Raw genomic sequence first — 283,826 nt, 5'->3', positions numbered from 1 at the left:
CAGTGCAGGATGTTGTACTTTAAATCTTTCTTCTTAAAAAGAATCTCGCCAGCTCTTCGGTTATTGCTGCTTCTCTTAACTCTCTCCAATTTGTCCACGTGTTTCTGGGCACATGTTGCGCAGAAGTAAACACAGCAACTCAAATTTACTGAAGTATTCACCCTGTTTTAGGCCAAGGCAGCTTCAAGGTGCCAAACCTTTCCTGAAGGTGCCAAACAGTCCCCAGGAGACCAAGGAGCAGATGCAACATCTGGTTTCTCCGAACGAGAACCCAGCTCCCTTCACATAGCTTGGCTGGACCAAAGTAAGAAGGTAAGACGTGTGCCCCAAGGTCATTCAAGCCAGCAGTCAAAGCAGCTGATGGGGGACGACAGCAAGTCCAAAAGTGGGACCCATCCGCTCAACTTTCCACTGCCCCCTTGACTTAGTTGCAGCTTTCATGACCTTGTAGCAAGACCCCGTTCACACAGGGCAGCAGGCTGAAGGGATGGGGTCTTGGGTGAGACTAATGTAATATGTATTCAGTAATAAGAGAGCAAAGGAGATCATACTGTTTCCATCCTACAATGAGATTTGGACCGGCTGATGGGAATATACGTATACTCATAGGCATATGCAGGTATATCATGGGTACACAGCCAGGAGAGGGGAAAAGCCTGCGAGTATCAGCTACAACCTCAGAAGGGTTTCTGTGGAAACTGGTATGACCTCTGCCCAGCCAGAAATGCACGTTCATTTCGCTCTGCCAGACACTGCAGACAGCACAATCGCACTTTGCTGTCTAAACGTACAATCATCTCAGGTTGGCCCCAAAATACTGTGGTCTTCCCAGGTTATTTTGTGCTTTTTTTCTTTTTTTTTTTTTAATCTTAGAAAGCCACTTGCCCATGGAAAAGATAAAGGGCTTTAACTTCTTGATTTTCTTTTTTCCTCCTCTCTCTCATTTCCACCTGAAATAATTCTACTGAGTTCCAAAACAGCATTTTTCCGGATGGCTTTAACTCTCACCAGAATTATTACCCAGCTCTATTCTTCTGAAGCTGTGGTTTTAGACAACCTTGAAAACATTTAAATATGCAATTATAATAATTTACAATTCCCTCAACTACCCCCTAGACAGCAATTGCTAAACAATAGTCTTTTCCCTTTCTCCTACTATTCCCTAGCTCCTCTGTAAGAGCAGGGGAGAACAGCATACTGCATAGCATAAATCATAATATTTAACAGATTTCTGGACCACAAGTCTTGTCAAACCTGCAGAAATATATCATATTAATTACATATAATATCAACTATTGCCTATCAGATAACATCTTATGTGTATACACACTGTTTTTTATAGAACCACAAAGACGACTGAAAGCCAACAGCACTAACGTTAAACTTTTGCCTGAAGAGCGCTTTTGCATGCATGTCATTCTGATTGAAAACAAAAAACACTACCAGTTACGTGATCTCTCCCCCACCATAATTGCAATCAGGAAGCGATTATGCTGTGTGCACATGCTTCTGCTGTGATCTCAAAAGGGAATCTGCTCTTGATCTAACGTTACTCAACATTTTTATCGCTGGTGTAAAAAAAAACATGAAATAATTGCTGTTAGAGATGACACAAAAGGGAGTGAAAAAAGTTATTCCATTATTCTCCTGGCATTTTCCACCTTAACTATACAAAAGAATGTCTACCGCCACTTAATATCCAGTATCTGCAGCTGTGCTGGTTTTGGCTGGGACAGAGTTAATTTTCTCCACAGTAGCTGGTACAGGGCTGTGTTTGGGATTTGTGCTGGAAACAGTGTTGATAACACAGGGATGTTTTCGTTGCTGCTGAGCAGTGCTGACACTAGTCAAGGCCTTTTCTGCTCCTCACCCCACCCCACCAGCGAGCAGGCTGGGGGGGCACAAGAAGCTGGGAGGGGACACGGCCAGGACAGCTGACCCCAACTGACCCAAGGGATATCCCACACCATATGGCGTCATGCTCAGCATAGAAAGCTGGGGGAAGAAGAAGGAAGGGGGGGACGTTTGGAGTGATGGCGTTTGTCTTCCCAAGTCACCATTAGGCGTGATGGAGCCCTGCTGTCCTGGAGATGGCTGAGCACCTGCCTGCCCATGGGAAGCAGTGAATGAATTCCTTGTTTTGCTTTGCTTGCGTGCGCGGCTTTTGCTTTACCTATTAAACTGCCTTTATCTCAACCCACGAGTTTTCTCCCTTTTACCCTTCCGATTCTCTCCCCCATCCCACCGGGGGGGAGTGAGCAAGCGGCTGTGTGGGGCTGAGTTGCTGGCTGGGGTTAAACCACGACACCGGCTAAGGCAACGGGTCCTATTTCCTTCTCACCAGCAACTCTGTTGCATACATGCTATTTTGAGTCACCCTTTCACACAGCCAACAAACAAGGGACTATACGAGATTAATACTAATTGGGCTTGAAGGCATCTCGAGAGGTTCACGGCTGCCCCAAATCGGAAACACGCATGCCAAACTCATGTGAATACCTCAGTGTTCAGACCCCAGAGGGCTCGGCTGGGCTTTCTCCAGGAGCCTCTGGCAGGCAGGGAGCTGAACCTGGGTCACATCAAGCCCTAATTGTCTGCCCCAACCATGGGCTGGCTTTCTCTTCTTACAGGGCTGCAATTCCAGGAACAAGGAAAGTAGGTCACATTCAGCAAGTACATTCCCAGAGAGTCTGAAATCCCAAGACACGCTTGAGGTCACAGATGATGAGATGGGACCCAAAGTCAGCCCTTGGGTGTATACACAAGTGATGAGAAGGAAGATGGCATGTCCTTTACATATGGTATTCATGAGACCTGACCGGAGAGACCGTCGCGTTCTGGTGTCCACATTTCAGAAAGGACATCAGTGGGGGAAAAAAAAAAAAAGGAAAATTGGAAATGGTTCAGGAAAGAGCTATAAGTACGGTTTGAGGTCTGGGAAACCTGCCATAAGTATCTCAAGCTAATAGCTTATCCAGGAGAAGGTTAAGAGGTGACTTGATCGCAGCCCACAAGTACCTGCATAGGGAAGAGATTTTTGATAGCAGACAGCTCTTTAATCAGCCAGCTGATGACTACATAATGAAATCCAAGAGTCAGAAGCCAAAAGGCGGCAAATTCAGGCCCGAAATGAAATGGAAGTTTTCTGACAATGTGGGGAATTAACTGCTGAAACAGTCTACCTTGAGACACCCTAGGCTTTTGGTTGCTTGGAGCTTTAAATCAAACCAGTTATCTTTCAAACCTCTGGGTGGGATTCACATCACCCCTTTTTCTCTCTGTAACTAGTAAGGAAGAGTCCAGGTATTTGGTTTAATGACCACCAGAGAGGGGAAACTCCAGAGGACAGTTTGCCCCCTGCTTTTTTTTCTTTTTAAAAGAGGTGTCTATCAGTGTTTTCCCCTCCTACGAGTTGCATTAGCGTAGGGAGATGTCAACAGGTCTTTCCACCCATCAGGAGGCAATGGTCAGGTCATGGCGTACGTATGATTTTTCCTCCTGAGAGCTGCGCATCTGTTGGTCCTGTCTTAAATGTGAGGGCCTTAACCCATCTGGCTCATGGACCAACAGCGTGTTCACATTGATCAGTTACTTGGGTTGGAGGCTACAGCTCCACTAAGCTTCCTGACTTGCTGTCCCTATGCCTCAGTGAAGACAACCTAGAAGAGCTAAAGAACAAGAAGGGACCATTCCCCAGCCCTCCTGACATGTACGTAAGTACAGGAGCACACCTTCCCTGCTCCAGCGCAAAGGCAACCTGAAAAATCTAAATTGCTGCTGCTAGTTCTGGGAATTTCCACATGGTTTGCAGTCCAAGCTACATTTACGGGAAAACTCAAGCAATGGTAGCATCCAGCTCCTCGAGGACTTGCGAGCACACTCCAAGAAGACGTCAGGGGAAGGCAGGAGTCTCAGTAGTTCGGATCATTTCCAAGCAAGGACTGAAGCTTGGATACAATCGGCAGCTTAACAAACAGCGTAAGCATCCCTCGGGTCAAACCGGCATTCATCTACTGTAGCTGACGGCTCTGCACAGTGGCTGGAGGATTCATTCCTTTAATTAGTGTTTGAGAGACACTCAAACACGACAGCACCGAGGGCTGTAACAGCAGACAGATGAACACTTGGGAGCGCTGGTAAATGGTATCGAGAGAACAAAACACTGCCCTTTCCCGCTGTGCTTCTGGCTTTGCAAATTTATCCGGAGCAAGACAGTCTCCACAGGCAGTTTCGTTTGCCTGAGCCTGGGGTTGTTACAAACCAAAATGCAAAGAGAGACTATAAACTTGACTCCCTTTCATCTCCCTCACCCCAAATAAATCTTGGCCATTTACGTTTAGTAGCCAGTGAGCTATTAGGAGACAGTAGACTTTCCAGGGCATGTTTCTGAAATGCAACAGCAGACAGAGCAATTGTTGCTTGGGGACTCCTTGGAGTTTTTACAGTTTCCATAGAAAACTCAGGCTGTGAAGGTTTGTGGGCCTTTTTTTTTTTAAAAAAAAAAAAAAAAGTTTTCTTTTTAGCTGATTTCCAGTCCGGTGTCTGTTCAGACCTGCCTCCAACATCTCTCCTTCCTTCTTTTTACTGTGCAATAATTGTAAGACAGCTGAAGCTCACTGCTTGCTCAAATCTACCTCATTCTCAGAAATTGCGTCTGAACCACTTGATCTGGCAACAATTCACAGCTCCAGAGCAGGCGCGTGTGCGCTGGCCTCATCGCAGCTCCCTGGCAGGGCGGGACCTGAGCACTCACACCTCTCCCCACTTGCTTATTTACCCCCCAACATTTGTGGGGACAACAAGGGATAGGAGGGAGCTACCGCATCCTGCGGCCACCTCTGGTTGGGGTGGCCGGAGGATTACTGCAGTACAAACCCATCACGTACTTTCCATAGAGGCTTGGAGAAGCACCAGAGGGTGGAATGGAACTGGGGGGCCACGCAAGGTTAAAGCAGCCCACGTAAGCAACAGCTCCCATGGACTTTAGGAGAGCAAACCAGACCGGTTTGGAGGCCCTGGGGTGCTTAATGAAGCAACAGTCTTAAACACCATCTTGCGAGATGGCCACATGACTCAGTTTCCAGTGATTTCTCATGGCCATGTCCATCAGAAACAGAACCCAGTTTTCCTGCTGCATGCTCATCCTATAAAGCTGAAGAGGTGGGATTAAGCCATTCCTCAAACGTGTACAAAACCCAGACACTCCTGGACTGTGGAAATTTTTGAATTTGACTCCGAGTTAAGGGACTGGACCCCAATCCAGTTACAACATTAATAATCTACCGAAGAGGCTCATGTTTGGAGCTCCCCTCTCAGGGCAAAGCCCAGCTCAAGACAGTGACTCAACTGACCTTTTCGGGTGCTGGATCAGACCCTGTCTTCTGTCATGCAGGAAGAATTGCTGTCTCACTGCAGAGTGGTAGGTGCCAACACCAGGCAAGAACAGCCTTTGGTTTTGTCATGATGCTGCTGGCGTCGAGCAGAGCCAGCCGGTGCTGTTATTTTCTGCAGATCTCTGATTTCTCAGTTCACAAGCAGATCTGAGAAACTGGAAAAGAGATTTGCTTCAGGTCAGACCAAAACAGAAATATTTAAAAATTTTCAGCAAACCAAAGAGCCATAAAAGTGTCACTGTAGGGTCAAACACAGCCCATCACCAGACTCAAAATGAAATGTCTTGTTTCCTCCTTGAGCTTATTAAAAGCTTTTATTAAAAATAAAATTGAACATAAATTTTGAAAGAGAACTTTACTTCAAATCCAAAGTTGAAAGTTTTGGGTTAAAAAGACTGAAATAAGCCGTTTAAATTTCCCCCACCACCACTTTTATTTAAAGGGTTGGATGTTTCCATCAGAACAATTTGTCCAAAATCAACACAAATTCCAGAAATGCTTCCTTTGAACCCACTGTGCATTCTTCAGTGAAAAACAAAGTTGTGGCAGAGAAGACCTGCTCGGGTCCGGCTGGGAGGCAGCTCATGATGAGGTTGCTCAGAGTTTCTGCCACAGGCGTGACAGCAGAAGGTGCCACACAAGTGCTCCCTAACCCCTGTCGAGCAGGCAGCCAAAATTAACCTGTCAGCGAGCATAGGTCTGAGCTTGCACATCACTTGGCTGTCTAAAGCAAACCTGGAATTGTCCTCATGAGTCATTTTGCAAGCAAGGTTGTGGGTGCCGTAACCTCCACCCTAGAAAAAGGGCCCTGTGAGCATCTGGTGCTGCTACCACCTCTGGCAGGCACAGCTAGGTGTGGGATCAAATACACATGCATGTCCTATCCTATCTGAAGGTCACCAAAACATACGTGCCACCATCTCTGATTGGTCTGACCCATCCTTCCATACTTAAAGGAGCTGAGCACAAAGCCAGCTCCATCCTATTCATTTATGTATTTCACATGGGACCCTGTTCAAGAGTGGAGCTTTCAACATGAAAGCCAGGGAGTGACTAACACATCTGGATATCCAGGGGCTGGAGATGAAGGTGGGAACTCTGGAGCCTTTCTCCACCTGGTCAGGAGCAGGGCCTGACCACGCTTGTCCCAGGAGCTGGCTGAAAGTTCTCAAGCACCACAGGGCTATTGGCTATTCCACTATGTTCAGGTATTGTCCTGTCAATGTGATTCCCCATGAACCAGGAGAACACTTTCCGTTCAAGATCTAGGCAAAGCTAGGATTTTCACAAAAGCAAAAGAAAACGGAGGTTGTTTAAACCAGCTTAACACTTTCTGACAAGGGCAAAACAAATCTTCAGGAAAAAAAAATAATCTCAAGTGCCCACCACATCAGACACAGGTTGCAGCCCAGACCTGCAAGTTTCCTACATTTTAATTAAAAAGATTAGAAGTGTGTCAGAAAGTTAAAAATAAAACAAAAAGTACTGTTCTTTATGAAAATGCAAGGAAGGAAAAGGGAAATGATCTCCCACAGTTGGAGTAAAGTGTCACTGGAAATTTAGTTCCAACCATTACTTCATTAGTTAGGTGTCTTGTCATACAGCCATTTCCAGTGGGACACAGTGCTTAGGACCAAGAGACACGCTGGCACCTGAACAACCTCCTATTCTCACCTCCTTATTGCTCTGCCCCAGACTGGGGCACCTGGTGGTTATCCTGACCTAGAAGGAAAAAGGAAAAAGCCACAAGCTCCAGTCAAGGACCGACAAAGTCAGAAACAGAAGTTTTGGACGTACCAGCCCCAGAAGAGGGCAGCAGGCAGAGGTTGTGCAGGGACGAGGGCATGAAGCAAAAGCAAATCAGTCCGCACATTCCCAGCAAGACTTTTGCAGACCCTTGCTAGCTGTCCACCTCCCAGCTGCACAGCTGAGCTCAGCACAGATTCTGCTTTCTGAGATCCCAGGAGCCGAAAGCCACCTCCTGAGTAACGACTTACCCACGCCTTGGCCATCCGTTGGTCACACCAAGGCAAGGTAACATCTTGCTGCCATCAGCAGTGACCTCAAGGCAGCGCACACAGGACCTGATCGTAAGATAAGAGGGGACATACTGCATCAGGCCACCGGTCCGTCTAGACAAGCACCTGTTTCCAACAGGGTCCATAAGGAGACACCCAGGGAAGAGCAAGAACAGGCCAAACAGATATGATAGTTCCCCCGAGCATTCAGACTATTTTCAACTCAGGAGGTTTCCTAAGACTATAAAGGACTACGAGGGAGATGAGCTGCACCAGATCTCTCTTCCAGATACCTGTATACTCTTATTTGGACCCACAAAGAAGCATCAAAACCACAAGCTTCAATGCTTCAGGAGCTATAGGAATCTCTCATACCCTTGCTCAAAAAGCAGAGGTTGTGTCCATAAGCAGAGTGTGCAGAAAAGCTGTAGTACACAGTTACATTAATATAATTATGCCCTGATGTGCCACACAACTGTCAGCCCCATCTCAGGCTATGGAGTCACAGCAGGGGAGCGACACTGCGCCAGTAACACGCAGTTCAGCAACTCACTGCCACAGAGGGAAAACTTCTGCTAGACTCAGCTCCAGCCACGCTGATTTTCCTGAAGCCATGTCATTGCGTTGGCACAGGGAACAAGGGAAGTTTTCTCAATCCTCCCCAAAAATACCTGCGAGCAAAACACAGTTAATGGGACTTGTGCTCCAAAGTCAGGTAGGGACATTTTAACATCTCTCCTTCTGCCTAGGGGACAGACTAAGTCTCTCTTACAAAGCCAAGCCTGGAGCAAGATGCTAAATCTAAGAAACACTCTGGGTTTTTTCTTTAAGCAAATCCTTTGCAGCAGGATATTGTGAAATCCAGACAGGGGCCACTGTTAAAATGAAATGCCACAAGCACAAAGGATAGTGCTTACAGCAGAAAGCCCGAGCGACTCCATGCATTCTCATACACTATCTATACACACACATTTTATAATTTTTAAACTGCTCTGATTCTCTGCCAGCCGCTGTAAATTTCACCTGGAGAAGGGGATCAAGTCCAGGCCTCATTAGGTTTTTATATTCTTTCTGATTGCTTTTGCAGGCCTCCAAGCCTGTCTCCAAGGGACCCCAGGGTTCAAAGATCAAATAAATTGTCTGGCAGATTTATCAGGTCTCATGGTAGGTAGCCATGTAGTAAACTTCCTTTGCTTTTCTCCCCCTCCCCCTCAATTCAACAGCAGAAAATAAAAGAGACACTAAAAAGAAGATGGTATCGCATCGCCTACTTTGTCACCTCTCTGGTTTTAGGATGCTGAGAGTCTGATGCCTTCTGTGCAGTCTTCACTGGCAGAAAGCCGTAGCGGCACAGGAGGAGAGCAGCCAACAGCAGCATAGTCAAACAAGCCAGAAATAAAGCTGTTAGACTGAACATCGGCAAAAAAAAAAAAACCACCAAAAAAAGGCATTTGCAAAACCACCACACTGTCTTTCACGCGGCTTTCTTCTGGGTATGCACCCTGGAGTATTCCTGCAGAATTTCTGCAGAGGCTGTTGCAAGCAAGGTGCGAATCAGCCCTGCCAGATGCCTGCAGGCAGCTCTGATCCCAGCAGATCATTAGCTCAGAGAACTGCTTTTACCCTTGTTACGCAGCTTCCAGTCCTGTGCTGGCATGCAGCTGGCCAGGAGGAGTACAGGCAAAGCGTCCCCATATCTGCCTCCAAAAGACCATGTATACACAGGGCTTGGGCTCTCCCCCAAAACTGTCCCTCCCTGCTGCGCTCCTGTAGCTAAAGCAGAGGAGAAAGAAGTTTTCTTTGTTCCCAATTTTCAGTGATTAACTGAAAGCAAGAACAGACAAAAATTCTCTTGGGTTCTCTTTGAAGAAATTTCAAGTTATGCACCCTAAAATGTAAGCATGCAGCACAGTCATTTCCATTCCTGGGGGAGGTATGGCCCAAAGGTCCTTGTTAGGAGCAACAAGCCTGAGCTGGAAGGTCAGCCTGAGAATTTGGGACAATGCAGGAGCCACAGCGCTCCCGGGCAGCGATTAGCAAGAGCAAATGAGGAAAACCAGAGGGGTTTGTGGAGCTGCAGTGGGGGTTTCAGCTGCGATGGGTTGAGGATACAGGAGGGGCAAGGCTTGTAGGAGGCAGTCATAAGTTATGAAACCAGTGAAGATAGCTGAAAGGACAAGAAAAGGGTTAAGGTTAAAAAGCATGGGGGCCTGAAAGCTTACTTTTTTATTTTAGATTCTTTTTTTAACCTCTGGATAACCGAGATGGCCGCACAGGAATGGGTAGGAGCAGCAGTGTTCAGATGTGATCAGTTATGTGACGGGAGAGATGATGTTGGTCAGGAATACAAACCCTTTCTCATGAGACTTAAAAGACAGCCAAGGCAAAGGGGACATGGCTCTGAAGGCTGTCGTTATGGAGAAAGAGCCTCCCTGCCACAGCAATGCCACCTAGACTGCCTCTGCCTAGGCCACCTCCAACAGGTACTTGGCTGTCCCGCCATTCGACAACCTCCACGAGATTTTTGGGTGTCAGGAAAGCAACATCATATCTACACCTTCCCATCACCCTTTCTGCCTAATAGCATCTTATGCCAGCCAGCATGGGGTAATCTATAGAGACACCATCCTCAGCACTGCCTCCCCTCTGTTCTTCACCCTAAAGCAGCAATACAGGGTGAGCATCACCTGTTGACATCAGGCAGGGAAGCATATGTCAAGAGGCATGACTTCTGCTCAAGCAAAAGAGCAGCTCCAGTATTTAACGTGAGGGTAAGCGGGTTGCAAAAGCAGATGAAAGCCCCTCAGTAGAGGCGCAAACCTGAACAGCTCACAAGACCCAGGGACACGCTTCCCTCTTGCATCAAGCTTTGACCAGTGTCATGATTTCCAGATTTATTGCTGCAGCTCTGGAAAAGGGTGAATGCACAGGACCAGAGTTAGACACATTCTTGTGCTGCCAGCAGAAATCTGTGGGGAGAAAACGCATCCAAGCATTTTATTCAGATATTGAGAGAAGGGTTTGTACCACAGGACTCCCAAGCCAGACTGATAGCTCACGACTGGTTAACTCACCAGACGAGCCAGGAAAGAAAAGCTTTCACACAGTGCTTGAGCCAGGAGCAGAAACGACGTGGAGACAAGCAGAAACACAGGAGTGGGCAAGACCAGCTGCTCATAATGTGTCACAGGTGTACTCCACCCAGGAGGGTGCAGACAGAACAGGACATTTCAGCATTAACTGAACCTCCCAAATTTTGATAGCACTGGGAATCCATTGCTAGTGAGCTCACTAACAGGCTTTCCTTTGTGGTTTTTTTTTCCAAGGGAGAACAGACTCAAGGGGGCCACCAAGTCGTCCCCCCCCTCACCCCACCCTATTTACCTACTGGGAGGGCAGCCCATGCAAATGGGAACTCCCAAAGCTCCATCACTGTTTGCTCAAAGTCACTTCCTAGTATGGGCTCCGTCCCTACCCGCCACGCATACCAGATTTATTATATCTGCATGGTGGCTAGGAAAGACAACCTGGGAGGACTTTGAATCTGGTGAACGTAATGATTCCTAGCAAGCATATCCAGAAGGCAACACCAAAAGACCTCAAAGAAGGACCACTGCCCCCTCCTCAGGGCTGTCTCCTGCTTGATGCTGCTGCCTCAAAGCCCAGTGCCGCATCTAGCATCCATCTGCTCAGCACCATGCAACTAAAGAGTCTCCTGGAAGACCACCGGGGTCACCCCACAACCTCCGAGCCATAGAGACTGTGCCAATTTTGGCCTCAACACTGCATAAAGGAGTCGTCTATGGTCAGCCAGAGCCAGCTGGACTAAGTTTTGTCTTCTGCTAAGTGCTCAGATGGTAATGCTGAGCCCAGTTAATCAACTGTAGCGTTCCACCCCAGAGTTGGCTGCTCTTAGGGGAAGAGGGAAATGATTTCTATATATAGGTCAGTAAGTGCTCTGGGAATGAAAGATGCTTTATAAAAAGTCCTCCTCCTTAAGAGACAGCATCAGCTGTGCTTTTCAGGAGGGGGTTTGGTTTGTTTTTTTTTTTTTCTTTAAATGATTTTTCCATGCACCAGCTGATCTGGAGTTATCTAAATGAATTTCCACAGGCATAAAGCTTAATCTGCTCTCCTTGCAGACTTCCATATATTTTTAATATGTCAAGCAGTGGAAATTTCTCGGACCGAGTCAAGGGAGCTGTGAGGTTTACTGCTCTGGAAGATCAGAAATAGCTTATCCATCTAACAGACTTACATATAACAGCAATGCGTAAGAAGCATTTGAAATGGGATGTTGAAAAACAAACAGGAGGTATAGAGCAGACAGTCACCTAGATGCAGCTCCATAATGGTGTCCATGCAAAAGTGGGATTCGAGTAGGCAGAACATTTTCCATTAATTCTTTTTTCTAGTATTTCCCCCCCCTACTTTAGTAGGGACTTGGACTAAAATGCTAATCTGTTTTGACGAAAACAAAATTTAAGTCCTGAAGTGGAGGCTTCATTTTCCCAGAAAGCAGGCCATCTTTTAGCCTTCCCATTCAGATTTTACATTGATGGCTGCTCATTTCCTTGCAATACCACTCGTGTTAAACTTTGTGCACGGGTCTTGTAGAGCAACAGCTCCTGCCTGAACAGGCTCCAGAATGCAGAGCTCAGGGAAAGGTTAAGTGATGCATAGGGCGCACAAGAACTAGGTGTTTCTTCCAGGCTCTCCTGCCCCATCCGCCATGGGCCAGACATGTCAGACCCTACGTTAGGACCCAGGATTTCCCCAGATACCATCCTCGCACCGAGACCATCCAAATAACATCATTGAATAAGGGCATAGTGGTGTTATAAGGCCATAACTTACAAGGGGAAGGGACCATCTCACATGCCCATTACTGAGCAATATGAGGATGCACACCACTGCCTCGTGAGATGCAAGTGAGCAGGAAAGTCCCATAGACTTTCTGCACGCTGCAGACAACAGCATCGGGCACACAGCAGACTGTCTGTCCCCTCTTCCAGGATTGGGCCCAGGCCCTATCAGCAACTGGAAGCGTTGCTCTCCAAACAGGAGAGTCAAGCTTGCAATGACTAAAAGATCCCGTGGCAGAGCTCATAAGACAGCAGAGCTCATTCTCTCCCACTTTGAGCAGCTCAAGTTTGGGTGCTAGAGTCATCCAGCAGATACTTCTTGTGCAAATGAATCCAGTCTGGTGTCATGAAAAGGGGCCCCACTATGCACCTTTACCTCTCTTCTACCATGTCTGTTAACCCACTTCTGTGGGGACCTCTGCCATTGCATCGGTGTGCTACACAGCTTGCAGCAGCTCCTCTGAGGTAGGACAGGTCACTCCGCATTCAGGAGATCTGATGAGGACTAGTTAACCATGACATTAATGGTGGGAGTCCTTTAAAGCCTAATAAAGGACTACCTTTTTTAAAAAACTAAAAGAGAAAAATAAACCTTTTCTTCCCTCAGCTTGTAGGATGTGGGATTTGCCTTGTCTAGCCGTTGCCATCTGAAGTATAGCTGTCTCCACTTCAGGTTGGAGGTCTAATTTTATTTCTTTTAATATTATTTTTTAAATAGTCAATGGAAAGAAGTGCCTCCAGACTGAGACTCATCTCGTCAAGAAGAATCCCACCCTAAATCCTTTGGAACCTCTTTTACCTTATGAAATTCTAGTGAAAAGGTCTAATTGGCCCAAAATTATTAGGGAGGGTGACAGAAAGAGACACAGTAATTGTATTAGCCTCACCGCCTGAGGAAACGAGGCTAAGAAAATCCACTACAGAAAACAGAAGGGTGGAGTTTCTCTTCCACTGCCCAGGCCAATTTCAACACATAGAAATCCCACCCATGCTCTTTTGCTCACACAAAAAGCTTGCAGTATGCCTGCTACCTCTCCAGGAAGGAAAGTGGGTGGAAAAATTACATCACGATTCAGTTTCTCTCCCCTTAGCCTTTTATTTAAAGACATTTAATGCTAGAAAGTGGAAGAAGCAGCCAGCATCACGGTTACAGACAGCAAGGAGATGACAGCAGGGGAACTCCATCCAGACAATATTCAGTTGCTTCATTATGCCTGCCATACCAAAGGCTCAGGGGAGACCTCATCACAGTTTTCCAGTACCTAAAGGGTAACAACAAAGAGGACAGAGGCTCTCTTCACAAGGAGCCACATGGAGAGGACAGGGACCAACGAGTACAAGTTGCACCAGGAGAGGTTTCATCTTGATGTATGAAATTTTTTTACAGTGAAAATAATCGATCACTGGAACAACCTCCCCAGGGATGTGGTGGAGTCCCCATCACTGGAGGTTTTCAAGACACAACTGGACAGGGTCCTAGCTCATCTTATCTATGCTCTCTTTTCCACAAAAGGTTGTACCAGATGATCTTTTGAGGTCCCTTCCAACCTGGGCTGTTCTATGATAACAAGATACTGTCCTTAAAATCATCCATGCTATTTCAAGCCCATCTCATGCCTCCTGCTCTGGCAGCCTCCTGCAACAGGAAGGTCTGCTGCTCACAGGGGACATCGCTGCTCTTCCTTCCCTGCTTACAAAAGCTCTCTAAGCCAACCTGGTGGGAGTGAAAGGCATGTCCCACATCAATTTAAGTCACAAATACTTCCAGTAGCATTTGCTGGGTCTTGCCTACACCTCGTTGCTCCTGTGCCCTCACTTATTCCTTTTTGAGGCTGTGCAGAAGTAGTACTTAAATCTCTGAAGAACAACTTCAAGGGTCAACTTCACTCGCCTTTTGCTATGGGCCATGAAGGATCCTCCGGGCATCTGTTTCCACAGTGATCTCTCACCATTGCCCTGCTCCAACACAGGACACAAAACAATTAATTGTGTCCAAAAGCACTGGGAAGAGGAGCATTGACCAGATATTTTGCTAAGCCATAAACCTTGCTCCACCACAGTGAGGAGCCAGCTGTACTTACACACCATGACATACCCACTTCTTGGTGTCTGGGTATTGGTGACTGATAACAATATGTCGATGTTCCCAGTTAACAAGGGTTCACCAGGATGACAAAGGATTTTAACTGTTACTCGGGATCTGACCTATTACCCTCAACCTTGCAGTCTGTATGGGATCATCCTTGGGTGAAATACAGGGCAAGAGAAAACATGGTCAAAGTTCAGCCTGTTGTTTGATAGACCAAGAGCCTGCTCAGTTCCCCACTCTGCCATAGACTGCCTTGGTGGTGTGCAGGCGTCCACTGTCCTCACCTGTGAAACCAAGCTGTAAAATCATCCTCTTGTCCATTTAAGATGCATTTCCAAGGCAAAGCTTGGTTCCCAAAAAGTCGGGCACATCCCACATACTGGTGCTCTGTAAAGCCTCACTCCCACATTGCAAATACTTTGGTACAAGGGCTGCTGTGCACAGCCCAGAAAAATGAAGCCTCTGTTAAAGTGAGGGCTGAATTCAGCTCAAGCAAAGAAGTTTCTTCCACAGCTTCCCTGAAGACATAATACATCAGATTAGACCTCCTTGTTAGGACACTCCTCAAGGAACATTTCCTTTTGCAAGTCTTTTCTCTATTCCTCTCCTCATTTTTGGACTCCCAACCTAATGAATTCCTGTCTGCCAAAATTTCCCTGGTCTCTGCCTGCTGTTCCTCCAAGCGTAGAGGCTGGTGGGCATTTACCTCCAAAACTCAAACATGCAAGCAGGCCTGCTAACAAATTAGCCTTCCATCTTCCCCCCAGCCAGTGATCAGAAGGGAAAAAAAAAAAGTGTTTTCTGCATCAGCCACTTGAAAGACTACAGATCACCTACAAGTATTTTTATTGAGGGAGTTTTGTTCTTGTTCCGAATAGTAAATACTTTATGTCTTCCAGGTGTTGGCTACTCAGCTGTCGATAGAGCATGTTTTAGCAGCACGCACAGCTGCAACATGCAGGTGTGTGCAACTGGCAGCCAGCATGAAGCTAAACAGCTGCTGGACTGGGAGAAACTGGAAGTCATTTTCAGTCCTAATGAAGATGGTTTCTTATTAAACTTGAAGCCACAGCACAAAGTTCTATGGGCCTGGAGCAAATTTGCATCTAGAAGCAATTCCTTCGCAAACCGTTTTGGAGACTTAAATAATGGAAGACAGCAAGCAGTTGGGGGTAGAGAAGTGACAGAAAGCAGCACCGGCAAGCCTTTGCAGGGCCGATAGACAGCAGCTTTCAGACATGACAACACAAAGCTGCTCCATAGATGGTGAAGGATTGGGAGGTCTTGGCAAGGCCAATGCAAGACACCAGGCAGCACAAGATCAGCACAGTCAAGAAATCAGGATGAGGAAGGGAGAAGACCGTATCCACCTGTAGTTTTAAGAGGTATTTAGAGGAGCAGAAGTGTTCACGCAGGTTGGAAGAGAGGCCAGACACTAAGTCACATAAAAGCACAGGATGATCAAACAGCCCACCCAGATGGTTGATTCCACCTCTCATACACGTCGTGATCTCTCACTGGTAGTTCAAATGCAGACCTAAGACCCAGCGTATCTTTAGGATAAAAAGAGATCAGTTAACCTAGAAGACAGCATGCGTCAGTCCACTGGTACATCCTGGGTCCACAGCGCTCAAGGACACAAACTTCCACTGGGAAACAGACTCATTCTCAGGCTGACTTACTTTATCCATCTCTGAATAAAGCCTTTTTACAAGAGCAAGGAAGACAACCATAACTTTGGCTCAAATCCTAGGTTGCAGTTCCTGACCTTTTGAATTGATAAAATACTGTAGGGGCAAGGGGGCTCCAAATAGGCATTTGAATTTTAACGGCAGGAAGTTTGCACTGGCTCTGTCCATTCATTTCACACATATCCCCTTTGAAATTATCTGGTGAGCATGTTGACAGCAGCCATGAATTTTAAGCAAACATTTATAACTGTTAGTATTTGTCCCCTGGGATTTGAACTAGTACATCTTCTGGTTGTCTTGGTTTGGGTTCAGCTGAGACTGAAACAGTTTCACATCCCTTCCAGTTAAAAGTTCACAAAATGCTTTAAAATAACTGTTCAGCCCTGGCTTGGGGTAAGGAGAAAAGCAGTGCATTCGCGCACACACGCTCCATTTAGCACCAGCTCAGCTCTGGGTTTGTCATTTACAGCCATGACCAAAAGAGGCCCTGGAGTTGATGCCGCACTAAGAGATTGCTCCAAGATGCTTATCAGAATGATGAAGAAATAAGGCAAACAATGAAACATGAGGACCAAGTCACCAGCTGATCCAAGCCAGTGCTGTCTCAGGCTTCAGGACATCACTTTTTGAGTTTCCAGCCATGAACATGTACCCCACCAATCTTCTTTTGAGCGTGCAGTTGAACAGCACAGCTAAGCTCACAGCCGTTTGCTTCTCTGCTAGGCTATTTTTCTCCAGCTTGGCACTAAGGCAGCTCAAAGGCAAGTCAAGCACCAGGGCCAACACAAAGGAGGCAACCAGGAGCACGTGGTGGGAATGGGGCAGGGATCAGGTCAGATACATCAGACTTGGTCCAGAAAGGAAGAATTGTAACAGCTGACAGCAGACACTCAAAAGCACCTAATTTGTCTCTAGCATTCCTTATGACTAAGTGGAAGTTGGGCACATAGTTCTCCTCAGCAGGTAGCAAAAGTCTTACACAGCTTCATATATGGTTTAAGTCAACTGGGCAGCGCTGCCACAGAAAGGCTAGTTCTGTTTTCCCACCACCTCCAAGTGTATTCGCAGGACCAGTTTCATCTCAGGCCAGTTCCCCAGTCTCGTTTACCGTCCAGTGTCAGATATTTGTGCCATTAAAAAGGAACAAGCAGCCAGAGCAGGCAGTGGCTTCTTCTGGCAGTGGCCCTGGCTTAATCACTATGTTAACTTACAGCCCAAACCTTTTTTTGTAATAAAAAATGAACCAATTCAAATTGCATGAGAATTTTGATTATAGGAAAGCTAGCTGCAAACTTGCTTGCTGCCCAGAGTGGAAAGGCAGATTATTTTTTCAACTGGACTATTTGCTGAACATGTCTTTGAAGCATGGGTTCATTTCCTAAGGAAAAAAGAAAAATCACTCATTGCCCATGGGCAACTAGCAGGTTAGAAGCCTTTTGCTGTGCATCTTCCCTAATCCTCAAGTTCATAGGTAAAGAGTGCTTAACCTGTTCCTAACAAAACTGGAATGAAATCAGTGTATCAGGGAAAGATTTAATCACCTTCTAATAAATATCTTTTTGCTTTTGAAAGGGAAATTGCTTCTAAGAATAGTCCAATATGTTCATTTTAAGAACATGTGAAAACAAACCCTTGGCCTTAATCTTTAAATTTCCTGAACTTCAGCACTTTTTGCAGTGCTCTTAATTAAAATTGGTTTGGTTTATGTATATACATTGCAGCAATAAACCAAGCCTTAGGTGCCTCTTCTCTGTAGTGGAAAATGGACTGTGGTGGAGAGGGAACATCTGCAGCCCCTGGAGTCACCCAAGCCCTGGCTGCACATGGTTATTAAGTCACCCTTAAAAACTAGAACAGGTTAATTCCCAAAATTACCCCTTTAATGTTGAGCAGGTTTGGACCACCTGAAGACAGAGAAGCTGTTATCACGTTCTTCCCCCTCCCTCACTGTGATGGTTTCCACCAGCTCCACCATGGACGGAGCCTGTGCCCTCACCGCTCCATGCATCACCACCTGACAGGGGCACAGGGAAGGGTTCAGCTTTCCTGCTTTGCAGTATGTCATGTTCTGTCTTGAGGCTGTTTCACTGTGGCCTACTGGCTGGTTTTCCATCAGACCTTTGTATGAGAAAGCTGGGTTTTCACTATAAAAAAAATTAATCTTTGTTTAGGTTAAGGTTCTATTTTCCATAAGAAGTATTGACTTTTTAAAAACAAAACTTTAAAATGCTTTGAACCAGCTACCCACCACTGCCAACTTCTGAGTGTTTTTCTTAGCCAGTCAACTGAGTAGTGACTCCATCTCCCAAAATTCGTCATGTGAAGAGAGTCTCCAAAAGGGAGACAATCCTGTCATGAGAAGGGCATGATCCTTCCTGGGAAATTCAGTCTGACCTGGGAAAACAGTCTGTAGATAAACAGGACTGAAGAAAATGCCTGACAGGAGTAAGTTGCAGCAGATGGCTGAGAAGCACAGTAGCTACTACATCATCTTGTACCTCCAGCACAGGATCCAACTCCACGCATGCAGGTGTGCCCACTTCTACAGACCATTTCCACCCAGTCTTGGAGTGTCTGATCTGTAGTCAGGACTCTGCTGTAACTGGCTGCTGCTTGAACTGAAGGGCAAGACTAGCTTAAAATGAAATCCACATCACCCTGACACTTCCAAACAGACAGTATTGTTACAGCCCTCAGAAGAAGATATGGTCTCTATCTTGCACATCAATTCATTACCAAGCTTTAATTAACAGGCAAATCCCGCAGAGCAATGAAGTCCCACTTGAGTCACACTGCATAGTCTTAAACAGCAATGATTTAGTCACACTACATAACTTGTTATCAGGACCCATGTTAGACAGAAGTCTAATCAGGAGCCAGCATTTCTGGAGAATAACCCAGGGGGGCTCAGTGAGAGGCTTTGCCTCTTTCCAGTAACCCCACAGGAGTCTGGACTCCTGAAGGTACATTCAAGCCCTGAGAATGGGTGACTCAAACACCAACACAAGGGTTTATCTACAGACACCTGAGCCCAGCTTGCACTAGTGAGGTTCACCCAAAAGCTATACTGGGATAAAGTTCTCACAACACCAAGAGTTGGTGCTGTCTGGTGTCCAAAGGAGAGCAGGAGCCAGCACTCCTTTTGAAACCGTGGGAGACCCAGACACAAAGCATTTCTCAGCTCAGAGATTAAACCCAGTCATCCCAGTTCCCAAACACAGGGTGGAACATCAAAACCATAAGCTTCCTGGGGCAGGAGCTATTTCTTCATTACAGACCTGAATATCACCAGCACAGAGACTCCAATTCCCAGTTCTGGTTCTGGATGTGTGCTACAGCAGCACTAACACTCAAAAGGAAACTGTAATTTCCCCAACTGATTTGTGCCTGCCAAGAGGCACGCTCCTGACCGTACTTACCTCATACATGAAATGGGATCACAGCAGCACAGCCATGTTGTCTTAGTTGGGTCACAGCAGCTTGAAAAAAGAGTTTCAAGTGCATCCTTTGCCAAGTATGCAGAGCCAAGTTAGAAGGACCAGTCCTGAATTGTTTGAGCACATTAATATATATAGGAAGACAAAGTGTTTCATTTTGTCACATTCACATAAAATGTTTAGGCAGATCTTTTTCTTCTATTTAACCTAAATGGGTTAGAGTCTTTCAAAAAACCCTTAACATCTGATGATGGGAGGGGTGAGGGGGGAAAACAATTCTTCAACAGAGGGAAGACTTGCCCTGTAGGTCAGCCTTAAAAGGTACTTCATATTTCTTCTTGTTCCTCACCAGGCCAAAAAATAAGCTCTGTCATTCGCACTGTTCTCCTGGCAGGTCATTGTTTCTGATAATTGAATACGCTGGCAGTTACTTACATTTTGAACAGTATTTTAACAATGGACTGAGAGCAGTTATAGACCTCAAAAGTATGTTTCCAATATTCATCCTCTTCATTTAGGATAATAACCTTAATAAATTTGAGCTCAATTTAATAGAGAAATTATTTCATTTTATTAAGTTACTGATTGATGACTCCAACATACTTTTATTAGGATTCAGCTATTCAATAGATTAGCTAGCTTTGACCTAAGGCAGTAGAGCTAAATTCAACTTTTCTCCAGGCCTCTTAAGGTAGGTCAGAAAGTTTTTACCCAAAAGTCACACTGGGAACTTCCCCAGGCTTCCCCTAGTCCTGAGGACGAAAGGGAAACCCACTGGCACCAGGGGGTGCAGCACAAGTCATAAGTAATATCTGCCTCTGTGCAAGAGCTGTGAGACATCTGCCTATTCTTCCACAGGAGGTAATTTCATCCACAGCAGACCATTTCTTCACACACACCATCCCCACAATGTCTGCATGAAGGTGTGTTGACATGTTTAAGGAGCTGGATGCTGACCACCGTAACGGTGTCACTCAGACATGTGGAATAGCTGCCTCTCCCATCACCTTCCATGGTCAGAGCTTGGACAAGACCGTGTGGACTTGTATGACCTGAGAAGCCACTCTCACTGCCAAAGCATGACATGGTGAGAGGGCAATGAGCAAAGCACGAGCTACAGTGAGCCGATATAGCTCACACTCCCTGCAGGACCCAGAGCTGCAGTGAGGAGGAGGAAGGGGGGCAGACAACAAGAAAAGGAGAAGGCAACCAAGGAAGCTGTGTCACAGCATAGCAGCAGCAAAGAAATCAGATTCCAGGGACTAGGGACTGACAAAGGTGGGCAATAACAAATAGGGGAAGGAAAGCAGGAACAGCAAGGCCTGCACATACAAGACCTTGGGAGTCACTGGTATACGGTAGGGCAGCTGGGTCCCCTTGCTACTGCAACCCACCAGTTATCACCATCAGGCACGAGTAGCCTCTCCTGCAAAAGAGATTCAGCGTACGATTCAACTCTAGACAGCCAGAAAGTAGACACACACCCCTAAGAAAAACACCATAGACATTTACTCAATAGAGAGTGTTAGGGACACCTTCTCATTGCACCTTTGTAGAGTAGCTAAGGCTTAAAACCCCATCAACAACCTATTGCCCCAAGAACCAAGGTGAACCAGCCAGAAGAAAAAGCTCTTACCGCTCTACCACTCCTCAGAGCTCTTCCACTACCTCCCTCCCAGCACTCACCCTTCTTTAAAAGCTATAATGATCAGCCCTACCTTATATAACCTCCCCGCCTCCCCATTTCCAATCACCTCTGGGAGCATCAGGCATTCATAGAGTTCAGCTGCTGAAGAGAGTTCATCTCTCTTCCCTCTGTATGCTGTTTTTTTCTGCTCTACCCCTTTGTTTCTCAGAGATGCTAGTATTTTGATGATCTTTAAAATTATCACCATTTAGCTGATGTAAGATTGCTCTCAGAGACCCCCTTCCCCATCCTAACACACTTTTAATACCGCTTGGGTGCTCAGATAGCACTAGTGGAAGTTGAACACAAAGGTAGGTCAGCCCACGGCATCCATTACGTGCCCTCAGCTGGAGCCCGCGTTGCCAGAGATGTACACAAGCAGAGCAGGGCTCAGTCCTGCCTGGGGCTGCTGAGAGAGATTCTCCTTCCAACTGGAAATCCCAGGGGTTTCCCACTTGTTTTCACCCAGGGTTGAAGCAAAAGGTTGAAATATAAAGTATCCTTCTGCAATGGTGTCAAAGGAGAGCTATATTCTGTTCCAGGGATTGTGTTTGCTGAGGTGAAGGAGGGACCAGATGTTTCTAGAACAAGAACGAGACCTTGAAGCTCTTCTGGGAGGTGTGGAGCAGGGGCATGGGGTGAGGACACAGAAATTAACATGAAATACAAATAAAACGCCGTTGTCCATTGCAGTGCACTAAAAATGCTTGGCACTCCATTTTGGACCAACCTGCCTTTACCTCTGTAGGGAATAAAAGAGAAAAAAAAAATACTGTGATAGTGGTACTAAAAGACTATTTAATTCTGAAGCCATCTCTACCTGCCCTTCTTCCAAACCCCTGCTACTTGGCTGCTAGTGTCAGCAGAATGGGATGATGCTTAAATGGCAGTGAGTAGTGGGTTGGAAGGGACACGGGATCTGGTCCCTAAAAATGGACTCTTAGTGCAAGATTAGGAGGGAATCAGAGGCGGTGATTTGGCGTTGTGAAAGGCAGGAGGTAACAGCAGCGAAGGAGGGGGTCAGCATGTGCCTGGGCAGCCGTGGAGCTTCCTGCAGGAGGATGGGGACAGGAGTGAAGGAGTCATTCAATGTTGGGTGAGTCTGGCTGAGTCAAGGTGAAAGAGAGGGACTCTGCCCCAGGAGAGCCAGAAAAAAGCCTGAGGGTAGTGGAGAGAATCAATGACCAAATGAGCTGAAAGGGGCGAAGAGATCACAGCTGAAAGGATGCGGGGCTTGATGGAGGAGCAGGAGTTGGGCAGAGATGAGGCAGTGCTAGATGAGAGAGGCAGCAATTACAGCTAGAAGAGCAGAGTGAAGGGGCCTCTTACGGTGCTTGAAGTCCTCCCACTGACTTCCTCAGCTCTCCTCGAAAAGCAGCCCGTGGGTAGGTGATGCAATTGAAAAGATAAAGTCTGTAAGCAGCCTGTGTTAAAGGAGTTTTGTGAGTGGTTAATAGCTCAGCTTCATGTCTTTAGCCCAGAAGATCCCAGGTTAAAAATTTAGGGATCTTTCTGGAAAGCGTTACCTATTCAAATCAGTCCACCTTGGTGCCTAACTTTTGCTGGACTTTAAGGAGGGATCATGCATGTGGGAAGATCGTGGTGCCAGGGGAGTCACTCAGTGAGAGCAGTGAACCCACGGGCATTCGGGAAGCAAAGTGGCAGGGCTGAAATGGTAAAAAAAGAGTTGTATTGCAGCAGAAAGATTCCCGAGCTGTCTCAGGTAACTTCTCCACCCATAAGTTAGTATTTCAACTAGCAAAGACCGTGATGTGCAGGGAAGTGAGTTAGATTTCTGCTTACTTCCTTCAGGAGATTACTCCAGAGGGAACTTCACAGGTAGGACACGTTCCTCTGGTGATCCCTGGAGTCCATCCATGTCCCCAGATCTGTTCCCAAGTACCTTGTGCTCGATCAGGTGGAACACAGAGTGGGACGGCGATCGCAGAAAGCCAGCAGGTTTTCCTTGCCCGGTCACCACGCCAGAGGTCTCTCGGCTGCTGTTTGGAAAGGCTGTGTGCAGCGTGGAGACCTCCCCAGAGGTTCGACTCAGACGCTACCGTGTGGCGTTTGGACAGCTCCAGCATCTGCAATACCTCGGCATGGCCCTTTCCAAGGAGATAAATCTGCTGACTTTCCTCCTGCCTCGTCCAAGTTCCAGGAATTCCTCTGCCCTCAATCAAGCTCCCATTCACCCCCCTGTTTCTCTGTGAACCCAATAAATAACCTGAATTGTTCCCAAAAATACCAAGCATTTCATCTGGCATTTAAAAAAAAAAAAAAGTGATAAGCAAGAGAGACTAGAAATTACTTTAGATGCTGAAATTCTAGGTGTTAGTGAGTAACATACAGCCTGGCCAGCTGGGTGGCTTTCAAAGGCAGGTAAACCTATGAATATGTTTTTTATCAACTCATTTAATTTCTTTGACAGATGTGGGGAAAAAAAACAAAAAGAAAGAAAAAAAACAACTCCTTGATTTCTCACTCTGAGCCAGACCTGAAGGATGAGAAATCTCAAGCTTTCAATAAATGTTTTACATGGATAAAAACTCTATTTTTGGTTCTGCTGTGTAAAAACAAAAGAAAATGAATAACATTGTCCCTGTTGGAGTCAATCTTTGTTTCTCCTTTTTAATTCTTTTTCCTTTCCACACTGTGAAGGGAGCACGCCAGGGGTCAGGCACAGTTCAGAAATATATACAGTCCAGGCAGGATTTTACGATTCCCCTCAGCAGGAAGATTGGGTTCTTCTCTGACTCCCAGATCCACAAATGAAATGAATTTCTTCCGTAATAACGAACGCTGGCCTGTTCCAATACAGAAATGGCACCAGTACAAGGTAGAAATGAATCCAAAGAAGATGGTCTTGAAATATCTGCTACTGCTTGTTACTAGATTTCCTGCAAAAACTACAATCTTTCATTAAAAGCTTTATATCAAGGAACAGCAGTCCGCCAGCAGTTGTTTAACTAGAGCGCAGTGAAATGCTCTAACCTGGCTTGCTTTCCCCAAAAAGGGGATTAAAACAGATGAGTAAATTCCTGTAACGCCGAGTAATAAGTATGAGCAAAATAGCCTATGGCGGAATGAATAGCTTGTGTGATAGCCCAGGGCAGGAGCATATGAGGAGAGACAAAGAAGTCTCAGTTTCATCATTCATCCCTCTCCGACGTGAGACTCGCTATTTCTGTTCAGCCACTGGTAGGAGAAAGTGCAACAGCATCATCTAGACCTCAATAATATTTCCAGGACTAGAGAAGAGCCCCAGGCCACTTGGAGGAGAAGCATCTGGCCGCAGTGGCATACCAGGAGAGCTGCTGGCAATGTGGTAATGGAGGAAAAGGTATCTCCTTTTCCATCTGGGGATGGAAATGGATGGGAATGGAAAGAAATACCCCCTCCAGAACACCCATTTCTGATAAGAATGGCTCTGTGCCGGCCATAACTGGTTTGACCCTTTGGCAGCCTCAACACCTTCCTGTGGGCATGGTAGCAGCCAGGCTCTGCTTGCTGTGGAGGCTGGAGACCAATCCCTCTCTCATTCCCCGTTCGGTGGGGGTGATGTGGGCACCGCCTCCCCGTTACCCCCCCTGCCCTGCTACCCATCCTTACCCATTCCCCTGAACCTCGCAGAACAGGTACCGCTCGCATAGCCTGGAGGCTTCCCAGCCAAACAGATGTGGCAGCAAGGAGCTGGGGAAAGATGATAATCCAGCCAATTAGCAATCAAGGACTGAGCCATGGCCCACCTACGGACTCACCACTGTCCAGCATCCAGCCTTGGATCTCTTTCCAGCTGATACCATACGCAGGCAGTCTATTAAAGAGCTTGCCTTTTGGATAGAGCCTGCTGGAATCTGTACTGTTTTTACTACTTCTTCAGGCCAGTTTTTCTCAGTCTTGGCCAGCACCCCTGATTTCCAGCCTCGTATCACACCGTAGTATCGTTTTATTTTATTCTCGGCAGCTGCTTGAGCTTCCAGGCAGGATGGACTGAAACTGAGTATTTTCTTGGAGAAGCCTCTTGCTTCTGGGGTGGGTATTGGTTGTGCAGCCAGCCTGAGTTTCATCAGGAACAAAGAAATTAAAACCTCACACCAAGTTCTGCGTTGCTTCATCGTCGAGCTAGCCACCTGATGTGAAATAAGGGAAAAATGTGGTCTCCTGAAGAAAGTCCCTTCTCTCTCCTTGCTGCCCTACTTTCCTACCTTAACCAAGGTATCAACCCTCCCGGGGCTGCTGCAATCCACGGGGCTCTCTCTGGCTCGGAGGGCATGTCTATACCATGTTAACGAGCTGGCAGGGCCGTGTGTGCCTGGCACGCTGCCTGCCTCTCCTGTTAGAAACCTGCCTCTAATAAGCCCTGCTGCTGCTTCCCATCCTCAGCTGGCAGCAGCACGAGTCTCTGCTTGTGCTCCGTTTCGTAATGTCACCACACCCTGAGCATGCACCGTCGGTGTGACAGCACTCCTACGAACCACGAGGAAGCATTGCATCAGACCAAGACTCATCCTCTCCCGCTGAAGCTCGCTTTTATCCAGCCATTCACTTGCTCGCTGGCCAAGCAATGCACTTGTGTACGTGTGAAGAGGGCCAGGAGTAGGGATGGCAGACCACTAGTTAATGGACTCACCGTTTCGGTGGCCCGTTGCTGTCCCCCATCCCAATAAGCTCGCACCGTGAGCCATGATGTGCGGTGCAGATATCTCTGCCAGCTCCAGCGCGTGCACGGGGAAACGGTCCCAGGAAAATGATGAGCCCCTGGGAAGGAGACGTGGAAGGTGTACTCAAGCAGTGTTTGGCACTGTGCATCTACAGGAGAGGTTTAATCTTGGAAGGGAGAAAGGAAAAATGTTTCAAGGACTGTTAGACAGATAGACCGCCCTTCCTCCAAGACACAGTACCTTGGGAATCCCGTGATTAACCTGCACTGGGAGATGCCTTCTGCTTAGCAGCAGCTGAGACAGTGAAAAGAAATCCTAGATCCAGTTGCATCTGCAAGGGGAATTTGGTGCTTGGAGGATAAATACCTATTTTCATTTTGGAAAGGAGACCAGGCTCACCCACAGACTCTGGCAAAGAGCTCCACGGGAGCGGGGAAGGGGGTCAGGGCTTTGGTTTCACGTCTCATTGGAAATATGGCACGCACCCCTCATTCCTTCCCCTAGCAACATTTTGTTTCATGCTGACTTGGGGGAAGAGTATGGCCCCTTCCAGGCCAGCCTCTCTTTTCCTGCAGCATTGCAGGTTCTCCGCGGAGGTTGGCTGCCCAAGAAGTGGCAAAGAGGCCAAATCTCTGTAGGGGCTGCTGAGAAAACAGCTGGAGGTGGCAAGGCTCGCAGACAAAAAGCAACTTGCTGACAACGTTCAGCTGAGGGGGGGGTTTTTTGGCTTTTTTTTTTTTCTTCCAGCTCCAAGGAACTCCCTGTTCTTTGCACTCCAGAAGCTTCTGGCGTAATAAAAAAAAAAAAAAAAAAATAGAGCCAAAAGCCATGCATGGGAGCTGGCAAACAGGCGACCAGAAAAGCAGGTGGGGTCCTGCATGTCTATTCCTTTACCTTCTGGAGAGAACTTTCCATGCAGGGTCCCTGAGGGAGTTGCTAACAGTTGGGCCTGTAGACAAGGCTGAGATGCCGTTAGCAGCTTTTAGCTGCAGCCTGGGAGAATGAACCCTTTCCCTCTCTCTGCTGCCACGAACTTTTCCCAGAATGACTGAGCTGGACAGGCAGGCTGGGAGCAGAAGAAACCTGGAGCCATCTCTCCTGGAGTGCGTCCTTGCGTGAGATGTGCTACAGCAGGCTCGAACAAAGTTTGCTCTGCTTCAGCTGCCACCGTGAATAAATTTTTCATGATCAGGTCACACATTTTCTTCTCCACACGCCTCTTGCTTCTCTACAACCTATATAAGTGCAAGGGGACAGTGCCATAAAGAAGTGATGTTTAACCCTCGCAATCAACAGGCTCTGTAGCTTTGCAGGTGAGCTGAAAGCCACATGCCTTACAACTTCAGAGGACTTCTGGAGACCAACGCCTTCAGGAAGGCATGGAGAACAATTCATCATGCCCAAAGCTTGTCCTTCCCTGCAGCAAAGGATCTCTGAAAAGGAGCCAGTGTTGTTTCAGCCACCCATAGATGCCAAGCCAAAAGCTTTATAATTTTGTACGGTAAAAATTCAAGCTTGTGCCTTGTCTAAGTACAGAAGATGGGGAGCCTTATGATTAATATTTCATGATTGTTTTCTAAATTGTCAGCTTACTTATGGACATGGCATGAGGCTATACTGTTACTTACCTTTCCCAGTGTCCTGGTTTCATCTGGGACAGAGTTAATTTCCTTCCTAGTAGCTGGTACAGAGCTGTGTTTTGGATTTAGGACCAGAACAATGTTGATAACACAGCGATGTTTTAGTTGTTGCTGAGCAGTGCTTACACTAGTCAAAGACTTTTCAGCTTCCCATGCCCTGCCAGCGAGAAGCTGGGAGGGGGCACAGCCAGGACAGCCGACCCAAACTGCCCAAAGGGCTATTCCATACCATATGACGTCGTGCTCAGTATATAAACTGGGGGGAGTTGGTTGGGGGGCAGCGACCGCTGCTTGGGAACTGGCTGGGCATCGGTCGGCGGGTGGTGAGCAATTGCACTTTGCATCGCTTATTTTGTATATTCTTTTATCATCATTATTATTATTATTATTATTTTCCCTTCCTTTTCCCTTCCTTTTCTGTCCTATTAAACTGTCGTTATCTCAACCCACGAATTTTACCTTTTTTTAATTCCGATTCTCTCCCCCATCCCACTGCAGGGGGGGCAGTGAGCAAACAGCTGCGTGGTGTTCAGCTGCCTGCCGGGTTAAACCACAACACCCAGCTCCACGCTGGGTCCAATCTGAGATCTCTTTGTGTATCCCAATTTTTTCTGTTAAAATCTTGAACTAAATTCCATTTCACATGTATTATGAATGATTTCAGAGTGGATCTGGCAAAAAAATTAGCAACTTTTTATTATCAGACCAAACTTTTTATTATCGTTCACAGATAAAGAGAATTTTCTTTAAGTCCTGTTAAGGTTAGAATTCTCTAATTTGGGCAATAATGTTCACTGAAACAGCTTTCTTGTATATAGCTTCACTTCTTTACCTTTTTACTTGCTGAGAATTCCCAGGAAATCCAATAATTCAAATTTAAAAAAAAAAAATCCACAAAAGATGTTTGCTGACAAAGCCATTTATCTCCAAGCAAATGAAATCTGACCTACCCTAGCCTTACGTGAAAGCAGCCTTTGACTCCATAATGAAGACTAAAAGGGCTTTTGTTTAAAGAGCTACTTTTTCAAAGTGGTCTAGAAGGCTCATGTATCAGTAGATTGGCCTGAAAATTGCTGCAGTGCCTTTGCAGCTGAGGTGGGTCTCGTGGTGCAAATCTGGAGTCACTGTCTCTGGTGGATTGGGACAGATCCTTCCCTAGTCTACATGCTGGGCATTTCAGGCATCCAATTTTTACTGGTTCTTCTCTAAAGCTGTAGACAAAACAAAACAGGTGGGACCCGACCCAAAAAATGAGATCATTGTCCTCCTCCGAGCTGGGGAACGCATGGAGAGCTTTCCCTGCTCATGGCAGCGTGAGAGTTTCCTTCTGGTCTCTTTGGGCTGCTGCTGTGTCCAACATCTGGTGCACAGCTATGGAGATGTCTGAGCGGTCGAGGCTCAGGTCTCTTCTTCAAAGCTTTTTCAAAGCCACGCAGCCAGAGAAGCTGAAGCCTTGGGTAGAGCTGGCATGACCACCCCTCCAGGCCCTCTGGGTAGAACTGAATTCATGTCCCAAGCTGCCAGGGAAAGAAGAGCAGCAAGGCAGAAAATCTGCTTGTCCCTTGCAGTCAGAGCCTGGGGTGAAGTCCCACCTCCAAGACTGGATTTCAACATACCAGATCCACACAGGCTGGGAGGGAACCTCGGACTAGGGGTGTCCAGGCATTCAGCCAGACCAAGATGAGGCCACTTGTCTCCTCGAGAGGCCCTCCATCACAGCTGAGCTAATCTCTGGTCTTGTGACAGGAGGGGACTGCAGAGTTCAGGACACAAATCCATCCTGAGACCTTCTCCAGAGAGAAAAGCTTTAGGAGGGGGGAGATGGTAACAGGCAACAAGCCAGGCAACTGTTCAAGCCAGTGGAGAACACTGTATGGGCCACAAGTTTCCCACTCCGCCCCGAGATAAAAGCAAATAAATAAGGGCAAAAATATCGAACTTGTCCTCCAGCAGGGATTGAGTCACCAGGATGGTGGGCCACGATGGGGATGGGGACACCACTTGGCTCCAGGAAGGCCCATTTACCAGCTAGGTGTGTGTCTGCTTCACAAGCACCGAGTAGCTTTGGCAGGATCTCCACTCTTGACAGCTTTAAACAGAGCACAAAGAAAAGGCTGTTTAAAAAAAAAAGAAAAAAGTCCCTATTTTAAAAAAAGCAAGAAGAAAAAAATTCTTCACATTTAAAACTCTTTTTATTGCCCTCATTGCTTAAGATAGCGTTACCATAAATCGACTCAACCATAACATTATTTGGAAACCAAAAGGATTACCACATCTATTAGAATATTTAAACCATATGTCTGGGGTTCAGAGCTCCCAGTCCCACAGTGCATGCACACACTGGCCAGCAAGGCTTCTGCTCCTGTTGGCAGGGAGCTGCTAGCTCTTCACAGAGGGGAGGACTGTGTCCCTCTATTGATGTGGCAAATTGGGCATTTCTTTGTTCTTTTATGGCAGCATTTAGCCAGGGACCACGATGCAATTTATCAATAATATCAAAGCCACACAACTCCACCATCCCATTGCCAGCAGGAGCATGAAGCCTGCTGTATCCCACAAGGTGAGTGACTCCAAATTCATAGGGGCAGGACGGGGAGAGATCACATAAATTCACCTGGTTCCTCCAAGCTCCAAAGTAGACCTGAGGTGGACCAGTCCCCAGTGTCTGCCTTTAGGAGTCCCAAGTTATGAATGAAGTGACTTGTCTTAAGGGGAGACCAAATCGGGTATGAGTAGAAAGCAGACAGAAGATCTCTCAATGCATGTTTCCCCATGGATAATATTTTTTTGGTCTCAGAGCCAGCAACAATCCCCAAAACACCTCACTCTCCTCCCTCCTTGGATGCAGTTCGCAGTCAGATGGTGACGTGTAGAGATCTTCCCAACCAGCAAGAGAACGGGTTGATCTCCAGGAGACAGAGGCTGAATCTTCAGCATATCTTCCTGCCGACACAGGGGGTTGTGAAGCTCCTGATCCACCCAACCACCCCTGCCTCTACAGGAGGATGGTAAATAGGCATAAATCCTCTGCCTGTCTGCACTGGTTCTATGCGGTGCCAGATCCAACAACAGCAAGTGAAGAGCAGATTCTTTGGAAGAGGACAAATCACCCTTGGAGTCTTTCTTCCCAGAGCCGGTGCAGAGAGGTGGCCACTTTCAACTGGGATTTTTAGGCAGTGCCTTCAGCCTGCTGTGCATATTTTAACCCATCCTCATTCAAAACTGCCTAACCAAATAATTTCACTTAAAAAAATAAAAATCTGCTTTCTTTTAGCAGGGTTGTTTTTAAACTACATCATTTCTTAGACTGGCTTGAGACCATGGCCATCCAAACACCTTCATTGACACAGCCGGGGTGGGGAGAGAGCAAGGATGGAGACCCTGTGGCACGCTGAGGTCCTCCCTAGGCAGGTTTGGTGAGGAAAGATTTGTGTCGTGGCACCGAGGCACAAAGTCTGCCCCACTGTGAAAAACGCGTGAACTGCGGCAGCATGTAGGACTCAAGTTACGATGACATTCAGCGACAGTCGGAGGGAAGATGACACCGCCGGAGAGCAGGTAGGCAGTGGAAAGACAGTGAAACAGCAGATGAGGTGAGTTTTAACTGAGCTATAAACATTGAACTACCATCTAAATGAGGTGAGTTGGCGCATCTCTTTTTAAGTCCCTGTTTCAATAGTTTATGAACCTGCCATTTTTGAGCTCTCTGGTCTGACCTTTTTCCCATCGTGTCTACCCAAAGCAGCATTTTTCTAGTCAAGTTCCAGCAAAAGTGGTTCTGCTATTTCTGAAAATTACATTCACTAAAAACAGGCTATCTTACACACCAGGGAAAGGAAGATCTCTCAGCAGTTTCCCTGAGAAATTCCAGCTGGAGGGAAACACCTTGAAGACAGGTTCACCCCATTCATAGATACTTTCTGCTCTCCTAGTTCAGGATGGCCAGACTATAAATCTTCCATTCACTCCTGCTTAATGCCAATGTCCCTCCAAATCAGGGCCACCACAGCTTGCAGGGCTTCCCCAGGTGGGGTTGCTCTGACCCACTGCCAGCCAATGTGGTTCCCAAGGTCAGAAAAGACCATCTGCTCCCAGCATTCCTGCTGCAGCTTCCAAGGATGAACGGGTCAAGGGAGGGCAGCTGGGTCTGAGGAGGGATGAAGTAGGTGAGGAGTAGGGTTTGGAAAATAAAAACTGGGACACTTGGAGTGACTGGGAAAGGACACTGGGACAGGGAACAGGAGGAGAAGGGCGTTAAAACAAGGGTAGTTGGTGCTTTCAGGCACCAACAGGGATGAGTCAAGGGCTGGAGAGCAGATCTTGGGATGGTCTCAAGATGAAGGCAATTGAGTATCACAGAGGAAAAAGATTCCTCTGATGGGAGAGACGGGTCCACACGTGCTTTAACAAACCTTCTTGGGGGGCTTGGCACATCTTAAACTTACACTAAGACTGTCAGGAGGTGGCTGGCACGCTGCAGTGCAGACAAGAGGGACCGGTCAGGAACTCCCCTGTCTTCCCCTCCCAAGGCTGCTCTTTGAAAAACACTTAGAAAAGTCCATTAAATGGTCCCCAACGCTCGAGCATGTGGGAAAATTGACTCCAGCCCACTTTGTCCAGGTCCCAAAGTAGAGCATAGGCATCTTCTCTCCTTTCTTTTTTAGATCTGTCTTCACTTCAGCTCCTCGGAGGCAAAAGAGTATCCTCTGCAAAGTAAAAGTATCTGCTTGTCTGTGCAGTGGGGCCTAGAAAGGGAACCCCTGGAGAAGCCCTGAGGGGACAAAGGGCTCTGAATTCAACAAGGTCACGCTCAAACCTCCTGTCCAGAACACGTGGGCTGTCCTCTGCCCTGATGCAGGATCTTCGAGGCATGGCCACACATCCAGATCTCAGCAGGGGATGGGAAATTGGGCATCGGAGTCCTCTTGGCTCCATTTGTCACCCCGGGGGGATATTTTCCAGGGTTAACTGGAGGGGGTCTTCTCTCCCATCAGCCTCCGAACCTTTTTCCAGTGTTCCCTCCAGCATGGCAAGCAAACTGAGAGTGTCCTACTGGGGTGGAAACTGTCTCGAGGAGGGAAATGGAGAGGAGATGCTTGAACAGGCTGAGGTGGAGGGATTTTCCAGTCAGGGTATAAGCTGGGGGTGGGGATAACATTACATCAGGAGCTGCCGCGTCTTCAGGAGCTTGGTACCAGGCTGCTCTGCCCAGCTCTTGGTAAAGCGCTGGTTAATACTGACAGCCCTGGACGGGGCTGGGGGGGCTCTGCCTGTCCCAGTTAGCACAGGCTGGAAAGAGCTGGAAGGTGAGCCCGGGGCTGCGGCACCACATAGGGTTTAGCCTCCAGCTCTAGCCTGAGCCTGATTTCTGCCTCATCTGTAATGGAAGGGCTCCCTCTGGTGCAACCAGGAATCCTCTCTGCCTCTTTGCTTTTTTTCTTTCTTCTCCAGGAAAGGCATCTTTGTTGCCACGTACATGTCTGCTCCAGCGGGGAGGACAGGGCCCACCCTGACCTCTTCTTCAGAGTCAGGAAAACCCAATTTCTTGTCCCCCACCCACCACTGAAATATCCTGCCCATCCACAGCCACCCCAAGAGAGACCAAAATCCAGGGAAACCTTCCCCAGGAGAGCAGGGCAGCGATCACCCACCTCAGAGAGGGCGACCAAGCCTCGCAGCCCTGTGCTTTGAAACCATCCAGTTAATTGTGGTTGTGTCCACTGGGGTTGTGAGCCCAAGTTAAGAAATGTCCCGGTGTCTGGGTACCAAACTGGCACCCCACATTGCTGTCACCCCAGTCCTCTTTCTAACTGAAGCTGGACCCCTTCCCCCTGCGTAAAGTGGGGGAAAAGCTCCAGAGAGGAGCTTTGGGATGGGGCAGGTTGCAAAGGTGCTTTGGTAGCCACAATACCTCCGCCAAGGGCAGCCTGCAGCTCGAGGTGCTGCTTGCCCTCTGAACGAGCAGTTGTCCTAGTTTTTTACTGGCTGGCAGGACAAGAGAAAGGTCTGAACTCTGCTTCCCTGGACCTGGCAAAAGGTCACCAAATAGATGTGGCCAGAAGATGCCACGGGGCTAGAAAGAGCCAGGAGCAGGCTCCCTTCCCCACCAGCTCCGCACTGCTGCACATCACCGCCCTCCTTATCTGAACAGAAATGCGACGCTGCTCCCCCGACACCAAGCCAGGCAGGCATCAGCCCTCAAGCTCTTCACCCATCCGACTCCTCGGTGCAACCATGGCAGATCCTTGCCTGCAGTCAAACACTTGCCTGCAGGTTTCCATCCATCAGGAGGGTGCGGGTCGTTCCCCCCTGCTCGCAGGTCCTCCCTTCCCCAGGAATCATTGCACTGCTTTGTTAAACACCACCGCTGCTGTGGCCAGAGGTGGCTGCATAGCAGCGCTGGGCAAAACACACCCGCATGACATAGCAGGGAAAGGGGCCTGCGAGGCGACCGGGATCAAAGGTGTGCTGCAATATAGCAGCTGTTGTTATGGATGTCTTACAGATGTGGAGGGGCACGGCTCCATCCAAGGCTAATTCATCTTTCACTCACAAAACCAATCTGGCAAGGGAGGATTTGAAAGTTCCCACATGATTTTTTGTTTGTTTCATCTTTTCTTCCCCCCCGCCTTTTTTTTTTTTTTTTTTAATTAAGTTTCTCCTGATTGCAAAACCAAATGTAAAAACCTGTAAGTCTGGATAGCCCTAGGGAAAGGAGCACTCAGAAAGTTCTTGACAAAATTATAAATCCTGCTTCACTTGTGCAGTGAGAAAATGTGCTGGATGTGAACAAGTTGCATGTATTAATTATGGCCATAGATGGCACCATGATTTAAAAAGACAGGAATGGAATAATTGCCATTAATATCATTGGAACGGAGCAAACGGTTCTGAGGTGGAGCCCAGTGCAATCACAAGGGGAAGAAATCTTACAGAACCTTAAATAATATTTAATAAATTATTTAATAATTATATAGAAATATTTTTGACTGGTTTTCTAAGGAGATGACTCTTAGGCTGTGGCTTAGGCTGATTTTGCATTTGCTGACTAGTTGGCTGAGTAGATGGGGGGGTGAACATATTGATTTGACTATAGGGTAAGGTGGCAGCTGTCTCCACCTGGGGGAAGGGAAGGAAAATCCAGTTCAAGAGCCACGTTGTGATGAAGCTTGGCCTGGGAAGGACCTGGAGGGACCAACCGGCCCAGGCTGGTGCCAGGCTGAGGACATGGATGCATGCAAGACACACATCTTTGTCTAAGAAAGCAACAACTGGGTGGAACCAGCGGGCCAAGGATATTTTTAGTGTTACCTTCCACACTCTGTCCAGCCAGTCTCTGCACAGGGGTGAACCTCGTGGTCTCTTTTTTGCAGAAGGACAAGCAAATAACTCAGGCCTAGGCTGTCAGCTCGCACACCCCCTACCCCCAGTCCCCACACTGCATCCTAGCTCCATGCCTCCGTGTCTTCTCCTCGTCTGCGCTCGTTATTCCCCTCATTTTTAACCTTGGCAGAAAGAGCAGTGCTTGGCTGGGCCATGGTGCATGAGCCTCTTTACGGCTTGAAGTCATCTCTCCAAAGCTATGTGAGAAGGGGGCTGTGCTGGGAGACCTGAATGGGCACTTGCTGTTCACCGGCCAAGGGGAGAACTCCACTGTGGCAGAGCTGCCAAACCCACAACCAAATGCAGTGGAAAACAGCAGCAGTGAAAGACCCAAAGCTCCCTCCAGCTTCTGAAGCTCCTTTCTTGGCAGTATCCAGCCATCTCAGCATCCTTCCTGGGGAAACGGACTTTACATTCCAGCCACGCATCTCTAGACTTACAGGGATATATTTTTTTTCAGACACAGCTGTGCCTCTCCCATTTTATGCACCCCTTTCCTCCTACCCCTTCCCTCCCAGACCTTCCTCTTGCTGGAAAGCCCAATTTGCTGCAGGGAATGCAAACAGAAACTCACCACAGAGGTGGGTGATGTGTTACACAAGGGCTTTGATGTTCCTTTTATTTCCTTTAACCACGGAAAACCACCCCCAAAGATGTAATAAAATGTGCCAGAATTCAGTATGGGACAGGCAGTGGAATAAGATCTAAAATATGGAAAGTAGGGGTGTGTACAAAGAAAGAAAGAAAGAAGGAGAGGAGTAGAAAGAGAGGGAGAAAATTAGAAAAGTTAATGAAAGAACAAAAGAGAGAGAGAAAGAAAGAAAGAGACAGAGAAAGAAAAGAGAAAGAAAGAGAAAGAAGGAAAAGGAAAAGGGAAAGGAAAAAAAAAATAAAAATAAAAATAAAAATAAAAAAGAAAAAGAAAAAGAAAAAGAAAAAGAAAAAGAAAAAGAAAAAGAAAAAGAAAAAGAAAAAGAAAAAGAAAAAGAAAAAGAAAAAGAAAAAGAAAAAGAAAAAGAAAAAGAAAAAGAAAAAGAAAAAAGTAGAAGTTCTAGTGAGTTTACAAGTAAATTTTGAACAGGACATTGTACCTGCAATTATTATATGTTTGGGGGCAACAAAAATACCCTGTGGGACCTCACGTGGAATCAGGTTGGGGTTAAAAGGCTCGGATCTGTGCTGAGAAGCTCATAGTTGCAAGGCAGGAGGCACGTGGAGCTCTGGCTCAACGGTGGGCTGCTTTCCTTCCTACAGAAACGAGTGGAAAAGAATTTGCGTGGGCCCACCTCACCACCCCAGGGCAGGGGAACAGGGTCTGATGAAGCCAACTTCACATGCCCAGGTAAGTGCAATCACCAGCCCCTGCAATACAGAAAGCAGAGGAAGAGGAGGAGGCTCCTTGCGGGGGAGCCCAGTGGCAAGGCAAAAGAAAAAGACAATCTGGATTTGCTGAACCCCACTTCATTCCTCCTCCTCGAAGCCTGCTGTGATTCACTTTTTGTGAGGGCACGGAAAAAGTGAAGAGATTTAACCAAAACCACTCAGGAAGTCAGTAGCAGAGAGTGAAATAGCTGTCTGGATTCTTGTGTTTTGCATCTGTTTCTCCCGGCAGCTCACAAAGGTTGCTCCTTCTCTTCATTGCAGGGATCGAGCTTCGGTTTTGAGACACGAACATTGAGAGGTGCCATCTGACCCCAAAGTCCAAATCCCAGCACACAAAAGTGGGGACTTTGCACGCCTAAGGGAATTATCTTGGCAGTTCTCAGACCTGGTTTCAGGTCTCAAAACAGGGTCAAACCAGGGTAAAGTCACACCCAGGTCCTCAGACATGCTGGTCTCTGCGTCCAGACAGCGATGCATCACTTAACGATGCACACTGACTGGCAGTGATCTGGAGGCCACCAAACAAACAGGCTCTATCTGAGCCCCTCTGTCCTTGGGATTTATTTGATCCAAATGTCCAGAACCGACATCAGCTTCGTTAAAAAAAGAAAGAAGAAAAAAAATACAGATCCCAAGTCTTAAACTTTGGATCTTGAATTTTGTGGCAATTTAGGAGTTAAGTTCAGTCCACCGGCTAGGCAGGACCTTCTCCCCCCGCTGTGCACCTGGAGTCGTCTCCCATCACAAGTTTTACAGCTGACAGACCACTGGATTAACCTTTCTAAGGCAGCCGATAGCCCCTCGGAGACCTCGCGCTCTGGCAAGGCGTATCTGCCAGGAAGGCTTCCAGTTGGACCAAGCACAGGATACGACCACGGTCCTCAGAGCGTTACGTTCTAATAGTTAATTGCTCTTGCCGCTGGACAAATGAAAAGTGCTTTATTTCCACACCGAATTTGCGGTGGGTGCTTGTGACCAGACTGATCCAGCGTAGCATGTTTCTTTTTTATTTATCTGTTTCACACTCACTTCGGGAAACCTCATCTGGGTTGGGGCCCCGCTGTGGTAGGCAGGCTATAAATCCATCTGTCCAGTTGCTTAAAGCAATGGCTAACCACCCACCAGCCTGGATGGAAGCTCGATGACCTGCTCCCTCACACCTGTGAAATTCCTCTGGCTTCGGAGCAGCCCGTCCTGATTTCAAACAGCCGCGGGGACATCGGCTTCGAACAAGGGGGGGACGTCTAACTCTTCAGCGCTTGCATACAACACCGCAGGCTTCACCAGCCATGAAGAGGGATGTTAGCCTTTCCCTCGCCTGTGAAAGAAAAGGTAAAGGGGGAGGAGGAAAAATGAAAGTCGGGCCACTGAACAAAGCCGTCGTTCCTCCACACTTATCAGTTTTGCTCCATATATTTCATTTATGGCTTTTTTTATTGACCAAAGGAAGCCCTGGAAACCTTGTTTTCCTTTATGCCGTGGTAACACCAACTCGGTGAGATGTGGGACTGACCACAGGCACATCTGAGCATAATTCACTAAAAATTCCAGTAAATGTTTTTCTAGTATGAAACTAATAGTAAGTAAGCAAACCCACCTTCCCCCGGGGAGCAACTAACCTTGCTGTTACCCGAGAATATTCTGCTGAACTCCACCAGCTACTCTGGCTCTCAAGTGGCACCTCTGGGCTTTGCCGGGTTCACGTTATTGTTGATGTTTGGTTTTTCAGCTACCTCCCTGCGAGAAGCCAGAGACGGTCCCTCCAGCGCAGGGACTCGCTGGCTGCTGCTGCTGGCGATCGGGAGCATTTTGGGGAGCAGCCGCCCACCCTGGAGCCGGTGCCTCCGTGGGCTTGCGGTGACCACGTCTCTGCGTGCATTGGGTTTCCACCGGTGGAAAAAAACCACCCTGTGGCACTACCTTGTGTGTGGCTGAGGCCACAAGATCTTGGAGAAAGGGGAGGCTGCAGAGCTGGAGGGAAGGGGGAGGAGAGAGACCAGACCAGAGCAGACCAGAAATAAGGAAGGACGAGACGGGAGAAGACAGTAAGGTGGCATCGAGCAAGGAGACACTCCCTCCCAGAGTCTCAAGATCCATCCCCGTGTGATCTCCAGCCAATCCTTTTCCCTTCCCCTTGGGATTTCAATAGCTTTTCCTAATTACAGCAGTAAATTCCTTGCAGGAAACTGTGTCTGTGAGAGGATGCTAGAAATGGGGGGGGGGGGGGTTCCTGATGTCAAACAGGAAATTTTGGGGGCTTTCTGTTTAACAAAACTCCTGACGAGAATAATCACAGGAATAACAGAGACATCTACTGTCTGGCTTTGGAGCTTGTTGGTTTATGCTCCACATGTCACCGGCACGTGACTTCAGCTCCTGCTTCCCACCCAAGTCCTGCCTTGCCCGTTAGAGGTTGAACATCATTATCCTTTGCTTGGCTGGTACAAAAGGAAGTGGGGGGACCGGGGAGTGGGGCAGGGCAGGGCTCACCCCATTTACCTGAGCATCCTTCCTTGACTTTGCTGTGCATGTCTTCATCTCTCTACACTGTGTCCCTACAGTTTCCATCCATTCATCTTGCTGACCGTCTACCCGTTAACCCATGCACACGTACAGTGGCTTATCTTTTGACCTTAAACCTTTGGTTCTCATCTCCCCATTCTCCTTCCCTGGCTACCAGGATAACGTTCAGATGGTTGAGCTCCCTGGAACGGCGGTGTTTTCCACTGCTTGGAGTTAATAGCCATCCTGCTTCGGGTCACAGGATGGCACACTCCGTGAATCAGCCTCCCAGGCTTGTAAAGGCACATTACGCACTCCACATCTAATGACAGTCTCCCAGCTTCCAGGGGGGGAAGGAGGAAAAGGAAATCAGCACCTCTGTGGATTGACACCATGAGATTGTCAGTAAATACTGGCATCCCCACCCGACCTAAAAGGCTTTTTCTCTTTTTTCCTTTTTTTTTTTGGGGGGGGAGGAAAAGAAAGATTGAAACAAGGTAAAGTGCAGCCCTTTGCCATAACCCTGGTGAATACGTGCTGCATTCATATGGAACTGCTTCCTTCAAACATGCCTTTCTTCTGCAAGGGCATCCCTGGGACACCCCAGTGAGGAATCGTTCTTAGCATGAAGGAAGCAGCCTGCATGCACAGTGCCTCTCCCCTTGCTTTAGGACTTGAAAAGCTCCATAGTCTGGAAGGATTCATTAGAGGAAGGAAAAGCAAATGGCAAGAGATGCCAATGTGCAAAATAAGATCTAGGCTTTGCAATCAGTGGACTCCACCTCTCTCTGGTGAGCTGAATTGCTCTCCAGGCTTCACTGCCTGTACTCACCTCTTCTCCACTTCCAGTAGTTTGGACACCAGCACCCATGAACACAGCTAAATCTGAATGTCTTCATGTGGGATTCAGTTGCTGAAACATAAGTGTCTGTTGCTTTTTGGGATAGTCTGGAGCACCTGAGACAAAACCCAGATGGAGCTGTCAGATATGGCATCTTCTCCCTTCTGGGACAGCAGTTGGGTGCAATGCCCTGAGGCTCTGGAGATGACACCAGGAGCCCCGTTCAGCTGCTCGTGGACAGACATAGAGGACAGACCCATCGAGGGCTGTGGAAACCTCTCCTTCAGGCAGTCTGTGCCGCCAAAAGGAAAGTGGTACAGCCAGGGGATCCCCTGCCTGCTGTGTTCACTTGCCCCGTCGCCTGACAGTAACGGCTCGTGTAGGTCAGGGAGAGCAGGGAGGGATGCTCCAGCTCTGATTTTCACAGGGCTTTTGTAAGAGACATTAGCGTAATCCTGTGGAAGGGAAACAGAGGCAAAGAGGCCTCCAGGACCTTGCCCACAGTCAAAGAAACACGCACGGAGCTGGAGCTGGGTTCAGACCCTTCAGCAGGACCTGTCCATCCCACTCCAGCCCAGGCTGATATGAAGCAGGGACTCTCTGCCTGTTGGGCAGTTTATCAGCAGAAAAAAGGACTCGGTGAGGCACCCTCAGCATCACTTCTGTCTTGCAAGGCAGGACCCATCCCTGGGCAGCGGGCACCGTTCAGAGGGGTAAGCAGTTGGAGCGAGACACACGCAGAGAGAGTTTTCAATGAGCTGCCCTTATTCATTTGGTTAAAAATAAATACTGACAACATTGTCAAAAGGCTCTCAGGAACTCACAGGTGCTTGAGCCCTGTTGAAGCTTTCTGGAAATTGCTTCTTTTCTGTCTCACTAAAATAAGAATCCACCCAGGGCAAGAAACAGCTCTTGAACAAAAAACACTGGCTATGGGGCATCCTCCTGTAGAGCTTCCAAGCCTTCAACAAAATATCGCTGATTGGTAGATTCTTCCCCTGTTTTCCCTCTTGATCCATACAAAAAGCATCTCATTTTTCTTGTTTGCCAATGCATCAGGAAGAGGGAATTAGTGCAAAGCCTTCTGAAATTATTTAGTAATAAGGGTCATCTCATTATCGCAGAGAACTAATTCAGAAGTAGCTTCCTCCATGAGGCTCTTAAACTCGTTAGTTTGCTTAGTGAGGTGAGTCAGTTTGCAGGAAGGATGCGTGCCCTCCCCTGTGGGGTCTGGCAGCATGAAATGGATCCTGCAGCATCCTCTCTGGGCAGCTGCACAGGGCAACTGCAGAGTCAACACTACGGGCAGCTGTAGGGCTACAAAAATGCATCTGTCAACATTTTCCAAAGTTCAAAGTAGCTCCCACTTTAAACTGAACCTGTCTCAACATTTTTAGGTGAATTTTTATCCAAAGACTTTTCCTGAAATTAAAGATTTCAGATCCAGGGTTTTGGAGTAGAAAATGTGGGAGTGTTTTTGTTTGAAAAGTCCCGAAAAAATAAGATTTCAGTAATAAGCATTTCTTCTTCATGAGGTATAATTCTTCAGAGAAAAGGAAAAATGCTCTTTTCTTCCCCCTGAGAAAAGGTAAATCCTTGCTGAAAAAAATCTGAACATTGCTGTATGTGATGATTTGCCATTTTGCCATCAATAAGAAAGCAGTAGAAGAGAAGGGAAGTATATTTAGTTCTTCTACAAGGCTTTTCCTCCACAGATCAGAAGAAGGAAATCGTCACTCACTCTTGGGAAAAGGTAGACCAAGGCACAGAGAGGTGCAGGGATTTTTTTTACTCATGACCCTTCACCCGTGGAGAGCCCCAGAGAGGCTGTGTCACCTGCGGAGGCGGCATCCACGGGACCCCACGCACCCTTGGGTCTCTCATGCCGATGTCCCTTTCTCTGCCACCACCACTCATCCAAGCCCTCAGTGCAACCTGCCAGTCGGAGGATGGGCAGGGGATGGAAATGTTTGCAAACCCAGGTCTATTCTGGCAAATTGTGATCGTAAGAAGTAGAAGATTGCTAGGAAGCATTTGATTTTGATAGTTCTAGTAGTCTATTTGCTTAGGACCTTAAAGATTGCTTCCTCCCCTCAGAAAAAGAAAAGAGAAAAATCTCCATTTTTTTCCATTTCTCCTCTGACAAGGAGAAAAATCTTTGTTAAGAATCAGCAGAACAACATTATTAAATCAGGGAGATTTATCATTATTTATTACATAGACTGAAGTAATGTCAAAGTTTATGAGCAAGGACTGGGATTCCACTGAGGAAGGGACTGTGCAAACACAATGCAAAAAGATGGGTTCCTGCACCAGAAAGCTTAAAATAGGAGTGACTAAGGAGTGGGAAATGGAGGTGGAGAGTCGGAGTTGTGGTCATGGACAAGTTGGGGATGGGAAGATTGAATGGTAAAAGAAGGAGAGAGGAAGAGGATGAAGGGTGAGCAGGATTCAGGGACCCGGGGAGAAAAAAGGCTGAGACAGGACTCACACCCACAGCTATCAGACCAGGGAAAAAAGCCCCCACTGCAAATGCAGACAGGCAGCGCCTGCGCCTGATGGCTCCTGCCAGGGAGAAAGGGCATGGTAAGTTTTTAGCCTCTTTTGCTAAAGCAAGAAATGAAATTCAGCAGCACTTTCTGCCTCCTGGAGCCATCAAACTCGCCACCCAAATTCAACCCAATTTGCTGGAAGGGTGGAAGTCTCAAAAACAGTTTTGTTTTGGAAAACCTTACACAAATCAGTACCTGGGTATAGGAGAGAAAGAGCCAAAGGGCAGTCCCAGCGAGGAAAAGACAAGCGAGGTGCTTCAGCGAGCAGGTGCAGGGGAAGGGGAGCGGGGAGGGACGTTCACTCTGGGAGCCCCCTCAGGCAGCACTTTCCCCCTTTTGCAGCTTTGCCATGCACTTGCTTAATCGCCAGCATCTGGTTTGTGTTGCAACACACAAGCGGCAGACCGTCTTGGAGAGGGTTTGCCTGTGTGTGCGCACATCTCTGTGTGTGTGTGTTTGTGTGTTGTTTTTCTGTTCTAGAGGAGTGAAAGGTTAAAGCAGCTGTTTATGCAGAAAGGAAAGTCTTGGATTAAAAAATGGTCAGGAGGCAAAAATACTTGAGTTCCCATGATTTGTTCTTCTGGTGAGACACTCTGTAGTTCGGGACACTGCACATTAACTACTTGAACATTTGTGTCCCCCTGCATGTATCTGTGCAGAGGCATGTGTGCTTGTGTGCACGGACGCGTTTCCCATGCGCATATAAAGCATAAGAACCATGGTAAAAACACAAGACGGGGGCAAGAGGGCTGCAAAACCCTTTCACATTGTGGTCAACAGCATTTTGTGTGCTCTGTTTCCCAAAAAAAGGACGATAAAACAGGAGTGGCTCATGGTGGGAGGACCTGGCACCAGTAGGGCCGATACAGAGCCGTCATACTCACCTGCAAAAGCCAAACCAGACCTTGGCTGATGTGGATCCATACACCAGAGACACAAACCTTCTGCCCCCAGACATCAAGGAGAAATCAGGGAGCTGTGATAAGAACTGAGTGCAAGCCAAGAAAGAGCAGCAATCATTTGCAAAATTTTGGCATTTCCCTCAATCTGGGTTTCAAACCTCCTGCCTTTAAAGCAGAGATCCGAGACCCACACATTGGGGGAGTCACTGTTGTAGGACACCCAGCTTCTCTCCTGGGCCTTCTGAGTGTTCTTCTGGCCTCCATCACATTGGGCGAGAGTTGTTGTGGCCCGTTGGACTTCCCCGTGTCAGCAGAGAAAAATAATCAATGTCAACATGACATTGGCTGCAGCCACAGCCCAGATGCATCCAGCAGTCCTTGGATTTTGGAAAGAGTCCTGTGGGCAGGAGAAATCCCCCACAGCCGTGAGTCACCGGCCAACGGCAGGAGACGTCGCCAGACATATGAAGTCCACATGAACCTCTGACGATGGCATGCAAGCTCACTTAAACCAGATGCAGGCACCAAGGCAAAGAGGTATGAAGCCAAACACCCGCTACCCCACAGGGAGTGAACCCATTCAACCTGACCCAGCATAGGGGACGGCAGCTCAGCCTCTCCCTGCTCCTTCCCAGACGAAACTGGGATCATGACTGGAGCCTCCCTGAACCCCTGGGCAAGACAAGACTCAGCACGTGTCCATCGCTCCGTGGGACGGCAAGTTGTGGCACACGAAACACCAGCAGCTTGAAGGAGGATCAGAGAAGATGGGAAATGGGAGTGGTGAAATCAACCGGTTTTCCTTGCTTAAGGGCTTAATTAAAGCCTTAAGGATGTAAGGACTCAACTTTGGGGTAGACAACATACTCAGCTGGGGGGTAGGAGCATCCCTAGACCCATGTTTTCCCTAGGCACTGAGAGGTGAGGTTTCACCAACCTCAGGAGGAGGGGTTGTTCCTTGGGCACTCTCCACTTAGGGCTTGCTCAAGCCAGCGACCACAATCCCAGTACGCCCCTCAGCACCAGGGCGCACGCCATACTTGGGTCTCCGTGGATTCTTGGGACTCTAACCAAGTGCTGCAGCTAAGGCAGCTTGGATGATGCAGGTCCCCAGCCTATTGCTAAAAGGCAACATGAGATCAAGTCTTGCTGGGGCTGAGCAGGAACAAGGTGAGATGCTGCAAGCAGAGTTTTATATGGTTGCAAAGGCTGGAGAGCCTTTGATTTAAGGCTATGGTGGGTCACCTTGGCCACAACCAACCAGCCCAACCCCAAACCTACCGCTGTGCTGTGAGGGCAAGATCTTACTGAGGGACGTCCTGCTTTCTCTGAGTCTTTCAAATGGAGAACTGAGTTTAACCCAAAGACGTGGGGGGAAAATTAGTGGCAGAGCTGAGACTCTGGTTGCTCCCAGGACATAATATCTCCTGCATTAGATAACAACAGCTATCTGGGTGGGTTGGCACATTCCCAATGCAGATGATATTTATATAGATGATCTTTAAATGTCCCTTCCAACCCAAACCGTGCTATGATTCTATGATGATTCTATACGCAGTGGACATTCACATGCACCACCATGTAGGAAAACTCAGGTCTCCACTAGGCTGGAGCCACCTCTTCTTTTGCAGCTGATTTTTCTTTCCCTCTTTAGTTTTTTTCCTATGCAGGGGGATGAGAGCTGAGGTGGATTGGGGAAGGAGAGGAAAAGGGAAGCATGCTGACTTTTGTTATCCAAGAAAACGTATGTAAAAGGGGATATTAAGCAAGTTATAAATATAGAAATGAAAGCAAAAGTGTCACCTCACTGAACAATGGGGGCATTTATGGGATAAAGTTACCGCAAATTAAGGGCTGGCACAAGCTGACTTGGGATCATAATTTATAGCGTAGCCTAAATCCTGGCTCACAGACAAGTGGGATAAAGTTGAGTTCATTGTGAAAGTTTCTATTTTCGTACCACAGGCAGGGTGAGCCCAGCGAGCGGTGGAAGAAATGACTTGAGGGTCCTGGGGGAGGCTCAGCCTACTTTGCAATATTTCTTAGTCCCACCTAGAACTTTTCTTGTAAAGAGGGAAGCCCCAGGTTGGATTAAGGCTGGATGACCTTCCCGACCAGCGGGTAGAGCTGGGATTTGAGAAACGGTGAGTGCCTCCACGCATTCATCTGGGAGGAAGTGCATTTAGGATCAATGAACTTCTTACCTGTGCTGTCCCATGACTAACGTGACAAATCCTCCCAGGGATGTTCATGGTGACACCCTCCACAAGGGAAGGGACGGAAATGGGGCTGCAGGCTCAGCTCAACAGAGTGTTGCACGGATGTACAGCAAGAAACAAGAAGTCGCTATTTCAGGTAGAAATTCACTCAGCCCAAACTCCACCAGCGCAAGCGGTGATGGGGGTAGGATTGCTTAGCAAATGCTAGACCAGAGGAACTAGATGAACAAAACTCCTCCTCCAGGTGCTCCAACTGCCAATGCTGAGATGATGGACAGGCTAAAGGAGGTGGCACGCAGTCAGGAATGAGGCCCTGTTGTGCTTGGGGCCGCATAAAAGCTCTGCCCTGGGGACAGCTGAATCTAGATTTGAGACAAGAGGTTTCAGCAAGGAGAGCAAAGACCACGGTGAAACAGGGAGAGCGCACTAGCCAGCGTGAATAGCGGTGGGCCAGCGACCCACGTGCTTTCATAGGAAACATAAGGGTTGCAGAGGCATTTCAGGGAATAAACTGGGGGAATTTTTGGAGATACACCTCTGGGAAAGCTCCTCACACTCTCTCCTGTGTGTTCTCCATGGGGAGCGTTGCCAGATCCACCACTGGTTTGCTCAGCCCTTCAGTTTAGAGAGGGGTGACCACTTCCTAGGTCTGCATCCCCTGGCAGCAGAGGTGTGCCATCACCTCTTCCAGGTATAATGGGATTTCGGCCCATTTCAGATGTAATGGGATTTCAGGGCTGTCGCAATAAAATAACATCAGTAGTAGAAACATCAGTGCCCCTGCATGTTCCCTCCTCATCCTAGGTACTGCCCTCGCCTCAGTTTCTCCTGCCTGTGACAAGAGAAGAGGAAGCAAAGAACTGAGTCTTCTGTGACAGTTTAGGATACAGGTGCAAACAGCTCTCCGTCATGGTTCACAGTTATTGCCTTTACCATCCAGAATAAATATGAGCAAAGAGTTTTATATCATATAAACCATAAAGCACTAATAAGAGCAATTTTGTGGCTTTGCTTTTATTTTTTATAATGAAAAGGTAAAATCTTAACACAGATTTGTAGCAGCCAGATGTGTATGTGCAGTGATTTTATTTAGCTTAAAATCAAGACTGATTTAATCATGGCTACTTGCCAGGGGTATTAAAAAATATTAAAATCAAGCTCAGCTACTGGGCTCTAAAAATAGCATTTACTGATAAATTCCAAATTTAATACCAGCCTCCTAAGGGCTATTTCTAGGATGTTGTCTGCCTCAGGACAAAGTGTATGAGGTTATCCACGTGAGCGAGTTACAGGCTGGTGAGGTGATGTCTCACGGCTTTCTTGCACACTGAGCTCAAACAGCAATTTCAAAGGTCGGTCTGGACTGACGCGACTCCCAGTGCTCCTGAGGATGTCAGACACAACTCCATCTGTTCACAACAGCAGAAGCCAGGGTAGAGTTACAGTAAGTACTATGTGCCCTCAGGAATGGTGGAAAAGGAGGGGGAGAAAAAGCGAATTGTGTCTGGAACCTGACCTCACCGAGCAATTATGGTTTGTCAAACTTCATGGACATCCACTGCAGAGATAACGAGACTGGAGGTTTCCATGGGAGCTGGGGCTTCTTAGGGAAACACGTCATCAGTTTAATCTCTTAATGCTGCTTCAGGTTAGCATTTATACAGGCTTGAAGGGTCCCACGCTCCTGGACAGAACTGTCCAGGAATTGCTGGTCAGGGCACAGGAGAAGGAAAGAAGAGATGTTATCATCTTCTGAAGGCCTTCCCTTACTTGCTCTGCTAACAAGACAAGATTAGAGCTATAATGGTTTGGACCAAATATTAAGCCAGCCCAGCATCCTTTTTCTCGCAGAGGCCATAACAGATGGAAGCAGAGACAATCCAAGAAGGTGACACACATTGCATGGTTCTCCTTCTGGTTATGTGCTCCAAGCACCTGGCCCTCAGCAGGTAAGGGATTTATGAAGCAAGAGTTTCCATTTAGATCTTGGTCTAGTTGCCATTTCCATTAACATACAGAAAATGGGCAAGATGACTGTTGGAAGTAGAATGAAATTCAAAGCAAACCAAGGAAGTGGCCCTTCATACATGGCAGAATCAAGACGTACAGTGGAGCTGTGAAAACCACAAGGTTACATGGCTTCTGGGGATGACAGGACGAGCTCATAGAAGAAAAACCCATGGAGGTCTGTTAAATACAAAGATGTAATCTCTCTCGTAGGAATTCCCTGATTTGCAAATCACTGGAGTCAAGGAGACTATTCTGCAGATATATTCCTCTATGCTTACCCTGATATCACCCTGATATTACCATGATCTTGGTTGGTCTGACCTAATACAGTTGCACTTTTGTCCTGTTTTCACGACAACGGGAAATGCCATTGAGCTTGGCAAATCAGTCCTGCCAATGTGTCTCATTCCCCCCTACATCTCGGAGCTGTAACACTTCCTTGCCCAGGAATGGTGATTTATTGGAGAATCCAGAAAGGGCAATGACTCGAGGCTTGAGAAATGCACCTTGCATGGCCAGGAAATCAAAAACCCGACCTCTTTAATTTAGTCAAGATGACTGGCAACTTTTCACCTATTTTTAACTATCAGAAATAGTCCAAATTAGCTGTCTGGCCTCCATCTATGGTCAGAGGGAGAGATCAGCAGTTTCAGAGGGCCAAAGGCTTAAACTAGATCCGCAGCTTTTGTTCCTGCAGCTTCCAGGCGAGAGGAACCAAGTATTGCATCGGGGTGGCTCAGAGCCTGGCGGAGGTCAGCCCTCTGCTCCTGAGGTTTCCTACGCCATGCAATTCCTTTTGCAATGGATCACGCTCTTTTTTAACTTATTTCAGGGTGGGCAACTAGAAGTTACATTTTGCTTTTGCAAACTAAATAAAGGTTTTCAGGCAGAGTTAGTTCCACAATCTGAAAAGAAAAGGGAACTTTTTGTTTCAAGTCAAAACCAAGTGTTGTGCTACATTACACACACACGCGCGCGCGCGCACGCACGCACTTTCTTGTTTTGTTTTGTTTTTCAGGCTCAAAAAGCCTGAAAAAGATTCTTTGTTTTCCACACCGGAAAATCAAATTTCCTAATCTACTCCAGCCCCCAATTTTTCAGGTCATTTGCTGAAAAGAAAGATTCATTATTCCCCTATCTCTGTGTACTATAAATCAACTCCACCGCTGCTTAGAAGAATATGAACATTCTCGGACTGCTTCAAAATTGGGCATTTGCACAAGTTCTTTCACACAACCTGTGTGCCATGGCTGCTTCCTCCACGGTGCTCCTCCAGGCAGGCTGATTTTTCCTTCTTTTGCTTGATTTGCAGGCAGGATCCTCCAAGCCAGACCAGGCTCCCCTGTTACTAGGAGTGTACAGGCTCATTTTAAACCCGCAGCAGAAGGGAGAAGTCCTGACTGCAGAGGAACTGTGAACTCCTCTTTTTGCTCTTTACCCCACTGGGTGAGCAAATAAACCCACCCACGACTGTGGTGCCTGGGTGGAGCGGGAAGGAGTGGTAGGAAACTGCCGGGAGGGCGGGGGGGGGGGACAGGGGATGGGAGGAGATGCAGGGGAAGAAGCTGAGAGCTACAAGGACATGAAAGGTGGGGATAAAGGAGGGGGAGAACAGCTCAGAAAATGTTTTCAACAGCACATGACAATCAAATATTTGAAGAAAGAATAAAAATAAGAAGATAATAAGAAATTAGAGGTTTGGCTGTTCTGTAATGTCAAATTTTGCCCTTTATCTCTATTCAAAACTCCCCTTCAGGCCGGGGCTGCTGTTCTGGTTGTCTTGAACCTCCAAGGTGAAAAAGTTGGATAAACTCCTCAGCCAAACTCCCTGGCTGGTACGCCAGAACTAAAACACCAAACAAGGAGGCAGAGGAGAAGGGAAAAATATGATCGACATTTCCTCGGCTGAAAAAACGAGGTACAATGAGGGTGAGTGGCAAAATTTTGGAATAATTTTGGCAGTCTAAAAGGTGGGCATTTCTGTCCATCGGTTTTCAAGGGAACCCAGCCCAGCTCCCAGTGAGGGGAGGTGAAACCTGCTTGCACCAGTTACCTGGAGCCTGCTGGGGTCCAGCATCCAGAACCTTTGAACAGGAGATCACCGGCGGGTGGATCCCCACCCTGTGAGCCTGGCTGGAAATGCCCATGGCTTACAGGGAGGTGGAGTCGTCCCTTTGCTCCAAGTTGAGCTTGCTGTTCGCGTTCCTCGCTTCCCAAAAGCAGCCCTGAAATCTGGGATCCATTGGCCACGTGGAATCGGGGACGGGGTTATTTCAGGGACGGCTGGACCCATCCAGTTCGGATCCCCTGGAGAGTTACATCAGCTTTCCAGCTCCTTCCTCCTGCCAAAGCGGTGGGGAGCATCTGAACCTGGCTCAGCATCCCTGGGAGCCTCCTGTCTCATACCTCTGTGACAACGCAAGGGGCTCAGCATACAGACACCAAGCGCATCGAGCCGCGGTGCCTGGGATGCATCTCTGCTTGAGATGACACGTTTCCCACGGTGGCATTCGGCATTGTGCACAGCCTATTAATGTTGTCACTCAAGAGCGTTCGCATTACAGCAGTCAGAGTCCAAACGCAATGCTGTACTGTCAATGCCAAACCCTCCAGAAAGGGCAGAAATCATACGCAGATGAAATGTGAAAAGGGCTGTGGTTAGACGGGAGATTCTTGGATGTATCAGTCACTCCAAAGAAGGTATTCAAGATGCTATAACAGCAGCAGATGATGGATGATGGATTTTTTCCTTCTTTTTTTTCTCTCTTTTCTTAACCCAGGTCATAGTACTGAAAATTCCCTGACCGAAAGCTTTCTAATGGCGGCATGATGGGAGCTGGACATGCTCTTTATGTGACGATAATGGCTATATTTCCACTGGATTAAGTGGCATTAAACTATGGCTTATCTAGCCTTTGTTTTTAGGTACAGTGAACCTAAACAGTATCTTCCTTGCACCATAGGTCAGGAAAAGAGCAGGGATGGCAAGGCCAAGAGCTGAACCTAGCTCCCCTCAAGGACAACCCAGAGCCCCCCTGATTTTGCGTGATGGAAAACACCCTTCCAGGCTAAACTCCCGTGCAAAAGGAGAACAGCCTTAGTGCCTGGAAGAAAAGCATTCCACAGGAAAAACAGAGAAAGAGTAGGAGACAGAAGAAGGGAATTTTCGTCTTTAACCCAGCTTGGTTATCACCTACCATGGGTCGGACATGAGGTGGCCCTGATGAGGCGGCACATCCCAGGCTCATCGCTCTCACACCAGCGAGGGCACGGTGCACAGCAAGCAGGTGAACCCCCCAAACGTGGAGATGTGCCCCCAAAATAACTCTTTTTCCTTCCATTCCACAAGCACGCACCTTGTCTGCATGCAGCACCAGCAAAGCAAGGATTGGAAACGTTTTGGCGTCGACATCCCTCCCACACGGCCACAGGACATGAGACAAACAGAAGTCAGGCTCGGAGGTAAAGAGTAAAACGGGGGGCTGTGGGCTATATGGCAACAAATGTTATTTGTTTACCTTCCCTGCCCATAAAATCCCAACATGGAAATAATGAACGGAGCTTGCAAATTAGTCACTAGAAATCACTTAACTCGTAAAAAATTATTAGCCCAGAAACAGAGGTTTGGAGGAAAAAAAGGTGAAAAAAGCCAGAGGAGCTCTTGTCTTCAGACAAACGTTTTTTACGCTGAAATTAATGGGGGTCGTGTCAGGGCATGGAAACCATATAAAACAGAGCAGAGAGGGGAAAACTCTTACTGAGGAAGCCAAGATGAAGTGAAGTTGGATTTGGGTCAAGTAAGCTTTAAAACACTGTCAAGAAGCCTGCCTTTTTAGCCAAAAAATCAAATTCCAGATAGAAGCTCAGATAGAAAGAGGTTCTGGTTTTTTAAAGTCAAAATCCAGCACGAACAGATGATACTCAACCATGGCTGTGCTATTGCAGGGCTAAAAATAGCTTCCTTGTCAAACACGTCTCACAGATTTGTAGTTTTTCTTAAGCATTGCAAGACTGTTTGCACCGAAGATCTTCAAGGAGAGATCCATTACGTTCACAACCTATGGCTCTCTGCTACGTGCTCCTCTGTGTCTACCGCCGCAAGCGATTTTGGGACACAATCTCTATTTTCAAGCATAATTTACATGCATGAGCACCTTGGAGGAGCTGGAATGAGGATTGAGCATGGCGTTGACCACTGTTGGGACTGCACTTCTCAGCTGCCAAAGTCAGGTCCTAAAGTGGGATGTGGATTCATAACTCACGTAGGGAGATCTGAAACGCTGACTCTGCCTTCACAAAAGAAAGAGGGAGAAAATACTTTGATTTCCAGGACTTCCATTTAATTTGCCGGGGTTTTTTTTTAAGGCAGGGGCAGTGCAGGGTGAAGTATATCTACAGGAACGTGCAGACCTCCAATCCATCCTAAGCTCCGTCAGTGATGAATGCAGTCCTGAGCAAGCCTGTTCACCGCTCCAGGGCTCAGCTTACCCCGGTCTCTTCATTCAAATTTTAGGAGCCAAGACCATGATTTAGAGCGGCTGTACAGAGCCTCACACAACGGGGCTGCTCCCCCCTTTTGGGGCAGGGCACGGCCAATGCCTGTCTGATGAAATGGGAGTCCTCGTTGCGTGAGGAAATGAAAACCAGGCAAAGCAAAGACTGTACCAGTGCTACCAGTACTATTCCTGCTGCTCCCTCCTAGCTGCCACGAGGAAACCAGTGATGCTACAGCATCCCGGAGACTGCAGCAGCTCTCTTCCAGCTGCGAAATCCGGGTTCTCCAGTCTCCTCCAGGGAACTTTAATGAGGAGAAAATCAACCATTGTGATGGTTCAGTGATGATTTAATATTTCACTCATTTTATTAGGAGAGAAGCTGGTTTTTTCTCTCCGTTGTTTTTTTTTTTTTTTCCTTATTTCCCCTTTCTTCTTCCCGAAAGCCATGCTCAGGGCATGGGAAACAGCCTAAAGGTGGGAATTATCTCAAACTGCCTCTTGAACGAGTTTACCCCATAATTTACTTTGGAACAGGTATTTATGAAGCAGCAGGGAATGGCACCCAGGCTCAAAAATGGGCCAGATTCCCATGGTATCCAACTGTGATTTTTCACAAGCTATGACCCTTCAGGAAAAAGGAAAAGGAGAGAGGGGAGAAAAACTTAAAACTACATAACCATACACAATTAAAGATACCAGTTGCCACAGGTTGTCTGGGCTGAATCTGGCCTTTCATATGAAATCTCAGTTACATTGAGAGTACATTCTTTTCTTTTTCTTGGGGGATGGGGGGGGATAAAATTGCGAGCAGGCCTCCAAAACTTGCTGCACCACGAGGCTTTTTTGAAACTTAAGTCCTCTACACCAGCAACTGCCTACTGTACCCAGAGTCACAGATGCCTCGTGGCCTTGCTTTAAATTAAATCCAGGCATGGCTTTTCATTCTCGTCTTAAGCCCCTGCTGCAAATTGACAAACAATGCCCTTTGCCAACAGCTGCTAACAATGCTGCTAATGAACATTCATCAGGAAGGAATAAACAGAGGAAGATGAAAAAGCTTGGGGAGGAGGGGCTGTTTTCCCTGGGGTCACAGTTGTCTCTGCAGGCATTATTAGAGTTCATAACTTTAACTCAAAATCAGCAGCTATCCTTCGCAAGAGAAAACTGGACCAAGGGTGCAGCTGTGCTGAGAAGTCCTGTGGGTACTCAGTAGCCTTAAGCACTTCCTCCGTTACAGGCAACCACCAGGACCATTTATCCGGGCTCATTTCCACATGGCTGTTTGGCTGCCATGTGGATGCTCTTGCAGAGACTTCAGGTGGCTGCCAAGGGATTTTGCTGGGTCCCAGACAAATTGAGCGGTGGCTTAATTCTGAACCAGAAAGGCCAGCGTGGCTTTAGTGCGGTGTAGCTGATCCCCTGTAAAGCCATGCCTTCAGCTGGTTTGGGGTGTCCTATGTGAAAGAAGAAGGATGAGAGGGGCTGAGGACCAGGATGAATGGGGGGACAGTGCAAGCTAGGAGTGAAACTGCCCGGTGCAGGAGACCTAGGAGGTCTTTGGGTTAGTATAGCTCTAGGCATGATGGAAATACAGTTGATGTGCCAATGTGAATAGAAGGTCTCCTGATGCTTTTAGAAGATGAGAAAACCGAGGCACTCCATGAACTAGGGTCAAGCTTTCAAAAAAAATTTCCTAGTACCTGAGCCTGTTTTTTGGACACCAGGCACTGAAGCACCATAAAGGTAAGTGTGGAGGTGTTGGTCAAACTGAATGCCTCTAGTCCAGTGTTTCCTCTTTCTTTGTGACAAAAAGCAGATGTCCCAGACAGATTGTAAGACCAGGGCAGGCATAAATGATGCCCCCGAGCAGACTCGAGGCCAGGCTGACATGAATTCCCTCCAGGAGCACACTCAGGAGCCAGCTCTGGGCCTGCCCAGTTCGTAGGGAAGTCACAGGGCTGACGTGCGGCAAAGAGGATGGTCATGGGTCCTTTCCAGAAGAAATCCCTGTATTATCCATTGGGATTTGATCAAAGCATTCCTTGCACTGAATTTAAAAGCAGCCTGCAAAGCTTGAAAGCCTGTTGACACATCTGAAGACTGCTGTGGGATTTCTGCCATTGGGTCTATATTAGATCTGGTAAAAACAGCCTAGACAAACCCTGTGGATGTCCTAGAGGAACAGCAATGGAAGGGCACTGGTCTCAGAAGGACGGGTCCCTGGTATTTCAAGCACATCACAAAATCCCATTCCAGATGTATCAGCCTCTGGCTTTCTAGCACCCAGTCTGTGCTGCTTCATGAGTCCTTCAAAGGGTCTTAATTCATCTGGTGTGGGCAGGTGTTGCACGACCCAAAGATCACAGTGTGTGGGAAGACATGACCAGCTAACTCTTATCAGTCTTGTGATGCCTAAAAATACTTTCAGAGAGCTCGTGGCAGATGAACTCTCTCAGAAGATACTCTCAGTTGGGAGGTCATTTGTTCAGAAGTTCTGAGAGGGATTGTCCCAAAGCCTGAAGAGCTGAAATGAGCCCCTGGATGAAAGCCGACTATTTCCAGCTGGCATAGGGTCTCCTGCTACAACATCAGATAGAGCTATTTGTTGTTGTTATGGTCTCTGCAACACTGGAGGGGGACTGTGCTTTACTGGGACTCCCAGTAAGTTTACCAGTATACCCTGGGACATCTCCTCCCATGGTTCCTGGCCGTTCCATTCTGGTGAAATCTATCTGCTACTCTTCTCTCAGCAGAGGAGGATTTCTCTCTCTATGTGCCATTTTTCCCATTCCTCTGGCAATATCAACCAAGCCACAGACTTCAAACGCTGGCTGGATTTTTGTTCTCATTTCCAGGGCAAAAAGATTTACAAGGAGAACTGAAGAACTGGTAATATCTCATCTTGGATGATAATGATTCGAAGGGACATTTCTCTTGTGCTGTCTCCAGCAGCTATGTAACTATCAGCCCTTGGGGTAATGTAGGTCAGAGACTTTTTTGTACATTTTAATTTGCATTCCAATATTTATATAAAATCCACTTATTGAGGACAACTTTGCATTCCCTTTCCATGGATGAATTTGTTGGCAGGAACATTTGAAGAACAGCTACTAGGAAGTCTTGTCTGCAATGAAATTTCTGAGTTTTCAATGTATTCCACCTAATTACATTACGACCCCCTCACTAGAAAATGGACTTGTGTCCCCCTTGTGTCAGGGTGTCTAACTTTCCTTACTGTGTAACCCATAAACCAAAATACCGAATGACTAAGACCCATAGGACTCATGCCACAGAACTTAGGGAATATCTGAGCCTGGAAAGCATCAGTCCTATGTCACACCCTTGGTCTGGAAACTCTGCACCTGACCTGCATATAAGCCTGTCCTGACCAGCCAGATCCATCTTCAAGGCTATAAGTTGGGGTATGCGCAGCAACATCATCACACAAGCAACAACAGAGGCTCCAAAAGATGGTCAGGATCATGTGGAGCTATTGCACAGGGTCACCAGGTAGAAGGTGCACCTGGGTCGGGGCAACCCCCAGTATCAATAAGGCTGGTGGATGAAGGGATTGAGAGCAGCCCTGTGGTTCTCCACAGGACTAATGGATGAAAAGCTGGACATGAGCCGGCAATGTGCACTCGCAGCCCAGGAGGCCAATCGTATCCTGGGCTGCATCCAAAGCAGCGTGGCCAGCAGGTCGAGGGAGGGGATTCTGCCCCTCTGCTCTGCTCTGGTGAGACCCCACCTGGAGCACTGCGTCCAGCTCTGGAGCCCTCAGCATAAGAAAGACACGGACCTGTTGGAGCAGGTCCAGAGGAGGGCCACGAAAATTATCAGGGGGATGGAACAGCTCTGCTATGAAGAAAGGCTGAGAGAGGTGGGGTTGTTCAGCCTGGAGAGGAGAAGGTTCCAGGAAGACCTTATTGCAGCCTGTCAGTACTTAAAGGGGCTTATAAGAAAGATGGGGACAGACTTTTTTGTAGGGCCTGTAGCGATAGGACAAGGAGGAATGGTTTTAAGCTAAAAGAGGGTAGATTTAGACTAGATATAAGGAAGAAATTGTTTACGCTGAGGGTGGTGAAGCACTGGCCCAGGTTGCCCAGAGAGGTGGTGGATGCCCCATCCCTGGAAACATTCAATAGTCAGGCTGGACGGGGCTCTGAGCAACCTGATCTAGTTGAAGATGTCCCTGCCCATGGCAGAGGGGTTGGACTAGGTGACCTTTAAAGGTCCCTTCCAACCCAAAGTATTCTATAATTCTATAAGGTCTGCCCCACTGTTCCCTGTGCCAATGCTAAAACCACAAGCAGACTAGACTGGGAGCTGGCTCTTCAGAGTTATGCTCAGCCAGATGAGCAGAACCAGCTGGACCTGGGAGTGAATATATCATTTGCTGCATGAACAATGAGTCTGTGGGCAGAAATGGCTTGGAGAGCATGCATCAGGGGAAATGCTATTTGTAAGCCAAAGATTTTGATGGCTAAACTACTTTGCTGCAAGCTACAGCCTTCATTTTGATATCCGCCACCCTTATAACTGCTGTTCTTCTGCTCAGATGCTCACTGGTAGAGGACCAGTGGTGAGATCATCTCTTGAAGGCAGATTCCTCAGGTAGAGCATTGCAGCTGGTTGAGGGAGGGGATTCTGCCCCTCTACTCCACACTGGTGAGACCCCACTGGAGTACTGGTGGCCAGTACCCCACTGGCCACCTGGTGTGGCCACTCCTTGCTGTGCGAACTACCATGGCACAGTCCTCTGCGTGGCAGATGTCACCTGAGTAGCCACAGAAAGAAAATGGTTGGGCACTTTTTCCAGCCTTTGCAGAGGATAGCTGGCTGGTGGAAAGGTAATTGTGAAGCTAAGAGGCCTGCTGCCACTGCTCTGTCTTCTCTGCTGCTTTGTTTTGCCTTTTTCCTCTATGCTTTGCCCATCGGTTCTGTGATTTGGGGCAGAGTACAAGCTGGTACTCTACAAGCTCCAAACTTGTACAGGGTCTTGCTCTAGTGAGACTTGGTATTGGCTGGCCCTGAGGCCAATACATTTAATTCATACAATTCTCGATGAAACAAACCTTGAGAAAGAGGAGTCAGCTTAGTATGGCATGGGAGCAGAAATAGGCAGCATTTCTTAGATGGCAGAAATCTGTAGAAATTACTATTTCATGGGCTTTTACAGTGTGTTTATTTTATTTTTAACCACAGAAATATTTGTAATCTCCTAAACACAGGCTTATTTCCACTGCTGTGTGGTAGTTGCCCACCAGATGAGTTCATTCATGTTATTCTACAGTAGCTCCTAGATGCTCTAACCCAAGTCAAAGCTCTCCCAGGTGCTAGGTGCAAGAGTCCAGACCTCAAAGAGCTTGCAGGTCCACCCAGAGGAGAGAGATGGAGAGGCACCAAGGCAATAGGGAGCAAGGTGGCTTGACAGCAGTCATTCAGAACAATTAGCAGTGAAGATGGGAAAGTCTTCTGAAAGCCTGGCCCATTTCACCCTGGAGCAATCAGATAGCTGACGTTAACGCCATGACGCTGAGAACCGAGCTGTCAAGACATTCCCAACACCCAAAAATATCACCTCTCCAGAGACTGGGACAAAGAAACAAGCCATCCGTCATGTCAGCACGTCTAGTCCCACGCTTCTTCTGGCACCGAGGAGCACAGTAAGGGTGGAAAGTTTCGCAGCTCTGGCCACAGCGTGCGAGGGGGGGGTGGTACATCTGGATGCACTCGGGGCTGGTGCGGTGGCAGCTGTTCTAGGCACAGCTGTCAAACCGAGTAGGTCACCCCTTATCTGGAACCAATTTCTGAGAGATTTTTATGCATGAATTTGAGACCAAAGTCTGCTTGGCACCTTCTCTTCTGGTTTCTCCTTACAGCTGGGCTTCTATTCCTTATACAGGCTCGTCCTCAGGAGGCTTAAAAATAGATGCAGAAGCTGCGGCGCTGTAAAAAGAGCCACGGTGCTCTTCCAAGGGCCTTGCTGGAGGGAGGGAGGGAGGGGAAATCTGCTGTCCTTGGAGCAGGGAAGGGCGTGAATGGGAGAAGTCGCTGTGGGAAACCAGTGGGAATAGACGCTGAGCTGTGCTTACCCGTGTAAACCTTCTGCCAGCTCAAGCGGTGCTGGCGTTTCCGTAGTATAACAGCTGGGAGAGAGGCACCCAAAAGCAGATATATGGCCAGGCAGATTATGGCCCAGCTACAAAGAGGATCTCAGTTTGTGCATCCGGGCTCGGGTAGAGTGTGCGGGTTTATGTCAAAATATCTGATTTATACGATTGCAACTACTCAGGTTTCTCACGGCACAGACTCCTTAGCACTAAAAAATAGGTCGTTTCACATAGTTTTAGACATCTACAGGGCAGATGGCGCCATGTGAACTAGTTTCCTGGGCTCCTTCTCCAGCCAGTGGAGAGGAGATGCACCCTGATGTGGTTTTGAAGAGCCCAGTCACCATCCCATGAAGCTCATCAGATCCATAGCACCAGCAAGCCCCAAGCTTCATTTCAGAATCAGCTCTCTAGGTCGTACTGGTACCCAAGTAATGTTTTAGGAGCAGGATCAGCTCTCTGCGTGGTACTTGCACCTCTGGAGAAGTTCTTCTTCCATCCCAGGAGAAGAAAAGGTCATTGCATAGCAGGACAGCCGGGTAGAGAGCGGAAGGTCCTCCAGAAGGGCTGGCCTGGGTTTAACGTGTTCCTGATAGCTTGCTGCTGCAAAGCAGAGCCCAGCAGTAAGAGAGAACAATGCAGTGGGGCAACAGCAATAAAAGGTTATGAACTCTGCCTTCCCACCTGGCTAGAAGAGCTCATTTGACGCTAAACCATGTATTTCTCATAAACCATTATTTGAAAACCCGCTGCCCACTCATGTTGCGTGTTTTTGTTTAGGACACTGTGGCGCATGGAAAGCAGAGATGTCCCCAGCTCCTCTCTTCTCCATCATTGCTTGGTGGGATGCACGGACCAGGGAAACGCTGGATCTGGTCCACTGGAGGACCAAGTATTACATGCCAGCCCAAGGGATTGGTTTGGGACCATGTTGGGTGAGTCGTAGAAGAGGGATGGAGCCAGAGAGAGATGGCGAAAGGGGTGGAGATTTGTGCCGCATTTTTTTCCCGGATATTTTAGTAACTTCCCCAATGCCTGGAGGGATCTGCCCATTTGTTCTCTCACGTCTTTTATGCACCCACCCATATGCAGACACGGTGCTCACAGTGCTCCCTCCTTCCACTTAAATTAAAACTCATTCAGATTCAGTGCTTGCTGTCAAGCTACAGATGAATATATTATATAGAGAGATAAATAATATATATTTTATGTGTATGTGTATAATGAATATGCATATATTACGTACATGTATATGTGTGTGTATATATAGGTTACTCCTGTTTCCCTACCTGGTGACTGGACTAAGAACACTTAACTCTGTAGGGAACACGTTCGAGGACTTTCACACACTTTTTAAAACTTCATTGCCCGCAGACCGTGGCACTTTTCACATTTCTTGCCCTCGTGGTTGCGAAGGTACCTTGAAAACGTGAGCCGATGATCGTAAGCAGAGGGTGCAACAGCCCAGAAACAGGATTTTAAGAGGTGTGAACGGACCCGCTCCGCTCCTTAGCACGAGAACCCAGTGAAGGCTGCTCACAGGTTGCTCGTGCCCACTTCGTTACTGGTAGCTTGAGCAGAAAAGTCCAGCTCACGCGCTTCCCACAAGATCTCAGGTTCCCTCCCACACCTTTTCAAGGGCCAAAATACACACCTTTTCACATCTCCACAATATTCACACGGCATTTCCAATTAAAACCAAGAGTCTGCAGCACATTCCAAAATTATGTGTGAAATACGCTGACTTTAATATCACACCAGCTAATATAGGGGCTGCTGGGCTGATTGCTACCATTCATAATTTACCCGCGACGGGTGCAGAATTGAATTTCCCCTTGAGCATCCCCGAGGACCTCAGTGAGGACATTAGCTCCCACGTTTGAGAGAGAAAGCAGAGCCTTGCTAGCAATGAATATTGTATGTGTGTGAGCATGTTTGCATGTGTTACCCTGTCTGGAGGGAGTCAGAAAGGCAGTAGTGGCAAAGACTCCTGGCAAACGCGACTGTGGATGCCGAAACAAGTCATGAAGCCATTGTGATTCATTAACACAGCAATAAAGTGGCCCAATGGAGGACAGTGGAGGCTTCCTTCTCCCAAGAGCATCATTATTTTCATTTATTCTTCAGGTAAATATATCTGAGTAGTGCCAAGGTTAAGTCCAGGCTGCTCCCGTGCTTGTTTTCATCTCATAAGAGTAGCTTTATGCGTCCCGAGGTTGCAGAGACCTGGGCGGCTCAGAGGGGAGGTTTTTCCCATCAGCATCCCAGATTTCACCTCTGCAGGCAAAGCGCAAATCGGCGCTGCAGCAAATGTCGACGGCGGCGGGACCTTGCTCCCCCCCCCAACCCCACCGGACCCCAGGAGCCCACAGTAGCTCTCCCACTCTCATCAGCTTGACAAGGTTAACAAGGCAGCATTGACCTCGTCGTCTTCACCGCGTAATTAATTTGCCATTTCACTTTACCTGCAGCCAGGCTGTTCTATTTGGGGAAAATCTGTCTCTTCCTCCGCTTCATTTGCAAAGCATGGGGGGGGGGGGGGGGGGCGAGAGGAGTGCTGGGGGGGTCACCTCGTTACAGGGCTCCCATCAAAGCTGCTGGGGGAGCTCAAGGAAACGTTCCCCAACGTGCCCTATGGCTCCGCTGAATTTTGGAACATCCCTGCCGTCACACAGGCCAAGGCAAATGCCCCGGGGCCGTCGATATGATGATGATTATTATTATTCTGAGTTAGCAAACGGGATGGAATGATTAACAGGTTTTAAAAAGTCTCAGGATCCCTTTTTTATTATTATTATTATTAAAAAGGGGGGGGGGGGGGAAGAACAGAATTGAAACCCACCACATTTCAGATGGCACAGCTTGACCTCAGGGGTTTGATTTGCCCCGAACAGCTGGAGAGCAAGACGTGGCAAGGCAGCCTGGTGCGGACGGCAGGGCAATGCCTCATCTCCGAGCTTAATACGTGGATCAAAAATGTGTGTTCCCAGCTAGTATATTTAACCAGAATTTTGACAACATGAGCTCAGGTCCCAGCTCTGACAGTTGCTGGATAAATTGTTTCATGTCCCTGGACTGTGTTTTCCCACAGGGGCAAGAAGGCAAGTCGAACAAATAATGAATTTTCCAGTTCACCAGCAATTCTAAAAAACCCACTCTTTAAAATTAATTCTACCAGAAATGAGATGTTTTCTTTCAATCTCAAGACAGGTTTTCTTTTTAGTGTTCTTAAAATAACTTGGAGGAAATTTCAAAACAGGGACTTGCTTCACATCAGGACATCAAAACGTTTTGTTCCCAAAAAGTTCTAAACAAAGTAATTCCACACTTTCAAATGGGCTCCTTCTTCTTTGCTTGTTTTATTTTTAAACTTTTTTTCACGAGTGGTGACACCAAACTCTATTCAGAGAAAGTCTGTGTTTTACCAACTTTCAATTTGTAACCAAAAAAAAGAAAAGTCCAAGCAAATCCCAGTGTTTTGCCTGGCACTGGCTGAGACCTTCCCTCCAGGAGGGCTGGGGGGATTCATCACTTGTGAACACGAGCTGCTCCAAGGCCCGCGTCAAAGGAGCCGTAAATGAGCTCAAAGAGAAGGAGGCTCTTCTGCAAACTGTCATCTACTCTTTGACCCCTCCACTGAGGATATCCATGTGCTCCCAGTGTGTTTCCAGTGGGAAAACATTGGGAGTCCCTCTCCTCCTCTTCCTCACTGTGTCCTAGACCTTTTCCCACCCTTTCACCTCCCGTTTTCCCCTCCCGTTCTGGGGCTTTGCTGAAACCTCCTTGTGCCTCTCCCACTCCCTCATCTGCCTTCTTGTTCCTACACCCCTCCTTCAACCCAGGTGCTGCTGGGGAGACCAAATTAGTAACCCAAGAAGACAGCATTTGCTTGGCATCGTGGTTTAACCCCAGCCAGCAACTGAGCCCCACCCAGCCGCTCGCTCACTCCCCCCCGGTGGGATGGGGAAGAGAATCGGAAGGGTAAAAGGGAGAAAACTCGTGGGTTGAGATAAAGACAGTTTAATAGGGAAAGCAAAAGCCGTGTACGCAAGCAAAGCAAAACAAGGAATTCATTCACTGCTTCCCATGGGCAGGCAGGTGTTCAGCCATCTCCAGGACAGCAGGGCTCCATCATGTGTAATGGTGACTTGGGAAGACAAACGCCATCGCTCCAAACGTCCCCCCCTTCCTTCTTCTTCCCCCAGCTTTCTGTGCTGAGCATGACGCCATATGGTGTGGGATATCCCTTGGGTCAGCTGGGGTCAGCTGTCCCGGCCGTGTCCCCTCCCAGCTTCTTGTGCCCCCCCCAGCCTGCTCGCTGGTGGGGTGGGGCGAGGAGCAGAAAAGGCCTTGACTCTGTGTCAGCACTGCTCAGCAGCAACGAAAACATCCCTGTGTTACCAACACTGTTTCCAGCACAAATCCAAAACACAGCCCCGTACCAGCTACTGTGGAGAAAATTAACTCTGTCCCAGCCAAAACCAGCACACTTGGGCTCAGCGCTACAGCCCAGTCCACTGGGGAGTCATTACCCCCATCTCATGGGTGGTACCTCCGTGGGGTACCATGCACAGGAGCGTGGGGATGGCTGGATCATGCCGGTGAAGTACTTTTCCAGCATGGTCAAGCCAGCAAGGATGTTTTATCAACTGTAGTGATGGATTATGTACCTGCCGCAAGTGGTAACATGGTGTATATTTGGGGTCAAGTCAAATTTGCTTCGGGAAGTATTTAAGAGCTGGGGTACAGACAGGGTGAGCTGTCTTCCTGTCAGACCCTGTCAGCTGCTGGGGATGAGCAGCTTGGAGGCTGCCGAGCTGGATTTTGGCAGAACGCAAGGTAACAGAGATTCCCAGCGTCACACCACAACAGCCAAGTGGTCGTGATCACTCAGGTTATGAAATGTTTTAGTGCAGACTTGATGGACACACCACCAACCCAGATGGCAAAGCACTGTGGGCACGGGGGAGTCAGCAGTGGGAAGAACTGGCTCCAGGCCACCTCCCTGCCGAAGAGGGGACCATGATGGCCAGCTGTGGCCAGCAGGAGTAGGGAAGCGATCGTGCCCCTGTACTCGGCACTGGTGAGGCCGCACCTCGAACGCTGTGTTCAGTTTTGGGCCCCTCACTCCAAGAAGGACGTCGAGATGCTGGAGCGTGTCCAGAGAAGGGCAACGAGGCTGGTGAGGGGTCTGGAGAAGAAGTCTTCTGAGGAGCGGCTGAGGGAACTGGGGTTGTTTAGCCTGGAGAAAAGGAGGCTGAGGGGAGACCTCATCGCTCTCTACAACTCCCTGAAAGGAGGTTGTAGCGAGGTGGGGGTCGGTCTCTTCTCCCAAGTAACAAGCAATAGGATGAGAGGAAACGGCCTCAAGTTGTGCCAGGGGAGGTTTAGATTGGACATGAGGGAAAATGTCTTTACTGAAAGAGTGGTTAAACCTTGGAAGAGGCTGCCCAGGGAAGTGGTGGAGTCACCATCCCTGGAGGTGTTTAAAAGACGTGTAGATGAGGCGCTTAGGGACATGGTTTAGTGGACATGGTGGTGTTGGGTCGACGGTGGGACTCGATGATCTTAGAGGTCTTTTCCAACCTCAATGATTCTATGATTCTATGATTCTATGATAAATGTGCAAAACAAAGCAAGTGGCCTGTGAAGGCTGGTGAGAATCTTGGAGTCACCGTGCCTGGCATGGCGACATGCTTGCTCCATCCCCTGGATGCAGAGAAGCAACGAGGCAGAGGGAAGAAGCCACCAGTGACAACTGGTGGTGCTGCAGTCTCAGGAAAGTTGGAGAAACGGCATAAACCTCTTCAGCACATCACCAAAGCTGTGGTTCTTGTGCAATCACATGGCTCCAGGAGCTGGGGCTTGAAACATCACTGCCAAGAGGGCGGGTGGTTTCCACTTTGCTCTGCAGGGCCTGGCCCTCTGCCCATCACGTTCTCCTTGGGTCTGGTCACCCATCCTGGTTCCCTCAAGCTGACCCAGAACTGTTCACTTTGGGCTACAGATGTTGTGAGCAGGTCTGTCTGGAAATCAGTTGCTTTAAAAAGAGGAGAAGAGGAAAGGGAAAGGGAAAGGGAAAGGGAAGGGAAGGGAAGGGAAGGGAAGGGAAGGGAAGGGAAGGGAAGGGAAGGGAAGGGAAGGGAAGGGAAGGGAAGGGAAGGGAAGGGAAGGGAAGGGAAGGGAAGGGAAGGGAAGGGAAGGGAAGGGAAGGGAAGGGAAGGGAAGGGAAGGGAAGGGAAGGGAAGGGAAGGGAAGGGAAGGGAAGGGAAGGGAAGGGAAGGGAGAAAAGGAAAGGAAAGGAAAGGAAAGGAAAGGAAAGGAAAGGAAAGGAAAGGAAAGGAAAGGAAAGGAAAGGAAAGGAAAGGAAAGGAAAGGAAAGGAAAGGAAAGGAAAGGAAAGGAAAGGAAAGGAAAGGAAAGGAAAGGAAAGGAAAGGAAAGGAAAGGAAAGGAAAGGAGAAAGGAAAGGAGAAAAGAAAAGAGAAAAGAAAAGAAAAGAAAAGAAAAGAAAAGAAAAGAAAAGAAAAGAAAAGAAAAGGGAAAAGAAAAGAAAAGAAAAGAAAAGAAAAGAAAAGAAAAGAAAAGAAAAGAAAAGAAAAGAAAAGAAAAGAAAAGAAAAGAAAAGAAAAGAAAAGAAAAGAAAAGAAAAGAAAAGAAAAGAAAAGAAAAGAAAAGAAAAAAGAAAAGAAAGAAAAGAAAAGAAAAGAAAAGAAAAGAAAAGAAAAGAAAAGAAAAGAAAAGAAAAGAAAAGAAAAGAAAAGAAAAGAAAAGAAAAGAAAAGAAAAGAAAAGAAAAGAAAAGAAAAGAAAAGAAAAGAAAAGAAAAGAAAAATTATTTTTGTTGGAAATGAAAACACACAGAAATGGATCTGTTCTTATTAGACGGTGGAGCAGCTAACGAGAACCAGATGTCCCACCTCTCGAACCACTTCAGACCAGGGACAGTGGAGCACTGTGCCAGGCTCTGCTCCTGCCCCAGGTGAGCATCCCAGATGGGCTCTCCCCTCCCTCCTTCTTCTGCTGCCTCCTGTTGTTTCTGCATCTCAGATCGCAGATCTCCCCCTCCCAAGCAAAGCTCAGACATCGGGAGAGGCACGGGCCACCTCCCACTCCCTCTTGACCCAGTGGGAAGCACCACAAGGTCTTGCCAGGGCTGCAGCCGCAGTCTGCCGCAGCGGGGTCTGTCTTGGGTGGTAGCTGCCTCTTTTTATCTTCCTCCAGCAAATATTTTGCTCCTCTTAACAGTAGCTGTTTGCTACCAAGGAACAAAACCCTTTCCTCCGCCAGCCCCGCAGCAGTTTCCCTCCCCACTGGTCCCCTTGTAGGAGCCATCGAGATGTGTGTGCCTGTCTTTCACATTGATCAAAGCAATGAGTATACATTTTTTCCTTTCTTCATGAGGGAGTTTTATTGTTACTGTAAAACACACCAGGGTTCAGGGCCCCCCCAGCCCTTCTTTCGGAGGTCCGAGTGCCGGCAGTGTTGGCAGGCCATCGGCAGGATCACGGACCTTATAAAGGCGCACAGCCCAGATCTTCATTCATGCATTAATTTGGCATAACATTTATGTAAACCCAGACCCGACTTCCATTACCCCAAATCCTCAGCCGGAGCAACCAGACTCCTATCATGGCAATTAGTCTTTTGTCCAAGCTGGCAAGTCTCTTCCCATCAAGGTCTGGATGATTTACTGTGCTGGAATGGTCTGGTGAGGAAGTGGATGGAAGGTTCTTGACTGTTTAACTCTTTCGGCAATAAACTTCCCCTTTCCTTGTCCATCCTCATCCCCTCCTTCGCCTTGTTCTCACTCTCTTGCTGCCGATACAGACCAGGCTTTTCTCTCGGCACTGAGTCCACTGGGTGGTTTCGGTAGGAAGGTGGGAAGCAAGCAAGGTTTGCAAGAAGTCCACAGTGAGCCCATGCCCTCCTGCTCCACCAGGCTCATGGGGCAGGGACAGAAGGACACCCTGTCCTGCATCTGAAGAGCAGATGGTGGGTTGAAACCAGCCACTGAAACAACCTCTTGTGTCCCACCGCTGCCATTTCTCACCATGGCTCTGGCTTTCAGATACTTTCCTGTTCACTCAAGCAGCCCGGTGGTGACTTATTCCTCACCACGATCTCAGCCCTACAACCACAATATCCATTTTTTTCCGTCTTGCTGAGCCCCTCCACACTGTGTTTGCACGGGATGGGACAAACAGCCAGCGTGGGTGCTGCCAGAGAGACACAAACTGGTCAAATGGCAGTAAAAATCCAATCCATCCAGATTTGGGGAAGCTCCAAAGCCCACCTAAACCTCAGCGCTTTTAATGACCGTTTTGCAGAGGGAGACCTTCACAGGACCTCAGTCCCCACACCATCCTCTGTCTTACACCCAAGGCACTTTCCAGGCCAACTCTCCCTTGCCTTAGGGTTGTCATGACTCAGAATTAAACCTCACCCCAGGCTAAAACAGGCAATGGCAGTGTCTGGATAATTTTCAAGACTGTTTCACCCTCCCGCTCCAGCGTCCGGGACCCTCCCGCAGCCCACCCTCCCTGTGGAGCAAGGGTGCTGGGATGGCCACCATCTACCTTCTGCCTCTTTACAACCCATCCTCAGGGTCTTTCCAGGCTTTTCCCACTCCCCCTCCAGGCATCTCCTTCCCCCAGGTCCATCTGCTTGCAGTTTCCAGAGGCTGAGTTCTTCCTTCACACTTACACATCCACATGGGAAAAATCACTATATATCTTACCTGCGTGGGCTTCCCCTTGCCATCAAAGTGTTGTAGCATCATTCCATCATTGCTGGGTCCTCAGACATTATCCTAAAAAACACAGTCAGTCACAGCTTTGGTGAATGGGAGGGGAACAGAGAAAGTCAAAATATTTTACCAAAAATTGAAACCCTCAAACATTTCCTTTTGTTTCAGAATTTGCCTGCAAGCAATTTTTAAAGGTTTTTTAAAAGTTTTGCTTTTAACTTTAGCATTTTCTGTCTATCCCTTTTAAAGTTTCTAATTGTTTAAAGAAGTTAAGTTTAATCAAGTTTAAAAACGTAGCTATGTTTTTATTAAGGGGGGGGGGGGTATTTTTCCCATCAATCTGAAATACAGGGCAGAGGGATTTGAAAGGGGTTTTTCATTCCTTTTTTCACTTCACTGAGAAAAACGTTGAGTTTTCAATTTGGCCAATCTGAAGTGAGGTTTAAAGTTCATATTCTTTGTTTCATCAAGAAAAAAAAAAAATCTCAGCTGTAGCTGGAAAGGCCTGTCAAGTGCCATACAAAAAGCAGCAACTACCTGGGCAAGATAGACATTTGGTCTGACTGCTTTATCCTCATTTTTCAGATGGAATAACATATAAAAGAAGATTATTAGTTGCAGTAATAATAATAATAATGATAAGAATAATAATGATAATAATAATAGATGTCAGTAGCATGTTTGATGGGGAGAGTCCTCAATGCTTTGGTTAAAATAAGAATAGCTGCAGACAGTTCTTACGTGGTTGCATGTTTTCATTTTGAGTTTCGTTGTTTCTACCACAGAAGAAAAGGAGAGAAAACAAGGGTGACGTAAAACCACCAAATGTGACCTTTTCTTATTCTGTTTTAAACCAGAACAGTTTGGTTTTGCTACCAGGAGCCTCCCAAATTCCTAGGAGAACATCTGAGTGAAATGAGCATTTTTAAATGCTTTTTTTCACACATTTTCAGGGAAAACGTGCTTTTTCACCTGTTCCAGTGTTTACTTCCACTCGCTCAGTCTGCCTGAATGTGCTCCCCGTTTTGTGACAGCCAAGTTCCTCCCAGCAGAGCTGGCTTCTGGGATTAAAAACGCTGCTTGGTTTAAAGATGATCCATCTGCCGCTGTTGGAAAAGCAGGAGGAAGAGACCTGCTGCAACCTGGAGTCCCAACATCCAGCCCGTCCCTGGCACTTCGCATATTCCCCTTTAGGAATTGATAGGCTTCAAACCATTTCGGTTTGTTTCGTCCCTTTTAGCCGTGTTTTGAGGCCTCATAGGTGGCAGGCTTGGATGAAGGATCCGTGTGCCTACTGTCAGCCATGCTCCAGGCAATCTTTTCCAGGTAAGCTAAAAAACACATTTCACCCTGCACAAATTATTGACATTTCAACCACGGAGTCTGGATACTCCATTATCCCGAGGTGATGAAGAAGCTGATATATCTGTTAAGGGGCTTTCCACGATTGGGATGTAGGAGAAGGGAAGGCGTGTTTGGTAGTCTGATGTTTTTCCATCCTGCAACCCACTAGCAGTTTTTTCTTTGCTTTTATTTCTTCTGCAGCGTTCATTGCACAGCTCACCGTATATAAAAACAAACAGCCAGTTTCAAAAGCCTGTTACTGAAAAGTAGCATTTAATGGTCTCCAGTGTTTCAGTTGGTCTCCTGCACTTTAATAGCAAGCAGACCTCGCTGAATTAGGCAGCCTGGCATGTCTCATACACCCGCCAGCATACCAGAAATGGATTTCCTGCTACGGACCCTCTCTAGCCTCTGCTTCTCCTTGGCAGGGAGAGACTGGACAGGGCTCGGACCAAAGGGTTTGTAATGTCCGCACGGCCCAATGCGATGCCTGTGGTTTTGCTTGGGTCCACAGAGCAGGAGCTCAGAAGAGCCCAGAGCTTAGCAAAGGGGAATTTTCCCAATGCCATGATGAAGGCGAGGAGAGAATGGACAATTGCCCTCGCCAGTGCAGCTCCGAATCATCCAAATTCAGGCTTTAGTTCTTCATGAACTTCACCTGTGACGGATGAAAGGAACACTTCACAACCAGTCCTCCACGGCCTTTCACTTCGGGTGAAATAAAGCCAGCGGGGCTGGTCCCAGTGCCATCAGTCACAGCCACCTGAACTACCTGTGTGGTGGTTTTCAGACTGGAAGTGTCTGATAGCTTCTGCTTTGCTAGAAAGAGGTGAGCACATAGTTAAATTTGCTTTTATCCAATCTTGTTGCATGCTTGGAACCAGATTCATGGTGAGAGTGTCCATGTTTAGCAGAATATCTTTCCTTTGGAGACAGTTATGAGCATCCTGGAGACATTGAAAAGAAAACTGACAGCTGGAGCTGTTGAGCGGCTAAAAAGCAGATCCTGTTACACTGGGTGAACCCAGCAGGAGCTGAGGGCTTTACAGATCACAGCTGAGCCTCAAGCAGCAAACCCTTTGCGGTGGAAAGCCTGAGGCATGGGGAGATGAAGCATCATGGAGGAGGGTCCAACCTTGAGAGAAGGTCAAGACCCAATACGACCTCAACTGACACTTTAGCTGCAATAAAAGCCTGAATTTATCCACAGCCATTTTCTCTCTATTTTATCTCTTATGCCAATATTTTCTCTTAGCTCTTCTCCTTGGTTGGGATTTACTCCAGTGTGTTTTGTGGCTGTCAGACAGCGTCCTTTGAGTCTGCTTCTTGCTGGGCTAAACAAGCCCACATCTTCTAATCTCTTCCTACAAGGAGTCTCCATTCTCCCAGATCCCTCATATCTCTTCCCTGCGTTTGCTCCAGGTCCTTGGCTGATTCCTTCCCCTCTAGTTTTGCAGAAAGGCTGAAGTTTGCCCAGAATGGACTATATCTGGCCCAGGGCCCCATTGTGTGCCCCTGTCGCCTGGTTGAGATGGGTGGTGGGGGTGGGAGGGAGGGGATTGTCCTTTAAGGTTTCATTCTTTATGAACCACTTGAGGATTCATAAAGGTCTCCAACATTACTTGTGTGGTTTCCCGTATTCAAGCCACGAGGAAGATGATACCAGCTGTCTCCATTGCCCATGAGATTTGTGTTTTCTGGTATTTCTTAAAAGAGCCGGTGCTGGAGTTGAAGGAAATGTCAGAATGGCAGTTCTCATACAAAAATATGTGTATTTTTAGGGTTTTTTATTTGCAGAGAAAATCTCGGAATTTCAAATCCCTGATTACTCAGACAGCTAGGAAAGAAAATAAAAAGCAGCCGCCTTTATATTATTCTTTCTATTTTCTCTTTTCAGATTGCATAAGTTCTAAAAAAAGCAATGATTTTGAGGGGCCTGACTCCAGATTGCTCACAGTCCCCGGGGTAACAAAGAAGGGATGGGTAGCAGCCTGCTGCAGTGAGGGGAGCTCCACCAGAGCTGGGCTGGGTGGCATCTTGCCAGACTTCCAGCACTGAAGAGGTAGACTGCAAAGCCACACCGATGACCTTCCTCTCCCTCTAGAGTCACTGGGCAGCTCCAAGTCCCCAGACAGATCCAGCCCACCACTTTGAGACGTTGTCTTCAGCTGCAGTGACTCATCCTGACAGGTGCCAATTGTTCTCTCTTGACTATAGAGGAAGACAATCAATTCAGGCTTTGTTTTCCAGCCTACAGCCATCTACATTGCAAGCAGATGACTCTTCCCACTGTGTTTTCATTGGCAAACAGCAACCATAAATCTCTTGCTTGTTCAGGGTTTTTTTCCCCTTTTCCATATCCACCAAATCCTATTTGTCTTTATTTGCTTCAGACAGAAGTACAACCTTGAGTCTGCTCCAAAGGACAAAAAAAGGGGGATAAAGAGGCTGCTGCCTCCTCCACCGGCTGCCAAGCTGGCCCCAGGCACTCGATCCAGTTTAAGTGCCCTGGCTTCATGCTTTTCATAAACATGGGATTATGCTGTTTCCAGAGAAAACCACCAAAAGGTCCCATCGTCGGGAGGTAGGAGAACAGATGAATTTCTTTCACACGTGTTCTGAGAAGAAGGACGAAGAGGGAGAGGGAGGCCGGCTTTGCGAGAGCTGGGGCTTTCCTAATTTGTGAGGCTGTAATTCTCCACTCCTCCTGGGATGGCAGTCTTTGATGAGGTCTGGACACAAATTGATGGCAAACCACAAGTGAAAAAGGAGGAGAGGATGGAGGAGAGAGGGGGGAAAAGACAAAAGAGAGGGGGAAAGCAAAGGGAAGGTAAAGCCTGGCCACACAGGGCTTAGAAGAACGCTTCTGTTGTCATCAACCAACCGGAGCTGTGATTTGAAGGTGTCTCTACTGCCGCAGCCTGGTACACATCCCAGCTCATCCCTCAGACCAGAGTCACCCTCCATCCACACTCTCAGTCTTCAGGCAATTGCTAAAATGTTGCCTGAGCCTGAAAGCCACAGCACTCTGGCCGTGGGGAGCCGAAACATGGAGAACTTCAGTCTCTTCCCCACGGACTGGGTGGACGTGGTTGAGATGAGGACAAGCCTGGTTCATCCTACCCCAGGCACAGCATGGACCCTTTGTACTACAGCTGTAGCCCAAAGCATGGTCAGAAAGCACATGGTCCTTGAGACTTATTGGGCAGACATTGCTGAAGACAGGGAGAGGAGATGTCATGACCACCACAGTGAGACAGATGTGGCTGAGACCTTTCTGTGCCTTAAAACCTTGTGAGCATGATGGAAAGAGAGCACAGGGCACCTCGCCTTGTTGTGGTATTGATTCAGTTCAAAGTGTGGGACCTCCATTCATTGATGTCCATGTTTTCTTTGCACAACTCTTTCACGATATGGCATGTAGGCAGCACCCTCCAGGCCTGAGGAACCATTTGCTCTCATCTCCTGCCTCTGATCCAGAAAGAAGGTAGAGAAGTGACAAAGGGCATGTTAAACCCTGCATCACTGATCCTCTTGTATAACTTGTTTTGTAATCATTTAGCATTATATTTGCAACCTAATGGGGAAAGTCCTTGCTCTGCACAGAAATGCTCAGCCCCGCTCAGGGTCCTGTTCTGAGATGCTGCTTTGTCCTGTGGCTACAAGTTCACATGAGGGTGCAACCATGCCAACCTGGGTCAGAGTCATGTTCGCTTTCTTTCCTTGTTGTTATGTCTTGGTCATAGTGTCCTAGAGTCATAGTTTGAGGGGAAAAGAAATTTTCAGTCCATGTTCTCCAGACTTGCTGATGGGATTCACTCGACCACAAATAAACATCTCAGCTGGATCCCATCAGCTCCTACGGATTGAGTACAAAATGACTCCTCCAGAACTGAAGCAGGACAAGACACTCTGATGTCTTGATCCTGCACCAGCTGAACACTGCAAATGCTGCAAGGAGGGAATATGGTCCCCACTCCCGATGCTGACCCCCCTTCCCTGGAGGACAAGGGGGCAGACGGTCTGTCTGTGCCCACTGTGTCGGGCGAAAGACAAGGTTTGGGCAGTGCGACAGTCGTTCAATCCTGGCTCAGCAAAGCAGCAGCAGCAGCCACGGCCACCCCTTACTGGGATAATTTTATCACCTCACAGTCTGGATGATCGTGCATATGGCCTGAAACTAAAGCCAGACATCTAGCACACAGGTAGGGGTGCGCGAGATGTCAGACTGAGCAGGTGCCCGTGGAAAGAGGGACGAGCGCCTCCGTACTGACAGTAAAATGGGCTGGTTGCTAAAAGCGTGCTGCATGGGGAACAGCTCCCCGCAGACCTGGGAATGAAGGGGGCAATGAAGGGACAGAGCACGGAGGAGAGCACAGAGCCTTGGTGGGTTTTCCTAGTGCTGATCACAGTTACTGACCTCAGTAGCACCTTGAATTCACCCTTCAATCTTGAGCAAGTAATTCAGCACTGAGAGGGATTACAACTGGGTCTATCTGTATTGCAAAACTGCTGCATCTTTCTCTGCAGTGTCTGTCAATTTGAGCTCCTCTGCAGTGGAGCTTTGGATCTGGGCAGTATCAGAGCTGTGAGACACCGCCTGGGGCGGCAGGTTGCTGTGGCCAGGACGGATGAACAGAAACGTGAAGCGCCAGATCTTGAGGGCACAGACACAGCTGGCTGCTGGAAGTCCTCCAGAGACGGTGCCAAGGTAGAGCTGGCAGCATGGTTGTATCTGTTTGTAAGGTGCCACTGGGCGCAGAGAGAAGATATATAACCCATAAAACCTAATACCTATGTGGAGAAAAACAGCCATGGTTGTGTTACTGTCTTACTCCAATCCCCATTCAGAGTATTGCCTGAGAGGAATAGACTATTTTAATTTTATGGCGACAGTGACCATTTTTCTGCAGTGCGCATAGCTCCTAGCACCACAGATGAGTGGTGCACCACTCCTGAATGAGCCCCTGGTAACAGCAGCATCTTCAGCATTTATTTTTATTGTTATCATAGCATCAATACCCGTAAAAATTATCTTTATGTACCGAGTAGTTATCACCTCAAGTAGTTCTGATCTGGAGCTTTCCAGCAGAAAACCTGGTTAAGGTGCATTTCTGCCTCCTCACCCCATCAGGGACTTGTGCAGGACTCAAAGGCCTTGGTAGAAACAGTCTCTCACACCCTAAACTTCAGCCCATGGCAGAGTTAAGCCGTCCACAGCATAAGAAATGCCTGTTTTCACCCCCGTGCCAATCTCACAGCTTTGCAGTGCTGAGCAAACCATGGACTTCACCAGCAGCGCTGGAGAGCAGCTGGACAAGCAGGCTATTGTTGTCCCAGGAGCTGCAGGAGGAGAAGCTGGGACACCCACCGTGCAGTGCCAGGGGACCCTGTTCGACACGCCTGGTAGTCGGTACAACTATACGGTGTTCCTCCTGATGGACGAGGACCCCTGACACTGCTCCAGGGCAGGGACAGAGCAGCCAAGTGCCAGGGAGCCGAGCAGCCTGGGGGTCTCCCTGGCGTCAGCCCAAAGGCCAAAGCAGAGACCAAGTTGCCCTCAAAGGTAAAAAAATGTTTCACGGCACTGAGCCTGCTCTGCTGCAAAGCGTGTTTAAAGCATTGGTTATTTGAGGAGGCTGGGAGGTGAATGGGAAAAGCAGATGGGGCAAAAAAAGCTTATTTTCCTTCTGGAAGCTGATGCTCGGCAGAGACGCAGACACAGTAGTTTCACGCCCCATTGCTTGGGTGTCTCCATCCTCACTCGGTGCAGAGCAGAGCCCAGAAGGCGGGATGCACAGATCACCACTGATCATCCACCAAGTGCATGATGTTTGGCTTGTCTGGGATGAAGACAGACTGCAGCAACACGACGAGGCTGGCAGCTGTCCCGGCAGTGATGGCACGGTGCTATCCATGGAGGAGGCTGATAGAAAGCTCAGGCTATCAGTCCAGGAGCTCCAGAGCCAACGGAGCAGCCTTTATACTCATCATAACCCCTTCTGTGCTTGCCTCTACCAGGGAGGACATTCCAGGAGCAGCAAACACCCTTCTGTCTCTGGGAGTGTTTTAAGGGGTTAGACCTCAAGTTAAGACTGAAACGAGTTGTGTCACTCAAGGCCAGGGCTATATCCACCTTCCCATCTGAAGATTAATGGACTTTGGGGCCAGGAGGCCACAATGGTCTTCTCTACAGATCATCCCGTTAGGTCAACTTTCCTGGCCTCCATGCACCAGGCGTGTTCCCGTCCTGTCAGCAGGTAATGAGCGAAACCGATCTCAGGCCCCGTCCGCAGGGGTTAAACCAACGAACACGACTGCAAGAGGCTTCGTAAAGCATTTTTGTGGCAGCGCCTTGACCTGGTTCCCACCCCTCGTCCCCCTCGCCCCTGCACCACCTCCCTCCCCTCAAACCGCTTCGTTGCAAGCCACCCTTCTGAGTGGAAACCTTTCTCTTCTGAGCAAATAAGACTGGGAAATGAATACAAAATTGTTGGTACTGAAGAGAAAAATCAGTTTGGCTCTTTTGCTAGGTATTTCTGAATGTGCCGGCGAACCTGCTGGAGGTTAAGGGCGTTCAGCCCCTATGGGGGGTGGCAGCTTTCCAGTTCCTCGTCTCGCTGCCCTCCGTCTCACGGGGCTGAGCCCAGGCAGTGTGAAACACAACAGGGTGTTGTCAGGGCGTCCCCGAAGGAGCTCACGCACTTCGTGACTCCAGCCCTAAATTATACACAACATCAAGCTGGAGGCCGAGGAAATAATAGAAAAACAAGCATCCCAAACAAGGCCCGTCCTCTCGTCTCCTGCCGCCCGCTCCTCCCCAGCAAGGATCATGCCTTTCGTGCCTTCAGCACGGTGACGCGGTTGGTCCCCCCTCTAGGACTTCCCACTGATGCGTGGGGTGTGAGAGGCTGCGGTGGGGCTGAGCAGACTGGGTATGGACGATGCCAGCTCGGAGTGCCTGCCCAAACCCCTGCATCTTCCGCAGATGAAGTCTAGGACATTCGGGTCTCCCCAGCCCCTGCCTCCCTAGATCCCAGGCGCCATCCAAAACATGACGCAGTGGAGGGGGTCTCCTGTGCCAAAGCAGGGGGCACCCATCCACACCCTTCCAGAGCAATGGAAAGGCATCTGGGGATTCAAGCACAAACGGCCCCAATCTCACCAGCAAATCTCTCTGCATACCTGGAGCATCTCCTTGAAACAGCCTGTTGGTGCTGAACAGCTCCAAAAAGGTGTCAGAGAATTAATCCTTGGGTAACTTTGGATCACGGCTGTGTTGGCTGGACAACTCCTTCCCTCTAGGGAAGAAACAGACCCAGACCCGAAGGGACTTGCTGCTTTTTGAGCGAAGTCCAGAAATGGGAAGAGGAGCAGAGACAAGCAGGGGAAGGGCCTTCACTTGGTCCGAGAGCCGCCAGGGCTGAGTCCTGAGAATATCTGGACATTCACATTCCAGCAGCTCAGGCCCATCCTAATGTGCATCTGCAGAGAGATGTGCGTACGTGCACAGAGCAGCCGGATGGGGTGAACTCCTTCTGCCTTCCCCGCTGCAGCAGGAGGGTGAAATCTGTGGGATTCTTTTGCCCTCCCCCCTTCCCCAGCCATCCACCTCCTCTCCAGCCACCCCTGGCTTTCCGTGGGCATATTTGGGATGTTCAGGTTTATGAATGAAGTGGGCATCAACCTCTTTGCCAGTGACTCACCAAGAAAACGCTGGAGGTTGGCTCCCCAAAGCCAAGGCAGCACGAGCTTCCCATGGCTCCGTCACCCACCCCACTGCACACGCACGTGCCTCCTCCTGGCTTACGGGATGCTCCAGATCACAGATTAGCCTTGTGAGCTGGCGCACACGGTCTCCCAGCTGACGGGACGAGGTGTGTGACCCCCACATAAATCCTGCACGGTGTCACGGATCAGGGGACCACTCACAAGAGCACCGGGGAGCTTACACATATCACAGCTGGGTCATTCCACTATTCTGCAATGCAGAATGCATTTCAGGTGCACAATGCAACTGGCAGAGGTACGAGCGGCTGCATTACCTCCGAGCATTGCAACCCCGGTCCCACATCTGTCCTCCCTTCACACTTTCCGTTCTCTCCTCCTGCTTCTGCTCCCTTGCAACAGCAGCAGAGAGGTGAGAAAAGAGGAGCACAGCAACTGCTGTTTCCCCGTCCTGTTCCTTCCAGCTGTACTTTTGCATTCCCACACCAAAGAGGAAAGGTGCCGTAATTCCACCAACACAATAAAACACACCAGGAAGAAGAAGGTTTCAGAGCATTTCATTTGTAACCACAGTGCGTTTTGCATTATTGTATATAAGGCATTGACAGGCGATACAGACGTCTTCCAGCCATTTCAAACCCCTGAATAACAGGGAGCCCCAGGGAATACTTTATATAGGTCCTACCTCCTGGCTGGCTTTGGTGGAGAGACATAACCAAGCTACAGAGGGCCCGCAGTCAGGCAAACGGATGGATGTGGCTGTTCAAGCAGCAATGCAAATGGGACTGAGTTGGTGTTTTCAGACGCTCAGACCTGCTTTTACCCACCACAGTCCCACGGAGTCTTCTTGGCATGAAAACTGGCCCTGCAGCCTGGACTGGGAGCACGGAGGATTGCGTGCGGGGATGTAACCCTTTCCTTATCCTTATGCAATTGGATGCCCTGGATCCTGCTCTCCCACCACTGATGACTCGTTCTAGTTTGTCAGGGAAGAGCTGCTGGTGAGTGCTGGGGAATAAAATACGGTTTCTCACCGGGAGAGGCTCTGGAGAAGTAACACACAAATGTGTTTTGGTAGGGTTGCTTGTCTCTGCTGGGATGGGCAGTGGTTGTTGTGATAGGATGGGTGATGAGCATCCTGATATAAGCAGTGTTTTGCATTCAAGCATGGGTCACTCGTCTCTTTGGGGCTCTTGGCGCCAAGATTTTGTTTCTGAAATAGGCAGGGGTCACAGAGCAATAATGCCAAGATGGGAAATTTCACAGTCTCTGCAAACCGAAGCAAGGAAGTGAAATAATGGGCCTGATTTCTCACTGCGGATAGGAGAGCAAGGCATGCCGGCACTCAGCAAGACATGCAGACACCCCCCGGCAGAGCTGGGTCGTGGTGGAAGAGGTACAAGGACCAACCACGCCAACATTTTCATAAAATATAAAACCCAAAACTCATTAAGGAGCAAACACAAGAAACTTCTGTCCGCAGCTCATCAGATCCTCAGGGAGAAAGCATTATGGAAAATTTGACCAAGACCTGGTGGTTCGATAGTGGCTAACGGGGGTGTGGATGCGAATGAAGTTGGGAGGCTTCTAGGGAAAAACTGAACAAATGCAAAAATGAAGCACTGAACTGTGCCGGTAAAATGAAACACCCACCCCGAGGCGTGCAAGCCCAGAGCCGACTTCACTGCTCAAGCTTTTGGGAGAGGGATGCTGGATCAGCCAAACCTCAGCAGCAAGGACAGGTTTTTATAGCTGCATGTTCTCCATGTCAAAGACACCGTCTTCACACATGGCAGTGAGCTGCCCTGTGCAATCGGGGTGCTGTTACAGTACTGAATAACAAGGGATTTAATGCTCAACGCATCACATCCCAATCCAGCAAAGCAATTAGGCGCGTGCTTTTTTTCCCCTGCCTTCTGCTAAGCGCAGGCTTAAGTGCCTTGCTGGAGCAGGGCAGGAGCTTACGTTAGCACAGTTTGTCCTGAGAAACTCTCATCCCCCAGGATCACTTTTCACTGCTACTTGCTCTCACATGTCACGCCGAGTAGCAACAGCTCCAGGGGACAAATGAAACCGAGGAAGACATGTCTCCTCCTGCTGCAGGGCAGTGGGGAAAGATCCGTTTATCGTCAGAGGGACCGCAGCAAAAGCCACGAGGTGCCGGAGCAGCAGGACAGCTGTCTCTCAAAGGAACGTTTGCTTTCATGCTTGATGCCCCTGTTCTGGGAGATGGTTCCTTGCAGGGTGAGTGAATGCAGGATGAAAATTTGAGGCTAATGCTGTTTTGATTAGCATCCTCTCATGACATGAGCCAGCACTACAAAACACTAGAAATCCCCTTAGACCATACCGCTCTGTCTGATTGCGGCAGCAGAGAGACAGACGGACAGGAGGAGGGAATAGAAAACAGCAGAAGTGTCCCAACGCTGCCATCCCAGTCCTGTCACAGCTGCCGCTTGCTCTGTGGGAGGCTGAGCAAGACCTGCAGGATATGCCTCATACTAATTTGTTTGCAAAGCAGAAAGCAAACAAGCCTGCTTCCAAAGGTGCAGGTTATCTGCCTCATTAGCGCCCAGCAGCAGTGAGTTTCGCAGCTTACGCTGCAGTCTGGTTTGTACTGTTTTGCTTAAGCATGTTTGGGAGCACAGGAGAAAAAAGACTAATACATTCGCCGAACTGTGGCTGCAGGGGCTGCACATAGCAGGAGAGGAGAAAAGCAAAGTCCACGTGTACTGCTTTGCTCCTGGGGTTGCTCTCAGGGTAGGGCTCATCCCGACTCCGCTTTCTGCCACTACAGCACTGGTTTTGAAGGGAGGCATGTGGGACTGTAGGGGTGAAAGAGGAGCTCAGAGGGAAAACAAGCTCCAAAAAACATGAGCCAGACTGTGCAGTCCTTCATGAGCCCAAAATTCAATGGGAGTTTTGATTTAGCAATTACCACCAACTTCTGCCCAGGTTTTGCATCGCAGCCCTTTCCCTGGGTCCTGTATCTTGTGGGTTTTGCTCGCTTTGGAAAGGCAACGTATCAGCCCAGGGTTTCAGGCTGTGCAGCTCATTTTGTCTTCAATAGACTTTATACATATATAAACTAGATAATACACATTGCACGGCAAAGAAAAACTGAGGCTTGTTCAGAGTGCAAAGAAAAGTGTGCTCAGAACCTGAGACATTTTGGCTTGCATGTGCTGCTTACGCCAGCAGCCCGCGACTCCTCCGCTAAGGTCTGCAACATGACTGTACGCTCACAGACTACACCTGAAAAGGTCCTTTTCTCCCCCACCCTCTTCAGTTTTGCGCTGGTATTCAAGCTTTACGAATCAGAGCAGCTTAACAAAAAAAAAGGAAAGAAAAAAAAAGAAAACAGACAAGGAAGTAAAATAAGAAATATTTCAGAGCAGGTATTGTTTACGTGCTGCTTCCGAGGTGAGTGCTGTAGATGGGATTCTGCATACTGCATCAAGGTAAGTTGTATCTTCATTTTGGCAGCAGCCTAGGGCCTGAGAGAGGCTGTTCCTTCTCCGTCTCCATCTGCTGATGTGATCCAGTGCAGAGCCGCAACTTCTTTCCAAAATCCCCAGGCAGGCAGCGGACCTTTCAGGCATTTTCCAGCACAGGTTCAGTTGAAAGGTTTCACCAGTTTCATAGCAGCATAGTTCTAGAGGGATGGAAAAACGAGGGAAAGAAAAGCTGATGTGATGCAGGTACAGCAGGGCGGCGTGTGGAGGTTAAAGCATTTTTTTGGGCACGGCGCAGAACCGCAGACGGGGCTGCATTCAGGGCAGGCGTGATGGCCAGGCTGCCGGCCCCAGCCTTCAGAGACCAGCAAGCAAAAAGTGAATCCCCGCTAGCGAGGATGGTAGAAAGCCCAAGACATGAGAAAACATGTCTTGTCTTCTTCCAGTAGAGGCTACTGGTCGCAGGCACCAAGCAGCGAGCACCAGGAGTCACTCCTGGACTTTGATCGCTCCTTCCACCAGTTTTTAAGATCAATTTCCCCCTCTTCATACCCTTGTAAGAAATTTGGCACCTCCCCAGCAGCACCCTCCCAGTGCCCATATGCCTTCTCGCAGGTGAGGAGACACGTCCAGCTCTGCTGAGTTGCTCCAGCCTCCCCCTCCCCTCTGGATCCCGGTGCCCCTTCCCCTCCGCTCTCTCTTTGTGCTGCTCCCCCACAAACCCTGAGGCTGTATTCACTACCCAAGCCCTGACCTCGCATCCTTATGGCTCCTTCTCCCCACGATCCCCCCAGAATTGGTGACCTCATCCGCTCTGCCTGTTGGGTTGGTCCCTTTGGAAACGGGCCCTGGCCCCGGTCCCCGAGCATCCGCCAAGCTGTGCCATGACATTTTCTGGAGAGCTCTGCTTTCCACGGGCCAAAGTCTGCACCCAGGATCATGCCAGCAATCAGTCGGTCTGAACAGCAAGAGGATGGTTCTCGAGCCCTGCCCCATCCTGATTCAGTTTCTTAGTACAAACCTAGCCTGCAGGTCCATGGACTGCCTCCAAAGAACCTGCCAAAGGCAATCGAGAAAGGCAAACCTATTGCTGATTTTTTTTTTCTCTGCCTTGTCTGCATCCCTTAACGCCTCAGCCATCTGTTTCAGCATCAGCATTTGGTGTGGTTTTTGTTCCTGAGAGCAGAGGCCCCAGGCGAGACCTTCCTGTGCCTGTTTTCTGAGATCTCTACTGTCCCTGTTATTGCACGGGCTACCATGGAAAATGAGGTGTCACAGTGCTTTAGCCTATTACATGTGCAACTCCTTCCTTGAAAGAAGATGACAGCGCTGTGAAAAAGAATAAGCTGTGTAAACGCTGCTTATCAAGACCACAGTGAAAATACAGATGAAGATGCATGCTTAGGTCATTTGGAAAGAGCTATATTTAAAGTAGCTCTGGTTCAAACCCCCGCGACCACATACTAGCCCGTTTGGAAGTCCCTCCCAAGCAGATTGAATTTAATTGGTACAGGATGCTTTATCACTCTGTCACTTTAAAAAAACAACTTTGGAAACAAAGCATAATGCTAGTTACCAGCAACATCTTTGGAGGAACGGGGGAAAAAAGAAAAAAAAAACCAAAACAAACACAACAGAAGTAAAGTCTGACCAAAGACATCTTGATAAATTACAACGTGTAGCAAATTATAAGGCAGTTTGCCAACTGAGGATTTCTAATAATGCCATAAATCAAGCAAGCAAAGTTAGGGCAGTTTACCAGAAGTCATTAGAAAAGCCTCCAGTGACATATAACCTTCTAATTAATTATCCATCCATTTGTCTCTCAGAGTCTATCCTCCAAAATACTCCTATTTTTTATGATTTCACTGGTTGCATTCTGGAGGGTAGCAAGTTTTCTGTCCAGCTATGAATTTGTATTAACGAAGTGTTGAAAGCCAAGCAGGATTATCAATCAGCGCAGAAAGCGAGCTGTAATCAGAATTAATGGCAATGGAAGCAACGCTGGGCTTGCAGAACACAAACAGAGCTTTAAAAGGTAGTAAACATTTTCATGGTGCTGCAAAGCAGAGCTGACTCCAGCTGGAAGTAGCCTTACGTTTTTCTATGGTGGTAGCCACTAAAACCTTTACAATAATCACTGCTTCAGGGAGATAACTTCACCGCAGTATTCCCTACGTGTTACGGATGCAGAAGCCCAGGCTGGATTTTTATAACCTTTTCTTCTGACCTTGTGTCTAGCCCAGGACTTTCACTCGACCATTCCCATAGCAGAAGGCAGAGCTCTTCTCCGCTATGGCAATGTCGGATGAAAAGTCCATCAAAATCACTGGACCTTTCCGAAAACCCCCACAGCATGCCATAAATGAGCACTGCTGGACAGGAGTATGGGGTGGAACTAGAGCATATCTTGTAGAAAGACATTCAATCTCGGTACGTGGACGACTCGAGCAACGATGAATTTACCACAACCTTTGGCAAATTTGTTCCAATGGTTAATTACCCTTCGTCTCAAAAATTAGCATCCTATTTCCACTGGAATTGTTCCTTTAACTTCAACATCCAGCTACTGGATCTCATTATACTTTCGTCTGTTGTTTAAGGAGTCTTCTGATGTCAAGTTAAATCTAAGGACCGTCTGAGGAAATCATATAGGAGATATCCAGGGAATGCTGTTCCCAGAGCCCTAGCTTGTACAGACCTTAATGACAACCACTCTGCAAAGAAAGCTAAGGCAAACCAGCCAGTAATCTGACACTAAGACTGGGTGGAAGAGCCCAAGTGAAAAAATGAAGAACCTCAGAATATCAGATTTTCAACATTTTTTCCCATTTTTGTAAAACTAGACAACTTTTTTTTAATGGAAATATGCAATACCATGCAGTTTTCCACCCAAAATCAAAAGGCTTTTCAGTTGGAAATGGCCTCTCACCCACTAAAACGAGTTGTTCTGTAAACAGTTGTGCTAAGGATGACTGATTTCTTATGGACTTGTGCCGAAATTTCCCGTACTGCAGTACGCCCAGCTCCCCATGGGTCCTGATGAACCTCCTCTTCATCCCAAAGTGCTTCCAGACCCTTCCCCGCTTCTGCAGGTCTCCCCCTGCTCCTTCCAGGGACCCCAGATCCCACCGGGGCAGGCACGGCACGTTCCCTGGCTGGCAAACAACTGCTGATTGCACAAAGCTCTCCTGGGAAGGAGACTTTGAAGAGGACCTGAGAGGAGGAATGGGAAGATCTTTATTCCAGCCCATGATCAATCACACCCACTCTGTGTCCTGAGGGCGGGGGAAGCACAAAGGCATCGCATCTTCAAAGGTTCCTGATCCCCTGAAGTAGCTCTAAAGGCATATATATTTTGCAGAATATTTGCGTAAAATATTTTGCAGAATGTTTTGTTTCTCACCTCGATGGGGAAAATACTTCCCTGGGGTGTAAAGCATCTCTTGATGGGTATTCTGAACAAGACCAAGACATCGGCTTCTTGATTTTCACTGAAAAGCCTGAACCACTGTTTTTTGGGCACTACTGTTGGGAACCACAGACAGCCCTTCACCATTTCGGGCGGAAGCACACGGCTTTCGAGTGGGACATTTGCTCTTACTCTCCAGCTATTCTGACCACAAAGCTGGGACTGTGGTTGGAAGCTTTCAGCACTATATGGGCAATAGGAATAAATCAAAAAAGTCCCATTTTTATACCGAGAGCCAATGGAAACGCCCTGGGTTCGTTTTCAGGTGAGATTCCTGTCTGTCTGGGACGGAGGGTGACCTACGCAAGGTTAGCTTAGCTCACGGGACCGCTAGTTTCCCAGGGCATATTGTGGATATATATTTCTCAGGTAAAAGGCATCCACTTTCGGTGTCTCAGGCAGAGTCCAAACAAGACAAGATTTGGAGCCAGGGCTCAGACTTCTCCGGCAGCATCTGGTGCACGGGACACAACGCTCCCAGGTGGAGAGGCTGTATGCAGGCAGGGCATTCAGTCTGCAGGCAGGGGCATTCAGGCTGCTGAGCCAAGGACCAGCTGCTGAAAAGCAACGACTGGAAGGACCCTGGAGGTCCCAGTGGAGGTCCCAACAAGCAGAAAGCTGTGAATGAGCTCTTCATGCAAGGCCATAGCAAAAACGGCAACAGACGCGGGAAAATAGTAACTTCGCCTCTGCATGCACCCCTTAGCATCCCTGTATCCCTGTCCCTTACCCTCTGCCTGCTCAGACCGATGGCCCACGTGCTCTGACGGGATTCCCTTGAGGTTTCCTTCCCATCACCCACGAGCCACCCCTTCTCCCAGGATGAGACGGGCAGGACACACACAAAAATCCTCTACCTGCCTCGTGGGACCTCGAAACTGCACGCGTAGTGGCAAGATTATGTATACAGCACTAAATGCAGCAAAGTCCTTATTTTAAACAGGACTTGACGGTGCTCCTGGCACGCAGATCAGAACAGAAGTGAGGAGGGATCATTTTTCCATGCATTTAATCAAGGACGTAATGGTGAGCCCTGCCAAAGGTCAGGATGCCAGGGGCATCCTTCATAGCAAACCATCGCGCGATTGCCAAATTTAGTGCCTGATGAAACGGGAAAGGAACTAAATCTCCAAGTAGGTACAGAACCAGTGACCTCAAAAATCTAGGGGAAGCTGGCCAAATACATAAAAAAAGAAAAATTCCATGAAACATGGCCTTACTTTTTCGAAATATGACTAAAAATTGACCCGACCAAAATGAAATGAAATACAACAACATTTAGCTAGGAAACAGGGAAAAATCCCAAGTAATAATGAGTGTAAATCAATATTTATAGTTCACAAATTTTTTCTCCTCTCAACGTTGTTTTTCTACGATACCGCTGGAACGAATGCAAAGCCACTTGCATCTTCAGGGAAACACTGAGTTCTTCTTGGTCGAAAAGGCTTGGTTTCTGCTACTTGCCATAAAGGGGAGACTCCAGGAATGGCTCCGAATACAGGGCAGGGAGGAGGCAATGCAGCACAAATCTGCACTTGCACGATTATTTCCTCCTTCATACTACTTAGCACCTCTGGAATCGTTTCTCCAGCAGGAGAAGTATCCCAGCCCTTCCCATGAATACAAGGATAGAGAGGTGGGGAGAGCCGTGATCTAATCCCATCCCCTTTTTTCTCAACGGGAACAACCCAGCATGCACGACTTCAAATCATCTGAAAGTGATTACGATGGCGAGGAGAAATTCCACACCTCGCTTTGGTTGCACGTTGCAAGCACACAAAGCCATCTGCAAAAGGCAGCCACGTTCTCTCACATGAAGTTATAAATTACCCCAATGAGTTCTTTTCTTAAAAAAAAAAAAAATATCATATACAAGAAGCAGAATTTGTTAAGTGCTGGAAAGACAGAGGCGGGTCATTTTTCTTATCAGTCTGGGAGGAGGTGAAATGGCATCCAAGAGCCAGCATGAATTATTCCAGTGCTGTAGAAACAGAGGAGGATACAAAAACCCATCCCAAGCCAAACTGGAAGGCCAGGGCTCCATTATTTATTTATTTATTTATTTCATTTTGCCGGTGGAACTGACAGTAAGGCAAGAAAAATCCACTTTTTTGATTAATGAGGTGAAAACTCTCCCCCTCATTTCAGACATTACATTGGTATAAAGTGCTCCAAGCCTCGATAACAAGAGACGGGGCTGCCCGAACGCCTATAAACTCCCCTGCATCTTTAAACAATTACAGACCGATGCGTTTTTTGCCACTGCTCAGCCCTGTAAAATGGCTGCATTGCTAACGAGGCCGCGTGTTTGCCGGGGATTTTCCCACCAGCCCTGCAACACCTCCGACATCAGCTGCTCGAACCTCTTTGAAAACAATCAATTAACCTCAGCGTCGTTAGACACGGATTGAAACACGGGCACAAAGAGGTGAGCGCCTTGCGGTGAGTCTGCAGCAGAGACCAGAAACACAGACTCTCTTTTTGACCCATCATGGTCCACCAGGTTGTTCCTCAGGGACCAGCATGGGACTTTGCAGCCACATGCACTGGGACCATCTCTGTCAGCACAGAGGTCGGTCAGCCACAGAGACCTGGGGGAACACCTAAGACCTTGGTCAGCCCCCCCTGTCCTCTCCTGCACCCATCGTACCGGGAAGGCGTAGATGAAGATCCCCAGGAAGAGCAGCAAAATGAAGAGCACGATGGCCAGGATAAGCACCCACTTGTACCGCCGCCACAGGATGTACTTCAGGGTCTTGTACGGGGAGGTGAACCACAGGAAGGAGGTCTCCGGGCGCCTGGAGCCAAACGAAGTTGAGATCACTCCTGAGTTTCACGGTAGTTTCACCCTCCTGGATCCCCAACCCCGTGAGCACTCCCTGCTGTAACAAGCTGGCCGCTCACCCTGCAAACCCACATCCCTCTGGGTGGACCATGCCAAATGCCCTCCTTGGTGGTCCAGACCAGCCTCCCAGCCACCCTGGATAGTCTCAGCTCGTAAAGTCTGAGCTTCAACCAGTCAGAAACGGAGCCTACGCAGGAGCAAGCCCGTTGCAGACGGCAGACCTCAAACTGGGAACCCAAATTTTCAGTTTGCTCCTTGAGAACTCCGTGCCCTGGTGGTTACTTTTCCATTCAAGATGCTCTTACTTGGGGTCCTCCAGCTTGGGGTTCATATTTGGCTCATCCCGACCCACGCCAGCTGGCCGCTCTTCATGCTCTTGTTCTGCCACAATTTCCAAAGTCATTTCCAATTTGCCCTGTGTGGGTTAAACAAAAACAAACTTATAAACAAAACAACCAAAAAAAAAAAAAAAAAGGAGAGGTGAGAAATGAATGTATGATGCGAAATACTGATTGGGGAAAGAAAAACTACTTTGACCGTAACCCAACCACTACCAACAAGGACCCTGAGGAACCCAGTAAGAGTGGATTTCATACAGATCCCTCACCTGCCCACTACAATGTTCTCATCAGATATTCCAGGACATCTCAAATGTCACTGACACCCAAGTTTAGGCAACCGACTCAGGGGTCTTTTGTTGAATGACCTAATTCACTGCCTGGACGCCTTTACCTGTATCGAGCAGTCACCAAAGACTTGAACAGGAGCCCAGACACTTACATTTAAATACATCAGTCTGACAGCTGAAACCTTTCCCTGGTACTTGTCACAACACAATATCATTAAGAATAGATATGATACAGAGTCAAATTAGGTGGCATGTTCAAAAACCACAGCAAAAATCCCACAGAACAAATTATTTCTTCTGAGGCATTTGCATGGTGCTGGACAAATCCTGGAAAACATCCAGCTGACAAAAGCTGGTCCAGTTTGTAAAATTTGCAGCCCAAGACTGCCTTTCTTGCCCTGACCACGGCATCCTGCATGTGCCTGGCCCAGCCACATCCCTCCTCAGTGCTTTGAGTGAGTCCCCCAACAGAATATGTGAAGAGGCCACCTTACCGCCAGGATCTTCTTTTGATCCTGCTCAGCAACACAAGGCCACCATCCCTTGACAGTTTTCTGCTCAAAGAGTGACACAAGGCGACTTGAAGACAAGCTCTCATCTACTAGCTCTAAGGAGCACTTCTCAGCGGTCTTGGCAGGTTTGGGCATTCTGTTAAGATCCATCTGAATGGAGCCTGCAAGGAGGAACGTTACTGGGAAGACATCTCGGTGTAACAGGTCCTTAAAACATGGACTGTTTCCCTGAAGAAATATTCACTGTGGCACCCTCCTGACCTCAGGGAGCTTGGGCAGACACCCACACAGCGAGGGAGAGAGCAGGCTCAAGCGTAGCCCTATTTCCAAGCATAGTGCTAGTTTTAGCCAGTGGCTCTTCCTAGGAATTGAGCTCTTGGTATCACCATTGTGCTTAGGAAGACCTGAGCCATGAAGTCCTTCTAGAAGAGGCTGCAAAATATCCGCTGACTTACACAGCTATAACGTCGGATGATCTGCGCTGACGTCAACCAGGCAGGCCGAGATTTTTATTGAAGACTAAGAGATTTAGGTGAAACTCAAATTGTACACACCCACAGCCCAGTCAATGCAAGGGCATCGGGCAGGAGGCTTGCAGGTCTCCAAATAGGTTATTTTATTGCCCACCCAGGTCAGTAATTGCAGCAGACTAAATATGAAGGATATCCCACAAAATCGATAGCTTCCTTCGCAGAGTGATCCAGTAATTAGCACATTTATCTAGCCTTTAGGAGATCTGAGCTCAGTTCTCCAAGCGTTAGTTGAAAGTGCCTGTATTTAATTTACATTGCTACACTAATTTACCTTACGGTTGGGAACGGCCAAGAACATACACAGGGTCTGGTCCTGTGGCTCAGCTGAGGGACAGCAGCTTTTTACACTGCTGTGGGCGACTCACATTCAGTTTCGTGCTTGTATTTGTAGCTGTTCTGTGCCACAGATTCTTGCAACCAGTGACAAGAACAGCACAGATCAGGTTTATTGTGAAAAGTGCTTTACAAAAGCCAAAGACCACTTTTGTTTGTTGGAATTTGCAAAAAAAAAATGTTGGGAGTCAAGAGCTTATGATATGCAGAGCCAGAAATGGAAAACACACCTTGGAGAGGTTATTTCGGCACACAGCCTACATAATTAATCAAAGACAGGATTTAGAAGGATCCTGATCACATACTTCCTCAGTGAAGCTTTTGATGTTTGAAATTTTTTTAGTGGCAAAAGGAAAGGTAGAACAAGATCCAACCGTAATGCTGGAGCCTCCAGCTTCTGCAGAGACAATCTGCTGCACAGCTCTGATATCGTTCCTATTAGAGGTTTGTTGGTTTTTTTTTTCTTGACCTAAACCTAGATTTCTGAGAATGACTAACGAGGCTAGCACTGAAAAAGGCAAGTGTCGGATCGAGCTGTGTTCATGTCTAAACATCCCAGGTAAGGCAAGGCAGGTCAGTGATCCTGCCTGGTGGTCTCAGCTCAAATACACGGTTAGCCCTGATGAACACATTTCAGCACAGACTCAGCTGAGTCACGGAGAACTGGGGCTTTCCTGGAAGTTCGTGGCTCTGTTGGATTTGATGATGCTCTCAACATTATGTCAGCCCAGGAACAGGCTGCTGCAGGCTGAGACTGGAAATCTGCCTAATACAAACCACTTATCATCAGCCCTGAACTTACGCTGACACTGAATCCTGTTCCGTGGCTTAAACTGGTCTCGTTACATTTTCTTCATATCCTGAAAGGATTCAGTCACTTTTTCCTTCCTGTCTGCATCAGCAGGAATGGAGCCAAAAAACTCTCCTGACTTACCCAAATAGTCATCGAAAGAGAACTTGTCATTGTCCCAGATCTGGAAGATAAGCTGCGGTGGAATCTTGTTTTCTGTCTTGTCCAAGCTCCAGAAGTGCTCCTAAAATCACACCAGGGGAAAAAAAAAAACCACCAAGGAAAAATAAAAGGCTCGTTAGTAGAAGCGGGCAGAGCCTGGCCACTCTCATCTCACAGCAGTGGAAGTCCTGTAACATAACGCTCCCGGTGTGTCCTGCTCCAGTTCTGCAGGGCCAGAGCCACAGGAGGACACTACTGGCTCTGGCCAGTTCTTGGACAAGGATGCTCGGTGGAAAACCCAAGATGCTTCTGGAAGTTGGTTTGGTATCAATTTGTGCCTTAATTTAGTGGCAATATTTTAGCAAACAGGCACCATGAGCTTGCAAATAGGATCTTTTGGAGTGACAGCATCATATTTGCATGATTTAGCCTGAAGGTGACTCTCCAAGGTGAAGAGAGCAATGAGTGTTTAGTGCCAGTGCTGCCAATCTTCACTTTCCTCTTAATTAATGGAAAAATATAGGAATAACACTTAAATTAGCACTTATGGTAGGCAATTCAAATACATCCCCTCCCCTTCTGCTCACCTCTCACCCCAGCTCTGCCAGCAGCCAGAGCCCTGCGCAAGTCTGGATCCACCACTGCTCTGATCTGCTGTCTGGTCTGTTGTAAGTAGTCTGTGTGCAGTTGGCCAACTTGTGACCTGCAAACACCTCTACCACCTGTAGGTAGCCCGCGGCTCCCAACTTTACTTACGAAACATGAATATGTAAAGAAAGAGGCTGGTGCTTTCAGAGCAGCTCGTTGTGTGGTGGGTTCCTCAGTTCTCAGATGACTTTGTTCATCTTTTCTGCACATCTCCCAGGTTTTCATTCTCAGGACAGGTGAATGCTAGGGCTGGACGTGGTATCCCAGTAAATCTGCTGCTAATATTACACTGGGCTGCTGCCAAGCCACATAATGTGCTTGCCATATCTATTACTACATCCAAGTTCAAGAAAGGAGAGATTCAGAGCACCAGCAAGCCACGATGACAAGAGCCTGGCTCCCTGTGCAACCAACTGAGCAGTGGCACTGTGACACTTGATTTCAGTCCTTATAATCGGAGATCTGTCACTGCCTACACACCCTTCTCATTTCTATTAGATGGGCAATATTTTTTCTATTCCCTGCTGCTAGAGCTGCCGTCACAACCTGTGGAAAGATTTTGCAGCAGTCCCAGAACCCTATTTGCAAAGCACCTGGAATGAAAATGAGCATCCCCTGTGATTATCACCATTCACCAAACCCTTGTGCAGCGCAGGAGCTATCGTCCATCAGTTCTGCAACCCGGCCACGGTAATAAGGAATAGCCACTGCGTGGGAGACAGCATCCCTGTGGGAGTTCAGCAATAGGATGAGGCAGCAATTTCTGCTTTCCGGAGAGGAGATGATTTACAAAACGCTCACCCATGAGAAGTTTGCAGCTGCAGCGGCCCGGTTACTACAGTGGATAGGCCAACAGCAAGGCAGATGGTCTGCCTTCTGGGTAGTCAGACCAACACTCCCCAAAAAGCCAGTGGAGGGGAACATTTAAATTAGACTTCTCTAACAAGGAGGGTTTGAATCCCATTACTGTGACAATGAGCTTGCGGTCACATCATTACACTATATGTTGGATACGTGCCCATGCCACAAAATTTGCTATTTATGTGGTTGCAACTGGTAATATTTCCCAACAGGGATCTAATACCACTTTTGGGATGCCACAAGATGCCTGAGAGTTAGGGCTAAGAAGTGTTGGGACAGAAGGAGAGAGACGGAGACACACACAAAGCAGAGATCTTGTTATTTCTGGCTCCAGCCAACGCTTGCAAAGAGGAGGCAGAGTCACGACCGGTGTCTACTGACAGCACAGGCTCAGAGGTGTGTCCTGTGGGCAATGCCTCCTGCCGCACTCTTGCAACATGGCAGTATCATAAACGGAGCAGATTTAATTAAAACCAGGAAACTTCAGCATTATTCATGACACATACGTAGCACCATAAATTCACTGTGGTGGCTACAAGACTCTGATTCATTATATCGTGCAATATTAAAAAAAGGGGGGAAAAAAAAGAATGTGTCACACTCCATAAGAACATAAATATTCAAGCAGGGAGACTGTGGGTACTTAAATCCCATTGAAACTGGTTTCACTTTAAGAGATCACCCTGGACGGTTATATTTCAATTTAGCTCCATTCCCCGCCTTGCTTTGGAAAAACACGCCAGCATTTTTGCAATGGAGCATTTTATTTATGCATTTTAAATATTTTATAATCTAGAAAAATAAAATAAAGTCAATGGAAACTTCCATTTCTCCCCCTCTGCTCATTGCAATGTATTAAAATGTATGTTTGTCCAAGGGGGGGCATGTTTTCCCAGCTAATAAGTCATTTTAAATTAAAACTGCTAATAAGGGAAAGAGCTTATGGTGATTCTTCCCTTTCCCATATATTGGTCAGGTCCTGCATTGCAGAAGGGTTGTTAGTCATCCAGAGGAGAAAGCCCCCAGGAACCATGTACCCATGCCTAAAGAAGGCGGCGGCCAGATGACCTCACCATGGGTTGGAAAGGTTCATCTGGGGTCTGCGAGATGGAGGAAGACCCATCTCCCACGGTGTGCACCACAGCGAGACACCACGGGCTCCTTCCGATTGCCCCTTGCTGGGGCAATTCAGGCACCCCCATCTATGCTCAGCTTGGGAGAGGATGAAACGTCCTACAGGTGCCTCTTCCTCTCCAGTGATAACCGATGTCCCCAGCTTAGAGGCTGATTCCACCACATCTGCATTCGTCAGACGTGTCCATGCTCCAAGAGCGTCGCTAGACTGCTGCCTGGGTTGAACCACCTCTCCAAGCACATGTTGGACCTTCTCTTTGCGCCATCCCATCCACCTGGAGTCGAACGTGAGCAAAACCTAGCACTTGAGCGGCCCCTCTGAAAGGGAGGTGCGGTGATGGCAGCTCTGCTCTCTGGCAAAGGCACTGCCTGCTGGAAGGCCCAATCCCATGAGTGCCCTGATGGGGAAACAGCAGGAACCAGGAAAAGGAGCAGGCTGTTGCGAGACCCAAATTATTGCCCCAGTCTCTGAGCTGCTGCAGCAATCCCCCTCCTCTTGGTGGGTTCCTTCCCCACCTGTGGTGCCGGCTGAGCTCTCCCGGGGCAGGAGGAGAGCACCTTCAACCCAGGTCAGAGCCCGCGGGTGCTGCGGTGCCTTATGGTCATCTCCCACGCACTAAAACACAACTGGGTAAGTGTCCCCCGGGACTGACCATGCAATTGCTGGCAAACGGACAGGACTTTGGGTTTCCACCTTCCCTCCTTCCCATTGCAACGCCCACGGACTTGCCCGCACTCAAAGCGAACAAAACCCACACACTGGCCACGTGGGTGCTCGCTGCATCCCCCTGCCTCCCCAGCACCCCTTCTACCCCTGAGAGCAATGCCCTGGCTTGCCGGGGACTCCCTGCCTGATGAAGGATGACTCAGGCAGGAGTCGACCCTTTCCGGGTGGCAATGCGGAGCCCGTACAGCGCTAGCACGATCTGCACAGCTTTGGCCTTTCTTGTGGAAAAACACTGCAAATGTGGCTTGGCTGGTGGCGAAGCTTTCCTCCTCGGAGCCCCGTGAAGCTGGGGACACGGCAGAGCAGAGCTGTAAGGGCAGGCTGGGGAAGGAGGAATTTGATGCTGAGCTAAGTTTATGGGTCCATTTCAAGGCAGTGTGAAATTTGCCTCCGTGATTAAATCTAGCTACGAAAGTTCACTATAAAAACAACCCAAGGCAAGAAATTTATTTCCTAGCCTTTTGCAAGACATAGGAAGGAAGGGGGCTTGAATTATTGTTTGGGGGTTTGTTTTGCAGTGTGGGGGGGAGAGAGGGGAGGCTGATGAATATTTTACGGTCCTGAATAATGCAGCAGGGGAGGCAGGAAAAAAAAATAAGCTCATATCACCAGGAAAGTGTTGACAGGGCTGCATTTCTTCTGGGTTGCTTATGTGCTATGGAATACAAAGTAAGGAGCAACCCTGCTTTTTCGGGGAGGCCCCAGCATGTTCGCACCCAAGCAAGCCTGTCCCGTTTCAGCACGTGCATGTGGGAGAGCAGCAGGTCCCTCATCCCGCAGCAACTGGGGAGCCCCGGCCACACAGGAGACCCCCTCGGAGGTCAGCCAAGAGGAGTCTCTTCTCCTGCAGGAGCCAGGACAGGCCGTCCTGCAGGGCCATCCTTCAAGGTGTTGAGAAACTGCTTATCTGAGCCTCATCCCATTGGGACAGTTCATCTATTTGTAATAAGCGGACAGCTGAGCGCGCTCATTAGTGCACTGGCTACTGGACTAACTCGCCTCTTTGATCTTCCTGCTGTTGCCAACTCTGACAATCGCATCGCAGGTCTCGTAGCACTTGGTTTTCTCCATCTTCCCCTGATCAGGATGGCAGCTGAGCAAAACCCCAAGCGTACAGCATCTGCTGCACATTCGGGCACAGCCTTGCCAACACCTGGAGGAGGCCTCCAGGCGTCACCACACCATAAATGTGAAATAGTCATAATATTGGTCTTGGGGCACATACTCTCATTTCGGTCCCTGGAATCGCTTGCTGCAATGCTATTTTCTCAGCCTCCCATGCTTTCCTTCTGGCTGAGTTTATTAGGCTTTGCCAGGGACATGGGGCCGTCCCACTGCCCTTTAGGGAGCTCCAAGCCAGTCCCACTCCTGGCCAGTTTGTGAACAGCACTGTTGGACCTTCAGTTCTTGACACAGCCGCGCCTTGCTCATCCCTCTCTGCACATCCATTGGAAAGCAAAATTCACAACAGTAGCTCCTGTCTGAATATCACAGGGGCTGCCGGTGCATCCCAGGTCATGACTGCTGCCCCTGTCCTGCTACAGAAGACTCCTGTGTCGTCGTATCGGCTTGTTGCAGTCCCATTAAAATACATAATATATGACTGCTTTGTCTAGCTCTGCCTTCCTCTGAAAAAAAATGTACTTGGAGCCCATTCAAAATGTTGCGTTTTGGCTAAATGTGGAAGGAAAAGGAACATTTTGTGTTTTGCTTTGGTTTCTGATGTCACCGAGAAAAACAGGGAAGGACACGATAAAGGACAGGAAACGGGAGAGGAAAAAGTCCAAAATTAACAGGCAATAGCCTTTTTTTTAGCTTTCCGACACCAAAGAGGAATGAAAATTTCAATCTAATAAAATATTAACTGTTTTAAACAAAAATCAGTGCTTGATACTCAAAATTTCAAACTAAAACCAACCGGACCACAGAGATTTCTTCGTACACCCTGGAGATTCAGCAACAACCGCAACAGAACAAGGGGATGACACAGGGACCCAGTTGCAGAAACCTCCCACACGTGGCTATTTTTTTCATAACAATTAAACAACGGAGAGGCCACACGCTTACCTCCCGGGTAAACTCTTGCCACTTTGTCTGACAAATACACCGAGCCCAGGCTGCCCACGAGCCCTCAGCTGATTTAGAGCATCGCACTACGAGCTGTCACTGCACGGCATGAGCCTCCCCCATGCAAAATCAATTGCAACGGGGACGTCCCCGCGTGCCCCACCGCTGGCACTGGCTCCTCGTTCCCAGCTGGTGCGAATCTGCTGGGCGCGGAGGAATGCACCAGCTGATCTGCCCCAGGTGAGGGTCTGGCCCGTTGCAGGTCGGAACTGTCAGTACCAGGAAGATGTCAGGACACTATAATGAATTTGCAGACAAAGTAACCAGAATCGATGAAACCAGATGGAGCTGGGAAAGCCTCAACGCCAGGGAGGGAGGAATTTATTCTTGGCTCCACTCAGCAATAGAACAAAACAAGCTGTGAGTTACAGCCCCTTCTGCCCTGCTTTTCCCTCAAATGCCTTTGCACTTTTCTCACTAGGTGGGTTTAAGACCCCAAACCTCGCTCTTTCTCATATCGCTCCTGAAGACCTATCTCTAGTACGATTTCTGGGATGCCACCAGCGGATCAGTTATAGAAAAAACGCTTCCAAATGTCAAGTTGTTGTTATATTCAACGCCAGAGCCAGCAAACTCGGAGACTTCAGCTGCACCTTGCAGAAACAGGGTCTCAATTATTCAAAGAGATATGTGCAAGCATCACCGATACCTCACAGCCACAGGGTTATTCCTGGGATTATTCTACAGGACCACCTACTTCTAGCCATGCGAGCAGCATGCACCCACCACTGCCAGATGCCAGACGTCCAAAGACCTCCAGCTCAAAGTCAGTGTGGTTTTGTGCCCAGGTAGGCTGCAATTAATCTGCTTAAAACTTGGATGGGCCCCTTTAGTTGAGAGCACAAGGTGGAAGAAATGCATGTAAGAGCTCCTTGAAAAAGAGCCTCAACACAGCTGCCCCAACCTTCCCCCTGAATAAACCAGACAGTTGCTTGCAGTTTCTTCTACAGTAGTGGGATGGGTCCTCTTCCAATGGTTCTCTTTGTCTTTGCAAAACAGAATATTTTATGTTCTGGCATCAATACTTCATTTTCTTGTTGACACCTAACACCAAAGTCTAGTAGCAGAACAATACGAAGACAACAGCTATGTTCCTTGGTCTGGTTTCTGCCAATGACATGGCATGACATGGATTTGAAATTGCCAACAATGCTCCCATACTCATTATGTTCATCTCCTAGAATTTCTTTTATGCAACGCTTTTCAGATGGTATATGACCAACCCAGCCAGGTCTTGGAAGCTCCAGCTTAGTGGTTTATTTCCAGGTCCACTCAGGCACCAATAGTTTTTAACTTGTATATTGAGATGCTCTTGAAATTCTACCCTGAATGTTCATTTATGCAGATGACATTTGCTCAGACATCCAGTGTCAAGCTTTTTCTGCCCTAGAGGACATCTAGAACTCAGATTTGGCAGCTATATTCAGCTACCGCTGTAATTGGCACTTGAAGCTGAACATTTCAAAATCAATTTCATGCATTTTCCACCTCCACAGTGCCTGCGAGGCGTGGGAGCTGAGCGCCTCTCTGACTGGGTGCCCAGTGAAACGTGATCCACATCCAGCCTATCTCGGCATTGCTCTCGATAGACTCTGGTTGTACCATGACCATCTGATAACATTGTCTGCAAGAGTCAAGACCTGCCAGGCTTAGACCTGGGGATCTAAAGTTTAAACCCTGCAGGCATCTGCTCTTCTCTCTGCTGGCTGGCAGCAGAGCCTTGTACTCATCTGGGACCTGGACCTGCCTGTTCCTCCCCTACTTAAGTCAATATGCAATTTCATGCAAACACGTCAGGGGCGCTGAATCTACTTTTCTACCCTAGATCCCCCTGTGAAACAACAGCACTCCAACATGCGATGTGGATTGACCCTTTCACCAAAACGACTGCATGGTTTGCAGCCTAAGAAACTGTCTTCTTGCAGGACTCGGCAAGCTGCAAGCGCGCTGTGGCCGTGCAAATGACACGGCTTGACTTGTCCTTGGCTGCTGGAAAAAGATGGCACAAAAAGAAGCGAGAACTGAAGAAGGAAATTCTGAATAAATGCTGAGAGAGGACGTTAAAGAAACATGCATTTACATATTTTCAGAAGAGCTGTCCCGAAGATGGACTTCCTCTTTCTTGGGGATTTTTTTGAAATTCAGAATGGGGTAAATTCCTTTCTCAGAAGGAGAAGCAAGATCTTTATAACATTACTGCAGCAAGAGAAGATATGGATGGAAAAACATTCTGAAATGGTTAAAATGTTTAGAAAGCAGGAATAAGGGCCTACACTTCCAATCTGTAAGTTGAATTGATGCTCACAGGATTTACAGGCTCCTGCTTTCCCTTGAGGTGTCCCATGGGAAGACTGAAGCCTCAAAACCCCAAGCAATCCCAGCGCTTTGAAGCTTTGGAGATAAAGTTCCCAAAACTTCCAGTGTTGCGGCAAGGATTAAACAATCCTGGCTACCGCTGGCCATCCCAAGGCTTCAGGGTCCGGTTCCACCACGTGGCACCTGGGTTTTCCCCGGGTTTGCAGGCTCCCAGATCCCCCCAGACGTGCACACCAGAACTAAACATCGCGGAGACCCTGCTGCCCAGAGGCATCCTTGCTCTTTTGGGAGAATATTTGCAGTCTGGGTTGGGATGTCCCATTCCTGCGGTCCATCCTGCAGTGCTAAAGGGAGCTCCCGTCTGCAAGGAGGTGAGTGGAGCAAACAAAGGAGAGCAAATTGAAAGCTGCTTTCCTCCCAGCAGTGCTCTCTCCAAGGGCCAACACCAGCAAGGCTGGGCGCAGGTGGCTTTTAGCAGCTCAGAATTTGCCATCTGACCGTTTTGATTTAAATTCCACTTTCCATCGCCTGCGTTTAAAGTTCGGTGCATGGGCTTTTACAGCAGCAGTAATGAACCTGGAGTTCAAACAGCACATGGCGAGATCAAAAATTGCCAGAGCGGAATGTGTCCCACAAATACAAAGCATGGCTTTTCATTCATTATTTTTTCCTTTACAGAGAGGTTTTACAAGCTGTTTATTTTCTGATACAGTGTTGGCAGACATGTGGTCGGAGAGGAATCAATATCAGCACAGTGGGATGTATTTTCTTAAACGGTTTATAGGGGGGTCTTTGCTTTTTCAAAGGGGGATAATTGAATGTAGTACACACTGTACTTTTGATTTGTTTAACATGAAGCGTGAAATGGGTACAGCTATGATTCTGTCAATCAGTTTAACTATCCAGCGACTCATTTTGAAGCTAGGCCTCCTCGCGGGGATCGTCTGGCTCGAGGGATGGGGAATTTGCTCAGCATCTTCCCTGCCAAAGTGCCAGTTCCAATCCAGGCTGTGCTGGGACCTTGCTGGCCCCACAGAACAAGCTGGGATGGGTGTCCCAGGTGAGCTTTGTGGATGCAGGTGGTCCCACTGCAACGAGGTGTCTGTATTCAAACGAACACCGAGGTTGAGTTCACAGCGGCAAGGCAGGGAGCAGGGACAAAGACTCAGGGTTGGGTGGCTGAAGGGGTTTGAGCTTTCAGGGAGGTGCCGCAAAACAGGACCAAGTCTCGAAAGCGGGGGTTGTCCCTGCTGTCCACACAGACACAGGGACCCAACAACACTCCTCTTAATCTCCAGGTGATGAGCAGGAAATTTAAGTGAATAGATCTCCCTCCCCTAAAGCGTTCCTTGAGAGCCAGTCCAATTCTCACCGGCGTTTTTCCACGTATGCACCCCAACTCCATCCCTGTTTCCTTCCCTCTGTGCAACTCCCAGTCCACATCTGATCATCACATTGCCCTAGCTTACCTAAGGGACACCAAAAGCAATAGCCAACTACAGATGTAGGAATGAGGGGGCCAAAATCACATCCACTTTTAACTCCCCAACCGAGTACACAGCTCTCTTACTAGACCAAAGGCATCTTCACCCTGAATCCCAAACCAAAACTTTTCTTCCCATCCCCGCATCAATGGTACATCCCAACCCATGTTCCCCTACATGCCCCTCCCGCTTACCCCTTCAGGCACTTGGAGGCAGCTCCTTCCTTTCACCCCTCTTTAGCCCTTCTGTGAAGTTATTGTAGAGCACGATGCCCGTTATGCTATGCTGGAGGCCAGAGGTGCATACCTAACCATCCCCATGGAAATGCCATCTCCCATCTTTGGAGTAACCCTGTTGTTGAGTAGGCATCTTGGAAGTCCCATGCAACCAGGAGAGCACTTTGACACCGCTGCACCAATATTCAGCCGCCTCCAGTCCAGAGGAGTCTTTCCTGGGGGGGTCAGTCTCTCCAGGCTCTTTACACAAAGCCGCCTCTAATTCTGACCCCACAAATGTTGTATTCAAAATGTGGATTTTTTTAAACCAGTTTCCCCACCTGTCCACAACTTTGTGTTTCAAATAACACAAATGTAAGGCTGAGCCTTGCATAGCTCCATTGGTGCTGCAGTTGTGCAGGCCTTAGATCATGCAGCGCATTTCACCCCAGAGTAACTATGAGAAGGTAGAAACGTCTGTCCAGGGACACTCACCTTTTTTGCGATGTAACACATTTGCTCAGCCGGGAGGTAGTCAAAGGGGAAGACGAATCTCCAGTTGAAGTTGCCCTCTCCTCCCATAGACCTGTAGTGCACATCTGTTTTTTGCTTGTTCTCCTCGTGGCCAACCAGCCAGCTGCAAAATGTAAACACGTTGCATGAAAAACTAGAAACACACCAAGGATTTTGGAGTTCACTCAACATCACAGAGGCCATAAGCAGGTAATAAAATTAGTTTATTTTATCACCCCTGTGGATGCCTTGGGCTGCTATCTGTAGGGGTAACCTGGAGCCCGTAGGAGACTTGAGAGGGAATGCAACAGTCCCTGCAGTGTTGGGAGATGAACCAGTGATGGTGGTAGCAGCCTGAGAAGCTCTGCAATCTCTTCTCCTCCCTCCCCTGAGTTTCACGGATGATTTAAAGACTCAACATCACCTTAAGCTCCGGCTCGAAGTTGTCACTTACCCATCCATAGGCACACATCAGCTTCTAACCTGCCTTGGTGAGAGCTCCTTTGCAGCCACCCCAACCAACTGACCTTGTAGTTAGCCCCTAAAGCCAGTCCTGTTGATGAGGCAACCACGCTAAAGGGCCAAAGGGCCATTTTTTTCCCTCTACTCTCTGTTAAGTTCTTGAAGATTATTATTTGAAAGTCCTAAATGGCCAAGAAGTTCTTCCCCAGGAAAATCCCAGAGTGGCCAGACCCTGATGTGGCCAGGGTGCTCCCCAGCTGCTCCCCTTAGAGACAGGTCCTCGCAGCACAGTTCTCCTCCTGGTCTAAAAGAGCTTGCTGTGGTCACTCCGCGACCAGTCCAGGGGCAAACTGAAAACTTTCCATAACAACTACTTTTTTCCAGCTGTGAGTTTTGCAACTGTCAGGTTTTCATTCTGCCCTCTTTCCCTGTCCAAGATTTTTCAGTCTTCAGCAATCAACGAAACAAAACAAAACAATAAAACACATCCATTTGTGTATTTAGAGCCCTTCTGGAGGAAAGCCAGAAGATTCAGAGAGAATCTCTAATGAAAACAATTATCTCGTTTGATTGTTTTCCACTTAAATTGAAAATAAGGTTTTTTTGCCCAGCTATACAAATGATTCCCTCTTCTCCAGCACTTGAGAGGAGCACATGACCCACCCCAAATGTGTTGTGGGAGACAGGGAAGGGAGGTCTACTCAAGTTCATCCTATGGTACACATCACATGCACATGTGCTACACGGAGAGCGAGGGCTTGGTGGCAGTGGGAATTGTGTGATGAGGCTACACTAATACTTAAATTGTGGCTGGATTATTTGATTTGATCTGATAGGATGCAAATGGCAAGCCTGTGTGTTTATCCACATCCTTCAAAGCTTGGCAGGGACCCTCGGAGGATGCAGTGTGAGCGCCCTCTCCTTGCAGGCAAACAAAAGGACAAACAAATGGTTTGATTTGGATGCCTCTTTGGCACATGGGTGTTTTTTTTTTTTTGTCTTGCAGAATTTGCTGCACCCTCCCCACTGCAGGAAGGAGATGCCAGAAATCAAAAGGATTCAGGTCACAGTGCCCCAGAATTAAAAACATAATGTAGGAATGGCCATGCTGACCAACCAAAAGCCCATCTTGCCCGGTACCCTGCCTCTGACTGGGGCCAACAGCAGACACCCAGGTAAGAGCACAGGACTGGGGCAAACACATCCTGATACCTTCCCAACACACCTCTCCAGACTCCAATAATTTGCAGGTCAGAGATTTCCTGAGCTATAGATAATGTTTTTGTACTTAACAGGACTGGGTGGATTTTTAGCCCGTTAATTCATCCAGTATTTTTTAAATCCATGCGACTCAAGGTATATGCAATATCCAAAGGCAAAGTTAGGTTCTTAAACCTAAGAGGCAACTTTGTTCTCAAAACTCGCGCACGTCCCTCTTTGCTCAGCACGAGTGTAAGATTTTGGAGGACCCAGGCCATCCGTTTATTTAGGAGCCCAAAAGGGGATGCAGCTGAGTTTTAGAGATGCCACATAATAGCACATAAATCTTAGTAGTGGTGGTTGGTTGGAAGGGGACTCTGGAAACTTCTAGTCCAATTGGCTCAAAGCAGTACTGGTTTTACCTTGAAATATCTTGAAAAACTTGCAAGATGACGAGCGAAAACCTCCCACCTCCCACGTGACCTGGTTCAGTGTTGGCCCGTCCTCTTGGTGAAGTAAAACTTGTTATTGGAAATTTCACTATGAAAACAATACAAAAATATCCTCCATCTACGACAGCGACAGAGAGGGCTGTTAACTCAAAAAAAAATCTTCAGTTCCTAATGAATAGGATTTCCCTACACTACCACTTTTTTGTCTGCCTACAGCACAAGTCTTTAGGAAGGGAAGGTCCCTCTGCACTCAGCCTTGCGCAACCTAAACTTGATTGAGACCTCTTCATGCTATTGTAAGACTATCAATAAATAACTGATTAAATTAAATAAAATAAAAGGCAACTGCCTCAGGCATAATAGAAAAGCTCCTATTTCATTCACCTGCCTAACTGACTCGACAATGATTTACGTATTATGTAAAAGATAAGGTCCAAGAGACTGAGATTCCAGCCCTGGCCTTGCCTAATGGGTAAAATGGAGAATAAACTGGCAATAGCCTCCTCAGAGAAGCACTGTGAGATCTTCTGAAGGAAAGCCACAGGTAAAAGCTCCTTATCCATTGGGTTCACCCTAAAGTAGGCTCCAGCCCCTGCTCAGGAGGCGGTGGTGAATGGAGGGAACGGTCCTCACCAAAGCGGCACCACGCCACGGTGGTGAAGGTCACTTTGCCCACAGGATCGCCTCTCTGTAGCGCAGATGCTTAAGCACAAGAAGGACCATTGCCTCCCCTCCCAATAGGATTATTCAGGTCTGATCCAGAGATGCTGGATGCATCCGTCTGGCACGTGTGCCAGATCCATCCATAGTGATGCAGCCATTTAGGGGGGAGGATGAGGAAGTTGAGCAAGATTTTTAACTCATTTACAGCACTGCGAGATTTGCTTGGTCGTTGGGGATGCCAAAAGCCAGGCGAGGGATATCAGCAAGCGCTGGATGCTCTCGCTTTCCCGGTAACACCCTGCAAGCGCTACTACTTCAGAGCCCCGAAGCGCACAGAGCAGCTTAGCTGGAGCTGATAACAATGCACTTGATGCGAATACCAGGTAAGCAGTGCGCATTCTAGATTTACAGGAGGAAAATTGGGATTGTAAAAAAGGGATTTACAGTCTGTTTCAAAATCCTACCTCTTCCTGTCCATAAATCCAAAGAACGCACAAAATAAGTAAGTCCCTTGGCTGGGATTGCACCATTTTACACAAGATAAAACATAAATGGAGTCAGGCAGAGAAGGGAATGTGCCAGAAGAGTTACTGCTGGTTGCCACATTTTTGTGTGTTTCAAGGAAAAAAGGGAATTCCAAAAAAAGCAGCTATGCAAACACGCCAACCTATGTATATGGAACAAGCCCATGGCTGTCCCGGGAGAGGAGCTGGGAAGGAGCCGGCGGTGGAAATGCAGACTACGTGCCCCTCTCTCCAATGGCTAGGCTGCTTCCCCACATCTTATCTCTCTAACTGTAAATATTGCCATGTAAGCATCCAAGAGATGCAAAGAAAAACGACATCGTGAAGCGGTTATGAGCCCAGCAGAGACGTGTCTGCCAAGAAGCTGGATCCATAGCTGGAGAGGTGTGAACGGCCCCTTCATCCCAGTGGGGGTTCATGTCTACCACAGCAATGTTGATGCAAGGGCCATGTTAACTCCTTCACTGCTGCTCTTGTGCCTTCAGGCTACGGTACCCGGAGGACGCAGAAGCGGGGTGGCTTACCCTTTGACGTAGATGTCACTCATCTTCTCCCCGGTGATGCTGAGGTCATCGAGGATGACGTCCTTGGTGTTCCAGATGATGCAGCGCAAGAAGAACCTGGACAGCCCCGGGAACAAAAGCAACGTGAGAGGGTGGAAATCTTGGTCCAGAGCCCACCTAGACAGCCTGGTTGTGCTACTCAGCTATTTAGCTGAAGGAGCTAAGACGTGAGTCATCTTTCTCTGAAGATGAGCCCACAGAGATGTTTCTCAGCTAGGCAGGTGAATCCCTCCCCATCTGACATCTCCAAGCCCTCTCCTCTCCCCTCACAAACAGAAGGTGCTGGAACCAGCACCGCACTAAGAAATAAAAAACAAGTTACCTCTTGGCTTTGCGTGGTGTGATGTTGAAAGGGGGGCCAGGCTGACCCAGAGATTTCGGAAACAGGTCCACCCACATCTGTAGCTTTCCCTGTATGGAAAGAAAGTCACGTGAAGCCTGGTGAGCCTCCTAACTGGGTTACCTTCACCTCCTCAGTAAGACCTAGCAGTGGAGAGAGAACATATCAAGTGCTCCAGTGTTCCTTAGTTGAAAACTGAGGTTTCCCTAATGGAAAAGTGTCATTAAGTATTATATTAAAATTATTTTATTGATAGCTGTGTATACGTTAATGGCTTGCGATATAGAAGTGGTTGGTCTGGATAAGCTGAAGGTGCACTCTGGCTTTACTCTCCACGGCTGACTACCTTTACATAGGGACAGACTAAAGACTAGGTCCATGGGAGGTGTTGGAGAAGCAAGCAGCTCACTTGTTTTCCATGGTGTCACCAGTTGTCACCAGCTGGACCGCTGGTTTATGGGCTTCTGACCATGGGAGTGGAGGATGGGATGAGGAGAGGGGAATCTCATTCCACTTTCACAAAATCCTTCCAAGGAGAGAGCAGCAGAAATGCAGCTGAAATCTTGGGGGGGGGGGGTGTTTTTAGGTGGTCTTTTTTACTGTAAAACACCAATGGGTGCCAATAAAATATTTTATTGTGCAGTCTCAGGGGTTGAAAGAAAAAAAAAAAAAAGCCATCCTTTGACAATCAGCCCATCACAGAGGGGTTTGTGGTTTGCTTGCTTTTTGGCAAGAAAATCTTCCATTTCAGCAGAAAACTTTAAAAGCCCAACCTGGCTTTCAGCTCACTACGAACAGCCCGATAGAGCCAGCCTGTTCTGTGGCTTTGCAGCGGGTCAGAGCCATGTTTTTGGGAACTGCCCCGAATGCAACACGTACTGAGTCACACAGGTTAATCCCCTGGACCCAGCGTCACCCCTGTGGATGCTCTTGGTTAGAAGCACCGGTGCAGGGCAGACCCTGATCGCTCTGCCCATATGCAACCCCGTGTCATGGAGGAAGCACCCTTGCTAGTCTCCATGGCTGGTCCAACAAGACCATGACACCTGTACCAGGTGTCCCATCACCATCCCATCACTTAAGAACAGCACAGACCCACTGGTCACCTGAGAGCAGCCATGTCCTGCCTCTAACCATCATTTTCATTGGGTGAATTAACATGAAAAGGTGTTAAGAGTTGCTGCCAGTGCATTTACTTCTGCCGGCAACTCTCCTCCTCCACCATTGGAGAGGTGGTCTGGTTAAAAATGAACCACAGAAGGGAAATGGCTGAAACAGTGCAGGTCAGTGGCTGTGCACATTTACACCAGCTGCAGAGCCGGTCTCTTGAAACTGCCTTTGCAACGCAACTGGAACATGTATGACAGATGATAATTAATCATTTTGTTCTTCAGGAAGCAGCATTTTTTGATTCAAATGCATAAACTACACATATGCGTTAATCAAAGAAAAGGTGTTGGGCTAAATGCAGATACCTGGATTTCGATTGGTTTTGGATGGAAGCCCGTTTATCTTTCATTTGGCTTAAAAACATCCAGTCTGCAGCAGTACTAACACTTTACATCTCCAAGGGCGGGTTCATGCTGCAGAAGTCATGCTGCTGCATTGCCAAAGGAGCCTGCAGTGTCATTACCATTATAGAATAATTCTGCATTAAGACTTTCAGATCAGAAATGGCTTTCCCACCAAAAAAAAAAAAAAAACAAACCAAAAAAAACCTGTGAGCAAATGCTGATGAAAATGAACACAGGAGGCTGGAATCGATCTCCCTGAGCAAGTCAGCCACGGAGATGAGCTCCAGCCTGTGTTTGATAGCCAGCGGTCTGCCCTGCCCCGAAAGCTGACTCCCTTCCCTGGGAACAGCCCATCTCCTGGGGCAGGTATCCCCAGCACGGCTCCGCAGCGAGCCAGCCACCTGGTTAGCATTGGATCGAAAGGAGATGATGCTCTTGGTCTTGTCCTGGACACGTCACACCACCCACCTGCTCGATTTCTGGCTGGAGAGGGCTGTAAAGAGGTCTCGTCTCCACGTGCTCTGGCACCAGCCCTTGCTTCCGCAGCGCGTACAGGGCGAGACGCTCCTCCACCGGCCCCAGGTGGGGGTTGAGGGGTTTGCCATCCTCTGCCACAGAGCAGACAAAGAGCAGCGTTATGCCACGCCACGGCCGCAGCTGTGCAGGGCCGGATTCTGACCGCCCTGTGGGAGCTCTGCAAGGGAGCAAGCACGAGCCCACCAGCCTCGCTGCAGCCAGCAGCGAGCAGGAGGAGCGCAGCCTCCGTTTGCAAATCCACCATCATCACAAACCCTCCGGGACACAGGGCAACCTGTTCCCGGTGGGACACGTGGGCAAACCACCGTGCAATGGGACAGGGACCTGTGGGGAGTCTCGTACAAGTCATCCCCCCCCACCTCAAATCACAGCAAGTGAAACATTGCAAGGCCCAAGTTGAAGCACATGGAAAGGAGAGCCCGGTCTTTGATCCTGCTCAAGGTTTCAGGCTGCCTAAAATCATAGCAGTTGGGGCTGCAGGGTCCCCAGCAGCCCTCCAGCCCATGCTGCTGCTCTGCTGCCATTCCCACCCCCCAGCAGAGGTTTATCTAACGTGTGATCAAAGCTCTTCAGGGAGAGGAGATGAAAGGGTCTTGTCTGGTGCAGTTTGCAAGCACTCATGTGATGGATATTGTTTTAATCCCATCACTTAAAACCATCCAGGATCTTCAGCTGGGCAGAGAGGGGTCCCGCTTCTTCTCTGCTGGGTTCAGGGTGAAAGACAGAAATGAGAGGAAAAGGATGGCCATGCAGGCACCACCAGCACGGCTCAATGGCCAGCCCTAGTCCCTGCTCCGGTCCTCACTGCTCCCACTGGGGTATTTGTGGTCTTTCATCAAAACGGACCAGCGCACAACAGCCACAGCAAACACCGAGCCATCCATGAGCAGACCTGAAACCATCTCCACCTCCTCAACCCGCTCCACGCCAGACCCTAATCCCTCCACAAATAGGTCAGACAAGACCTATCCATAAGGGACATCTTTGCCTTCTCTGTCCCGGCATTCGGGATCCCTTGTTACATCCAGGTACCGAGGATGGCCAGCTTGGCCTCGGCTGAGCCTGCTCCTGCCTCCCCATCCCCACAAGCCATGCTGGGACTGGTGGAGGACATTACCCCCAAGACGCTGCCTTTCAGCCACAGCGTTTCAAGGCCATGCACCTTCGAGGACCTTTGAAATGAAATGCGCTCCATAAATATTATTACAGCTCTGCAACTTTCAGGTGATATATCCCAGCTCCTTTCTTGGCAATATCTTGAAGTGGTTAACTTCAGACATATGGGCTATTTCCCAAGCAGTGGAAACCTGGCGTGTGTGCGTGTGTGTGTATGTGTGTATGCACAGGAAAAAGAAAAAGCCCCTCTCAGAAAACAACAAATGTGGGGGTTACAGAATAATGGTCCGGGTGCAGTGCTTGTAAATCCCATGCTCTCGTGTTTAATAGCTTCACTTTATACCGCCAGGTTCAGATCTGACATTGCTCTGCGAACACAGCTGGTTTCCAGATCTCCTTGAGGTCAAGCATCAGACTTTGTTCTGTTTTTTGAACTGATTGCCATTAAAGCAGAGGAAGGTGAAAGGCAGGGGCTGGGAGAGGGGGGAAGACCCCGCTAGGTTTAACACCTCTCCAGCCCTTGCTGAAAACCTTTCGCATAACTAGAGGCTGCAAAGGAGCCGTTGCTTCCCCACTCCTCCTCCTCCTAAGAGGAGAACCATGAATTTGTGCCTTGATTCCCAAGAGCAGGGAGGGGGATCAGCCCTGGGCTGTGCCGTCTTGTGCCTCTGCAGGCCAAGTCCTCCTTGATGGCTCTGCACTACTGTAGTGGCCTTAACAAAGTCAAACTGCAGCTCCTGGGCCATACAGTGGGGTTTCACCTCCTCCCTGGGCCAAAACACCCCTTCCATGCTTTAAAGCAGACTTTTCTCTAAAAGGCAAACTTCTGCCCCCAAGGATGCCAGTCAGACGGGCATGAGTTGATGCCCAGGATATTGCAGGTGTCAGTGTTGGTGGTTTTTTTGTGCAAACAAGAAAATGCCTCCCCAACACTCGGTGATATTTTCCCCTCGCTGGCAGAGGCTGATTCTGCACTTCCAGCTAGAGCACACCTCGCCCCCGAGGCGCGAGCCGTGGTGCGATACGCTGGGCACTGTGTGTATGATATTGTCTCCCTCTAGTGACTCCAGCCCCAAAACGCAGAGATGCAAACGGCACAACTGCTCCTCCAGCCCAAGCAGCAGCTGGAAGATCAGGCTGGAGCCTCTCTGGCTGCGATGGGCTTTGCCGCTCCCAGCCTGCGTGTATTTGGTTTGCTGCAGGCAGCAAAGGGCAGTCACTCAAGGCCAAAGTTAACGTGGCTGGATTGCAGGTCTGGGTTCACCTCCGGGGTTTGGTGCAGATCCAACTGCAACCTGCAGCCTTCAGGGCAGAGCCAAGCTTGGGAAAGGTGCAGAGCCAACCTGGACAGCAAGGTGAGGAGGATGGGGATGTGCCCATCACCCAGTCCTGGCCTCCATGATAACCCCCCACCGTGACCTGTTCATGACCTCCAACTCCATCCATTGCTCTGCATAAAGGAAAGCCATTTGCAACGCCGAAGCAGCCCCGTTACCTTACCCAGTTCAGAGAGGATGTACTCTTGCTCCCTGAAGATGACCCGGTCAGACTTGTAGGTGGGGGCCTTGTAGTTGTGCTGCAGGGAGAAGAGGTGAAGCAGCTGGGAAGGACGGAGTTGGTCTCGCCACTGGTTGGGTCCAGAGCTGAAACCAAACAGGATGAAAAACAGCAGCTCAACACGTGATAAAACATCTTCCAGCCTCAACAAGGGGCAGCAGCAGGGTTACACCAAAGAGGGCTGGTCTGAGGAAGGTGCAGCCAGCTCCAAGTCTGTGCTCGCCTTGGCCCACTGGTGAACGGGGCTGCATGTCCCACACCCCGCTCAGCCCCAGCTTGCAGGGCTGGGGTGCCCTGATAGCCCCCCTCAGACCCACCAGGTCACCCTTCAGCTGGCCCTGTGCATGGAGGGTGTCCTCACCACAGTGTGCCTGAGAGGCATCAGGGATATAACAGGATCTCCCCTAGGAAATTTCTGTTATTTGAAGCATTTCACACTTCTGGAGGAGAGCCAGGGCTCAGGGAAGTTCCTCAAATGTGGGGCTTCTCTGGTGTGAATCTGTCTCTCTAGAGAAATCTCTGCGGTGAAGTACAGCACTGCCCAGGTCCCCCTGGGACAGCCCTGGGACAGCAGACCCATGGGCTGAGGCATCACCCTGGTCCCCATGGCCAGCTCGGCACCGCACAGCCCTGGCAGCTACAGAGACCCACTGCCTGAGCTCACAGAGGTACCTACACGCAGTAGGTTTGGGGGAGGCCACAGCGCGCCCCGTATTTCGACAGGAACCGGTTCTCCAGGTCTATGACGGTCTCCCCAATCTTCTCATCCTTCGACAAGAGGTCGTAGTCGTAGAGCGTGATCTTCAAGTCCTTCTCCAGGGGCAGAGTGCAGCTGAGCTCGAACATCCTGTGCAACGGGAGCCGAGAAATACCCATGAGATGGAGGCTCATGCTGCTGAGTGCCCCACGGGAAACGGACCCACACACCGTCCCAACCCACCAGTGCAGGAGGGACGGTACGCCCACTGCGCATCTTCGCCGCGTTGGTCCAGTACTATTGGTCCTGTGTTGTACTGGCGTAGCTTGTGGATGCACTAAGCAAGCACGCTTTGGGTTTCTTTTTGCCTGGGTGAATTACTCTCAAGCAAACTTTGCCCCTGATTAGTTTTTCCATCTGCTAATTGGACATGACGGTGGTCACTGCAATGTCCAAGGAAAAGAGCCGCAGGCGAGAGTCAGGAGTCATCATTGCCATGGAATTTGAAAGGGGGAGAAATGACAGCTTTGGAAAACCATCTGCTCTTTGAGCCCAAAGAGCAAATGTCCAAACCAGGAGTCAAGCCTGCCCGGGCCAAGCTTGTGGTCAGCGTGAGACTAACCCCCCAAAGCCTCCTTGTCCTCTCCTCCCGGTTCGAAGCACCTTTTTTCTGTGCTGTCTCCTCTGCCATCATTACACCACAGTCCACGCACTGACATAACATAAAGCAAGAGCAAACCATCCTCTCCCTCTTCCAACAAAGGACGGCAAGAGACAAAGCACCAAGACCCCACCAAAACACAACACCCCGATCCAGACCGAGCTGGCACTCGTGGATGTCAGCGATAAGGAAGGTGGTGCTGCAGGGTGAGCGGGACAGTCCAGGTCTGACCCAGCACTAGCAGGAACCCCTCCACCTGCTGCTGAAAGGCAGGGAGAAACGCGGTGCCGATCCCCACCACCAGCACCCACCCCACAGCAGCTTTTAAGGAGGGGAAGTGAGTGATTATGCCACCAATTAAGAGTGCAGGAGGAACTGGGGTCAGCAGAAAGTAATTAGCTAAAGCTGGATGGCAGCCAGCCGCCCAGGGAAAAGCTCGTGAAACGAGACGTTTAATAGCCGCCAGCAGCCAGGACCTCGGTTTTACATCTTGCTTTAAAGACCGGGTGGGAGGTGCAGCGCGCTGTCTAGACGGCCTCTGGCCGGGAGCCAGGCTTGGCGAAGGAGGACTTGCTCTGCCAAGCAGAGCTCACCAGGGTCTGGCTGTGGGCTCTGCGACAGGGCAGCAGGTCCTGGCCCACCGGAGACCAGGGCTGCCTCGTGCTAGATGGGGAGCAACCACTTTGCATTCACCGTAGGAAAGGCAGAGCTGCCATCTCCTTTTGGCAGAAGAGGAGGAAACGGCTTGTCTAACGCACGCTGTCCTCCACGGTCTCACCAGTATCACCCTCGCCATCCCTCTCCCTTTTGCTCCATTCTTGCAGACGGTGTATCTCCCACTCTGTCTTGCTTTGTTGAGAAGATGTCACGGCACTGACATCCTGAGCTGCCTAAGAAAACCAGCTGGACGTCGTGTGGAGTAGGGCTTGACCCCTGTTTGTGCTGACGCATAACTCCCTACGTCTAATCCCAGCTTTTCCGGGAGACCAAAGTCCTATCGGCACACGGAGGCTGAGCATCAGGTTTTCCTCTACCTCCCTCTGCTTTGCCTGGTCCCTACGGTGCTTTCTGGCTCGGATGAACACTTTTTTCTGAAAACAATGTTATCTTTTGCCTTTTATCGGAAGTTTGTGGCCCTACTGCAAGGCAAACAACTCAACCAGCCCATATCATGTTTATAGATAATTTTCAGGGCATCCAATTTTGAGGTGTGCCATGCCGCAGCCTAATCAAACAGGCCTCCATTCATTGTGTCTTTTCTTCAGATTTTTAACCAAAATGCCTAAATGAGGAGCAGAGTTTCCCCAGACTCTCTCTATCATCACTGGGATGAGGCAGATGCCTCCACAAGGGAATCTCAGGTCTAAACAACCATCCTGACGTCTCTGTTGACGACAGAGAAGACCCAGTCCATGCTCCATGGCTCAAAAGTCCCAGGGAGAAGATGAACACGAGCCATGGTGGGTAGGATGGTGGTCGAGCCAAGGCCAGGCTCACTTCAGCAAGGTTGGACATGAGGCGAGAGCATGCCATGGGAATCACAGAATGGTTTGGCTTGGAAGGAACCTTTAAAGATCATCTCATCCAACCCCCTGCAATGAGCAGGGACATCTTCAACTAGATCAGGTTGCTCAGAGCCCCGTCCAACTTGACCTGGAATGTAGGTTGGAATGGGAAGCTCTGGCTGGCCCAGCCCTATTCCCTCAATATGACATAAAAAATTGCAGGGACTCCAAACTGGATCAAAACTTACTTTCCAAAGACAGGCTCCAGCGTACAGGGGAGGTAATTTTCTTGGTCATTTATGGATTTCTTTCCCACTGAAATCTTCACATAGGGATCGCACTAAAGATGGGCATGAAAATAAATGCAAGAAAGAGTCATTGCACAGCAATATTGATGGCAAAGGAATAACTCTGCCTCCCCTTGTCCCAGCAAGCAGGATCTTCCACCGCCCTTGAAAAAAGCCTATTTTCACGGATAGGACAGTCTGACCGTTAACTCCTTACTACAGATCTGTGACCATCAGCAAGAGCTACCTGCACTGCAATTCCTTTTTGAGGATGACCGAAGGACCAGTCAGCAGTGTGGGACAAGAGTCCAAGCCCTTCTGAGGCCCATGGGATGGAAAAGCAATAGAAGAGCATGAAAAAAAATACTTATGGCTTCTTCGATGGACTGGGCTTGCTCTGAAGTCCTCAGGATGTTCCCGTTCTCATCTGAGTCACCTATTTTGGGGTTCCATTGAGGTCATCATTTTTTAAGTTTGAGGTCTACTCAAAAATAGATTTACAAATGTAGGGGACTAAAATGTCAAAGGAAAATCATTTTGTTTCAAAAAATGTGGTTCAAAACCATTCATTTCCAAGATGCTGCAACAAATTTAAAAAAAATAAAATGGAAGCATACTTTAACTTAAAGGCTCATTGTGCATCTAAAAATTGTATCAGATATTTTTACATTTTTAGCAAGTTTTTAAGCTTCTCTCTCACAACTAAAACTATTCCGGGAAACGAGCATAAATTTGAAAAGTCGTTAAATGAACTCAAGTCAGCATTTTTGCCAGGGGAAGGAAAAAAAAACACTTCACCTAAAAGATGTCACCCAGCTTGAGTCCAGTACCTAGAGGGACCCACCATCTTACTCATCTCACATAAAAATAAAATTTAAAAAAAAAAACCACAAATGGGAAAGATATTGGTTAGATATGCTCCCTGGAAAAAACATCCAGGCCAAGTTCCTCATCACTTTTCCTTGACCTGTAGATTTTTTTAAGAAGCCAAGGATGGAAAAGCAGTGCTCGGGGAAGGCCTGCAGCGTGAGGATGGACCGGGCATCCAGGGCTCTCCTTTTGTCTCCCCTTGGCTGTGATGAGCTTTAGGAGACATCACAGCATAGGGGGAAAGTCTGTGGGTCAAACTGGGATTGGTTTCGGTTTTCAGTGTAAAAAAAAGCATTTTTTCTACTCCTTCTTTTTGAGTCTCTTACAGGAGATTTCTAAGAAATTGAAAACTTTCATTCCAAGTCCATTTTCAAAAACTGGGCAGATTAAAAAGCAGGGGGGTTGCTCATGTCAAAATATTTCCCATACTTTTTTCTAACTTTTTCCCTATTTTCCAGTGGAACAAAGAGTGAAGAAGGATTTTTCCCTGACAGGGTTTTTTTTTGTGCAAAGTGAAACAAAATTAACATTTTCTTTTTGAACCAGCACAATTTTCTTTTTGCACTGAATTTTTCTTCCAGACTGGCAAAGCTTTGCAAAAAGCAGTCATGTGAAAGACATGATTTTGTTTCTTTTGGCACCAAGGCAAAAAAAAAAAAACCTCATTTAGCTATTTTAACTAGCACTACTGAAAAATCCCTCAGGATGGAGGAAGAGTTGGCTCCTGGGATTCCCAGATGTTGCAATGGAGGCAGAAAGAAGGGGTAGATTTTCTCATTTTTGCTCTCACTGTTGTTTCTAAATTTTAAGCCATATATGCAAATTTTGATCAATTAGGGCTGACCTGTTGAAAGACCCCACCCCGTGAGCCAACATTGAAGGCCACCAGAGCTTTCCCCAGCAGGATACCTTTCCATTGGTGTCCTTGGGTTGGAGGTCGAAGGCCCGGATGATGTAGACCCTGACAAGACACTCCTGGGGTCCTCTGGCCGGCAGCTGGTGGAACTGCCGAGGTGGCACTGGGACTCGCGGGTCATCCGGGAGAGGGTAAATTCTGAACGAACCCTGTGAAGGACAAACGTGTTCAGCTGCGCTTGCACATCCACACGCGTAGATGGGTCTCGTGTGAGCAGGCTTGCCACCACAGTCTGGATGGTTGCATAGAATCACAGAATCATAGAACGGTTTGGGTTGGAAGGGACCTCTAAAGGTCATCTAGTCCAACCCCCCTGCCGTGGGCAGGGACATCTTCAACTAGATCAGGTTGCTCAGAGCCCCGTCCAACCCGACCTGGAATGTTTCCAGGGATGGGGCATCTACAGCTACTACAATGCTGGAGACAGAGCCCAGGCCCTGACCCTCTTCTGGTCTACTAGACCAGACCATGTCCTGTCAGGCTCTTCACGGTCGAGGGAGACAGGAGCAGGGTGGCAAGCTGCCTGTATCATTCATCCCTTGCCTGAACATGGATGCACACTCTGTTATAAGTCTGCACAGGGCCACTCCAGCCTGTTTGTCCTTTACCTCTTCTACTTCACTGTCCTTTGAGCCTTTGTGCTATTAAAGAGGCGTGAAGGACCCTTGCTAAGAATCAGTCCCCTCAGGGTTTAAGGCTGAGACTTTCTCTGCAGGGACAGTTTTAAGGGTTCCTGGACGAGGCAGCTGGTTCCCGAGAGAGGGACGGGAGGAGGAGAGAGAAAATGCAAAAATTTACAAGTTTTTTGTTCACCAGAGCTGATTTCCTCCCGGTGAAGTGGCAGGAATCAGTCTCTGGGTATTGTGCGGGGGAGGAGAGTGCTGAGTCAGAGCAGGAATTAAAAGAAAAAACCACCTAGAAAAATTTAATCCCTCTTCTCTTGCAAAGAGGCTAAAGGTTAAAAAGAGCAAAAGATGCATCGCTCCTCTGCACTGGACAGACACCTCCAAAGGGAGAGCGCTGAGCACCGGCTTGGAGAGACCTTCAGTGCTCCCACCACCGTCCCGGAGAAAGAAGATGCTCCATCGCTTACATCCAGCGTTGGCTCCAGATGGGTTTTTGCTGGAGGTTGACGACGCAGCCTGGACTGGGTTTGAAGCATGCAACGCACTCGCTGCTGGGAATACAGCAGCCAGACCTGCACAGGCAGGTTGTTCAGACTGGGCCCAGTGGTCTACTTTAATGGCCCATTTCTCACTGAATTCCTACCCAAAAACAGTCAATTGGCATCATCCCGCTCAGCAGCCAGACCTTCCACCCAGCAGGGTGCGTTGCCGGGTACAGGTAGAAAGAGAGACCATCACACCTTGAACTCCCCCACAACCGAGGGGTCGTCATTTGAGTCCTGCGACCGGCCGCGATACAGCTTGAAGGTGTGGCAGAAGTCGGAGAGATGTTCGAAGTCCTCCACGTTCTCCAGCTCCGTCTCGTAGACCTGGGGAGGGAGAGACGGGGGCGAGGGCAGGGACTGCTCCCGGGCAGAGGGGGACCGGCAGCGTGTCCCCACCGATCTGGGACAAGACTTGACCCAAGCTCCTTGGTCTGGGGGAAATACCACCCACTGGGACAGAGTCCTGGGACCTGTCACCCTTGTTGCCCCCCCCCAGGACAGTGATGAAGAACAGACATTGAGCAACCCTACAACAACTAGCAGCACATCACGGAAGACCCAGACTAAGCCAAGGTGTCGCAGAGGGTTTTTCATCAGCCAAAGAGACCTTCCTGCTGGGAACGTTTTCCTTAAGACCAGGCAAGGTCTTCCCCATTTTAGTCCTATTTGGGCTCCTGTGTTAATTTTAGCAATTCTTGTAACAGGGTACCTAAATGTCCCTCTTCCCTAAGCAATCTCTGGCATTCCTTGCTGTTCCCAAACACTTTTCAGGGTGGCCGCTCCCCACCTCCTCTGCCACTTAGAAAAGTGACAATACCTTGAAGGCTGCAAAGTAGAAAGTTACCAGAAAGGATTTTACAAAGAAAACTGAGTTTTCAAAATAGTTATTTTCTAAAACAAAAGTACCTGCTCTCAGGGGAAAATGACCTTTTTTTTTTTTTTTGTCCTGGAAGAAAAAGAAGCCTAAACACTCAAAAAAATCAAAGCTTGTGGAAAAATGTCATGGAGAGTGCAGGTCCAGTGAGCCAGAATCAGCCAAGGCCACTTACCTTCAGGGTGTCAAAGCCCTTCTCTAAATAGCAGCCACATTTTTCCCTCTCTCCTGTGGAAGCATAGAATTTGCTCCACCAGTCAATGAATTCTTCCTCCTGGCAGCAAGAGATACCAAAGTTACGCATCTCCACGAGCAAACCCCGACGATCAATGACAGCACCGCCTCCCATAATTGCTAGAGGTGAACTTCTGCCCCGTGCACCAACCCCGTGGCACAGCCTGGGTTTGGTGGGTCTCTGTCCTGCAAAGGCGATGAAGCTATCGTGAACCCAGCCTGCAGCTACTCACTCCCTGGTTTCAAGGTGCTTTTGGGATGCTTCCAGCCCAAATCCAGCTGTTGCAGCCACAGCAACACCATGGACCTAGACCTGCCAGCAGAGAGGGTGATTCTCCATGGGAGGACGAGGTAGAGCTCACAAGAAGCAATATGCAGCATTTTTAGGCCAGGGGCAGGTTTTGGCCAGTTTGGGTGGTGGTCTTCTCAGGACCGCAGCGCAGGACCACACAGGGGATGAGGCAAACTAACTCTTGTGCTGACATGGTCCTGACAGCCTGAAATTCAGGGAGGACGTGAGGACTGCTCTTAAACTCAGCCCCCGGTTTAGGCTTTGCCTGGAAGGTTTTGGGGCTTCTGGGTTTTGGGATGGGGATTGCCTTCCTGGTTTGTGTCCCAGCACTACCCAACCTCCCCATCCAAACAAAGCACACGGGCAAACAAGTAAATGCATAAAATGCATAGACTTCCACCAAAAAAAAATGGTCCTTGGGTGCTGCACCTCTCTCAGGAATAATGTAGCTCTCTTCTCACTGATATTATACAAAGAAACGGGCAAATCTCATACAGCCTAAGCCTCACAACCTCACAGCCCACAGCCGCAATGCCATGAAGGAGCATTTGCCTCATCTGCTATGCAAACTGGATTCCAGCTCCGAGGATGCTGCTCCAAGAAGGCGGCCGGCTGCCGGCTTCAGCAAATGTATATATTTTATAAGAGCACCATTCTTGAAATTTATACAAGCAAAGATGAAGGGGCTTTGACTGTGATTCATGAAGCATTCCTGAAAAATAATGATGTCTTATTTTAGAAGTCCACAAAATTCCATCACACTGACCTAATGGAGGAATCATAATAGAGGTTTATTGGATTTATATTTTAAGCCAACAGTGCAGGCTTTAAATTGCTATCTTGAATAGACATTGTTTTTAATAGAAATATTACATAAATTAACTCTGAGGCCTCTGCTGCCTCCCTTTTTTTGGAAAAAAAAAAAATTGCCTTTCATCGCTTCCCCTGTTTTATTGTTTAAAAAGCTACGCTCTGACCATCGTGGCTTTACTACGACATTCCACAGGTACTGAGTTACAAAGAAAGCACTTAAACTAATCTGACGACTCACCCATGGTATCTTCTGCAGCCCCAAGACAAAGAATTTGGTTAGATATTTTTGCTGATTTCTACTGACGTTACAAAAAAAAGGCGGAAGAAAAAAAAAAAAACGAGGAGGCAAGGGGAGCAGCTGGAATATTAATAGCGAAGGACATTAATCCATTTGCCTGCAAATGGGAAAGCCAGGGAAAGCAATGGCTCCACCACATGAGCGACTGAATTCAGGGGTTTCATTTACCAACCAGGCGATAGCCAAAATCACCTCCAGTGTTTTGTCTTGGGCATGGTACAGGACGGTCCTCAGAGGCGGGGTCTGTGCCCTGAGCCCTGGCACAGATGGCTGAGGGACCTCAAGCATCCTGCGTGCCCTCTCCAACTTTTGCATGGACCCCATGAGCGCTGCAGTGTGGCACACGCCCATGGCTGAGCACCGCTTGTGGATAAATTTCACATCAAGTGACTAACAGCTAAAATTTTTGCTTGGGGAGAAGCTTACTCAGATGCGGTGAGCCACTGTCATGGTTATCAGAAGGTTTGCTGTCTCCCCATCCCTGCTCATGCCTTCTTCCCCCACAACCACAGCTCCCATAGAGCAGGGACCACCATAACGTGGGCTGGCACCTGCATCCCAAATGCCCTGAGGCTGGAGTCAGGACTGCAAACGTCTTCCCATTCAGTACTGAGATAAAGTCAAGACCTTTCAAGCTCCAGGGTGCCCAGCTTTGGCATTTTCTGCTAAAATGGAAAGGTCAACATTTAATACAGGAGCAGCAGAAGAGGGTCCAGGACCATTTCACTAGGCAAGAGCCTGAATGGGACCATTTCATCAGTTTTCCGGGAAAGGGGCAGCAGGAGAGCCCCTTCCAGGGGGGCATCCCGGAAGAGAGGAATGTCTAACGGCCAAAATCACGGCCGTTTCCAAAAATAAAGAAATTCAGATTTAAAAAAAAAAAAAAAGTCTTTAAAACCAGAATTTCACCAGCAGGCTGCAACTTCCCACTTGAAACATTTCTGGGATTATGGCTTGGACACAGCAAAAGCACGCAGACACATGCTTAACTTCAATCGGGTGCGCAAATCCCTCTGAAGTCAATGAGGCTCTTCAGACGCAGCCTTAAGGGCATTCTGGATCAGGCCTTCGGATCAGCAGAGCCAGCAGCCGCCGCTGACTTACCCCCTCCATATAATAGGGAAGGAGGTTTAAGCTGTGCCTGATCTCCATGTAGGACTTTCACCCAGGGCTACGCACATTGCTGTTGAGGGTATTAAAATTCCTCCCTCCTCCGGATGCCAAAATATAGACCTGTGTCATCCCGGCAGCTCTCGGGATGTTTTCAATCTCATTTTGTTTCATCCGGGGCGGGGTGGGGGGGGGAATGCACCAGTTTTAACCTCATTTTTGTTGGGGAGGCTGAGCCAGAGCGATTTTCTCCCCGCCGCCCAGGGTTTCCTGCGACTCCAAGCCCGTCCTATCAGATGCATTCCCAGATGGGGATAGCGGGAGCCTGGGCTTATCCAGCACAACCCAGTTTTCACAAAATATGTTGAAATGGTCATTTCAGTCTGGAGCAAAAGGAGAGAAACTTCTGGAAACCCGAGAAGTTGCCACACAACAGACATATTGGCTTCTGGTGAAACTTAGTCCTTATCATCACCCTACAGGTGGGGGAAACTGAGGCACAGACAGGTTAACATCCAGACAGCAAAGCCAGGAGAGCAGAGCAGGCATGAGACAACTGAAGTCTTTATACTTATGCTTGCTCTCGTAGTGATTACCCACTCTTCCCTGTGGGAATATAGATAATTATAGCAATAATAAATATTACCTCTAAAGAAGCTGAGCCACTGCCTCAGTCTCAAACGTACTCGCACCTCACATCTGGGAGGCAGATTTCCTGCTATGGGAAAGCTCTGCAGCTGGGATGAGAAGATCCCTCTAGAAACAGCTTGGACATTTATAGATGCAGCTCCCCAGCTGTTTGTTACCACGCTTTTGCAGGAGATGACACCCAGCATCTCAGCCTTGGAGAGGGTGGTATTAGCATCCTCATCTGCTCCAGTGCAAAGGCAGCCTGGTCAGCTCAGCTCATTACCCGACCAAACTAACCCAGCCCAGCCCTGTCCTCCCATGGGCGCAAAACACGCCGGCGGAGAGGCCATGGCAAACAGCTGGGCAACACAAAAATGTCTTTAAACACCGCAGCTGCGCTCCTTGGGGGTTTTCCAACCACATCCTAAATCCCTTTGCTGCTCCGTCTAGCATTGCTCCAGAGGTCAGCATGCCCAGGCAGGAAACTGAGCAGCTCGCTGCTGCAGGAGGCATCCTTGGGGCGGTTCTGCAATGCAACGGCTGCAGTGAAGCCCACCAGCCACCCACCACCCAAGGAAGGTGCCAGCCATCCCCACGCCGGGGAGGCATGTCAGCCTCCGCTGCCCAACGGGCTCCATCACCTACAAGCGTAGACCAGGAGCAGCTGCAGAAGTGCCCGGGAGGCAGGAAAAAACAAGATTTTCCTGCTAGGAGGCCATGCCCTGCCCAAGGCACTGGGGTGGACATGTCACAAACCGGGCTTGGGATGTCTCATCTGCCAGGCCTTGGGAGCTGGAGGAAGCCTTTTTCATGCTAACAACCTCCCCATGTCCTTGAACTCCAACCTCTTCCCCAAGAGGGACCTGTCTTTGGGTTATCCTTGGGTTAACCTGGTCCTTTCACCTGGTTCCTTCAACCTATCCCAGGGACCTGCAGAAAGCAGCACTGGAGGGAGGAGGAAAAAAACCACATGCATCCACACAGGCAGGCTGCAAGAGGACTTGGCTTATCCTTCCATTAACCCTCAGGGTGAGAACTGTCAGATATTCATAAAGAGAAATTATGCATTTCTGGCTGTTTCACCTTTTTTTTTTTCAACGTACTGTTAATTTTGCTCAGAAGCGGAGAAAACTTTGTTTTCAGTTATTTTTTTCCATCCTGTTCAATCAGCCTACATTTAGCCATGTCCACCCAAAGGCAGCCTCCCACACACCTCCCTGCCATCATTTTTTCTCTGCCCCATGGTTTATGTTTGGGGATGCTTTCCCCCGCAGCCCCAGCCGGTGGAAAGCCAGCTTGCCATGCAGATTGGTCTGGGAGGGTTTTCACCCATCGCCCGTGGCAGTGCCGTGGGCCATCTCCCGAGCGTGCACCAAACACCGGGAGAAAAGACGACGGCAGGAACGCGCCGAGGGGCAACGCTGGGCTGCAGAGCGGGTTGGCGACCGTTTTCAGCAGGAGATATCCAACACCAAGAGCTCTTCCAACTAACAGTAACAGGATAAGCCGTAAAATATGTGCTCCGATTTGGAACTAGCAAACACAGCAAATAACCAATTATTCCAAATAGTTTACAGATTTTGACTTTTTTTTTTTTTTGGCTTGGGTTAGCTTTGCTAACTTGTCATTTGATGGGTTATTTGTATTTCTTACAACCAAAGCATCACAAGCCAAAATAATGGTACGAACAACTGCGTAGAAAGCACCTTATAGTGCTTCTCGGGGGGAACGGGGGCTCCTCGTCACAGTTTCATAGCTCAGAGGTGTCTGAGGGCTCCTCATGAGCTCCTCTCCTCTGGGAGACGCTCATGAACTGCCTGACTCCTGCTACTGCTCCAGCAAGTTAAGCTCGGGGAGAGGAGATCTTGCCAGACCATTTCACAGCTGGGAACGCAGGAGTTGCGTGGGCATTAACCACGTGAGAGGTCCTCTGCAAAGGGTGCTCCACGGCTCTCCTGCAAACCTGGGTCCCTCCACTCCCACCGCCTGCCACCCACGTCGGGGCTTTCACACTAACCCCACGTTTTCACTCAACAGGACTTGGAAGCTCATTTGTACTTCTCAGGAGAAGGAGCCTGTCTGTCCCTTTGAGCCTGAGCCTGAGCAGGTTGGAGGAGACATGGACGAAGACACCCTGCCAAAGGGGATTAGGGCCCTCAAAGCCCCTCGGTGGCCAACAGGTGCTTTGCAAAATGCAACGTATCCTCCCCAAATATACCGTGCTTATTCTTCGCTTGCACGAGCAGCTTTCTGGCAATTCCTAGCTGTTGACATTTTAAAGTGATTCTTCAGAAGCATTTCTGTGTTCTCCTCTTGCCCTCAACAATCAGTAATGCTCTTATTTATTATTAGTACTGCCCTGGCACACAGGGACCCGGCTCGGGATTCGGCTCCCATTGCGCTATGCTCTGTGGAAAAGGAGAAGGATGGGACACTGCCCCAAACAGTTTCCATTTAAATATTGCTCTTAAGGCAGGTATCAAAAACAGGCCAAAGGCACAGAAAGTTTTACAGTCCCTTGTTTGTAAAGGGATCCTGGTGTGACCAGCTCTGGTGCTGGCATCTATACTACATCTACTTGAGCTTTAGTCATGATTCAGCTGACTAAATATAGGCTTTGATCTTAGCAAGAGGTGTATTGCACCTTCTCCTGACAATGTCTATGGGCTCTCCTCTGCCCTGCAGTCCCCTGTGCTTTCCCAAATTAACAACCCTAGGGTCACCAGGATCTTACCCCGAACACTCTCAGGTCGGCTCTGGTGGGCATCGTGGCAGAGACACGGAGGGCGATGGCACCTCCATCCTCGGAGAGCTTCAAGGGGACACTGGCCAAGCCCAGGTGGGGCTCTCAGATGGTTTGACAGTTTGAAAAGGGGATTTACGGGACAACAAAGAGGGGATCTTGCGGAAAATTACAGAGGGGATTTTGTGGATAATTACAAGCAGGGAGGGGGAAATGGCTCATGAAAGAGCTTATTTTGACATTTTAAGAAGTCGTGAGTCTCTATTTCACCCTTTGATCATGATTGAATCACTTGAACTCCAGAGGGGTGAGCCAGGATTTCAGCACGGCGGGAAGGGGACAGATCTGGAGCAGAGAGGTGGGTCTACGAGACATCAGTGCTGCAAAATCGTCTCATTTTGCTTATGACAAAGATTCTCAGGAGGGACAAGAGAGGGGCGAAGGGACAACTCCTGAATTTTTCTAGGAGGACTTTGGCAACAGCTGCACCAGAGGAGTGCGGAGAGAGGCCAGATTAGAAAGGGTTTATGAACTAGGTTATAAACAATTGCAGATTAAGTGCTTGGATTCATGCAGGCTTCAGGCAGAGCCTGAAGCATCAGCTCTGGCAGCCCTGACCTGACATCCCCACCACACTATCACTTCTCCCCAGCCTTTACCCCCCGGGGGGGGTGTAGGTGATTGCTGCCACAGGGAGCAGAGGCGATGGCCATCGCCTTCCTTGGAGGCTCTCCGGGTCCCCCTGGCAATGCCTGCCCCGTTTTCCAGAGCTGTTTGTGGGTCTGGGGTTTTTCAAGGTTTTCTCAGCACGCTGAGGCCACGCTGCTGGGGAGGCAGATAACCCACATGCTCGAGGTGAAGGGAAAAAATAACTCCTGTGGACTCCACCAAGGAGACGGGCAGACTGATCTGCGAGCTCAGCTCTCCACGAAGGGCAAGCCCACGATCTCCCATCACGCTCCCCCTCCTCCGGGTCATTAACACCACGGTTGGAGGCAGAACCTGGCGAAGTTCAGGAGCTCCCTCCCACACTCCACACCGGGCTGGATTTTTTTGGCTGTAAAAGCTTTTTTCCTAATATTTAACCAGCTGCAGCCCCTATGCCTCATTCCACAGCTCCTGCTTTCGTGCGAAGCTCCCCAGCTATAAAGGAGAAGGAGACGGGAAGGAAGACATGCACGGGCCATCGCAGTGACACGCTTTCCAAAACAGGATGGTTTCCCCCGGGAGGCGTCAGCAGCTCTCCACGACGTGAGGTTTATTATATTTAATCACATTCTTGTAGGGTCCCGGTGAAGGCCAGGAGAATGGGTTTATTACTGCCTAATATTCTGTTGCTTTTATTTTAAATTAATGGTTTGCAGCTTTTTTCTTTTTATTTTTCTTTTTTTTTTTTTTTTGGTAAAATTTTATTTGAACTAAACCAAAAACATATTCACGTAAATTAAAGATGCTGATGAACAGAGGGAGGGGGGAGGCTATTTACGGAGCTTTTGTCTCCATACTCCGCACCCCAGCACAGGCACCCATCTGCCTTCACTGTGCGACGAAGGAAGCCGCATCAGCGAACAACGTTTTGTGGGTGCAAAGGATAAACGAGGTACTGGAGAGATGCATGTAGGGCCAACAAAGCACATACCTCTATATTACGGAGAGACAGGCTGGACGTTAAACATGCCTCCAACCCTATGCCAAGACCTACAAAGATGCCCATCAGGGGCTTCTGCATGCAAAAGCTACAGCTGCCATGAAGCTGCAACCCACCTCTTACTCGTGTGCTCTGCTTGCTCGATTTTTACTCTATTTTCAGCAAGTGAAAGCCCAATTTATCTTTCCTTCCATCCCACATGGTCAGACCTCAAAGGGAGACTATTCCTCCCAAAGGCACAGCATAAATAACACCTCTGAGCTGACCTTCTTCCAAAGGTCTGGGCTGACTCATCGGTGTTTTACACGCCAGGGCTGCAGTTCGCGGGCACTGCTCCGGCTTCAGCCAGTGGGAAGGAGTCGCTGTTTATCGCAGCGAGGAAGCGGAAAGCAACGCAACTAATTCTGGCCTGAAACACAGGGGAGAAACGTGCACGGCTCTTGGGGGGAACAGCCCCTGTCCTGTAACTCATGGGCCTGTATCAAGAGGGATCTAAGAGGGGTGAAGAGCCCCAGGGTCGCAACCCTGCTAGGGATGAATTTGGGGCATGGAGAAGAATTGCTCCTCTGGAGTGTCAGCCCCGAGAAAGCAAAGCAGCTTCACTGCCCTTCTTACAAAACCCAGGAACATCCCAAACATCTGATTTTCTTATGAAAAATGAAGGGAGCAGGAGACACTTTGCAAGGAGGGATCTGTCACTGCTCGGGTGCTGCCTGGCATCTCCCTCATCCCCACGCTTTGAGGGCACCAGGCTGTATACCTGCAAGAACCAGGACTGTGCAAAGTCCTGCTGATGAGATGAAACCTCCCTTGGGGTGAAACCCTCCTCCTCGTGGAAGGCCGACACCTTCTTAGTTCAACTTATACCAACGTGATGCCTAGGACTCGTCACGGTCCCTGAGCTAGGACATGGAGGAGCACAGGAGTCCCATCAAGTCCTCAAACATGCCACTGCAGCCACCCAGGACACACCATCTCCACCGAGCTACCAGGCTCTGCTGGTGTGCACAGAGAAGCCAGAGGCTGTTGGGAAGACACCTGACCTCGAGCACATATGTAATTCTGCCGGCTCCGCAAGCTCGAGAGGGGGGAAGCTGCCTCATCCCTCTTCCCAAAACCAACCTCGTTTTCTTTGGCGTGAAGGAAAACGATTGCTGAAATGCACACACACCTGTAGCAAGATGAAATTCCCATTTTTCTAGGACAGCGAGGGGATCTTTCACAAAAAGAAATGCCTCAATTTTTGCAGATCTTTAAATATATATATATGCACATATATCATTGATAAAACCCATTAATCAAGCAAGTAAGTTAGAAATTAAGCAATACATACATGAGGCTGGGCCCAAGAAGCTGGTATGTTAATTAATGCTGAGCTGGTCATACCCTCCGCAAGCTACAAATTAAAATGATTGGTTATCAATGGGGTTAGAGAAACACTGTTTAACATACATCAGCAAAAGCACAATTTAGGAGAAATAAAATGAATGAACTCGAACAGTGCCGCCTTCCCCCTCCCCTGGGTTATAAGGCTGAGGTCTCCCCGGACGAGGCATCCTTGGCACGAGAGCAGGGTTTGGGTTTTCATTGGTGTTCATCAAATGGGACTGGGTTTGGATGGTTGCAGAGAATAAATGGGGTATTAAAGGTAAACTGCAGCAAAAAAAAACCCACGTTACAGAAAAGCTGTTGATATTTCTCAGCACAGGACAGCATCTCCTCCTGCGGACGCTGAGGGCTTGCAAACGCAGCGAGGCAAGCTTATCGCAGGAGCCAGGGAGGGATCTGACCCAGGCTGTTTTTAACAGAAGGGGATTAAGAGAGCTCAGGATGAAGGGCTGGTACAAACAAAACGCCGAGCACAAGCGCAGCTTGTCCTTGGCAAACCAAGAGCTGCCGTCACCTACCCCTGCCCTGGGCAGCAAGCAGCAGCTCTGCCGCTGTCTTGCAAGGTGTGTTTCCTTCGAGATGGAGAAGGGGGAGAAATGAGATGTTCGCACCAGGAAATAGCTGGTTTTGAGCATCAGGCCAAGCCCGACAGCGGTCCCCCTTCTCGACAGCTCAGGCTGGTCCCCGAACACACTGCTTTTCACCCCGTCGAACCAGACCTGCATCAGACCTTGGGTCAAGCTGAAAACACCGAATTTACAGCTGCTTCATGGGGGAAAGATTTCCCCAGGCTCAGTTCCCACTAGGACACCCATGGAACTCTCGGAGGCTAGTGGGAGACAGCCTCTCCATGACTATTTTATCAGAAGAAGCAAATATCTGCTCATCCCTTGGGGCTGCAGAGGGACCTCATGGTTGTCCTTCCTGCTCTGCTTCCAATGGGGATGAGGACCCAGGAAAGAGCACGGAGAACAAGGGGAGGCTGCGGGTGCAGAGCAGGCAGGAATACCGGCAGATCCACACCTGGCTCGCCCAAGAAATCCCACAGCCACTTGTGCACGCTCAGCCCTTGCAAAACCCTACTCCGTGCGCGTCTCCCAGAGAAGCAGACTAGAAGGGCTTAGCCCCGGAGACCTTGCTACAGAAAAATTGCTTTTCTATGAGTTTTAGGAGCTTCTTTTCTTTGCATTTGGTAACCATGATGTTTGCAGTTCATGTGCGCACAGACTTGTTTTAAACAGACCTCGGGCTGAACTTCTCATCCCACTTGGACGAGATGGGCAACACACACAGCAACCTCAGAGCAGAGGGGTTTTGCGTCTGTTTGTTTTCTCTATTTCAGATGAGGACAACAAAGTGATCCTTTGTTCCAGTCGTCCATCAGAGGAGGGACCAAAGCCAGGCTTGGCAAGGAGGGAGAAAGGCTTTGGAGCCACACAATGAAACACACCCATGCACACATGCACGGGCAGGAACAATCCTGGCTCCTGCTTCCAAGGTCACCACTGGAAGAGCAAGCGGTACGGAGACTGCGGCCCCGGGCATGGGCTCCTGGCCTGGGATCCATCCTCTTTTCTAGGGAGAAGAGGTAGGATGGCCTTTGCAGACTGGGACTCCTTCACCCTCCAAACCTGGCCCTGGAGGGGAGCAGAGTGGGGTGGAGGGAGCCCGATGGTTGCGGGGTGTCAGACCACCTAAGCAAAAGTCACCCCAACTCATGTCCGACAACAGGAGAGGGTGAGCATGGGAGGAACAGCATCCAGGGCCAAAATTCAGAGGTTAGGGAGGGAGATGGTGGAAATTTTGGTTTGGCTTTCCAGGAACAAGCTCCCTCCTCCTCCACTCCCCAAACAAAGGGCAAAAGTGAAAGACAAACAAACAAACAGAGAAGAACTAATCTGGGGTCAAACTGAATAATTCAATTCATTGCAGGGTGTTTTGTTTGCGAAATGTTTGTTTCAGTAAAGAAATGTCAGAGTCTTCTACTTTGAAACCGCTGCAGCACAGTGTTTTGGCTTTGCCATGTCCCTCTCTCCCTCTCATCCTTTCACCTCCCACTTAAACTGTTCCCCGAGTTTGATCCGAGCTTGCAGATGCTTTCAATAGCCTTCAAACTGCCCCAGGGAACAAAGTATTTATTGCAGAGCTGGGGTCCCTCCAGCCGCAAACCTCTGTCTCACTCCTTCCTCCGACGCAGCCCCAGGCAGCTGCAGGGACCTCTGCAGCCCCCGTGCCGCTCCACCACTGCTGAGGAGCAGCCCCCGAGCAGCAAATGCTGTGTACACCCCTATAAAAGCGTGTGTGTCCCCATCCATAGCTTTTGTCCCCAAAAGGCCGATTTGAGCAGGTTTCCTAACACCGTGATGAAGTCCCTGCAAGGTCTGGGAGAGCCGCAGCCCCGCAGAGCCCCATCGACCTCAGTGTCTCCCGGGAGGGAAAAGCTGAGCCGCTCCACCCGTACCAGCCTCGGGAGCACCGCAGGAAACCCGGCTCATTACTTCTGTTGCCCGCAACTATTTTTGAGGAAGAAGGCCCTGCCTTCAGGTCTGGAGACATTGCTAGGGAAATATTTTTCTGACCTTTGCTGGACATTTAAAAAACAAAAATTACATAATGCAATATTGTGGTGTCATTTATTTTGGTTAAAGGAAAGTCAAACATGAGCAAGAGCTCACCTCACTTCACTTTGCAACCTAAGGCTGAAGGACCTCATTTTGGTGAGGCCAGAGGTGCCCCCCTTTACCCACCCCTCCCTCACTCATTACCACAGCCCTCCTCTTCCTCACAGGCATCCTCAGAGGCCAGAAGGTCACTCACCTCTGTCCTCTGCACCCGCTGCCCATAAATACCTTCCTGGATGCTTTGCTAATTGTTGGACCAAGCCTGAGTCCCCTAATGACGAGGTCTGCACACAGGAACGGGGAGGTGGGCTGCCTTTTCTTACAGACAGATCTACTTCTGCACATCCCAGCCAAAAGCTGCCTGGGGGAGCAAGTATCAAGAAGGAAAAGATTCCCGGGATCACCTGCAGGCAACACTCGGGAAGGGCTTTTGAACAGGCAGCCCATGGGGCAAGCTTTGGGGATCTCGCAGAGAATCAGCTGTCAGCAACTTCTCCGCCCCAACACCAACCAGGACGATGGCTTCCTCCCCACCGGGACTCAGACCGGGATGCTCCGTGCCCGTGGCTCCGGCAGCACAAAGGGAGGGACCGACGCTGCCGGAAGATGCATCTTCCCCCATCTGCAGCCCCAAACCCAGTAACTGCTCTCCTTGCTCTGCAACATCTCCAGGGTGGTGACAGGCCCTCACCTCCACCGAGAAGCAAACAGTGGCAGAGAAACGCTGAGGATCCGGCTGCCAACAACCCTCTGTTCCCTGACGGGGCCCCCATTTTCTGGTTGTCACCTTCCAAAAATGCCTCTTTTGCCTCCAGGTCAGTAAGAAACCTCATTTACTCCTGCCAGACGAGAGCCTGGCTACCAGGGCCACCAAGGGCCACCTCCGGGTCACAGAGCTCTAGCTCTAGCAGAGTCACGTCCCCGCTGCTGGGGGCACACCAGGTCCCTGTGATGGATCCCAACCTGCTGCGGACATTACAGCGGTCCTAATTTTCAAAGCAAGTAGTGGATGGAGAGCCAGCTGTACCGAGGATGAAACATTGATCCATGTACCCCTCCATGGTCTATGAGTCTCCACTGAGACAAGGAGCACCCCAAAGTCTTGGGTAAGAACTTCAGAGCCAGGGAAAGAGCGTTTTCCCATGAATTTGGGTAGAAAGCACACAAATTTCCAAAGAAGGATGAGTAGCAGGGTGCAATTCAAAAGACAGATAGACAGACCTGGATCTGGCATGCCGTCAGAAGTGCCTACAGCTTCTGCAGGAGCGCTCAGGTATTGCACTGAGTTTAAAAACTGGTAAAGAGCAGAAAGTGTGTTTGGACAAGAGCATCCAGAGCAAAGCTTTGGAAAGGATGGGAGTTGGAGGAGGGTCAGCGACTGCTACTTTCCTTCGTCCCATCACAACCTCCTCACGGGGAACCCGCCAGCCCGGCCCTGAGTGAGTACGGGCATCTGAAATGGGTCCCCTTGGCCCTTGGTGCAGCTCTCCCTCGCCCCACTCCTGCTTGGAGCTGCTTGTGCCGGGGTGGGAGGAGATGGGGGGAGCAGGGCCAGATCCTGTGGCCCCTGCGGTGACAGGGTGCGGCTCACGGAGCGACGGTTTCCCCACGATGCACGGCCACATCTGAGGAGCGGATTAATTCTTGTTTGCAATTTAAACAGCTCCGCTGTGCCAGGGCACTGCGTACACACAATAACAGAGCCTCCGGCCTCACTCCAAATTAGCCTAACGAAGAGCAGGTTTCAGGACAGGCTCGGAGGAGAAGCGGGCTGCCCCTCTCCTCCCACCTCTCCCGTCACCTTCTGCCATCTTTGACCGCTCTGTGGACACGATCGACACCCAGCGTGGTGCTGAGCTGCACGTTCAAGAGGTCCCTGCATACCACGATACTGCTCTGCCTCCCAAACTACCCCAAAATACCCCAAACTACCCTGCCCAGCTGCCTTTGCCTCTGGGTCAGCATCTCCAAGAGGTCCCCTGGCGATGGACGTGGCCAAAGCACCACCTCAGCAGCGATGGAGGTTTGCACCTTTGGTTCCTCAAATGCAGGTGTAAATGGGATGATCCAGCATGGGGAATCAATAGGAAAACTCCCACCAGCAGCCACGGTGATAGACTTGGACTTCCAGGACCATGCCTGGTCCCTGCTGCTAGCTGTACCCCAAACACGGTGGCCTGATAAAAGTCAATCCAGACACCTACATCTTGGTTCGTTCAGTGCACGCATGTCTACACAGCACCTATGATCTCTGGCTTGCACGTCCCATGCCACCAACAAGCGTGTTCACGGTTAACGCTGGTCAAAAGATGGGGAAAAAAAAAAAAAAGCTTTGAAGGACAATTTTTCATTTTCTTTTCCAAACTAACTGCAATAAAAAAGGCGGAAGCCAAAAGAATTTTGAAATTCTGCCATTTTTGGAGCGCAAACGTAAGAAGAGTGTGAGCCCCGGGTTTCTCTTTCTTGCCTTGCCCTCACCTCCAGGTGCAACAAAACCTGGGGAAAACAGGGAAACGGTGAATGGGTCTCGGGGGGAAGCACTGAAAGTGAATGAAGTGCTACAAAATTAACACGAAAAACATTCTTGATTTTTCGCCACTAGAAAGTGCCCAAAGAAAAGAAAAATCTGTAAAGAAGATGCCTTTTCATTAAAAAGCCGTGGCAATCTGATCAGAGCATTTCAAGCAACAGCGGGCACAGCCCTCTCTGCACCCAGCAGAGCCTTCGCCTGCGGCTCTCGTAAAGGATATTTATGGGAGGAAATTTTCCTCCCCTCACCTCCCTCAAAAAAGCAGCCACTGGCTTAATAAACCGCTGGCAAAACAAAGCAGGGGAATTTCCATTAAGCAGAGTAAAAGGGTAATTAGCGACTGGGCTGAAAGGGCCTGCCTCGTCCTGCGTTGCAGCAGCCAGCCCAAGCCCCAGGTCTGCTGGCACCCCGCGAGGAAGCAAATTTGGGTCAAAACCCTGGTTTCCCAGAGGGAATTGCATTTCCTTCTCGTTACCTCCACCAAAGCCACAGGAGAAGGAGCAGGAGCAACTGCGGGTCTGGAGTGACCCCGGCAAAGGCACAGAAAAATCAGGGGTGGGAAACAGCGCTGGCAGATGAGGGTCAGAGGAAAGGAAAGATTTTGTAACAGCAGTTGCATTTAACAAATGGTTTTGCCGTCAGAAAAAGGCAGCAGAGGGACGGCGTGGAGACGGTCCTGACAATCTCGAAGAGCAGTATTGCACGTCGGACGTGCTGCAGGTTGTTATTTTGCCACACAGCATCATTTTTCTCAAAATTGACCAAAAAAAAAAAAGAAAGGGGGAGAGTTTAAACTGTAGATTTCAGAATATGCCAAAAAAAAAAAAAAAAAATCAGTCAAACCAAACTGAAAGTTGGGTAGATTTTTCTATCAAAAAATAAGAAATTATGCCTTTGCAGCTTGCTGGAGTTGCAGACGCAAAACCAGTCCACCCGTCGCTGCCCCATCTGTGGTTGTGGGTCAGGAGGGGGGGCCAGAAAAACCCTCTGTTGGGGGTCTTATCCTGCGGCTAAAGCAAACTCCACCTGGCATCTGCCACCAGGCAGCACCTTCCCGTCCTTCACGCACGCTCCCAGCCCTTGAATTAGGTCTGTGCCTGCCACCGTGGGAGAAGCAAACCCGTCCTTGGGTGCCTTGACCCTTCCCTGGGGACCCGTCCCACCCACAGCTGGCTCTGCAGAGGGTCTCGCAGCCTTGGGGGAGGCACTGGGTGCCACCGGCTTCCTTGGTGCAGCAAAGAGACATCGCTTGCCCAGCATCACGCAGCTAATAAGAGGTAAAGTCAGGACCTGCACCCCAACTCTCCTACCCACGTTATTCCCTGACTGCACTTTTCTCCAAGCGTTTTCTGCGCTAGGCGAGAAAAAGGGGGTTGTTTTTTTATTTGCAGAAGCGAAGGTTCCCTTTCCAAGACTCGTTTTGGTGTGGTTTTTGCAGACATGCTCCAGTTACTTTACTGATACAAGACGAAGCACAATTGTAAATTATTAAGACAAACCCACAAATGGCAGGCAAACAGAAAGCCAGTTAGGTTGTCAGTAGTATTTTCTGTCTGGAGTTGCTTTTTCCTTTCAATGACACTTGTTCACTTGGGCCAATGTTTTCAAACTCCACTGTCCAGTTCTTAATCAATACTGAAGCATCTCGGGACAAGATGCCAGCGTCCCAGGGAGCTGAGCATATGAACGTCCCACCTCTTGGCTGGGGGGGGAACCCGAAAAGCCAGCTCGTTTGACATGCCTCGCTGCAAGGACTGCGGGGTGACCTTGCCTGAGAGCACCAGCCTGGATCTCATCAGTGCTTGGGATAGGTAGGCATGAGCAGGGCCAGCTGCAGGCGAGACCGCAACAGGCTGGAGTCCCACACCCACGGCTTTGGCTGAGCACTGGCCAAAATCTTGATTTTTCCTTAGCCCGAAGCCTGAAAGCCTTGAACTGGGCAGAGGTTGCAGCATGCAACGCACGCTCCTCAGCCGCAGGGAGGACTTGCATGGCACAAACCTAAAGCAGACAACCTAGCACGAGGGATGCAGCAAGGAGAGAGGTGCAGCTCCAGCTCCAGCTCTGAATCTCCAGGGACAGCCTGATGCTGGGACCCCAGTCTGAGCCCACCTTGGGACATGACCGCAGATATCTGGTGGCACTGATCAGTGGATCGTAAAGTCCTCGTGAACAGAAACACTGAGGTGCCACCAAGGAGATGAACAAAGAGCAGAAGCATTGACACCGGAATTATACATCTTGCTTTTATGGGCAGTGAAAGGCAAGGCAAGAGGCATACCTGAGAGGCAGATCTCTTACAGAAAGCTCAGGCTTTTCTAGCCCGAGGCACCATGCAGCACCCACGGCCTTTAAAACAGGGAGGAAGGAAATGCCAGCGCACGTTAAATACACCAAAGGGAAAAGGAGACCATGAAAAGCTCCACCAAATGCGTCTGACGACGCTTTCAGCTGCTCCTGAGCAATCAGGGTCACCTACAGATCTGTGCATCACACACGCACACGTCAGCCCTGGCAGGTCTCTGCCTCAAAGAGGACACATCTGCTGGCAAAGAAACCCAAGGGCCGTAGAAATGCGAAGCACCAGCAGGGCCAGCGTCACCCGCGTGGCCAGACACCTTCCAGCTCTGCTTCAGGAAGGAGGAACAGCAACCCTGGTGGATTGCCCAGCCCGGCCCATCTACAAGGGACAGCTGAGACCCCTCAAACTCATGGCACGTAGAAGCTTGCTTTCTGCAACAGCATCAACACATTCCTCCTTCACTGACCCTGCTAAAACATGTCCAGTTCCCACCACCATGGGATACTCTGCAATCACAGTCCCCACCATGACCCTCTGCAGAGTAACTGGAGCTGCTGAAAGCAGCAAGTGGGTTTGGAAGCAGCAAAGCATCCTGCAAACAGAGAGCAAAACTGGGGAAAGGAGACCTGGCCGTGTGGTTGTGGTGAGGACGACTGAGCCTCAGGGAACCTTGGCCCAGGCGGCCAAGAAGGCCAATGGCATCCTGGCCTGTATCAGAAATAGTGTGGCCAGCAGGAGCAGGGCAGTGATGGTGCCCCTGTACTCGGCCCTGGTGAGGCCGCACCTCGAACGCTGTGTTCAGTTTTGGGCCCCTCACTCCAAGAAGGACGTCGAGGTGCTGGAGCGTGTCCAGAGAAGGGCAACGAGGCTGGTGAGGGGTCTGGAGAACAAGTCTGATGAGGAGCGGCTGAGGGAACTGGGGTTGTTTAGCCTGGAGAAAAGGAGGCTGAGGGGAGACCTCATCGCTCTCTACAACCACCTGCAAGGAGGTTGTAGCGAGGTGGGTGTCGGTCTCTTCTCCCAAGTAACAAGCGGTAGGACGAGAGGAAACGGCCTCAAGTTGCGCCAGGGGAGGTTTAGATTGGACGTGAGGAAAAATGTCTTTACTGAAAGAGTGGTTAAACATTGGAAGAGGCTGCCCAGGGAAGTGGTGGAGTCCCCATCCCTGGAGGTATTTAAAAGACGTGTAGATGAGGCGCTTAGGGCCATGGTGTAGTGGGCATGGTGGTGTTGGGTCGACGGTGGGACTCGATGATCTTAGAGGTCTTTTCCAACCTTAATGATTCTATGATTCTAACCTTTGCTTCCAAGCATGACCTTGGGCAAACTGTCCCATCTGCCAACATCAGTGCACCCTGTCCAGTGCTGGGGTGAGCCCCCTCAAGGCTGTCAGCTCTTCGGGGCAGAGAGTGTCACTTCCAAGAGAGCATCCCGCACAGCAGAGCCCTAAGGGGATGACTGCAAACCTTTTTCAGCCTCAGACCAAACCATACATTTGAGGAAGAGACGCTGGAGGGAAGAGCCTGGCATGGAGAGCGTTGTCTCTCCCCCAGAAAAGCAAATTTGATGCCTCATATTAAACGTAGGGGAGAAGGATGAGTTTGTGGTTGTTCGTTATGGCATGGTGGAGGAGAGGAGGTGAAAACAGAGGTGGAAGCTGCAAAAGGAAGGTTACAACCAGACACGACCTCGTATCAGAGATCTGCATCGGTCTCCACCCCAGCCCTGTACCTGCACAAGTTCCCCCCATATCACGCAAAGTAAGAAACCAGTGTCTTCCCACCACTGCAATTTTTTCCATACCTGAACAGGAATAAGAGGCTCTTTGTCATCGATGTCAATTAGGACGTCATCCCTGGGCGTGAGGCTCACATCATCTGCAATCAGAGCAAACACGAGCATGACCAGGACATCCAGCTGTTAGAAACCCCAAAGCCGAGCCACCTTGGGATCAAGCTCCAGGAGCGTTCTCAACCTTGCCCAGAGCCTTCACACCAGCCAAAGCTCATGTTCACGCGGCTTGGACAGCTTGGCCAAGGGACAGCCCAGCTCACCAACCAACCCCGGAGCTAAACTCCTCCTTGGCACCTCCTGGGCTTTTTGGATCAGACCTACAGCTGAGCTGAGCTAAAAGTAACGTATACAGCGACCCACAGCTCCTCCTGGAGAAGGGCACGGGTGTGCAGCCAGCATGGTCCTCATGGCAGCACGTACCTGAGTGCTCCTGGGGACCGTCCGTCTCCTCTCGGTAGGGGTCACAGTAGAAGTCCTCCAATGAGCGGATGGTGCACTGCCCCACCACAGGCCTTCGGCCGAACGGCCTGTTGTCAATGATTTTGACGATGATGGGGGGGCTGTACAGGCTCTCCTTGGGTAAACGCTGTGGGCAGAGGGGAGGGAACACGTAACTACGCAGGGCAGAGAGGGCAGCTGCTCTGCACCTCCCCAAAAGGAACCGAGGAGAGCAAGACAGAATTAACTTCACCATAGGATGCATTTTTTATGGGACCTCTGGAGGTCCTTCCCAACCAGCTCTCCTATGACCCCACCACTGCAGGGTGGGGACCAGGTGCTCACCACTTCCATGAAGAGCACGCAGACGTCAAAGTTGGGGTTCTTCTTGACATTCTTGATGACGCAGGACTGCACAAGCTGGCCTCCACACTCCACCAGCAGGCTGGGCGAGGTGACGCTGGCTAGCTGGTAGCTCTTGAGGTTCCTCAGCCCCCAGGCCAGGATCTGAAGGGTGAAGGGAACAGACAGCAAAGACTGAGCCAAAGGTCTGCCTCCAGGACTCTCACTGAGCTTCTCAGCAATGGAGGTAAACCTGAAGGTTGGCCCACCATGAAGGAGAGCCACATAGAATCATAGAATCATAGAATCATTGAGGTTGGAAAAGACCTCTAAGATCATCGAGTCCAACCGTCAACCCAACACCACCATGTCCACTAAACCATGGCCCTAAGCGCCTCATCTACACGTCTTTTAAATACCTCCAGGGATGGGGACTCCACCACTTCCCTGGGCAGCCTCTTCCAATGTTTCACCACTCTTTCAGTAAAGAAATTTTTCCTTACATCCAATCTAAACCTCCCCTGCCGCAACTCATGGTAACATCAGCCATGTAGGACAGCTGGTGCTGGGAGAAGCCAGGTCTTACAGCAAGCATTTCTCCGGATGCACCAATACACCAGGTCCACAACTGCTTACCTATTAATGGAGCATCTCTGTTTTGGGCAAGTATCCCAGTGTGAGGCAGACTGTCCTTCTAAAAACCAAGTGTGGTCCAGGGCTGTGCTCTGCCCTAGGACTTGACTGCTTGGTGAGACTTGTTTTCCCAGCAAGACAACGTTTTTTGACTGATAAGCCATGGGCAGAACCAGCTCCCAGCACTGGCGGGACTCTGTATCCACAGAGTCTGGCTTGGATCCCATTTCTGGGTCTCATCCCCTCTGTTAGGGGCACACATTAGGGGTGTTATTCTGTGAGGGGGTGAGCTGCCTCATGTGCTCCCCATCACTCACCTCGATGGCCGTGCGCTGCAGGACCGGTTTGATTCCTTGGGGGACCATGTAAATGTTGGGCTCCCGCTGGGGTGGGGGGTACGGCAGGTCAGAGTCCGCGGACTGCAGGGACCAGAGATGCGAAGGGCACATCAGGTCATGCCGCGATGGCACACCAACCCCATCGCCTCCCCCTCCCCACGCTGTCCTGTCCCCCCCCCCCCAGAGTCTCCTTCTCTCTGCAAAACTCATCTCCCCCCAGAAGTCCAGGACAGCTAGAGAGGGGGAGATGAGGGCTGGGGGAATGAATGTACTTGCAAACTGTTTCTCTCCCTTTAATCTGACCCTGGAAAAGATCAAACATCTACTGCTGAGAGCGATCCCCGAGCCTTTCCCAGGGAACTAAGAGGGATCTGCCCTCCATCAAGCTTCAGCCTCCTTTAAGGAAGGAAGGTATGAAACCGCATCTATCCCACGCCAGGACCACGGTGAGACAGTTATGCAGAGGGATGAGGAGAGGGGACGAAGCAGCAGCAGAGGGTTAATTAGTGAAATACAGCTCCTTGAGCTGGACAGAGCTGTGACCAGCTCCTGAAGAGCAGCAGGCAGTTTAGTGGGGGCAGCGCCGCGGGACGGAGGGTCGGCATCGCCTCCGGATGCAGGAAGGGGTCATTGTTCATTCGTGGCATACAACAGCTCAGCTGTAAACCTTATCTGGCAGCTGCCAAGCTGCCGGCCACAGGACAGGGCTCAGGTAAAGCTGTCTGTGCACCATGTATACAGAAGGAGATTTCCTTCAGGGTGAGACCAAATCTGGACAGCAGGTGAGGGATTCAAAATTTGCCTTCACAGAGGAGGAAAGCAGGGAGCCAGACTTCCACGGCTGCTTGCAGAGGATGGGCTCTGAGCCCTCCCAGCGTTCGGCTTCTTTTTGACCTGCATCTTCGAGTTCAGAGTCACCAAAAAGGCAGGAATGAAAGCAAAACCTCTAAAAATGCAACCCTCAACCAAGGGCAGTTGGAACCAATTTAGGAGACTGGCATTCTTTTCAGGCTGGAGTATTATTGCATTAAATTAAGTGTGTATATGTATTTCAATTATAGGATTGGTTCAGGTTTATATATGCATGTATATAAATGCTATACAACGGGATTTTTCACGGTGGCATGTTAGATATACGAGACGCTAAGCTTTAATTTTCATTGGCAATTGCTGGTGGCTGCTGAATCAAGCTGCTTGTTAGCTGAAGACTTTTGGTAACTCCATTTCGGAACAGATGTCTGGGTTTCCACGCAGGGCAGACAGTAAATCTGGGACAGGCAGTCCCACCTCCCACGGCCCACATGCTTGCAGAAATGGTTAGCGCTAGCAGGGAAAGGGAAGGTTATCTGGGAGGTGAGTGCCTAAGGAGAAGGGAGAGGTGCAGAACATCCCCAGCATCGCTCAGGTGCTCGGCACTTCTGGTAATCCACCTACTTACCCAGAGCCTGAATTTCAGACTCCTAAATGAGACGTTGCACCACCAACATGAGCTGATCCTGCCTTGGGGTAGAGGGATAGACCAAATGGCCCTCAAAGAGCTATCCTCAGCTTTTGTTTGTGATCCATAGCACTTAGATCACATCAAGTTGCCTAAGCACGGACCGAACCAAGAAAAGCTTCAGTCCTCCCTTGTTTAGTGACATATGTTCATTTCTAGCTTTAAATGTGCTTAAGTTGCATTTAAGTTGCATAATAGAGATGCAGAGCTGGAGAAGCCACCTAGCCCATCTCCAAAGCCCAAGGTAGGGTCAAACTCCACACAGCCCCTGTGAGGTGGCTGCACAGCCTGTTCCCAAAAAGGGAGGTTTTTTTCCCTAACAGAGCACCTAAATCTTCACTGATGCAAATACCATGCGTTACACTTCCATATCGTCATTGGACTCAGGATCATTTCTGGCAAATCTGTATGGGAAAAGGGGTAAGCCTTGGGGAAAGAGCTCCTGCCTGCCCCCCATCCTCCCCAGGTTCAACAGCAGCTTTGAAAGCCAACAGTGCGCGCTTGGTTCCTAACACTGCGACGTCTTCAGCAACAGCGCTAGCTGTTTCTAAGTCCTTCTCAACCCCTGCTGCTCTCCTGGTTGTTTTGCAGTGGTTCTCCTGGTTCTCAGCATTAAATATTTCACCAGATGGGACAGAAATGAGCAGTGAGTGGGGACCAGGCAGGCGCAGGGAGGGTTCAGGGTGGTAGTGGTTAACAAGCAATTCCCAGACACAGCTCTCAACCCAGACACAGCAGGCTGGATGGAGGAGACATCCATGAAAAGACCTGTGGGGATCAGCTGGCAGCTGGGATGGTTTGAATGAGACAAGTCAGAGGGAATGAGGGTGGAAGAGAGCTCTGGAGATGATCTAGTCCAACCTTGACATTGGTACAGGGTTGGAAGAGAGATGAGTGAAAGTCAACACAGATCAGACCAGTTAAAACAGTGGCTGGAAACATCTCCCAGTTTGAGCGCACAGCTGGGCCACCTTGTTTCAAGAGGGGCTTAAATCCCAGTGCTTGGAGGGGATCTAGCCCCAAAAGGCTACTGTCATTTGCGCCAAACAGGAATGCAGCAGAAGGAAGTCTGTGCCAGCCTGGCCGTTCGGATACATCATGAGCCTGAATGATGCATGTATGAGCCTGATTCTCCACAAGGCTCGTTATATACTGCTAAGGGCACCAGAGACCTCAGGCTGGCATCACTCTTTTGGATGCCACCTCAGTGGGTTGCTCTGGATGGAGTTGCTGCGGGGCAGGTGGAGCAGGCCAGGCCATGTCTGAAGGAGCTGGTGTCTCTGAGAGTCTCTGTTGGGACTTTGCTTGGTTTCTGGGCAAAGGCAGAGGAACAGAGGAGAGTCAAGTGTTTGAGCATAAAAGGTACCCATTGGAGGAGCCCCTCGTAGAACAAGGCAGGGGTGCAGAGCTGCGGAGTGCCCCATCCAGAAATGGCGGTGGCAAGAAATGGAGGAGAAAGAGCAGAGAGATGGTTATGTTTACACGAGCTCATCCATCTCAGCCCACATGGAGCACAAAGATGAGCCCCACACCATCAGGAAAGGCTGCTTGGGGGGGGGAAACCCATCTTGCAAAGATGTGTTTATCCCATCCAACCTTCCATGGAAATGCGGCCAGGTCTTTGCATGCCCCAGGTCCCTCCTAGCTCATCTCCCAGACTTTGGGGTTAACTGGCTCCTAGGGCCACCACGACACTCAAATAGATATGCCCCTTGTTCAGCTCCCTGCCTTGTGTTTTCCAAGATACCAGCCTACCCTGACACGGCTTGGTGCAGCCTGTGATCTGCTCTGTAGGACGCGCAAGGTCTGGGTAGCAACTTCGACAGGTTGCCCAAGCAGCAGCTTGGGATCCTGATGAGAGTATTTCCTTCAGAGCAACTGGAACAGTCCAGCACATGCCCCGATTCATGGCGAATTCCCCATGAAAAGCTGCAAACTTTTCAACCGGGATTTCAGTTGAGGTCCAGCCAGAGGTCAACCAGCATTTCGGCTTTTGCATGCTTTGTCTGGAAGGGTTGAACACCAGTAGACCTCATGCATGCACATCCCACAAAGGTTAAATATTGCCCGACATGCCCTGCCATCGGGAACGCTTCCTGGGTTAAGCACGGAGCCCATCTACCCTGTCCTGCTGGTGGTCACTCGGGCTACCAAAATCCTGATGCTATCGATTTGACCCATCTGAAAGGAAGTGGCTGCCCCGTGGAGGTACAATTTTAACAATCTCCAAGATGAAGAGACGACTAAATCTTACAGACTCACCTCATCCAGACTGGAGGACAGCTCATTCTGGAGGAGAGAAGGAGCGTACAGAGTTAGAGCAATTCTCATCCATAAGCCCATCCTAGTGCTTATAATTGTAGCTGATACTGAATAGAAAAATGATGCTTTCCAAGTTTCTGCACACCACCATCCCCAGGTTTGAGAAGAAATCAGTGCAGGTGACTTAAAACCATTTGAAATCCAGCATCAGTTAATGCCTTTGCTCAGTCAGGCTGCAGGGCAGGAACACGCTGGAGCAGTTGGAAAGCACAGCCCTTCGTGATGGGAATGCTGAAATTATCACAGGGCAGGAAGGCAATGGTGTGTTTGAGACCTGAGGAATTATATCAGGGATGGGGTACATTCGCCCTGTCAAAAGTGAGCTGCCCCACTCACTCCAGCTGTCTTTACCACCAGCTGAAGGAAACTGGCATCTCTACGTGGGGATTCCTTCATCCCAAGGTAGGATGGACAAATTGCCTGCAGAAGCAGGGTTGCAAACAGAGTGCACTGCAAACCTCTGCAGGAGCAGCTGATGGTGCTGGGACCCAGCAGCTCTGTAGGGGCAGGGGAGGGGACAGTTTGAGGGGCGTAGAGCCTAGGAGCTGCAAACAGGGTCATGGCATTACCTCGAAGCCAGGGACGTGATGGACAGCCGGCTGTGGAGAAAAAACACATACTTTCCATTTGCCCTCCTGGTGCTAACTCAGCTTTATCTGGCAGAGAAACATCAGTCCTCCCATAGCCACACGCTGCCACCCTCCATGCCCAGTGCTGGGCTCCAAAAAGCCTGGGTACGAGGGCAGGGCTCTCCCTCCCGCAAGGAGGCACGAGCAGAGTCTCAAATCCACCCGGCTGCTTTCTGCTAGGATCAAACAAGATCCTTGGAGAGGAGTCCCCTCTCCAAGGTCTTCCCCACCCAGTTCTGAGGGGAGTGAAGAGGAAGGAGGGGCTGCATGCAGATGATTCGGTGCCCCGTCCCGACAGCAGAGGCATCCCCTGATCCCGACCCAGCAGCCCCTCACTGGTGCGGCAAGGCTTGTACCCAGCGCATCCAGCCCCGGCAGCTGCAGCAGCATCATGCACAGAGTGCAGCATCCCTCCAGGAGCAGAGCTGGGGCGTACATCGGAGAGAGGGAGGAGGTAGCTGCGGGACCCCCGTTCCCAATTAGCGCCTCGGGGCTGGGAGGGAGGAACGGGACAGGGAGATTTAGCCTTCCAGTCCACCCAGTTTCCCTGGCATAGAGGCACATCTGGGCTGCAGCCAGGCGCCGCGGCCAGTGGAAAAGCCAGAGACGAGAGAGGCGAAGGGGTGGTGCGTGCAGGGGGACAGGGAGGGTGGGAAAGCACACAAGAGCACACTGGGGAATGATGAGGAGTCTCTCCTGCCCGGGCTGGCTCCGAAGCGCAGCCTCCTTCCCCTGGGGCTCGTTACATGAACAGCCAGCACTGAGTGCGGCAGCTTGCTGCAGGAGCAACCGCCCACTTCGGCTCTCATAAACCCCCTCCGGAAATTAACTCTGAGCGAAGGGTAGCTATCTGGGGCCAAGTGCACCAGGCTCTTCCCGTGGTGCAAAAGTGCCGAGGCTCTGAGCTCAGCACCACAGCCAACCGGGCTGGCAGGGCGCGAGTGGCGCCTCCCGAACCGGTACCCAGCAGCCCAGGCTTTGGTCCGGCACCGAGACTCCTCCCGTTGACTCTGCTAAACGCCTCCCACGCACGCCACTGCGGTGCAGCCAGCGCTGAGCATCATGGCTGGGTCTGCTCGGAGCAGGGGTCCTGGTGAAACCGAGGACAGACAGCTGCAGAGCTGTTGAACCCAGGTGGACATAACCCAGCGCTGAGCAAAGGTTGGATCCTGCCGGGTGCTGAGACACTCCAAGGAAAGAAGCCAGCATTGCAATTAGAGACAGGATCAGGTCCAGATGGGGAGCTCACCTTCTCCCTCTGAATCAGCTCGAAGGCAGCCAGCAGCTCGCCGACATTTCTGTTCGCCTTGATGACCGGGTGCCAGGAGAGCCGTGGCGAGTGCGCCAGGCTGGGCTTGCAAATGCAGCGCCCCATGAACTCATCCGCACCCTGAAAGGCAATCACAGGCACAGGGAGCTTTCTTCCCACCCCACTTCCCGGTGGAGTCCGTCACCACGCACCCACATCTCAGCCGAGACCCTATTACTAACAAATCAGGCTCAATGTCTGAACCATTGTGGGACCAGTTCAGAAAAAACAGATGGTTTTGATGCCCATATAGACTCAAGTTTTCAAACTCCTCCCTTTGATTACTAGGGCTAGAAATGCACCCTTTCTTACGCATTTTGGCTTAAACAGGAGGTGAAATTCCTATAGTATCACACGATTTCCAGAGCAGGAGCTCTGAGTATATCATTAAGTATCGGCAGCTCTTAAAAAGCCCATTCACTGGTCTGCAACGGGATCTTCAGTTGCCTTTGCTGCTTCCTGCTGGTGTCTTCTGGAGGAGGGAGGGCAGAAGGGTTCCTGAGACATTCCTGAGATGTATTCTAAGTGCTTTTCACTCATGCACTGCTCTTACACGCAGTCTGAAATCCATTCTGCTCTTGTGACCGGCTACAGCCCAGTTTTTCTAGGAAGGACTCAAGGTTATCTCACCAGCCCCCCAAATGCCATCACTGCAAGGCACTTTGGACACCTTTGGGCAGCTGAGCAAACGGCAGTGTATCATCCCCTACTTGCACGACTGCTTTAAAACTTTTTTTTTAGTCCCAAGTCCCAAGCTTTTTCCACAAGGAAATACGGTTAATTTGGCCACTCTGCAAAACGCGATGTAGATGCAGCTTTGGTGACTAGACCAGGGCCACCAAGGACATCACTAGCAGAGCTGTTTGCTGAATTTTTGTCTTCTGAGTGTCCGGCTCAATGTCTGAGCCACCCAGAGATGTTACAGCATTGCGCTCCAGAGGGCAGGAGCAATGCCATGCGTTTGTCCCATCTACCCCCGCACACTCACACCATGAAGGTCCAGCTCATGCCGACACACTTACATAGGTGTCGTGGTCATATATTTCCACCACGATGTTGGGAGGGGAGTCAGATACGTTCTGGGGGTCCCCAAAGATCTCTATCTCGTAGAAGATGAGTGTCTGGTCCCAGGTGGGGTTCAAGGTGTTCTTGATCACCACCGTCTTCTGGCTTTGGTGGAGGAAGGAGACAATGGCATAAGGATCTGCAAGGGACATTAGACAAGAGGCAAAGGATGAATCAGAGCTACCTGTCTAGGAAGGAGAAAGCAACTCATAGTCATTCAAGGGCCAGTGGGCTCTGCAGGGAAGACTGTGAACAGGCTGGAGCTGCGGGTCTTTCAGAAACAGCAATGACATTCCCATCATGTCCCAGGCAACTCCAACTGAGAAGAGAATGAGGCCAAGTTCTCCAACACTTATTACACTTATAACACCAGTTATTCGCAGCTCAGGTACTTCCCAAGCTAGGTGTGATGTCTGTATGTTTAGCAACCCTGCAAAGGGGTTGTCTTCTGCAGACTTGCCCTGTTTCTCTTGAACCCACCATATCCTCCAGTGAGGACTCAAAACTGCATGAAGAACCATCTTCTCATGGTTTTTTGCAGTACCCAGCTCCCTCTACCTCCGTCTGAGACTCCCCAGTTCTTGCATTAGGAGAAAAGGAGCAGTTCACCCCTGCCCACCTGCACTGACACTTAGGGTTCTGCAGGTTTCTATCATGCCAACCCTAAAACATCTCTTTTTCAAGCTGAAGAGTCCCAGCCTATGGAGTTATTCCTCATAAAGGGCCAATCCAGATCCCTGCTCATTCCAGCTCTTTTTGGGACAAGACAACCACAACGGTCCACACAACTTAGCTGTCTATCTATGCAAAGACCTTCCTTCTTATCCCACAGCAGCCTCCTTTCCTTAAAAACCTTTGATGAAGGATTTTTTTACCAAAAACCTTGTGGATGTCCAATGAGACCATGTTAACCGGAGCAACCTTATCCTCTGGCTTGTGACAGCTCCAGCTAGTGGAGACACCGTGACTTTCCCTGGCCACATCTCCCAGAACTCCACTGCTGTAGCATTTAAAATTTCCTCGCTGTCTGACTTGATCCGTCCTGGTCCAGGTTATCCTCATGACTCCTCACCCTGTCCACCAGCAGTGAGGTAGCACAAATGGTTCACCTATTGCCCTAAGGTGTGGGGTTTTCTCCCAAAAGATGACTCTACAAGGAGGAGCGTTTCAAGGGTGGTAACACGGCCGTCTTCCAGCACAGCAGAGAGCACAAACTGTTTCCACGACGCAGTCTTTCCCAGGGAGATGCAGGAGGCACCAGCACTGCACATGCGGGTGAGCAGTGACTTCAGGTCACCCCCTGCTGTGAAGACCAGGTCATGAAGAAGGTGGCTGGGACATTACTGCCTCCTTCCTGGGGTCTTTAACACCTCCAGAAGGGACAGGAGCTGAGGCTGCAGCCAGCAACCGGCCAGAGTCATCTTCTCAGCCCCTTTGCATGAGCTTTGGTAACCTCCGTGTCTCGGGGAGGGGTTTGGGTTCCCAGCACGCCGGGTTATCCCACCTGGCCTCCAGCTGCCACACCAGACGGCTCCGGGTTTCCCTTAGGGCTGCTGCATCACATCTGCCAGCCCCATGCAGGCATCTCAGGTACGCCAGGGTCTCGTCAGCCCCCTGTACTTAGGGCACTGAGCTGGGACCAAGGTGTCTTACCCCTAACTTGGGACAAAGCCAGAGGTTTCTCACTGCAAGGCAGCAGCAAATAGTGAGGAGTAGCCTCCCTTAACAACCAAAGCAATTAACGCAGGAAGCCTGAGATCAATTAACAACGGAAACATGAAACCTGAGCCCTCTCTAACACCTTCCCTTCCAGACAGCTTCAAAGAGCATGTGGCCCAAACCTGCTGTGGACATCCAGCCCGTGCCCGCGGTGGCACTGGGCACGGGGACAGGACGGGCGGCGGCAGAACCAGGATCAAGGGCTGGGTGAGACGCTCGAAACGTGCCATGGGATCACACTGTAAGACCTCGTGGAGACTGAACACCTTTCATAACCTGATAGCATCTACTGGTCCTTGTCAGGGATGAGACCTACGTGATTGCTGCATCCCACCTGACCGGTCCCAGGTGGACGCCTGAGCTCTGGTTGCCTGCAAAGCCCAACCTCCACGGTGGCAGGAGGCATCACGGGCCTTTTTGGAAGGACACAGGCTACCTCCTCTGCCTGGCACCCAGCACGACGTGCCACCACAAGACAGAGGTACACCGGACAGTCTATGGGGGTCCACCAGCATGCAGCGGGGTACCACCCAGGTCACCCCAAAGCCAGTCCCAAGAGACCTGCCGACAGCCAGGAGCATGGCAGACCCTACAAACCCCCGCAGTCCCAGGGCGGGTCCCCCCACCCTGCAAAACAGCGTGCGCACCCCAACACCAGCGCTATCAGGAGACTTTGAGCTTACGCTGGGAGCAAAATGTGTCCTGCCTACCCTGGAAGTGGAGGAGCATCCCCCAGACACCTGAACACGGGGCTGGCTGAGCAGATCAGCGTCCCCCACCCTCCGTCCCCTCTTCCAGGGATGGGGGGGGGTGGTGTCAAGGGGGGTGTATTTTCTTTCTTGGCGTCCGGACCGCAGCAGACGTGTTTAATGAGCCGGGGCTGTTTGCGAGGTGGCCGGCTGGAGAGAGCACTATTCACACTGAGAAGAACCTTTTCCACTTACGCGCTTTTTTCCAGTAAGAGGAAAGCAGAATGCGTTACAATAAACAAAAAACCATGGATTTGGATTTGCTTTTTTGCTCTTTTTTTTTTTTTCCCCCCTCTTCTTCTTTTTAAAGGAGGCCTCCATAAAGCCCCTTTGTTTAGACCCTCGTGTGCACAGAAGGTTTATTTTTATAACTGCGTAAAGCCCCCTTAATGAACTCCTTTATGCTTTGTTAAGGCAGCGGAGATCACAATTCCACATTGTGGCATGTTGTTACTCATGTTGTCCTTGGCCGGGTTTTTCCGAAGGAAGGGACTCCCCTCCCCGCTCCGCCGATCGGGGCCATGAGGTCACCTCGGTCCCCACCACTTCGAACAACAAACCCTTTGTGGAGGCAGAGGGGAGACGGGACCTCGGTGGGCACAGACACTGGGTGATTGTTTGGGTGCTCTGCACCTCTCCAGGGCATTTCTGCCCACCCCACACCCTAAGCCCTTCTGCTTCAAAATACCAGGGGGAGCAGGAGCCCCCCAGGACTGTGGTCCTGCTGCCCAGCACGGTAACGCCCGGCTGTCCCCGCTCGCTGCTCCCCGCTGCGGGTCCCCGTGCTGCACTGTTTTTGGGGTCTGTCCCTGTATCCCATCCAAGATCCATCACCCCCATGCCAACACTGGTGGGCAATCCCATGCCCAGCCCCTCTGCAAATCCCTGCGGCAGACGGTCAGTGACAGCCTTGGAGGGATGCTGGTTGCGTCCTGCCTGCGGGCATCACTGCGGAGGGGTGTGGGTGCTCCGGGGATACCTGCCCCGGGACCTGCTTACATCTCAGATGTGGCCCCTGCCTCAGGGCACTGAACTGATGGGAGACTTTTTGCATTGCCCCAGCTCCAGCTCTGAGTCAGAGGTAAACAGCGACGTCCCCACTGTCCTGCTTTCCCACCTCAGAATGACACTCCAAAGCATTAACGGCTGTGGGCAAAGGCAGCTTTGCTCACAAGCACCGAAGAGCCACGGGGAAGCCTGGCTGGGATGGCCCAGCCCATGGGGAAGAGGATGTGGGACCCTCCGGCTGCTTGGGGGCTGGTCCCTGCTCAGGTCAAACGCGAGGGACCATTCCTGGCATGTCCTCCCGCCTCCACAGCCACACTTCAGCCTCTGCTGCAAACAAAACGTTCCTGAAACCAAACCACCTACACCCAAGCACCCTTCAGCACCCAATGGTAACAGAGCTGCCCAACGGATAAAGTGACATGTCTTATTCTGGCTTGATTTCCTAACCCAGAAAACATGAGCTCAGCACGGGACATCCCGACCACATCAGCTCAAGTCTGGCAGTTTCAGAAGTGCCTGAAGCTGTGCTGGGGACGTGTTGAGCAGCAGGACGTGGAAAGCTCCTTGCTCAAAGCCCAGGACGCCCTTTTCTCCGCCTGGGACCACACTTTTTTCCATGAAGGGGCATTTTTTACAGTCCGGTCTGAAGGACGCCTGGTTCAGGCATTGGCTCCATCAAGGAAATCCCCCAGCCGTTCCCTCCCAGCCCCCTTGCAAAGTTTCCAGGATGGAGAGCGGAGGAGCAGCAGCTCAATTTAATGTTCGGTCGTGAAAACAAATACGAACCGTTTTACAGATTTGCCACTGTTAGGTATTTTCCTTTCCAACCGTATTTTCAATCAATTCTTTCATCCTTAATAAACGGGGTCTCCCTTCTTCAGCCTTGATCCCTTCCCCAAACCATAGGACAATTCCCCTCCACAAACCCCAAACCCAGGAGGCTGCTGGCCCCCTGCCCTGCAAGGGTGGGCAAGAGGCTGGACGGGATTCAACCAGCTGGGAGCAAGCTGGATGCTGAGGGCACGTAAATCCGACCAGAAACTTCATGAGGATGCCGGAGAAGAAGGTGCCTGTCTGCTCCGAGGTCCTGATAACACCCTTGCACCCTCTTTAATTTTTCTGAGCACATCTCATGGAGGTTTCTGCCCCGTGCTCCATCATCTCGACACAAGCCCAGAGCCCTCCATCCTCCCTGCAATCCCCCGGCTTGCACGCTGTGCGGGGGGGCAGCTCGAGGCGATGTGCCATGGTAAACATCCCTGCCCTCCGCTCTGTTTTTATTTGTCATGCCCCTGAGCCGTCTGCTACCCAGCCTTGCCACCGGCTTTCAGCGTCACCTCGGGTCGGGGAGAAGGAGCTATTAGCAAAGCAAACAGCTCTGACTCACGGCTGACCTGGGTAACTTGTGGTTTCTGGTTGGTTTCTCACACAAGAGTTCTTGAAACTCTGATTTTTTTGCTGATGGGAAATCAAGCTACCAGGCTGGTTGCCCTGGGAAAGCCTTGTGCCGCTGTCTTTTGTTGTTTGGCTGCCGAACACCCCTCATTTCACATCAATAAATACCCCAAAATTTGCTTTACAGACCCCACTACTCCCCAGCATTCGTTACAGCACTAATTACAAGCACAAACAAGTGGACGTGAGCATTTGGGCTTACCTGAAAAGCTGTCCTTATCCATGGCGATCAGATCCCGCGCTTGGTACATGTAGCAGCGGAGGTGGTATCTGTTCCCACCTGTGTAAATGAGAAACAGTTAACAGATGAGTCCAGGGATGAGTGCAGGGCACCGGGGGAATAGCTGGGTTTTTAAGCAGCCCCAGGCTCATCTCTGAGAGCAGCTCGGTTTAATCCTTCCCGCGGCTTTCCCAAGAGAGCACTGAGCCCTGAGCATGTCGATGTTCCCAGGGGGACAAGCCCTGCCCCATCCTTACCCACCCCGCTCTTTCCATCCGCCTGCACTCGAGGCAGGTGAGAGGAAGAGGATGGGAAATGCTCGGCTATGGGGTCCCCGCAGCAGGGACCCCGTGCCAGGACTCGCTGCAGGGGAACTGCACCCTCGCCTCCGACCCTTGGGGCCTTACAGTCAAATATGCACGAAATGGTGGGTCTGTTGACACCGAAACTGAGGGTGGAGATGGATTTGCCATCGTCACTCCTGTCGTCTGTCACTCCTCCCTGCAAGAGAAAGCAAGGCAAGGTCGGTCATGCCGGGACCCCCTCTGCGGCCGGAGCTCCCCGTGGGACGGGGTCATCCAGGGTATTATCCACGTGGGTGTCCAAGAGGACTTTCGGCTTCCCCATGGAGGGACCCTCAGGCTCTTCTGCCCCAGGAGGGCAGAGAGGACCCAGCTCCTGATCCATGCCGTGCTGGGAGGGAACAGGACACGACAACAAAAGCAGCCCGAGGGTCACCAATTCACATCCCACCTCCCAGCATCTCACCAGCACGGAAAAGCCTCTCCATAAAGTTCATCATACTTGGAGCAGTAGTTAGCAGTTAAAGCAATTTCACTAAGTTCCCTTGCGAGCAAAATTAATGGAGTATAAACTTTGTGAACGGTGATACAGACGGCGTCAAATGCAGCCAAATGCCCCAATCACTGCCCGGGGGGAGCCTCAGCCGACCTTGGCCATCGCTCTTCCCTCTTCTCGTGTTCGCCTACGAGAGCTGGCCTTTTATCACCTCCTAATTGCCACATTCGGCTTGAAATATTTAGTTGCAGGAAAAGGAGCGTAAAGGTAACTTCCTGGCGAGTTTAAATCTGATCTTTAAATATTTTTCAGTTATCGAATGCTAGGGAGAGACAGGAGGGGTGTTTAAAGAAAAAAAGGAAAAGAAAGAAGGAAAAAAGAAAAAAAAAAGTGGGTCCAGGATGGAGATTCCGGAGCCCGGAGCTGCCTGGTCCCAAAAACGCGTCAGGAGCTTAGGTGGTCTGCAGAGCCCTCCTTGCCTTTCCGGGCAGGAATCGCAATTACCGTGACATTGTCTGCAGAGGAAGCCCAGGGGTTTGCGCTGTATTTACGGCGGTGAGGTCGCGCCGAGGGTTTGCAAGGCAACCTCCAGCGCTGCCTTCCCTTCCTCGCCCCCCTCCCCGCGGGAGCTGAATAGCTCCTCAGTTATTTTTATGACCTTTCTGCCCGGCGGACCGCCGGTCCCCCCAGTCCCCCCACCCCGACCTGCGCCTGCTGCCAGCCTCAGGAAGGGCAAGTGGAGGGGACCGGGAGCCGAGACAGGCAGGGATTGCTCTCTGAATCCCTCAGCAAGGGCTTGGGGACCCCCCAAGTCTGTCCATCACGGGGAAGGGGGGCTCCTCACCCCCCAAAACACCATGGAAAGCACGCCTTGGAGAGGGAAAGTTGGAAAACGCTCTTGCTCAGGACTATGATTTGCCCTTTGGGGTCTCCACGCAGGATGGAGTACCCCCACAACCTCCTCCCTTCGTCCCGTCCCCGCAGGGTTCCCAGGCACCCGATTCTGCAGTGGGAGCCCATGCACGGTGCACGGTGCAACGTAGCAGCCACACGCCTCGGGCGTAGGAGCACTGGGGGACAGAGGCACCCTCATCCCGGTGGCATCCCACCGCTCTGCCCCGAGCAGGACTCCTCTGCCGCTGGGCTTTCCCACCAGGACCCCCACGCTTAGCACAGCCGGCTGGTCGTTTGGGCACAAAGCTACAGACCCCCACCCTGGCCAAAGCCTGGTTTAACTCATGTCCCCACTCCTCTCCTGCCTGGGGAGCGGTGGTTCAAACACGCCTGGTGCAGAGCCAAAGGTGGGGCGTAAGCGTCGGCAGAAACAGGCAAGATTTTCCAGCCTGGCATGGAAAACCCAAAGCTCTCTGTCAGCCAAAGGTTTCCCTCGGATGATTTTTGGAGGAGGATGGGAGGAAATGGGGCTTGCAGGGTGGGAGGGCTGCTCGCAGCTCCGCGGCAGAGCCACTGGGCTTTCCATCAGAAACCAGAGACGGCCTTGAGCCGCAGAGCTTCAGCTCTGGGCTTCCCAGAAATCGGACTGAGGGCAGAGAGGTGCCCAGGGGCCACACCATGTCCCATGGTCCTTCTCTTTTAATGACTGCCAGTGATGAGCGAGCTGCCAAATGGCAGGTCCCAAAAAAGCTGGGACACACTGTCACAGAGAGGGAAACCCAGGAACAAGCTGATACGATGGAGGTGATGGCCAAGCCAGCAAGCCCGAGGGAAAGGAAGGCTGCCCAGCTCATATGGGGGGACGCACAGGTGAAATACAGGCAAAAAGAGAGGAAATGACAGGACAGCGCTGCCTCCACATTTTGGGTATGGGTGGGAGTGCTAAAAGCCTTCTGCATCACCAGCTTCTTGGTCTCAAGCTCCCCATTGGGAGCTGGGACCCATCATGAGAAGCAATAAGCGCCAGGTGCTTTGTGGCTGTCCCCGGGGGTAGAGGGGGGCTGCCAAGTCACAGGCAAGGGAGAGGGCAGGGTGGCCACGGCAAGGGCAAAGGGGGTGGCCTGGAGGACGGGATGCTTTGCCCGGGACACTCGTGGCCTCACCACAGGTCTACTTCCCTGAGTCCTGCCCTGAGCCACCTGTGGACTGTCCTGCAGGAAGGCTCCAAGGACTGCCGAGAAAATGGCACAGCAGGAAGGAAAGAGCCATCATCCTTCTGCATTGGAGAGCACACGGCTGGGTGCAGCAGGAGAGGGCAGGTGCATCAGTGGGAAGCAACGTCTGAGGCAGCTCAACCCACCCCAACGGGCACCCCAAATCCATCAGGCTAATTGCATCCAAGGCAGCCGAAACCCAGTGCCACGTGGCAGCACCACAAGCCCTCGCAGCAGCACGTGGCCCGGCTTCGGGCAGCACCACCCTGCGAGCAGCCGCGCTGCCCAGCCCCCATGCTGCTCCCCATGGGACGGGCGATCGGGGAATGTCTCCTCCTCCCCATTGTTTGGGGTCAGGGGAAGGATGGAGCATACGTGAGCAGCGAAATAAAAGTCTTGGAGCAAAAGTAGGGGTGAGCATGTGCTTGGGGAGAGCAAGCATGCAAAAGAAATCATGCACGCGTGTGCACACAAGTATGTGTGGGTCTGGGGGGCCATCGTGACGCAGTGGGGCCGGGCGAGGGGAGCAAGCTGGGGTGACCTGGGCACACAGCAACCCCCCGGCTCTTCCTGCTCCAGGGAGCGGGGCTGGCTGGGAGCAGACGCCCGCACCCTGCAGGTGGTGCTGAACTGATGCTGAGCTCACCCTGCAAAGGTGCTGAGCCCCACGCACAGCCCCGGGGCTTCAGCTGCTCAGCTCCACCACTGGAGTGGGATTTTTCGGGGAAGCTTCCGCCAAGGAGTCATGAGCTCCTACAAAACCCTGCTCAGCAGAAGGGCAACCCGGTGGGGCTCTGCTTTCCAGTTGCTCCCAGCTCTGGGTCACCCTGATCCCGAAGTGTTGGGGTTCAGCATGTCTTAACGGCAACGATTGCGCAGTTTGGTAAGGCCGGAGCGATGCACGCTGAGCATCCCCGGGAAGAGGGAGGCCCAGAAACCCCAAGCACCATCCACACATTCCTGCATCCAAGACACATTCCTTCTGGTCATGTTTGGTATTATCTTGCTGTTGGAAACCAACCCTTTCACATAGCTCGGGGAATTAGCACTTGGGGTGTTGGCTTGTTCTGTCTGAGTTTGCACTTTAATCCTCCCTCCATTTCAGTTTCCCTGCACCGCCGTACGGCTCCTTTGCTGGACGGGCTCCGGGCAACCCATGCCACAACCACAAAATCGCACAAATGCCTTTCGTGGAGAAGGCGGCAGATAACAGGAACGGGACAGAGCAGACAGGAGGAGCTTCGGGAGGCTCCAGCAACCGGTGGCGTGCCAGTGGCAGCCCTGGCCCCAGGCCTGGGTAAAAGCTGAGCTGGGGGATGCTCCAGGCTCCCTCTCCTGACAGCATCTTTATTCTGCTTCAGCGTGATCAGAGCTGGCGGCAGCAGCTCAAACTCCAGCTGCTGACCTATCCGGGCGCCCTTCTCGGACTCCGCGCCCCTGACACCTCTGTCTTGAAAAGCTACCTCCCTCTGCCTGCGTTAAAAAAAGCATCGGAAATAGAGTGGAAAATCAGTGCCCACCCTTCCCAGCCCCCAGCACCCACTCATATTTTCCCATCCTCGGCACCACTTCACCCCACCACACTGATCCCAGCTCTGCGGCATCACGCCGAGTTCCTCCTCCTGCTCGCGGCTCCAGCGGATGGAGGGGTCGACCCTGTGCAGGACCGGAGGGTCTGGGGTTGCTGGATGGGAGATGCTATGAAGATTTAGGTATTATTTTGGGATGGAGCATCCTGGAAAAATACGTAAGTCATTCAAGCGAGAGAGGAGAGCTGTAAAGGCATGAAGCTGCAAAACCAGAAAGTATGGCAAGATCATTTATAAAGCAATCCTCAGAAAACCAAGCAACCACAGAAAATGCGGCCAGTAACCCCAAAATACGAGGGCACCGAGGCGAGCCAGAGTGACCTACTGTGGAGGGGAATTCGGCGAGCAGAGCCCCAAAGGCGGGCGGGCCAGTCCTGCACCCTCCAGGCTGCCAGGAGCCGGAGCCAGGGCTGGGGAGGGATTCACCTGCTGCTCTCCCGGGCTGCTCCCTCCCGAGCTGTCACCCTGCGGGGACAGCATCCCCCGAAATCTCCGTGCCTGAAGTAAATACTACTCCTTGTCAGACGGCATCGCCCTGCCCGGGCAATGGTTCAACTCCCAGAAGCAGCACGGTCCTACAGCGGGACCTGGTGCTCCCCCAGGACCCTGCTGTCACCCAGGACACCGCTGAGGGTTTTCCTTGTGCTTTGCTGAGGTTCAAGCAGGGAAAATTTATGGTCCAGGCATTTGCTTGGTGTAAGGGAATTGGATGTCTGCATTGGGGTCGTTATAGGAGCAGCAGTGACCTTTAGGGCAGTGTTTGCTGGGGAAGGGGAAGAGAGAAAAGCAAGGCAAGGCAAGGCAAGGCATGGCAAGGTATGGCAAGGCAAGGCAAGGCATGGCAAGGTATGGCAAGGCAAGGCAAGGCATGGCAAGGTATGGCAAGGCAAGGCAAGGCATGGCAAGGTATGGCAAGGCAAGGCAAGATATGGCAAGGCAAGGCAAGGTAGAACGACTGCTTTTTTTGCTAGAATTGTTTTCAGTTAGAAAATAAGCAAAATAATAAACTGGATTTGTTACATGATAATATAATAAAAGTTATAGAAGTAACTTTGGCATAAAGATAAATGAGAGCTCTGGGAGGCTGCTAAGAACTCAGCACTTAACGCTAACTGACACCGCTAAGAAATGCTTGGAAAATAAATACGCAAAGTAGGTAACATCAGGTCTAACAGGCTTTGGGGGTGGAGGGCTGGAAGGGGCAGCCCCCAGCAGCCTGGGGCAGGTGGGGGTCCAGCAGCACAACAGTGACACCGGGGGACACTTAAATCAACCGGGGACCCCCTGCCACCGCATCCGCGTCACCAGGAGAGAAGCAAGAAGCAGCTCCCAGGCACGTTGCCACATTGCCATTTTAATGGGGCTTTTTTCTCCTCTTCCCCTTTGCTTCAGCCTCTGCCCCACACGCAATGGGGAGGGGATTTTCCTCTCCCGGGTCTCCCCCACATCCCCTGGTACCCCCAGCAGACGGGTCCGTCAGCCGCCAAACTCACAAACCCGTTTCATTTGCGGGCTAACGAAGGCGAAACGAGGGCACGGCTGAGCCCCTTGGAAAACCGCACGACCAAGCGGAGACCCAAGGCAGCCCCATCAGACACTGCCCACCCACCTCCCCTCGCCCCCGGAGACAGGGAAGGGCACGGGGGGTTCCTGCATGGCCCCATGGGTGTGCACGCACACACACACACGTATGCACGGACACGCACCCCATGTTATAGGGTTTTCCAGCTAAATCCTCCTCAATTGCCTCTGCTGAGATGCAGAGGGATGAAGGGTCTGGCCAGAAATCATATCAACGGGCCCCAGGCTGAAGGGGGAGAAGCCAGGGTCCCACCGGCAGCCCTGGGGGTGGGCAGCAGCTGGGACCCGCCTCGGATGGGGCCAGAGTGAGCTCAGGGCTGATGCACGTGGACACCATGAAGCCGCTGGTGTCCCAAAGGGGCTGCTGGGTTCAAACGCTGGACGGAGGGAAGGACAGAGCAGAGAAGGAGGGGGAAAAAAAGCCAAATGGGTGGGGAAAAAATAAAAAGCCCTATAATAGGGGCTTTGTGCTGCTGTGGTTGGTTCTCATTTAGTTATTGGAAAAGCCAAAGGATTATGAAATCCAGTGTATTAAGAAAGCCAGAATATTAGCTAAACAAACAGCGGCGGGTGCAGGTGGCAGATAACGAGTGGCAGATAACGAGCTTTGCTCCGGGTCCGCTCCCTGGGATGGGACGGAGGGTGGGAGCAGACCCGACCGGGCTCCCCCTCCCAGGCAGCAATTTTGGGGGGAAAGGTGGGTACTTACCAGGGCCCCCTCCAAGGCGAAGACTGCGGCGGCCCCGGTGCGCTCCAGGGGCTCCATCCTGCGCCTCCAGCGGCGGCGGCGGAAGGTGTCGGTCCGGCGATGCTTCAGGTGGAAGCGCCAGCCGAAGAGCGAGGCGTACTCCCAGCCCTCCCCATCCAGCTCCTCCTGCTTGTGCTACGGGGCAGGGACACGCCAGGGCTCAGGGGGGCTCGGTCCCACCACCCCACGGCCCCTCTGCAGGTGACAACGGCGGGACCCCGGCACAGCCAAGGGGCAAAGCCGCTTTGGGGCTCTCCAGGGCCAGGGCTGTGCCCACCCAAACCTGGGACCAGCCTCTTCGAGTTGTTGCCTGCTACAGTTGTCCCACCTCGTGTCCTCTCGTAGGTCTCCGGCTTAGCCGGGGATTCAGCCCTTCGTCCAGTCCCTGGGGTGAACCCTACTTGGAGAAGGGTCTCGCTGGGCTGGGGGCTGCCCGTGCTGAGCAAGGAGGGGGCTGCATCCTGCCCAGGCCTGGGTAGCACCAGCGCCTCCGTCTTCCCAGCCTGCCCTCCACTTTGCCACCACCCCTGATCCCTCCTGGGGCCACCACGGCTCTGCCACCATGGGACATCCTGTCCAGGGCATCAGTCACAAGCCCGTGAAGGCTTTTTCTCCCCAGAGTTGTGTCACCTCCCTGTGACACTTGCATCCCTTTGGCAAATGGGGTGGCAGGGGTTCCCCGTGCTTTTCATCCACAATTAATCTAGAAAAAGTGCTGGAAAGGGAGGAAAGTGTCCTGGGGAACTTGCTGGGGGGGAGGGATGAGCGGCAGCGCTGTGGTGGCATTTGCAGTCCAATTGCACCACCTAGAGGGAAGCAGGACTGGGACAGGGGACAGGCGAGGGACCTCTGCCAGCCCCGGTCCCCCTGAGCTGCTTCGTGGCACTGGTGGAGGTCCCTGTCCCACCCTGCAGCCCAACCAAGCACCCCTGGGAGGTGTTGACCCCCATGGTGGAAACCACAGAGGCTGCTGCTGCTCCAGCACGGAGACCAGGGCCACCAGGCTCCAAAGCACAGCAGGACTCTGCAGAAGGCCAAGCACCTCCACCTCCGCATGGAGAGACAGGGACACGGCCCCAAGCCGCTCTCACCCTCTTCTCCCCAGCCCCCGTCCTACCTTCCTCATGGCCTCCATCTGCGTGATGTCCCTCCGGCGGAGCCGCACCCAGCGCCGTCGCCGGTTGGTGTGGTACATCTTCTCGGCCGGCACCCAGGCCTTGGGCTTGCGGTCCGGCGGGATGGTGATGCCGTACTCCCAGCCTTGGAGAGAAGGGGACACCTGGGTGAAGGCGGGAGAAGAGCCCCCGACCTTGCCTCCCACCAGGGACCTCTCTTCACATATATCCAGACTGGAACAGCTTTAATAGCAAAGGTTTGTCCAGATACAACACACTTTCCCAGTTTGCTGGTCCACGCAGATAACGACCTACTCATGCTGCTACCCAATGGAGGTGTCCCCCTGGGGATGCCCAGGTGATGGATTCATGGTGTCCCACCAGCCCTTGGCTCAGAGTCACTGCCTGGGGACTCTCCTCTCTGTCCTTCCTTCCTCAGGCAACCCCAACCTTTGTGACCATCTCGGATGCCCTCTGGCCTGATGCTTTCCATTTCTCTTTCACCAGAAGCCAGGTAAGATCTTCGAGAAGAACAGCCTGGACTACCCCCAGCAGCAAGGAAAGCACTGCCTTTACAGCTGCCCACCCCGCAGCCCCAGCCTCAGCCAGAGCAAGGGGGAGAGGGTACCCCCAGGGCCTGATCCCCTTCTCCTGAAGCCAGCGGGGCAGCTCACACAGCCGTGAAGGGGATGTTTTCATCCCTAGTGCTGGATGGGCCTGTGGAAGGAAACACCACGATGGGCAGAGTAAAGAGGATGAAAATGGCATGGATGCCCAAAACTGCTTTCTGATACCTTTCTCATCCACGGCTCTGTTGAGATCGGTGTCCCACTCCACGTCTTCCCATTTCCAGCCCGGAGGACACTCAATCTCATCCTTATGCAAGACCTTCTCCCCGTTCTGTGGGATACAGGGGTGTTTTCAACCAAACAGTGCCCAGCAGATGCCTAAATCTCCCCTGAGCCCCCCCGGGGCTTCCTGCCACTGCAGCCTGGGGCGGCAGCTCGGCACCAGGCTGCCCGCTTTGTCCTTACCACATCGGTGTAGGCGTCAGTCATGTGGATCCACTGGCCTCCAGGCAGCCGGACCTGGTTCTCGAACACCTCCTCCACGAAGCTCAGGTGCCCGGCGTCCACGTCGTACAGCAGCCTGCACCCCGGGGAGATGCATGGCGTCAGGGGCTCCCCCTCCTGCCCTCCCAGCCCTGCACGGGCAGCAGCACGGCCTCGCATCTTTCCTCCTCTCGTGGCCAGCCACGACACCCCAGCACACGCTTTGCCTCCTGAGCCTCTTCCACCCCAGATGCACCAAGCAAAGCTCCCACGAGACCTCAGCAGCCCGGCTCAGGTGAAGCCCAAAATACAGGCTGTAAATCCAATGCAAGAAGATGGCAGAGCTGTGCTGAGCATCCACCATCCCCTCCCATCCCCTCATTCCCCCCCCTGGGATCCCACCTCCAAAGCTCCTCAGTGTGGGGCTTGCACAGGCACCCCGGTGAGCTGGGTGCCGGGGCCATCATGTCCGTGAGTGCCTGTGCAGCACCCACCGCCCCAGGGACATCACCCAGCGCAGAGACGATGCTTTTTGCATTAACGCTGCCGCCTACCAAGGACGGGGCAGGCAGACAAGGAACCCCCATGGCACCCCAGATCTCCAACCAGCTTTCTGGGTCACCTTGCCACCAGCTTAGCATCTGCTCAGGTTTTTGGGGTGCCCGCGACAGCCCGTCCAGGCTCTGCTCTTTGCAGAAAACCATCACTCACGTCTTCTCCGGGCAGATGAACCAGTCCCCGGCCCAGGTCCAGCCCGTGGAGGGGCGGAAGCTGTCCTTGGGCAGCTTGATCTTGCCGGTGACATCTGAGTATTTGGGGTAGGTCAGGCCGGTCGTGCCCCAGTTCCCCACCAGCGCCAGCTTGGTCTGGTTCTCATACTGGGGGGAGCAAAAGCAGAGAGGTTTTTGCATTGGAGGCACAAAATCCCATGAATAATCCTTTTGAAATCCCATAAGTAATCCCTTCCTTCCTGGAGAGCCCCATCCGGAGGACAGACCTCCTGGGAAGAGCCTAACCCCCTCCCACCAGCCCCCCGCCCCCATGGGCACCCCCAGCTTTCCCCCCCCCCCCAGCAGGTGGAAGGAGATGTGAAGCCACGATTCCTTTCAGGCTGGATGCTGGTGGAAACAGCCCGCTCTTCTCACGGTTGGTAGGGGTTGATGCGACCCCCACCTGGCGGTGCCCTCACCCGCGGTCCAGCCCACCCCCTCCTCTCCATGGGGGAGCTGCTGCCCACGCCGGGGAGAAAAAAAACCCTCTATGGTGGTCCCTGCGAGATGCTCACGGTTTCGGCAAAGACGGAGAGCTTCCCCTCGGCGTACTGGTTAAACTCCTTCTCATCGACCGACAGCCCGAACCAGAGCTGGACCCGGATCTGGGCTGGGATCCTCGGACCCATCGCCTCCTCCTGGGGGTACTGCCAAAGGCAGAGCCCCATTAATATCCCCGAGGAGGACATTAATGGGGGATGCCCGGGATGCGAGGCTGGGGGTGGTGGGTACGAAGCCCCCATAGCCCCGGCCGGGAAGGCAGGGGGGTAGGTGGGACATGGAGCATCCCTGGGAACTGGGACAACATCAACAGCGTGCAGAGCACTTTGGGGATGACCTCGAGGAGCTTCAAAGCCCCGGTGGTCAGGGCTTCTGCGTCCCGGTGAGACACCCTTCAGGGCTAGGACACCAAACCCAGCCAACATACTTCAGCAAAAATAGAAAGAATAAACAGGGAGATGTCTCACTGCCCTTTTTTCTCTCTCTCAGTCACTTTTTTCCCCTTCAAGTGATGCTAGTTTTCCATCCAGAGCTAAAGTACAGAAAAAAACCAATATATTTTTGTTCATCTTTTGCTGCCAGCTGGGCTTGGGGTTTTGGGGTTTATTCAGTTTATTTTATTTCACTTTATTTTTTTAGAGCTTGTTCAGCACCGATTGTCTGCTCCCAAGCTGGCACGCAGTGAAAGGCCAAAGAAATATCATTTGAGATGTGAGAAGCTCAGTAAGTGCCTGGCAGAGGAGGCCGCAGCTTAAATTTCCTGGGGTGGCAGAGGGTCAGGAATTTTGAAAAACATAAAATAACATTAAAAAATTAAAAAATAAAATATATTTTTAAAAAAAGCACCATCTGGGCCAAAGTGCACGCAGCTTCACTGCCCTGGCACTTGCAGAAAATATGAAGATATTCACGGGGACCTGCTGCAGATCCATGCAAAGAGGAGCTGAACTCCACCAGAAGCACAACCAGGCTCTCACCGTGCAGGTACCAGCTTCAACAGGGTTGAAACTGGGGCTGAGGGTCCCCGGAACCCCGGGCGCTCGTGGGTTAACGCAGCCCATTGTGTTGGGATTTCAGGTTTCCCTCACAACTGTCTCTCTCTTTTTTTTTAGGGGAAAATGTTTTAAAAATGAATATCACGCACGGACACACATCAGAAGGCAAGGTACCTTCAGGAAGATGGTCTGCAGCTTCCCGCAGTTCTTGCCGCAGCAGCTGGAGATGCCCCTGGAGAAAAGGACCTCGTGGGCTGGCACGCGGGCGTACGCTACGCGCTTGTCTCCCTGCAGCATCCAGATGACTATATCGGGCAGGCTGTTTTGGGGCTGGAAAACACAAAAGCCGTAGTGTCCGACCAGGGGGCTCCGAACTAGCACATCAGCCGCGGGGGGATGCGGGAGGCTGGAGAGCAGCCGTGCCCCGACTCCCGCTGCCAACCCAAGCCCATGGAGTGAGACCAGTCGACCCAAACCCCATCTCAGCAGCTCTGGATCCCATCTGGGTCTGGCCGGGGCACAGCAGCCCCACATTTCTCCAAGCCCTGCCCTCCGCAGCCAGCCCAGGTCGCTTTGGTTGAGGGTTTACCGGCCGTGCTGTAAAGCTCTGCCATGAACAAGGCTAAACCTCAACGGCCGGCTGCCAAACCTGGCGCCTTCCTAACCCAGTTCGCATCACTGCGGTGGGATGCGGGTGCAACCCTTGCATGGGGGGCCAGGACTCTGCCTGCGAGAGCAGCATCCTCTCTGCATCCTACCGCACCGCCGGGTGATGGCTCACAGCCGTCACACCAAAACAGCACTGCGACGGCGAGCTTGGGAAGAACGAGACACCCCCCCCCCCCCCAAAGGTGAAAAGCAGCTCCTGCCACCATCGCAGCAGCATTACCTCCTCTGCCATGGCCTTCAGCCTGGAGAGCCAGTCCTCTGCCTGCTCCAGGGCCACCAACAGGCTCGAGTCGTCGTGCTTGAGCTTCAGGGCTGCCTTCACTATCTGCTCCAGGTTGGTGCTGCGAAAGCGGTACATGTTCTGGTCCAGGTGGGTGCTGGCCAGCTTCCCCACGACGTCGGGCAGGGTCAGGCTGGGGGGATAGGCAGAGAAGCGGCGTTAGCAGCTCGTTCACCCTCTCGTGGAGTTTTGCTGTCTTTATTATTTTTTTTTCCTCCTTTTCAGCAAGTTTCCAAAGAATTAACAAGCCGCCGAAGATACATTTGGGGAACATGGCGATGCCAAGAGCAAAGGAGCTTCAAACCGCACTTGCAGCTCCCCACGCATCACCCACAGCAGCCTGGATGGAGCCCTGGCTGATCCACACGCACCACGCGCGCGCACACACACACACACACAGACATTTTAATATAAATTGATTCAAGATGCTGGAGAAACGTTTCAGGAGTCCGGGAGGATCTTCGCTGCGCTGAGCCATTTAGAGGATTTCCTGTAAAATGCAGTGATTTACGGTGCTGCCCTTATTAACGCTCTTCTTGCTCCCGGCTCCCGCCCCGCAGCCCCCCGCCAGCCACCAGCGTTCCCCCCTCGGGCTGGGATGGGGCTCCGTAAGCCCTGTTTTAATTGCATGATAAGTAAGAAGGACAACATCTCTTGCCCAGCTGTGCTCATCGAGGTGTGCCACGGGCAGATGCACGCGGTGGTACCTGCCCGAGATGGTGTCGTTGCCGGTTGTCTCAGGTTAATAACATGGATTCCTTTAACAAGAGGCTTAGGGAGAAATTTAGGGGGAAATTTAGTTCTTTCATTTCTCTTAAAGAGAATTGGGTTTGCTGCTTTTTCCAAAGGGAGACGAAGCCTTGCGGGTGCTGCTAATTAGCCCGATCAGTAGCTGCTAATTAGCACAGTAGCATCCTGTGCGAGGAGCTAAATTAAAAGACCGCGCTGGGGTTGCAGCCCCAAGCCCTCCATGGTTAGACCGATCGCGCGCCGTGAACCCAGTTTTGTGTGTCCACGCTTCGTTTGTGTGTTTATTACGAGGGAGCTGCTGACGAGCTGACCTCCCACTCGTTTTCCGTGGCTGGCTTTGTCGCTGGTGCCCGGGAAGGACGCTGCTCACCTACCAAGCAAACACCACTTCGTGGCAGAAACTAGGATGTACTTCAATATCCTTGCAGGAACAGGAAAAAAAAAAGGAAGGGAAAAAAAATATATATATACACACTGCAGTTGAATTTAATTTCAGAAAGATAAACCATAAAACTACACAAAAAGGAGGAAATGTGTTAAAGAGCTGTGAAAAGGAGCAGCAGAAAGGGTTAAATCCTATAGGCAGCATGGAAATGGTTTGAAGACACCTTGTTTCTGGAGATACCTGCCGCATGTCAGGGGCCTGTAACAACCACAACGGTTGTTACAAATGAAGTTAAATTGTGCTCAAATGGGACAAAGGAAAAGACCACAGACCCAACCAAATGAAATGTGAAAATACCGTGAAATAGTTAAGGAAAAAAAAAAAAAGCAAAAAGACGGAGGCGCCCGCATTAAAAGCCTAAAACCTAAAGACCTATCCCTGTTCAGGTGGATAAACAACACGAGGAACGTGTGCCGGTGAGCCGGAGCTGGAAGCAGCATTTTTCATAGCAAAAAAAGCTGGGAGCCGGGAGGACGTCAGGGCAGAGCCCCTCGTCGGGGTCCGTCCTGCCTTGGCGGCCGGGAGGAGAGGACTGGGAGGAAATCAGTCGAGCAGCAAATCATTTGCAGTTCAGGTAGGAAAGGACTGGACGGTTGGGCGGGATCTGTAGCTTTGTGCTTAATATTAATATGATTAGAGGACTGGAAGGAGCAACGCGATGGCAACCTCAGCGAGAGCTGGGAGGATCTGGGGGAACCCGAGATCAGCAAGTCTGACTCTTGCATCTGACAAACTAGCAGAAACCACAACTAAGAAGAGAAGAGCAGGGAGGTGGACAACCTGGACCCGAGAGGTCCCCTGCGGAGGGATGCTGGGGTACCGGTACAGCCCGCCTGGGCTCCCCGGCAGCCTGCAGCACCGTCCTTCCCCACGGGCTCTGCCACCCTGGACCAAGAGGATGGTCATCTCCTGGCCAAAGAGCTGGTTATACGGCAGGTGGCAAAAGATGGGAGTGTTGAGTTCCTCCGCAGTGATGGGTCCTGCGCTGGCCGTTACCACTCCAGGCACGAATTACGAGGAAAGAGCAAAAGGGCTGAACTGAGAACATCACTGTGCCAGCACATAAATGCGTGGTGCATCCTCGTGTGAACGTTGTGCTTCCAGCTGGGGAAAGATGCGACAGAATTGGACAAAGTACGAGGAAGACCAAAAGGACGATCAAAAACATGGACCCTCTTCTGCAGCAGGTGCTCTCCGGCCACCCCCTGCATATTTCACCCTGCTCCCAGCTCTGGCAGGGAACGGCAGAGGAGTCAATTCACAGGCAGCTCTCTTCCGAGCTCCAGCATGGAGCAATCCTCGCGCCGCAGGAGGCACGGCCAGGAGCAGAGGGACAAAACCCACCCTTCAGGTCAGCGCTGCTGCCCATCAGCACGAAGGAGCTGCAGGAGCTGCCTGAATCCGGCTGCAATTCAACGTTTTGGGTACTTGGTTTTGCCACGACTCATCTTTCCCTAACTTTGTCCGTTTGTATGCTACTTCCAATTCTTTTCTTTTCCAGAGAGCAGCCGTCTTCCATCTCTTCACGCAAAGGTCTGGAAAACAGACGTGGACAAGGCGATGCTGGCAGCACGTCGCTGTTTTCCTACTGGAAACAGGAGGTGGGGAGACCCCCTCCCGCTGGAACCCTTTCACCAGAGAGGTCCAGACCCGGAGGAGGATGCGGAAGCACTGGAGAGCGGCGGGGTGTTGTCCCATCCCTCCGAAATCCCGATGGAAAGGAGCTCTGTCCTGGCTGAGTCCAGAGACCAGGCTTTGACAGCATCATGGGGGGAGCTGCGGACAGGTCCAGCTGCAGGGCTCAGCTCGTCCCCCCCAGGGCACAGCGCACGGAGGGGTGCGAAACCCCCCAAAAAGCCGTTCGGGCTGTTCCAGCTGCCCCCACCGTGGGTACCACCCTCGCGAGCCAGCCCTGGTCCCCACGCCAAACCCTCGCAGAGACGGAGGAGCCGCATCCCGCAGGAGCCGAGCACAGAGCGGGGCCAGGAGCCAGCGGGAACCACGGGCTTGGCACATCCCACGGCCACATTTTTCCCCTCCCCCCCCCCCCCCCCCCCCAGGTTAATTGAATTTGTTTTGGAGGGCGCAGCATCTCTGGAAAACCCAAAGCCGTGGCTCATCCCTCAGGTCCCGTCCTGTGTGCCCAGGAGCAGGGGAGGGGGGTATCGACAGCCCGTCGGATGGCTCTGACCTTTCCAGCGGAGCCAGCGTGCATGGCGGACGAAACACATCTCCTTTATGAGGCTCAAAAGCAAATAAACAGGGAGGTTGTAAGTATGTGTGTGTGTTTTCTTAAGCGTGTCCTCCAGGAGGTCTGCGGAGCAGGGTCAGCTCGTTCGAGGTCTCCTTGACCGAAGGAAGAAGGTGTCTGGTCCCACACGGGTGTCGCAGGAGGGTCCAGAGAGGCTGCACCCCCGTGCCCACTGCACCCCAGCACCTCCATGACCTCTCCTTGGGCCTTTCAAAGAGCAGGGGGGACAGAAAGGGGGACCTAGGGCTTGGCAGAAAGCTCAGCACCATCTCCCCAACCTTAGGTGACTGGCACAAGCCCAGGTGGACAGCGCACATGGTCCTGCAGGCTGGTGGCTATTGTGGAAGGGGTGGGGGACAACTGGTCCCAGCAGGTTTGGTGGCCTCAGGGACAGCCAAGAAGGCCAAATTCTCCCTCTCTGCTGAGATAAAGCACCAAGAGCCACCACACGAGCTCGGTGACCACAGAGGTCCACCCGTCACAGCCACCAGTTGCCACCAATGGGGTGTCCCAGCCCAGTGCAGGGCTGTCCCCACAGCTTGGCTGCTCTCCACCTACCTCCCAAGGCAAGAAAGCTCCAAGAGGCACGTCAGCTCTCTCAATTCCCCTTGGCAAGGGCTTGCCAGGGCTAAAAACACATCAACGATCCTACTATTGCCCTTCCCCAAATTGATGGCATGGAGCTGCTTGCAGGAAAGTTGTGTGGCCAGGCATGGGCATGGGACGGGACGTGGAGATCACCTTCATGGGCATACCTGAAGGGGAACCATGGTCCAAAGACCCTGGTGAGGTCAGTCCCTGAAACACCTTCCTGAGGGCTGAGCTGTCCTTGGGATAAAAGGCCATGGTCATACCGCAGTGATGCTCCCCGGAGCGGCTCCTCGTCCCCACAAAGCGCAATCCAGGCCAAAAAAACAGGCTACATGGAGGGAAAGCCCGTGGCACCCTCCCAGCCTCCCTTGAACGAATGTTCAAGCGCTTAGAAAGGCAAAGCAGCAGCAGATACTGGTGATGCTGCCCACGGGGACGGCGGGATGGCTGCACCATCCAGCTCTGCAACATCCCCGTCCCCGTCCCCCGGGCCAGCCGTCGGACACACAACACCCATGCCCAGCCGAACGCCCCCTCCGGGTGCTCTGCACGGGTGCCTCCTACGCGGCGCAGACGAGACTCAACCGGGAAGCCACATCGGTGGCTCCTCACTCCACGAGCCCCACCGTCCCTCTGGCTGGGCTGGCCTGGCTCTGGCTCCTGCCCCGACACAATGCCACTCATTCAGGTGAGCCACGCTGCAGTCCTTGCATGAAGGCTGGAAATTTATGACTTGCCTTAAATGTCACCTTTTCAACTCCGTGCCTTGGCTCAGCAACCTTTGAAGCAAACATTAGCAAACGACTGGTGTTTTTCAGAGGGGGAAAAAAAAAAAAAAAAAGAAAAAAAAAGAAGAAGTCGTCCCTTCCAAGATAAATAAGCGCTCTCGCAATAAACGGCATGAAAAGGCTCGCATTCAGAACTGGCAGAAAATACCTGCAGTCAGCGATGACGTCATCCACCAGCTGGGCACCCAGGGCGTCCAGCTCACTCGGCGAGCGGTTGGCCTTGAGAGCCAGTTGGACCTTCTCCAGGTTTGCTTCCTGCACGAGAGGTGGGGAAGAGGAGCTGCACAGCGGGGAACCCCCCGGCGCCCTGCTCCACCCCGCATCCAGAACCCTCCCAATGAGTGCCTGGGGCTGCTCCCCGTGATCAGAAACTCCAGCCTGGGTCCCACCGGGGCTCTGCACCTGCGGTTTTGCTCCTGTTGGAGCTCCAGGGGAAACAACAGTGAAATACGGCAAGAAATCCCATAAATAGCTCAGGAGCTGAAGAAAGGTCCTTGCCTCCTGCGCCTGCATCAGTAGGCAGGTGGGTGGCACGGCAAAGCACTGCGTTCACACCCCACTGTCACCCCAGTGGGGATGAGGGTGGTCCCTTTCCCTCCATCGCTCCACGGGCTGAGCAGGGCACCACCCGGGACGCCGACAGATTTCCCCTCCACAGCACAAGAGTCATCAAACCCCAAACCTGACCCAGCCTGGAGGTGGCCTCTGTCCCCTCCCTGTCCCCCCGGGGCAGGATGCAGAAAGGAGGTGGACGATGCTCCTCGCCACCGCGGCACTCACCAGCCTGTCTGCTGCGTGGTGGAGAAGGTTTTGGGCATCAGTGCGATAGCTGATATCCTCCCAGTAGGATGACAACACCACCACGGGCTTCACGTTGCCCCAGGGCAGGTAGTAATATTGACAACCTGGAGGGCACAGCACACTGGTGGGCTCATGATATTGGGGTGACAGGGGACCCCACTCCTCAGGACTGGAGCAGAGATGAAGGGGGGCAGTGCAGCATTTGGCCTTGGGCAGAAGCCCATCTCTGGGGCTCTTTTGGAGCAAGAGGATGGGAATTACGTTCCCCAAACCCACATGCAACAGAGCAGTGCACACCAAGGTCCAAAGGGATGTGCGTCAACCTCCACAGCTGCAGCAGCTCCTGCAGAGCAGTGAGGCCAGAAACCAGCAGAACAAACCCAGTGGGGTGAGGACATCTCACACCAGAATGAGAGCCCCACAGGAGCCAGGGAAAGGCCACCCCAAAGCACTGGCTCTTCCTTGAAGAGAAATGGGCACTGTTAGTGCTGAGGTGCTGCCCAAAAACCACTTCAAGCCAGCACAGAGCTGAGAGAAGTAGTCCTGGCTTCTCCACTCCTCCCCAGTCACATATTCCCCCTTCACAGCATGGTTGAGGTGGGCAAGGGGACCTCTGGAGGTCATCTGGTCCAACCCCTGCTTGAGCAGGGTTACTTTGAGCAGGTTGTCCAGGACTACGTCCAGTTGGGTCTTGAATATCTCCAAGGATGGAGACTCCACACCCTCCCCGGGCAGCCCATCCCAGTGCTCGGTCACCCCCGTGTTGCTCACCGTCAAAGACAGCCCGGCTGTACTGCGTGGTGGAGGCCAAGGGCAGGCAGGTGTTGTCAAATTTGTTGCCGTAGTTGCCAATGCTGACCTCAAACTGGATGGCGTCGTCCACGTCTTGGAGCATGGTGGCCGAGTAGAAGGCAGCGAAGAGGGAGTACTTCCGACGGCGCAGGTACTTCTGCAACAGGCACAGGACCGTGTCCGCAGAGAAGACACCACCACCGCTCTCCAACACACAGACCCTCTACTACCCCCGCGCACACCAGCTCAGTGAGGCCTCCGAGATGGAAAAGTTTATTGCAGGGAAGAAAAGCATATGTTGCAGCAGGGGAATTTTGGGCGAGATATTTAGGAAAAACCTGACAAAGGAGAAGGCTAGAACTTTCCATAAAAAATGCAGCTTAAGCCTGAAGAAACGAGCAAAAGGAGCACATCCGCGGTAGCGCTCGAGCTGGGATTGGGGTCCTGTTGAAGCAAATCTCCCACCCCTCCATGTTCACCATGGTCTGCTCTCTACCATGCAGCAGCTCAGATGGAGCAAGCTGGACACCCTGGGATGGAAACACAGCAGGAGACACCCTCCAGGAGCTCACCGACCACTCCACCGCTCACGGGACATCACCCACCCAGGACCAACACCCACGCCCCTTCCCTAGTGCCCCACATGCCGTGCCGCCGGAGGGACGACCCCGGAGTCCACGGGACCCCGCAGAGACCCCGTTACCTCCACCCGCAGGATGTCATCCGCAGAAATGTCCTCCACCTTCTGCTCCACGTGCTCCACCAGTTTGGTCTCCAGCTCCACCAGCATCCTGCCACGATACGCGACTCCCTCGCCCTTGGGGTAGACCAGGGACAGGCGTCAGGACCCCGGTGATCCCTCCCCGCAGCTCTGCCTTTGCTTTCAGCGGGCTTCATTGCAGAGGAGCAAGACCAGGCAAAGTATTTCTGCAAGCGCTTCAAAGGTAGAGTGTTTGGGCAGCAGAGCAATATCAGGAGGTGTTTAGCCAGCGGGAATAGCCAGGGGCAGAAAACGCAGCGCAGGCTCCTAATAACAAAGCCAGTTTGGGTTAATAGCAGCTTTCTTTTGGCAAGGAGGGGCGGTAGTTTAGTTTTGGTTGTGCTGGAAAGAAGCCGACGTCACCTTTCCTAAATTGAGCGTCTCGTAAGGGTCGGGGAAGCCGGTGAACTCCCGGGGGCTGCCGTAGAGGTTGATATAGCAGGGACCGAAGGTCGGCAGGAACCCGAGCCCATCGTCAGCTGGGGACCGTGGGGGAAAAGAGCCATTAAGAGAGTCCCGAAGGCACCTCGGGGACGTGTCCCGCGGGGCTTCGCTGCAGGACCATGGGGACCACACGCATGCGGCTGCAGGCCACCAAAATGCTGCAGTTTTTCACCCCCTTTGAGTCCTACGACAGCTTACCTTTTTGCAGGAGAAAGGTAAGGTGGGTGTGGGGCTGTGCGGGGGGGGCACAGAGCTTCCTGGTCCCAGAGAGCATCGCTTTGCTGGTGTGAGCCAGCGGGGGGGATTTACACCAGCCGAGGAGCTGGCCCCCTGCTCCCCTTAAGGCAGTAAGAGAGTGCTCGGAAGAGAAAGGCTCATTTTTAGGAAACCTCGAGCAGAAGGAAGAGCGAAGGGGCAGAAATCGTTTGCAGGGTCCTGCTCTGAGCTCCTGAGCTAGCTGCTCCTCTGCACAGCTGGCTCAGCACGCAACACACACTTAAGACCACAAAGGCATCGCTGCCCAGCATGGGCACCCCAAACCCGCTGTGGGGAAGGGCGGTGGAGCCCTTTCGCCGCTCCCGCAGGGCAGAGGGAGGCCGTGCTGGCGCCGTCCCCGCTTCCCACCAAGGTGCCCAGGCACGACGCAGCCGATGCTCCCCCAGCCGCAGCCAGCGCTCCAGCCCTGACGGCAGCTGAACCAGCAAAACAATTACCAAGCGGTGATTGCAAACCGAGAGGCTAAGGGGACGTACGGTCTGCGGCTTTCAGAGGCTTCGCGAGAGCAGGAAACTCATCTGAGGCACAAAGAAATGGAGAGAGGTTAGGAAAGGCTGGCAGAAGAGCACAAGGGGAGGATGGAGGGTTATGAAAACAAGGGTGGGTGTTCTCATGGGCTTTCGGTGTCAACAGGCACTGGAGAGACAGAGAGAGAAAGGAGGAGGTTGTTGAATAGCCCTATCGTCCTTCCCGGAGGCTGTGGGATTGGTGTGAAACAGGAGGATTTGAGAATCCCTGAAGGATGCTCTGCGTGTTGCAAAAGTTGGACGGGCCCATGGGGCGGGTGGGAGCCGCGGTTCCCCGGTGCCTCCTCGGGAGCCAGCAGGTCTCAGTGGTGGGGTGGGGTATGCCAGTCCCAGGCAGACCCCTCACAGCCTCCTCCTCCCTCCCCAGCCTCTCTCTCTCTCTCTCCAGACCAGCCCAGGAGCTGCACTTTAACTGGGAAAGATGGGGGCTGGACAGACAAGCACCCCAGTGGAGAACAGTGCTGCACCCCAACTCCGTACCCTGCACGCACGGCCGGGCAGCGCTGGGGGGGTCCACGGGCTGCGGGACATGCGGCTGCAGCTTTGCACCAGGCTCGAGCCCCGGCAGCTGCTGCCAGCCCTGTCCCGCGCCCCTGCGTCATGGGGATGCTCGTGATGAGGCGAGGGTTTGCAGGGCACCCGAGAGTCTCAGAGATGCACAAAGCAAAGGGAGCAGAGCGAGGGGAGTCCCGGTGGGGTTGCAGGTGCCACCGAAGCTCGTTAGCAGCAGGAGATGTTCATGCAGGTTAGGGCAGCCTCCGCTCCTGGCCCTGCCGTGGCTCTCAGCAGCCCCACAAGAGTGTCCCAGCTCCCTGCCCTCCCGCTCGGCACAGGTGACACGGTCAGTGTCACCCAACCGATCCCTGGTAGCGTCTCCATGGTGGTCCTTTGCTTCGGAAAGCCCCTGGGACTTGAAAGAGCACCCTCAGCACAAGCTGGACCTGAACGCCCATCCCACCCCGTGACAGCCCCTAAATGCCACCTAAGGAGGAGCCACTAGTGGGGGCACGCACAGGTGGGACGTGGCATCCTCCAGCACCGGTGACACCACCGCCTGTCACCAACCACACAGGGGACCGCAGCCACCTCCGCGCAGCAACGAAAAGAGGAAGCAAAACCTCCGGCACACCATGGCCCTGCAGCCCCCCATCCCAGCACCCCTGAGTGGACCTGAAGACCTTCAAAACCACAAACCGGGAGCGGCCAGGTCCAACCAGAAAACAGACCGCAGGACGGAGCAACCCCCGGCACCCCGTCCCGCGTCTCCCCCCAGCACCGGCGACTTGGCAGGGACCACCGCGGCTGTGACATCCTCCAAGCCAACACACCAACCTCCAGCCACGAGCATGCAGTGCTCCTCTGCAGCCATGCACCCGAAATCCCATCCTGCTGCCCCCCCCCGCCCTTACCCTCCAGCTCCCCACCGGGGGCCGAGATCTTGGACAGGCAGAGGTAGGCGGTGCCGATGATATCGTTGTGCGTCAGACGGTCCCTGCAACACAACCCATGATGCCGTCGCACCGTGGACCGGGGGGGTTTACCAGGGGGGTTTGCCCGTGGGGTCTCCCCCTGCCCGTCCCACTCCTCCGGCTCAGCTTTCCCCCCGGGCAGGCGCAGGCAGCCCCCCCGGTGAGCCCCCTCCCCGCTCACCAGTCGGTCACCCGGATCCTCATCTTCTCGCACATGGAAGGGAACTGGGAAAAGAGGCAGGGAGAGGAGCGGTGAGTGGTGGTGGGGGTCGGGCGGGTGGGGGGCCACGGCAGGCACCCGCACTCACCATCGCCGGCAGCGTCAGGCGCTGGTTCCACTGCGGGTTGGCGTTCTTCTCCAGGATCCTCGAGTAGAGCTGGAGGTGCGAGACGGGGGATGAAAATTCAGTGCCGCCCCAGCACTTGCAGCTCACGGCTGCACTTCAGCAAAGCAGGGCTGCCACACGCCCCATCCGCGGAGCTGGAAAGCCTCAGATCCCCAAAATACAGACTGCATTCGCGGGTGGCCCGGTGGGGCTCTGCATCGCGTGGGTAAACCCCTCTGTGCAGGAGGCAGAGGATGCTATGGGCTGCTCGGGGACCTTGCCCCCCCGGGACCACCAGAAACTCACCCCCTTCCCACTGTGGTTGCTCAGAATAATGTCCCAAGCCTGTCCCCCGCCCCCGGGCACTGTCCGCAGGGGAAGATTTATGGGCAGAGGTGACTTTCAGCCCTTTAAGTGCTGCTGCGGATCAAAAGACAAGCGGCGGCTCGTGTGTATATTGATTGGCGAAGGCACTGGAGGGGACCCAGCAGCAAAGGGAGCGGGATGGGGCTCTGCAAAGCCACCGGAGCCGCCTCCACACCCTGGCTGGTCATGAGGGGGACAGTCGGTGGCGTGGGGACAGCCAGCCGCTCACTTCAGGCAGCACACAACCCTCCGCTGCTGCACTATCCCCCTTCCCCCGGGAGCTCAGCCTCTCCATCCCCATTTTTAATGCAACAGCACCACGAAGAGCCCAATGAAGAAATTACTCCGGTGCAGCCCGGCATGCCGTGTCCAGTGGCACCGCTCGGCTCCAAGCCTGCCACGCACACAGCGACAGGGCTGGGGACATCAGCCGGGCTGCAGGACATGGCAACGCGGAGGGAAAGAAGACGGGGTGTGACAAGGACTGATGGGACCTTTGCAAATGCTCCAGCAAAGCAAAGGACCAAATTTTCCCCATGCTGGGACCAAATTTTCCCTGTGCACGGCTGCCGTCCCCACCCAGGGACCGGGGGCGGCTGCCCCGCTCCGGCCGCTCACCGTCTTGCCCGCAAAGCTGACTTCCACAAAGGGATCGACCAGGTTCTTCTTGTTGCTGTCGAAGCCAAAGATCTGCCTGACGTTGTCCATGACGGCATCGTCCACTGCGAGGGGAAGGAGATGCTGAAAGCTCATGGAAGTGCGCGGCCTCCGGATGGCCCCGGCTTTCCGGGCAGGCTGTCCCACCGGCCGGGCTGCGCATCTCCACTGAGCCAGGTGGGGAGGAGCAGGAGGGTAAAACCAGTTTGCACCAGTAAGAGACTTATCTCCCAGTACATCACGACTGACCGACATCTGCAAGGTCTTTGGACCAAGGCTACGGATAAAGTTTCCTTATCCGTGCCCTTGTTCCTCTCCGGCACGTTGTAACCCTCTGCAATGCCGAGGGCCGGATCCGGCAAAGGAAACACTTACTCTGGGGTAAGTCTTCGGCTTTGAAGATTTTCAGGCAGAAGTGAGCCCCTCTCAGGGTGACCCCCGTGGGGCGCAGGAGGTTGCCCTCGATGTCTTCCTTGTCTTCAGAGACCTCCTTCTTCTCCAGCTGCAGGACAACAGGACAAGAGGAAAACACGACCAAGCTTCCCAAAAGCCCTGAAATGAGCAGCAAAACCCCAAAATCCAGCACCTTGCCCCCAAAACGGAGGAAGATCAAAGCTGCAGCTTCCCTGGGAACAGGCGCGGGGTTTGATGGCACAGGGCGGTGGAGTACCACGGTTGGAAGGTCCCCCCCATTGCCGGAGCAATACTCACAGGAGCTTCATCTCCAGGCCCCAGCACGAACAGGCTGACTTTCAGATAGCCCTTGGCCCCCGCAGAGAAGTCCTCCGGGTCAGACAGCAGCAGCCATTTCCTGAGAAAAGCGTGTTCTAGGGGAGAGAAGAGATCGAGACCCATGTGCTGGTCCTCAGACACGCAGGGAGATGGGTTCAAGGATGCTGTTGGGTGTTTTTTTTATAATAAATATTACATTCCTTTTGAACAGAACAGAACAGAACAGAATGGAAAGGAATGAAATAGAATAGAATAGAATAGAATAGAATAGAATAGAATAGAATAGAATAGAATAGAATAGAATAGAATAGAATATTTCAGTTGGAAGGGACCTACAGCGGCCATCTCATCCAGCTGCCTGACCACTTCAGGGCTGACCAAAAGTTAAAGCATGGAATTAAGGGATTTGCCTCGTAGGTCTTAACCCTTTACAGCTAAAATTAGCAAGCTTTTCTCTGCAGTGATTAGGGTAGGAAATTTTTTATAAGCATTATTTTATCTTCCTCGAGATAAAACAAAAGATAAAAGATAAAATAATGAGCCAGACTCAAGACAAAAAAAAGTGAGCTGGGCTGCGCTGGTGGGGCTTTCTGCCAGCGAGCCGGTGGCACGATGATTTGAAAGCCTTCAAGGACGTACGTCTTGGGAAAGGGAAGAGAAATGGGTGGTGATGACGGATATAGGGACACATCTGGGTTCATACATGGGAGAGCTGTAACGTGTGTGTGCGTTCCCCTTACTTTTGGCCCAAAAAAAGGGTTACCCAGAGCAACACCCCCCCCCAGCTACGGGAGGTGACCCTGGCCCGGACCCCGACCGCCCGCTGGGCTCACTTGGCTCGGAGTAAACGGTCTCGACGTCCATCTGTGCAACAAAAGGAAAAAGAAATGCCAGCATTCACCCCTTGCGTCAGCGTGGCGGAAAACAGGGGGGAAGAGGAGAGAGGGCAGCCTTACCCGAAACTCCCCGATCACCGAGTCCGTCCGGAAAGACCGAGAGTCCACAACCTGTCAAACGAAAATAAGGAAAAACGGTAAATCCAGCCCAAACCCTACCAGGGTGGAGGGCGCTCCCGGGAAATAGGGGAACGTTTCCCTGGGCCCCACAGGGAGAGGGACGGGGTGACGGCCCTGAGCATCGCCCCAGCCCTCCCGAGGAGTAGGGGTGTCATTTGCTGAAGCTCACCGTGATGAAGATGGGCGCGTCGAACAACTCGGCCGGCGACTCGAAGACGTTGAAGAAGAAGGTCTGTAGGAAAGAGGGGCCGAGGGTGCAAGGCGGAGGTCTGCCCCAGCCTCCCCCCCAGGGCACGTTCGCACCTCCCAGCCTCTCCCATGCCCCCGACTCCGCAGGCTGGAGCCTCTTCCCCTCCTGTTAGGCGAGACCTCACCCCGTTGATAGCGACAGCCTCCCGAAGGGGCTGCGCTGGGTGACGCTGGCGCGCTCTGGTGAGCAACATCCTCCAGTTCGCTTTTGCCGGGCTGGTTTGCAAAAGCACATCCAGACCAGCTCACCCGGGGGTCTCCAAACAAAGGACCAGGGGCAGGTTGAAGCAGGCTTTGGGGACATCCCAAAAGGCAGGCTGGAAGCATCCGCTTCGGGGACAGGGCTGGGGACAGGTCGCCTGCGGCTGCCCGAGCGTACCCATCCTGCACGCCCGGCTGCATTGCCCACCCCTGCCCGAGTGCAGCTCTGCCCGGGACATGCCACCAGGATGCTACCGGCAGCTCTGGGACACGTGAGTCACCTCGGGAAGGTGACCAAGATGAGCCCTGCATGAAGGCAGGGGATGCTGGACCTGCCGAAGGGCTCGCTGCGGCTTCCTGCTGCTGTTTGAGCTTCTCTCCCATCGCAGTCCCCATTGCCACATCCCAGCCTCTGGGCTGCACCGGGATTTCCATCACTCAGGACCCCGAACCGTAACACTCCCGGAGCCTCTCCTGGTGCGCCCAGGCACACCCGGTGCAGAGACACCCCCCCTCACCTCATCAAAAAAGGGGCTGTTGCCTTTGCGTATCCTCGTCCTCTTGGTCTGCCCGGCGGCCGTCACCTTCACCACGGGCCTGATGTTGACCCCGGGGAGCTGCCGGCCCTCGATGACCCTCACCCTGATCTGGGATGGGAGGGAGGACAGGGCAGTGGGTCACTGGGGTTGGTCCTACCCTGGGATGGGCACCTTAGGAGGCCCCCCCCCAGGTGATAAACCCCCCATAGGGACAGGCTGGGGGGCCTTGGGGAGGTGGGTTCAGGAGGGCGGCTCATCCCCACCAGCCTCATCTCACTTGGAAGTCCTGCGGCTTGTTGGATAGAGGCTTTTTGGGCGAGCTCCTCCTCCGCTTCACCCCCTGGACGTGGTGCACGGGGGGCTTGCGGGGCAGCGAGGGGGGCTCGGACCCCGGCGGCCCCGAGGAGGAGGAGGGCTCCGTCTCGTCCCCTGTCGCTGCCTGATCCTCCGTCTCCTCCTCTCCGGCCGTCTCTGCGCGGGGCGAGAAAGGAGATGGAGGACGTGAGCGACATGAGGCCAGGCCTTGTGGGACCGCAGGGTGAGGGGTCTAGCTGCGAACATAACATGATGCTGTGGGGGGACACATCCCCCCGGGGCTACAGGTGAAGGTTTCTGGTTACCAGTGACCGTGTCGGGCTCAGCAGCAGCCGGTGCTGGCTCAGGGGGGGCCGGAGGGGGAAACAGGGGGGCAGCTCCCGGTGGGGGGATGTAGGACACTTGCAGGATGAGGAAAGCCTGGAAAAAAGGAAATAATCATTATACGGGTGTCCACAAACACTCTCCTGGGGCCTGAGCCTCGGTGCCAATGCCACCCGCGACGCTCTGCCCAGGCGCGGGGGATGCAGCCGCAAAAGCGGCAGCAACTCGGCAAATGCCGGGAAAAAGGGACGGAGCAGGGGGACAGCGGGGAGAGGTGTCGCGGGGCCCACGGGGGCACCAGGGACGTGCGGGGTCCCGGCGGGGTGACCACCCGGTCCCCGTCCCGCTAGATGGCAGCCCCAGGCCAGGCTGAGCCGGGGCCGGATGCTGCATCCGCCGGGAAGCGAGCGGGAGGGAGGGAGGGAGATGCCGAGGCAGAGCCAGGGAAAGGCTCAAGGAAAAGGGAGCTGCAGAAAGGGAGATGCAAGATTTAACGGGCCGCGAGGGGCGATCCCGGTGCTCCCCGCCTGAGCCACTGGTTTTGCTCCTTGAAAGGTAAATCTCAAAGCCAAAGAGCCCAGGACGGGACAACGGGTCTCCAACTGGGAGCTGCAACCGGTAGGGAGAGTGCTTAGACTGGTTTCAAACTGGGAGCTGCAACCGGTAGGGAGAGTGCTTAGACTGGTTTCAAACTGGGAGCTGCAACCGGTAGGGAGAGTGCTTAGACTGGTTTCAAACTGGGAGCTGCGACTGGCAGGGACGTTGCTTAAACTGGTCTCACTGGTCCCCGCGCAGGGACTCACCCCAGTGCTCTGCTTCTTGGTGTCCAGCAAGGGGAGGTTGTAGGAGGCCGCCAGGCTGGGGGAGGAGAGGACATCTCGCAGGGGCACTCGGGCTTCTCCCAAAAACCTGGGGGCGAAGAGCAACGGGGGAGGGAGGGGGGGGTCAGCAGGAGAAGGGGCCAAGGAGCTGCGGCTGGTGCAAAGCCGGGCACCAGCGACCGAGCCGGAGGGCAGGGGCAGGGGGGGGGACGCCTGCCAGCATCCCCCTCTGGCAGCTGCCCGGTGAGGACGGGAACGAGCACCAGGTGACTCGGACCCAGCCCGCGTGAGACAACCGGGGCGAGCATCTCTGGGGACTTTGTCCCCTTTTTATCGAGGAAAAGCATCTAAAAGTCCACACTGAGGAAGCAGAAGCCATAAACCGAAGTGCTGATGGATTTTTATTTGCCAGCGGAGAAAACAGAGGCACGAGGGGTTGGGGGTTTCGCTGGAGGTGGATGAGATCAGAGCTGGCAGCCAAGGCTGGTGTCTGTGTGCCACCATCATCCAGGAGGGTTTTAAACCACCGTAAAAGTGATTTCCCCCTACTGAGTTTCAGCATCTCCCCGGTGCTCGGCTTCTGGTTAACCCTTCCTGCGCCATGCCGTCTCCCACCCCGGCCAGCAGTGCTGGTTCCCCCACGGACCAGGGCTGGCCGGGGAGCGGGTCTGGCGCTGCTGCCCACCTCCTCCCCACCCAGAGCCAGGAAAGCCCTCAAACCGCCCCGTGCTATCCTAACAGCGCGATGAGATCATGGAGCAGATCCTCCTGGAAGACACGTCGAAACATATGGAAGGCAGGGAGGTGATTAGAGACAGTCAACGTCCCTTCACCACGGGCAAATCGTGCCTGACTAATCTGGTGGCCTTCTGCAATGGAGCGACCGCATCAGTGGACAAGGGAAGAGCTATGGATGTCATCTACCTGGACTTCTGTAAGGCCTTTGGTAAGATCCCCCGCAACATTCATACCTCTAAATTGGAGAGGGATGGGTTGGATGGATGGACTGTTAGATGGATCAGGAATTGGCTGGATGGCCGCGTCCAAAGAGTTACCCTCAACGGCTCCATGTCCAAGTGGAAACCAGTAACGAGTGGTGTTCCTCAAGGGTCCATACCAGGGCCAATACTATTTAATATCTTCATCATTGACATAGTGGGATCGAGTGCACCCTCAGCAAGTTTGCAGATGACACCAAGCTGAGTGGTGCGGTCGACACGCCAGAGGGACGGGATGCCATCCAGAGGGACCTGGACAAGCTCCTGAAGTGGGCCCGTGTGAACCTCACGAGGTTCAACAAGGCCAAGTGCAAGGTCCTGCACCTGGGTCGGGGCAATCACCAGTACCAGCACAGGCTGGGGGATGGATGGATTGAGAGCAGCCCTGCCGAGAAGGACTTGGGGGTACTGGTGGATGAAAAGCTGGACATGAGCCGGCAATGTGCGCCCGCAGCCCAGAAGGCCAATCGTATCCTGGGCTGCATCCAAAGCAGCGTGGCCAGCAGGTCGAGGGAGGGGATTCTGCCCCTCTACACCGCTCTGGTGAGACCCCACCTGCAGCACTGCGTCCAGCTCTGGGGTCCCCAGCACAAGAAAGTCATGGACCTGTTGGAGCGGGTCCAGAGGAGGCCACGGAAATAGTCAGAGGGCTGGAACACCTCTGCTACAGAGAGAGAGTTGGGGTTGTTCAGCCTGGAGAAGAAAAGGCTCCGGGGAGACCTTCTTGCGGCCGTTCAATATATGAAGGAGGCTTACAATAAAGACAGAAAGGGACTTTTTACCAGGGCCTGCAGCGACAGGACAAGGGGGAATGGCTTTAAACTAAAGTGTGGGGGGGGGAGATTTAGACTAAATAGAAGGAAGAAATGTTTTACGCTGAGGGTGGTGAAGCACTGGCCCAGGTTGCCCAGAGAGGTGGTGGATGCCCCATCCCTGGAAACATTCCAGGTCAGGTTGGACGGGGCTCTGAGCAACCTGATCTAGTTGAAGATGTCCCTGCCCAGGGCAGGGGGGTTGGACGAGATGGCCTTTAGAGGTCCCTTCCAACCCAAACCATTCCGTGATTCTGTGATTCTGTGATTTCAGACAGCAACAGCAGCTGAGACAGGGCGTTAATTGCCCGTCACCGGTAATTGCCCCGTTTGGGCGTTGCAGCGCCCGTGCGGACGGGCAGGCTGGCATTTTCTCCCGAGGAAAGGAAAAGCAAAAAATCCACCATCGCCTTCGTGGCGGAGAGGGGACCACTCGTGAGAGCATCGTGGTCCCTGCGGGTCGCGGCGGAGCGGCTGCTCCCCACGCAGGCAGACGAAATCTTCCTGCGCCGGGCGCCGGGACCCTTCTCCTGTCCTCCCCTCGCTATTTATAGAGACGCACGACGCCACCGAGCTGGACCAGACCCAATTTCCACCTCCCTTGGCCTCCGGCCCAAGAGCGAATCCAGCATCGGCTCCAGCCCTGGAAAGGGGATCCTTCACGACGGGGCCGTCCTCCCCGTCCCAGACGGAGCAAAAATAAATTACTTCCTACATTTTTTTTCCCCTGCGCAAGCAGCGATCCTGGCCGAAGGAGCCCCGCAACGCAGACGCAGGTTGCCAGGGGGTGGCCGAGCTGGGTGCTCAGGGGCCGGAGGTGGCATCGTCGTCTGCTCTCGCCCTCCTTCCTAATGCCTCCGCTGCGAGGAGGGAGACCCCGACCCCATGGGGAAACCTCCACTGACCCCGGAGCGAGGGGCACCAGGAGCTGCCGTGAGAAAGGAAGCCGCCCCGGCTCGTTTGTTTTGCAAACGCCGCCCTTCCCAGCTCCGCCGGCAAAGCGTGTTCGGGAAAGGAGCTTGGCCGCCCTCTCACACCTCCCCAGCCAAGTGCCCATCACCAGGGCCTTGCGACGCCGGCGTTGTTCCCGGGGCAGGCGGCCGCGCTGGTGCGGCAGCCCGGGGGCGGCGGCGGGCACAAGGGTCCCTGTGTGCTCCCTGCCCTCAAAGGCTGGTTTTTCTCCCCGGCCGTTGAGCGAAGCAGCCCAGAAATGCGGCTCTTGCCTCCCACCAGCCGTCCCTGCTGCAAAGGGCAGCCGGCGCCGGGGAGCAACGCCCGGAGCCCGGGGAGAGCCCAAATCCCCTCACTGCCCACCCCAGCCCAGCTGTGCAAAGCCTCGGGCGTGCACGGGCTGTGCCGGTGATGGGAGCAAGGCAGGGGGCTCGTGCCCGGCACCCGACGCTTCTCCTACCTGTTTCTCCCCACGGTCTCATGGTCTTTCACGACGACAGTGAGCTCGGCGCCGGGGTCCAGGGGGGCTCCCTTCAGGTCCCACTCGAAGCCCTGGAGGGGAGGAGAGGGGAGCCAGGATCAACGCCCGGCCAGGGCCGCGATGCTCACGCCGGCATCGACCGGCACCGCCGGGGGCTCTCAGAGGAGAACCAAAGTGCCAGACCCACTTCACCGTCACGGCACTGACGGCCCCGGCCCGGCCCCTTGGCACAAACCTCAGCACCCCCAGCAAAATATCCCAGTAGACCCACAGAAAAAACGTTCCCCAGGCAAAGGCCTTCGCCTCGTCATGGCTTAAAAGTGAAGGAGAAAACGATGGGAGCTGGCACGCAGCGTTTCTGCACCAAAACGGTGTCATTTTGCTCACCAAAACCCCGGTTTTTTTTTATTTTGACCCATGAAAGCACAGGTCAGGGTTAGAAGGAAGAAGGTGCTGGAAAAAATATCCTCCCCTGGGCCAGGCTGATGAGTAAAACACACTTGTTTTCCCCTCGAGCTGCAATATTTTTAAACAGCCTCTTTTAATGTGCGTGCTTAGCCCTGATAAGATCTTGATGAAAGGGGAAAAGGCTGCAGCAAAGGGCCGTGCGGAGCTGGCTCAGTCCCGCTCCTCCGCTGCCCGGAATTTCGGATACGAAGCTGCCCGTCATGGGGACCGGCCCCAAACCCTCCGTGGGGTGGCAACCCCAGGGCATCACCGGGCCCTCGCAAGCCCCTTGTACTTGGGGCACCTTGCTGGGTCCCACGGCATCCTCTGTGCCCAGGCTGTCCCCCGCGGGGACGGGGACGGGGACACGCTCACCTCGTTCCATACGGGGTTCACGTTGTTCTTGATGACTTTAGTCCTCTTCTTCACGCCTGCAGGGAGCAACGCACACGGGTCAGACCGGCTTCACTGCCAAACCGCGGGGAAAGACCCCAAAATTCCGGTGCACAGGTGGGGTTGAGAGCCTCCAGTGACGCCCGCAGCTCCCAGGAGCAGGGTCAGGCCCTGCTCCTCGCACACAGGCTGGGCTGTGGTGTGCACAGACGAGCTCCGGGGCCCCGCTTCGAGCCCCAGCCCTGCCACGAGCCTTGCTGGAAAACCCCGGGCAAGTCATCTTGATGTGCTGTGCCTCAGTTTCCCCATGAGCAGGGCAGAGGGGAGGCTCCCAAAGGCTTCTGGGTGGGTTTTTGGGCTGGAAGGTACCACGGGGGGCCCAGACATCCTCCTCCCTCCACCCAAACCTCGGTACAGTCCCAGACGGGACCCAGAGCCCCTGTGAGAGCGGTCGGACGTTTGCACACTGAAGAGGGGGGTTGGCCCACTGACACCCCCAAAAGATGCGGGTGGGGATGCTGTCACCCGCTCTCCAGGAACGGGACCGCAGCCGTCCCGGGGAGCAGAGTCGGGCGGCAGCAGTTAAAAGCAGCCCAAAGCCAACGTCCCGAGGAGCCCCGGTGCTGGGGGGCTCCAGCCCTGCCCGAGGAGACAGACACACACACACACCCCCCCCCAGCCGCACCCCGAAACCACCACCCTCACGTCACACCGAAAACAGGCCAGATGCCCGCTGGGCCCCAAGGGGCCGTGTCACCAGAGGGACCGGGGGGAAGAGGAAAAGGAAGAGCCGAACAATAGCGGTGACTCAAACCCCGGGGGACGCCGGCCCAGCGCCCTGCAGGGCCCTGTACCTATATACGTGGGTACCCCAGGCCGCGGATACGGCACACGGGGCTGCCGGGGAGCCCAAGCCGCTCACTCAGAATATTCTCCTTTTTTTTGTTGTTGTTTTTTTTGTTTTACCATCGCTAAATTAATCTTTTCCTATTTCAGATTTTAAAGAGTCTCTGTTAAATCTTCCGGCCCCGAACTGAAGCGGCCGCCGGAGCCAGGCTGGGGCCGGGAGGGAGGCAGAGCTGCCATCGCCCCGACACGGCACCTCTGGAGAGCATCACCGAGCCCGAGAGACGTCAACTACCCTCGATTTAAGGCACGTCTCCTGCTTACGCCTCGTCTTCCCGGGACGCAGAGCCCTGGAATTCCCCCCCGCGCTCTCGGGATCGTGATTTGGCCGACGAAAGCTGCTTTCCGCCTTGGCAGCGGATGGATGGAGCCCACCCTGGGCAAACACCCGGCACCCACCGCGGGATGAAGACATGAGGGGTCCCGGAGCCAGCGGGGAGCGGAGCCAGCTGGGCAGGGGCCGGCAGCAGCGCCATTCCCCCCACCCGCCCCACGCAGCACAGGAAAGGCTGGGTCAGAAGCCACTCATCCCTTCCCTTTCCTTATTTTTTTTTTTTCTAAAAATGGACATTTTCCACCGCCAGGAAACGGCTGCCAAAAAAAAAAAAAAAAAGTGACATCCTCCAGCGAGCACTTTCGAGGTGCAAAAAGCACAGCGCTCCCTTCCCGGCACCTCCATCCTCCAGCACCCACGGCAATACGGTAACCCCCCAGATAAGGGGTTATTCTTATCAATCTCATATTAGCAATTAAAAGATCTTAATGAGAGCGAAGCAGAAGAGCGATTGAACGCACCCAAGGGTGCAGCAAAGCCGGGTCCTGCTCTTTGCCGAGGCTCGCCCCCGTCACCCCATCACTTTTAGCTGCCGTGACACTGGGTGGCAGCGCTCAATGACCGTCCCCAAGTGTCGTCACCACCCCCCCCCCCCGCCCGGGGAAAAATCCCCGCTACCGCTGAGGCAACGGCATTTCTCACTGTCCCCCACGACCCTGCGCACCCCAAAATCATGGAGGAAGAGTGATAAAATTCACAGCTCCCCCCCCCCTCCAGGGACCCTTGGAGATGCCGGTGTCACGCGTGTGAGCATGGCACGGGGACGCGTCAGAGGGTGGGGAGAGAGGGGGCTACAGTGCACTCGGTAGTGGGGTGCAGAGGCGGGGGGGGAGGATTTTGCAAGGATTTAGGACAAGGATGGAGCTTAGCAAAGCCGGGCTTCTGCGGGGCGCCCGGCCAGGACGTACGTCCTGGCCGGGCGCCCCGCAGAAGCCCGGCTTTGCTGGAGGGTGCCGCAAAAGCAGACAGAATTCTGGCAAAGCGATAACCTTGCCCACCCCAGCCCAGATTTGGGGTCCCCTCACCTCGGAAAGTCAGGCTGGCCACCGGGTCGCTTTGCTTGTCCCCCTTCTCCAAGTTAGGGAGGTGGTTGGCTCGTTGGACCAAACAACGCAGCATGGCCGGGCGATTGAACAGGGCACGGTGAGGCCAAGCCGGACTCGGCCCCGGGCAGGATCCGGCCCCCCATCGCCGCCTCCCCCGTCCCGGCCCTCCCCGGAGGGTGGGGGAGGGCGCCCGGGCGGCGACACGGAGCGCCTCGGCGCGGCCGCTCCGGAGGTTGCAAGACCCGGGATGCTGCGAGCCCCGGGGGTACCAAAGACCCGGCAACCGGGGATGCTGCGAGCCCCGGGGACGGTAAATTAAATCACCGGGATCCGGGAATGCTGCGAGCCCCGGGGATGCCCGAGCACCGGTATCCAGGGATGCTGCAAGCCCCAGAGGTGGTAAATTAAATCACCGGGATCCAGGGATGCTGCGAACCTCGAGGATGCCCCAGCACCGGGATCCGGGGCTGCTGCGAACTCCAGGGATGGTAAATAAATCACCGGGATCCAAGGATGCTGCGAGCCCTGGGGATGGGAAAATAAATCGCCGGGACCCGGGGATGCTGCAAACCCCAGGGGTGGTAAATAAATCGCCGGGATCCGGGGATGCTCTAAGCCCCGGGATGGTAAATCACCGGACACCGGGGATGTTGCGAGCCCTGGAGATGGTAAATAAATCACCGGGATCCGGGGATGCTGCGAGCCCTGAGGATGCCCCAGCACCAGGATCTGGGGATGCTGCGAGCCCTGGGGATGGGAAAATAAATTGCCGGGATCCAGGGATGCTGGGAGCCCCAGAGATGGTAAGTTAAATCATCGGGACCCGGGGATGCTGCAGACCCCGGGGGTGGTAAATAAATCGCCGGGATCCGGGGATGCTCTAAGCCCCGGGATGGTAAATCACCGGACACCGGGGATGTTGCGAGCCCTGGAGATGGTAAATAAATCACCGGGATCCGGGGATGCTGCGAGCCCTGAGGATGCCCGAGCACTGGGACCCAGAGATGCTGCACGCTCCTGGGATGGTAAATAAATCAGCGGGACCTGGGGATGCTCCAGATCCCAGGGATGGTAAATTAAATCACTGGGACCCGGGGATGCCCTGGGGATGGTAAATCACCGGCACTCGGGGATGCTGCAAGCCCCAAGGATGCAAAAGCACGGGGACCTGGGGATGCTGCGAGCTGGAGGTGACCGAGCACCTGGAGGTGATCGAGCCCCTGGACCCAGGGGTGCTGCGAGCTGCTGTTTCACCCCCGGGGATACCAGAGCAGCGGGACACGGGAGACGTCACGTGCACAGGACCGTGGTGGCACTGGACCACCACGACCCCCAGGGGTGATGCACCCCAGGGATGTGCAAGCCAGGGAGCTCCCAGACCCAGGGATGCCACACCACTGGGGACACGTCAGCACAGGGGCCACGGGGGGGTCCCGCTGCCGGACAGGGGCTCCGAGCACCCCACAGCACTGGACCCCCTGTCCGGGCTCTCACCGCAAACCCGTCTGCAGGGCGAGGCGCAGCCAGCACCCGCTCCGAGCCCCCCGCACCCCCGGGCCCAGCTGACACCGGTGGCTGGGGGGGGGGGGGGGGGGGGCACGTTCCCGCTGCCACCCCCTTCCCTGTCCCCCAGAGCAGAGGCGGGGGCTGTCCCCTTGTCACAGCCCCTGCGTGCTGCCGGCTGGCGAGGACAAGGGCGTATGGGAAGGAAGAAGCCGCTGCTCAGGCTCAGTAAGCGAGGGGCTTCCCACAATCGTGACCACGCACGAGGACACCATGACAGTAGCACAGGGACCTCCGTGCCACGAGGGGGGTCCCCCCCAGCCGCAGAGCCAGGCACGACTGCGGCGTGCGGAGACGCGGGCGCAAGCACGTGAGCGCTGACACATGGTCTCTCTTCTCCTGCTCATCTCACCCTGTTCAGCAAGCCCCAAAAAGATGCTTTTTCATCCCAAGGATGCCCAGAGCGCTGCAAACAAGCTGCGACATGTCACGTGCTGCCTTATTTCTCTTGTCACCCCTTGCGGGGGGGATTTGGGACCCAGGCTGGCACTGGATGGGTCCCGGGAGGTCGCAGGATGATTCCCCCATGGCCGCGTCACCACCCAGGGGACCGGGGACCTGCAGGGGCCCAGCACAGCCCCCGGCGCCCTGCCCAGCCCCGGGCACCATCTTCTCATGGGGAGCCACGGTGCAGCCCCCCGGGCCCGGCAGAGCAACGGCTCAACCGTGGGGTGCAGCTGAACGGGGCCTGCTGCGATGCCGGGAGGGCCAAAAATAAATCCCCAGCAGAAGGAAACCCCTCCCGGCCGGTGGACGCGGCTTTGGGGGGGGTGTCGGGGCTGTCAGGGTGCAGGCAGCGGGGCAGGGGGCCGGGGAAGCGGGCGTCCGGCAGGTCCCCAGCACGCAACCGGCCCCGTGCACCCGTGGGACGTCGCGTGGGGCGGCCCCGGTCCCCCCTCACCCACGGGGGTCACGGGGAAGGGAGGCGGCGTCCCGGCCTCCACCGCGTCCCCTGGTGCCGGGGCCCCCCGCGACCGCGGAGCGGGGGAGGCCAGAAATAGCCCGGGCTGCCGCTGGTGCTGTCACCGCTCAGCTATGTCCCCCCCGGCCCCCCCCGGCTCGCTCCCGCCCCGGCATCGCCCCCCACCCCCCCCCGGCAAGGAGGGAGCGCGGGGGTGGGCAGGGGGCTCCCCAGCCACCCGCTCCCCGCGGGGTAAGGGGGGGTGCCGTGGGCGGCCGCGGCACCGGGACCCGCGGAGGGGGAACCTGCGTGGGCAATGCACATCGTCTGGGGGGGGGGGGGGGGGGCGGGGGCACATCAGATAGAGGTGGGACCCCGCGGGGGGCTGGAGATGCAGGACACCACACACACACCCCCCCCCCCCCCCGCTTTCAGCACCGTCCCCGCCGCCGGGACAGAGCCCGGTGCACACACACACCCCCCCCCCCGGCCCGGTGCACACACACACCCCCGGCAGAGCCCCCCCCCCCCCCCCGGCCCGGTGCACACACCCCCCTCCCGGGCAGAGCCCCCCCGCCCCGGCCCGGTGCACACACACACCCCCCCCGGCAGAGCCCCCCCCTCCCCGGCCCGGTGCACACACCCCCCCGGCAGAGCCCCCCCCCCCGGCCCGGTGCACACACCCCCCTCCCGGGCAGAGCCCCCCCTCCGGCCCGCACCTCCGAAGCCGGCGGAGCAGTAGGCATCGCTGATGTCCGCGTCCGGCGTGCGGACATTTTCCGCGTGGAGGATGAAGACGCGGAGCATCGCCCCGGCCCGGCCGCCTCCCGCCCGCCGCCCCGCTGCAACGCCCCCCCCCCCCCCCCCCCCCCCGGTACCGGCCGCCCCCGCCCGGTACCCGCCTCTCTTAAAGGGGAAGGGCTGCGGCCGCCGCTGGATGCGGCCCCGGGGCTGGATGCGGCCCCGCAGGCTGGGCGGGGGGTGGGAGACCCCCACACACACCCCACGGCCTTGGCGAAGCCCCAGGAGGATGGAGCGGGGGGGGGGGGACGGGACACGGGACTCGGGGCTGGCACCCCCCCTGCAGCAAGGGCAGGTGAGTCCCCCCCATGGGGACCCCGCAGGGTGGGGGGGGGGAGGGTCCGAATCCCCCAAACGGGACAGGTAAGGGGGCTCTGCTCCCCCGCGGGAGGGGCAGGGCGGACCATGAATTGCTCTTACCTTTGCTCGCTTCCCATGGGTGGGGGCTGCCGCAGGAGCGAGAAACCCCCCCCAAAACTCCAAATGGGGCCTGGCCCATGCAGGGGTCAGCACCGCAGCACGGGGAATGTGCCGGAGAGCCCCTGGGTGCAGCCCCAGCCCCTCACCATGACGCCAGGGCCAGGCCTGGGGAGAGGGGGGGGGGCAACATGCAGGGTGAACCCTACAGCACCCCTCGGCACAGCACAATGCAGGCTCCCCCTGTGAGAGCTGGGTGCACGCAAACCCACGGCCCGGGGGTCCCACGGGGACCCGTGCTGAGCAGCACCGGTGGGTGTGTGGGGCCCATCCCAATGCTCCTTCCCCTGCCTCAGTTTCCCCAGCTGGGGGATGGGAGACCGTCTCTCGTTTTGGCACAGCCGTGACCAACGGCGCGGTGACAGGTGGGGACATCCACGGCGCCCGGCTATTTCGGGGAGGTTATTTTTACCCCTGGGTTTCCCAGCAAGCAGCTCAGCAAGGCCCCTCCCTCCCAGCCTGGCCAAGACCCCTCTCTCCCTGGGCCCCCCCCCCAGCTGCTGGGGGGCTGCCCTGCTCCCACATTCACCCCATCACTCCCTTTTACCCTCTTTGGCTTTATCTAAACAAATTTCCCACTAACGGGCACTAACCCACCGCGGTGAAAACCGATGGCTGCTGTGACCAGCGCAGGGATCGGCCACCGAAGCAGAAACTCTCGGGAAGCAGCAGCGTAACCCCATTTGGGTGAAACCCAGTTATCGGCAAAATTAAAACCAGGGGCCCTCGGAGACAGCACGGCCCAGCCACGGGGTCCCCCAGCACCCCTATTCCCCCCTCCCACGGCTCCGTCCCCTTCGCTCCCCGTGGGTCCTTTGGATATTTATCCTCTGGATATCCGTCCCTCGTCTATCCATCCCTCAGCTCACCAGGAGCATCCACGTCCCCGTCACGTCGCACCAAGAGCCCTAGGGACCCCGCCACCTCAGCCCTGCGAGGACCATTTCTTTCGCGAGACCCTTAAATAATAAGGTCGGGCACGGCGGCCGCCCGGCTGGGCTCCACGCGAGGCACAGGGGGAGGGAGAAACCTTGGCAAGGGCAGAGGAAAAGCCGTTGCAAAAAGCTCCGCGGATTTTATACTTAAACCACCGCATCTGCAGCCAGGCGCTGCCAGGAGCGGGCGGCAGCGTCCCTGTGGGTGTGCCAAGGGGACGGGGCACGCAGCACCTGGCCATTTTAATTACCGGCGGCTCTAAAATAAAACTCAGTTTGCAGCACGGTTAGTCAGCGGCTGAACCGAAGCACAGCACCGTACGTTTTTGGGGAGCAACGTTCAGAAAACCACTAACAGCTCATTCTATAATGGTGTTTGGGGTGGGGTTGGTTTTTTTTTAACCTTGTTTTTCCTAGATTTTTTTTTTCCTTCCCCACACCACGCTGGGGGGACAGGACGGGGTTTTTTTCCCCTCAAAATTCCCCCGTTAAGTGGTCCCCACAGCTCCTGCGTCTTCTCCTGGGGCCGCTGCAGCGCTCACCTGCTTTTTATCCGAGATGTTCTGGTGTCTCAAAGGGAAAAAATCTTCGTCAGCCAAGACGCAGCCCCCCGAGCTGCCGTCCTCGCCCACCTTGGGCGCCCGCAGCCGCCCCGAACTCCTGCTGATGGGGTGTACCTGGGGAGGCCGCTCAGGGCAGGGCCGTGAGCAATCCCGTTAGAAAGCCAAACGGTTCCCTTCGGTGGCCACTGCCTCACCCTTGGAGCGGAGCAGCCTTTAAAACGGCCAAGCTGCTCACATCTCAGGATGATTTCTCAGCGTCTCTCTAGGAAAAGCCGCTTCTTTTAAAGCAAGGAGAACTCGGGTAAAACCATGTCAAGCAGATGAGGAAGGGTGGTTATCACCCCAGAGCATTCGGGGGGGGGGGGGAACAGAGCAGGGAGAGAGAGGAGCACCAGGAGGGTGAGCTTAGGCTGCTCCCACCACCCCTGACACCCCGCAAGTCCGGTCCCGCTCAGCAGCTGCCAGGGAGCGACACACGCGAGAGGAGCACGGCCGGGACATCGCAGCAGCCCGACCCACCGGCAGGGCGAGGCAGAGGACCCGAACAGACCGGCGGTCCCCAGGGCGCGGGGTGCTCATCTCTTCCTCAGCCCTCCGTACGCTCAGCAAGGGCAAACCGGGACTGAAGCTTGCGTGGCAGAAGCAGGAATGAAGAACTGACATTGTCTTCTCGTCCTCTGCACAGATAAAGCAACAAAGAGAAACCAGGGCAAGAAATCGCCTTCCTGACTGCAGAGAGGGACTCCGAAAACTCAGAAGCACCAACACATAAAGCTGCATTGTAAAGGAGACGGGACTAACGAGGACAGAAAGCCACGGCCCACGCTCTGGCGAGGCCGGGAAAAAGCGCTGTGAAGCTCCCGAGCTCTGCCGGGGAGCGGAGGATGCTGCTGGCAGCTCCCCGCGGAGCCTCCCGACTCTCCCAGCTGCGGGGCAGCTCGGCTGCAGGGCCCTGCAGATGCTTTCTGCGCCTCCCCGCAGGCTCTTGGCGCTAAGTTCCAGTTTGTACCCCGTTATTTCAGACCGGATTTTAAAATTCTCTTCTACATGAACTGCTGCTAACCCAAGAGTAGCTGGATAACTGAGAGTAATTAAGCAGTTAAATAACATCACACTAATCTCATCTGTACTGCTCACTACTGTGGAGCAGGGGACGGCTCCTCCTAGCAGTCAGGGAAGAGAGAAGAGGAGGGAGATGGACGCACATGTGCACTCACATTCTTACCCTGAATCATGCTCCCTGACTTGCCAAGTATTTGCTGGTCCAAATCCCTCATGCGCATTTTTGAGACACTTATCTTTTCACAGGGGGTTGGACCCGCCAGGACAGACCAGCGCGGCGACTCACCAGCACACACGGGCAGCAAGGTCGCCCACGGCAGCGTTCTTTACTGAGGGACTGAAGCAGAAAAAGAGAGAAGAAAATAATACAAAAAAAAAAAAAAGCCCAAACAAAAATAATCTGCAGTTCATGAAGTTCTGTTCACGACTTCCCACGTGACCTGCCTGTCAGACAGCAAAACTGCTCCGTCACCCGCAGGGACAGCCTGAAGCAAAGCCTTCGCGCTTTGGAGCCTTCAGAGCAGGCTCTGTCCTCTTTGCACATACACGGCACGGACTTCAGGCGGTGGACAGGTATTTAAAGACGTTTATCGGCTCAGTATCATTCGACACCTTCAATACATGAAGTACAAGCACCTCTTTCTGCATACGCTTGGTCTTGAAGAAGCAAGGTCCTGCAAGTCTGAGGGACTTAGAGTCATAGAATCACTAAGGTTGGAAAAGACCTCTAAGATCATCGAGTCCCACCGTCGACCCAACACCACCATGTCCACTAAACCATGTCCCTAAGCGCCTCATCTACACGTCTTTTAAATACCTCCAGGGGTGGGGACTCCACCACTTCCCTGGGCAGCCTCTTCCAATGTTTCACCACTCTTCCAGTACAGAAATTTTTCCTCATGTCCAATCTAAACCTCCCCTGGCACAACTTGAGGCCGTTTCCTCTCGTCCTATTGCTTGTTACTTGGGAGAAGAGACCGACCCCACCTCGCTACAACCTCCTTTCAGGTGGTTGTAGAGAGCGATGAGGTCTCCCCTCAGCCTCCTCTTCTCCAGGCTAAACAACCCCAGTTCCCTTCACGGGATCATCTCCCATCAAGGAACATGTTTCACAACAGCTACATGCGGGTGCTTCCTTTGCTGAAGTTCAGTTTATTTTAGTACTTTACTGATCAGCGGTCTGAAGACACAAGGATTTCTGGAGCAGCTATGGCACAGGTACAACTTGTAGTGTCACCACCAGGTAGAACCACAAAGTCCCTCATTTTCCTTGGACATGTAGGAACACTTCTGTACTCCCCTTCCAGGAACATAATTCAGCCAAAGTCAACTACCCAACGTCTGAAGGAGTGGCAGAGAAAATGGTGGATTTTAAAAAACAGTCTTTTAAATAAATTTCAAGTGGCCAGGTGAAAAATAAAAGCTCAAAGCAAAGTCAATCAAGATCCAGACTGCGATCCGCTGTCAAGAGCATGCCAGCCAGAGACACAGACTGAGCAGCAAGGAACGTTCAAGAGCAGACTACAAACTTCAGCCATGCTGCTGAGTGCTCCACGGGCTTTGACCTACAGACCAGAACAAACTAGGGAGAAACAACCCAAAACAAACAAGCAGACTCCGTCACCAAGGAGAAACAGCAAGGGACAGTGACCTCCCTGGCTGACCGCAGTAACAGCAGGCACGCTAACGCAGGGCTGGAACAGGCTTTGCTCCCCTTCACGGCCTCGGCTTTACCTTCCCGAGGCTATCGTGAGACTGCAGAGGCGGTCGGAAAAAGGTGGCTGAAGGGAGCGTAACAATCCACAGGATCACTGCAATCTTCACCGTGAGGGTCACTGCTTCGGGGCGGTATGGAGCGTACGCAGCCTGTGAAATTTCACCTGCCGAGAGCTCTGTGAAGCGGCACCAGAGAGAGATCTCTGGAACGAATTCCCTCCCTAGTCTCCACTGTGATCCAAAGAGTTAACAAAACACAATAAATCACACCAAACGCAGTCCCCTGGTGTTAACTATACAGTAAGAACATTTATTTCATGTCGACACTTGTAAAAGAAGTCTCTTCCACGTCAGATGATTTGATATACAAATCAAAGCCACCATACGTTTTTCTTTTAGTCTCTCTATACCGAGCTCAAATTTATACAACATGAATGCTTGTTTCTGAAACAAAATTACAAATTATATCATAACAAAATACACAAAATTGACTGGACCCTAAGTTTAATTCACTGAACGAATTCTTCTTGCCTCCGATCACCTTGAACTCTGCTCTTCCCCATCGTGATCCTCATCCTTCTGCTTGGCCATGAATTTCTGTAGAAATAAGGGCAGCCAGTGAGAAGATACTGCTATGTTATTCCTATTGTTATATGGAGTTCTGACCCCAAACCTAAGTTTTCTGGCTGCCGAACTGAGCTTTTGGTCATTTTATATCTGCAAGGTATTTTTAGCCAGTCGGCAGCTTCAGCAAGCCGGGAAATCTGACAAAACCGTGCTTTCGGACACATCACTGCATCGTTTTTAAAAACCGCTTCTTGAAAAATGAAGGGAAGACAACAGCTATTCCCAGGCCTTCCTAGGTAAGGAAGGCTTTATGTAGGCGATGAGCTTGACTAATTTAACAATACCTGCGTCTGAGTTTAAAACTAAAACCCCTCAAAAGTATTAATATGAGCTTCCTATGCCACTAGGAAATTATTAGCACTCGTTAAAGCAAACGTTTTTAGAAGGATATTCTTTCCACCTCTGTGTGTTTGGAGAAGCTTCAGCATTACCTCCATATTTTGCTGATGAAGCGGTGTCTTGCAGTGATTTTTCACAGACGTTTCATCTGCGTAGAACAGCGAGCAGATCTGACAGAAAAAGCCTGCCTTTGGAACTAGGTAATCCAAATCTGAAGAGACAGCACACATTATGAACATGAACAAACAGCATGAACAAAACACAGCTTTAAAAAAAAATTTAAAAAAATCAGATTCCTTTAGCCAAATCTGTAGAATTTGTTATTACTGGAAGGAAGTTAGTTACGTTTTTTCAGCATTCAAAAAATTAGGCTTCTAACCCGAGTTGGTCACCTGCCCTACTTCCAATCAACAGAGAACGAGACATACTTTTCTGAGAATAGGACAACTGACCTTCTGGATCTGAAGCTCACTGCAACTACTTCAGCGTCTTTTGACCTTAAAGTACTTTATATACAACTCATTTGCCAAGTTTAACCTCTGTCCTGCAGTGTGTTATGCAAGCATTGTCTGTCACAGAGAACACTGCACAAGCCATCAGGCAAGGGTCTGTATTTTCCTAGCAACTTCTTTTACGGTTCAAGTGTATCAGTAGCTTTTATATAAAAGTATTTTAGATAAGGATCTTAGAATATATATATACACACACATTTTTAAAACAATGTAAGCAGTTCCCTCCTTCCTATAGATTGAAAGTTGGTAATAAAACTCATAACAGGGTTAGAACAGTAGACAGATATTACAGTGCACTGTGCTAATTATAAATACATTAGCCCATATTTGTAAATTAAATTTTAGGAAAAAAAGAACTTTCAACTTTGCTGCTGCTATTAAGCCGACAGCAGAAACTTGTTAAACATGCATTTGTAGGAGCCAAGATACAAACACAAATTATGGGCCATGACTTCAAAGTTAAATGCGGTAACGAGGCAAAGGAGGCATTTTCAAACGGGCAAGACAGCTGTCTTCCAGCAAGAAAAGTACGGAGCACTTGGGGTGGGCTTTTGTGTTTTTACCTTTTGGAGTACTCTGCGTCTTTGATGCATCTGAAGAAGCCATTTTCTTCCGCTTAGACTCTGGTTCTTTATCTCCTGATCCCAGCTGATCTACTGGAGGCCATAAACGCACGTTAAACAAAGGTATCCGCTAGTTTAAAGGTATTCTGTACCTAGCTGTAATGGCTGGTTACTGCTTGAAGCAAACTGTTTTCTACACTATCCGGTTCGGTCTTTCCACAAAGCAATTTTCAGGAACTCCTGACATCAATCCCGCGGCCAAGACTGCCAAAGGCAGCCCCGGTGCTAAGGAGAACGACTCCAAAAGCGCTCTCGACCACACGGCACTCTTCACAGAAGTACCACCGCCGCTCTCAGCCGCCTTCCCCTACAGCTCTTATCAGCAGCTTCAAACCAACTTTGCGATTACGATCGCAAAAATCTCAACTTCTTTGTAATACAAGCCACCAAGCTTTCTGGAATTAATCTAGCTCGAGGTCCAACAGCAGTGTTTCAGCTTCCTTACAGAACCAGTCAGAGCCTACCGAATGCGTTACCGGATTAACCAGCTCTAAGGAAAGATCAAAATCAACATTTTAAGATTTTTCTGGAGACGAGGAATTTGACAGAGTCTCCTCTAATACAAGATAAACAAAGTGTTTGTTTTTTAGACTATCAAAGCAGTCCAACCGGCAGGTGAAGAGTCACACATCAAAAGTATCTGTTTTCTTTCTATCTTCAAATAATCTAGATACCGATTATGTCCTAAACAGGGTTAACGCAGTAAGTCCATTCCCTTAATAACAAAAACCAGGAAGCTGTCGAAGGAACACAGACAGCACCACTCTTGCATCCCCGAGATGTTTCAGCAGATTGTGAGTACCTCCTCGCATCATCAACACACGGAGTTTCAGATTTGGCTCTTTACCAGCTGCAGACTGACTGCCCTCCTTTTTACTGTTGGCCTGAGGCAAGCAATAAACCGTTTCCTATTTCGCTGCTGGAGTCAGATTTTAGGACTTGACAAATACGGTTTTACCTGCTTTAACCTCTCCTTCCCACTTTTCTTGTTCTACTTCTCAAACTCAAGAGGAACTAGTCCTTTCCTAAGCCACCTCTTTTGCCTGAGGTTTTTACTATACCGAGTATAGTAAAATACTATACTTATTTACTGTGTATCAAATATATTTATTGTAATTTGTCACTACCAGTTAGATCAGAAATCAACTCAAGGGCTTGGATATTTTAAGAGGTCTTTTTACAGCTAACTTGCTAATAGAACATAGAAAATATTTTGCATTTTCAGTAAACGCTTTTGTTAATCATGGGGAAGCTTATGTTCTGTAACACTAAGATGATTAAAATAATATAAAACATTTAAATATTTTTGGGTGTGTATAGAGTCAACTAATCCCTTTCCTAATGTTTGCAGAAACTGAAGTTTAAAATACTCTGTTTTAAGCAAGATGTCTGCTGCTTCTGCAGCTCCTCCGTATCTGCACTACTCAGGTTGCCTCTGCTACGCAATGAGTGGAGAAAAGCTTTTCCAAAACATTAGAACAAAAGGTGCTGCGTCAGTGCTCAGCCACATCAGCAGAGACAGAAAGAAAACTCGGGACTAGCGTACTGCATCACGTAGAGCCTTCACCCACGCTCTGGCCAAAACCCTTCTGTCTGTTGGTTATATATAGCTCTCCCTGCTTGGCTCTGTGTTACTTTCTTAACCCTTTGCTAATTCCATGCTACAGATGATGTTCTGCATTTTTTCCTCTAGATCCAGCTTGGAAGCCATTACGTCTTTGTATCTGTGTGTCTATTTAATTTGACTCACCTCAATAAAGTTTGGCCCTGTAATTACAGACTATAAATAATCTGTGTTAGGTAGTTTACCAGGCCTTGCATTAAAAGTGAGAAAAGAAACTATTTTCCCCAATTTTAGCCATCATAAACTCCAAATGAACACTGCAAATCACTATGCAGCTTCATTTTACATCAAAAGGAAGATGCATTGTAAAATGCATTAATAAAATATCCTACCTTCAGGCCGTTGCTCACGCTCCATCTCCGTTTTTTCCCCAGCATCTCTTTCATCAACTTTGTCAGAGATTTGGGGTTTTTCAGTTTCCTCTACTTGCTACAAGGGTCTCTGTGCGTGGCACTGATTACAAGCATCTTATTTTCTAGTTCCCCTCTAGAAACTATGAGAAGTTCCTTACCTTTTGACTTTGAGATTGCAATAATTTCTTCTTCTGGACTCATCCCTCCTAGAATTTCCATTTCTTCTGGTCCTGCAACAGCAACAATATCCTCCTCTTCTGGTCCTGCAATGGCAGCAATTTCTTCTTCTTCTGGTCCTGCAACGGCAACAATATCTTCATCGTCTTCCTCCTCGTTCAGATTTTTCCCTGGGGAAGTATTTTCTTCTTCCTCATCCTCCTCTCCAACTTCATCTACTGTAACAAAGTTTAGTTCTTCTTTTAGACGATCGAAATCAGCCAGAAAATCATCTTCATCTTCGTTAACTTCATCCAAAGTCACTAGAGGGTTATCTTCGTTGTCCTCTTGTATTTCGTCCACTGTCACTAAAGCACTGGGATCATCAGGCACCTGGGAGGAAGCACAATCCCCCGTATCCTCAGCAGTCACTTTATCATCCTCCTTCTGTTTCAGCACATCCTCAATATTCAAGTCCGTAGGCTCGTTCAGAGGCAGCTCTTCCACTTCGCCGATTTCATCTACGGTTACCAAGGGCTCGGCTTTCAAATCCTGCTCCTCAAAAACTGACCTAGGGATGTCTTTATGAGAACTAATGTCCTCCTGTTCAGATATCTCATCCAAAGTAACAAGCGACTGCGGATCCTTCACTGCTTCTGACATAAGTTCTTCCTCTTCCATCACTTCATCCACTACAACCAGGCCCTGCGGGTCACTGAGCGCTTCTAAATTAGCAACTCCCATTAGCTGTGCAGTCACATCCTCCTCCTCACCGATTTCATCCAAAGTGACAAAAGAGAGTTCGCTTTCAGCAATGCGTGCTATGGAGCTTTTCCCTTTCCTCCTCTTAGAACTAGGCTCAGAAGAGGAGTTGGTTTTAGCACCATCTTTTCTCTTTCCCCTCGGTGGATTTCGCCGTGTTTTAACGGGAGACTCGATTTCCTCTACGACCTCATCCACAGTAACAAATTCATCCAGGTTAAATGGAAAGAGCTCTTCTTCCTAGGAAGTGTAAAAATGTGAATGGAACGAGTTTAACATTCACCCAGTGACACAAACACCTCCGTCCACAGAGTGCCTAATGAAAAATATCTACATGCTGAACCTGGCTGAAGGGGGGAAAAAAAAAATGCAACTTGACTTAAGGGTAGAAAACAATTTTCAGGCCTTCAGTCTCATGTCGAAGAGTTTTCATTATCGGCGTTTGTGTTAAGTAAGCAGATTTAATTCAGAAACCCAAAGCATATTTCAAAAACACAGCGGATGAATAGGCGAAATCTGTCTATTAACAGAACTGGGCCGATGCCCTGAATACTTATGTATATTTTTGCACTCACTTGCAGGAAGACTAGTGAAAATCTGAATACCTCCAGAGTATCCTTCAAGAATACTATTATCTTGTGTCATATCTCATGCTCTTCCCTAAGTGTCTGCTGTTGGCCGCTGCTACAAAACAGGAGACGACATTAGATGTTTCGATGCAGCAAAGTCATTCTGTGTCCTGGTGACTACTCACTGTTTTACCTTGCCTCTGTGGTTTCAATTTCCTAACAAACTTCTCTGTTTCAGAGAGGTTCTCCAAGAGGTTCTCCGATGGCCCTACGCTCCAGCCCAGAAAAGGGCTCCCAGCACTGGAACCTCCCTTTGTTTCTCTATAACCAACACGTACAAGGAGATAATTTTCTCCTTTCTGTTAAGGTCTGACTAGCCCCACAGACGCTCTGGCAGACTTGCTGCTCCTCCTGTGCCAGCCGTCGTTCGTTAGGGGCCAGGGGGCAAGCTCCAGCTCTCTGGCAAATGCCTTACTGTATTTTTATGTTTAAGATGACAGAGCCTGACCCCTTTCTAATTCTCCCGGGTCAGTGGCATGCTCTTACTGGAGCATGTCTTACACCTGAAACTCCTCCTACCCTGCAGTTTGACCATGCCAGCTTCCATCAGGGCTCACACAATTTATTCTAGGACCACTGGAAAGAATTAGCAGCAATTTAATGCCATATGCAGCTGAGAACATCTGGAGGAGGATGTATGGATAAATGCTGAATTTAACAGAAGAGTGAATTAACCCAAATTACTTTTAGGTTATTTGAATAGACATGTTTTTGGAACAGAGCATTATACTTTGTTCACTGTAAAATAGCTATGCTTTTATAATCGGGATGGTAGGATAGCGTGGGTAAGATGGGTACTTAAGTCAATTAATAAATTTAGACATTAAAACGCATCCAAATATCCATTGCACCACAAATTATGTATTCAATTTCTTCAATGAACGATTCTGAAATTTTTTTTTTTTTTTTTTTTCAAAATGTTCCATCCTACCATCAAATACTGGTCCGTATCTAACACAAGAAGAGTGAAAAAACCCTTCTCAAAGCAGAACTTTAAGGCCAAGGCGAGATGAACTTTCCTCTGTTAGAGAGTCAGACTGCAGCTAAGAAATACTAAAAACAATCCTCCAGCAGAAAAAGTAATCTGAACTTCAAAGGCTACATGCCTTTTCTTCCCTTTCTTTTTTAAAAAGCTAACGAATACCAAGAATAACGTGTGCCTCCACCCACCTTCTGATGCAGAAACTTGAGGAATATTTAATGCAAGGTGGGCACAGCGAAGAAAAAGAAAGAATGTATCTGGTTACATTTCAGCTGAAATCAAAAACATTACTGTATTCTTTCTCCCACGAAAAGGAGAACACAGATCTTGGTTCTTATCAGCTGTACAACAGTGAAGAATAAAGGTGTACGAAGTAATAGACGTTACAAAACCCTTTTCAAGAGGTGCAGAATTTCCTCTCGGGGATTAACAAACACATCTGGAACATCAGATATGAAAGCGTTCTCTATGACCATCGCTACCACCAACCTCACAAACACACTATGCTGGTGATGCAGTAAGTTTATGTGGATAAAGATTAATAAAAGGATTCAGGTCTCCAACTTTATCTCGGAAATCCCTTTTCCATAGGGACCCCCGGTAGATCTTTGATTTGATCCTGTAACACTACTTCTACAAACTCATCAATATGGATTTTTATTACCTTCTTTCTGTTTTTCTTTCCCAAAGCCCAAGCTATCTAAGAGAGAGAGAGGGTATCTCTTTTTACCTTCCTGTAAAAATGCAGACTGAGCAGTTGAGCCTATAGGCTCCCAAGCTCTTCTTCAAACCAACACTGCACCAAAAACGTACAATCATCCTTGCTTTGCAGAACAACCCACCGGAAATATCCTTGCATGGAAGAGGTCCCATGAATGGAGATGTTCTGACTACCTCCTGTTGTACAAAATCATTTATAAAGAGCTAGAAGACTTCAGCCTTCCTTCCTCCTCTCACAAGTGTGACGATGAATAAAGATCTTATGCAGGCGGCTGGGGATCCAATAAATTAATTCTCTCTTTCTCAAACAAATGATATCCGAGACCAAAAAATACCTCCTCTTAACACCCACTTCCTGAATTAAGTTTCTCTTCCAAATTACTTGTCTTTACAGCTTTATGCCCACAGTCTGTAACAACTAGCAACGCAAAAAATTCCCTAGGGAAGGACGCTAAAGATTCTTAGTACACACACACACACACACACATGCTTTCAAGACAATCTGACTTCAAGCTCATTTATGGTTTCATCCTTACCTCCTTTTCTTTTGCACTGCTGCTAGTGCCACTTTTTGAAGTTTTAGTATTGCCGCCAACAGAAGCCTGCAAAATTAGACAAAAGTTCACATGAAATCAGTTAAGCCAACTAACTTGTCCACAAGAGAAAGAATAATTTTTTAAAAAATCAGCTATTTTTTCCCTTAATGAACTTTCTTAAGTTGTCCAGATTGCTGCTTCTGATCACATGCTTGGCAAATACAGAACTAAGCCAACCGTCAGTGGTAGAGTCCAGGCATACAGTCTCTAGCAACAAGTCACAGGTAATAGCTTGCTTAGTAGCCTCTTTTCAGTAACCAGTGTCTGTGCAGGACTTGACAAAGCAAATACCAGCTCACAAAAGGACAGAAAACTTATTAATTCCCATTCAGAACTAATCCAAGAACATAAAGTTATGACACTCAATAAAGACTCGCTTCAAAAATACCTTCCTGCAATTTTTTCCAAGTAGCATTTTCAAACCAGTTACGTACTTGCGTTGCACACACTGCATCTAAAAGCAACTGGTTGCCCGCCATCTCGCTATTCCAACTTGTCTGTTGGCCCAAACCAGCTGAGTGATTTATGGAAAAGGGAAGGGGAACATAATCTCATCGTCCCATACTCAACATCTGAGAGAAGCATGGAGTTAGTTACTGATCAGGCACACGGAACCGGCCTTCCTGCCCTCCTCACCTTATTGCTGCTGTTGTCTTTCTTCATGCTGGATGATCTACTCTCTCCCTCTTGAGACTGTTTTGAACTAGCCCTAGATTCCACTCGTGAGTCCTTCTCTTGCTGAGATGAATTCCTCCCATTGCCTCCCTTTCCATCAACAACAGAACTTCTGCTCATTTTACATTTGCCGCTGCCATCTCCCAGGCTTGATCGGCTGCTACCAGGTCGTGGATGACCCTCCTCTTTTGATGCGATTTTCTTCACCACCGCTGCTTGGCTTCGGGTCTCAGGCTTCGAGGGAGCTTTCTGCTCCCCTCCTTTACACAGGGAAGGCTCATTTCTCCGTACTGGAACCCTTGACTTTGATATATCCGGAAGAGACACCACTGCCTTTAAAATCGTTTTACCAACAGAGGAAGATTCCTTGACAGATAGAGAGGAGTTTAACATAACTGCTTTGCAGGGTTCATCAGGTTTTGCTGGTCCTGTTCCTTTATTTTGATGGGCTTTGATTAAACTTCCCTCGTTGTTCTCATTGACAGCATTTGCAGCATTTTCCATAGCGGCCCCAACCTTGGTCACAGATTTTTCAAGTTTCTTCTCTGTCTCTGCCCCAGTCTTGACCAAAAGCTTTTCAGGGTTCTCCTCCGCAGCTCTTCCAACTTTGAGCGCAGACTCTTCTGGTCTCACCTCTGCGTCTGCTACAGCTATATCCAGTTTCTTCTCCATGGCCGCCCCAGTTTTAAGTACAGGTTTCTTCTCCGTTATTGGAGTTACACACATTTTATGTTCGGTTTTCACAGCATCAGCAACAGTATTTTTTTCAGGAGCATCCAACTTGTTGTTTGTTTGTGTGACAACAGATGACACCATCTCCACTGAAGCTGCATGAGAACCAGGGGGCACCGCTTCAGGGACGGCCCCTGTCGTATCCCCTGCTGCCGGCTTCGCAGCACAATCTGATGGCACATCTTCAGCCTTGCCCACATCGGACAATTCTTCTGGTCGTTCAATGGCAGGAGCAGACAACTCTTCATCTTTCTCTTTAATTTCCTTCTCTGGTGCAGATACAACAGCAGATTCAAACAACTCTGGTTCAGCATTATCTTTAAGTGCCTCTTCTTTCTCCACACTGGAAGGCGGCAGCAGCATCTCTTCTGACTTTGCTTCAGATGATTCGGTGGCAATGGATTTGATAGATGCCACAGCAGCTTCAACTCCAGCGCCCACTTTCTCCACAGACGTTTCTGCCAGTCTTGGAGCAGACTCCCTTACTGCTCTTTCAAGATGGGACTCAGAGGGCTCTATCTGTACTGCTGACATCTCGTCTTTGACATTAGAGATGGAAATGGGTCCTTTCTTTGCCACACTAGGCTCTACTGGAGGATTAGCAGCTGCTGTTTGCACCACTCCTGATCCCTCTGGATATTTTTTCAAGCCAGAGCTAAATGCATTTAAAAAAAACAGAAGAAATCAAACTATGTTGAGAATTCTACAGTTACCAGTAACCTCTTGACGCCAATGGTGGGGGATTTCCTGATGCATTAGTGCTTAGCATTTGGAAATCTAGCCTATCAGTGTTAAAATGGTTAACAATATTGAGGCAAATAGCTGATTAGTTTTATGCTTCTGTTTAATCCACCTCAGTACCGCAAGCCTCTTACACTTCGAATTACATTACTCGTAGTCAGACCTCTCAAGGCAGCACTCACTACAGATGTGCCCTGTGACCTCAGCGCTGGCATGAACTCCTAAAATTTAGATCCCCTGATGCAAGGCAGACTGTGAAAGCACATACACAGCGAAAATAAAGCTTCGGTTTCGCTGTATAAAGGGATTACCAGAGTTTTGTTATGTTTGAAGACAGCAGACTCTGTAGTCACCAACCTAGAGAACTCTTCCAGTAGCTAGGAGTCTGAAGTTTGTTAATTTTTTTTGGTTCAGGTTTGGGGGGAGGGAGGGGTTGCTTTGCTTTTAAACTGCATTGACCTCGCACAATAGCGGGGAACACAATACATGCAGAGAGGCTCCTTTTGGCCAGGCTCTGTTTCCACTGTATAATCCCACTGTCAGCTCCCAGGATAATAAAGCCCAAGATGACAATGCAGAGGATAGCGCTTTTCAGAGAACTTGAGTTACAGTAAGTGCATTATTCTTCTCTGAAACAAAGAATCCTCCGGAGGTGGTCTTGGGAGACACTGAAATTAGAGATGTCTGTGCCCCTTTTCCCACAAAGCTCGAGGAAACGAGCATCCCAACACCTCATGCATCTCTAGATGGAAAGGTGCCGAAATACCAATGCTGACAATCTCGCTAAGTGTCGAAACAAACACAAAAGCAGCAAACACACATAATTAATCAGTGGTTATGCACAATGGAGCAGCCTGTACTATGGTTTCTCAGAACCTATGTATATGAATAAAGGGTGCACATTTGTATAAACCTTCATGAAAATAAAAGAAGAGCAGAGAAGCCTGCCATTTTGGTAATACTCCCAGCATGAATGATGTCAGCAAGAAAATGGAAGGCTAGATCAAATGGAACTCAGCGCTGACGAAAATGTTAAGTCTTAAAGTGGCCAGATGTGAGGGTTAATGAGACGAAGACACAATACATGGAGCCAACAGAAAGATGAAAACAGGCAAACTCAGTTAATATCTGTGCTATGCAAGCACAACAAAACCACCAAGCTCGAAGGTTTCCTCCAGACCTGAGGGCACTGTCCTCTGCTGCTACAAAAGGCGAGAGGAGAGAGAAGAAGGGATATGAATTCTGCTTCAAAATCTTTCACACCACCAATTTAGAACCGGCATAGATGCAATACGTCATGACTATGCATCAGATGGACACTTGCAGCACGATATGAGGGCACTCCTCCCCTGGCAAAGCGGCAGGCCGGCAGCGGCATTTTGCGGCTTGGCAGGCAGCGCTCGCAGGAGCGATGGAGTGTGCGTGCTCCCCGACGTGCCCCACAAAATGCTGGGAATCTCCTCCAGAGCCCGAGCGGCCCAACTCACAGTAACTGAAGTCTTATGAAAGAAAAGCAACCTTGCTCATTCCAACATCACGCTCATCTCTAACAGGCTTCTTAGACCTGTAATCAATTTAAACTTGTTACCTGCAAATGTTTTGGGGTAAGTGTGCCTCATGAGTGGCTAAGCAGTCAGGGCTGATCTGCTTTTTATGCCACAGTACTGGTTTACTCAGTCACAACCCAGAAGATATTTTGACATCGATTAAACATTATTTGTGTTCCAAAAGCAAAAAACATTTCAGTTAATTTTCTCTTCTATTTGAGCATCCTACAGGCCACTGAGATTTATGTCTGACGTGTCTGTGTAGCAAAACATTACCTGGATAAGTCAGAGCACAAAGCCTAGAAGTGCAGCTCTGAAAGCCCACGTTTGTCACTGATGCGTAGAAAGCTTAATTAAACACAAACTCTAATGCCTTGCTAAACCGTACCCCACAGCCTCTGTTTACACATTTTTTGCAGGGATTGGAAAAGTGTCAGTGAACGCTGGAACCATACGCTAACTGCACAGCTTACAGCAAGTAGCACACATGTCTTATCCTCTACACAATTCAAATGAGATATTAGTCTCTGAAGCCTCAGGACTTTATGCCTCCTTTTCATGCCAGCACCCACTCTGTGCCTTCCACAAAGCCCTGGTGGTCTCCGAAATACACTGAGAGATTCAAACCGGACTGGGAAGCAGTGGAAGGAGAGCTCTGCAGCAGCAGTAATGCACAGAGATAAAGATAAGTGAGCCTGATGAAGCATCAAGGTGCTTGAAGTAACACTTAAAAGACCTGTTAGGCATTGGGAAAGAAAATAGCACGTAGACCTGCAAGACAGATTTTCCTGCACAGAAGTTAGCGTAAAGGGTGAAACCAACAATAGCTGCTGCTCAGTTTCTGCGTAGCACGTCCCTGCATTAGCTGCCATACGCAGCCATTACTGCCCGAGTTAGCGAGGGAAAGGCTTGGAGTTCAGTTCTAGAAATGCCAGCACAGAGGCTGTGTCACAACGGAGACACAACCTGCTTCCTACACGTCAGCTCAGGATTAAAAGCAGCAGTAGAATAGTCCTTGATTCTTAACCTGGCCAAGGAAAGTTTCAGCTATTTTAGCTGAGGAAAATAAATCCCAACAAAAGGCATCAGCATCCTTGGAAAGAGCAGAGGCATTCACGTAAACACGTCGGTCAGCTCAGCCCCAAGGTTAGATGAACTACCTACGTGGGCTGGACAACAACTGAGATTCCAGAAGCATACCAAAAAAGTTTTCAAGATCACCTCATCACCCCAGGCAACCGAGAGGGCAGTCCCTTCTGCTCCCCAGGTTCTGCTACTCCTTCCCTCCCCAGAAACACGTGACAAGGTCTTCCCGTATATAACAATATAAGAAGCAGAAAGTATCTTCAATAAAAGGTAACTCAAAAGAATAACTGACCAGGTCACAAAAGCTTACGAGGAAAAGACAGTTGCCTCAGACAAGGAGAATGTGCATGACATTATTTGTAGGGAAAAATGTCAGTTTTCCCATCTGTTCACCAGCCGCAGCCGGATGCTGGGCAGCAGCTGGGATTCATGTAAAAGTCACTTGTTTTGATTAATTACCACCGCTAGCTAAAGCCCGCCGGTCTGGAATCAAAAAGGTTACCTGCATGTCCACCTACGTGTGAGTCAGAGACAGTTTAGAAACTGAATGCTTCCAAAATTGACTAGGGCCTGAGTAGAAGTTGCATTAAACTAGGACTGCCTAACTTTACTTTTGAAAGAAACAGGTTTTGGAAATATAGTAACAGTTCATGATAGTGGAACGGCATTACTTGAAATTGAAGTTTAGGACCATTATTACACAGTTTTGGGGTTCTTTTAAATGATAAAACTTATCCAGAAATATGGATTTGAGTCACAGAAGGTGTTTTGCGTCATATTTGTTAACAAGAACTCTTATAATGGTCTATCCATTTATAAAAAAAACATAATCAAGACTAAAACCAACAAATAGTTATTCCACAATTAGAAATTTTACTACAAGCAATGTCCATAAAACAATTTTAAATGGAACATACCAAAACCACCATTTCCCATTTCTAGGTTCTGATGTTAATATAGCATCTAAACTTTTTTAAAATCAATTCAGGGACCTGTATCACAGCATGAAGTTAATGTTAATACGTTAAACAAGAAAGTTTCAGTTTATTTTTAGCATTTGGAAACAGAAACAATAGAGCCAGGTGCTCTGACAGAGGAAAAGGCTGTAGGATGAAATAAAGCAATCACTTCATGGTTAAATACAACAAAAAATTGTCTTACCAACATGTATTTCCAAACATACTTTCCAGGACCTGTGGTAAAATCCTGGCCATAATTAGTAAAACAGTAATAACTCAACGAAGCTATACAGAAAACAGGATTTCACCCCATTTGTCCATGTTCTTTGAAAGCCCCGGATTTCAAAGAAATCACAAACATTACAGCCCTACAGCTATACACTACACATCCTGCGCACACAGAACACACAAATCTTGAAAGAAGTAAGAGCAGGTAACAGTTGCTGGATCTCACAGCGGGCCTTTTCATCAAGCTTAGTTAGAGAGATGGCTCAGCAATCTGCTCAATCTTAGATACGCATTCTATGAACAATACAGATAAATTAAAAACACCCTTAAATACTTGAAAGGCATACCTTCCTTTGCTTGGTTCCTCTTTCTTCACGTCTTTTTTCACAACTTCAGCCTGAAAGGCAAAAATCAGGGTTCAGTATCTATGACTTTCAGAAGCATCAGCACAGAATTTGCATAACCCAGCTAATTAGTAACATCACGAACCCAAATTTAGGCATGTATCACCTCAAAGATCAAATGACAGTAAGTTGTTCTAAAACTGTTCCCCACAGAACACGTATTTCGTAAGATGACAAATAAAAGTGCATGGCAGTGTAAGAGATTTTACTAAAAGTTTGCTAGACAGAACACGTGGCATACCACCAACTGTTTTGTTTGTCTCATCTTCAAAGCTGTCGTGTTTGTGAGCAGAATTAGCTTTTTAGTCTGTGATATATTTGGGGGAGAGGGATGTTAAAAGCATCGTTTCCCAGACAGCACCTTCTTTCCTGTGCCGGCGAGGACGCTAACGGCTGCAGAGCTCAGGGTGAATACAGTCAGCCTGACACGTAAGCATTATACAGAAAACACTGGCACACCTTTTCTAAAGACAAATTATGTTCCAACTCAAGTGATTGTCGACAGAAAACCCAAGGCCAGCTTCTATTTCTTAAAACCTGCTAATGTAGCACTCGTTTCTTGTAGGAGGACTACGCCTTTCTGCTGTTATGTAGAATAAACTTGCAGAATAAATGTGAAATGAAATAAAGTCTTCTGAAAAAAAGACAACCACAAACCATGCAAGCTCTGCAGCTGTCACAGTTAGTAGCATAGGTCCAAGCAATCAAAAAAAAACCCTCAGTGTTGAAACCTCTCTCTCTTTTCTGAAGGCATTCTACAAACTAATTTGAGGACTATCATTATTAGAAAGAACATCAGATAAATTCAGTGCACGTAGAATTCACTTTAATCTTTTATTTATGCACATAATTCCAAAGCCTTCTGTTTTCCCTTTCTTAAAACATTTATTCCAGAGATAAGCGCCAAAAGTAATTTGAACATGTTATAATGAATTAAAAACGATTTGGTTTTTCCTTCAGACTAGCTTCTGATTGAAAGGCTCCTAGAGAAAATAGCTTACGGCAAATGGAGCTACAAGCTTAATGTTCCTGTGGTACCTAGGCACATAATCCAGATTCTGGCAACATAACCGAGAAGATGGACAAGAGGTAGCACACTCAAAATGCAGTGAAGAGCAGCAGATGGAAAAACCCAGTTTTCGCTCTTATCAGTGTGACCAGGCATTTTTCCCCTCCACCTCAGATATAGATAAAAGTAAAGCTTAGGAGTGTGTCTCCAAAGTACAGATTTATTTTAACATCTGTGCAAAAGCTGTGACAGTCGCATTGACAACGACTGGAATGACACCAGTTGCAGCCATGCTCTGTGATTCTGTATTCCAGTTGCACATCCTCCTTCACCGTTACAGGAGTTTCCCCTTATTTTTGTTATTTCAGCAGTATTAAATTCAGACATTATCAGCAAAATTACAGAAACAAAACTATAATGTGATTAAGCAAGCACTTACATTACTGCTGTTACCATGCCACTGGCATCGGTTACCGCTATCTGCCTGGCCAACCTCCCTAAATCAGACAAGCGCTCTGTATCACCCAAAGTGTGCAGCTGGAAAGAAATATTATTTTGAAAACAGAGTGTGAATGCCATTCTTTGTTGGCATTGAACTCTGCCCTGATGAAACATTTGTAGTGACAAAGGCACGTTATTCTGTTGCTACACAAGATATAGGGAACAGCTATAAAAAGCAGATTCGAATCACAAAGTGTTCCCACAATGCATCCTTGACAGACATTCCTTAGCACGAGCACTTTAATGAATGATATTTTGCTTATTTTTCAGTGCTAAGGGACCTTATTACTTACATTTTCTAGACTTGAGAAAAGGCTCATAAGCCTGAAGATTTGGTTGTTTTCTTCAGCTACAAAGTTAGTCTAATAAAAGATATTACTCTTAAAGGCAGCTGACATCAAGCACAATTATAATTTATGTTCTGTAAAATGATCTGAAGTTCACTATATGATCTGAAATGATGAAATACAAATACAAAATGTATGAAATACAAAATGAAGTGGCTCGGAAGAGGAACATACATTGTCCTATACAAAGAGAGTCAGCAATGGGGAGAATCATCCCTGCAGTGGGGAAGAGGAAAGACAGAAACACTCTTGGAACATCTAATCCAGGCTCTTACACCCAGCAGAAGAGAAAAGAGCACTATGCACCCGCGCTCGCCGGATTTTAGCTATCGGTGCTTCACCTGCAGCGGGTCCCCACCCTGCACCAGAGGTCCCGAGGGACGCACACCAGCTCACCTTACCCTACCCCTGCCGTACCGACGGTACCACACCACCACACGCATCTGGTGGAGACACAGCATTCATAAGAAAAGTTAAACCCGTTCTCTGAATCAAATGTGTAATTAAAAAGCACTTTCAGTGTTATTATATCGGCTCTAGGCTATAGTAGAAACCTTAATGGAGGAGGGTTGCTCCTCATGAACAAACTATGCCCCTTCAGCCACGGACGAAGGCCCAGAACGACAGGGTGGGAAGAGCTGGGAAGGCAGGCTGATTACTGAATCTCTGCAGACATTTCGAATGGTCACACTCGCAGAAAGGTAAAACACGAACTGATTTTACACAGGCTAGGCCCCCATGTGCACAGTAACTGCTGATTTACTTGGAAAGGGGCATGATGAATCCGCTCAAAAAACGCGTGTGCCCAAATCACATCTGGTTGTGTACCGCCGTGCGTCTAAACCATCACAGATGCAACTCGACAACTACTGCAGGAGACCCCCGCCAAAAATGTACACCTAAAATCTCTACAGACACAGTACGTCTTTAAAAACGTGAATCCTAAACACTGTACAGCTACCTTACAGGTTTCATAAATAAGGACGCTTTTCCATAAAGCAGAAGAAATTGACAACACAATAGAGAGCGAACTATGACACAAGCCAATGATCAGTACACAACCTATTGTTTAAAAGAAGCTGAAATTCGTTGTGATGCTCAGCACAAATAATACTGACAGCTTTGTCAGCACGGTAAGTAGAAGTACACGTCTGCATGACTTTTATTCCTCCCTGTGGAAGTAGTGGAACGATGCGCTTGTTCTCATTAGGCACCTGACATTAAACTTTCCCCGGTGATGAATAAAAGTGAGGGGAAAAAAAACCCAACTAGGATGCCCTGTGCCTCCAGGCACATCCTCTTGTTTGAATGGTATCCCAAAGTCATGCCACTGAAAAGGAACAGCAACACACAGGGAATGAGAGCTCCAGGAACGGAATTTACATGGACAATCACTTAAAAAAAAACCAAACACACAAAAAAAACCCAACAAAACAAAAAAAACCCCTACGCATTTTGGTCACACCAACATCTGGATTTACGTTCTCCACTTTGGAAGCCAGAACACTATTAGCACGTGGCTAACGTTTGCATTTCTTGCTTAATGCTCTTTACCCATCCAATGCAACATGCACTAAGCTCCTTCCTCTCCGGTGTTGGACAGCTGCTGCAGTTTGCTGTTCCTTCAGCAAATCACCAGAAGTAAACCGGGAGCTGCTCAATACTGCAAGTAATTCCATTTGTGAGAGAGAAGATGGAAGCAGCTGTGGGCACACAGACCAACGGTGACATAGCAACTGAGTCTGGAATCGAGAGGACTAAAGCAGATAAACCGCTAAAGACGAATCAAACTAGATCAGAAAAAAACTCTACTAAGTTCAGTTATCAATCCTTTTCTAACCAGTACTAAAGAGTTGCTGTCCTCCTTTCTTCCTTTTTCTCTTCATCTTTCACTAAGAAATACTTTCATCGGTGGAGATGAAAGAGATTCTATGTAAGTTTGCAAAATAGAGAGATATAAAAGAAAGACAAACAGCAACACACGCTTTCACGCCTATGCCACATCCCAGAACGCAGACCAGCTGATCCAGTTCCCAGCTGTTGCACAGTTTTCACTCTCATCCACAACGACAGCAAACCGTGAAGGAAATACTGACATCGTCACCATTAGCTGCTCTTCATGGAAAGGCGGTTCTACTCCACAAAAATAATGTATTCTTGAAAAGAAGAAATCTTACCTCAGCGGACTCTCCATTGGGTGACAACGTACAGGTCAATGTATGCTCACCCATGTTATACGGATATTGCTTCAGGAAGCTGTACATTGATCTGGCTGACTTGGGACTATCCAGCTGCAGAATCGCCTAAAAGAAAAAAAGCACAAGCTTCAAATAACCGTTACTTCGTTCTGCAATACAGAAATAAGACAAGTTTAATAAATTAAGTTGGTATAGCAGGGGATATCTCGTATTCCCGAAGGGCTTCGACATCTTCATTTTAAATTAGCTAACAGCACCGTTCTTTTATTAAATCCTATGTTCTCGCATACGGAGAACAACAGACTCTTCTCTCTGAGAGGCTGAAGGAAGAAATCTCTCCTGTCTGGAATTATCTTTAGAACTAAATAAAGAACTACATCACAAAACAGTGGAGCCTGGAGCTTCCCTACCCACATGTGTCCAACCTTCCAGCTACAGAAAAATACCATCTTTTTCTTAAAAGCATCTTCACCTGTTTTATGGTTTATTAGCAGCTGGACACTTAAAATAGCTCATAATAAGGGGAGCACAGCTGCATTTTAACCATTAAAATATACACGTACACACACTGACTTAAATCCAGTTCATAAATTAGAAATCCAATGTTAAGTGCAAAACCAGCAACATTAAAAATCAAAATATCAAAATTTTAAAAATTGAAAATCAAGTCACTACATTTTAAAGTGTCCCAAAACAAAAAGTAGTTTCAGCAATTCTGACATTTTCACTTCTCATATCGAAATAAATTTTTTCCCCAAGTTCCTACAAAATGGGAACTTATTTTCCCCCCACTTACACCTCTAATGTCAAAGGTTAATAATTTTTCCAGCCATTTGGGAAGCTCTACTTTCAGAGCTTATCAAACTCTTCTTGTATTGTTCAGGCTAGGTAACAGCCGAAAGTTTGGGTTGGTTGGGTTTTTTTCCTTCCCCACTGTCCCCAACAAATAATATGAACTATTTTCTTGTTCAGGATGAGTAGGAGAGAGTCAGAAACTTTGATCTCTCATTAGCAGAATGTTCTTGGTACCAGGAGATGAAAAAAATACTTTTTTTAATTTTTCTTTCCCCTAACATGGTACTTTGCACCACAGAAAAAAAAAATACTTACCTTGTTTTTATTCTTCAGTACAACATAATGATCTACTTTTCCAAATCGAAGTCCCACACAAACTACTTCGAGTTCTCTGTACCCATCATCTGGCAAGTTCCCAAGATGCACAAACTGATCATGTAGAGTTTCAGTATTTACCTAAAGAAAAGCAATGACAAAACTTGCTTTAACTTGGTAACACACTTTATTAGCAACTACTGAACTAGGTTAGAAAAGCCCCACAGAAGGCTTCTGTGCCACTCAGATCTTACCAAAAAATAGCATTCACACACATCCACGTTTACGTTTTCAGATTCACACCACATTTTCCAGTTTTCTATGCAGTACATCAACAGAACCAGCTATGCTTCCCAGTAAAGAATGGAAAGGAAACTGAGAAGGATCGAGTGTTTTATTTTAATTTTTTTTTTTAACTAGTAAAAGTCTCTTTAAGAACACTGTAAAATATAGCTGAAGTTTAAATAAAATGTGGTATTGTGAAAAGCAGACACTATCTAGTCAGATTATAAATTGGTCAAGACATAGAAACCTATCTGAAAGACTCCAATCCTGGTTTTTAAGTTGGAGTTTGGTTTACTTAATCAGTTTGTAATAACAAAGATCCTTGGTCAAATATCATTTCCTGTGTCCCTCAATTTTCAAACAGAGTTATCACCACCACCACGGGGACGGGCTATCAAGGAGACCAGCAAGTCTCTTCTGACCAGGAAGGATTCTGGTGCAGAACGTTCGAGCGGGCTGACAGCAAACAGAAAGCCACCATCAGCCACGTAGCGCCAGCAGAGCCACAGACTGAACCCTGACACCAAATATTTTGTGCAGTATCAAAGCGAAGGGCCCTGGGCCACAAAGTCCAAAGGTACTAGTAGACTTCTGAAATCTTAAACAAGTCTTATCTTTAAATACTTGAAAGCTGTGTGTCTTTTAGAATCACAACACTCACTCCCAACAAGGAAGAGATTTCCCCCCCACACTCCTCTCCAGGTCTGGTATGTTTTTCTTCCATTATTCATGACTTTACCAGGAGCAGAAAATAAATATTCCATCACAAGCAGATCAGAAGCGTAAGTAGGATATGGCAGCAGGGATATTGGCAGTAAGTACTCAGATGCGTCTGTTAGTGCCAAACACTGATCATAAGGAGGAAGCAGATATCCCCCAGACACATCTGTAACTGAAAATTCAAGCCTCTTGGGGTTTCTTAGAAAGCAATTTATTGTTGGCAGGGCTCTTTGCAATATGCTTTTTAAACAAATACAATTACCTTCTGACACTGCTGTTCTTAAAGTCACTCTTGCAAAGTTCTTGTGCCAACTGTTTAAGCCCAGAGACACATTCAGACCCAATGACTGACCCTCTATCAAGAATATCCTGAAAATGTTTTTCACAGAAGCAAGACATAAAAGCTATCATTTCATTAACCTCTGCCTACCTACAACTGCATAAAAATCCTTTGTACGTCAACTGCCAGCTTGCGCTGCGTGCGGCGAAGGAACGGGAGGGATAATAAGGGAGACGCACTACGCTGAACAAAGCACAGAGGTAGTTCTGGTAGTTAAACCAAAATCTCTGTCTATACAACACACGGGGGAAACGGGTGGCGTTACATACAGGCCAACACTGCACATTCTCCAAGCTATAGTGGTCCGCAGCTTGTTGTTAGAACATGAAAAACACGTAACAGAAGGAGAGGGTCTCGGAGGACTCCTATTAAATGTTTAATTCCTTGCACTTCATGCATCATGAAGCTAAACTGAGTGAACATTTACTCATTCTATTCCCTGCTCATTCACCCATGAAAACATATATAAACATTTAATTCAAGAGAAAGCTTAGAATAACAATTCAATTAGCTAGTATTTCAGTATGAAGGATACTAATTCCAATTTAAAGTAATGTATTTTGATAGCATGTGGAGGAAAAGTTAGATTGCTAGCAACTTACCTTAGGGTCAGAATCTTTAATTATAGCAGTAAATATTGCTTCCTTTAAAAAAAGAAAACAAAAGCCATTATAAGATTTGAACTGTAAAATATAGCTTCACTAGCAGCAGCTAACTGGCAGTCACTGACTCCCAACAACTTTTTAGTTTCTGCTTTATTAATAAAATCAACAGCATCAGCACTTCTGACATCTGCGTTATTCTCTTATCAGAGGACCACGACTCAAAAAGACATTCAACAGAATCAGTCCTCAATAGGACACACCGTCAGAACATGTAAAACAGGCACTGTATAAAAGTCAGCTTAAATACAAGATCCTGCTCTGAACTGAAATGTTATCACGTCTCCTAGAATTTCAATGTATTTTATTACTTACTTCATCTTTTATAGTCTTATACTGAGGCACCATGTTGATGCAGAGCTGATTTCCATCCAGTGACATTGGAAAGCAGGTGTAAAATTTAACCATGGAATCTGCAGATTTTCTATTTATTTCAAGATATGCCTTTTAAAACAAAGAAAACAAACTTTTTAAAAATCGTAATTTATCAAAAGCATCTCACATCAGTGCTTGCCACACAACATTATCTCATTTGCATTTGTTAAAAACACATTTGCTGCTTCTATAGGTAGAAACACTACCAAACACCAATTAGAATACCTTTTTATGAGATGATAAAATCAGCACATCCCTCAGTCCTCCAAATGGCTTTGCTAGGTTGGAAACTTCCTCAACAGAATATCCTTTCTCAGGCAAGTTCGAAATAAGAACCACACATATATCATCAAGTTCCTGTAAACAAATGACAGTAAGTATTACTGATATTTTTTCAGCTCTAAATCAAAACTGCAATATTGCTGAAGGGGGCATTTATTTTTACCACGTAAAACCACCGTTAAACTGAACGAAGCACTTGCTTAAAAGCATGCTGCAATACTCACAATAACGTCAAAACCAAAGATCATTTAAGCCTTTTTAGGATTTAGTAGCAAAGCATATTAAACAATTTTTTAACCCTTTTCTCTAATTATGTCATGTAATCACCTTAATTACTGCTTAATTGTGGATGTATCTATATCTAAGCTAATTCTGCACAAACCTTAGGTTGTCTCATGCTACCTCATCAAAAATTCAAAGCAAATCAAAACCCCCTATAATTATGCCACTACTTTATACCCATGACATGCCCACATGTCAAACGTTGCAGGACTGTATGTGCAAATACGGCATCTAAAGGCAAGAAACCCACAGCAGGGCAATATAGATGATCAGAGCGTAAAGGAGCTTTGGTGTAACTAACAAACTCCAAGGAAAAAAATAAAAAGCCAAAGAGTAAAATGGTAGATGTCTAACAAATCACAAAGAGCGAGGAGAAAATAAACTATTCACTATTTCTCACGAGAAATTAACAGGCAGGGGATTTCAGTCGGAGGTTTTCAGACAGCACACCAACACTTGGAAATGGCACCAAACATGTACCTACAACTTCCAGAGATTCAAGCACCTTCAGACTGACCTTGCTAGCTGGCTCCATTGATTCTTCACTCTTGGTAGTCGCTATCGTAGCTTCTGAAAGAAAAAAAAAAAGGGGGAAGGTAGTTTAGTAGTTCAGCAGATTTCTTTAAATACTGGGGAGCTTTAAGATCATCTTGCATTACATTTTATCACCACTGCCATCGTGAAAAATGAAATATTCCTTCACTTAACTTACAGCAACAAATGACATTGGTGAGACACAGTGTTACATAAATGCTCCCAGAACGAACAGTTTTAAGTAGGGATAAAAAAATTAATTAAAATCCCTTCATTAGCACGCACACGCTTTGCTCCACATGCTGTCACAACCACAAGACTTTCCCGTGGGCACAGGCGGACTATGTAGGTGCCCGCCATGTGCCCACACAATCTTTTTCCTTCTTTTTCCTGGGACGAGTCCACAGTGATATGTGAGAGGCTCAGAAAAATACAAACAGCAGGAAACAGGAAAACAGCAATCATACAGGATAGGCAAGCGCAGGTAAAGGAGAATCACTTCTACTGTAAAATGTTTGTATCTACCTCTAATAGGTTCAGCAACTACTTCCTTATCTCCACTACCACATGCATAGTAACTGAGAATTAATATACACGTTCAAAGTGAAGTCTGCTATTAATCAGTTATAAAATATGGGGAAAATAGCATCTATTGAACCAGCAGGCAATGTAAAGCAATGACATTAAAAGAATTAGCAGTGGAGCTGTAAACGGAACGTACAGAAAGGCTGAATCCTTTGCTCTAATGAGCTGTATATAAAAGTCCCCATGTCGCACTGAAAAGGTCTAGGTAAAAATATTATGTCCGCTGAAAGATGTAAATCTTGGGGAGTTTTAGCCACTTCAGTCATCACGATGAACTGTTGTTTTATGTTTCAGTCAGTGAACCTATTCTAACAGATTTTCTTTCTGATATCCTGTGTCATTTTAATTTCCTGGCCTCAAAAGCATTCTCATTTAGTTCACAATAGCAGAGAGGTTTAGGACAGAAACGAGAAAAACCCTGCAATTTACCTTGATCAATTAAAGCTTCGTTAAACTCATCCAAGTCCAATGCCGCCACCTGAGGCATCTGTGCAAATTTCTCTAAAAAATAAATAAATTCAAGACGACATCACAATGTTGAACTTCACATAACTTACAACTAGCAAAGTAACTTAAAAATGGCATTATCGTAGCAGAATTACCTAGTGCAGGTGCAGGATTAGTCACTCCTCTGGACTGAGTCTCTACTGTCTTCACAGGCTCCGTAACTCTGTCCCCTTCTGCAGTGTTCTTTGAGTCTGACAGCTTAGTTTCCCCAACTTCCATTTGGGCTTCTGTTGAGATCTGAAGGTCTTCATCTATAGATGTTGCTGGTAGGTAACAGCAGAAAAAAGCATTCTTCGTTTCAATATATTAAACTAATCGATTTGCAAAAGAAGAATGAATTACACTAAGTTTTTCTGCCAGATATTCAGAGGCCTCCTATCACAATAAATTCCTGCTCCTCGTTACAAATGGGCAGAAAACGTACATACAGGAAAAGCTTTGCAAAACAAGCGTATGCCTGCGGTTATGTGAAAAGCTCTGCTTCCCCAAACTCATCTCCTTTCCCTGGTTCTTTGCTATTCCGGATCTACAAACAGCAGTAATTATCACTGCATTAGCCGAGTCACAAGGAGCAAGAAGGGTGCTTGCCTATCTAACAGCCTACTACATTGGCAAGCCCAGTAAAAGGTGTGAAAAGCTCGGACTCACTACCTTAAATATCTGTTCTGGAAAGGGGGGGCGGGTAGGGCAATGGAAAAGCACCTGTTTTCCAAGCAAAAAGTAAAAGTTCTCATTTGTCCTACCCGCAGTATTTGAAGTTTTCTTGATTTTACGATCTCCTGTCACTGTCGATTTCTTAGTCCTTTCTTTTTTACCTACGTAAAATATCCAAAACCAAGTCAGTAGAAATGCTTATTTCTTAAGTCTTACATTGTGAAGTAAGAGTATAAAAATACATACAAAATAGTCTAACCTGCAAAAATTCAACTGATGTGACCAAAAAACCCCAAAGCCTAAAATGCAAGTTAATTCCAACAAACTACTGAATGAAAGCCATGAAGTGGAGTATCTTATGTGAATTTGTTGAGGATTCTGGTGACAAAACTTTGCTCCTGCAGAAGAGTTTGTGTTCTCTTTCTCTTAAATGACTGTAAACAATTCACGGTTTCCATCTGCAAGACAGCTCTGAAACGCACTGTTACATGAATCTTAATTCCATTCTGGAAAGTGGATTCAGAAGCGACCATGCTGACGAATGAATCAAGACCAATGTGTCTTTAAAAAGCACAGTTTCCCAAAGTTCTCCTCTAACAGTATGACATACAAGTTTTTCTGCCAGACCAAGTAATAATAATAATAGAAATAATTTTCTTCAATAGAAGACGAGGGCAGAAATTCAAAAGCATTTGGAACGTACAAGGAACGTAAGACACTGGGAAGCACCAACACTAACTGTGAAAGACAACGTTAAATACGTTATACAGTAGGCTTGAAGTCAACTTGAAGAATTACACTTAACGGAGCCCAAAGTGCCACACTTACCTTCAACAGATGGGGCAAACATTAAAAATTACAGACTATAAGCACAGGTCAAGGTGGGGGGTTTTTTTATTGCTACTTGAGGGTTGGTTTCTGTGGGGGTTTTTTAAAGAAAAAAAAAAAAGATAGGGTCGCACGAAAAGGAAGACATTTGAAAGTATAAACTAGACGTTTTCCTGTAGCTCTCTGAACCTGCTTTCAGTCGCTATTATGAAAAGCACTCACATAAAAACAAAGAAATGGGAACAAAGAGGGAAGGCAACAACAGAGGTATCCTCAGATAAAAGGTAACCAAAACCTTACCTGTAATGGATTTAGCTGTCTTAGTGGTGGTGTTCTGATCTTTTCTGTTATGAGAAAAAAATAAAGAAAAACCAGTTTTAAAGACAATTAATGAATATTAAAACAGCTAAAAAAAAGCTCAAAAACAGTAAAACACAAGAAACCAAACAGATATGAATCCATTTGGTCTTCAATCGTTATAACTAACACTAACGCATGTAATGGCAACACTTACTTTGTACTTGGTGCAACTTTTTTAATATTCTGAGCCCGTTTTTTTATATTCATTTTGGCCTGGAACGGACAGAAAGACACTTTTACTGCATCATTTATACTTTATTTATAAATGTATATATACACATAAAAATAATAATAATTATTAATATATATACTTAATTGCTATTAATAATGTAGGTTGTATCTTTCAATGTTTGTTAAACTGATACTACTCACAAATACCAAATTTCACCAAGAAAAATGGAAAACTGGAATTAGGAACTGCATTTGCTTATTTATTTTAGACTGCTGTTTATGAAAAGGAAATTAAAAATATATTAAAACTACTAAATCTATTTTTCTGGAGAACATCAAGTTTTGGAGCAAAATACCAAGCTACACACAAAGGTTGTTCACCGCCAGGCTGCTTACCTGGCCAGGAGATGCTTTTGGCTTTTCTGCTACACTTATTTTCACCCGTTTCCCATTTACCAGCACTGGCACAGTTTCACCGTATTTCACAGCTGCTATCACGGCTTCTTTGTAGTTCATTTCCAAGAAGGCCTAAAATAAACGGCCCTTTCAGTCTTGATTTATATTACAGACACAAGATACAATTCACTGCAATTTTTCCTTAGCAAATCTGCTCACGACAGAACTGTATGTACTCCTCTCTCTAAGTTCATGTGGAGTTTGATGAAAAAGTCTGGATTTCAGTATTATACAAAAAGCATCCTACTTCCTCTAACATTTAAGACTTAGGTAGCAAGCAAGACTGAATTTATAAAGTTAAGATTCCCAGCTATTCCGAGATCTTTAATGACAAACTGTTCAGGAAGCCTTACCCTGTGTTCAGCTGAGGATCCAAATATTACCCTTTTTCACCGCTTGACAATTTCTTTTGCGTTCTGACACAAGAACTTTCTACAGGAAAACTCACCTCATTTCTAGAGCGAAGTACAAGGAGATCACTAACTTTGCCAAATGGCTGAACAATTTTTTTAATATCTTGGTCTGAAAAGCCATCATCTGGTAAATCAGATATTTGAAGGACTGTCCCACAACTCAGCAATTCCTCTCTCAACAGCTACAAATTGAAAACAAAACAAAATAAACATTTTCCAAGTCCAGTAAAAGGAAGAAAAAAGAATCTGTAATAAAAATTACTTCCAAGTAGACAGACTGCTTAGTTCACGGTGGTATTTTGAGTTTTTTTGCTTTTTAACGCAAGGACAGAGCCACAATTTTGTTGTTCTACCACTCTGCCTCAATCTTCACTTATTAAAAGACATGGCACAGGATTACCAAGTAACACAACACAACCTTTTTGTTTTTAATCAAGTACTACAGATCTATATAATTCCAGTTGTCTGGCCTGTATGGGTAAGGAGCTGCACAATTCCACTACTTTCCTTTCAATACTATTTATTAGCTTTCAACAGCACCAGGCAACGTTCTCTCTGCTTATCAGTCAGAGGCTAGAAACTACCAAGGACGATTGCATCTACCACAACTATCCAGCAGTAACCTAACACAAATCTGGTTTATAGACAGTGTTTCTATGAGATCCCAGTAGTCAGTACGATGGAGTAAGACAACACTGGCTTAAGATCCTTCTTACAACAAGAGTGGTAAATTTCTCTGCCTCGTCTTTTTTGCTTGACAGGGCAAAATGAACACTTTCTGCCTGATATCCATTACTTTTATTTACACAGTAAGCTCCTCCGAACAGAGATCACTCACACTTCATGCAAAACAATTGCCCAGTAGAACGAGGACCCAAATTTAACGGGCATTTCTTTCTGCTCTTGGAAAGCACGAGAGAGGTTTTGCTTCACATCTGTTAAAAAAATCCTTGCTGTGTAAATTACCACCCTTACTTGCAGCCAGCAAATCTTTGCGTGAAGATGGCAGTATCTATGGCACAGAATCAGCAAACAGAATGGTTATCTTTCCACAAGTGATCCCCCTGAAATGAGACCCCAACCACATTCTTAAAATCACAGAGAAAAACATTAAGAAACTCACCCTATTATAAGGAGTAGGACGAGGTCCACTGGTTCCTGCGACTAAGCCTTCCTCATCCTCTTCCATTTCTTTGCCTTGGGGTAAATCATCAGTTTCAGGAGATGAAGAACTCGACCCAGGCAAAGAAGGCACGTCTTTCTTCGAAGTCTTTGGAGAAACACTTGTTTTCAGTGGCTTCTTCATATTTCCAGGCACCTTCCCTAAGGGTCCATGAGAGGGTGGTGATTTTCCCGATCCCGAAGATCCTTGCCCAGCTGCTTGAAGTGACTTATGTTTATTGAACTCTGCTACAAAGCCAGGTCCCAAACTTCTCATTACTGCCTCCAGAGCCGCCTTTCTGTCTGTGAGCAGAAGGGAAAAAAACTGGGGTTTGTTTGTTTGTTTTTAGAAGAAAGCTTACATATATTGCTGTTAGATTTTCTACAGTTTCAGTTTCACCACCCACTCCTGATTCAGTCCTGAGACTCACCGAAATTAGAGAATCTTAATCACACTCCAGCAGAGATGGCCTATAAATAATAATAAACCTCTACTGTTTTCACTGTGCTGTTGTGTAACTTGACATTTTTAGTTAGACTGACAATGTGACACTGACAATGATACCTACAAAAATCCTAATGGCTGGAGCAAAAGAATGATGTTTAATTTTGTATGTCAGGGAATGTAAGAAAAGAAAGTAAGTTTTCAAGACTTTGATCTTCCTCTCACATACTGATGCAGAGCAGTACTTACTATCTTGATGCCTTCTGCTAAATTCTGTATCCTTCTCTGTCTTGCCCTTTCTGCTACAGACTGATGTTTTGTTTTAAATTATTCTTTAACGATCTGATACAACATTAATTTCCTGTATGCTTTCTTTCTGTGGGAAATTTACATTTTGGTTATTAATTGCTTCTTCCCCTCATTCTTCTACACTAAAATGGCTTGCGTTTTACCCTTAAGAAGATCTCTTTGAAACTGCCTGTCCCTTCAGTCTAGTTTTCACCTAGACTTCTTTCCCACAAAAGCTCAGTACCTCTTAATTTTCTGAAAGCATACAAACAACATAGCCACAGTATACAAAGAAAAAAAAAAAATCAACCTTTTAAAATTCCTCTATTTTTTTCTCTTCAGAATTTAAGAAACAAAAACTCCAAACAAACTGGTATTTCAGCCAGAGACTGAGCTCAAAATGAACTACACGGAACTGACTGAGTTCACATAAAGTTTCCTAGAACTGCAAACTGAACAGAGAGTCACAAAATGGTGCAACGCACTTAACTGTTACAGAGGATGTTCCACTGAAAGCCTTTCACACACCACGCTCTTACCGCAACAAAATTATTTCAGAACACACTGCTTTCCTTGTAAATTGCACCTCCATTCAATGCAGTTTCTGAGCATCACACTTTATTTCTCCTCATCTATACTGCCATTGCAGAACTACCTTTTTTGATGCTGAAGGAAGAACCACCTTCAGTTGTTTTCAATTCTTGACTATCCTTACTGGTTTAAAAACTGAGGACACTTGGAACAGACACTTGTTCAGCAGTGGCTCGATACGATTAACCAATTCCTGACGCTAGGTAAGGAAGACTTCAGACCTTTTAGAATGCCCGTTTTCTTCTAAGCATACTTCTCACAAAGCAACAGCAAAAGGAAAAGTTGTTTTTAAAAACAGAATTTTGCTATGAAAAATGCCTAGGTGACAAGCGGACAGATAAACCTCTTGAAATCAACTCAGTTTTCCTGAAATTAAAGGAAGCTTCAGTTTGGCGGTGTGTATCCACCCTTTACCTTGAGATCGGGTTGACCTCCTTGATGACCAATCATTACTGGAAGATCTCTGAGGTCGCGGGCTAGTTCTCAGTGGATTTCTCGATCGCTGCGGTGACCTTGACCTGTGTCTGGGGCTACGTCGTCGCATCTGCCGCGGGCTTCGACTTCTTGGCCTTGTTGGCCTGAAGCGGCCAGGGCTCCTGGATCTCGATCGTGATCGGCGAAGAACATAGCCAGAGCCTGCAACCCTCGAACGTCTAGGACTGGGACTGGCAGAGTTGGAACGACGCTTCGGGGTCTGGTTTTCTTTTCTGTCACCAGCATTTCTAGCAGAATAAAGGCATATAATGAGTTTTGACAAGGCAGAAAAGAATAATCAACCTGAGTCTGTTGAAACAGACTTTCTGCAAAAAAGAACCAAAACTGACAAAGTTTAGAGTGCAATTTGTTAACACACTTTACATACTGGTAACATGTTTGCTATATGAATTTAGGATAGGGAGACAGAACTGAAAAGAAACAAGCAGGAGAGAGCCACCTGCATGGAACAAGAGAAAGCTGCAAAGAAAACTCTGAAGTTACAAGCTGCAGTGCTACAAAAAAATAATAGGAAGGGGAAAAGGATACATGAAAGAGTAATGAATTAAGTACTTTCCTTGCTTCTTCCAAATTTAGTTTGGAAGTAAGCAACCTTGAGACATTACGTCCAAAAGACTGACTGAAACCAAAAGAGAGATTTGAGAAGACTACATAAATATACATCCCCTGCATACTTATGCTACCTAGAGATGTCGAATTGATGAAGAACATGGAAAGAAGTACTGGCGAAGAGATCCATGAGAGAAATAGTCCCTCTTAGAGACACAGAAAGCAGTCAGGCATAGGAAAACCCTGACAGGACAGATCACAGGAGTAAAAGGGAAACCCTGGAAAATGCATAGGGTATATTCTGAAATATCCACAACATTTTTTACGAGCCTGGCAGGCAGCAGTGTGTTACAGCTGTGTTACAGCCAAGCACACGTCCAATTTTTCAGCCCGTACGGAATTCTTTGATGCCAAAGATACACTGCACCAGCACTCAAAACAGCGTAGAGCAGACACAGCACCTTTGAGATCTGAAACTAGAAGAAGCCACTGATGTAGCACGTCCTTCGGCTTAACACAGAAAGCAGCACCTCACTAGTAATTATAGTAGCAAAACTAACAGAAACACAGGGAAGTAACTGACATTGCATTTACATCCAGTACAACTAGACTTACTGGGAAGACTGTATGCTGGACAACTAACACACACAAGTCTCTTAACACAACATAAAAGTTCTCATTTCAACTGAAAAGTGTCCGAGTTTTTTAAAGGTAATCTAGAGCATCGGTGCTTAATGAATCACCACGTCAAGCCCTGTTATTACTGTCTAAGACTCTGAATAGACAAAGTTCCTTTGAGATGAAATAGGTTAAGAAGAGAGGACTGACAACTGGCAGACAGGAGAAGGGGATGACAAGCAACTGAGGCAGCTGCTGCCCAACCTTTTTGGCTGGCAGCTAGATGAGGACAGCTGAACCACCCTCAGGTCTCCTAAGTGTTCCTCCAACCCACCCCATGTAGCAACATCTCACAGCGTTACTTAATTAGCAAGTTTCAAACATCATTAAAAATCCATATAAATCCCATTATTCCTCTGCCCAATAAAAACGTTTGAATGTATTAACAAACCAGCGCAATGTACAAAAAGCAAACACCATGAAGTGGTTTACCAGAGTGGTAACAGTACATAGCAAGCTCATCGGCCTTGCCCCGAGACTGCACCCAGCAGCTCTGGACATCTGTGATCACTGAGAGGGTACAGCTGTATTCTAACTCGCCCAGCTGGAGCCATGCTGTCATCAGGAAGGATTTAAGAAAGCACCACCCTAAAAGACGACTCTTGCCCCACCTGCAAGCACAGAAGATCCCTCGCTCACAAAAAGTGCTATTAAACACTTCTCCAGTTCATGAAGTTCCTCCAGCTAAGAGCAGTTTCCTTTGCCTGGGTTGTATGTAACATCAGCAGCACTCGACAGCAATTTCAGGTTTTAAAATGTAATTATTCTCTTCATGAAAGTTTCAAAAGTTTATCTCTCTCTCTAAAGTTTTATTTCTCCTTCTTTATTAAGATGGAGAGACCTCAGATGCACTCTGCAAATTAACCTGACCTACATATCCAGCTTTTTAACTTTTTTTTTTTTTTTTAAAACCAAATAGTTAGCTTCTCAGGAAGTATGTCTAACTAATTAACAGAAAGTCACAGGAAAATCTAGCAAAAATTAAAGTCCTATCATTCCTATTTGTATGCAAGTTGAAATATGTACAGATGTTGAACCAGTAAAATAATCCAATCCTGCTGAGATTCAAGTAGAATTAATCCACGGGGTGTGTGTTTTAAAAAAAAAAATAGTAAACAGCATAATTTTTAAGGACAGAAGAGATATGAGTTCATGAATTCCAGTGTTTTTTCCAGTTGTGATCACGTAGCTCCCCAAGGGATCTACAGACTGAAGAGTCTGTGAAATAAGAGCTAACGCTAGCACGCCTATTGTCAAACAGGTTCCAAGTTGCAAACAGAGTGGCTTAACTGGAAGAAAGATGAAGTCTGAAAGTCAGAAATCACTGGCGCAGTTTAATCAGTGATCTAACACTGGTCAGTCTCGCTCGGTTACTGTTACGTCACATCCAGTAACTTACGACTAACTTACGAAGCACGGTTAGAAGAAAGGTTCAAGGGGAGACTGCTGACAATACCAGTATTCAGACCTTTCTACAGACTTTACTCTCATCCTTGTGAAAGAATTTTAGATACTATGCCACTCGCGTTATTAAACAAACTTAGGACAAAAACCACAAAAACACCCCACACAATTTTACAATGACAATTTGACACCACTAATAGAGCCAAAACAGGAATTAATTGCATTAATTACGTTTATAATAGCAACAAATTAAAAACAACCTGTAATCAAAAAGCAGTTACCTCTTTGAAGAATGAGACTCAGGGTTCCAATCGGGGTATCTGTTAAATGTTAAAAATACGACTGTCAGTGAAAAAGCTAAATTTGCCATCTGAACACAGTTTTTGCTTACATGCAGCAGCTTTTACAGATAAACGTTCCCGTTCAGGACTCCAGAAGCACCAAGCGTCAGTTCACCTTTTACCCTAATGGTCTAAAGCCAATTTAGAATAGCGCTCAGATACCGACAATCCTCATTAAGGAAATCTGACAAGTACGTTTTCACAGACTACGTGCATGCACGGAAAACACATTTTACACTAAGTGAACTTTTTAAACAAATTCCTTACTGTTGACGTAACTGGCGGCAGCTTTCAATGTGAGAAGGAGTGTTCTGATGCAGAATCCAGTCCTAATTGGAGAAAAGACATCCAGACATTCAATTAGTGTGTAAAATGTTAGCATTTGACCACAATTTCTAGTTACATGTTGTCATATTTTACCTTCCATCAAATTTTACCTAACAAATGATCTTACGTCAAGGTCAAATTTCTCACTTCAGATTATTACTCTTTATGCAAAAGATGAAAATACTTAATGATTATCGAAGGCTCTTAAAGAACACAAAGGAATCTAAGTGGAAGTTGGACAAAATGCATCGTATTAAATGAATCTGTTACTTCCAGCAACACACTGGGTTGTGGACACCACGCTTCTAATGCAAAAGGTTGATCCAATAGCCGGCTGTATTAAAAGAAAGAAAACTATTAGCGGTCTTCACAGATTGTCAGACTGATGAACATATACACAGCAAATTAAGCTGAATAGATCAGAGAACCCGACACAACATGGTATCTTTACGTCAAATATCGTTTCTACAGAGGCACAACTTTTCACGCCTTAAGCTCAAGAACATTCACTCCTAATAATGCTACAACTAAAGGTCAGTCAGAAAGTCCGATGAAATTTCACACACACTGATTTTTTTTTTTAATATTAAAAAAAAACCTTAACAAAAGTTTTACTTGGCAGTAACTGATGGGTTAAGCATGAAACAAATCCAGAAGTACAATGCAAGCCCTCAATCTTGAAAAATACTTAAGCACAGGTTTAACTGTAAACACAAAATCAGTCCCCAGCGTGGGAAACTATGCCTGAAGACTTTATTCTAGTGTTATTATGATGAAAGTAAACTGATCTGCTAGTGAAAGCAACTGCTGTAGTCAGTTTGCTATTGAGAAGAGATATTGCGTGGTCTGAAGCTTTAAGGTATCGTATGTCATCAACGATAATTATTAAGCGTCCTTAAAAAAACAACTTCTAGCTGCTTTAATATTTTAAAATAGGTAATAATGGCTGAATAACGCAACTGACAGCCAAGGCTTCAGAAAATAATTTGCAGTTATGAAATTACGTATCACTTTTTCTAAGTGCATGCTGGTTTATAACACAAAAGATTATAAAACGTGTAGTAGCAGTCTCAAACTCTCTTGTTTGTTGACAGAAATGCTGAACATACTGGTTAAAAGAAAAGCTGATGATGGTTTACTCAAAGCCTATGAGATTGGAAAAATTAATGTGACCAGGGCACAGTTAGTTTTGTGCATTTTGGCAGCACAGAGAATGTGGTGAAAACAGCTGTTCCTTGCACTTACACTATCAGCCTATCAACACCAAAATGTGCTACAACAGCTACCCAAACTGTTTATACTCCACATATAAAAAACATGGGTTTTAAGGAAATTAAAATACATTTTAAGCACAAGACTTATTATAATTTCCTGAAGAAACAGGTACACTGGTTAACCAAGCTCAGAAAGGCATTGAAAGATTTTACTAGCTGTGTTCATAAAAACATTCTAACTACTCAAAAAGTCAGGAAAATATTACCTGGAAGACTCTTTGCATTAGTCTCACTAGCTGAACCAAAGCATATTAAGAGGTGAAGAGCAGACTGATAAAACAACTTGCAGCTGTAGAACTGCATGCACAGTGAATACACAGCATGCACACAAGCAAAGGGCAAGCAATTGCCCGTCACACACTTTTCCTTGATAACATGCCATTACTAAGCAATCCCATTCTCAAGAATGCTATTTCTCTAGAGTCTTCAAGTTAGACAGGAAAAAAAAAAACCTATTACTCAAGGGCTAAAACAAATTAGCTTGTGGAAATGAAGGGAAATTGGGCTTCAAGCATCCCACTTCTGTGGTCCCAAAGAAAGAAAGCGCACACAGTGTCCGCGAGGGCCGAGGGAGGCCATTTTGCTTCCAAGTGTCTTTAGCTACCGGTCCAACGAGCGTTGACGAGACTGGCAGGCCTACAAAGAGATATTCTCCTCCCTAACAAACACAACATTCTTCTCTTCAAGTCTTCATTACGCCAATGCGCTCTTGCATTTCACAGAATTACAGGAGTCTCGATTTATGCATATTCCTCCTCTTTGATTAACTCCTTGCCCTTCTCAGTCTTCAGAAATATTCCACTCCCTCTGGCAAGTCTGTCCCCAAAGACGGATCCTTCGCCCCAAAGGACAGGATCCCTTCCCAGCACAAGCACTGCATCACGTCCTGGAACGGGTAAGAACGTGCAGCCAGTTTCTTACAGCAGCAGCACAACCCGACACCCCCCTGGGACGAGCACCTTTGTTATCTAATTCTGTGCGACCGGCAAATCTGTCACTTGTGGATCACCACCAAAAAGGTCCTGAAGAAGCAGCTGACAGAGCGTAGTGTCTCCAAACTCGCCTCTTCTGCCCGTAGTAAGATAACAGTAATACATAGGGATAGCACCTGCACTTGCTTGTGCTGGTTTCACAGCAAGGCATTATGTAGAAAAACTAGGAGTAAAATGGAGCAGACCCCGTTTTGCCCCCTTACTTCAGCAAAGGAATCATAAGTGCAATCCTCTGTGGAAAACAGTGAGTCCCCATGACTTCATGCAATTTAAAGCCCAAGAAGACATCACCCTCACTTTAAATCTATTTAAGCTAGAAAACAAAAATTGTAATACATGGTAAATATGATCCCTCATGCTGGCAACACTGCAAATCTATTTTATTCCAAAAGTGATGTGTTTGAAGACCGAGAAATCACACTTCATTACTCCAATACATCCACAATTTTGAGTTGAAAATGAAGCTGCTCTGTGAAATATTTATAAAATGTTTCAATATGTTGCAGGTTTTGTAAATATATTTGAAAGAAGGTAACACTCAGGTGAGGTTCCATCTAAGGGCAGAATTGGGCACTCCTCCCTGAAAAAACGTTGCAGGACACAAATGCACAAATTTTTGAGAACACCTTCCAGATCAGCAAGTCACCTTAGCATCAATTAATTTTCCAAATTTTTTTAAAGCTTAAAAAGCCCACCTTTCTTATATACCTTTTCTTCTAACACAGTACTGTGTACAGCCAACTCTGACAAAGCTACAGAAACCTTCCTAACACAAGATAAAAATTAAGGACAAATCTTGCACGTTTCCGATGCTGCTCCAACAACTAGCTTTCAAGTCCACGGTAATCACCATTTACCACAAACTCACGATATTTTAGACAGCTAAGTAGCCCGTGAGAGAGCTGACACCTGACTGAAGGACCACAGATAGCCAAGTCTGAAGTTGCACCGCGGATTCAAAAAGCAGCACTTCTCCCACTTCACCTCTGAACAAATACCTCACCAAGACCCAGCTGAGGCGGCTGGAGGCATCGTCAAATAATCGAGGCTCCCACCACCTATTGCTAAAGGTCCAGTGAACAGTTTTGATAGGAAAAGAAATGCTGAACAGAGTCTTTCCAAAGTCTATTGCATGAAACAGCTGAAGTATTCTTCACATTCAGCCCTGGACTGTAGGCAGCTCGTCGTGCAGCTGCTGACCTGCCATGTATCATTGCACACGAGGATTATCCATATGCCTTACAAAAAAGTTTCAAAAGCTTAAAAAAAAAAAAGTATGTTTCACAGACAGATCTACAATAGCTATGCCATGCAGATGGAAGATACTGTAACTTCCGAACAGTGCATTAGCAAAAAAAAAAAACACCTTCAAATATATCTAAACAGTTCTGTAGAAGAGGCGTTCAGGAGTCTCTTCAGGTTACTAAAGAACCAGAAAATACATTTACTTGCTTAGCTGTATCACACTCAGAACTCTGTATTTTGGTGTACTGCAGACATCTCAAGGCCATTTTCAGCTTTGATTTCATCAGACCTCATTAATTAAGGCAAGTTAGATACTTAAGAAGAAAGACCTACGGGGAGAAGTGATCGGATGCTTTGGGGAACAGCAGAAGCATTTTTCACTCCAAGCCAAAACTCAGCCAGTGTTTCACTGCTTTTATGGGAGAGCTGAGTTGAAAGAACAAGGGGGATACGGTTCAGGTGATGCAAATAGGAAGTTTTAGCCACTAACAGTCACTGTAGCTTCAGAGGCAGACTGACTCTCCAGGAGCAGGAGTTGGGTCTCACATCCAGCCGTAATCCTGTCATTTTAATAAACTAATGCCAGTCAACACACGTGAATTCTCTTCCGATCAGCAATGCAGCTTCTGCTTCAACCTTGGCAAGAAAATTAATCCTAGATGAGTTTGTACTTCAGTACAAGACTGGATTAACAGAATCTACGAAAAAAGACAGCTCATCACCATGAACAATCTGAACTTGAAATCCATCATTTTAACATCATAGAAACTTCGGTTTTCAGATATCCAGTATCTTCAAGTGTTGGATGAAGAGGTGGTTTTCCTCATTCTTCATCCATTCTTGTTTCACGTTCTCCGCTTTGCTTGCCTACTTTCTTTCCAATTTGCCACGTACAAAGACAGCTGTTTATAACACAGCATTCTTAAACTGCTTGTTACAACTTGGTACTACGCACCAGAAATCGTCATGTCTAATCACTTTGACCTAAAAACAGCTCTGAAGATCCAGGTCATCTACAGGTGTGCTGGGGAGACCAAAGGTCCATCTAGCTTACCTAGCACCTCTTCTCCCACGGCATGCAACAGGGGATGGCTAGGGAGGTGCGTTAACAAAACAGAGCCGCTTCCCCAGAATACACCTCCAGCCACCTGCTCACCAAGGACTTCTTGAGCCATCAGAGGGTCTTTGCACAGCCTCCGAAGGATTTCCTTCCATGAACTTGTTCAGTTATTTTTCAACTAAGATTTCACAACGTTGTGGCAGACAGTATCTATGCTCTGGGTGTGAAACAAGCATTTCCTAGTGCAAGTCATACCACACAAGACTACCCATTTCTACCACACCGTTTCCCCATCACTTCTCTTCCCGTTTGAAGGTGCTGTTTCATACGCTTCCTCTACAACACTTAGCACAACTTCAGAGACAAAAAACCTGAATGCCTAGGTCATCTTTAACCATGCAACTGAGACAAAGACGACAACTTTATTTGTAAAACCAAACTGTAAAACTGAAAGTAAGAGGAATTCTTCATTCTTTAGAATTCACAAATACACAAGACTGACATTTCTTAACACAGTTTTATTTTTTGCAGTTAAAAAAAAACCCAAACCCTAACTCTTTCGGTTATTTTGCAACACCGTGGTCTAAACATGGCTTGCCCCATGAGGCCTCAAAACACTCTGAACTGCCTACGCAGCAGCAGGTGTACATAAAGAAGAAAAATACTACTCAGAATAAGTTAATATATGCCAGAGCTAGAAGCAGCCGTGACAGGGAGAAAAGGTTGCGTAGTTGTAGTCGGATCAGAATGTCTGGAAAACACATGGTACGCTGTAGTGCCATTAGGGCAAGAAGTTATAACCTTTAATCTCCCCAGAAAACTTCACAGCTAATTTGTCGAGAAGTACTTTTAGTAAAAACATTTGCTTAATGTCAGAAAGCACCAGTAAGGAAGCGACTGAACAATTCACATTTAAACAGATTACACTTTTCCAACGTGCTTCGTCCATTTATTAACACAAACCCAAATTTGTTGCCCTGTTCAATTTTACACGCTTTTATTTTAAATCAAACTTCCCTTTAAGTTTTCAAGTCTGCCCCAACAGCTGCACTTCTCCCTGGCCTTCAGTGCTTACCGTGTAAAAGTACTTGAAAATTTATTTTTATTCTGAAGCCCCTAATGCAGCTGTCACCGTCTTAACTATTCATTCGCTTTTTTAATACACAGCACAAATAGGGCCTAGCAATCTTGCATGATTTTGCCAAATTGCAAAAAAGCACTCCCCCACACAGGCTTTCTACACGTTTGTTGAAGACTATTTAAAATTTAAACATATGAAACTAATAATGGATTATTCAATTTTTTAAAATTACGTTCTCCTGTATTTTTGACATATCGAGCCTAGGTCTTTCAAGACAAATCCACAGCTTTCAGAATGCTTTTCTCTCTCCCAGTATTCACCAGTTCCTTCCTTTTCTTCCTTCAAGAGCTGACATTGTTACTTGCTTCACAGCTGAAAGCTCAGTCAGATGAATGAAAGCATTTTGTGTGTCCCTCAGAGCTAGTCTTCAGACTCTGGAATAGTCAATGTCCCACAGACCACATTTGGAAGATTAAATTTTTGCAGATAAATAGGCTGCTTTGTTTTAATGCAGACTTTCCAGGAGGGGGGCTGAATACATGAACATCTTATCTACCCTACCGAGATTCAGCATACAATTTCTGCACGCATTTTAGTCACCCAGATGACATTAGTATTTTACTCCACTGACAAAGGCTTTGTTTTGTCATTTGAAACCCACTGCAGAAGACAAAAAAAAAATAAAAATCAATGTGTATGGCAACTTTGAAATGCAATTTGGAACAGAACACACTGTGCAGCAGTTACAATAATTTACCAAGCACTGTTTCTAGCATTTTGAAATTTGCATGTAAGCACTCAAACTGGCGAACAGCGTCACAATTCATTTAACGCACAGTAAAAAATTAGTTCATAAAACAGTGCAGCAGGTAAGATGCCGAGTACAAGTTTATGCAATAATCTCTGAAAGACACTCACCTTCATATGAGTGCATTCAATGTTACACAGAGAACACATATGTGGAAATATTCTCGGAGATGTAGCATAGTAGTCATTCATCATTGACGGAGTGGGCAATCTTTTTATCTTCTGGGCGTCAGACTGTAGAAACACTGGAAGCCACGATGCTTTCACAATACCAAAAGGAGATTTAATCGGCCCCTCAGCCTGTGTCTGGAAGGGCTTCTGTCCTGCTCCTGAGCCGCTCTGGGCATTAGACTGGCTTGTCCCAGATTCATGCTGAATTCTTTCATGCTGGCTTACAGCTGCAAGAAGTTCAGCTGAAAAGGGTGGCTGGGTCATCGGCGGCATTACGTGCTGGGTCATAGACTGCTGGACAAGAGGCGGCATGACAGGTGGCATCATGGGCTGTGCCAAGGGTGGCATTATAGGTGGCATCATAGGTGGCATGACAGGCGGTATTGCGGGCTGGGATACAGATTTCACCACGGGGAGTCCAGCGGGTGTTGCACACAAACTGGACACCTTTCCCGGAGTCTCCGCTGGAAAAAATGATCGATTATTTGAGGAATCATTCTGGAACCCCGTCGGTTTTATTAAATCTTCAACTGGAAACACTGGATTACACGTCACGCTAGATGGTGGGACACCCATTGACATATTCTGCTCTCGTTGGAAGTCTTCCCTGTTCTCTCCGCTCGAAGCTTCAGGATTATAGACACGTGCTTCGAGAGGATCTTCAGTCAGCACTTCAGGATTATAAGCACGCACTTCAAGAGGATCTTCAGTGTAACCGTATTTGCTTGCATGCCCATAATCAATCACTTTACTCTTGACTGCTGTACCGCTCGTACCACCAATCGTTTCTTCTGCTCTGCTCTGAGAATGTAAACCAGGTAAAGAATGACCCATCTTGCGAATCCGTATTTCTCTTAAGATTAGCGGCATATTTTCAGGCGTTAACTGATCATCTGGATAGCGACTGAGTTCCTCCAGATCTTCATTAGACAGCCCGAAACTCGCTAAAATACTGGAAGCGCTTTCTGGCGTGTAGCGGTTCTGGGCATTTGAATTCTGCTCTGTGATCCGTGCCGAGGCCGATGGCTTTTGCCCAGTTGTCCCAGCTGAGCACGGGCTACTATCCCAGCAACTTGTACGAGGCTCTCCCTTCTGCTCCTGGTGCAGGTTCGTCTTCTCCTTCACCCGCCTCGGATCAGTCCTGTGCAGAGTTACCCGAACGTTTATCCTCTGTGAACCCGTCCACTGAAACGTTTCCTGTCCCGAAAATCTTTGTGGCGTTCCTTGAGGTGCTCCAGGTGCAGGCTTTCTCTGAAGACCTGCTGCACCTCCTCCCCGAAAGGATCCTGGAGGCTTTGTGCCAGATGGATTAGGTCCTCTCGGCCTCTGAGGTAAAGTTCCTCTAGGGCTAAACATTGCGCTTTTCAGAAATGCCTGATTTAACCAAGCATAAGGAGGTGCAGAACTGTTGGTAGCAACTGAGGTCAATTGCTGAAGAGCCAACTGTGTCTTAATTTGTGCAAGCTGTAAATGAGGAGGGCCCAACAGAAGTGGGCTTGCAATGCCAAGGTTCAAGGAATTCACAAGTGGTGCGAAACTTTCCAAGAATAACACAAAGCTGAAAGTTAAAAGACAAGTATTAGATTATTTTATCTTTTCACCTACTTTACGCAGTGGATTCTATAACCAGTGAGAAAAACAACTGAAGTCACAAAACAGTATTTTAATGACAGTTTAAATGGTACTTTAGAATGCGAAATTCTGTTGAACAAAAGCATTTTCTTTCGCTGGATAAAATCTTAATATGCAGCGAATAGGTAACAGATAATTAAGTAAATGAGCTTCGCCCAGCAAGTTCAACGTCACAGGTAACATACCTAGTGATGACACACTTTCAACAGCATTTTCTAGAACTTCACATTTCAGTTCTTAATGACAACATAGTTTGGATTTATTTACAGTTAGAGCTATTTTATGAGCAGTAAGCCAAAGTATTAAAACCCTCTCCAAACGTTTATGAGGTAAGTGAAACCATTATGTAGAGAATTCAAAACAGTTACAACTTGGATGTCAAGTCATCGTGGAATCGATCTGAAGACAGCAAACAGTTTTCAGGAGGGACACTCCCATGACCACTCTCATGGGTAAACTACTATACCCTGAAAGTATTCAAAGGGTGTGACAATATTTGAATTCTGTGGCTAGAAAATATCCATTTCCCAGATGTTAAAGGCAAGATCTTAAATTGAAACAACTGTAAACAGAAAGGTGTAAAATCATACAAAAACTGAAACCATCTACATATAAGCATAAAAAAAGAACAATGGCAATGGAAACTGCCATCTTTTACTTCAGCTGAAACCACTGAGAACCGAAGGCAGCAAAAGAATGTACAAACACAGGTAGAATGAGACAAAGTGATGCTCACACTAACAACAAACGAAATACCACAGTTTTGGAAATGCATTCTTGTAGCATACTCAAAGCAAGGTGCCTCACCTGCCCAGCTCTGCCTGCACTTATAACACTCCAAAACTGCACGATCAGCACAGTCAGAAGGATCCCAAGAAGTCCTCACTCCACCCCTTGTCAGTCTGCCATCTCCCGAAACTGGGTAACCTGCTGGTTTCATTCTTCTTGCAGCAATACATTGGGTTTGAATGAGTTTTACTAGCAGATTTTCACTAAGGATAACTACAACAGGGCTTGCAGACATTCCTAGTTGTTTCTGAACTCGCATGTTGTATTTCTGCGGTGTTGAGGTTCTTGTCTCACCAACACTGACTCCATCACAGGTTTTGTTTTCAAACCTCACTTGAGTTGCCTCTAAACAAAAGGTTTTTTAAGTAAATGGAGGTGCCTCATGTTTGTCATCTGTAAGGACTGGAGTTCTGAAGTTTGAGAACCACAACTCTAAAAATAAAAATTACATGCAGCTATAGCTTGAGAGGGGTGAACCACGTACAAGCTGCAGGAGACTCAGATTTTATGGCTGAATTCCTGTAACTCGTTACTATCTGTACGTCAAGCATTCTTTTTAGGTTCTATTTTGAATTTTAACCAAGTACAAACTGAAGTCAGGCCAAGGAGAAACAGTAGCTACAGAAACATTACCCATATCTCTTCTCCATTACAAAAACATAGGAAGCCATCATAAAGAAAAGATTCCCACCAGACAACCATCCCAGAACTCTGGCCTCTAATCCAGGACTCCTTACCCAATATCCCTCCTCCCTCAACAAATTAAATCATATTTAAATGGTAACTGCATGTTAGGCCAAGTTCGTTCAAGACCATTTCAAAACAGATTATTAAGAGAACATCCACAACGTAATCTCTTGCCTTTCAGTTTTGCTCTTCCTTGGATCTCTCGTCACTGGAGGGCAAAAAAAACTCTTAGCACATCAATTTGGAAAGTAGTCAGAGAGCAAACAATATCAAAGCCACCCGTAACAAGTAAGAATATATTAGTAGAGCACATCTTAAAAAGAAACATGCTGGTTTGCAAACTGAACCTTAATTCAGTGGATTAGGAAACTCCCGGGGGATCTGTTCAGGAGCAAACCAGAACTTCAACGGGAAGCATTTTTACCACTCAATTAGAGACTTGCAGGCAGCAGAGCCCACTCAACCACCAGCGTGCTGCGATCAGGTATGCTCCCACACCAGTATCCTGAACCACTGCCACAAGTCATACGCCTCTACAAACCTCCTGTCAGAGTTCGCACACCATCAGCCTACCCAGAGATGGCGATCCGGGAATCAGCAGGCAGAAAAAGCCAACCAGCATATTGCATGGCCAGCCCAGTATCAGAATGCCACGATGAGATGTCTTCTGTTTTGCGAGAATTTTTAAAGCTATCACTCCAGCAAACTCCTAAGGTACACGGTCACGTTCAACAGGGAATATGGGTATATACTCACTTTACCCCAGAGTGTGCGACTGGAGTAATCTACTTAAAAGCAAAACATACTAAATTTCTTTTGCTTTTCAGTGAATATTCTAAACTAAAATTGAGGATAACTTTTTCCCACTTTGTTTTAGCAATGGTACTCCAAAATAAGGAAAAAACATCTTCCATTTTGGATACTAAAAACATAAAAATAGCCTTACTGAAGTAGAACAGAGGTCCAATATCCTGTGTCCAACAGTAACCAATACCTGATGCTACAGACCATGCTATAAGTTAATGTACTTTCTCCTAAGTCCCGAAACTTTCGTCAGTTAACAGTCTAAAGGTTCTAATGTCATTTTACCCGAGATGTTAATTAAGCAAAATAGTCAGAGACTTTTCTCAGAATCAATGACCAAAACGCTGCAAATCTGTTGAGGACATGGTATAATGGGACTGCTAACTTACTGTGCTGGTTTTGGCTGGGACAGAGTTAATTTTCTCCACAGTAGCTGGTACAGGGCTGTGTTTGGGATTTGTGCTGGAAACAGTGTTGATAACACAGGGATGTTTTCGTTGTTGCTGAGCAGTGCTGACACTAATCAAGGCCTTTTCTGCTCCTCACCCCACCCCACCAGCGAGCAGGCTGGGGGGGCACAAGAAGCTGGGAGGGGACATGGCCGGGACAGCTGACCCCAACTGACCCAAGGGATATCCCACACCATATGACGTCATGCTCAGCATATAAAGCTGGGGGAAGAAGAAGGAAGGGGGGGACGTTCGGAGCGATGGCGTTTGTCTTCCCAAGTCACCATTATGCATGATAGAGCCCTGCTGTCCTGGAGATGGCTGAGCACCTGCCTGCCCATGGGAAGCAGTGAATGAATTCCTTGTTTTGCTTTGCTTGCGCACGTGGCCTTTGCTTTACCTATTAAACTGTCTTTATCTCAACCCACGAGTTTTCTCACTTTTACTCTTCCAATTCTTTCCCCCATCCCAACGGGGTGGAGTGAGCGAGCGGCTGCGTGGTGCTTCATTGCTGGCTGGGCTTAAACCACGACACTTACCCTCCAAAAACATTAAAAAACAGCCAGCCTCAGAAGTGGGTGCTCCTTCATGAACAGGACCATGAGAGCCACTTTCTCAGCCGCTGTTGCGTTGGAAGACACACACGAAAAACAGTCTTTTCAGGTAAACAGAAGAGACATGGCACTAGCATTTAAAACTACCTTCCTCAGTCAGGAAAATAAGAAACAGATACCAAGGATTTATCTCTCAGACTAAAACTGTTAGGTTCTCCATCAATAATTGAAGAAATACAAAAGGTAGTTTTGTGATTTCTGTGTTGAAAAGGCTAGTTCATGAAAGAATTCAAAACATCAGTACAAAGTAACCTTGAAGCCGAGGTTTTAAAAGACACCCACCCGTATTTGTGCTGTACAGCCCTTAATGACTCTGAAACCTATTTGCAGTGAAACATTCAGGACTTTACTCAGGTCCACAATAACACAAATATATTTGAGCACATCTAAGACATTCGTTTCCTTGTCACCTGGCCCTAACTACACCCGAAGTCATAGGAAATAGAGGCCAAACATTTAAACCACATTCTTCCCGGTGGAAGCCGTATGCCCAACTTCTCTTCTGACATGCAGTCAAGTGTTGTACAGCAGCAAGCACGCAATGAAGCCTTAATTAACCGGCTGGGTCTCGTGACTGACCTTTTCAAAAGAAATGCTGGAAATGACAGTTGAAAGATAAAGTGATGCCAAGACTAAGGAAACAATGGTCTGGACATTTAAGGCTAGGCTCTCACCTTCCTCTTCAAAAGAAGCTTTGTTTAGGGTGTGTCTGTGATCCTCTAAACTGCTTTTTCTGGTGCAGCGACGTCCTGACTAGTCTTACAGCAGTGACCACGCAACCTTGCCGATGCTTCATCATAAGTGAATGAAAAATAGGCAGAATTCTCCAAAGACCGCTGTCCTCACCTGACTCCTAGAAAAATTAGTCCTTGAAACTTAAAATTTCAGAGTATCACAGAAAAGCCAGATGATACCCTTCTTGCTTTCCCTCCAATTTCATCAGTCCATTTTGCAAAGCTTCCCAATGATAAATTAAAAGTTCTGGCTACCTGCTTACACACTGGAGGGCCTCAACGACAACATTTGCCCACATGGTGAGTACAGGATGGTCTTGCACCTTCCCTGGTTCGAGGATACAGCTAGAATAAGCTTTTACCCTCTCTCCCTGTAACCTTCCTCCCTCCCCAGAGGTCCAGCTGCCTGGACAAAACAGGAGGCTTAAGTTACAGATTTGGCAATGAGACCTTGTAAGAATGTGGAAGCTGCTTTCTCTAGTCACAAGAGAAGGCTTTACCTGAAGATATAGTCTCGCACAGTCATCGAAAGGGTAATTTTCTGCTGGTTTGTCTCTATAAACGGTACTGAATTTTCTGGATATGTGCTAATTACAGAGCAGTCAGGTAAAGGTTGCATTTCAATATGACGACACTTTGGGAACCCAGGCATACTGCAGAGACCAATACTATTGCTAATCAAATATTCACCCACAGCCAACATCTTCAGGCTACAAAGACAGAGCAATGGCAAGCCCGGGAACCCCAGAAGGATCACGCTGTTTGCACTGACAGCAGCGTGACTTTAATCGCGCAGAAGGCTGACCCCGGCCAGCAGCCAAGCACTCACACAGCCACTCACTCACAAACCCCCTCCACAGCGGGACAGGGAGAGGAAAAGTGATAAAGCTCGTGGGATGAGATAGAGATGGTATGAAAAGTGAAATGGGGGGAGCCAAGCAAAGGCTACCACTCACCACGTCCCGCAGGCGGACCACTGCCCAGCCGGGCTCCAAGCAGTGGCTACCCTGGAAGTCAAAACTCTCCTCTTTCTTCCTCCACCCCATTTACACTACTGAGCATGACATTACACGGCACGGAACATCCCTTTGGTCAGCTTGGGTCGGCTGTCCTAGCTGTGTCCCCTCCCAGCCTCTTGCCCATCTGTCCTGGTTTTGGCAGGGATAGAGTTAATTTCCTTCCCAGTAGCTGGTACAGAGCTGTGTTTTGGATTTAGGACCAGAACAATGTTGATAACGCAGCGATGTTGTAGTTCTTGCGGAGCAGTGCTTACACTAGTCAAGGACTTTTCATCTTCCCGTGCTCTGCCGACTGAGCAGGCTGGAGGTGCACGAGAAGCTGGGAGGGGGCACGGCCAGGACAGCTGACCCAAACCGGCCAAAGGGACATTCCATACCATGGGACATCATGCTCAGTACCTAAACTGGGGGAAGCTGGCCGGGGGGGCCGCTGCTCGGGGACTGGCTGGGCATCGGTCAGCAGGTGGTGAGCAATTGTACTGTGCATCACTTGCTTTGTGTGTTGCTATTATTATTATTACATTATTACTATTATTATTGTTGTTATTATTTTATTTCAATTATTAAACTGTTTTTATCTCAACCCACGAGTTTTTCCTCACTTCTACTCTTCCCATTCTCTCCCCCATCCCACCGGGGGTGGGGAGGAGGCGTGAGCAAGCGGCTGTGTGGTACTCAGTTGTTGACTGAGGTTAAACCACACCACCACCCCAGCCTACTGTTGGGGGCACAGAGCAGGAAAAAGAAAAAGCCTGGACGCTGTGCAAGCGCTGGTCAGCAGCGGCCAAAACACTGGTGTGTGACCAGTGCTGGGTTAGTGAAGACAGTTAACTCCATCCCAGCCAGAGCCAGTACAAAATGACACCTCCTTCAGGCAATCGGAACATGAAGCATAAAGCACGGGTTAGCAGCAAGACACCGACGGAAGGAAAATAAACTAAAGCAAGCCATGCCCAGAACACCTTGATCTCCTTGAAATTCCAGCTCAGTAGGACACAAAGCACTAAACAAACTGCACCTAAACCAGATTCCTTCATCCCTGCTGGTCCGACTACATCAAAAGAAGCAACATAAATTACAGACCCCAAATATGAGAAATTCAAGTTTGATATAAGTCAGACTTCTTCCCTAGAAATACCAAATCAACTACACACATTACGACAGCTTGAAAATCAAACCAGATGATTTGTTCCTTGCTTTCCTTCCAACCTACAAAAACTTATTAAACAGACTACTTCCACTTGAAACAAATGCAATTTTATTACATGCATCCTATTACACACCCTATCAATACCCAACAAGCACCTCCCAAAAAGCAAAATCAACTAACAGAACAAATTCGAGAACAGGACTGCAGAAATCTGAAGTGCTAACTTGTAATTCACTCCTGCCTCTATATTTTCCTCTTTGGCAACATTGGGGGAAAAAGTCCTAGAGCAGGAGCAGACTGCTGTTAAAAGACAGTTAATTAAGATGTTTATCACTGCCTGGCTACAAAAGCGACTATTGAATGCTCACCCTCCTTGTAGTCAGTAATACTTGTTCTTGCTGCCCAGGCTGAATTCAGTGACAGAATAACTGCACCATTTCCTACCTTCAAAACTACACAGACACCACAGGATAGGTCACTCGGAGCGCTCCAGTTCTAAGTAGCTGCCCCCAAGTTCTGCCCCACTGCTAACGCTAGTGAAAACCAGAATTGAGCTCGATGTGTGAGAGTATATGAACTGATTACATAAACCTGACACACAAAGTGAGCAACTGCGTGAGCTAAACATAAAATTAATGTTGTTAAGCATTAGTAAGACACTGACAGAAACCATTACATAGCTATCTCAAATATGAAAGCACCTAGAAAAAAGTAACAGAAGCTAAAGTTTCCTAAATGTAAACAAAATACAATATACACTTATGCAGTGGGCTGACCCCAGCCAGTGGCCAAGCACCATAGCCACTCGCTTACTCCCCACCATCTCCCCACCTTAGCCGGAATGGGAGAGAAAATAGGAAGAGCAAAAGCAAGAAAACCCATGGGTTAAAATAAAGACAGTCTAACAGGTCTTTAGACATCCCCCCAGAAGGGGGGAAACAACCACGAGCAAAGCAAAGGCGATCACTCACCTCCTCCCACAGGCAGACGGATGCTCAGCCAGGCTCAGAAGACACAGGACCTTGGAAGTCAAAAACACCCTTTTCTTCTTCCTCTACCTCAGTTTTTACTGCCAAGCATGACGTTACACAGTATGGAGCAGCTCTTTGGCCAGTTCGGGTTGGCTGTCCCAGCTGTGCCCCCTCCCAACCTCTTGCCCACCCCCAGCCTGCTTGCCTGGGGGGGGCGCAGGGAAGAAAGCCTTGATGTGGTGCAAGCACTGCCCAGCAAGAGCCAAAACATCGGTACTTACCTCCACTGGTTTAGCCACACATCCGGAACACAGCACCACACTCCATCCCAGCCAGACCCAGTACAATTCAGTGACATAATTCACGGAAATATTCCCAAACCCCGGAGGTGGCCTCGGGTCTCCCCAGGGTTTCCTGCCCGAGGCTCCCGAGGAGGCCGTGCTCGCTGACTGCCGTGCAGAGCACGCTCCTCGCAGCTGGTCCTGTCCGACCTGGCCCAAGGGCGACCGCCCCAACTATCTCCTGTTGCATCTGTTTGAAGGCCTGCCGCAAGGCCCCGCTTGAAATAGTTCTTCTTTTGGGTTACTCAACAGAGGGGACCCACAAGCTGACAGCAACCCAGAACGCATACTCTCCAGAAACCCACAACGCCTAGGAAAGCTACTGTTTCTTTTTTGTTAGCTGGTGGGGATGTGGCTGTTACGTTATTGACCATATGCATAAGGATGTGACGACATCCATCTCTCCGCTTCAGTTCCAAGAACTCGATCTCTTTTGCAGGTCCCTTGATCTTGCTTTGTTTTATGGCAAAACCAGCCTTTGGAAGGATCTGGATTATTCTTTTCCCTTCTCAAGCATTTGCCCAACACAATGATGTTGTCAGTGTACGGTGGGTGTTCAGGGGCTTCACCCTGTTCCAGTGCTGCCCTTATCAGTCCACGGCAAAAGGCAGGGCTGTGTTTCCACCCCAGGGTAGTCAGCTCCAGGTGCGCGGACACCCCTCCACATGAAAGCAGCCTGTGGCCTGCACTCTGCTGCCCAAGGGATGGAGCACGCGTGGGCAGCACCGGCTGCGCCATACCACCCTGCTGCCTCGGGCTCCCGCTCATACCGGAGTGCAGCATGTCCGGCACAGCAGCATCACCTCCTTCAGACCGTGACAGTCCACCTCCAGCCTCCACCCCCCGTCAGACTTGGGCGCTGCCATATGGGACTACTACAGGGTGAATCACCCCCAAAATCCAGACAGGTTCCGCCCCTATACCCTGATGGCATTGGGGTACACTGTGCACCGGAGTCCACCAGAGCCTTGTGCTCCCGTGGGTCCGATGTCCCAGGCCATCGAATCCACACCGTCCAGTTGAGCCCGTTGTCCCTTTCCCCTGCCCAGCCAGAGACAAAGCCACCCTTATTCATGGTCAGAGCTCTCATTGTCTGACTCCTGCCATAGCAGGCCAGACGTCCCTTCATCAAGATCACGAGGAGGAGAGGCATCCTCAACCCTTCTACTGCATCTGGGGAATTGCTCGACAGCACCCGGAACAGTAATCCTCCTGGATGGACCCTTTTTAGCTGCTGTTTTCCCCCACAATTCACATAGGCAACATCTAGGTCCAAGATGGCACACCACCCCACTTCCTCACGTGCTCCCTACAGTCGCGCAGACAGAATCAGCGGGTGACACGTGGCGTGTGCCCGAGCCGGGAAAGGCTGACTCGGTGTGGCACCCTTCACAGCTGAGACGCCAGCCTGTAGGAGCGAGGAGGAAGAGATTCTCTTCGAATCATTGGAGCCAACGGGACAGTTTCTCCACAGCCGGTGCCTTGACGTCCAGCCAGCCCGCCATCACCCAGGCGCTGCTGTACGACACCGGTCTGTTCAATACTAACCTCCGCCACATGGCCCCTGCGCACTGGACGTCATCCGGATCTCCGGAGACCTGGCCGCTGTCCAGGTCGCTGCAGACCATCTCCACCACTTCCCTCAGATAACAAACAAAGTGGTCCACCTGCCACCATAGTCGACCAGGTCATCCTTGAGGGGATACCCCACCTTCAACAGGAGATGCCTGCACTGAGTCTCTGGTTTAGTCACGATGTCTGTTTGCATACCCTCAGATCCAGGTACCCTCCAGCTCCTTTGACGCCGCTGAACACAGGCCTGGTAAGCATAAGCCAGGTCCCAACACAGCACTAGAAGTCACTGGCTCTTTTTGGCAGAGACAAGGCATCCCTCCTTCAGGTGGTCCGCCATTTCAGCAGATTACACGCCTGCTCAGGCAAAAACTCCCAGGCCATCAGAGGTGAAAACGGCTCTAGGCACCTACCCAAATTCTCCCACACGCCGTGCCACCCAGGAGCCGGCTGCCGCAGGGCACATTCCCGTCTGCCATCTCCAGCTGGGCGGTTACCAGAGGATCCACCAAGATCTGAATTGGGATCAGTGGATTCAGAGTCTGATGAGGTGGCAGCGTGTGCACGGCACTGGTGGCAGGGGGACACTATTATTACAAACAACAGTCAAAATGAAAACCAGGTTCACAGTACACACCACTACGAACGTTTTGGTTACGCCAGGACGTTCAAGAAACAAAGAGGCCATTGCAACAAGGCTGGCAGGATGTGTCCCAGAGGAGAAGAGGAGGAAGGTGTAATAGCTGCTTGTCTCCATGGGATGGTTCCCAGAGTACTGGGACGACAGCAACACAGAGGCCAAATACCAGACCAGGCTCAAAGCACCGCTTTTATCATAGGTTTCCCAGGCAAAACAAAACAACACAGCAAACAGCAAAGGCTGGAAGCTGCCATTTCAAAGCCCTACCAAGTAGCAGCTAAACAGCAATAAATTCAGTCTAGCACACTGCGATCAAATCTGTCGTTATCTCGATCCCCCTCGTGCCCCTCGCTGAGGGCCAAAAAAGGACTGTGGTGTGCTGACCCCAGCCAACAGCCAAACACCCACAGAGCCACTCACTCACCCCCACTTCCCACCCCAGCAGGATGGGGGGAGAAAAGGGAGCACAAAAGTGAGAAAACTCATGGGTTAAGACAAAGACAATCTAACAGGTGAAGGAAAGGGGGGGGGGGGGGGGGAACCCAAGCAAAGGCAATTATTACTCACCACCTCCCACAGGCAGACCAGTGCCCAGCCAGGCTCCAAGCAACGGCCACCTTGGAAGCCAAAAACACCCTTTTCTTCTTCCTCTACCCCAGTTTTTACTGCCGAGCAGGACCTTACATGGTGTGGAACAATCCCTTTAGCCGATCCAGGTCACAGCTGTGTACCCTTCCAACCTCTTGCCTACTCTCAGGCGTGCAGGGGAGAAAGCCTTGACACTGTGCAAGCACTGTTCAGCAACAGCCAAAACACTGGTGCGTGACCAACACTGGTTTAGCCACAAATTCAAAACACAGCTCACAGGCTGCTGTGAAGCCAGTTAACTCCATCCCAGCCAGAGCCAGTACCACTCAGCAACATAATTCACTGAAATATTCCAAAAAGACTCCATTCTGTTCCAGCGTTCATCAGGTTCAATGCACCAAGTTTATATACAGACAAACAAACAAAATCAGCACAAGTCCTTTAGCAAGTAATTCTTAAAACAAGACAAAAAAGGGCATTTCAGCACCTTCATGGAACATTGGCAGCAGAAATCTACTGGCCTTTTTCAATTTTCATTTTCCATGTAAAATTTTAGAGCAGTATAAATCCTGCACGCTGTTTCACAAGTACATTTATAGACATACAACAGCCCTGAGGCATACAGAGCTCTGCACGCCTGACACGGAGATGCGCCCGAGAGCATCGCGGACAAAGAGCAAATACTAACACTTCTGCCTAAAACCTACTAAAAAAGCCAAACTCCATTCAGAATATTTAACTTGATGGCAAAGAAATAGGAAAACATTTTATTTACCTTCAAATGTGAAACACTGAAAAAAAACCCACGTTTCAATGTTCTTCCCATTTCATACACAGAAGAGCTCCTTGTTTGGTATGAACTAACACGAGTACGGTTGAGCTTCCACTGAGCTCAGCCCCAAAACCAAACTGCAAGATACTTGGGAAATGGAGGAAGGGAAGAAAAGGAATCCAGCAGTATAGCAGGGAGCAGCAAGTTTCAGAACCACTTGGAACCCCACCCTTGGATAAACATCACTCAGTTGTATCAGTTGTCATAGAAGCTGGAGAAGAGGAGCTCGGTCTAGTCCCTTATGTCCTCCACCCTTCGAGCCAGCGTGATTGCTCTGTTAGTTCTGGCAGACGATTTTTTTTTAAATCAGAAAAAAATGCAATTAAAGATACTTCTTGTCCTTGAAGAGCGCCTTCTGAATAGGGAAAATAATTACCTCACTTTTATATCCACCCTCTTGAAGGCCTCACAACATAGTTATAATTTAGTATTTTAAATGTCTAGTGAATGATCACATACCAGAGAGAAGAGCATAACCCAAAACTGAGCACGCATTTCAACAGCAATTCTGGGCTATAAACCAGGATGGATGATTTGTTTTTTTAAAAAAACACAACACATTTTAATCAGTTATTTAAATACTTTTAAAAATAATCATCTAGAAAAATAAATTTAAAAAATTAACAACCTATACCACATTACTGTATTAAAAAAACTGTAACTGAGCAAAAATACTAAAGTAGCATGTGTCAAAGTTGCAAAAAAAAAAAAAAAAAGGTCCAATCTCCAAATATGCGAGGTTCCTGGGTAAGCAGTATGAACCAGACTATGCTACGGTGCTAAAACACTTTGCCTCCGGTGAAAAGAATTTTTGTTGTTGTTTCAGCTATTTTGACCAATTCAGATCAATTACTACCGTCTTCAAAGTCAAGAAATGGAAAGCTATCTTTTTAACCCCAACACACAAGTATGAGGTGCCAGAAGATATGTCTACATTCTGAGCTCTCAAAGGATATGGTGATGAAAAACAATCTCTCCAGTTAACCAGAGTGAATATTACTTCATTCAACAGCCGGTTTTAAAGCCAAAACCACTACTCCCAGACTGCCAGATAGCTTTGTTTCAATGCAATGTGCTAAATTTATGGATTTAATTAAAGGTCTGAGCTTTCACTGAAACACAGCTGGACAGAGACAGAACACAGGCAAGAATCAGAAAGCAAACGGTGCATTTCCCTAGCTTACCAAACGTGTAAAAGCTGAGATTGACTAAACACATGTTGCACTATCAAACCTGTTAAATAAATACACACACCGCTGGCGTGCCAGGACTTCGGCTGCAATGCAGATAAACGTTACGCCGCTGTTTACAAGCGCGTTTTTATTCACCCGCCTTTTGCATTGCAAGAAAACACAACCAGATGCGGGGTCGCCGGGGCAGGGCACGCCTGCGTCTGCCTGCAGGGGGGGCAGCCGCTCCGTATCCCCCCCCACCGCTGCACGGCTGTGCGGGACACAACACCGCCGCCCTGCCGAATCCCCTGGGTAGCTAAATAAATAAATAAATAAAGGGGCGGCAGCCGCTAGCCCAAACTGCGGCGCCTATACCCGGCCGCAACGCCCCGTTATCAACCGGCTGCCCGGAGGCGCTTCGCGGCGACCGGCGCAGAAAGGCGGCGAGGCCGCTGCACCGCGTCCCCGCCGCGGGCAGCCCGCACCGGCGCTGCTCCCAGGCCCTGCGGCGGCTCGGGGGTCCGGCGGGCGAGCGGGACCGGGGTGGCGAGGGGGGGTGTCGTCGTGGGCGCTGACGGAGGGCGCCATCCCCACGGTCTGCGGCAGGAGCCCCGGCCGCCCCCACCCGCCGCCATTTTGTGCGTCCCCTCAGCCCCCGCTGCGCCGCAAACGGGCGGGGGGGCGGCCAGCACCGAGCTCCTACCTCCTGCGGCGCGCAGCCGAGCCGCGCTGCTCACAGCCGCCCTTCGCTCCGCTTCCTCCGCCGCTGCCCGCCGCCGCTCCGTTGCGTTGCGCCGGGCCGGGCCGGGCCGGGCACCGCCGCCGCGGCCGCAGAGATGCAACCCCGAGGAAGGCGATAACTGGCACTGCGCCTGCGCGCGGAGGGAAGGGGCGGAGCGCGGCCGGCGGCGCGGAACAACGCATGCGCAGAACAGGCGCGCGAGCGGCAAGCCCCGCGGCGCAGGCGCACTGAGCCCCGCGAGGCCGCGGAGGGTCAGTTCCCCCGCTGTGGGCACGGTACCCGCAGTGCGCATGTGTAGTAGCCCGCTCCGGCCGGGGGGGGGAACACAGAGCCGCGCATGCGCCACGCGTCGGGGGGGGGGGGGGGGGGGGCCAACGGCCGCTGCCGCAGAGCACGCTGGGAGTTCCCCCCTATATAAGCGCCGCCGGCGGGCTCCTGCCCTCACAGCGGCGGGGGCGGCGGGAGGGTGCGGGGGTGGGTCTGCGCCGCTGCTCGTACCGCCTGTCCCTGGGCGTCGTTGCTGTTTCCTTCTGCTTTTCATAGGCTTGCTGCTCTTCCACCCCCCCGTTTCTCCCATCAGCCTTTCATCCTGCTCCTTGTTCCTCTGCCGAAGGCCCTGGGGTCGGCTGTGGGCCCGCGGTGTGGCTGCCGGGCTGCGCTTCGCCCCGGAGCCAGCGCTGTCGGAGCCGGTCTGGGGTGAGGGCACCTGCCTTTCCTCCCCGGCCTGCTGCTGGTCGTTGACCTGGGCCTATGGAAATCGGAGACACGGGGGCACTGAGCAGCCGCCTTCCTCTTCCCTGCCCGAGCCTCTCTCAGCAGCGCCCCAAGCTTCTGGAATCGCGTGGCTCCCGCCGTACGTTTCTCCGGCGTATGTTCAGCCTCTTCCACAGCCCACGCTGAACGCGTGGATTCCCTCTGCTGAGTTCCTCTTCGAGGTGTCCTGGGCTTGACTGGGAGCCGATGGCTGCCCCAGTTTTCCAGTGGAAACCGGCACGGAGCATAAGACGAGAGGCACTGACTCACAGGGGTCGTCCCTGCTGCCGTCTGGAACGACGTTCGCTTTTGGAGCGGCAGCGTTAACACCTGGTACCTCCAACAAGCTTACTTTCCTGGGGGTACAGTGAGTCAGCGTCCCCAAATGCAGGCTTCCCCCATTAACTATGGCCTGCGGTGCTGGTGCTGACCTGAAAAGGAGAGTCTAAAAAGCTCTCTCACCTTGGGTGGCCATGCGAGGTTTCGGCACAGGGAGCTCCTGTTGCTCGGGGCTCGCCCGTGCTCTTGCCCATGAAGCACCTTTGACCGGGTCGCAGGCTTCTCTCCGAGGAGACAGAAGACGCCTTTAAGAGCTGCCGCGTTATTTCCTGAAAATACCAAAGCAGATGCCAAACCTAACCACAGTGTCGGCCAGAAACGCTGTTGCTGCGTCACGGTGACTGCCGCCAAAGCACGTATGGCATAAAGCAGGCCTGTGACCAGCTCTGCCCAAAACCACACCATTTGCTTGTGCGGTGGAGCTGCCGAAACCGCCGCATCTTGCTGCGAATGTGGCAGACGGCAGGCACCCACTCGGCTTCTTTTTTAGCAGACCCGGGAGTGGGCTGAGCAGCGCCGGTGGACTGGCTGCCGTGCAGATCTGTCTGGCTGTGCTGCTTTGAAGTCGCTCGGGCGTTTGTCTTTCTCGTTGTGTTTGAGATCCCGCAGACGCTTTGCGTACGTCCAGCAAAAATGATTCACTGGTGCTGGATTTTCTGACAAAGCTGGCCTGACACAGAAATAGGTTGCTGGTCTTCGTCTCCAAACCTGTTTCGGTTCCTCTCCAGCACATCACAGCCTTGGAAACTCTAAAAACCTTTAAAAGTTAAGACTTCCACTTATTCTTGACTTTTGAAACCTGCTTAGAGCCGTCTAGTCCCTGCAACCCGTGACTTCTGTAGACCACAGGCATTCCTTACTCCCGCCACAGCACAGCAAGGGGAAGCAAGAAGCTAGGATCATTTTGGAGAGTTGGAAGCTGTATTTCCTAAACTTCTGAATCAAATTTACAGCTAAATTATACGATCCGTGCCTGTTGTGCTATTCTCGGGCCAGCCCGAAGACCTTCACTGACAAGGTACTCCGGGAGGGAAAACCTGCTGTAAACGAAAAGACAGGATCCGCTTTTATGGTGAGACCACGGGACTCTGACAGAGTTAACCGGGGTTTTAGGAGCATCCCAAGGGCGGGCTCTGCCCGGCACCTGCTGTGGAGACTTTAACACCTTGGTGGGAAAGAATCGTTTGGGTCAAAGGCTTTATAAAAGAAAGAGAAGATGAGCGCTCTGCCTACATGGAGTTTGAATGCCGTCCTGCTCCCGTGGTGCTGCCCTGGACGCTTGTAAAATGTAACAGTCGAAAATAAGAAATTAAATTTGAGTCAAAAGCCACTGAGGTCCGGGCGCAAACAAGGCTGGAATCTCATTTGCTAAATACCCAGTAGCAATTACAGCAGCACTGTCTTAAAAGGCATCGTTAAGATGGTAAAATTAAACAAATTAAGCACTCAGACCTTTGGGAATGTAAACATTCAGGCTGTTTGTGCAACCTGATCTGTCTGACATATCCTGCTGTCCCGACACAAGCTCCCGTTAGGCGACAGGACACTTGAGCCCCGGCAGCTCTGCTGCGTGAGTGGGGTTGGGCACCTGGAGGACCTGTTTGCTGCAGGACTTGGCCTCATTTCTTGCAAAATTTGGGAGACGCAAAGGGATTGAAATGAAAGTCTTAAGAGTTTCCTAAGAGCTTCAGCCAGTGTCAGGTCCTATCCTTGCTCCCGCGGAGAAATCCGCAAGGGATGCTGGACGGATCTCTTAATCCAGCTCGTTTTAGGTGTTCGCTGGTTCTCTGCCAAACTTTCTGTGCTCCCGACTCGGTTCCAGGTGTGATGTAGGGTGCTCGGAGCCGCAGCTGAAGTCACGAAGCTGCCCTTTGCAAACGCAATACTAAGTAGCCCAAGGATATGTTGCCAGGCGTCGCTTTTGGAAACGGTTTTGATCATTTTAACCGTAAAATGACACAGACGACAAGCATACAGAATTTCATTCTGGACATTTAAAACACGGACAAGGGATGTCCGTGTGAGAACACCACAAGGCATCTTGCCCTGTCTAAGGGTGCTTAGTAATCCCAAACTGTCTTTACCCCTTTAGCTCTTAGACGTGATGCTCCGGGTCAAAACAAGAGAAGGTCCCCGAAAGAGACGTACGCGTGACCAGAGCACAAAACCTGCTGCCAGAACAGCTCCAGGAGATACCCGAGAGCTCAGCCCAGCACCTCGGCGCGCAGGAGAGACGGGTCCGCGGCGGCAGGAGCCCGAGTGCCTTCTGCAGCGCCGGCCCCGAAGCTCACCATAAACCACCCGCTGTTTCACGAGGGTTGTGGGGCTGCGGGGGGAAGACTCTTGGGGTGTAGCCAGAAAGCGAGAAGAGATGATTTTTCAGACCTGCAATCCGCTTTCAGATCAAGTGGTCGCCGAAGCTGAGACAGTCGCTGCTGGGGAGCAGGCACACGTGTAATGCAGGGTTCTGGGTAAATCTTGTAGAGGAGATGTAAATCACGGGGTCAGGAAGGAGCCGATGCAGCCAGCGTCTCCTTATGCGAAGGACTTCACTCGGGCAGGTTTTTGGCTGCTTGACAAAATTCCCTGGCTCCCAGCTGCTCTCCCATCCCCATCATATTGTCAAGCCTTGCCCACGGTCTGCGTCTTCCACCCGACCTGGTCCCACTCCAGGGCTGACAGGTATTAATAGTCCTTCAGGCTGTGAACGCTGGGACCTGGCTGGTGGCTGCAGAGCCCCGCGTGCTCTTTGCCTGACGCATCGGTATTTGGCAACTGTGCCTGCTCCGCGTGACGGCGTGGGTTGCCTCAGCCCGCAGCCGGGCCTGGGAACGGATTGGATGCGATTAATTGCTTTTACGTCTTCGGATGTCCAGTCCCTCCGCCCGCCATATGGGGCTGTGGGGAGAGTGGGAATTCAGGCACTTCCCCTACAGAAGAGACGTAGCAGGTCTGCCGCTTCCCTCTGAAGCATCCTGGGTGAGTCGTTTGCGATTACACCTTGCAGGAAAGGTGTGTGTCACCCCCAAAAAAAAAAGGGGTGAGAGCCAGGGCGGGGGTCGGAGGAGTGGGAGAACCGCAGCCCAGACACGCGGTCGTGTTATGGCTCGGTGAGTTTGGGCGTCTTCTGTGCCACCACAACTACCCAAGGCGTGCTCCTGTCGATCACAGCGACAAGGAGGTGGCCGTTAATGGATGCTGCACGCCTTGGAGCTGTGAAAGCCCCAGCTGACAGGGAGAGCCCCTGTCAGGAGCTCTGGACCTCCATCTGGTTTGCTGGCTCTTCGTCTCGCCGTGCCTGAGGACGGAGGCGGCCGTGCTGTGCGTTCGGAAGAGCTGAGCTCGGGATGACGCCCATCCGGATCCCACAGCCCCGTCTTCCTCATCACCCACACGGGAAAGTCCCTGCACCCGTTCTGATGCACAAGCGCGCCTGGGCTTCCCGGGAGAAGAGCCTGCACACCCTGGCAGCGTGCCGGATCCGTGCCCCGCTGTGCCATCCTCCTGCGGGGAGAAGGCGGCACCGGCACAGCCCCTCTCCTGCAGACCCCCCCTGCAGCTTCCTCGGGTCCCTGCGCCCTCCCCACTGAGCAGAAACACCCAAAAGGGCTGTAAAAACGACCGCGGTTTCTCCTGCCCCAAGCAAAAAAACCCGCTTGCCCTCGAAGCACGTCCTGTTCGGCCGCAAGCGGCGGCTTAGCAGATGTTTCAAAAGCAGCTTAAAAAGGACCTGAGCGGTGGCGGTGCAGCCAGGTCCCTCTGTCAGGGGGTGTTTATGGATGCTGGAGACTTAAGGACGCGTTTGTCCGCTCTGCTTCCCTCGGCAGCCGTGTGCCCCAGCCCCTGCCGCTGCCGCTCTACAGGGAAGGAGCCGAGCTTGAGCGGGGGAATATGTTTCCTTCACTCTCTGCTGGCACGTCCATCCCCGCTGGAGCTGCCGGGCTGAGCTGGGAGCTTTCCCGGCAGATGGTGCCTCTGAGCCGGCAGAGCTGCAGCCAGCCCGGGATCCTCCACGGCCGGCCAGGCTCTCCGGGCTGGCTGCTTGAAGGATGGGCTTCCCGGCCAGACATCCCAGGGCTTGAAATTACCGCTCCCCCCACCCCCCCCCCACCCCCGGGACTGCCCCTTAAGATCCATTTTTGCCACGACTGTACGTCTACTCCCCACCTCCTGCCGCAGATGCTCTGCTCAGTTTGGATGCTGAGCTTCAAAAAAATCTCACAGGAGTGAATTTTAACACTCGGTTTAAATAGCGGTAAAGTGGGGCAAAGCCTGGGGAGGTGGGACGGGCTCAGGGTTGCGTCGGCGCAACGAGATCGTGAGCGCACAGACGAAGCCACGCGTGTAAATGAGGCTGTCGGAATAAAATGAGAGTATTGAGCTCGGCAAGATTAAAAGGCAGTTTCGGAGTGGGAGCAGCACCTTGCAGCGGCACGGCGCGGGGCAGGGCGACCCGGCGGGGAGCCCAGCCGCGGTGGGAACCCCTCCGCTTGCTTTCCACGTGGCTCCGAGGAGCAGGAACGAAACGGAGGAGAGAAGGGGGGTGTCGTCGTCCCCCCCAACAGAGGAGCAAAACGTGCCGCCCTGCCCCTTCTCGCGTCCGGCTCCTCGGTGGGTCCTTTTGGCCTCTGCCCGCGCAGGGGGATGCGGGAGCAAAGCCCCCCAGTGAGGCAGCAGCTCTGACAGCGGAGGATCGCCCCTCGGTCCTACCCAGGCTGGCCGGGGACGAGGACGTGGAGGAACCGCCACCACCCCGTCGCCCGCCGCTCCTCCGACGCGGGAAGGGACCCCCGGGCTTGGCTTTCTGCCCCCCCCCCCCCGCCCCGGACCCGGCTGCACCCTCGCCGGCCGGAGCCTTGGGGCTGGAACAGGAGACGAGGGACGTGTCAAAGCACCTGCTTTCCCACGGTTAATTTATTAATCATCGGCAAGGCCTAACGAGGGTGACATTTTAGCGGCTGCAGGACGGAGCGGGCGCGGGGAAGCCCGGGGGCTCGCTGTGCTCCCCCCACTCCCCCGTTGTCCCCCCGGGCGTGTGACAGCCCTCACCCCAGATAGCAGCCGCCAGCCCCCGGGGACCGTGGGGGGCTCACGCTGCGTGACACCGGCGCCGAAGGCTGGGGACAGCCTCCGGTCACCCGCCCGTACCCCCAAACAGCTCGCGGGCACGCCCGCAGCTCCGGAGGACGCCGTCCCCTGCTGCGCTGCTTTACGGCCGGGTGAGCTGACGCACGGCTCCTCAGCCGGGACACTGGGAGGATTGGGAGCTGGGGAACTGGGAGGACTGGGAGCCCCGCTGGTGGCAGTCCCCTGCACGGCCACACCAGGCTTAAAAGTCCCAACAACCTTGAACTTGCCGAGCTCCGGGGCCGCGTGCTTCTCCTGCCCAAGCCCCTTCCCCTGCCTCCGAGTGCCACCCCTGGGCCGCGTTTAACACAGGGTGGGGGCCACGACGAGGACCGCGGGGCACGGCCGCGTCCCCTCCGTGCCACCTCCCGTGGCAGCCCTGCCCAGGAGGACGCGTCCCGTCCCCCCCCCCCCCCGCCCCAGCCCGCTGGCTCCATGCCCCCCCTGCCCGCAGCACATGGGGTGAGCGGCGGTGCCAGGGGGGTCCCACCAGGCCCTTGGTGCAGGAGAACGGTTTGGGAGGAGAAGGGATGTTTCTGGGGCTGGGAGGGGTTTGTCAGGGTTTGGAACGACCCGTGCACGGGAATGGGGGAAAAAACCAGAAAATGCCCGATGTCCTACCCCCCAGCACAAGGCTCTCCCCTCCCAGTTTGAATGGCTCCCGAATTTCCTCCTCTGGCTCCAAAAGGGGACCCAGATGGGGCCTTTTGGGTGCTGCTTTGGCCACCCGTACCCCCAAACCGGCGCAAATCCACCCCAAAATGGCAGCAAGACAGATGGGGAGGAGGGAGAGAAGGGATGCAGAGGAGCGTGTGGGCACAGGTGGGGAGATGCGGGCGCGGGGCTGGTGGGACGAGTGCCGGAGGACGGGGCTGGTTAAATGCAGGGGGACGTGCAGAGGGCAGGGGACGTGCAGCCCCGTGTCCCTGTTGGGGACAGAGCAGGGGGACGTGCAGCCCCGTGTCCCCGTCCCCCGCAGAGGCATCCCCGTGGCCGGGACCACGTGCGGTGCCGAGGGGAGGCCGTGTTTGACATTCCTCCGTCGGCGGCTGGGGACGGGGCGATGCGCGACCGCACGTCGGTGGCATTCCTGGACTAACTCGGGCACTCGATGGCCTTCACTGACCTTGCGGGGCTGCCCTCGCCCGTTACCCGTCCCGCTAACCCCACAGGATCCGGGGATGGGGCGGCTGGGGGCAGAGCCGTGCCCACGAGGGCAGAGCCGTGCCCGTTCGCACCGTCGCCCGGGTCCGTGCCAGGACCTCTCGGTACCCCGAAGTGACCCGGGAGCCCCCAAACCGCTGCCCCCCAACAGCTCCGGTCCTCGCCCTGCCTGTGCGCGGGAGCTCCGGGGTCCACGGGGGTCCCCGCCATCCCCAAAAGCCGAAGGGGATCCGCAGCTGGGGGTCCTGGGCGGGGAGGGGGGGCGGGGGGAGCGGCAACCACAAATCCACCGGAGCCGTGGGGCTCCTCGTGGTGGGGACCACAGCGCGGGGCCGGACCCACGCTCGCAGCGGGGAACCGCGAGGGACCGCGGGGGCTCCTGCGCTCGGGGACGTGTCCCGTTACCGGCAGCGAGGACAAACGTCCCCGCGCCCCGGGGACATCCCGTGCTGCCTCCCCGGGGACGTTCCTGCCACGGCAGAGCGGGGCTGCTCCAGCTCTGCCCCCCCCCCCCATGCCAGCAGACACCCGGCAGCACCCCCAGACCCTCACCAGCATCTCCCAACACCCCAAAACCCGCATGGGCGAGACCCGATGCACCATCCCCTTGTGCTGGGGGGAGGGGGGGGGGGGGGGGGCGCCCAGCACCTCCCTGGATCAGGCCCTTTGGCCACCAGCTATTTTTATCCTGTCTGGTGGCAGAGCCCGCTCCTCAGCCATACAAGGAGCCATCAGCCGCCCCCGGGGGGGGGGGGGGGGGGGCGGGGGGAAGCTAATTTGTCCCCAGGGTGCCGCATTTCAGGTCGCCGGAGTGGATGGCAGCGACCGAGGGATTGTCACCTCGGCGAAGGAACCTGCTCGTCTTACATCCCCCGGCCGGCCGCTGCGGACATCCCGCTGGCCTCTTGGGGACACCGTGTGATGTTTGTCGGCCGATCCCCAGCCCCTGTTTCTCAACTCGCCCCGAATTAGCACCTGGTGACGAGCAGGTTCCCGACGGATGAGGGCACGCGGTTAGAAATAGCTCGCCCCTCCGGCCGTCGATGGGAGCGTGGTGGCCGCGGGGCTGGTGCCACCATCCAGATGCCGGGCTGGGGGACGAGGGGAGGGCCGGATCCAGGGCCGACGGCCCTGGATCCGGCCCTCCCCTCGTCCCCCAACCCCGGCCGACTGTCTTTTGCTGGGTAGCACATCTCCCCATCGGGCAGGAGAGCTAAGTGACATGCCCAGGGACATCCCGGACACCGGTGGCAGAGACGCCGAGACTTCGCCCCCGGGGTGGCGGGGGGGGGGGGGGGCCTCCCTACCCCGAGACAGGGGTCTGGGAGTGCAAACCCCCACGCCTTGGGGGGGGTGGGGGGGTGGGGGGCAAACCCCTGTCCAGCCCCGTGGGGGGGGGGGGTGTCTGGACCACGCAGCATCCCTTGGCTGACCCCCAAACACTGTATCCCCCCCAGGACGGACCCTCCCGCCGGGGGGGGTTCTCACCTCCCCACAGTCCCAGGGGCACGGAGACACCCCAAGGCTGCCACCCCCCCACCCCCCATTTTAGCAAAATCCCAGCCCGGAGGGTGGAAGGGGTTTGGGGTCACCCCGACAGGTGGGAGGTGATTTCGGCACACCCCCTTCTGCTGTGGCGCTCCCCACGGGGATGCACCCCCGTCCCACGGGCACCCTCCTGCCGGAGCCCCCCCCACGGGTCGGACCCCCGTCCCGGTGCCGGGGAGAGGGGCTGCTTCTCCCACCCAGCTCTTCTGTACCCCAATGCGGGGTCCGGCTGGGGCGGGGGGCACCGAGGGGCTGGGAAAGGCTCAAATCCCCCCAAACCCACCCTGCGCAGGGGCTGGCAGCCGGGCGTGGGGACCCCAGGGGGGGGGGGTCTGCGGGGACCCCCGGGAGCAGCGGGGACCCCCGGGGCCGTGGCACTCACCGTCCGAGCGGGTCGAGGGGCAGCGGGCCGGGGGCCGGGGGGCGCTGGGGGCCCCGCTTTCGGGGCGCGGAGCCCCCGCCGCCGTCCGCCGGCATCTCGGGGGGCCGGGGCGCGGGTGCCCGCGGGCGCCGCCCGGCGCGGCCTCGGCTCGGTCCTGGCAGCCGGCCGGGCTCGTCACCGGGGCGGGGGGGACACGACGGGGGACGGGCGGGAGGGCGGCCGCCGGGCACGGGTACCCGAGGGGGGGGGCGTGGGGGGGCCTCGGGGGCGGCGCTGGGGGAGCCGGGGAGAGCCGGGGGGGGGGGGGGGGGGGCGCGGGGCAGGGTGCCCCCCCGCGGTGCCCCCAGCACTGGACTGCGGGGCTGGGTCCCCCGCCGCTGCTCCCCCCACTCCGGGGGTGCGGGGCTGGGTGCCCCCCTCCCCGAGGTGCCCCCAAAATTGGGGGTGCAGGGCTGGGTGCCCCCCTCCCCGAGGTGCCCCCAAAATTGGGGGTGCAGGGCTGGGGACCCCCCAAACTGGGGGTGCAGGGCTGGGCCCCCCCCAGGTGCCCCCAAAACTGGGGGTACAGGGCTGGGGACCCCCCAAACTGGGGGTGCAGGGCTGGGCCCCCTCCCGCTGCTCCCCCCACTTCGGGGGTGCGGGGCTGGGTACCCCCCTCCCCGAGGTGCCCCCAAAATTGGGGGTGCAGGGCTGGGACCCCTCCCAGGTGCCCCCAAAACTGGGGGTACAGGGATGGGGACCCCCCAAACTGGGGGTGCGGGGCTGGGTACCTCCCGGGGCTCCCCCCACCCCGGGGGTGCGGGGCTGGGTGCCCCCCCCCCGAGGTGCCCCTGAAACTGGGGGTGCAGGGCTGGGTGCCCCCCCTCGAGGTGCCCCCAAAACGGGGGGTACAGGGCTAGGGACTCTCCAAAACTGGGGGTGCAGGGCTGGGCCCCCCCCCGCTGCTCCCCCCACTCCGGGGGTGCGGGGCTGGGTGCCCCCCCCCCGAGGTGCCCCTAAAACTGGGGGTGCAGGGCTGGGTGCCCCCCCTCGAGGTGCCCCCAAAACGGGGGGTACAGGGCTAGGGACTCCCCAAAACTGGGGGTGCAGGGCTGGGCCCCCCCCCGCTGCTCCCCCCACTCCGGGGGTGCGGGGCTGGGTGCCCCCCCCCCGAGGTGCCCCTAAAACTGGGGGTGCAGGGCTGGGTGCCCCCCCTCGAGGTGCCCCCAAAACGGGGGGTACAGGGCTAGGGACTCCCCAAACTGGGCGTGCGGGGCTGGGCCCCCCCCGGGGCTCCCCCCACCCCGGGGGTGCGGGGCTGGGTGCCCCCCCCTCGAGGTGCCCCCAAAACTGGGGGTGCAGGGCTGGGCCCCCCCGGGGCTCCCCCCACCCCGGGGGTGCGGGGCTGAGTTCCCCCCCCCGAGGTGCCCCCAAAACTGGGGGTACAGGGCTGGAGACCCCCAAAACTGGGGGTGCGGGGCTGGGTCCCCCCCGGGGCTCCCCCCACCCCGGGGGTGCGGGGCTGAGTTCCCCCCCCCCGAAGTGCCCCCAAAACTGGGGGGGCAGGGCCGGGGACCCCCCAAACTGGGGGTGCGGGGCTGGGTGCCCCCCGAGGTGCCCCCCCCCCGATGGTGCAAGTTGGGGCCCCCCCGCCCCGAGCCACGCGCCCGCCACGTGACAACGGCCCCTCCGCCCCGCCCCGCCCCGCCCCGCCCCGCCTCGGGCGCGGGTGCCCGGGGAATCCCCCGCCCCTTCGGTGTGTTTACATCAACCCGCCAATCAGCGGCTCTCTAGCAGCACTCCCGCGCGGCGGGGCGGGCGGCTTGTGACGCCTCTCCCCATTGGGCGCTGCGCCCGCCAATCAGGATCTGGGCGAAGGGGCGAGGTGATGTGGTTATTTACATTGTGGCCGGCCACGCCCACCCCGCCACGGTCCCGCCTGTCTGATCCCACGTGGGGGACGCGTGCGCCCAACCAATCTGGCCCTTCGAGGTTAACCAATCCGGAGGCTAGGAGGCGGATCCGGGTCTCCAATCAGAGGGCGGCAGGGCGGGTGGGACTAGAAGCTGGAGTGGCAGCGGACTGGTGGAATACCGACACTCTCGCGCTCCCCCCCCCCCCCCGCCCCGCCCCGCCCCGCCCCGCCCAACCAGACCTAGAGCTGAGCGCGGGGGGGGCGGGGACGCGTGGCGGGTCTGGCCAATGGGATGCCGGGTTCTGTTAGGGCGGGGCGGGTGGGCGTGTCCCCGCCGCGCGGGGCGGGCGGCGGCGGGGTCCGGCGGCGGCGGCGGCGGCGGCGGCGGAGGAGGGGGAGGGCGGGCGCCCGCGGAGCGGCACCGGCCCGGCCCGGCCCGGCCGGCAGGTACGGGGTGCGGGGAGGGGGGGCTCCGGGACGAGCCCTGGGCGCGGGCCCGACCGGTCCCCGGCAGCCTGCGGGCCTCTCGGAGCGAGCACCGGGGGGGGGGGTCTGGGGCTGGCGGGCCTCCGGCGGGCGCGGGGCGGGCCGGCCCGGCCCGGCCCGGCCCGTATCGAAGCGAGGCTCGCAGGCCCCGGCCGCGCCTCGCACCCTCCGCCAGCGCAGCCGCGGGGCTCCGGCAAGCCCTCGTCCGGGGTAGCGCTCCGGCCTGCGCCCGGCGGGGAGGGCTGCCGGGACGGGAGCGAAGCAGCTCGGGCCCAGCCTCTCCACCGGGTCACGGGCGCCGCGTTTTGCCGGGGGGGGGGCTTCCTTCCCCGGGACGCGCGGGCCGGGGTAAGCCGGAGAGCGGGAAGCGCGGGGCCGCTGGAGGAGCTCCTTCCCCTGGGAGGCGAAGCCCTGCCAGGCTGCGGCTGGGCGCTCTCCCGCCGCCCTGCCCCTCGTCCTCCCCCGGCCCCCCTCGGGGAGCAGGCTCCCGAAACCGTCCCCGGGCTCCTCTCTGCCCGGAGCCGGGCCCCCTGCCCCGTGGGGCGAGGCGAGGGGAGCGGTGCCACCGGCCCTGCCGACCCCCCCCCCGCCGTGCGGGGAGGGGATTTGCGTTCAGCAAAGCCACGGGGCAGGGGGGGAGACTGGCTTCTCCCTCCTAAGCCCCCCCCCCCCCCCCCCGTGCTCCCACGGAGTGGTCTCCGCTCCGGCGGAGCAGGCCGGGGGGACGGGACGGGGACAGGCACAGGGGTCCCACACGCTGCCGTCCCTCCGGAGGGGACCCCCGACCCGGAGGCGGGCGGCACGACGCGCTGCCCTTGTGGATGGCGGTGAGTGGAAGCCGGTTTCTCAAGCTTAGCTAAAAAAAAAAAACAAACCAGCCCAAGCCCGTGCCGCGGGGGCTCGGGATGCGGCACACGGGTGGGTTTGGGCTGGGAGAAGACGAGCCGGCCTGCTCCCCCGCCAGCCGTGTTTTATGGGGGACGGGATGCGGCACCGGCAGGCTCGGCGTGGCGTAGCCGGCTCCTGGTTTGTGCCCTTCAGATATTTTGTTACGTGCTGGCTCTTCAGGTTTCAGCCTGGCGTGCGGTGACAAGTCGGATATTGCTACAGGAGCATCGCGGACGGGTGGGGGAACTTCTGCGTCTGACGTGGTGACTGCCTGATGGGATGTCGCGGGGCGCTGCGTCGCTTTGGAGTACGGCCGATCCGGACCCTTGTTCCTCTGTCAGCCTTGGCCGTAGAGGCCGCAGAAAAGGCTGCGTGAAGCCCTCGGTTGCGTTTGTTCGGCTCCTGACAGCTCGAGACGAAATTTATCGCGTTGAAAATGTCCACGTTTCCTTTCTGCGCGAAGAAGTCTGGGGTTTTTTTCCCCCTGAAGAGCTCCTGGGTGGCAGGCTGAGGGGACAGCCCTTTCCCAGGCTGAGTAAGGGAGAGCCGGGCGTGCCTGTGCGCTGTATCTAAGATGCACGCGTGTCCTTGCAGGATTCCCCACGTACTTACTTGAGACGGGCAGAAGACGCCAGCCCGTGCGCAGGTGGATCGTGTATCGGCGCGCTCTGTTAGGGGGAGCTGGGCTTTTCACGCGAACTTTCGGGCTTTTGTTCTGGAAGCGAACGGCCGAGGAGGGAAGCAGGCTTGTTTCCCCTCCCTTGAAGCAGCCGTTCGTTTTCCCCTCACGGCCGGCCGCAGGACGGTGAAGCGAGACCCTCGGCCGTTCACCTCTGGGTCATCCATCGCCCGCCAGCCTGGGCTGGCCGGTCCGCGGCGCCCCGGGGACCGCAACTGCGCGAGGACAACGTCCGTCCGTCCGTCCCCGGCGCTGTCATCGCGCCGGCCCTTACCCCGGTGTTAATTTGATCCACACCGGTGGTGTCGGCAGCCGAAATCCCAGGCTGCTGAAAGGCAGCCGCCAGCCAGCCCGCCCGGCGCCCGCTCTTGTTTGGTGTTGACAGGGAGCGTTTCGTCAGGTTTTGGGCGGCCTGGAGAAGGGTGCCGAGCCCCGGCAGCCGTGACCGTGCCACACCGTCCGAGGGAGGGACCGGCAAGAGCCAGCGCGGTCCAGCTGCCGAGGTGCCAGACCCGAGATCCCGGAACGGGGGTCGAATCGCCACGTCCGCCTTAGCCCGCTCAGCCTGGCCGCGCTTCGCTTCCCCGTCTCCCCGCTCAGAGTGAAAGCCATGGCCTGGAGGGCGCGCGTCCGGCGCCGGGACGGGCCAAGCCCGAGGTGTGAGTACAGGTGCCTGGAAAGGTGCCTCCGTGTCGGGCCTCCGGCGCAAACAGGGACAAAGCTGCTCCTGCAAATCCGGAGAGCCCTGGCAAAGCGTTCAGTTTGCTGCCCTGATCTCCCGTTTCCAGCCGCCCCTGCCGCGGAAATTGCACCGCTGGCTTTTTCTGCTCTCCGTTCTCGCTGCCTGTGCCCGGGCAGGCAGGGAGCTTGCGAAAAGGGAAAAGGGAAAAGGGCTGTCCCCTCAGCCTGCCACCCAGGAGCTCTTCAGAGGGAGAAACTGCAGACTGGCAGGGAGCAAGGCGAGGTTCTCCCTGCCTTGCCCCGTGGATGTCCCTGTGCGGGAAGCTCGCGGTGGGAAGAGCATCTCCCGGCTCCCGTCAGGAGGTTTCCCCTCCCAGGTGAGAAGTGGCCGCGACTGCCCCCGGGGAGCTGGAAGGTGCTGCTTGGTGGATGCTCTGTTTTGAAGTCTTTAAAATTTCTGTGATCGATTCCCTTAGAGAAATTACAGAATACTGCTGCTCGCGGGCTCGTGCGCGGTGCCGGCTGGCCGTATCGCTGCTGCGGTGTATCGCAGCGTTAATCCTGGTGAGCAGCGGGACCCGTCTCTGAGCTGCCCAGTGCAGAACGCGTCATCTCTGCCCGAGATTAAAAGTGGCTCAGTGAAGAGCAGTGTTTAGGATGAATTTGAAATTGGGTTTCTAGGCATTTCTTGGACACAGCTCAAGAGCGCGTGCGACGTTTCTGGTGGTTTCAAAATGACGGGGGGGGGGGGGGGGGGGGGGATCTGGCGGCACTTCGTTTTGTGCCTGAGCAAAGTGGGGATTGTTCTTGTGGATGCAGATTAAAGTAGCACAGGATGAGATTATCCCCCAGATCAGGGATGGAAATAGGATGCAGTTCCTCAGCAACTGAGATATCTGAAAATGGAAAGCTCCACGTCTGCTGCGGGCCGCGAGCAGGGACCGGCACCCACCCCCGCCTCCCAGTAGCCCAGCAAGGGCGAGAAGGGAGTACCAGGAGCCCAGCCTAACATTAGAAGTCCAGACTAACCTGGAAGACTTTAACGCCCTCTAATTACAGAGGGCTGAAGACAGCGGGGAGCGCCGGGTGACTCCCAAAGGTCTGCAGCAGCTCGCCAGCTCAGCGCTTCAGCGTCGGTGGTAGGGAATAAACCTGAAGCGCCAGTATAATAGGAAGGAGAAGCCCCGGGGAAAAAAATACTTGAAAGACGTCAGGGTGGTGATGGAGCGTGGGCTGGGCCCGAGCCGGATTGCAGCCTAGCAGAAAAAGCCAGACCCAGTCACGCCGGGTTCCCCGGTGAGACCCAGCTGGAAGCAGAGAGGGGGGAGGAACATCGCAAGTGCCATGCGGGGCAGCTGGCAACGCTCACGGCTGCTGGAAAAAATCTACGCGGCTGGGAGATAAAAAGTGCAGCTTGGGACTCCGAGGTGCAGAGGCCTTATCTGTAAACGGAGATTAGAGCAAGGTAATCTCTACGTTTACCGTGCGAGGCGCGGGTGGCCGGGAGGAGAAGCTAGTGGAAGGAATGAGGGCGTTGGAAGGGGGGCTGAACCAGATCGACCTGCGGAGTGCGGGAAGAAGTACGTGTGCGAGCTGAAACGGGACAATCCGGACTCTTGGGAAATCAGGCTAACGAGTTGCCCTTCTCTAATTGCTGCTTCGGAGGAGTTGAGAGGTGGCCTGCAAAAACGTCCGGCCCTCTCCTCCCCTCCCTGCCCCAGCGCTGCCTGGGCACGGGTCAGTCCTGGGCTTCTGGTCGAGGACTTCAAACCAATTTGCTCGTGCTCCGGTGTGCCTCTTCTGTGGGAAGCGTTTCTGCACTGGTCGAGGGGGGGAAAAGCAGCGGGTTTCTTTTTATGAATGCTCTACAAGTTGAAATTTGAGTGGTGTTAAACCCAAAGTGCAGCTGGGATGAGGGTGCAGCGGCGCAGGCTTTGGGGGTGCAGCGCGAACCTCTCGCCTTCCCTCGTGCTGCCGGCCCTTGCAAACCTAGCCGTGCTCCGAAGCGCTTGCAGGGCGGTTGGGAAGGAGAGGGGCCGTGAAAGTGCGCAGCGAAAGAAGGGCTCAGGTTTATTTTCCGAAGTCGGGGTTGCGCTGGGTGGGTTTTCCTGCTGAACGACCAGCCCGTCTGCAAACACAATGATTCCCATAGCTATTTATAGAGCTGGGAGCCCTGGCCGGCCGGCCTCCTCCATCACGTAACCCGGCGCTCCCCGCCGAAGCGGCCTCCGCCAAGGTTTTGGCTCTGGCCGCGCCAGCCTGGGGAGGGTAAGGAGGACCATATGTCCCTCGACTTCAGCCAAGCGCGCAGCTGTGCTCGATTCTCCCGTCTGGTGCTGACTTGTTAACTCTTTGGGGGCGAAGGGGAGGAACGTGGCTCACGCCACGCTTGGCGTAAGAAAGGGGCAGAAACCGGCCAGAAGTGGGACTCGCGAAGGGCGCCTTGCCTCCCAGGAGTTCCTCAGTCCTGCTGTGACTAACCCTGTTTGTTCCGCCGTGGGTTACCCTCCCGAATTAGGTAAGGAAATGGTCTAATGGTCCGCCTGGAAAGAGCGGATAACCGTATGTGTGATTCCGGGGTGTCGAAGTGCGTTATCCAGATTATTAATAACTCGCCATGCCTTATGCTGCTCCGTCGCAGGAGCCTGAAGCGTTCCTGCGTGTACACTCTCCTCCCAGGACGGTTCGTTCCAACCGCAGTGCCATCTCGCCGTCTGCTGCCCCTTGTCCTTACCCCTCTCCGCCCGCCGGACGGTGCCACAGCCCCCCGACCCGCTCGAGGTGGACATGCAGCACCGCCTGCCTGCCGTTCCCTCCCCACGTGGCTCGCCGCTGGAAAAACGCTTGCCTGCGAGATCAGCTTGCTTCCCTGCCGCGCCGACCGCATCGCCCTGCGTTATCTCCGTCTCTGCAATCAGGCTCTCGCCTCCTGCGCTCCTCTTGCAGCGCGGCGGGTACCTGCGCCTCTGGGCTTGCTGTCCTCTCGCACTCGCTCCTCTGTCCCAGCCTTGTCTCCCTCGGGGTCGGCTGCCCCCTTTTATGCCCCGCTCGGGTGCTGCCTGCTCTGAGGAGTCCTTCCCCACCTCCTGCCGACTCAGTTCACAAAGTCTCTGCCCTCCCTGCATCAGATGTCTCAGCGCGGTGACAAGGGGACCTTGCTCTTGCTCCGCTTTGTAATTCCAAGGAGCGGGAGCCCGGTGGGATGAGGCAGCCGGCTGGGCCTCGCGGCGTCTGCTCTGAAGCCGGGGCAGCGTGTCTCACGTAGCACAACCCAACTGCCTCAATGGGCTTTGCACCAGCGCGGTGCCTGCAGGATCAGACCGCAGCTGCAGAAGGGGAGGCAGGGAGGTGGGCAGAGGGCGGGTAGCTGCAGTACTTGTCCGCTGCTGCCAAAGGGGTCGGGTGAGGGGCCGGGGGCAGAGGGAGCAGACCTGCCCCCGGCAGCCCTGAGCCGCCGTCGCATCCGCTGGCTCCTGCATCCTGCCTCCTGCTTCTCCCCCTCGGCTTTGAAGGGCAGGGAACGCTGACGGCCCTGCAGCGAGCTCTGCAGCAGGGCCAGACGATGCCCAGCCTTGTGCCTGGACCGCGGCGCTGTCTCTGCGCAGCAGCGGAGGGGCTAAGAGACACGTCCGCACAGAAACGTGGGTGTTTCCTCCAAAAAAGTCCATCCTCTTTAGACGCCGTCGGCGTTGGGACGGTGGTGGTGTGTTGGCATCTTCCTGTGGGAGCCGCGCTGATTAGTTTGCCCTCGGAAGTCTCGGTCACTTGTGCTAATTTGCCTCGGTGACTATTTCCAGGCTAACGGAGCCGGGACCGCCTGGTAGCCCCAGCTGGGGTCAGGTCCCGTGAAATCCGTAGCCTTTAAGCATCACCCAAATACCAAACGGGGGCCGAATTACTGTTTCCCAGCTCATGTTGTCCAGTACCTTTTCCAAGGGAGACCTACCTTGCCAGGCTGCTCTTCCAGCCCCGGGCGAGTATGGGAGCATTAAGAATGACGAAGATGTTTGTAAAGGCTGGCAGGGACCTCTCAGGCTGCCTCCCTGCCTTGCAGGCAGCCGCACGGCGTAGCTCCTCGGGATTTGCCGTCCTCCGGATCAGGGCGTGCAGCTCTCGGGAGGTGGTTTGTGTGCTCTGGATGTGTTTTCTGAGCTCTCAGTCCCCAGGTTGAAGATTACTTTTTTTTTTTTTTTTTTGGATCTACTTAATTTTCCAGGGGAAGGGAGACACAAATCCAAGCAGCCTTCATTATAAGAAAGCAGATTTTTTTTTATTTATTTTAGTTTTAATGGAGAGCCGTGGCTCAGAGCAGCGAGCTTGCTGCAGCGTCTCAGCAATATATCAAAATCACCCTGGCGCTGTGCGTACTTGGTAGAGCGTCAACAGGCTGACAGTTACAGCGCTGCTCCAGTGACTCAGATAAATAGCACGCAGACCAAAACATACATTGAGCCTGGCTCGGCCAGACTGGAAAATGCACCCTTGGAAGGCGTTTTTCCAGGCGGGGACGGCTCTGCACGGCCGGGGCTGCTGCGAGGGGTTGCTGGCATGCTCCGAGCGCCGGCTGATGGGGGAAGACCGTGACCTTGGGTCCTTGAGACCCAGCTGTGAAAAATGGGAGATTAAAAAAAAAAAAACCACTTTGGCTGGGTTTTTGGGTTTGTTTTTTTTTTTTTTTTCCCTTTTGTGTTTGGGCTGCCGAAGCGGTGCATCACATAGGTCGCTGCTGTGCCGTCGCTGTCTGTGTGTGTACCTCTGCCCCTGGGTACCCGCTGCCCTTCGCGCTGTACCGGCCAGCACCGACGGGAGATTTGGGTGCCTGTCTTCCTCTTCGGTGAGTTTTTTTTCGCCCGGGGCATTCCCAGTGGACGTGCAGGCAGGAGCCACCCCCCGGCAGGGACCGGCTTGCGGGGCAGCCTGCCTCTCCTGCCTGCCGCTCGCTGCCTGCCGTTTCTCCCAGCGAAGCGCAGGGGCACCGCTCTGCAGAAGGGCTCCTGTCTCGCTCCGTGACGCTTAAATGTCCGTGCTGGCCTCTCCGAGCTGGGGATCCCGGCCCCTCCGTCTGCCCCTTAGGGGATGGTGGAAGCCGAAATCGGGAAGCCGAGCTCGGCCGGCATCCCCGGACCCTGCCTGCCCCACGGGAGCCCTTCAGTTTGCTCCAGGCACTGAAGTGGGACGTGTGGATGGCCGAGGGGCTGCAGGCTCTGCACGGACATTGGGATGCCGGCAGCGCTCAGGGCTGCTCTGCTGTTACGATCTGTTTGTGCTGAGAGCTGCTGCCTTTGCTGCTCCCCGTCCGCCTGAAAAACCTGTCCTGCCGATGGGAACAGCGATGAAGGTCCTGCTGCTGCCTTATAAACCTGGGAGGGAAACTAGACACAAGCCGTCCTTTCATCTCTCTGCTCCCAAACCACAGCACGCCGCCCTCCTCGCCGCGCCGGGCCAGCCGCCCTCCTCTGCCTCTCCTCCTCCCGCAGCTCCCCACGGCCATGCCGCAGGTCCTGGGTCACCCACGCCAAACGCTCGGGGAAAACCCCCTTTGCTGTTCAGAAAAAGCTGCAAAGCTCTGCCGAGAGCCGGCACCACGGGAGCAAGGTCTCTTTGCAGCCAGATTAGTGAGGAGCGTGGAGTCTTGGGGAGGGAGAGGAAGGTTTTTATTTCTTTTTAAAAAAAAAACAAAAGAAACATAAAACCCATAAAATTAAAACATTGGAAAAACCTTCCCTCCTCTACCCGTGCTGCTTCTCCAGCTAAACCGTTCTCTGCAGCGGCTGGTACGGAGCCGCTGGACCAGCACAGGCACCTCGCTTCGTCTCTTGACAGCAGCTGCCTGATCTGCAGCAGGGCAGCGGGAGGGCTTTCGGTTCGACCCAGCACCGATCCTGCCCGTCTGCGCGGAGGACCCGGCTCCGGACGCCGTACGTAAGCAGTGAACCCCGCCGGCTCCTCAAAACTCGTGTGTCCTTGAGCTCCGGGCTCTGCCTGTGCAAACATCTCTGCTGGCGGCGAGAGGAGCGGGCAGGGAAGGAGGGAGAGCTCCCCCGTCCAAACCTTTCGTGCCTTTTCGCTTGCTTTGCGGGCTCTGTTCCCCCTCCCGCCTGCCCTGCGACTCTCCCCTGCCAGACTTGAGCTGTCTGTCGTCAATAAGTCTCGTTGATCATGGGAGAGCCGCCGTGTTGGCTTTGGCGCGGTTTACGTTTCCATGCTTGGTTCGGAGCCTTTCTTGCTTCTCTGCAGATAACAAAGGCTGCTTCAGTGTGGCCTGGTGCCGCGTCCCGAGGCTGCAGGCAGCCTGAGGGCCTTGCTGCTCTTCTTTTTCCCCCCCTTTTTTTTTTTCCCCCCCCTTTTTTCTTTGCCCGGGAGCAGCTGTGTTAAAGCTGTGCCGCTGCTGGGGACCCAAGGGCTGTGCACCTTTGTTATTGATGGGATTGCTTTTTGGAGAGTAACGTGGGACAGCTCTCGTGTGCTTGTCTGTGCTTCAGATTCCTCCCCGAAATAAGAATAATCTGCTTGGCCCCTACAGCAGGCTGCATTTAAGGAGTAACGTGGGATCCCCGCTCCTGGGTGACTGGGGGGGCTGCTGGCAGGCAGATCTGAGGGCAGCTGTGCCCCGGGTGGAGACAGAAAAGACCGGGCTCCGGCAGGGACGTTGCTTGCTCTCACAGCCTTGTAGGGGCTCGCGGAGACTCTGAGAGGTCGTCTAATCTGTCTTCGTATTCCTCAAGCAGGATTAGGCATACCCGGACCCCCCTGGCGCCCATCACTAACTGTTCCCTGAAGGTTTTGGGGAGAGGCTTGTCCCCCTGCGAAGGGTATTAGTTCCCGTCGTCGCTAGTGGTCTCCCCGACCCCATTCCCCTTCCAAATCCAGTTTCTACTGCTGCAAAAATGGAAAAGCCCCTCTGTATCCACAAGGACAAAAGACTGATTTTTCCGCAACCTCCTTCTGTACCTAAAGGGCTTGGAGTAGTATGGAATATTTCAGCTGGAAGGGACCTACGACGGTCATCTGGTCCAACTGGCTGTTGTGTGGGGCTCCCCGGCTCTCGTCCTCCTCGAGACCAAAGCAACCCGCTCCTGCCACTCGTCCCACGAAGTCGTGTTTTCCAGCCCCTGCTCGCGCGGGATGCTCTCCCGTTCGTCCCTGTGCCCCAGTGCTGGGCTGGAGCTGGACGCGGCTCAGCTCCAGATAAAGCCTTTACCAGGGGAGGGTAAAACGTACAGCTGGGATGTCGTTACGTGATGTTCGGACGTTTTTCAGCAGGGTTGTGCCGGCCTTAGTCCGCGTTTCGCTATTGAATTATCGTCTCATTTATGTCTGTGTGTGTCTCTCTCTGTCTGTTCCCGGGAGCCTTTCGGAAGGCGGGTTTTGGGACTCCCTAAGGTTTGTCTTGCTTCAGGCCGTGCTCCTGGGACTCCGAATGCCTGCTTTAGAAAAAGGCAGCCTTCATGTCGCAAACCAACAGGCTTTTGCGAAATGCCCTCTAAAAATAAAGAAATTACGGCAGAGATAAAGGGACGTGAACTGGCGTGCATATGTTCTGCCAAAAAATTCAGTATTTTGGGGTAGGGGGCAATCTGCCTCCGTGGTGTTGATATGTTGACTGCAGTGATAACCCAGTTGTGGTCTTTTGGTGTATTTTGTGGCAGATTTAAAATAAATCGGATGGATGGACGGGGTTTGGGGTGCCGGTGCCTGTCCAAGCCCTGTTCACAACTTCTCCAGGAGCTGCTGGTCAGGTCACCCATTGCTCTAAGTCCAGACCAAGTATGTTCAGACTATCCCTGACGGGTCAAAACCGTGAAAAATAAACGCTGCCCCTGCCGGGGAGGTGTAGTGCTGCTCGGAGGGCTTTTGAGGAGAGAAGAGGAGTCGGGAATAGCGCCGTGCCTCGAACAAAGCAGCCTGGAAGCAGCAGGTTCTTGTGCGGGAAGCCTGAGCTGTCACCCATCAGCGTGGCCAGCGGCGAGCGTCCATCTGGGAGCTGGGCGGCCAGCACAGGTTTTGGGGCACAGGGGTCCCCGGCAGCTCCCTCACCCCCTTGTTTCTCTTCACAGAATCAGTAATGATGAATGGCTCCGACCTCGCCAGTACGACGGCGTCCAGTCCCAAATCCAAAGAGGACCAAGTAGTGAACGGCCACGATGAAAAGGAAAACAACCCCTTTGCAGAGTACATGTGGATGGAGAACGAAGAAGACTTCAACAGACAGGTAAGACCGGGAGGGTGGTCGCCAGCTCCGCGTTTTTGCCGCTAAAAGTGAGGTGAGGGTAGAGGAGAGGGAAAGGTGGCCTTTGGTGGGCACCGTGAAGTGCGTGTGAGTCACAGCCGGCGCGGGCCCTGCACGGAGACGGTGGCTCTCGGCTCAAGGGAAGAGTCATCCTGTTTATGTTGGATCTGCTTGTAAGGACATGCGATGGATAAAGTCGGGGAAAAAAAGAAACCTCACGATGCCTTTGACCCTCTCACATCTTTCTCAGAGGGACAGTGACGGCACCGTCATCTTCTCCTCTGCTTTGCTGTGATAACAGAGACCTGCGCTTTCCGCACGCTCAGCTGGAAGGAGAGGACCAGCGTAAAAATCAGTGCTCAAAATTTGAGAGCATTTGTAGCCTGGCTATCTCAGCAATGAGTTCCTGCAGTTAGTACCTCCCATTTCGGGTAGAAGTCTCCATTTCAGTGAAAACGGACCGTTTTCACTGCTTTGCACTTTGCACAAAGCTGCTCCAAACACGCTTGGAGCAGCCAGACCACTTGGTAGGAGCCTTGGCCACCAGATGCTGCGTCCAAAATGGCCAGCTAAGCTCTCGAGAGCTTCTGGTAGATCGTGGTGGGATTTGAACAGCTCTTGCCTGTGGAATAACGACGCGACCCCGCGAGCTGGAGCAGAGGGAGCAGCCGCATAGCGTCTTCCTCGTGCTTCTGCTTTGGGTCTTCATCCAAATGCCAGGGCAGCGGGGACGAGCTTGCTGGAGGCTCGCTGGTCCCTCCTGCCATCATCCCAGTAGCTGGGGAGAAGTCGGCCGGCTTGAACTGGCCGAGGAAGGAGCTTGCCCCTTCAGCTGGCTGAGCTGTGCTACTGGCAGGAAACCTGAAGTCTCCTGGACACTTGTCCCCTCCCTGAAACGTCCCCACGAGCGTGGCCAAGCACCAGACTCCCATCACCGGGGTGTCAGGAGACTGGCAGGGAGGGACCGCCCGAGCTGCGGGCAGGCTGGGCGGAGGGATTTCATGTCCCCACCGCACTCCCGGTCGCCAAAGGAGGATTTCATCAGCTTTACTGGTGTTCTCAGCAGAAAATCTCCATATGGTAATACTTAAGTCTTGTTCCCACAGGAGGAAACTGCAGCCGCCCGCTGACAGTAACTCCTGGTGAGCGTGCAGCAGCAGCAGCAGCCTTGTGCCGCCCCGCACCACGTTAGCAACTGTTAGCGGGCTGTGACTCAAAGCCTTTGTTTTTTAGGCGGCAGCTGGCCCCCACAAGCAGCTGTGCTGATGGAAATGTGCTAGATTAATTAGTTAATGTTTGTAAAGCGCCGTCTTGATTAAAAGCCTGATGAAGGCAAAGTGCAAAGCAAGCCGTACTGCAGCTCCCTGCCGGAGGGAGCGTCCCGGGGCGGAGGAGCGGCGGCCGAGGCAAGGCGGAGGGGAGCATGTGCAGGCAGAGGAAGATGGAGGAAGGAGGAAGACGGAGCCAAGACCTCAGGGCTTCCCTGTGTTGGGCACTGTGTCGCCGAGATACTCGCCCGTGCTCTCCTGGTCTGCCAGCCCTCGCTTTTGCCCTTCAGCTCCTCAGCGATGCCCTGGGAGCTCAGCCCTTCATCCAGCTCCTGGTGAAATGCTGCTCGGGGGAAAACGGTTCGTACAGACGCTGGAGTCCCTCTTTAAGGGCTTTGAATTCCATGTGTCTGCTGGTGGGGCACCGGCCGGGGTAGGGAGAGCTGTCCTGCGCCAGGATCTTCGTCCGTCGGAAGGCAGCGCTCCTGGAAGAAGCCATCCTCAGGCCGGCACGGGTACTCGTGGGGCTTGGCTTGGGACGCTGCGCCTCGTGCCTCTCGTCTGGCTCCGTTCTGCTGCCTGGCCGGAGTCGCTCCCGAGTGTCCCCGGGAGAGGATGAGACGCCGGCGATGGGGGCCACGGGGTGGGGGACAGCAGGCACGTCCCTTTCAGTGGCGATGGTGGCTTCTGCCGCCTTCACGTGCAAGCCCCAGTGGCTTGGGGCTGCTGTAAGACCTGGGGCTGAATCTTCCCCCAGACCCACTTTCTCTTCCATCTTCCTCAGCTTTCTGAAGCCACGCTGCTTCCTTGCCCCCCCGCCCCTGCAAGGGTTTCTGCCGTCCGGGCACTGAGCAAGGGGAACAGGCAGGTGTTTTCAGAAACCCACGGGCTCCTTGGCACGCTCCTCCCTTATTTATGCTAGCGACGCTCCTTTTCCCATGGAGCCAGCACATCCCAGAGGGCAAAAAGGGAGTGGTGGGCTCTTGTGCTGAGAAGAAACTGTGCTGACAGCAGGTGAGGTTGGTGCCGAAGGGCCTGGGGCAGGAGGTGACAGAGCTGCGTTAAATACCACAAGAAGCCAAAGAAGAGCCCTGAGCCGATACTAAGCCCTTTCTGTCCTGGTTCAGGACGTCGCGATGCGGTGCAAAGGAGTTCGTGGTTTCTGGCTAGAGGGGGTAGCAGGTAGGTACAGGTGCGAGCGTGTCCAGGATCTCTCCCTCCCTGTCCCCCGGTCCAGGACCGACGTCGTCACCGCGTCCCCGGCGCGCAGCCGGCGCTGGCGTTGGCCCCGACGGCCGGTTGCGTGCACCGAAAAGGCTCCGGTGTGGGAAGGGAAACGGGGTGCTGCTGGGCTGCGGTTAGAGTACGGCCGGCAGCACCGAGGCTCGGAGGAGAGGGAATATTCACCTGGGTTTGAAGTGTCGCGAGATGCACAAAGCTCTGGGCTCTCTCCGTCCAGTGCCCTGGAGAAGTGCAGGATCCCAGGGCGGTCCTCGCCGTCGTCACCTGCCGGGGCGAGCCAGCAGTCCTGGGGTGGTTGGTTTGGGTTTGGTTGTTTTTTTTTTTTTTTTAAAATATCCTATTTTCACGTGCTAGTGCCAGCACGTCGTTTCAAGGACAGCCTCTGGAAACCCAGTTGAGAATAGCGATGGTACGGTTCGCTAGCAGTAAAGGGGGTTTTCCCCTGCCCCGAACCGGTTTCTAAGGCTGGTGGAGAGCAGCCCTCCAGTCGCCGAGGCTGGAGACAGCGTCCAAGGCCTGGTTACCGTGAGAGAGCTTTACCAGGAGAGAGCTTTTCGCAACCCTCGCAAGGAGTTTTCCTGGATGTGATTTAAAACGTAGCAGGGACTGGCGGTGAATAACCTGAAAGTGGATAGCGCCGTAGGTTTACCGGGGTTACCTTCCCACGCCGTTTCTGACGGGCAGGTCTCTGTAAACGCCGTGGTGGGGCAGTGGGACCCCGGCAGCCCACCGGTGCCAGGGGCTGCCGGCCCGTCCCCAGCTCAGAGGCTGCAGTACGGGGCGTGGTGGGTTGCAGAGCTCCTCTTTTTTTTTTCCCCCCCAGGAAGCCAGTTTTGATTGTAGTTTCTGCTTTCTGGTGAAATGGAAGGGTTTAAGCTCTTCAGAGCATTTTGCGGTTCATGGATTCACTCGGCCCTCTTGGCCTCAGTAACAGCTGCTCAAAACCGTGCTGTTTTCTGGCTGTCGCCCCGTCTGCTCATTTTCTGGCGACCACGTGCCTGTTTAGCAGGAGGCCGCCGGCGGCACGGGCTGCCCAGCTCCCTGCCTCGCTTGCTTTGCTCCAGTCGGCATCCAGAGAAAACCAGCCCGGAAGATGGGAGCAGCTGGTTAATGCGACCCACTAACGGTACGTGCCTGCTCGAGGGTAAGGACGGGACCCCCGGGCCCACCCTCCTGCCCGTCTCTCCTGCCTGCGCTCCCCTGCGCCGGGAGCCCGAGCCAGGTCCTGCGGCTTTCCTCGGCCTCGGGAGGAGTTTTCCTGCAGCGGAGATGGCGTCATCCGTGGTGCACTCGACGGGAGCCGACTGCCACCCTGCGTCGGTGCTTGCAGAGCACCGGTCCGCCGAGGGGGCTGAGCGGAGCCGGTTTAGCGAACCGGAGAAGTACGGGAAGCAAGACAGCAAAATACGGGCTGGCAGAGCTACCGCATCGCTCCGTAGCGGAGGATCCGCACGACGACGCGCACCCCTAGCGCTGCTTCCCGGTTGTGACTTTATTAGCCACCCCGTTCGTTCTGCAGCGAGCGCTGCTTGGAGCCTGGCAGCCTGAAATCCTGTGCGTGCGCTGCTGCGTCCGGACGTCCCGTAAATCCCGTCCGGTTCCCTTCCGGATTCGCCCGGTGCCGTGAGCCTCGCAGGCTGCATCTCCCCGCCCCGGCGGTCTGCAGTGGCCGGGAAGCGATGCCTGAGCGCGGCTTTGCTCCGCTCGAAAGGTGCCCGGGTGTCGTGCCCTCGCACATCCTGGGGTTGGCTACAGGCAAGTCGACAAAGCTGCGTTCGTCTAGGTTTGAAATATAACTCGGGCTCTACCGCAGTGTTTCTGAGGCACGGACGGGTACCGAGGTGAGGTAGGCACGTTGCAGGCTCCGCTTTTACCAGGTGGGGACAGCGTATGGAAAACGCCAAGACGGGTCGTTTGTTCCTTGACTGACGGCTGTGTTTGGGCAGGTGGAGGAGGAGCTGCAGGAGCAGGAGTTCCTCGACCGCTGCTTCCAGGAGATGCTGGAGGAGGAAGACCAGGACTGGTTCATTCCATCGCGCGACCTGCCCCAGGGCATGGGGCAGCTGCAGCAGCAGCTGAACGGGCTCTCCGTCGGCGACGGCCACAGTTCGGAGGACATTCTGGTAAGGGCCTTGGAGGACGTGCTGCGAGGTCTGGCGAAGAGCAGAGGACCTGTCCTGGGAAGCAGGGGGGGCATTTCCATGGGGGGTTTCCTTACTGGCCGGGGGGGGAGGGAGTGTCGGTGCAAGAGCTGGTGATAATGCACCGGTGACGACGCATTCTGGAGTTTTCCGCGAGGCTGTTCGTTTTAGCCGCGTTTCCTAAAGACAAAAGTATCCAGCTTTGCAGAACTTGCTCTCCAGAAGTCGAGGGATGGGGCTGCCGCTCGCGCGTGAGCTGGGCTCTGGTCCCAGGGCAAGCTGGGACTTCTCTTGCCTTTTGGGCAGAGCCGGGGTGTCCTGGCAGGCTGGAGAGGCACGGGAGGACCAGCCAGGTGTGCTCCAGGGGTGCTGAGCGCCCCGAGCCCATAGAGAGGTTTAGAGTGGTGAAAACCTGCTTGCGTGGCTGGAAGAGCATCCTTGGCAAGCGGCTGCCGGGACAGGGCGCCTTCGGGGTGGGGGTCCGCGGAGGGATGCTTGGCGGGGGGGTGCCGGTATTCGGACCGCTGATGGGGCCCCCCCCCCCTTCCCTCTTCTCTTCCAGAGCAAAAGCAACTTGAATCCAGATGCCAAGGAGTTTGTGCCCGGCGTGAAGTACTGACCGTCAAGGCAGGCTTTGGAAAGACTGTGTCCCTGCTCCGGGGGAAGGTGGCGGGGGGGAAGCAGGGAGGGGGATCGGCCCCCGGCTGGACTCTGCGCCGTAGCGGAGTTGCTGCAATGTGGCGAAATCTTGCTCTACGCTTCAAGTACCTTTTTTTTCCTTTTTTTCTCTTTTTTTTCCTTTTTTTTAAACTCTCCCTTTGTATCGTCTATCACTTTTTTTTTTTGCCAGTTTTTGCTTTCTAGGACTTGCAGCCCTTAGGTCTGCCCTGGAGTCCAGCACTCCCCCTGCTTCAGAGGCCCATTTCAACGCGCGCTTCAAACCTGCTAGTGGAAAAGTCATGTTTTCTTGTTTAAGTAGAATTTGTAGGGATCCCCCTGCCCGCCTGCTCCCTCCCCAGAGGCGGCGAGCCTGGGCCAGGAGCCGCGCTGGCTTTCCCTGTTTCCGTTAAACAGGATTTCTTTCGCTAAAGGAAAAGTGAAGTGTAACAAGACTGTAAACCCTAAATTCCTCCAAGCAGCAGCCTGCCCGAGCTCGCCGGTAGGTGCTGAACACCAACTCATACGCTTCTCTGCTGGTAGATGAGAGTCCTGCCTGCTTAATCGGTTGCGGGAGCTCTTAGGAGAGACCAGACCCCTCAGACACCACCCCGGCTGTCCTTCCCAAGGGAAGGGCTGCTCCTACAAAATACGTCTTCTTAAAGAATTCCCCCCCCCCCCAGCTCTTGAGCTTATCCAGCACTATGGGCTGTGGCTCTGAAGCATCCGTACCTTCCTTTCTCATTGAAATAAATCCGAGAAAAACCCATTAGAGCCCGTTCTCAGCAGAGTGGAGCGGTGGGGAGTTGGTGTCAAGCAGCCTCCCTGGGAGAAGGACCCTCTGCCAAGATGAGTCTGAGCCCCGAGGAGCACCCGCAGACGTAGACAGAGGAGGTGGTGGGCAGCGTCTTCGTGCTGGTCCCTGCGGTGCCCTTTGCTGAGGCTCTGGTGGCGGGTGGCCTTCAAGGCAAAGCCGCCGGAGCGGCTGTTGGTGAGCAGCATCCGTGCCTGTCGGGTGAACTTGCTCTTGGGGACCTCCTTCCCCATCGGCAGGAGCTGGCTGGGCTTCAGCTCCCCGAACCACGGCCCTGGGCGCTCCTGGTATTTTCAATCATGTCCTTAGCGTGGGCTCCTTTGGAGAGCCGGGGTCAGAAATCTGTATCCAGAGGAAGCAGGAGCTCCTCGGTGAGGGGAGTAGCCTAACGATTAAAGTAGTTACTGGCTCTAGTAACGTTTGGGGTGAGTTCTTGCTCATCCGTGTAAATCTCGCCTCCCGGGTGCAGTTACTTCCAGTATTCCCTTTACTTAAACGGAGTAGTTAATGGAGGGGGATTACAGGTCCCTGCGGGGTTTGCAGAGACGGAAGCTAATGGCCACTCGACAGCCGAGGGCTTGCTCCGTCTCCATTAGCTCGGCACAGCAAAGCCGGCGGCCGCAGCTCCCGCCGGCGGCGAGCTCAGCGGGAGGGCCCGGGGTTATCGGACCGCAAACACACTAATGGCGAGCGGAGGTTTGAGCTGATTTAACTCGGCTGCTCTCTGTTACAGTCCGCTCCGTAACTCAACAGATCTCCCGCCTCTGGCTGCCGGTCTTAAAACCAGCACTAAACCCTGACACTACCGCAGCTGGAGCCGGCAGCCTGTTGAAGGTGCCCACCTAAATAGGTGCCCGTCATCTTAAATATTGCTGCCCAGAGGTATGGGTTGGTTTGGGTTGAGTTCTCCTGTTTCCCGGTACAACCCGTGCCTTCAGCGCCTGCGCGGTCGCCTCCAGCTGCCGGAGGCTCCCTCCGCTCCGGGGCCGGAGCTCAGGCCGTGCCCCGGGGCTTTGCGGGACGTGATCCGGGGCGCGGGGAAGGGCAGCTGTACGCTGGGCAAACTTCTTTTGTAGCGGTAGCGCAGTTTCCCCCCCACACACACCCCCAGCCCCTTTCTCTGGTTTCTGTTTGATTTCTTACAAAAAAAACCCACCCCCAACCCTCTGACGTGCTGTAAATTTCAGACAATGCGTTATTAAAAATAAACTTTTTGGAACTGAGCAGTGCAGAAGTCTTGCCTGGAGAAGGGGTAGGGTCTCCAACACCAGCTCGTCTGATGTCTCGGCCCCGGTGGGAAGCTCCTGGAGGATTTTCCTCCTTCACCCCCGCGACGGTACCGTTCCCTCCGCTCGGCTCCGCTGCGGGGCCGGCTTCCAGCATCCTCTGCCAGGGGCTGGGGCTCCCGTGGAGCTGGCTGGGCAGAGCCTGAAATGGCTGGGGGAGGAAACGGCTCCGGTTTATGCCTGGTCGGGAACTTGGCACCCAGAAAATAAAATTTAAAAAAAAAAATTTGAAAGCCAGGGGAGGAGGATTCCCAGCATGGAGGCCACTGCCTCTTCTGCTGCTTCTTCCCCCGGCTGGACACAGGGTATTGCAAACCCCAGCGCCTGGCCCCACGGCTTCGTCCTGCTGCTGGACGAGGCCGTTGGCGTGCGGAGGAGCCTTGCTGGGACACCGTGCTGGCGGAGCCGGGCACGGAGCAGCCTGCCGTGGCAGAGTGAGCCTGCGGGATCAGCCCCGCTCGGTACGTGAGCTCCGTGCCCGTCCCAGTGCCGCCTGCGCTTCCCAGCCAGTCTTCCTCGAAGGAAGAGGCAGCTTCTGGGTTTGTGCTTTAGATCAGGCACAGCCCCTTCCCGCTTGTTTTATACGCAAGAAGCAAAAAAAAACAAAAAAAAAAAGGGGGCTTTTCTTTTTCCTTCTTCCCTTTTAACTGAAGACCAGCCCCAGGAAAGCTGCTTGAACTCAACGGGGGCAGGACCAGCCCCAGCCTTCCCCTTTCGCCAGGGCCGCTGCTCGCTGTTAGCGCCCAGCAGCATCGTGTCCTTCCCCCTCCTCCCCATCGCCGTGGTCCCCGGAGCCGCTGGCAGGAGGTACCCGCACCCCGCTGACTTGGTGCGCGCCCTGGGTACTCAAGGCATCCTCCTTCCTCCTCCTCTTCTTTCTCCTCCCCAGCAGCTCTCCCCTCCTGTTCTGCGTGGGTCCAGCTGCCACGAGCGCCAGACCCCATCCCTGCCCTTGCCGGCAGGCTCAGCCTCCAGGCAGGCCTGGGCAGCACCCACGGCCACGGCCGCTGCAGCCCGCTCTCCCCGGGCACCGAAACGGGAACCTTCGAGCTCCATTTTAGTTCATTTTCCAGCAGCCCCACCACGGCTGCGCCGGGGCCGGTTCCTCTCCCCGTGGCCGCCGAGCCATGCTCCCGGCCCCACGCTGCCCCGCTGCCCCCGCGCCGGCTCCCGGCCCGTTTCCCTTCGGGTGGTGAAACCTTTTTATTGCAAAATTACAAAACCGATTGTCCCGACCGCCGCCGCCGCGTGCGGAGGGTCCCTCCGTCCCGGGGGGCCGTGGGGCAGGAGGTGGGGGGAGCAGGGGGGGACACGGCTAGAAGACGTGGGTGTAGAAGACGTCCACGTTGCCGGCGTAGTCCAAGGGCAGAGCCTGGCCGATGCTCCTGGCGCCCAAGCGGGCCCCCCCCAGCGCCGAGGAACGCTTCAGCTTCAGGAGGCTGAACCGGGAGAAGACGTGGCCGGGGGCCTCCTCCCGCGCCTGTGCCAGCACGTGGATGAACCCTGGAGGGGGACACACAGGGTCGGGGTTACGGGGGAACCGCAGCACACCCCCCCCCCCCCCCCCCAGCAGCCCCCATCCCTCCAACTCACCCGCCCGCATCCTCTCCCAGCTGTTCCAGACAGAGCCCACGCAGACGATGGGCAGCCCCAGCTCCCCCAGGAACAGGCTCTGGGGGGGGGGGGGGAGGGGGGCAGTGGGTGAGAGCCGGCACTGGGACCCCCCCCCCACCCCGTGCACCCCCTTCCCCATCCCCAGCAACTCTCACCCTGTCGATTTTAGGCAGCACGGCGACGACGTGGCGAGCCAGGACCTCGCCAGCCTTGTTGAAGACATGGCAGCAGAGCAGGTCCCCAGCCTGGGCGCCTGGGGGGGGGGGGGGGAGTGGGACGGCGACCCGGGACCCCTCCTGCACCCGCTGGGGCTCGCAAGCCGGGCTGGGCTGTGTGTGGGGAGCGGCACGTACCCACCCCCCCCCCCGACGAGGGCGGAGGGTGCTCAGGGCAAAGGGTGCGCCGGGGGCAGAGATCGGGTCCGGGGAGCCGTCCCGGGGAGGGACGGCAAAGGGTGACAGTCCCCAGGCGGGGACCGAGGGTGGCAGGGAGGGGCTGCCCCAATCACCCCAGGGACGGGCTGCCCCCGCGTACGGCCCCTTCCCCCTGCGCCCCCCGGGGAAGGGGCTTCCCTACCCTCCGCCAGCTTCTGGCAAAATCCCGCAAACTTGGACTTCTCGAAGGTGCGGTAGAGATGCGTCAGGAGACCCATCCTGTCGGAGATCTGCAGCGCCGGGAGGAGGGGGGGAAACCCACCGGTGAGCCCCGCGTCCCGGCTGCCAGCACAGGGGACACACAAACACCCCCCCCCCCAACCCGTGGGACCCCGCCATCCAGCCCGGAGCCCCTGGGACCCCACCATCCCGGCGTGCAGCCCGGAGCGTCCCCCAGACCCCACCATCCCAGTTCGCATCCCAGAGCCGCCCCCGGACCCTGGCACAGAGCCCAGAGACACACACCCCCCCCCCCCCCCCCCCCGGGACCCCCCCGGCAGCAACCTGGAAGTAGTCGAACATGGCCTGCTTGATGTAGCCGACGTCGTGGGGCGGCACCTCCAGGTTGTCCATGCAGTCGAACACCATCTTCACGGCCTGATGCGCGATCCAGTACGCTGCGGAGGGAGCACGGAGCCGGCTGAGACCCCACCACCCCCCCGCTGTCCCCCACCACCCCCTGCCCACCGGCCTCACCTGAGCCTTCGTCGCCCATCATGTGTCCCCAGCCGCCGCAGCCCGCCTCCGACCCGTCGGGGTTGATGAGTTTGCAGTTGGAGCCGGTACCCGAGATCAGGACGATGCCGCCTGCGGGGTCAGAGCCGGCGGAGGGGTGATGCGCGGTCACCTCCCCCCCGCGCCGGGACGTCCCCCTCGCTGTCACCCCGGGGGGCGAGCTGTCCCCCCTACCGTGGTCGGTGGCGGTGGCCATGGCCCCGACGGCATCGCTGGTGATGTGGTAACTCTGGCTCAGGCGGGGAAAGCGCCGGCGCAGCTCCTCCGTCAGCTTGCCGATGGCGTCCTTCTGGTCACCCCCGCTCAGGGACAGGCCCTGTCCCGCACCAGAGGGTCCCCGTCACCCCCGGGGCGGGGACACGGAGCCGCAGCATCCTTTGGGGAGGATGCTGGTCCCAGGGGAGCTCGGCGGGGTGGGGGGGGGGCTCACCAGCGAGCGGAGGGGGACGTGGGGGTCAACCCCGGCTTTGCTCTTGGCCTCGCTGACCATCTGCTCGATCCTCTCCAGGCACTTCTCAGAGCCGATGAGCTGAGAGCCGAGGGAGGGCGGGGGGGGGGGGGGGTGATGCACTGAAGCCCCCCCCCCCCCAACCCCGGGCTCCATCCCCGGGGGTCCCGCGTGGCCGAAAGCTTCGCCGCCCCCCATGAGCTGCCGGCAACGCCCCGGCACCTTCTCCGGTGGCTTCATCCCACCCAAGCGTCCTGGGAGCTCGGGGACAACTAGGGCCAGCCCCGCCCTGTCCCCCCCCCCGTGTCCCGTCCCCCCCTCCCCGGGCTGGGTAGGGGGGGGCGTCCCCCCAGCTCACCCAGTGGTTCGTGGAGGGTCCCTCCGTCTCGGCCAGGATCCGGCCATCTCCGGAGACCAGCACCACCCTGGAGTGGGTGCCCCCGCTGCGGAGAGAGCGGAGGGGACGCTGCCAGCACTACCCCGTGCCCCCCCCCCGCCCCCACCCCCATCCCCAGTGGGGGGGGGGGGCGGACACACCCTCGCTCAGCCCCACCACCCCGGCTCTGCATCTCCCCGGGGACCCCCTGCAGCCCCTAAACCAGCCCTTGGGGGGGGCTGGCGGGGACCGGGACCAGGATAGGGGTCCCTGGGGGGGGGGGGGGGGGTGGGACCAGGATGGGGGGCCTTGGGGAAAGGGGGGGGCTGCTGACCCCCCCCATCCTGTCCCGCTGACATCGGTCCCTGGCCCCACCCTGCACCGGGCAGGAGGAGTCGGGGGGGGGGGCGGGAGCCGGTCGGGGGGGGGGCCGGCCGGCCCCCCCCCCGACCGGCTCCCGCCCCCCCCCCCGACTCCTCCTGCCCCCCCCTCTCCCAGGCTGGGGGTACCCGGACGGGGCAGGAGGGGTCGGGGAGGGGGGGGCCCGGCTGCAGCCCCGCCCCGGGCTGGGGGTAACCGGTGTGTGTGTGTGTGTGTGTGTGTGTGTCAGGGTGCGGGGGGGGGGTGCAGAGCCCCGTGGGGACCCCCCCCCCCACTCGCGGCGCGACCCCTCACCCCTCCACGCCGCCGAAGAGCGACGCCATCGCCGCCGGGACACGCCCCGCCCCGCTCCTCGCCCCGCCCCCCATGGCTCCGCCCCGCTCCGCCTCGCCCCGCCTCCCCGGGTCCTTGCCCCGCCCCTCCGCCCGCCCCGGGTCCCTGTGCCGCCGTTCCCCCCCCCCCCCCCCCCCCCCCCGCCCCGCCGTAGCCCCGGGGAGCCCCGTGGGATGGGGACGGGGGGCGAGGGCTCGTTCCCCGGGGGCCGCGGGGGTCATGCACGTGCAGGGATGACGCGGGCCGCAGCCCGGCGTACCCACCCGGGACACAGCCCCACGCGTGCACGCAGCCCCCTGCCCAGGCACCCCCCGGGATCTTGGATCCGAGCGAAAGGGGGGGTCCCACGGGGACCAGCCCCAGGGCGGGGTCCGGGGGGGTCCCCCCCCCCCCCCCCCCACTCCAGCAGCCCCCCCCAGTCATCGCCCCCGGGTCCCGGCGGTGGGGTGGGAGCCGGAGGACGTGTCTGTGGGCCAGGAGCCACCACGGCACCGGGGTCCTCCTCTGTCCCCAAAGCCACATCCCCCTGTGGGGGGACAGGGGCAGGGGCTGGGGTCCCCCTCCCCGTGAGTGGACACCCCTTCCCCTCGTTAGAGCGTGGCTAACGAGCGCGGGAGCGGCTGTCAGCTCCTATCGGCCGCGGCCCGGCCGAGTGGCAGACGGGGGCGCGGGCGCAGCTGAGCCCCTCCTTGGGCGCCGCGGCCCCTTCTGCGGGTGACAGCGGGTGACAGCCGCTGTGCCCCGCCGCCGCCCCCGGGCCGGGGGCTGAGATGGGGGGACGATGGACGGGAGAGGGTGGGGGAGATGGTGGGTGGATGGAGGGGATGGAGGGAGGGAGGGAGGGAGGGAGGGAGGGATGGATGGATGGATGGATGGATGGATGGATGGAGAAGACAGGCAGATGGATGGAGAGGATGGATGGATGGATGGATGGAAGGAAGGAAGGAAGGAAGGAAGGAAGGAAGGAAGGAGAAGATGGAGGGGCAGATGGAGAAGACAGAGGGACAGATGGATGGTCAGATGGGTGGAAGGATGGATGGAGAAGATGGAAGGGCAGATGGGTGGAGATGATGATGTGGCTGGAGAGGATGGAGAGCTAGATGGCTGAGCAGATGGATGGATGGATGGAGCAGATGGAGGGGCAGGTGGATGAAGAAGATGGATGGATGGATGGATGGATAAGATGGAGGGGCAGATGGAGAAGACAGGTGCAGATGGATGAAGAGGATGAAGAGGATGGATGGATGGATAAGATAGAAGGGCAGAGGGGTGGGGTGGATGGAGTGGATGGAGAGGTGGATGGCTGAGCAGATGGATGGATGGATGGGCATATCAGAATGGAAAGAGGAGGTGGGGGAAGATGGGGCAGGCAGGAGGAGGTGTAGGAGGGAGTGCAACAAGATGGGAATGACGGGACAGTGACTGGGTGGAGGGGAGAGGTGGCCCAGTGCGGGCAGGGGGCTGGTTCCAGCCTGGCGGGACAGACCAGGCCATCCCATCCCATCCCATCCCATCCCATCCCACCCCATCCCATCCCATCCCATCCCATCCCATCCCATCCCACTTGTGGCCCAGCGACGTTGCTGCTGCCGGGGGTTCCCTGGTCCCAGGGTGCCGGGACAGGGACACGAGCGGAGCAGCCAGCCCGGAACCGGGGTCAGCTCCCCCGCAGCCTGCCGGCTCCAGCCCTTCCCGGGCTCCCCTGCACCACGGGGCACAGGGTGAGACATGCGGAGACCTGGGGCTGGGGGGTGCCCCCTGACCCTAGGGTGCTGCGGAGGGTCCCGGTGGGATGGGGACCGTGGCCACCCCGTTCTGCATGGCCCGGGGGACGAAGATGTTCGGGGGCGTCCGCATCCTTCCCAAGCATTTTGCAGGGTGGGGAGCCCTGGGGGCCCACGGCTGGGACCCCCCCAAGGCCAACGCCGGGTGCAGAGAGCACCAAGGGCACAGGGGAGCCCCCCAAAAAGTCCCCAGCTGCCCCGAAGATGGGGTGGAGAGGAGCGGCAGGGGAAGGGTTAAGCTGCAGAGTGTGTGTGTGTGTGTGTGTGTGTGTGTGTGTGTGTGCAGCCCCCCAGCCCACCGCCCTCGTGCCCTCATTAAGTCTTGGTGGCACCAGGCTGTCTGGGGACAGCAGGGACTGGGGACGGGGGACAGGGGACGGGACCCGCTGCCTTTGTCTCAACTTGTGGCAAAGTTTGAGCGGAGCCAGCGGCAGCTGCCGAGGGGCCGGGAGCTGCGGGTGAGTCTGTGGGGCCGTGGCGGGTGTCCCACGAGGCCCGTGGGATGGGACAGCCATGTCCCCGCGTGGGCTGGATGCCACCCTCGGTGCCAGGGAGACGGCGGGGTGATGCCGGGAGCACCCCGACTGCATCCCGCCACCCCACTCAGGGACGGGGACTGGAGGGCAGCGGTCCCCAAGACCTCCCAACTCCGTCCCCACCCCAGTGGTGGCGGCTCCCCCCCATCTCGGATCTGACCAGAGCAAGAGGTGGCACCAGCCGGACCAAAGCCCGAGCGGGTGGGAGGCACATGGGCCCCGCGCTGGCTCGGGGTAAGACACGGCAATTTGGGGTTTGCGGGCAAACAGGCAGCAAATCCCCCTGGTGCCTCCACCGCGCCCCTCCGCAGACCCCCCAGAAATGGGGTGGGGGAGCCAGGAATGCTGCAGGGGACACCCTGATCCCGCTGGACCCCGGGGCAGCTCCAGCCCTGAAGCCGCCGTGGGTCCCGGACGGGCGTGGGGCGGGCGAGCGAGGGCACCGGGGCGGAGAGAGGACATCGGCGCGCGGGGACGTGGGCTGAGCCCCGCTTCGTTAGCTCGGGCTCAGACCCGCGTCGTTAGCTCGCCCGAGCCCCACTTCGTCAGCTTGAGCATCCCGTGGGTGCCAGGGTCGCCCGCTGCTATGCAGGACCTGGCTCGGGAGGCAGAGGAGGGAGAGGAGGGAGGAAGGCCCTGCCGTGGCGGCCAAGAGTGGTTTTATTCTGCTCTGCCGCCCTCGGCGCCGGCGTGGAAGCACCGATCTTAGAGGGGCTGAGTTATATTTCGGGGGTCCGGATCCGTCCCGCCGCCCGTGGGTTGGGAAATGGGCCGCGGCAGTGGGCGGGCTGGGTGCGGTGCTGAGCTGGGGGCCGGAGCTGGCACCGGGTCCATCCAGGGGACACGCTGCGTGGAGGAAGACGCTGGTGAGATGCGAAATGGGGCTTGGGGCGGCTGCGGGACGGGGTCGGCAGTCGGCGGTTGCCCAGCTCCGGGGGGGCTGCAGAGGGGCTAGACGCTGCCCCGCGGCCGGGCAGCCCTTGGGGCCGTATTCGGGGTGACCTGGGAGCGCTCACCCTGACTCCTCGAAGCCGTCCCCGTCCTGGCACGGCGGTGCCAGGGCTGCGGTGCCTCCTGGTCTGGTCCGGCTCAGCACAGGGCCACCTCTGTCCCACCGGCACCGGGAGCAGCGGGACGAGGCACCGGCCAGGAGAGCTCTGGGAGAGCAGAACCGCGGACACGCAGATGAAGCGGGCCCCGTCCGTCTGTCCTTCCTCGCGCCCGGCCGCCTTCCTCCGGCTCCGTAACCCCTCTCTGTTCCCAGCGATTGCGTCTGTGCAGTAGGTACTGTATCTGTCCCGCTGCCCGTTCCCATAGCGTCCACCCATCCATCCACCCATCCATCCATCCACCCACCCATCCACCCATCCACCCACCCATCCACCCACCCACCCATCCACCCATCCATCCATCCATCCACCCATCCACCCACCCCTCCCTCCCTCCCTCCACCCCGCCGTATTTCCAGCCCCCCGTGCCTGCCCAGGGGACGGGCTCAGCGCGGGGTGTTGCGACCGGCCAGACCACGGCTGCGCCCGCCCCGGGGGTTCCCCTGGACCCGTCCCCTTTGGAAGGAGCTTGTGTCGGTTGGAAGAACCATCCAAAACTGGCCCCGGGCCGGCGGGACGAGGCGTTGGGGGTGCAGGGGTGGTTTGTCCCCAGTGCCTGGGGGGGGACACACAGCGTGACGGCCACCCCGGGGAGCCAGTCCCCGGCACGGCCCAGCACCGCTGGCCGGTGCGGTGGCATTTGTGCTCACGCTGTCCCAGCCACCTTCCACCCGGACATCTGCAGAGGGGATGTGGAGGTGAACTCTGGAAGGGCACGGGGAGGTGGTGGGGGGCACGGGGAGGTGGCATGGGGGGGCATGGGGAGGCAGTGTCGGGGTCCGAGCTCGGGCAGCCGCTGCGGGGCTGCAGTGCTGGGGACGCCCGGGTGGTCCCACCGGCGGCCAGGGTGGCTTCCGTGCCGGGGGGCTGCCGCGCATTTTGGGGAGCCGCAGCGGCTTCGAGGGCCGTGGCCGAGCGTGGTGCCGGTCCCCATAGACCTTTCCACTGGGGAATGTCACCCACGTCCATCACCCACAGACCCCATCCCGCCTGCCCCCACTGCCCTGTGCGCCGCGCTCCTGTCTCCTCCGGTCAGCAGGGGACAGGGACAGGGATGGGGACAGGGATAGGGACAGGGACAGGGGCGGATCCTGGCTCCCGCCGGGCGGGGGGAGATGCCCTTCAACGACCCGATGCTGAGCGGGTGCCCGTCACCATCAGGCCGGACCTTCGACCCCTCTCCTACACCAAACCACCCTCCCACCCTCCAAGTTTTGCCGACTCAGCATTTCCCAGCCCTGGCCCCACCCCACCCCCCCCAGCTCAGCCCCGGCGCGGGGGTCCTGGTGCTGGGGGGGGTTTGGGGCCGCGGAGCCGCTTCGCAAGAGGCACAGCATTATCGGGGGCAGAGGGCGGCTGAGCTGCCGGGCGCCGCTCGTTAAAGCTGATCTGTGCATCTCTAATTGATATTATTGCAGGGTGGGGCTGGGGGGGGGGGGGGGGGCAGGATCCCCCAGGACAGGGGCACCCCGAGGCCACCCTGGCTCAGGGGCGTCTTTGGTGCACCGTTTACCGCCCCGTGCCTCAGTTTCCCCACCTATAGGAAGGCGCGTGGGCGCGCACACGCGTGCGTGAGCGTGCCCGCGGCCGTGCCCGCGCGCGTGGGAAGGCAGGCGCTCCCACCCCCGGGGCCGCACGTGGCTGCCTAACGTGCACGGCCCTGGCCTGCGCCGCAGCCCCAAGGGTGGGTGCTGGCTGCAGGGTGCTGGGGTGACCCCGTCCCCCCCCCGTGTCACCCCGTGTGTCCCCGTGTCCCCCGTGCGGCGGGAGGGCAGTTGGCACCCGGCGTGGCCGCATTAGCCGGCGGCAGGGGCGCACGCCTGAACTAGTTAGCTCCCGCGCCGGCAGCCGGCGGGGCCGGGCTCTGAAAATGAGTTAATAAACTCCGAAGGAGGTTTTTTTCCGGCTCACAGGAGGGATTTAGAGCCGGGCTGGCAGCGCCGGGCTGGTGTCACGGAGCTGCCCGCCGCCTCCCCGGGCCCAGCGCTGCTGGCTGAGCTGCCGTGGCGGTGACACTCGGGAGTCCCACGGTGCCGTCAGGGGGGACGGGCCCCTCGCACCCGTGGGTGTCCGTGGGGCCATGCTCACGCTGCGGTGCAGCCGTGGGGCCGTGCTGGGCGTCTCCCGGCACTTCCCGGTGCTCCCCGGGAGCCAGGGCTGAGCCCGGAGCCGGCGGAGGGGCCGAGGTCTTGGGGTGCCACACTGGGGTGCAGGGGGGTGTCCCCTAAAAAAGCCCCTTCTCACCCCGACGGGTGCAGAGCCGGGATGAGGCAGGCAGGAGGGTGCCCACCCTGTATTAGACACCCAAGAATCCCCCCCTCCATGGCAGGGGACCCCCGGCGTCTGGCACGGGGGAGGATTTGGGGGTCAGTCCAGGAGACCAGAGCCCACAGGCGATGCCGGCTCTGCCACCCCCCCACCCCACCCCCACCTTTGTGTCCCCACGTCCCTCCGGGCGCAGGGAACCCGGTGACGGCTTCGGGTGGCATCAGGGGCCGCTAAGCCCCATGCGGGCGCCTGGGCCGGCTGCTAAGCGGGATCAGGGGCTCAGGCGGCTCCCGGCCCTGCTAATCCCCGGCTGACATAGCCCGAGCCCCCGGCCCCCGCCCCGGACCACCGCCGCCCTGGCACCCAGGGGCCGGAGTTGCCCACAGGGGATTCGGGGTCGTCGGTGGGCCCCTGGTCCTCCCGCAGCCCCCCGTGGCCGTGGGAAGAAAGCCCAGGTTGTCCCCTTGTCCCCTTGCCACCCCCCTAGACCCCATGGGGTGGAGCAGGGCAGGAGCCCCGCTGCCCCCCACTGCCCCCCGCTGCCTGCCCAGCCCCTGCCTGCCCGGCTCACGGGGGTGCCGTGGGGTGCGGAGGGGGCGGGGGGATGCGGCGGGGATGCGGTGGGGATGCGGCGGGGTGCTGCGTCGGCACCCTGCCGCCTGGGTGGTGGTGAGCTGGGTGGGTGCTGGGGTAGCGGGTGGGGGCTGTTCTGCCAGGGGTCGCTGGTGTCACGGGGGTGCTGGTGGGTCGGATGGGTGCTGGTGTGTGGCTGTGCCGTGTGGGTGCTGGTGTGCAGCGGGGTGCTGGGCTGGTGCAGCGGGGCACCACGTGGAAGCAGCGGGGGGGTTTGTGGGTGCAGCGGGGCACCACGGGGGTGCTGATGTGCCATGGGGGCGCAGCGGGGTGCTGGGCTGGTGCAGCGGGGCACTGTGTGTGTACAATGCGATGCTGCGTGTGCAGTGGGATACCGCGCGTGTGCAACGGGATGCGGTGCGGGTGTGCCCTGGGGGTGCAGCGCTGCAGGCTGCGGGGCCACATTCCCCCCAGGGCACTGGGGTCCCCCCACCCGCTGCGCAAGGTGTTCGCGGGTGCTGGGCGCTGGGGGCTGAGCCGCGGGGTGCGTGCAGGATGAGCCCCAGCAC

General features: G+C 51.7%; 4 protein-coding genes across 14 annotated transcripts; 1 reads left to right on the top strand and 3 right to left on the bottom strand.

Moving 5' to 3' along the window:
• Positions 1 to 76,244: 76,244 nt before the first annotated feature.
• Positions 76,245 to 183,790, bottom strand: DYSF (dysferlin). Of its 7 annotated transcripts, none has more exons than XM_076335619.1 (56): positions 183,694 to 183,790; positions 178,207 to 178,262; positions 177,364 to 177,455; positions 174,125 to 174,230; positions 173,303 to 173,417; positions 172,960 to 173,153; positions 172,662 to 172,790; positions 171,863 to 171,925; positions 171,634 to 171,684; positions 171,511 to 171,541; positions 170,657 to 170,772; positions 170,321 to 170,447; positions 169,907 to 170,010; positions 168,905 to 168,973; positions 168,778 to 168,821; positions 168,537 to 168,619; positions 167,077 to 167,118; positions 166,244 to 166,359; positions 165,824 to 165,937; positions 165,100 to 165,277; positions 164,308 to 164,432; positions 163,676 to 163,782; positions 158,643 to 158,835; positions 157,928 to 158,083; positions 156,773 to 156,904; positions 156,199 to 156,365; positions 155,470 to 155,584; positions 155,230 to 155,335; positions 154,438 to 154,580; positions 153,282 to 153,455; positions 146,904 to 146,997; positions 146,479 to 146,556; positions 141,303 to 141,484; positions 140,221 to 140,361; positions 138,912 to 138,941; positions 138,283 to 138,309; positions 134,502 to 134,603; positions 133,555 to 133,716; positions 133,192 to 133,357; positions 132,781 to 132,854; positions 123,469 to 123,531; positions 114,543 to 114,641; positions 113,689 to 113,817; positions 112,316 to 112,471; positions 110,498 to 110,589; positions 108,063 to 108,233; positions 107,330 to 107,472; positions 104,645 to 104,784; positions 102,645 to 102,733; positions 102,284 to 102,379; positions 98,441 to 98,582; positions 88,416 to 88,515; positions 86,598 to 86,776; positions 85,781 to 85,890; positions 85,281 to 85,428; positions 76,245 to 79,358 (listed from the first exon to the last, which is right to left on the bottom strand). In XM_076335619.1, the coding sequence occupies exons 1-56, from the start codon at positions 183,779 to 183,781 to the stop codon at positions 79,320 to 79,322; spliced, it is 6,288 nt and encodes a 2,095-aa protein (XP_076191734.1). In that variant the 5' UTR covers positions 183,782 to 183,790; the 3' UTR covers positions 76,245 to 79,319. The 7 variants fall into 7 exon arrangements, with proteins under 7 accessions (XP_076191734.1, XP_076191733.1, XP_076191736.1 ...); XM_076335618.1 differs by lacking the exon at positions 183,694 to 183,790 and adding an exon at positions 180,490 to 180,583; XM_076335621.1 differs by lacking the exon at positions 167,077 to 167,118.
• Positions 183,791 to 188,812: 5,022 nt separating this feature from the next.
• ZNF638 (zinc finger protein 638) lies at positions 188,813 to 229,803 on the bottom strand. 4 transcript variants are annotated; one of them, XM_076335613.1, is made up of 25 exons: positions 228,292 to 229,803; positions 221,662 to 221,723; positions 221,335 to 221,373; positions 218,342 to 218,649; positions 216,566 to 216,906; positions 215,478 to 215,624; positions 214,970 to 215,101; positions 214,557 to 214,615; positions 214,343 to 214,386; positions 213,304 to 213,375; positions 212,656 to 212,823; positions 212,483 to 212,554; positions 211,452 to 211,504; positions 210,596 to 210,727; positions 210,311 to 210,439; positions 209,936 to 209,977; positions 207,989 to 208,129; positions 206,858 to 206,983; positions 202,767 to 202,816; positions 197,088 to 198,513; positions 196,392 to 196,457; positions 192,765 to 193,764; positions 190,570 to 190,662; positions 189,587 to 189,705; positions 188,813 to 189,125 (listed from the first exon to the last, which is right to left on the bottom strand). In XM_076335613.1, exons 1-25 carry the CDS (start codon positions 229,705 to 229,707, stop codon positions 189,066 to 189,068), a joined length of 6,297 nt encoding a protein of 2,098 aa, XP_076191728.1. In that variant the 5' UTR covers positions 229,708 to 229,803; the 3' UTR covers positions 188,813 to 189,065. The 4 variants fall into 4 exon arrangements, with proteins under 4 accessions (XP_076191728.1, XP_076191729.1, XP_076191732.1 ...); XM_076335614.1 differs by having other exon boundaries at positions 190,570 to 190,659; XM_076335617.1 differs by lacking the exon at positions 190,570 to 190,662.
• Positions 229,804 to 254,690: 24,887 nt separating this feature from the next.
• On the top strand, positions 254,691 to 272,603 carry PAIP2B (poly(A) binding protein interacting protein 2B). Of its 2 annotated transcripts, none has more exons than XM_076335611.1 (4): positions 254,691 to 254,741; positions 265,086 to 265,240; positions 269,715 to 269,891; positions 270,472 to 272,603. In XM_076335611.1, exons 2-4 carry the CDS (start codon positions 265,094 to 265,096, stop codon positions 270,526 to 270,528), a joined length of 381 nt encoding a protein of 126 aa, XP_076191726.1. In that variant the 5' UTR covers positions 254,691 to 254,741; positions 265,086 to 265,093; the 3' UTR covers positions 270,529 to 272,603. The 2 variants fall into 2 exon arrangements, with proteins under 2 accessions (XP_076191726.1, XP_076191727.1); XM_076335612.1 differs by lacking the exon at positions 254,691 to 254,741 and adding an exon at positions 258,345 to 258,493.
• Positions 272,604 to 273,850: 1,247 nt separating this feature from the next.
• Positions 273,851 to 276,984, bottom strand: NAGK (N-acetylglucosamine kinase). The gene is made up of 10 exons (XM_076337548.1): positions 276,949 to 276,984; positions 276,256 to 276,340; positions 275,880 to 275,978; positions 275,624 to 275,765; positions 275,411 to 275,521; positions 275,219 to 275,331; positions 274,857 to 274,944; positions 274,436 to 274,533; positions 274,260 to 274,338; positions 273,851 to 274,169 (listed from the first exon to the last, which is right to left on the bottom strand). The coding sequence occupies exons 1-10, from the start codon at positions 276,975 to 276,977 to the stop codon at positions 273,982 to 273,984; spliced, it is 1,032 nt and encodes a 343-aa protein (XP_076193663.1). The 5' UTR covers positions 276,978 to 276,984; the 3' UTR covers positions 273,851 to 273,981.
• Positions 276,985 to 283,826: the final 6,842 nt, after the last annotated feature.

Source organism: Aptenodytes patagonicus, chromosome 4 (assembly GCF_965638725.1).
Source record: "Aptenodytes patagonicus chromosome 4, bAptPat1.pri.cur, whole genome shotgun sequence".
Classification (NCBI taxonomy): domain Eukaryota; kingdom Metazoa; phylum Chordata; class Aves; order Sphenisciformes; family Spheniscidae; genus Aptenodytes; species Aptenodytes patagonicus.
This window is presented reverse-complemented; position numbering and strand designations above follow the sequence as displayed.

Bases quoted from the DNA above. Each gene is read 5' to 3' on its own strand.
- DYSF (XM_076335618.1), bottom strand. From the start codon at position 180,583: ATGCTGCGTTGTTTGGTCCAACGAGCCAACCACCTCCCTAACTTGGAG. The intron at 158,084-158,642 runs GTAATGCTGCTG...TGTGTTTTCCAG, and splicing joins TGAAGGCCATGGCAGAGGAG to CCCCAAAACAGCCTGCCCGA. The intron at 98,583-102,283 runs GTAAGCCACCCC...TACATTTTGCAG, and splicing joins AGTGACATCTACGTCAAAGG to CTGGCTGGTTGGCCACGAGG.
- ZNF638 (XM_076335613.1), bottom strand. From the start codon at position 229,707: ATGTTTAGCCCTAGAGGAACTTTACCTCAGAGGCCGAGAGGACCTAAT. The intron at 209,978-210,310 runs GTAAGTAATAAA...CTTTTTTTAAAG, and splicing joins ATAAGACTATAAAAGATGAA to GAAGCAATATTTACTGCTAT. The intron at 189,706-190,569 runs GTAAAAACACAA...CTGTCTCTTCAG, and splicing joins GACGCAGAGTACTCCAAAAG to ATTTGGATTACCTAGTTCCA.
- PAIP2B (XM_076335611.1), top strand. From the start codon at position 265,094: ATGATGAATGGCTCCGACCTCGCCAGTACGACGGCGTCCAGTCCCAAA. The intron at 265,241-269,714 runs GTAAGACCGGGA...GTGTTTGGGCAG, and splicing joins AAGAAGACTTCAACAGACAG to GTGGAGGAGGAGCTGCAGGA. The intron at 269,892-270,471 runs GTAAGGGCCTTG...CTTCTCTTCCAG, and splicing joins ACAGTTCGGAGGACATTCTG to AGCAAAAGCAACTTGAATCC.
- NAGK (XM_076337548.1), bottom strand. From the start codon at position 276,977: ATGGCGTCGCTCTTCGGCGGCGTGGAGGG. The intron at 275,332-275,410 runs GTGAGGCCGGTG...CTCCCTCCGCAG, and splicing joins GATGGGCGACGAAGGCTCAG to CGTACTGGATCGCGCATCAG. The intron at 274,339-274,435 runs GTGAGAGTTGCT...CCCCCCCCCCAG, and splicing joins TGCTGCCTAAAATCGACAGG to AGCCTGTTCCTGGGGGAGCT.